Here is a 221,361-nt window from a genome sequence, read left to right on the forward strand (position 1 = left end):
CAAGGACTTTACCTTTAAAAGTATGCTTTCCGGTCGTCAATTTTTAATTTGAAGCAAATGTATAAACTCAGTTTTTACTTTTGGGCCGAACATATGAACTGCTTGAAAAATTTACTTTTTAAAAACCTGTATTAGATTTTAGATTTTTGTAAAGCAATTAAGACTACCTGATGGGAGGAAAATCCATTTCAAAGATAAATTCGCCCTTGTGAAACCCAAATTTAGTACTAATTCAACCCATCCTAAAAAGAGAAAAGGAAAGAAAAAAGGGCAGTTTCACAAATTTAGTTTTATAACTTTGGCTTTCCTTAATATGGCATTGATTTTACATATAATCTATAACCAAGAGAGATATTTGCTTACTTATTCCAAAGTAACTTTAGAAATTTCAATATTTGTCACTTTGAAAACTATTGGCAATTGGTAATCTAAGGTCAATTGGAAATGCGTTTAGAAATTCAACAGCTTTTTATATTACTTTTGTAGTGATACTTTGAAATTGCAACGTAATTTGTAGACCATATAACTAAGTGTTACAGCCTGCATTCATAATTGTGTCAGTATCTCCAGATATACTTTTTAAAAACATTATGGGCTGAGCTCTGTGGCTCATGCGTGTAATCTCAGCACTTTGGGAGGCGGAGATGGGTGGATCACTTAAGTACAGGAGATGGAAGCCAGACCAGCCTGGCCAGCATGGTGAAACTCTGTCTCTACTAAGAATACAAAAATTGCCGGGCGCGGTGGCTCACGCCTGTAATCCCAGCGCTTTGGGAGGCCGAGGCGGGCGGATCACAAGGTCAGGAGATCGAGACCACGGTGAAACCCCGTCTCTACTAAAAATACAAAAAATTAGCCGGGCGCGGTTGTGGGCCCCTGTAGTCCCAGCTACTCGGGAGGCTGAGGCAGGAGAATGGCGTGAACCCGGGAGGCGGAGCTTGCAGTGAGCCGAGATCGCGCCACTGCACTCCAGCCTGGGCGACAGAGCGAGACTCCGTCTCAAAAAAAAAAAAAAAAGAATACAAAAATTAGCCGGGTGTGGTGGCACAAGCCTGAGTGACAGAGCAAGACTGTTTTTTTAAAAAAAAAAGACTGGGCGTGGTGGCTCACGCCTGTAATCCCAGCACTTTGGGAGGCCGAGGCGGGCGGATCACAAGGTCAGGAGATCAAGGCTAACCTGGCCAACATAGTGAAACCCCATCTCTACTAAAAATACAAAAATTAGCCAGGTGTGGTGGCACAAACCTACAATCCCAGCTACTTGGGAGGCTGAGGCAGGAGACTTTCTTGAACCTGGGAGGCAGAGGTTGCAGTGAGCTGAGATCATGCCATTGCACTCCAGCCTTGGGGACAAAAGCAAACTTCTGTCTCAAAAAAAAAAAAAAAAAAAAAAAAATAGCTGGGTATTGTGGCGCATGCCTGTATTCCCAGCTGCTTGGGAGACTGAGGCAGGAGAATTGCTTGAACCAGGGAGTCGGAGGTTGCTGTGATCCGAAATTGTGCCACTGCACTCCACCCTGGCGACAGAGGGAGACTCTTCTCAAAACAAACAAATTAGCCGGTTGTGGTGGCGCACGCCTGTAATCCCAGCTACTTGGGAGGCTGAGGCAGGAGAATTGCTTGAACCTGGGATGCTGGGATTGGGAGGTTGCAGTGAGCTGAGATCACACAACTGCACTGCAGCCTGGGTGACAGAGCAAGCCTCCATCTCAAAATAAACAAACATACTATGAAATGTAAATGATAAATTCTTTATAGTGATGTAGTAACACATCCTGGAGAAATTGGAAATCTAGGAAATAACTAAAACGTAAAAGAAAAAAAAAAAGTTTTGACTCTATCACTCACTTCAATTGAAAACAAACAAAAACAACAACAGCAGGGAGCGGTGGCTCACGCCTGTAATCCCAGCACTTTGGGAGGCCGAGGTGGGGGGATCACAAGGTCAGGAGATCGTGACCATCCTGGCTAACACAGTGTCTCTACTAAGAATATAAAAAATGAGCCGGGCGTGGTGGCTGGCCCCTGTAGTCCCAGCTACATGGGAGGCTGAGACAGGAGAATGGCGTGTGTGGGGAAAAGAAAGAGAGATCAGCCTGTTACTGTATCTATATAGAAAGAAGTAGAAATAAGAGACTCCATTTTGTTCTGTATTTGAGATGCTGTTAATCTGTGACCCTACCCCCAACCTTGTCCTTGAAAGAGACATGTGCTGCGGTGACTCAAGGTTTAATGGATTTGGGGCTGTGCAGGATGTGTCTTTGTTAAACAAGTGCCTGAAGGCAGCTTGCTGGTTAAGAGTCATCACCATTCTCTTAATTTCAACTACCCAGGGACACATACACGGCCAAAGGTCACAGGGACCTCTGCCTAGGAGAGCTAGGTATTGTCCAAGGTTTCTCCCCATGTGATAGGCTGAAGTAATGCTAAAAGGTTTATGGAGATGTTTGCATATGCATCTCCAGGCACAGCATTTTCCTTTAAACTTATTCATGTCACAGAGGTTTTTGTTCATATGTCTTACTGCCGATTTCCTCCCTACAATGATCCTATTGTCCTGCCACTCCCTTATCCTTAAGATGGTAAAGATAATTATCAATAAATACTAAGGGAACTCAGAGACCGGTGCCGGCGTGGGTCCTCTGTAAGCTGAGCGCCGGTCCCCTGGGCCCCCGCTTTCTCTTTCTCTACACTTTGTCTCTGTGTCTCATTTCTTTTCTCAAGTCTCTCGTTCCACCTAACGAGAAACACCCACAGGTGTGGAGGGGCAGGCCACCCCTTCAGGCGTGAACCCAGGAGGTGAAGCTTGCAGTGAGCCGAGATCTCACCACTGTGCTCCAACCTGGGCAAGAGAGTGGGACTCCGTCTCAAAAAAACCAAGCAAACCAAAAAAAGGAAGGAAGAGCTGGAGAGGAGAAATCTGTACCGGGTATTGAATCTTTCTTACAGGCACGAGGCCCTGCCCACACAGTGCCCAACTCTTGGTGGTTGAGCCCATGCTAGTGATGCCCACATTTGTATCATTGGTCCACACCCCTCCTTGACCCTTAGGCTCCTCATCATCTCTGGTCTGATTTCTGACAAGTACTACTTCAATGCTGAGCTCCCAGCTCTTCTCCCACCCCCAACTCCATCCATGACCTTTCCCTCTTGGGGAATGGCAGTTCTATTCTTGCAGTTCCTGGGGCCACAATTCTGCAGTCATCCTTGACTTTTCCTTTCTTGTGCTGTAGCATGTCTATCACCAAGCCTTGTCAGCTGTGCTTTCAAAATCTATGAGAATTTAACCATTAAATTTTACCACTTCCATGGTCCCCACCCTGGGCCAAACTGCTGTCATCTCTCACCTCCATTATTTGAATAGCCTAACTGGTCTCCTGCCTCCACTTTGTCTCACTTCTGTCCACTTAATTCAGCTGCCACATAGGATTTTCGTGTTATTACAAGGTCTAATTCTGTCATTTATTTGCTCAGAACACTTAAGTGGCTCCCCATCTCACTCAAAACCCAAGGCTTACGAAAGGGTTTAACATGGCCCTCCCTGACTGTAGAGCACCCAATTCCGTCGCTGATCAGAAGTGCCACTTGTAACCTGCACGGACCTAGGGGACCTGAACAAAGAGGGATGAATGCGGGAATAAAAGACAAGAGACGAAAGAGTATATTTTGAAGACGGGGTCAGGGGGCACCTTGCCTCTAGTGGACAAGGGTCCTGAGCTTTACACAGCCCTCCATATTTATTAGGCAAAACAGATAGCGATAAATGGGGGGTGATTGTGGGGTAGTGATTGTCGGTCTGCTGTTTGGTTCACAGCAGGCTTGCCAGACTGCATCCTGTGAACAATAGGCGCTAGATTTCTCAGTAGATAACTTCAAGGAGCCCAGCGCCAGGGAGTGAGGCCCTCAGCAAACCTTTTGGTGGCAGGCGCTGTGTGAGTTTGCTCACATCCTGCATTCATGATAAACAGTAGCTATTTGACCATATAGCCTCCAGTGGAATGCTGAGTTGATCATGATCCCTTTGTCCTTTTCAGCTCCCAACATCTCTCCCTTCGTGTTTATGTGTTAATTGAAAGAATGTAAGGCCAGGCTGGGCAGCTCTCATTCTCTGATTGGCAGTCCATCTGATTTTACAGACTATGAGTAGAAGACAGAGACAAAAACAGCATTATTCCAAGAACTACATATAAGATGTTAATGAGGTGATTTAGATAGGTCCAAGGGCTGAGGCTTGCCAGGCCTTGCTGGAATTTGGTCCAGTCTTCTAAAGAAGGCTGACATTTTTGAGTTCGCTTATTTAAATCAAGAATTTTGTTTTGTCATTCACCAATATCAAAGGTGATGTTGGATGTGAACGCTCCCTGTAAATGAGCTTTCACAAGGTCCTGTGGATACTCACTTTGGTTATATTCTAAGTTGTTTGCACAAATATGAATGTGGTTAAAATGACAACGCAATTGCTGCTGCAGCTGCAAGCTCTGTACTTGTTCCCCTAACCATAGGACCGTGGATTTTAACATTGCCACTTCAGTTAACTCAGTGTTAATTTTATTCTGAAGTAGCCTCGTTTGATCAGCTGTGCGTGTCCAGTTCTCCAGGTCCTGAGCTGTTTGAATAGAATTATGCAAAGCTACAGGGAACATCACAACAGAAGTTATTAGTGTGACTAAGGAAACAATAGCAAAAATTATGCCTAAGGCTCTACAGACAAGATGAGTAAGCTAAGTTGGAAGAAGTTTCACAAAATGCAAAGCAGGTGTAGCAGCCCAAGGCTTGGACAGATTAACAGGAATCCATAGCCCAGGGACGTGACCCAAAATCATCAAGGTAGAAATGCTATGTGTTTGCAATGTGCTATGATTAATGCAGTGATAAAACTGGCAAGATTTACAGGTCAATTGGGTATTGTTTACCTGGAGCTGGTTCTCCTTAACTGCCAAAAAGACATGAGGATTAAAAACAAAAACTGTAAATTGAGTGGTGATATTCTTTACAAATGCAACATTAAGATTGTGTCACTTACTATTGCTCTTATTGGAGAGTATTCCAATCCAGATGTTGCCATTCATAAATGGGAGTGCTGCCTTCCATATCGTCTCTTGAATTGGTCCTTTCCTCCCTAGATAATGCCACGGAAGAAGAGGTGAGCTAAATCCTGCTCCATGCCAAGCAATCTGGGCGGCAGACTGGGATTGGATCCCAGTATTGTATAAAGAAGAAGCATTGAAAGCTTGCCACCAATGCCAGTGAAGTTTGTGCCATGATTTCTGATTTTCATCTTTTCGATCTAATTGACCTTTAGGTCCCCAATCCACAATGTCTCCAGTTGACATAGATTGTTTTCTAGCCAGTGGAACAAGACACTGGGTCCACGGAGTAGGGTAGAACTATTGAATGGAATCCATTCCTTAATCAGCACAATTAGGGCAACTGGGCCGGGAAAGGTTGGTTAGCACACCAGTTACATTAATAGAACCAAGACTTAATAAGTACATAATTTTTCCATAGTGACTCAACCATGTTTGAGCTTGAATTGTAAGACAGCTATGGCTGAGCGACGTCTTTGTGGTGATACACAAAGGAAGTCCTTCCAGTGGAGCGGTATAATTAATGACATTATTCTGAGAGTTTAAGTGTTCTATGTCAGGGGGAGTTAGGGGTCCTGGAGCCCACACTCCCTGATCGTGATAAATCTCAGGAGGAGTGTTGCTCCAAAGTATAGGTTGTACTGCTGGGGGATTGAGAACATATGCACAATGTTTTTGCCTCTGCACAGCGAAAACATACTAAGGGAGGAGACCACCCCTCATATTGTCTTATGCCCAATTTCTGCCTCCAAAGAAAGAAGAAGTAAAAACTAAAAGGCAGAAATGAAATCCACAGGCAGACAGCCTGGCGCCACACCCTGGGCCTCGTAGTTAAAGATCGACCCCTGACCTAATTGGTTCTGTTATCTATAGATTACAGACATTGTATAGGAATGCACTGTGAAAATCCCTATCTTGTTTTGTTCCAATCTAATTACCAGTGCACACAGCCCCCAGTCATATACCTGCTGCTTGCTCAATCAATCACAACCCTCTCACGTGCACCCCCTTAGAGTTGTGAGCCCTTAAAAGGGACAGGAATTGCTTACTGGGGAGCTCGGCTCTTGAGGCAGAAGTCTTGCCAATGCTCCCCGCCGAGTAAACCCCTTCCTTCTTTAACTCGGTGTCTGAAGAGTTTTGTCTGCCACTCATCCTGCTACAATACTGCGACACTATGGCTAACATGGCCAAGAACATGGAATCAGGGGTTTTGCCTGTCACTGATGCTCCAGTAGTTTCTCATCTTCCTGCGTGGTTTTCTTGAGTTGTCCCCAGGTTATGGGGGTGGATGTCATCATCACTCTGGTGGGCCTTCTCTCTATCTTTGCACTCAGGCTCAGCTGGCTCAAGGCTTGTATCGGAGGGACCAGGCCCATGGTTGGCCGCCCTGGGTGTCATGCGTGTCTGTGTGAAGAGACCACCAAACAGGCTTTGTGTGAGCAATAAAGCTTTTTAATCACCTGGGTGCAGGCAGGCTGAGTCCGAAAAGAGAGTCAGCGAAGGGAGATAAGGGTGGGGCCATTTTATAGGATTTGGGTAGGTAAAGGAAAATTACAGTCAAAGGGGGGGGTTGTTCTCTGGCGGGCAGGAGTGGGAGTCACAAGGTGCTCAGTGGGGGAGCTTTTTGAGCCAGGATGAGCCAGGCACAAGATAATGTCATCGCTTAAGGCAAGGACCGGCCATTTTCACTTCTTTTGTGGTGGAATGTCATCAGTTAAGGCAGGGCAGGGCATTTTTACTTCTTTTGTGATTCTTCAGTTACTTCAGGCCATCTGGGCATATACGTGCAAGTCACAGGGGATGCGATGGCTTGGCTTGGGCTCAGAGGCCTGACACTGGGTTCCCCCAGGCTCCTACTCCATGGTTGCATGCACCTTGAGGGCACCCACACGGTTTGTCCATCGCCTGTGAAAACAGAAATATACCCTCTTCTCCATGTCAGTAAATCCGCTGGACGTTTCCATTTTCCTTCTTCCAGGGATTTCCATAACACTTTTGGATAAACTTTCCTCTTTTCCTCTAACACTTCCCAATGTCTTTCTGCTGGAGTCTTACCATCCATACCAGGAGTCAAAAAATTTAAGGTAAATAAGGCTAAATGTAGTTTTGATTGAGGTGGTAGTTGGCCTCCTATACCCCCTTTTGTATTTTCAACGTGCATTATAATGTTTGATGTGCCCGCTCTACAATGTGTTGTCCTCTAAAATTGGAATTATAAGGAATTCCAATATTATGGGTTATAAGCTGTAAGACATTTTGAAAAGCATGACTAGTATAAGTGGGTTCATTGTCAGTTTTTAATTGCTTATGTATCCCCATGTGAGCAAATGATGACAGACAATGTCATTGTACATGACCAGCTGTCTCACGTGTTTGGCATGTAGCATGCAGCATATGAGAATAAGTGTCTATAGTCATATGAACATAGCTAAGCTTACCAAAGGTTGCTATGTGTGTAATGTCAGGCCTCTGAGCCCAAGCCAAGCCATCGCATCCCCTGTGACTTGCACGTATATGCCCAGATGGCCTGAAGTAACTGAAGAATCACAAAAGAAGTAAAAATGCCCTGCCCTGCCTTAACTGATGACATTCCACCACAAAAGAAGTGAAAATGGCCGGTCCTTGCCTTAGGCGATGACATTATCTTGTGCCTGGCTCATCCTGGCTCAAAAAGCTCCCCCACTGAGCACCTTGTGACTTTCACTCCTGCCTGCCAGAGAACAACCCCCCTTTGACTGGAATTTTCCTTTATCTACCCAACTCCTATAAAATGGCCCCACCCTTATCTCCCTTCGCTGACTCTCTTTTCGGACTCAGCCCGCCTGCACCCTGGTGATCAAAATGCTTTATTGCTCACACAAAGCCTGTTTAGTGGTCTCTTTACACGGACCCGCATGACATGTAATATCCATTTGCCAAATTTCATTTGGAGCCAAACCTCGTGGGCTACAGCTTTCTACAGGTGTGGTTCCAGGGACATGCTGGCAAGTAGGACAGGCTTGTATTATAGCCCTAGTTTGGCTGCGAGATAAATGTAACATGCGAGTAAGGGTGGCAGTACTTTGGTGCAGAAGCTCATGAGACACTTGAGCTTGCTGAAACACAGAACCAACCAGCTTGTCTGCTTTCTCATTACCTAGACATAGTGGCCCAGGAAGTTGTGTGTGAGAGCGAATATGAGAAATATGAAAAGGACCTGCACGAGCGTGAATAACTTGTTGAAGTCTTACGTATAAGTTAAGCTGGCCGTGTGCGGTGGCTCACACCTGTAATCCCAGCACTTTGGGAGGTCAATGTGCGCAGATCACAAGATCAGGAGTTGCAGACCAGCCTGGCCAATATGGTGAAACCCCGTCTCTACTAAAAATACAAAAAAAATTAGCTGGGCATGGTGGTGGAGGCTGAGGAAGGAGAATTGCTTGAACCCAGGAGGCAGAGGTTGCAGTGAGCCGAGATCATTCCACTGCACTCCAGTCTTGGCAACAGAGCGGGACTCTGTCTCAAAAACGAAAGAAAAGAGAAAAGGGAAGGGAAGGGGAAAGGGGGAAGGAGGAGAGGAAGGGAGAGGAAAAGGGGGAGGGGAAGGGAAGGGAAGGAGTTCTGGGTCTAGTGTACTTTTAATTGTAGCAGTTCCTGTGTGACTGGCTACATTTACAACATAAGCTGAATCACAGACAATGTTGATAGGATCTGAAGCTGTGAGCTGTAAAACCTGAATGACTGCAATTAGCTGTGAGTGTTGCGCTGAAACTCCAGAGGTCATTATTGTTTCAATATGTTTTGGTCCATAGATAGCGGCAGTACCTTTGGAAGAGCCATCAGTAAAATAAGTCTGTCCACCTGGAATAGGCTTGTGATGAGTAATCACAGGAAGAATGAAATAATGGATTTTATAAAACTGTAAAATTTTGTCTTGAGGGGTAGTGGTTATCTATAGCACCCATGAAGTCTGCAAAAGTAGTTTGCCAGGCAGTGGACGTTTCCCAAGCTGCGGCTTGTTGCTGGGAGTATAAAGGAACAATAATTTTGTCAGGGTCGTATCCCGTAAACATTTTTGACCTCTACCTGCCCATAGTCACAATCTGTGTAATTAAAGAAAGATAAACTTGCAGGGTTTTGAGTGTTTGATTAGGTAGAAAAGAGCCATTCAATTACTGTTACAGACTTGTCTATGAACTGGTCCAAAAGTCCTGTTGGAGAGTTGGGGGTAGGAAGAATAAACAAAAGCAAGGGTTTTTGCAATTGTAGCCTTGGGGCATGTCTCTGCAATAACCTTTGCTCTACAAGCCATAATTCAGCTTCTGCCTCTTTAGTTAATTGCTGCAGAGAATTTATAGAAGAATCTCCTTGCAGGGTTTGGTAAAGATGTGTAAGTTGGTAGGTAGCAATACCTAACATCGGCCATAGCCAATTAATATCTCCTAATAATTGCTGAACATCATTTAAAGTCTGTAACCTGTCTTTATGGAGAACTACTTTCTGAGGCTGTACACTTCTCTCTAATAATAGTTCCTAAGTATTGGTGTGGGGAAGTTGTTTGTACCATTTCTGGAGCTATTTGGAGATTCCATTTAGTCAAAGCCTGCTTTGTTTCTCTGAATAACTGATGTAGGATTTGATCTGTAGGAGCAGCCAAAAGAATATCATCCATAAAATGAATGGTGTAAGCAGTAGGAAATGTATTCCGAGGTTCCTTTAATGCCTGGCCTACAAAATCCTGACATAGCATAGGACTGTTAAGCATGCCCTGGGGTAAACTCTCCATTGATAATGAGACACAGGTTCTCTTTGATTAATAGAAGGCACAGAGAAAATGAATCGAGGCTTATCCTTCTCGTGTAAGGGTATAGTAAAGAAGCAATCCTTAAGATCTGTTACTACAAGAGGCCAGTCTCTTGGAATAGCCGCTGGAGATGGTAAGCCTTTTTGTAAGGCACCCATCAATTTTATATGTGCATTAATAGCTCTTAAATCATGTAGCAGTCGCCATCTTCTGGACTTTTTTGTAATAACAAACACTGGAGAATTCCAGGGGCTGACTCCTCTATGTGTCTGGCATCCCATTGTTCTTTTACTAGCTGCTGAAGTTGTGTCAGCTTCTCCTGAGATAGGGGCCATTGATCCACCCATGTGGGTTTGTCACTGAGCCATTCTAATGGTAAGGCAGTGGGTGGAGGAGAAATATCAATGACCCCTGTCAGAAATCCTGATGTCCTAGCCCTTTTCTATCTATTTTTCCAGTTACTGATAATCAGATTAGGATTTCCTTGAAATTTTCCTAAACCTTTTTCCCTCTGATATCCCATGTTCTTCCTCATTTTAAATCCTGGGTTATCAAAGTTTTTTTTTTTTTTTTTTGAGACGGAGTCTCACGCTGTTGCCCAGGCTGGAGTGCAGTGGCGCGATCTCGGCTTACTGCAAGCTCCGCCTCCTGGGTTCCCGCCATTCTCCTGCCTCAGCCTCCCGAGTAGCTGGGACTACAGGCGCCCGCCACCGCGCCCAGCTAATTTTTTGTATTTTTAGTAGAGACGGGGTTTCACTGTGGTCTCGATCTCCTGACCTTGTGATCCGCCCGCCTCGGCCTCCCAAAGTGCTGGGATTACAGGCTTGAGCCACCGCGCCCGGCCCAAAGTTTTTTTTTGTAAGTTTCATATCCCATGCTGTAAGTAAGTCTCGACCCCATAAATTGATAGCTATATTTGAAACATAAGGCTGAGAAGTACATGACTGTCCATCCGGAACAAGACAAGATAAAATCTCAGGGCTCTGTTGAACACTTTGAGCTGTTCCTACTCCCACTAGGGACGTAGAAGTTAATTGCAAGGGCCAGGATGGGGGCCAGTAGTCTTTAGATATTACTGATACATCAGCTCTTATATCCATAAGCCCATAAAATTTCTTTCCTTTAATTTGTACTACACAGGTAGGTCTATTAGAGGCTATGGGTTGGGATACCTAGATTCCCATGTAGTTGTGCTCCCAAACCCTTTATTTCCTTGTTTCTCCTTTTGTGCAGAAGGGTGTAATTTGCAGGGAATAAGCAATAATTAGCAATATATTCTCCTGGTTCAAAAATCTAAAGATCTTGTGACATTAAAACTACTTGAATTTCTCCTTCATAATCGGAGTCAATCACTCCTGGGACTACAGTCCCTTGCAAATTAAGATGGCTTTTGCCTAAAATTAGTCTCATGTATGCTGTTGGTAAAGGTCCCCAAATACCAGTGGGAACTTTGATAGGTTTGTCTTCCGCTACTAACATGATTCTTTCTCTGGTGGGTAGATCTAATCCTGCACTTTGTGGTGTTCCTGGGGTGAGGGAATCAGTGTGCCTCCGGGAACTTATCCCTTCCCTGAAATGGGATTGAGGTCTGGACTGGGAATGCCCTCATTGTTTGTGGGGCCCAGGTCTAGGCCCCGTCTCGTTTCCTGGCATGGGGGTGCCATTCTGATGAAATTTTGAGTGACGGCCGGGCGCGGTGGCTCAAGCCTGTAATCCCAGCACTTTGGGAGGCCGAGACGGGTGGATCACGAGGTCAGGAGATCGAGACCATCCTGGCTAACACGGTGAAACCCCGTCTCTACTAAGAAATACAAAAAACTAGCCGGGCGAGGTGGTGGGCGCCTGTAGTCCCAGCTACTCGGGAGGCTGAGGCCGGAGAATGGCGTGAACCCGGGAGGCGGAGCTTGCAGTGAGCTGAGATCCGGCCACTGCACTCCAGCCTGGGCTACAGAGTGAGACTCTGTCTCAAAAAAAAAAAAAAAAAAAAAAAAAAAAAAGAAATTTTGAGTGATACCAATTAGCCCAGTGATTTCCTTTGTTACAGTGTTATGCCCAGACCGTTTATTCCCCGAAGAAGACCACCAGAGTCAAAGCTAAGCAGCAAGGATCTTTATTACAGGTTCGAACCTGGAACTCTCCCTCGCTCGTGAAACGAGACGGGCAGGAGAGCTCCCCCGCTGAGCTCCGAGCAGTGTTATATAGTCTAAGAAAAGTGGGCATAGAGTTATTATACAAATCAGATATATGATTGGCTAGTGTTTGAACAAGGCGATTTGGCTATGATTGGTTCCCGCCATTTCTGATATTTTGGTTCAAACTTTGAGGTGGGAGAGCAGGTTTATGGCAGCAAGAGTTTATCTTACTTAAACACGTCTTGTGACCTTGCCTCAGAACTTACAAAATCTCTGGTATGTGCAAAACAAAATCTCTGGTACATGCAGAAAACCAGGTACTCACAGAACTTATGAAATCTCTGGTATGTGCAAAGATTAGAGAGCAGAACAAGGGTGTAGCGGGTGGGGGGCGGGTACACATCTATCTTTGTGTCCTTTCATTTCCCCCTTCTCATAAGTAACTGGATGTCCAATCTTGGATTTCCAGAGTCTTATAATATAGCCTCACTTTCTGGGTGCAGGAGAGGCTGGTGATGGCTACGGAGGACCATTAGTTGGATGGTATCAAACCTTTCTCTGACAAATTGTAAAATTTTATTTACCACACAGGGGCCTATAGTGAATAGAAGTAGTAAAGACAGGCCGGGCGCGGTGGCTCAAGCCTGTAATCCCAGCACTTTGGGAGGCCGAGGCGGGCGGATCACAAGGTCAGGAGATCGAGACCACAGTGAAACCCCGTCTCTACTAAAAATACAAAAAATTAGCCGGGCGCGGTGGCGGGCGCCTGTAGTCCCAGCTACTCAGGAGGCTGAGGCAGGAGAATGGCGGGATCCCGGGAGGCGGAGCTTGCAGTGAGCCGAGATCGCGCCACTGCACTCCAGCCTGGGCAACAGCGTGAGACTCCGTCTCAAAAAAAAAAAAAAAAAAAAAAAAAAAAAAAAAAAGAAGTAGTAAAGACATTAGGGGGCCTAAAAGGGGTGCCAGAAGGGAAAACATTGAAGAGCTCCACCAATTGTTAGTGGCTGTAGTGAATTGTTGCTTTTTCATTTCTAAGCTTAGTTTGTGTAGGCGTTGGACTCTTTCCTCAACTAACCCTGACTCATTTATATAGAAACAGCATTCTTCTTTGAGGAACATACAGGTACCTCCTTTCTCAGCCGTGAGTAAGTCTAAGGCTCTGCGGTTTTGAAGGGTGACCTGTGCTAGGGAGGTGAGCTGCCGCTGAAGGGAGGCTAGGGAATAGGCGGAGTCTTCCATAGCAACAGAGAACTGTTGTAACAGCTTGTCGTTTTCTATCATGGAGTGTTGTAGGGCCCCTCCTGCTAACCCCGCTGCGATGACAGAGGTGGTTAAGGATATTCCGGCAATTAGTGGTAGAAAAACTGCTCGTCTATGTCGCGCAGTTTCAGTTGGGGCAGTTCCTGCCTAGCCTATGAACTCTGCCGGGGTCAGCAGGGTCAGTCGGGGAACTAGTGTAACAGGGATGCACAACTGTCCGTCAGAGATGCTTTTGGACAGAGTTTTTAACAGAGTCATATTACACCAGAAGAACACACCAGGGGGAGCACGTATGGGGCTATTAGGGTATGTAGCCGTCTGGTTGCAGAGGCTGCTACTAAATGCTGAATAACAGTAGGGGTATTTCTCTTGGTATGGGTCACGGTACAGGGCTACATCAGGTATTGCAACTGTTGATGAATTAGAATCTGGCATATAGTTTGTGGGTGGGGAGGAAAGGGGAACAGTGGTTAATGGTGGTCTTCCTAAGGTTGCACACATAAAGCAAGAGGACAGGTCGCCTAAACCGGTGAGGTTGGCGAATGCTAGCCCTTCTTGTAATAGGGTTAGCCAGGAGAAGGGCTGCAAGTCTTGTGATAGCTTGGTTTCCTGTCTGTGGATTTGTGTATGGATTAAGGGTCGAATCTGGACTAGACTCCGCCACATGTACAGGTGGCTACTAGGCCAGCTACTACTGGCATCGTAGTAGACTGCCCCATGTTGGGGCGATGTCCACCGGGAGTGCCCTGGATCTGTTATTATCCAAGTGAATATGTTGGGAGTCCCTGTCAGATAGCGAGTCCTGAGGAGGTTAGACTTTCTCGGGTATTTGTCCCATACCCTGGCTGAGTGCATTTTACAATAGTGGTATGGGCAACCTGCATTCTGGTGCCACCAATGATTCTTACAATTATATTCAGTCTGATCATATTCAAAACAAATCATGGGTATCCCCGGTTGGGCAATTTGGAAATTAGTGAAATTGAGGTAAATTGGAGTATTGCACCCAGAGGGGGGGCAGTCTGCACTAGCTAGCAGTTTACCCGCTTGGGGGGGTTTCCCCAGGGTGAGTTTTGTTCTCATAGAGCCAGAACCTCCAGACATAGGGATTAGACGGCGCAGCAGTTAGGAGAGTCAGATGTATAAGGCATAAAAGCATAGGCAAGCTAGACATGGTTACGGCTATGTGGGTGACGGCGCAGGGTTAGCTTTAAGGGATTGTTCTTAGCTTTGTCTACAGTCCATGTAACCGGTGCTCCAGACGGCTCGAGAAGGTCGGATGTTGGGTCCACTGGTTTGACGTGTGTGTAGTGGATCCACGAAGCAATGCCTTCTACTTTGAGAGCAGTGGGAGTAGTCAGGAGTACTTGCAGTGGTCCTTTCCACCTGGGTTGAAGAGTTTCTTGCCGGTGGCGCTTGACTAGGACCCAGTCTCCCGGCTGGAACGGATGAGGCGTCGGCGGAGGTCCTGCCTCGTACAGTTCTCGTAGTCTGGGCCAAATTTCCTGGTGAATTTTCTGTAAGGCTTGTAAGGAGAACAGGAGCTCAGAGACATTTTCAGTTTCAGGTTTGAGTAAGTCATCTTTTAGACTGGGGACCAGGGGTGGGGGTCTGCCATACATGATTTCATATGGTGTGAGGCCCAGTCTGTAAGGGGTATTTCGGGCCCGGAACAGAGCGTAGGGGAGAAGTACTACCCAATTAGCGCCAGTCTCCATGGTCAATTTAGTTAAGGTCTCCTTCAGAGTCCGATTCATCCTTTCTACCTGTCCTGAGCTTTGGGGCCTATAAGCACAATGTAATTTCCAATTTGCCCCAAGAATGGAAGCCAAATCCTGACTTACCTTAGCAACGAAGGCTGGTCCATTGTCTGACCCTATTTGGACGGGAAAGCCATACCTGGGGAGGATTTCTTCCAAAATTTTTTTGCTACAACCTGAGCAGTTTCTCTCTTAGTTGGGAACGCTTCTGTCCATCCTGAAAAAGTATCTACAAAGACAAGTAAGTACTGATACCCATATTTTCCAGGCTTTATCTCAGTAAAGTCTATTTCCCAATAGATACCAGGCCTAGTTCCTCTACACCTAATTCCTGCGGTGGTCTGGGTTTGGGGGCAAGCGTTGTTTAGTTGGCAGGCTTTTGCAATTTGTTGTGACATCGCTGGCCAGTTCAGCTATGCGCCTGATTCTAAACTTGGCGTGCCTGATTAAGTCCATCATTCGCTGGGCACCCAGGTGGGTTGTCCGGTGGATGTGTTCCAACACCTGCCGTCCTAATTTTTCTGGTAGGATGGTTTGGTCATTTATATCAGTCCACCACCCATTTTTAACCTGTTTTAGGGGAAGCGTGTTCATCCATTCGCGATCCTGTTCGGTATAGTCGGGAAAACATGGCAAATTTCGCGGGCCAGGATCGGGGAGCTGGAGCGCGAGGAGCTGACTGGGAGCTTTTGCTATGCTCCTTGCGGTTTGGTCGGCTAAGAAGTTGCCTCGAGCAATTGGCGTAGTTGGTTTCTGATGCCCAGGGCAATGTACGATAGCCAATTTCTTTGGTTTCCACAAAGCAGTTAATAGAGCTAGGATCTCTTGCTTGTTTTTTATTTCTTTGCCTTCGGCTGTTAATAGTCCCCTTTCTCTGTAGATGGCCCCATATATGTGCGCAGTAGCGAAAGCATAGCGGCTATCCGTGTATACTGTTAGTTTTTTCTCTGCCCCTAGGGTGAGGGCCTGTGTGAGGGCTATCAGTTCGGCTCTTTGGGCCGATGTCCCTGGAGGCAAGGGTTCTGCCCAGATTACCTCAGTCTCTGACGTTACAGCCGCTCCTGCATACCGCTGGCCTTGGTGGACGTAGCTGCTGCCATCAGTGAACCAGGTGAGTTCTGTGTCGGGGAGCAGACAATCTTGCAGGTCCTCCCGCACCCCATGCACCTGAGCCAGTATCTCAGTGCACTCATGGAACGGGGCGTCCAAGTCTGGATTTGGCAGCAGTGAAGCAGGGTTTAAAGAGGTTGGGGGCAGAAAAGTTATTCTGAGGGGGTTTAACAGCAGTCCTTGATAGTGGGTGAGCCGGGCGTTACTCATCCATCGGTCCGGCGGCTGCCGGAGGATGCCTTCAATGGCATGCGGGGTTATAACGCGCAACTCTTGCCCCATGATAAGTTTATCAGCGTCTCGGACCATTAGGGCGGTCGCCGCGATTATCCGCAGGCAGGGTGGCCAGCCAGCAGCCACTGAATCTAATTTTTTTTTTTTTTTTTTTTTTTTTTTTTTTTTTTTTTGAGACGGAGTCTCACTCTGTAGCCCGGGCTGGAGTGCAGTGGCCAGATCTCAGCTCACTGCAAGCTCCGCCTCCCAGGTTTACGCCATTCTCCTGCCTCAGCCTCCCGAGCAGCTGGGACTACAGGCGCCCGCCACCTCGCCCGGCTAGTTTTTTTGTATTTTTTAGTAGAGACGGGGTTTCACGGTGTTCGCCAGGATGGTCTCGATCTCCTGACCTCGTGATCCACCCGTCTCGGCCTCCCAAAGTGCTGGGATTACAGGCTTGAGCCACCGCGCCCGGCCTGAATCTAATTTTTTTGACAAATAGGCAACTGGCCTCTGCCAGGGGCCTAGGTACTGTGTTAACACGGCTTTTGCAACACCCTTACTTTCATCTACGTATAAGTGGAAGGGCTTGGAGACATCAGGGAGCCCCAGCGCGGGGGCTGATAACAAGGCAGTTTTGATTTGTTGAAAGGCCAGCTCAGCCTCTTCCGTCCAATTGAAGGGCTGCCATTCCTTTGTTGCCTGGTATAGGGGCTTGGCTAACTCAGCAAATCCGGGTATCCATAACCTACAGAACCCTGCCGACCCCAGGAATTCTCTCACTTGCCGTGTCGACTGGGGTCTAGGGATGTGTAGGACTGTTTCCTTTCGGGCTTTGGTTAGCCAGCGTTGCCCCCCTTTTAATAGGTACCCCAGATAAGTTACCTCCGACTTGCAGATCTGAGCCTTTGTTGCTGAGGCTCGGTAGCCTAGCTCCCCCAGAGTCTTCAAGAGGTCCTCAGTCCCTTGAACACAAGTTTCCGGGGATCTGGCTGCTATTAAGAGATCATCAACATATTGCAAAAGAGTTATTTCAGGGTGTTGCCGCCGGTACTCACCCAGATCTTCATGAAGGGCTTCATCGAACAGGGTTGGCGAGTTCTTGAACCCTTGTGGCAGCCTGGTCCATGTTAGCTGACCGTTGATGCCCCTCTCAGGATCCGTCCATTGAAATGCAAAGAGTCCTTGACTTTTGGGAGCCAGAGGAAGGCTGAAGAAAGCATCTTTTAGATCAAGAACGGTATACCACTGTTTTTCGGGATGTAAAGTACTCAGAAGGGTGTATGGATTGGGCACAGTGGGATGTATGTCCATGACCCTTTTATTAACTTCTCTTTTTTTTTTTTTTTTTTTGAGACGGAGTCTCGCTCTGCCGCCCAGGCTGGAGTGCAGTGGCCGGATCTCAGCTCACTGCAAGCTCCGCCTCCTGGGTTCACGCCATTCTCCTGCCTCAGCCTCCCGAGTAGTTGGGACTACAGGCGCCCGCCACTGCGCCCGGCTAGTTTTTTGTATTTTTTAGTAGAGACGGGGTTTCACCGTGTTAGCCAGGATGGTCTCGATCTCCTGACCTCGTGATCCGCCCGTCTCGGCCTCCCAAAGTGCTGGGATTACAGGCTTGAGCCACCGCACCCGGCATTAACTTCTCTTAAATCCTGTACTGGCCTGTAGTCCGTACTGTTGGGTTTACGAACAGGTAACAGTGGAGTATTCCAGGATGAGTGGCAAGCCCGTAGGACTCCCTGGTCTAGGAGTCGGCGGATATGGGGCGTAATTCCTTCTCTTGCCTCCAGGGGCATAGGATATTGCCGAACCCGAATCGGGTCCGTCCCTGGCTTAACTTCCACAAATATGGCAGGTCGATGTTTAGCTAGCCCTAAGCCCCCAGTTTCTGCCCACGCTTCAGGGAAACGCTGGAGCCAAGAGTCAATTTCCTGATCGGGGGGCTTTTGCTCTTGATGGAGTCTGTACTCATCTTCTAAGGTGACAGTCAGGATAGATATTGGCCTGTGGCCGGGCGCGGTGGCTCAAGCCTGTAATCCCAGCACTTTGGGAGGCCGAGACGGGCGGATCACGAGGTCAGGAGATCGAGACCATCCTGGCTGACACGGTGAAACCCCGTCTCTACTAAAAAATACAAAAATCTAGCCGGGCGAGGTGGCGGGCGCCTGTAGTCCCAGCTGCTCGGGAGGCTGAGGCAGGAGAATGGCGTAAACCCGGGAGGCGGAGCTTGCAGTGAGCTGAGATCCGGCCACTGCAGTCCAGCCTGGGCAACAGAGCAAGACTCCGTCTCAAAAAAAAAAAAAAAACATATTGGCCTGTTTTGGGACTCAGTTATCTTGGGCCCTTCTGGCTCAAAGTGGATTTGGGCCCCCATTTTTGTCAGCAAGTCCCTCCCTAGTAGAGGGCAGGGGCTCTCTGGGATGACTAGGAAGGAATGGGAGACTTTTCCTGTTCCTAAGTCTATAGTCCTCTGGGTTGTCCAGGGGTATTTTTTGATGCCTGTGGCCCCGTGCACCCAGGATGTTTTCTTAGACATTTTTCCAATTGTTTTGGTTAGGACTGAGCGTTCCGCCCCAGTATCAACCAAGAAGCGAACTGGGGACCCCTCCACTTGCAAAGTTACCCTGGGTTCGGGGAGGGGGTCCGAACCCCGTCTTCCCTAGTCAGAGCCCTGGGTAACGAGTACGGAGGTAGGGTTAGCTGGTCTCTGTTTCTTTGGGCAGTCTTTAATCCAGTGACCACGTTCCTTGCAATAAGCACACTGATCCTTTTCTAATCCTTGCCTAGAGCCTTGCTTTGTCTGCTTTCTGCTTTGGCCATTCCCTGCCTGGGGGAAAGCTGCTACTAAAACTTTGGTCATTTCTTTGGTTGCCTTGAACTGTTTTTCTTCTGGAGTATCCCTATTATTATAAACTCGCTGGGCCATCTGAAGGAGGTCCTGAATCTGCTTTCCCTCTAAACCTTCTAATTTCTGGAGTTTTCTTCTAATATCTGATGCTGCCTGGTTTACAAAGGACATTACTACCACAGCCTGATTTTCCGGTGCTCCCGGGTCCATAGGGGTATACTGTCTGAAAGCTTCCATTAATCTCTCTAAATACACAGCAGGGCTTTCTGTCTTACCTTGTAACACAGAATATACTTTAGCCAAATTGGTGGGCTTGCGAGCTGCAGCCCGGAGACCCACCATTAGAGTCTGGCGATAAATGAGCAGTTGTTCCCTACCTTCTGCCGTGTTGTAGTCCCATCTGGGCCGGGTCAAAGGAAAAGCCGCGTTAATGAGGTCAGGATTTGCAGTTGGCTGGCCGTCATCTCCTGGAACCAGCTTTCTGGCCTCAACTTGGATTCTTTCCCGCTCCTCCGTTGTGAACAGGATTCGGAGGAGCTGTTGACAGTCATCCCAGGTTGGCTGGTGAGTAAACATGACACTGTCTAACAACGAGGTTAGATCTTTGGGATTATCGGAGAACCGAGCATTTTGGGACTTCCAATTGTATAAATCACTAGTGGAAAAAGGCCAATACATGAGACGGGAGAGCCCGGTATCATCGAGTGATCCTATTTCTCTGAGAGGCAGGGCTACGGTGGAGTCAGGGAGTCGGGAAGCTTGGTCCCGCAGTACGCGGCCTCGCGTTCGGCCGGCCGGCCCCCCCGGGTTACTTTCGCTCTCGGCTGCTTCCGCTTCTTGGTTTCCCTCTACGGAAGCACCACCCTGGGGGACTGGGTCCTGCAGGATAAGGTGTGGATATGGTGGGGGAAGTGTGGGTTCTAACGTTAGGGGGTCCTGGCTGTCTGGCAGCACAGGGGCCGAGGGAGCAGAGGGAGTCCTTTGTCTTGTAGGTCGCATTACTAGGACCTTGCAAGGCTCAAGGATGAATGGAGTTATCCAGGGCGGTGGGTCTTCCACAAGATTTTGCCACACTAGAATATAAGGAATTAGATCAGGATGTCCTGACTGCCCTGGCAGGAAAATCTTAGTTTTTACCTTAGTAATAATAGAGAGACAGAAAATTCCTTTGGAGGGCCACCCTACGCCGAAAGAGGGCCACTCCGAACGGCAGAAAGTAACTAGCTTTCCCTTCTTTAGTTCTACGCTTAAGTTACGCCCCCGAGCCTTCACATCCTTAAAATTGGTAACAAGGAGTGAGAGCGGCGTGCTCTGGTTGTTGCCCATCTTTGGACTGCTCCTACAAAGAGAAGGAGGGACGAAAATGAGTGTGAAGCAGAGGGGAGTATCCGACAGGTCCGGTCCTGGAAGGGGAAGAAAAGGTTTTATGTTTCGTTTTGGACTTACACTTAACAATAACGGACAGACAGTGAGAAACGATGAGCCTTCGCGAGCGCGTGTAGGACTTCCGACCTGAGTGAGACGGGGCAACCAAGGATGGAGGCCCCCAGATGGGCACTGGGGGACGTCTCCCACCAGTCCCGAGTGGCTGTCTTTTAGCGCGTCCGCCAAGACCATGCCACTTATAAAACAGACCAATACAGATTACAGATTACGGATTTCGCGAAATTTCAGGGAGACAGACAGAGACAAAGACAGAGACAGTGACAAAGCCGGCTTACCTACAGATTAAGATCCATTGACTTGGGGGTCTGGTGGGCTTGGGGGAAATCCCGGACGAGCCCCCATTTGTTATGCCCAGACCGTTTATTCCCCGAAGAAGACCACCAGAGTCCAGAGTCAAAGCTAAGAAGCAAGGATCTTTATTACAGGTTCGAACCTGGAACTCTCCCTCGCTCGTGAAACGAGACGGGCAGGAGAGCTCCCCCGCTGAGCTCCGAGCAGTGTTATATAGTCTAAGAAAAGTGGGCATAGAGTTATTATACAAATCAGATATATGATTGGCTAGTGTTTGAACAAGGCGATTTGGCTAACTATGATTGGTTCCCGCCATTTCTGATATTTTGGTTCAAACTTTGAGGTGGGAGAGCAGGTTTATGGCAGCAAGAGTTTATCTTACTTAAACACGTCTTGTGACCTTGCCTCAGAACTTACAAAATCTCTGGTATGTGCAAAACAAAATCTCTGGTACATGCAGAAAACCAGGTACTCACAGAACTTACGAAATCTCTGGTATGTGCAAAGATTAGAGAGCAGAACAAGGGTGTAGCGGGTGGGGGGCGGGTACACATCTATCTTTGTGTCCTTTCATTAGCAAGGACAAAGTCCTGACGTTTTTTTCTGCTGGATGGGACACTGTATTGTAAGGTCGTTTCTGTCCTGAGATCTGGCAGCATTCCTTTTTAAAATGTCCAGTTTTTCCACAATTATAACATTTTCCCATTTTAGGGTTTGACCCTTGGCTCCTTTTAGATTTGTCAACTGTTAAATTAGCCATTGCTTGTGCTAACATTGCAGAGTGATGAAGCTCAGTTCCCACATCCTGACAATTTCCCAAGTTTTTTGTACACCTCACCAGTGCCAGTGCATGTTTACAATCCGTGTTTGCATTCTCAAAAGCTAGAGTTAAGGTTAGCATTGCAGCTGCGGTATGAGGAATTTGACACTTCACTGCCTCTTGCAATCTTGCAAGAAAATGTGCATAGGGCGGCCAGGTGCAGTGGCTCACGCCTGTAATCCCAGCACTTTGGGAGGCCGAGACGGGTGGATCACGAGGTCAGGAGATTGAGACCATCCTGGCCAACATGGTGAAACCCCATCTCTACTAAAATTACAAAAAATTATCCAGGCGTGGTGGCGGGCACCTGTAGTCCCAGCTACTTGGGAGGCTGAGGCAGGAAAATAGTGTGAACCTGGAAGGCGGAGCTTGCAGTGATCCAAGATCGTGCAACTGCACTGCAGCCTGGGCAACAAAGCAAGACTCTGTCTCAGAAAAAAAAAAGAAAAAGAAAGAAAATGTGCATAGGGCTCTTGCAACCCTTGTATGATATGTAAAAAGGATTGTACTGGGACTCCCTCTTCAGGAATTGTGGCCCAGGTGCATTTAGTGGCCTGTGCGCACTGCTGATAAGCAGTGTCTGGGAGTGCCATTTGATATTCCAGGTCTGAATAAGGGCCATTACCTAACAGCATATCCTCTGTAATGTCTCGGTGTCTAGCAACATGATTCTGTCTAGCCTGGTCTGCACATATTTCTTGCCAATTTAAATTCCATGTCAGATATGTGCTAGTGGACAACCAAGCTCGCTCCAAGTGTTTTACATCAAAGGATAAAAGACTCATAGCACCAAACACGGATTCTAGCAATCCTAAGGTAAATGGGCTCTGTATGCCATTATTTATCACACTTGCTTTTAATTCCTTTAACAACTTAAACTCTCGTGGAGTGTATTCATGAATAATCTGCTGTGGATTATTTGGATCAGGCCTTACAGAAATAGGAAAAGCACAAGGTCCTAAGGACTCTCCAGCTATGGCAGCAGAACGTAAAATTCTTTGTATTGGGGTCTCTATTTCTGCTACTTGAAGGAAGCGGTACAGATGTTTCTGCAACTGGAGGAGGCGGTATAGGCCAATTTTTATCCTCCCTATCCTGTTCTTTATTTTCAATTGGAGCTGTGGGTGGGACAACAGATTCTTTAAGATTTTTAGATTCAGCCTGCTGCCCCGCAGAATAATAAGGAGATAATGGCAGAAGTGCAGTACGAATTAAACTCCAAGTGGAAAAAAACAGAAGAATCAACTTTAGGACCTTTTTGATGAGTCTGTTTTAATCTTTCTCCTGCTCTAGCTCAATTTTCCACATCAAGAGTGCCTGCCTGATGGCCGGGTGTGGTGGCTTATGCCTGTAATCCCAGCACTTTGGGTGGCCAAGGCGAGTGGATCACGAGGTCATGAGATCGAGACCATCCTAGCCAACATGGTGAAACCCCGTCTCTACAAAAATACAAAAAGTTAGCCGGGAGTGGTGGTGCATGCCTGTAGTCCCAGCTACTCGGGAGGCCGAGGCAGTGGAATCGCTTGAACCCAGGAGGCAGAGGTTGCAGTGAGCCGAGATTGCGCCACTGCATTCCAGCCTGATGACAGAGCAAGATTCTGTCTCAAAAAAAAAAAAAAAAAAAAAAAAAAAGAGTGCCTGCCTGTGGAAACCATGGGTTATGTGTAATAACCTTTTATGGCTTCTGCAGGAGATTAGTTAGTGCCTGTGAATTAACCTGAGCTCCAGACTGTCTCAACAGAACTTTAAGCAACTGCACATAATGTTTTCCTTTAATAGACAAATTCTGCCCCTTGTTACCCTGATTAAGAAAACTTCCCATTCCCAGTACTTCTTTAAAGCACTGCTCCCAGTACCTCTTTAGGGCACTGACTTTATATCTGCTGCCAGCAGACTTGTCCTGGGGTCCCTGTTCACCTTGTCAATTTCAGTTGCTTTGCTCCAGCAGACCTTCTTTGTTCACATCCTTGAAGTCCCTGTTCAGGTGCCACTTTGTAGAGCACCTGATTCTGTCGCTGATTGGGGGCGCCACTTGTAACCTGCATGGACCTAGGGGGACTGAACAAAGAGGGGGCAAACGCAGGAATAAAAGACAGGAGACAAAAGAGTATATTTGGAAGAAGGATTCGGGGGCACCTTGCCTCTAGTGGACAGGGGCCCTGAGCTTTACACAGCCCTCCATATTTATTTATTTATTTATTTATTTTTTTTTTTTGAGACGGAGTCTCGCTCTGTCGCCCAGGCTGGAGTGCAGTGGCTGGATCTCAGCTCACTGCAAGCTCCGCTTCCCGGGTTTATGCCATTCTCCTGCCTCAGCCTCCCGAGTAGCTGGGACTACAGGCACCCGCCACCTCGCCCGGCTAGTTTTTTGTATTTTTAGTAGAGACAGGGTTTCACCATGTTAGCCAGGATGGTCTCAATCTCCTGACCTTGTGATCCGCCCATCTCGGCCTCCCAAAGTGCTGGGATTACAGGCTTGAGCCACCGCGCCCGGCCAAGCCCTCCATATTTATTAGGCAAAACAGATAGCAATAAATGGTGGTGGTGGGGGGTGATTGTTGGGTAATAGTCAGCTGTTTGGTTCACAGCAGCCTTGCCAGGCTGTATCCTTTGAACAATAGGCAATAGATTTCTCAGTAGATAACTTCTGCCAGGGAGTGAAGCTCTCAGCAAACCTTTTGGTGGCAGGCACAGTGTGAGTTTGCTCACATCCTGCATTCGTGATAAACAGTTTGCTGTTTGATCATATAGCCTCCAGTGGAATGCTGAGTTGGTCACAATCCCTTTGGCCTTTTCAGCTCCCAACATCTGACCTGAACACTGGCCTCTCCTATCATCTCCCTGCTCCAGCATCACTGCCTCTTTGCTAGTCCTCACCCAACCTTCCTGGGGCTTTTGCAGTTTGATTCCTCTGCCTGGAATTCCCTGCCTTGCCTAAGGCCCACAATCACTTGGGTTATTTTCTCCCTATTCAGGTCTGTGCCTTCTCTGAACACTTGAACTCAAAACCCTGACTCTTTCACCTTCACTCTGTTCACCTTCCTTGGGTTATTCTTAGTGCTTTATCACCAATATATTTCTTATCAGTGTATCTGTATGTTGCCGTTTTCCCACACTGGAATGTAGACTCTGTAGAAAGGACTTTGTTTACTGCTTTATTTTCAGTATCTAGGTCAATGTCAGGCTAATACTAGTGTAAACCAAAAATAAAATCCCAAACCCTCCATCCCCTGCTGACTGGATGGACCCCTTCTGGGCCAAAGGGACCCCAGAGAAACCTGAAAACCAAACCAAACCAAACCAAAAAAACCCAGAATTATTGGCTATGGACAAGAAGCAAAGTGGAACACACCTTGTTGTACCCCCTCCCTTTTGGAGTGTAGTCACAACTGGCCAGCATTAACATTAAAATAAAGATCCTAAGACTCACAAACACACTCTTTGTGGCAGTAAGGTCTAAACTCCAACCTGACTGATATAGCATCACATGACAGATAGCAGACTCTGAAGGAAATCAAGATGTTTTACCCCAAAATATATTTCTTTGAAATATTTTGAAATGGCCCTGGAAAGCCATCTTTTGTGTGTGGAATTTGTGTAAAGAATCTCCATTAATGCAGCCAGGTCTTTCCTGAATCTAGGAGAGGTTAAACAAGAGTTTAACATACCTTTTAAGATCCGAAAAGAGACATTTACCATCAATTCTCTCAGAAGGCTGCTGCCTATGAGGCTTCATCCATATAACAAGAACCTTGGTCTCCACAACCTTTCCCTTAACGCAGTAATTTCCTTCTGTTGACAGTCTTTAGACAAAACTTGACTCTTTAAACCAATTGCTAATCAGAAAATCTGTAAACTCCCTGCTTCAAGATATCCCACCTCTTTAGGCTAAACAAAAGTATACCTTCCATGTGTTGATTTATGATTTTACCTATAATTCCTGTCTCCCTAAAACACATAAAACCAACCTGTAACCTGTAACTGCACTGCCTCACGCACGCTTTCTCAGGACCTCTTGAGGCTGTTCATGGGCCATGGTCACTCATTGGCTCAGAATAAATCTCTTTAACTATTTTAGAGTTTGGGTTTAACTTCAACACTAGGCATTTCATAAATATTTGCAGAAGGTATAACTGAGTCATCTCAACTCCTTAGAGGTGGTTCCACTGTTCTCATTCTACTGGTAAGGAAGTGAGTCTTGGGGTCATTAAGGAACTTTGCCTCTGGGCGGAAATTAAAAAGGCGTATGGCCGAGGAGGGTAGTGCATGCTGGTCCTTGATTCAGTCCTGCAGCATGGTCCAATCTAGAGTTGTGTATTTGAGAAAAACACCTGGATAAACTATTCCTTACTATAGAGATGAAAATGAAATTGCCCAAGGGGTTCTCCTTGTCCACTGCCCAGACAGAACTGATCTATCAGGACGGGGGAGTCGTAATAGAGACAAAGTTTTTTGGTTTTTTTTTTTTTTTTTTGAGACAGTCTTGCTCTGTCACCCAGGCCGGAGTGCAATGGCACAATCTCAGCTCATGGCAACCTCCTCCTCCTGTGTTTGAGATTCTCCTGCCTCAGCCTCCTGAGTAGCTGGGATTACAGGTATGTGCCACCATGCCCAGCTAATTTTTTTTTTTTTTTTTTTTTTTTTGAGACGGAGTCTCTGTTGCCCAGGATGGAATGCAGTGGGGTGATCTTGGCCCAGTGCAACCTCCACCTCCCGGGTTCAAGCGATTCTCCTGCCTCAGCCTCCTGAGTAGCTGGGATTACAGGTGTGTGCCGCCATGCTCAGCTAATTTTTTTGTATTTTTAGTAGAGACGGGGTTTGGCTGTGTTGGCCAGGCTGGTTTTGAACTTCTGACCTCAGATGATCCACCCACCTTGGCCTCCCAAAGTGCTGGGATTACAGGCATGAGCCACCATGCCTGGCCAGGCTACTTTTTGTATTTTTAGTAGAGATGGGGCTTCGCCATGTTGGCCAGACTCGTCTCAAACTCCTGACCTCAGGTGATCCACCCGCCTCAGTCTCCCAACGTGCTGGGATTACAGGCGTGAGTCACTGGGCCTGGCTGAGAAAGAGTTTCATTCATGCAGACCCAGCTGTACAGGAGACTGGAGTTTTACTATCGCTCAAATCAGTCTCCTAGAAAACTCCAAGATAGGGATTTTAAAGGATAATGTAGTGGGTAGGGGATACAAAGTGAGGGGTGCTGATTGGTTGGATCAGAGATAAAATCATAGAGAGTCAAAGCGGCCCTCTTGGGCTGAGTCACTTCTTGGGTGGGGACCACAAGACCAGATCAGCCAGTTTATCGATCTGGGTGGTGCCAGCTGATCCCATCAAGTGCAGGGTCTGCAAAATATCTCAAGCACTGGTCTTAGGTTTAATAATAGTGATGTTATCCCTAGGAGCACTCGGGGAGGTTTCAGAATCTTGTAGCCTCCTGCTGCATGACTCCTAAATTTCTAGTCTTGTGGCTAATTTGTTACTCTTGCAAAGGCAATCTAGCCGGGCGCGGTGGCTCACGCCTGTAATCCCAGCACTTCGGGAGGCCGTGGCAGGCGGATCACGAGGTCAGGAGATCCAGACCATCCTGGCTGACACAGTGAAACCCCATCTCTACTAAAAATACAAAAAAATTAGCCAGGCGTAGTAGCGGGCGCCTGTAGTCCCAGCTACTCGGGAGGCTGAGGCAGGAGAATGGCGTGAACCTGGGAGGCGGAGCTCGCAGTGAGCCGAGATCGCGCCACTGCGCTCCTGCCTGGGCGGCAGAGCAAGACTCCGTCTCAAAAAAAAAAAAAAAAAAAAAGCAATCTAGTCCCCAGGCAAGAAGGGGTTTTGCTTTGGTAAAGGGCTGTTACGTGTTTGTTTCAAAATTAAAGTATAAACTAAGTTTCTCCCCAAGTTAATTCGTCCTAAGCCCAGGAATGAACAAGGATGGCTTGGCGGTTAGAAGCAAGATGGAGCCAATTAGATCAGATCTCGTTCACTGTAATAATTTTCTCAATTATAATTTTTTCAAAGGCGGTTTCAAAAAGGCAATGTTTGCTGGGCGTGATGGCCCACGCGGTAATTCTAGCACTTTGAGAGGCCCAGGTGGATGGATCCGTTGAGCTCAGCAGTTGTAGACCAGACTGGCCAACATGGTGAAACCCCGTCTCCACTTAAAATGCAAAATAGCCAGGTGTGGTGGCCTGAGCCTGTAGTCCCAGCTACTCAGAGGGCTGAGAGGGGAAAATCATCTCGGCCCGGGAAGTGGAGGCTGCAGTGAGCTGAAATGCCGCCACTGCACTCCACCTGAGCAACGGAAGTTAAGACCCGGTCACCAAAAAAAAAAAAAAAAAAAAAAAAAAAGGCAATGTGGTTATTCAGCATAAGCCTGAGTAGGCCATTCCCATGCCCATTCCTCAGATGACATACTTACTGTATATTTGCAAAAGATCAACATAGTTTATAGGGTTAGCTAGAATTAATCCAAGATTGCTTGTTAGAAATTAACATTGCTTTTTGAAAAATTGCCTAATAAAACAATTCTTTAGCAGTGATTCCCATCTTCTATTCTATATGGTTAAGAAATATTCCATAACCATCTAGCCAAGAAAACGCCTAGTGAATTCGTGTTACTCTAAGGCAGATACTACAAATATTTTAAACGACTGCTTTAAAATCAAAGGGTGGTACTGTGGTGTCGGAAATGGAAAGCCTAAATGTCTAACCACTCAGGAGCTGTGTGACCTTGGGCAAGTTACCTAACTTCTGTTTCGTTATTAATCCCGGGTCTTAAAACACTTCGAGATAATCGTGGGAATGAAATACACACTGCAGTCCCTACCAGCACTAGGTACCCAATAAAAGATAGCTTTATTTTAATATCAAACAGAAAACCCGCACTGAAAAACTGAAACGCTTGCGTCCTACCAATGCATACCAAGTTTTTGGGCCTTTCCTCTTAACCTCAAAGTGCCGCCTTGAACCTAAACGAGAATGAAAAGGAAAATGAGAAGGAAGCTGCGGGGCGTGCATTTATTTCCAGCTCTGCTGCCTGTAGAGTCGCCCGGCCCGCCGCCTGAGAACTCGAAAAGCCCTCTCTGCTCAGCCGAGGGGTTCTCCCATCTCCCGGGCGCGGACCTCACCTTGGAAGGACCCCTCTCACTCCGCCCCTCCTGGAATGCGGCTGAGCGGCGGATGTCCCTTTTCGGGCGCCATAGGCCGCGTTCCTATTGGCTAGCTTTGTTTGGCGCCAAAGAGCGGAGGAGGAGGTGAGAGCCTGGCGGTGTAGGTCTTAGAACGAAAGGAGTCAGGCGGCCCAGAGCGCAGATACCGTTTTGGCGTGCCAGCTGGCAGTTGGCAAGGCTGCAAAAGCGGAAAGCGTCCGCCATGTTCTGCGAGAAAGCCATGGAACTGATCCGCGAGCTGCACCGCGCGCCGGAAGGGCAGCTGCCTGCCTTCAACGTGAGGGGCGGATAGACTCGGACGGGGCATGCCGGGGTTGGGCCCGGGGCTCTGGGGCGGGGCGGCCCCCCGGCAGGGTTTACTTTCGCACCTTGTTCCCCCCGAGGTCCGGAAAAATGTTGGGAAGCAGCAAAACAAAATTCGGGAGGAAAAAGCATTCGTGCTTACGCTACCCAGCGATTTGGTGAATTTCCTCATCTGAGCACGTTTTAGCATTTTTCCTTGGACAGATTTGTTCCGGACCCTTAAACAAAACGTTTACAGGTTGCTTGATAATTTAGCATATCTTGCCCACTCAGGCATCTAAGCGTGGTCAGGAAAAGCTAGGCCTCTGGAACCTGGCTGAGATTCTGGTTCTGTAGTGTGACTTTGGGGCAGTTACTCAAGCTTTCTGTGCTCTCTGTTTTCTCATACGCAAAAATGGGGATGGTGACGATAATAGTACCCAACGCGTGATGTAGTGGACGCAAAATGAGTGGCCCGTGTAAGGGTCTGTGCCTATGCCTTACATACAGTAAGGGCTGAGTCAGTGTTAGCTATTAATATTCTTGTTCTCCTGCTGCTACTATTAATATTATGATTATTTGTATTTTTCTACCGCTGCTACGCCAGGGAGAGTGCTAAGCACTTCATGTACATTATCTCCTGTCTTTCTGATAACCCTTTGAGGGCCCGGTGGCATGACTCCTGCCTGTAATCCCAGTACTTTGGGAGGCTGAGGCGGGAGGATCGCTTGGGGCCCAGGAGTTCAAAGCTGCAGTGAGCCATGATAGTGCCACTGCATTCCAGCTTGAGTGACAGAGGGAGACCCTGTCCCAAACAAAACAAAAATAACTTTTTGATGTTTAAACTATTGATTTCCACTTTTTTCAGCTATATATGCATAGGATTGGGGAGATTTAAGTATATTGCCTAAGGTGACACAGCAGGAAAGCTAGGATTTGAACCCTGGCACTCTGGCTCCAGAGCCTGCACTCTAAATTCTGTATTTCACTTCTGTCATAGAGCAGGCATTATATGGATATCAGGACACATTTTGCTGGAAGAGGGGCACAAAAACAGATAATAGAGTTTACCACAATAAGTGATACCAAGGAGGTGTAGCAAGGAGCACGAAGGAGAAACACCAGTATGAGCTGTGGTAGAGGCGGTGACATATGAGCCTTTCCATCCTCAAGGATGTGGTTACTGATCTGAGAAGGAAGTGAGGCATCCCAGCCAAAGGATGCTGCAGCACAAAGTCACGTGGTCACACTGGAGCAGGTGATCAATAGAATCTTTGGGGAGGCTAGGAAGGTGGCTCACAGCCTACATGAGTTTGTTGTTCACTCGTAAGGCATGCTGAGAGCTGGTAGAGGATTTTAGACAAGGAAGTGATAGGGTAATTTTTGTGTTTTGAAGATAACTGCGACAGCAATATGGGGAATGGATTGAAGAGAGGAAAGAATGGAACAGAGATGGCTACTGGGTGGCTGATAGAGCAGGTGAGAGGTGTGTGGTCTGAACTGTGTCAGGTCAGTGGCACTGAGATCAGTGTCTGGGTTTTAGAGGCATGAAGCAAACACGACTTGTAACTATTAGAGCAGGGGCTGAGATGGAGCCCATAATGAATGAGAGGGAGGAATCGGGATCTTGGAGGATCCTCAGGAAACTGGGTAAACGACATCAGAGTTCAGGAGATAGAGTGTGTTGGGAAAGGTAATGCGTTTTGTTTTGAACACTAAAGAGCACCTAGCCGGACAATTAGATTGTCTTACAAATCAAGAAACTGAGCCAACACAAATTATGGGTCCAGTTAAGGAACTCGTCTGAATTTACAGCATATTGGAGATAGAGCTTCAACTTGAACCCAGGTTTTCCAGTTTCCAGTCAATTGTTTTTTCAACTTCAGAACAGTTACCTCATTTAAAAAGTTAGAAGGCAGCAGTCTGCAGCTCAGTAGAGATGCTGGAATGCAGGAGCATGTAAGTGCTAAAATGTGGCTGGAGAAATAGGAACTTTAGAGGCCATCGTACATATCAGGACACGGGCCTAGAGAACAGAGAGACTGTGCCAGCAGCAGGTGCGGCCAAGCTGGATTTTGGACCTGACTCTGACACTTAGTTTAGCTCTGTTTTACTCAAATTTTAAGATAAATGTTGGGTTATCACTTTGTGGGGCTAGGGGCTGGTCTTAGAAGTTGTAGAATCAGGCCAGGCGCGGTGGCTCATGCCTGTAATCCCCCCACTTTGGGAGGGCAAATCACAAGGTCTGGAGATTGAGACCATCCCGGCTAACACGGTGAAACCCCGTATCTACTAAAAATACAAAAAATTAGCCAGGCGTGGTGGGACGTGCTTGTAGTCCCAGCTACTCGGAAGGCTGAGGCAGGAGAATCGCTTGAACCTGGGAGGCGGAGGTTGCAGTGAGCTGAGATCGGGTCACAGCACTCCAGCCTGGGCAACAGAGTGAGACTCTGCCTCCAAAAAAAAAAAAAAATTGTAGAATCACTCTTTTGTAGGTCTTAATTTGGTGGAGCACCTTTTGTCTCACTAGTGCCTTCCACTGACAAACCCACCTGATGATCTCAAGGTGATTCAGCAGCCTGGAACACTCAGTCAGCCTGCGGAGGCTGGCTTCCGACTCAGTGGCACAGAGGAAGGCTGACGGTGGGTCTGAGAGGCCCTAGGACCACACAGGCTTTTCTTTTTTTTACTGTTTTGAGATGGAGTTTCGCTCATGTGGCCCAGGCTGGAATGTGGCTCACTGCAACCTCTGCCTTCTGGGTTAAAAAATTCTCCTGCCTCAGCCTCCCTAGTAGCTAAGATTACAGGCGCCCGCCACCACACCCAGATAATTTTATGTATTTTTAGTAGAAACGGTTTCACTATGTTAGCCAGGCTGGTCTCGAACTCCTGACCTCAGGTGATCCACCCACCTCAGCCTCCCAGAGTTCTGGGATTACAGGTGTGAGCCACTGCACCTGGCTCAACACACAGGCTTTTCTTCAGGAATCACTCATGGTGAAGTGCTGTGTTCAGCAAATAGAAAAGCGATTACTCCCTTTCAATATGCAGAATTGATACTTTTTTTAAAAAGTGCATTTTTAGTAAAATTAGACCAAGCATGGTGGCTCATGACTGTAATCCCAGCCAGCACTTTGGGAGGCCAAGGTGGAAGGAACGCTTGAGCCCAGGAGTTCGAGACTATTCTGGGGCAACATAGTGAGACCCCATCTTCACAAAAAATAGAATTATCCGGTGTGGTGGCACAGATCTGTAGTCCCAGCAACTTAGGAGGCTGAGATGAGAGGATTGTATGACTCCAGGAAGTTGAAACTGCAGTCAGCTGTGGTCACGCTATTACACTCCAGCCTGGGTGACAGGCTTAATCCCTGTCTCAAAAAGGAAAAGGTAAAAAAATTACCTTGGGCTCATGTAGAAGTCATGCTTGCATTTTTCACCAGGAATTACATCTTTTGAGCAGAGTTGAGTAGTTGATTTTGGAATTGTGCCATTTGTATATACCACAGCATTTTTGCCAACGCGTATATTTTGGCTCTAAAAATAGATTGCGAAAAAGAGATGGGATTGCTTCTCTTTGGATTGTTGGCAGACCTATTGGGCAACGTTTAATCATTTCAGGCTGGACACGGTGACTCCCGCCTGTAATCCCAGCACTTTGGGAGACCATGGCAGGCGGATCACTTGAGGTCAGGAGTTTGAGAGCGGCGTGGCCAACGTAGCGAAACCCTGTCTCTACCAAAAAAAAAAAATTACAAAAATTAGCCAGGCATGGTGGCTTACACTTGTAATCCCAGCACTTTGGGAAGCTGAGGTGGGTGGATTGCCTGAGGTCAGGAGTTCAAGACCAGCCTGGTGAACATGGTGAAACACTGTCTCTACTAAAAATACAAAAATTAGCTGGACGTGGTGGTGGGCGCCTATAATCCCAGCTACTTGAGAGGCTAAGGCAGGAGAATCATCGCTTGAACCTGGGAGACGGAGGTTGCAGTGAGCCAAGATTGCACCATTGTACCCCAGCCTGGGTGACAAGAACAAAACTCTGTCTCTCAAAAAAAAAAAAAAAAAAAAAAAAATTAGCCGGGCATTGGTAGTGCACACCTGTAGTCCCAGCTACTCGGGAGGCTGAGGCAGGAGAATCACTTAAACCTGGGAGGCAGAGGTTGCAGTGAACTGAGATCACACCACCGCACTCCAGCCTGGGCCACAGAGTGAGACTCCATCTCAACAACAACAACAACAACAACAACAAGAAAAATCAGAATTCTAATGTTTTATTTTTCCAAGGGAAAATTTGCCCCAAACTGGATATTAGAAAAACTCTTATGGCCAGTTTTTGCAGTGCAAACCAAAACCACTATTCCTTTTTCTTTTTTTGGTATTAACCTTTTAAGATCACTTTTTAAGCTGGGCCCGGTGGCTCATCCTTATAATCCCAGCACTTTGAGAGGCTGAGGCGGGTGGATCACCTGAGGTCAGGAGTTCGAGACTAGCCTGACCAATATAGTGAAACCCCGTCTCTACTAAAAATACAAAAAATTAGCCAGGCGTGGTGGTGGGTGCCTGTAATCCCAACTACTCGGGAGGCTGAGACAGGAGAATCTCTTGAACCCAGGAGGCAGAGGTTGCAGTGAGCCGAGATTGTACCATTGCACTCCAGCCCAGGCAACAGTGTGAGATTCTGTCTCAAAAAAAAGACCATTTTTTAGTAAATTATGAATTATTTGCATTATTTTTCTTTATACCTCATGCTTCAGTAGGACAATTGATATGTTTGTTCCTCAATTTTATTGATGTATAATTTACATACAACAAAATGTGTATTTTAATAGATTTTTGAATTTTGACTAATATGTACATCTTTATAACCAGCACCCTGATCAAGATTTCTGTAATTATCAAAATATCTCATGTACCCCATAAATATATATACCTACTGTGTACCTACAAAAATAAAAAAATTAGGCCGGGCGCGGTGGCTCAAGCCTGTAATCCCAGCACTTTGGGAGGCCGACCTCGGGCGGATCATGAGGTCAGAAGATCGAGACCATCCTGGCTAATACGGTGAAACCCCGTCTCTACTAAAAAATACAAAAAACTAGCCGGGCGAAGTGGCGGGTGCCTGTAGTCCCAGCTACTCGGGAGGCTGAGGCAGGAGAATGGCGTGAACCCGAGAGGAGGAGCTTGCAGTGAGCTGAGATCCGGCCACTGCACTCCAGCCTGGGTGACAGAGCGAGACTCCGTCTCAAAAAAAAAAAAAAAAAAAAAAAAAAAAAAAAAATAAATAAATAAATTTAAGAAGATTTCTGTAACTTTGACCCCCTTTTGTAGCTACCTCCCACCTATAGCCTTAGGCAACCTTGAATTTGCTTTCTCTGACTATAGATGGCATTATTCTTTTTGGCAAACTTTTCCTGTAAAGAGCCAGATGGAATAATTTCATTTATACTCTTAAGTGAGGCTTCTCTTGCTCAGTATAATGTATTTCAGTTTATCCTCGTTGTGTACGTTGTCAGTAGTTCATTCTTTTTTTTTTTTTTTTTTGAGACGAAGTTTCGCTCTTGTTGCCCAGGCTGGAGTGCAATGGCATGATCTTGGCTCATTGCAACCTCTGCCTCCTGGGTTCAAGCGATTCTTCTGTCTCAGCCTCCCAAGTAGCTGGGATTACAGGCGCCTGCCACCACGCCTGGCTAATTTTTGTATATTTAATAGAGACGGAGTTTCACCATGTTGACCAGGCTGGTTTTGAACTTCTGACCTCAGGTGATCCGCCTACCTCAGCCTCCCAAAGTGCTGGGATTACAGATAAGAGCCACCGCCCCTGGCCGATTCTTTTTATATTATTATTATTATTATTATTATTATTATTATTACTAGAGATGGAGTCTTGCTCTGTCGTCCAGGCTGGAGTGTAGTGGCACAATCTTGGCTCACTGCAAGCTCCGATTCCCAGGTTCACACCATTCTCCTGCCTCAGCCTCCCAAGTAGCTAGAACTACAGATGCCCGCCACCACACCCAGCTAATTTTTTGTATTTTTTAGTAGAGACAGGGTTTCACTGTGTTAGCCAGGGTGGTCTCTTGACCTCATGATCCCTCCGCCTTGGCCTCCCAAAGTGCTGGGATTACAGGCGTCAGCCACCGCACCCAGCCTTTTTATTATATTAGATATTTCAGATAAGTGGAAGGTTTATCCATCTATCAGTTGATGGACATTTGGGTTGTTTCTGCATTTTGACTGTTATGAATAATGCTGCAAAAAACATGTGTTTTCTGTTTTCTTGAATATATATAAACTTAGGAGTAAAATTACTGGGTCATATGGTAATTCTGTGTGTAGCTTTTGAGGAACCGTCAAGTTTTTGCCCACAGGGCTATCGCATTTTACATTACCATCAGCAATGTACGAAGATTCCAGTTTCTCTGCATTTCCAGTTTCTCCGCATGTCACCAACATTTGTTATAACCATGCTAGTGGGGTGTGAAAGGATTATTGCTTTTTGCTAAAGTATATAAATAAAATACACAGTTCAGTATTGATAGAATAGTGCCACAGAATTGGCGAGGAAATCAGTGGATTTCAATATCGGTTTATATGTTCTAGGAGGATGGACTCAGACAAGTTCTGGAGGAGATGAAAGCTTTGTATGAACAAAACCAGTCTGATGTGTAAGTTTCATAAGATTGATATTCTAAAACAATTTAATAATTAAGATGTTGAAATCGGCTGGGTGCGGTGGCTCACGCCTGTAATCCCAGCACTTTGGGAGGCTAAGGCGGGTGGATTACGAAGTCAGGAGTTTGAGATCAGCCTGGCCAACGTGGTGAAACCTCGTCTCTACTAAAAATACAAAAATTAACCTGGCATGGTGTTGGGCGCCTGTAATCCCAGCTACTCAGGAGGCTGAGGCAGAATTGTTTGAACCCGGGAGGCGGAGGTTGCAGTGAACCAAGATTGCACCACTTCACTCCAGCCTGGCAATAGGGCAAGACTGTGTCTCCAAAAAAAAGAAAAAGAAAAAAAGATGTTGAAATCAGATAACCTTGCATTAGTTTTTGGATGTGATTTTTAAAAATTGTCTGTAAAATTATCTGCTCTAGCTGTACAAATTAGCAGAAGTCTGAAGGAATTTGTGCTGATCACTGCTTAATAAATATCTGTTGTTTCTCTGATAGGAGTTGAAAGGAATTAGAGTGGACCTAAAATAAATGACATACCTAAAATAAAAAGTAAAAATAGGCCGGACACGGTGGCTCATGGCTATAAGTCCCAATGCTTTGGGAGGTAAGTCCCAATGCTTTGGGAGGCCAAGGCAAAAGGATCAGTTGAGGCCAGGAGTTGGAGACCAGCCTGGACATATAGCAGGACTCTGTCTCTATTTAAAGAAATAAAAATAAGCTGGGTGTGGTGACACACACCTGGAGTCTCAGCTACTCAGAGGGTAAGGTGGGAGGCTTGCTTGAGTGCAGGGGTGCTTGAGTGCTTTGAGGCTGCAGTGAGCTATGATCACGTTATGGCACCCTAGCCTGGGTGACAGAATGAGATCTCCATCTTTAAAAATAATAAATAAAAATTAAAACCTAACAAAGTGAAATACATGGTTCCCACTGTTTTTATTTTTATCAACAGATGCCTTAGTGAGTTTGTTAAAGGAAGAATAGGCAGTTTATAAATGGATATAAATAAGAGCAGCAATGATTTCTGATAGTTTGAGTGGAGTTCTCTGAGAACTAGCTATAAAAGTCTTCAGTGTAGTAGGTCCAGAGAGGTGACTAGATTTATTGACTCTTTAGAACTGAGCATGGTAGCTGGCACAGTAGAGAATTTGGGCTGTATGACAAACTTCATATGTTCCTGTGTGACACCAAAGGGAGTCAAGTACTAGATCAAAGTTGAAGTATTTAAGGTCTCAACTTAGAAGTCTGTCTGTGACATGAGGTTTCCTCTTTGGACTTGTTCGCTACAGTGTTTTTATCTGTTACTTGAATTTAGAAATCAGTGTTATGGCTGGTAAGATTTGTAGGGCACATAAAATGATAGGAGCGTTTCCAACTCCTGTGTTTAAGGAGAGATACAGAAAAATCTTTACAGGTGGACTTAGGAAGTGAACCTCAACAGATCTGCAGTAAATATAAGGCAAATGTAAAGTCCTGAACTCAAGTCCCTAAGCCATTCATTGATTTACTCATGAATATGTACTAAACAAATATGTATCAATAAGTGGCTCTACTATTTCAGTGGTAAACAACAGTCAAGATGGCTGTCCCCGGGCAGGTGGATCACCTGAGGTCAGGAGCTTGAGACCAGCCTGACCAACATGGTGAAACTCTGTCTCTACGAAAAATACAAAATTAGCTGTGCATGGTAGTGCATGCCTGTAATCCCAGCTACTCGGGAGGCTGAGGCAGGAGAATCGCTTGAACCCGGGAGGCAGAGGTTGTGGTGAGCTGAGGTCGCGCCATTGCACTCCAGCTTGGGCAACAGTAGCGAAACTCCATCTCAAAAAAAAAAAAAAAAGACAGATAGATATGAAATATAGATATGCCAAATTGGGATTCATGCAATGAAGGAAATCAGAAAAGAACAAGGAGAAAGAAAAACGAATAGAAGGTCTAGCTTAAATTGAGGGATCAGGGAACTTCTCTCCAAGGAGGAGACATTTCAGCTGAGGCTTGCAGGAGAGGCAGGCCTTACTTAGGGAGGCAGTAACTGTGGGCATAGAACATTCTAGGTGGAGAGAACAGCATATGCAAAAGCCCCTGAATCATGGAAGGGAATGGAGCACTCTAGAAACTGACACTTAAAGAAGACCTATGTGGCTGGAGTTTGGCAAGTGGCAAAGGGTGGCACCAGATGAGGTGTAAGTGTGGACAGGTGGTGGCGTGTTTGTGTCTTAAAAGATCATCCTGGCCGGGCGCGGTGGCTCACGCCTGTAATCCCAGCACTTTGGGAGGCCGAGGCGGGCGGATCACAAGGTCAGGAGATCGAGACCATGGTGAAACCCCGTCTCTACTAAAAAAATAGAAAAAAATTAGCCGGGCGCAGTGGCGGGCGCCTGTAGTCCCAGCTACTCGGGAGGCTGAGGCAGGAGAATGGCGTGAACCTGGGAGGCGGAGCTTGCAGTGAGCCGAGATTGCGCCACTGCACTCCAGCCTGGGGGACAGAGCGAGACTCCGTCTCAAAAAAAAAAAAAAAAAAAAAGGCCGGGCGCGGGGTAATCCCAGCACTTTGGGAGCGAGACGGGCGGATCACGAGGTCAGGAGATCGTCTCAAAAAAAAAAAAAAAAACCCCATCTCTATAAAAAATACAAAAAACTAGCCGGGCGTGGTGCTGTGTGCTACTCGGGAGGGAGGCAGGAGAATGGCGTCAACCCGGGAGGCGGAGCTGCAGTGAGGAGATCCGGCCAGGGGGGCAGAGCGAGACTCCGTCACAAAAAAAAAAAAAAAAAAAAAAAAAAAAAAGATCATCCTGGTTGCTGTGTGGAGGGGCTGAGAGGAGGGGGAAGCTGGTCACCACGTTACTAGAGAGGTGACCCGGACTTGTTAGAAAGTGAGAAGGTTATAGATGTTTTGGAGGAGACCCTATAGACCTTGGTTCTGTAAGGGAATGATTTTCTTGTATTCTCTGTGTTTATGCCATTTGCAAATTCATGATCCAAATACTGTCTTCCACCTTCCTAGTTTCATCAGACTTTCATAGGGTGGCAGAAGTATATAGAACAGCCCTAGAAGACATGACAAGATGGGACATGTATTTTGCCTGTATTATCAAGGCCTAGCACAGTGCCTGGCATAGAGGCAGGTACTACATGAATGAATTCTTTTTATATTCATCTGGTTGCTTAAAAACTCCAACGTAAATTCTTATTCATTCAAAAGTTATATGTACTTTTTATAGGGTAAAACCAAAATTTTCAGTGTGAAAAATACTGAAGTATAGTACGTACACGTATTTGGAGATCAACAGATATTTGTTAGATGAGTGAAAGACCATTTTGACTCCATTTTAGCTCACTTTATTGTAATGAGGATTTGGAAGCTCCACTGGAAGGGAGGTACTATGTAGAATAACAACATAATGTAAGTCCATAACCTCATGTCCATCGTGTTAGGTTTGTCTCTTATTTCAGCATGATAATGGAATCCCGAAAAGTGAACACAGTGTCTTTTAGAAAGAATAGAGATTAATCAGTGTGCAAAAATGCAAAGTACCAAATGCCTAAACAAAATGTATCTGATAGCATGATCTTAGGCAAGTTGTTTAGGTTTTGGCTTTTTAACGTATTAGTGAAAGCTCTGATGTACAAATAGTTATTATTTGCTTAGGTTAACTGCTAATCACAAATGGATTAAAAACAAGCATGTGACTCAGTTGTTAGTTGGCTTTGAAAATTTTACTTAGCCTGAAATTATGTTTTTTTTTTCTTTTTAAATGCTCCTATCAGGAATGAAGCGAAGTCAGGTGGACGAAGTGATTTGATACCAACTATCAAATTTCGACACTGTTCTCTGTTAAGAAATCGACGCTGCACTGTAGCATACCTGTAAGCTTCTCAGTTTTTGCTTGGGTGGCAGGATTTTCTGTGTGGCTTCCCAGTTGACCATCTCAAATGGGTAACATGAAATCTTAAGATTTTTCTCTCTTTATAAGCATTCTAAATTTTTCCTCTGTTTTTTCATTTTTTAAATTTTTTATTATGAAAAAACACTTTTAAAAGTAGGGAGAATAATACTATTATGAACCCAAGTGGAGCTATTGTAGGGTTTTAACAATTTTTATTATTTTGCCATATTTTCTTCATTGTGTTTCGCTTGTTGGTGCCACACTATTTAAGAGCATCATGGTCTTTCACTACTGAATATGGTAGTGATCTTACTATTTTTCTTCTTTGTCTTAGAAATAAGGACCTTTGGCCAGGCACAGTGGCTCATGCCTGTAATCCCAGCACTTTGGGAGGCCGAAGCGGGTGGATCACCTGGGGTCAGGAGTTCGAGACCAGCCTGGCCAACATGGTGAAACCTCGTCTCTACTGAAAGTACAAAAATTAGCTGGGCATGGTGGTAGGTGCCTCATCCCAGCTACTTGGGAGGCTGAGGCAGGAGAATCGCTTGAATCCGGGAGCCAGAGGTTGTAGTGAGAGGAGATCGTGCCATTGCACTCCAGCCTGGGTGACAAGAGCAAAACTCTATCTCAAAAAAAAAAAAAAGAGGGGGTGGGGAAGAAAGAAATAAGGACCTCAGGGACCATTTTCCCAGGACTACTGTGCTGTTGTCACATGTGGAGGAGGGGACAGTGCCTTCAGGCTGACTCTCAGACTGTGCTCATGTTCCTCTTGTTGTCCCTAAGATGTCTTTTTAGAGCTGGTGTGTTTGCATCAGGGGCCAAATGAAGTCCACACATGATCCCTCTTTTATTCTTATGCCACGCAATACCTTCTTGATGTCCTAGGTATGATCGCTTGCTTCGGATCAGAGCACTCAGATGGGAATATGGTAGCATCTTGCCAAATGCATTACGATTTCACATGTCTGCTGAAGAAGTGAGTTAGCATTGTTCAAGTTTATAAATTTTGAAAATGCTGAAGTTCTGGCATTGTTCTATAATAGTGTTTATTGGTATTCCTCTTTCTGTTTTTAATGTCTGTTTTCCCCCAATTTTTGTCTGGTGTTTAGTATACAATGTGAGGGGAACTATGTGGTGTGGAGTAATTCTAAATGATATGTGGAAAATTCTATTATTACTTAACAAAATGGAGTCCTATGATGTTACTTATTAGTGATCCAATCAGTGGGATTAAAAAACTGGCATTATTATTTGGGGATATTCCATAAAATGTTTATGTGTATATATACTTTCCTAATGAAAATTCATATTTGCCTAGTCATTGAGGCAAAGAGCTAGCCCATTATTTAAGGACATAGGATTGGGCCGGGCACGGTGGCTCAAGCCTGTAATCCCAGCACTTTGGGAGGCCGAGATGGGCAGATCACGAGGTCAGGAGATTGAGACCATCCTGGCTAACACGGTGAAACCCTGTCTCTACTAAAAAATACAAAAAACTAGCCGGGGGAGGTGGCGGGCGCCTGTAGTCCCAGCTACTCGGGAGGCTGAGGCAGGAGAATGGCGTAAACCTGGGAGGCGGAGCTTGCAGTGAGCCGAGATCCGGCCACTGCACTCCAGCCTGGGTGACAGAGCGAGACTCCGTCTCAAAAAAAAAAAAAATGGACATAGGATTGGAGTCACGTGGGCTTAGGTTCAAATCCTGGCTCTCTTCTGTCTAATCTTGAGCAAGTCACTTGACCTGTTTCTGTGCCTAAATTTCCTTGTTACAGGATGAAGATCATATTACCTATCTATTACAGGTTGCAATGACTTCTGACACTAACTACCTGTAGTTATTGTCAACTAAGGAAGCTCACACAAGCTTTGATGTCCAGAGTGTGTATTGGGGCTTTATTACATAGACATGATTGATTAAATCACTGGCCCTGTGATTGAGCTCAATCTTCATCCCTCTTCCCCTCCCTGGAGGTCAGACTGACATCAGGAGGCCCAAAGGCCCAATACTTTAATCACATGGTTGGTCTTTCTGGGTGGCCAGTCCCAACTCTGAGTCATCTTGTTAGCACAGACTATCTAGGGGTTCACCCCAAGTCACCTGAGTAGCACATACTCTCAGGGCACATCATGAATAACAAGACACTCCTACTAGTTGAGGAAGTCCAATAATTTAGAAGCTACCTCCCAGGAATGAGGGAGAGAGGCCCACCAAATTCTTTATTCTACAACAGTGTTATTACAAGGCCTATCAGAGGGTTACTTCAGGTGATCCATGTGAAGCACAGCATAGCATGGCACTCAATAAATGTTTTGTTTTGTTTTGTTTTGTTTTATTTTTTTGAGACGGAGTCTCGCTCTGTCACCCAGGCTGGAGTGCAGTGGCCGGATCTCAGCTCACTGCAAGCTCCGCCTCCCGGGTTTACGCCATTCTCCTGCCTCAGCCTCCCAAGTAGCTGGGACTACAGGCGCCCGCCACCTCGCCCAGCTAGTTTTTTTGTATTTTTTAGTAGAGACGGGGTTTCACTGTGTTAGCCAGGATGGTCTCGATCTCCTGACCTTGTGATCCGCCCGTCTCGGCCTCCCAAAGTGCTGGGATTACAGGCTTGAGCCACCGCGCCCAGCCAATAAATGTTAACAGTTATTACATTACAGTTGCATAGGACAGAGCTTAAGAAAGCAAATATTCAGTGTAGCAAATCACCATGGCACATGTATACCTATGTAACAAACCTGCATGTTCAGCACATGTATCCCAGAACTTAAAGTAAAAAAAAAAGTAAATATTCAATGTGTTTGTCATTAGATTCTGCACATTTTTGAGTGATCTATTTGTTGTCATAACTTCATTTTCATTCTCTTCATTTTCTGCATAAATAAATGAGTAATCTCTACCTCAGATTTACCAGTAACTACAAAATTGGTAACATGTTAGTACCTCACTTTATGCTGTTTGTGTTCAAATCGACTTATATTAATTGAACTTTGGGGTACTTCCTATGTATTATGGTGAGATGAACAGAACACTATGTTGTTTCTCTAACGACAGTAGCTTTAATGATTTTTCTCATACAATATTTTAGATTAATTTTTTAATGTATTTTTTTGAGATGGAGTCTTGCTCTGTTGCCCAGGCTGGAGTGCAGTGGTGTGACCTCTGCTCCCTGCAACTCTGCCTCCTGGCTTCAAGCAGTTCTCCTGCCTCAGCCTGCCAAGTAGCAGTGATTACAGGTACTTGCCACCATGCCCAGCTAATTTTTGTATTTTAGTAGAGACAGGATTTCACTCTGTTGGCCAGGCTGGTGTCGAACTCCTGACCTCATTATCTGCCCCCCTCGGCCTCGCAAAGTGCTGGGATTACAGGTGTGAGCCACAGCGCCTGGTGATTAATATGTTTTTTATAGTTTTGTAAATGATTACAAGCTACATTTATTCAGGCACATCAATTAGATTTCGTATTGGGCATTGTTTCTGTAAGGGTGGCAGTTTTCTGTGATGACTGAGTTCCCAAAGTCAGTTTCTATTTTAATGAAATAAAACAATGTTAACAGCAAATAAAATAATTTTTTTTTTTTGAGATGGTGTCTTGCTCTGTTGCCCCAGCTGGAGTGCAGTGGCATGATCTCAGCTCGCTGAAACCTATGCCTCCCGGGTTCAAGCGATTCTCCTGCCTCAGCCTCCCGAGTAGCTGGGATTACAGGTGCCCGCCACTACACCCCGCTAATTTTTTTGTATTTTTAGTAGAGACGGGGTTTCACTGTATTGGCCAGGCGGGTCTTGAACTCCTGACCTCGTGATCCACCCGCCTCAGCCTCCCAAAGTGCTGGGATTACAAGCATAAGCCACAACGCCCGGCCTTATATAAAATAATATTAATGGGTCTAGAGATTAAGTTGTTTGAGAATAGTGAAACCTGAGTTTCTTGGAAGAGTTTGTGAATTACTGCAAAACTGGCAAATGACTTCCTTCTACCCCAGTGACCTCATCTATAAAAAGGAATATACCAGCCTGGCCAACATGGTGAAACCCCGTTTCTACTAAAAATACAAAAATTAGCTGGGTGTGGTAGCGTGCACCTGTAATCCCAGCTACTCAGGGAGGCTGAGGCAGAACAATTGCTTGAGCCTGGGGCGATGAGCCGAGATCGCACCCCTGCACTCCATTCTGGGGGAGAGAGTGAGACCCTGTCTCAAAAAAAAAAAAAAAGAATAAAAGGAGTATACATGGTCTCATTCTCTTTTTTTTTTTTTTTTTTTTTTTTGAGACGGAGTCTCGCTCTGTCGCCCAGGCTGGAGCACAGTGGCCGGATCTCAGCTCACTGCAAGCTCCGCCTCCCGGGTTCACGCCATTCTCCTGCCTCAGCCTCCTGAGTAGCTGGGACTACAGGCGCCCGCCACTTCGCCCGGCTAGTTTTTTGTATTTTTAGTAGAGACGGGGTTTCACCATGTTAGCCAGGATGGTCTCGATCTCCTGACCTCGTGATCCACCCGTCTCGGCCTCCCAAAGTGCTGGGATTACAGGCTTGAGCCACCGCGCCCGGCCTAATGGTCTCATTCTCTTAGTGGTGTTTTGGAAAAACTTAAAAATGAGAACAGATTAATACAGATATACTCTGTAGTAGACCACAGACATCCCTGCTTGAGCAATTGCATGGTGGCAACTTCATCAACCATTTTGGACCAGTAACAAAGAATATTTCCAGGTATCCCTGACAACTTACAGGAGCCTGTGAGGTCTGAATGTCATCATAGGTATCTGTGTTACCCAAGGATAGTGCTTCAGTGGGTGACTGAAGCACGTGGACTTGAGTCTGCCACCTAAATTCAGATCCTTGCCTTGTTAACTCTGAGCCCTTTGCTGAATCATCTAATTTTCAAAGCTTCATTCCTTCATGAATAAAAAGAAGATAATAATACTAGTTACATCATGGGGCAATGACAAAGAGTAAATAAAATAAGCATATTAAAATTTTAGCAAATTCCTGGTATACAGTAAGCACTTTATTAGAGGGAATGATGATCTCAATATTGTTGACTTAGGGTAACAATAAAAGTAAAAGCAGAGCTAAAATAAGGTTACTGACATGAAACAGATGATCATGTGTTAATAATGTTTAGAGGAAATACCATTGAAAGAATATGAAAGTACATGGATTATAAGTAAAAATCTTGGCCGGGCGCGGTGGCTCAAGCCTGTAATCCCAGCACTTTGGGAGGCCGAGACGGGTGGATCACGAGGTCAGGAGATCGAGACCATCCTGGCTAACACGGTGAAACCCCATCTCTACTAAAAAATACAAAAAAACTAGCCGGGCGAGGTGGCGGGCGCCTGTAGTCCCAGCTACTCAGGAGGCTGAGGCAGGAGAATGGCGTAAACCCGGGAGGTGGAGCTTGCAGTGAGCTGAGATCCGGCCACTGCACCCCAGCCTGGGCGACAGAGCAAGACTCCGTCTCAAAAAAAAAAAAAAAAAAAGTAAAAATCTTACTATCTGATTTCAAAATAGTAACATCTTTTGTTTTCAAAATAGTAACATCTTTTATGTTTTTAAAATAGTAACATCTTTTGTTTTTTGATTTCCTAAGTTTCTGTTTAGAATCTTCAAGACATTAACATATGAGAGATAGTGAAAATAGGGATTTTTTCTTTCCTATTAATATTTTTCCATAAGGAAAAATAAAATAAAAATTTGTGACTATATCAGTATGTTCTTTTGTGGAAGTAATGTGCTGATTCTACATTGCCCTTTTATCTGTGAAAAAGACTAAATGAGGGTAACACCCTCATTGTCAAAACAGCTTCTGATTTTTCTTCCACTTCATCTTCTCTTTTTTTTTTTTTTTGAGACAGAGTCTCGCTCTGTTGCCCAGGCTGGAGTGCAGTGGCCGGATCTCAGCTCACTGCAAGCTCCGCCTCCCGGGTTTACGCCATTCTCCTGCCTCAGCCTCCCGAGTAGCTGGGACTACAGGCGCCCGCCACCTCGCCCGGCTAGTTTTTTTGTATTTTTTAGTAGAGACGGGGTTTCACTGTGTTAGCCAGGATGGTCTCGATCTCCTGACCTCGTGATCCACCCGTCTCGGCCTCCCAAAGTGCTGGGATTACAGGCTTGAGCCACCGCACCCGGCTTCATCTTCTCTTTGGGGTCTGTTACACTCTACTGTTCTCAGTGGAGACACCCATGTTTGACTCATTTGGCAAGATCTCTCTCAGAGAACTCTTCTTCATACTTATCAATACAAAATGTCATTTTTTTATCCTTTGTATTGTAAAAGGCAATGCAGTTTTTACCACCTTGGCCTACATACCTTTTAAATCTTTTAAAATCACTTAATTTAACCATTTGCATTGTGAAATCTAACATAAAAACAGACACATGCAAACACATCTGGAAAGGTGCAGAAAACGAACATGTACAGCCCAACGATGTAACACTGAGGAATTCCTATGTATCCATCACCCTGTTCAGGAAAGAACATTGCTCCAGAACCTTTGTGTCCCTCCTGCCAGTGATCACTACCCTCCTGGCTTTTGTGCAGACTGATCACTTCCTTGTTTTTAAAAATCTTATTGCTCTGGGTGCAGTGGCTCACACCTGGAATCCCAGCACTTTGAGAGGCCGAGGTGGATGGATTGCCTGAGCTCACGAGTTTGAGACTAGTTTGAACAACAGGGTGAAACCCCATCTCTACCAAAAAAAGAAAAAAAACAAAAACAAAAACTTAGCCAAGTGTGGTGGTGTGCGCCTGTGGTCCCAGCTACTCAGAAGACTGAGGTGGGAGGATCGCTTGAGCTTGGGAGGCAGAGGTTGTAGTAAGCCGAGATTGCGCCACTGCACTCCAACCTGGGTGACAGGGTGAGACCCTGTCTTAAACAAAACAGCAACCAAAAAAACTTGCTATTTACCACCTAAGCCTGCATTTCTAAACACTATAATTTAGTGTTGCCCATTTTTTGAACTTCATATAGATTCATGCAGTATCCTTTAATGATTGATGACTTTCACTAAATGCAATATTTTTGAGATTCTAACCTGTTGAAATATTAGCAAGAGCTCATTCCTTGTTTTTGATATATTAGCAAGAGCTCATTCCTGTTTGTTTGTTTTTTTTTTGAGACGGAGTGTTGCTCTGTCACCCAGGCTGGAGCACAGTGACACGATCTCGGTTCATTGCAAGCTCCGCCTCCCAGGTTCGCGCCATTCTCCTGCCTCAGCCTCCTGAGTAGCTGGGACTCCATGTTTTTTTTTTTTTTGTATTTTTTTTTAAGTAGAGATGGGGTTTCACCGTGTCAGCCAGGGTGGTCTTGATCTCCTGACCTCATGATCCGCCCTCCTTGGCCTCCCAAAGTGCTGGGATTACAGACGTAAGCCACCGCGCCCAGCCCATTCCTTCTTTTTTATTTTTGTTTTTTGATGGAATATTTTGCTCTTGTTGCCCAGGCTGGAGTGCAATGGTGTGATTTGGCTTATCGCAACCCCCGCCTCCCGGGTTCAAGCGATTCTGCCTCAGCCTCCCAAGCAGCTGGGATTACAGGCATGCACCACCACGCCTAGCTAATTTTTTGTATTTTTAGCAGAGACGGGGTTTCTCCCTTGTTGGTCAGGCTAGTCTTGAACTCCCGACCTCAGGTGGTCCACCCACTCAGGCCTTCCAAAGTGCTGGGATTGCAGGTGTGAGCCACCGTGCCTGGCCGAGCTCATTCCTTTTTATTGCTGAATAGTATTTCCTTTTTTTTTTTGGACACAGTTTGACTCTTGTCACCCAGGCTGGAGTGCAGTAGCACAATCTCGGCTCAGTGCAACCTCCGCCTCCCCGGTTCAAGTGATCCTCCTGCTTCAGCCTCCGGAGTAGCTGGGACTACAGGTGTGTGCCACCATGCCTGGCTAATTTTTGTATTTTTAGTGGAGGCGGGGTTTCACCATGTTTGCCAGGCTGGTCTTGAACTCCTGGCCTCAAGCAATATGCCCGCCTTGGCCTCCCAAAGTGCTGGGATTACAGGCGTGAGCCACCGTGCCCAGCCTACCCAGAGGATATTAAGAATTTTTTTCTTTGAGACGGAGTCTCGCTCTGTAGCCCAGGCTGGAGTGCAGTGGCCACAATCTCAGCTCACTGCAAGCTCCGCCTCCCAGGTTCACGCCATTCTCCTGCCTCAGCCCCCCAAGATATTTTTCTGTGTAATCTTTTAGGAGCTGTATTTTACCTTTTACAAAGAGATCTACAGTACTGGGATGAAGTTTTGTGTATACTATAGGAAGTATGCTTCATTTTGAATATAGATACTGAGATGACCCACCACCATGTATTGAACAGATGTGCCTCTCCCATCACTGTGTGCATGGTACCACCTTCATCATACACTGAGTGTCAGTATTCCTGTGGATTTTGAATGGGAGGACTTTTTCTTTTGTTAATGCTAGTCTATCTGTTCTTATACCAATTCCACTGTTGTAATTACTGTAACTATATAGTATAGTTGGAGCAAGTTCCCCTCTTGTTCTTTTTTGAGAGCATTTCATCTATTTTTAGCCCTTTGCACTTCCATGTAAAATTTAGACTCAGTTTGTCAGGTTCCATTTTAAAGAAGTTAAGATTTTGATTGAGATTGAATTGAATCTATAGATTGTTGACATTATTACAATATTGAATCATCCAGTCTGTGAATGTGGTATATATTTAGGTCTTTCATTTTTTTCAACATTTTTAGAAATAGATTTACTGATATATGATTCATACTCTGTGAAGTTTACCATCTTAAATTGTACAATGCAGTGGTTTTTAGTATATTCAGAGTTGTTGTGTATCCAGTACCACCATCTTATTTGAGAATATTTTCATCACCCTACAAATAAGCCCTGTCCCCTTTATATTTACTCTATATTTTCTTCCCTCCTCCCAGCTCCTGGAAATCCCGAATCTACTTTCTGTCTCTATAGATTTCCCTATTACAGGTTTTTCATATGAGTAGAATCATGTAATATGTGGCCTTTTGTCTTTCATGTGGTAATGGCAATATGTTTCAGAACTTCGTTGCTACTTATGGTTGAATAATGTTCCATCATATGGGCACATATCCATTCATCAGTTGGTGGACATTTGGGTTTTCTTAACAATGTTTTATAGTTTTCAGAAATAGCAATAATGCAGAGTTTGAAGATATAATTCTGAAATGGCATCTTTTTCTTGGTTCTGTTTCTGGTCAAAGATTCCTAAGGCTTATTATTAAGTATGCTGAAATGTAATCTCTCTGAGAACAGAGAATTTTGTTCACTTTATTGAATAATTCATCGTAAGTACCCAGACCAATGCCTATATCATAGGAGGCAATTAATAATATTTTAGCATAAATGAATGAATGGTTACAATAGTGATTTGTGTTGGGATGTGTACTGTTTTCAAATGGATGAGTACGCAATGTGTGTAAGTTTTCTTAGAATTTTGTCAAATGATCATCTCTATGTTTGCAGATGGAGTGGTTTAATAATTATAAAAGATCTCTTGCTACTTATATGAGGTCACTGGGAGGAGACGAAGGTTTGGACATTACACAGGATGTGAAACCACCAAAAAGCCTATATATTGAAGTATGTATATCTTTTTAAAATGCATTTTTCTTTAACGTGTAGATTGTGCTACCTTTTAAGAAGAGGGGAGTATATGAATATGTGTTAGCTTCTATTAAAATAGAAAAGAAGCATAGACCAAATCAAGCTACCTATAGGGGGATGACAGAATACGATGGAAGAGCTATAATTTTCTGAATATACCTGTTTTAATAGTTTTGACTATGGAACACTATAAATGTTTTATCTATTACTAAAACAAAGTTAAATCAAAATGGGAAATCAATCTCTAAATTTTGAAAGTAAAATGAAACAAATGTCAAGTTGGTGGATTAGTCAAAACAGGAAGTATTTTTGTTTCATTTTGTTTAATTTTTTTCTGTTTTTTAAATTGTAAAATACATATAAAATCTGCCATTTTAGCTTTTTTTTTTTTTTTTTTTGATTCGGAGTCTCGCCCTGTCGCCCAGGCTGGAGTGCAGGGGCGCGATCTGGGCTCACTGCAAGCTCCGCCTCCTGGGTTCACGCCATTCTCCTGCCTCAGCTTCCCCAGTAGCTGGGACTACAGGCCACCATGCCCAGCTAATTTTTTGTATTTTTTGTCTTTTTAGTAGAGGCTGGGTTTCACTGTGTTAGTCAGAATGGTCTCGATCTCCTGACCTCGTGATCCTCCCGCCTCAGCCTCCCAAAGTGCTGGAATTACAGGCGTGAGCCAACGCGCCTGGCCTTAGCTATTTTTAAATGTACATTTAAGTGGTATTAAATATTGTTTAATTTTCTATATTTTTTGCAACTTTCATATTGTTTTGCAACGGTCACCACCATCCATATCCAGATTTTTTTCATCTTTTAAAATTGAAACTCTATACTCATTAAACAATAACTTCTCAATACCCCCGCCTCCCATCCCCAGCAACCACCATTCTACCATCTGTCTCTATGATTTTGACTACTATAACTAGTTCATGTGAGTGGAATCATGCATGATTTGTCTTTTTGTTTTCTTTTGTTCTCATTAGAAAATAATTTCTGAGAAGCTTCAAATGACAAGTATTTGTCTTTTTGTGACTGGCTTATTTCACTTAGCATAATATCTTCAGGGTTTATTTCTGTGGTATCTGTGGTAGAATTTGTGTCAGAATTTCCAGGCAGGCCCGGTGGCTCATGCCTGTAATCCCAGCTCTTTGGGAGGCCGAGGAGGGAGAATCACCTGAGGTCGGGAGTTCAAGACTAGCCTGACCAACATGGAGAAACCCCGTCTCTACTAAAGATACAAAATTAGCCGGGCGTGGTGGCGCATGCATGTAATCCCAGCTACTGGGGAGGCTGAGGCAGAAGAATCGCTTAAACTTGGGAGGCAGAGGTTGCAGTGAGCCGAGGTGCCATTGCACAATTTTTTCTTTTTTTTTTTGAGACGGAGTTTTGCTCTTGTTGCCCAGGCTGGAGTACAATGGCGCTATCTTGGCTCACTGCAACCTCCACCTCCCGGGTTCAAGCAGTTCTCCCGCCTCAGCCTCCCAAGTAGCTGGCATGCGCCACCACACCCAGCTAATTTTGTATCTTTAGTAGAGACGGGGTTTCTCCATGTTGGTCAGGCTGGTCTCGAACTCCCGACCTCAGGTGATTCTCCCTCCTTGACCTCCCAAAGTGCTGGGATTACAGGCATGAGCCACTGCGCCTGGCCCAGAATTTCCTTCCTTTTTAAGGATGAGTAATATTCCTTGTCTGGCTATACCACATTTTGCTTATCCATTTATCCATCAATGGACACTGGGTTGCTTCTTTATTTTAGCTATCATTTTATGATTAATGCTGCTATGAACGTGGATATATAAATCTCTTTGAGACTCTGCTTTTAATTTTGGGGGACATATATCCAGAGTGGAATTACTAGATCATATGGTAATACTATGTTTGAGGAATTGTCATACTGCTGTCCGCAGCAGCCATACCATTTTACATTCCAACATTACACAAGGGTTCCAATTTCTCCACATCCTCATCAACACTAAATTTTTTGGGTTGTTTTGTTTTGTTTTTGAGACAGAGTTTCGCTCTTGTCACCCAGGCTAGAGTGCAGTGGTGTGATCTCAGCTCACTGCAACTTCCACCTCCTGGGTTCAAGTGATTCTCCCGCCTCAGCCTCCCGAGTAGCTGGGATTACAGGTGCACCACACTTGGCTAATTTTTGTATTTTTAGTAGAGACAATGTTTCACCATTTTGGCCAGGCTGGTCTTGAACTCCTTACCTCAGGTGATCCTCCTGCCTCAGCCTCCCAGAGGCATGAGTCACCATGCCTGGCCTTGTTCTGTTTTTTAATCATAGCCATCCTAAAGGATGTAAAAATGTGGTTTTGACTTTTATTTCCCTAACGATTAGTGATGTAGAGCTTCTTTTCTTATGCTTATTAGCTATTCCTATGTCTTCTTTGAAGAAATGTTTATTTAAGTAATTGGCCCCCTTTATGGGGCCCATTTTCTTTTTTTTTTTTTTTTTTTTTTTTTTGAGACGGAGTCTCACTCTGTCGCCCAGACCAGGCTGGAGTGCAGTGGCGCGATCTCGGCTCACTGCAAGCTCCGCCTCCCGGGTTCACGCCATTCTCCTGCCTCAGCCTCCCGAGTAGCTGGGACTACAGGCGCCCACAAGCGCCCGGCTAATTTTTTTTTTTTGTATTTTTAGTAGAGACGGGGTTTCACCGTGGTCTCGATCTCCTGACCTTGTGATCCGCCCGCCTCGGCCTCCCAAAGTGCTGGGATTACAGGCGTGAGCCACCGCGCCCGGCCTGGGGCCCATTTTCAAATACGATGTTGTTGTTGTGGAGATTTAGAAATCCTTTATGTATTCAATATATTAATTTGTTATCAGATATATTATTTGCAAATATTTTCTCCCATTCTCTGGGTTGCCTTTTTATGCTGTTGATAGTATCTTTTTTTTTTCTTTTTCTTTTTCTTTTTCTATTTTCTTCCTTCAGTGTCATGTTAATATTTTAAAATTTTCATGCCGTCCAGTTTGTCAGTTTTTTTTTTTTGAGATGGAATTTTGCTCTTGTTGCCCAGACTGGAGTGCAGTGGCGTGATCTCAGCTCACTGCAACCTCCGCTTCCTGGGTTCAAGCAATTCTCCTGCCTCAGCCTCTTGAGTAGCTGGGATTACAGGCATGCGCCACCACACCCAGCTAATTTTTGTACTTTTAGTAGAGATGGGGTTTCATCATGTTGGCCAGGCTAGTCTTGAAATCCTGACCTCAGGTGATCCACCCACCTGAGGCTCCCAAAGTGCAGGGATTATAGGCATGAGCCACCGCACCCAGCCAACTTTTTTGTTTTGTTGGCTGTGCCGTTGGAGTCATAGCCCGGAAATCATTGCTAAATATATTGTCATAAAACTTTTGACCTGTATTTTCTTCTAAGTGTTATGTTGTTTTACATTTACATTTCAGTCTTTGATCCATTTCGAGTTAATTTTTGTATGGTGTTAGGTGATGGTCCAACTTTATTTTTTTGCATGTGGAAATCTAGCTTTCCAAGCATAATTTCTTAATAAGACTGCCCTTTCCCCATTGTGAATGATTTTGACACCCTTGTCAAAAATCATTTGACTATGTAGGCAAGGGTTAGTTTTTATCTCTTTATCCTATTCCATTGTTCTATACATCTGTCGTAAAAAAATTTTTTTTATATACACATCTGTCTTTATGCCAGAACTGTAGTATTTTGATTATTGTAGCTTTGCAGTAAGTTTAAATTAGGGATTTTGGGTCCTCTACCTTCATTCCTCTTTTTTTTTTTTTGAGATTAAGTCTTGGTCTGTTGCCCAGGCTGGAGTACAGTGGCACAATCTTGGCTCACTTCAACCTCTACCTCCTGGGTTCAAGTGATTCTCCTTTCTCAGCCTCCCAAGTAGCTGAGACTAAAGGCGCCTACCACCATGCCTGGCTAATTTTTTATATTTTTATTAGAGACGAGGTTTCACCATGTTAGCTAGGCTGGTCTCGAACTCCTGACCTCAAGTGATCCGCCCACCTCGGCCTCCCAGAGTGCTGGATTACAGGCATGAGCCACCACATCCAGCCCCATTCCTCTTTTTTAAGGTTGTTTTCACTATTTGAGATCCCTTGAGATTTTATATGCATTGTAGGATGGGTTTTTCTCATGGAGAAAGGTGTCTTTCTCCAAAAGACACCTTTGAGATGATAGTAGGGATTGTGTAGATCACTTTGGGTAGTGTTGACACTACCCAAATCTTAATATTAAATCTTCCAATCCATGAATATGGGATGTGTTTCCAATTGTTGATGTCATCTTTAATTTTCTTTGGCAGTGTTTTTTAGTTTTCATTGTACAAATCTTTCATCTCCTTCGTTAATTTAATTTCTGTATATTTTATTCTTTTCACACTGATAAATTGAATTATTTTCATAATTTTTATTTTCAGATTAGTCATTGTAAGTATATAGAAATGCAACTGATTTTTGTGTGTTGACTTTGCATCCTGTTACTGTGCTGAATTCATTTATTAGTTCTAAAAGTTTTTTGTGGAATCATTAGAATTTTCTACATGTAAGATCATATCATCTTCAAACAGGTAATTTTAGTTCTTCCTTTTTAATTTAGAATCCTATTTCTTTGTCTTGTCTAATTACTCTGACTGTAACATCCAGTTATATGTTGAATAGAAGTGGCAAAAGCAGAAATCTTTGCCTTGTTAGTGAACTTAGAGGAAAATCTTTCAGTCTTTCTTTTTCTTTTTGAGACAGAGTCTTGCTCTGTTGCCCAGGCTGGAGTGCAGTGGCGTGATCTCAGCTCACTTCAACATCCACCTCCCAGGTTCAAGCGATTTTCCTGCCACAGCCTCCTGAGCAACTGGGACTACAGGCACATGCCATCATGCCCGGCTAATTTTTGTATTTTTATAAGAGACAGGGTTTCACCGTGTAGGCCAGGCTCGTCTCGAACTCCTGACCTCATCATCCACCTGCCTTGGCCTCCCAAAGTGCTGGGATTACAGGCGTGAGCCACCGCGCCTGGCCAGCTTTCAGTCTTTCACCATTGAATATGATGTTTGCTGTGGAGTTTTCATATATGGCTTTTATTATGTTGATGTATAGTTATCTTCTCTTCCTAGTTGGTTGAGTATTTTTATGAAAGGAAGTTGAATTTTGTCAAATGCTTTTTCTGTATCAGTTGAAATGATCATGTTGGTTTTTTCCCTTTGTTCTGTTAATGACTTATATTAAATTGATTGATTTTCATATCTTGAATTGTCCTTGCATTCCAAGAATAAATCTCAATTGATTTATGATGAACTCTTTTACTATGCTGCTGAATTTGATTTGATACTATTACGTTGAGAATGTTTTTTATTTTTATTTATTTATTTATTTATTTATTTATTTTTTTGAGACGGAGTCTCACGCTGTTGCCCAGGCTGGAGTGCAGTGGCGCGATCTCGGCTCACTGCAAGCTCCGCCTCCCGGGTTCCCGCCATTCTCCTGCCTCAGCCTCCTGAGTAGCTGGGACTACAGGCGCCCGCCACCGCGCCCGGCTAATTTTTTGTATTTTTAGTAGAGACGGGGTTTCACTGTGGTCTCGATCTCCTGACCTTGTGATCCGCCCGCCTCGGCCTCCCAAAGTGCTGGGATTACAGGCTTGAGCCACCGCGCCCGGCCTATTTTTATTTTTATTTTTATTTTATTTTATTTTATTTTTTTTTTGAGACGGAGTCTCGCTCTGTCGCCCAGGCTGGAAAGTGCAGTGGGCGATTCGGCTCACTGCAAGCTCCGCCTTTCCCGCCAACCACCCGCGGGACCAGGCGCCCACAACCGCGCCCGGCTAATTTTTTGTATTTTTAGTAGAGACGGGGTTTTGGTCTCGATCTCCTGACCTTGTGATCCGCCCGCCTCGGCCTCCCAAAGTGCTGGGATTACAGGCGTGAGCCACCGCGCCCGGCCTTTTATTTTTTGAGATGGAGTTTCAGTCTGGTTGCCCAGGCTGGAGTGCAATGGCATGATCTTGACTCACCACACAACCTCTGCCTCCTGGGTTCAAGCGATTCTCCTGCCTCAGCCTCCCAAGTAGCTGGGATTATAGGCATGTGCCACCACGCCTGGCTAATTTTGTATTTTTAGTAGAGATGGGGTTTCTCCATGTTAGTCAGGCTGGTCTTGAACTCCCGACCTCAGGTGATCTGCCCGCCTCGGCCTCCCAAAGTGCTGGGATTACAGGCGTGAGCCACCATGCCCGGCCTGTGTTGAGAATTTTTGCATCAGTGTTCATAAGGGACATTGGTCTGTAGTTTTCTTGGAGTATCTTTTCTGGCTTTCGTATTAGGGTAATGCTGCACTCATAAAATGAGTTAGGGAGGTGTTCCCTCCTTTTTTATATATATATATATATATATTTTTTTTTTTTTTTTTTTTTTTTTTTTTTTTGAGACGGAGTCTCGCTCTGCCACCCAGGTTGGAGTGCAGTGGCCGGATCTCAGCTCACTGCAAGCTCCGCCTCCCGGGTTCACGCCATTCTCCTGCCTCAGCCTCCCGAGTAGTTGGGACTACAGGCGCCCGCCACCTCGCCCGGCTAGTTTTTTGTAGTTTTTAGTAGAGACGGGGTTTCACAGTGTCAGCCAGGATGGTCTCGATCTCCTGACCTCGTGATCCGCCCGTCTCGGCCTCCCAAAGTGCTGGGATTACAGGCTTGAGCCACCGCGCCCGGCCCCTTTTATATTTTTTAGAAAAGCTTGAGAAGAATTGGTGTTCTTGAAATGTTTGATAGAATTACCCAGTGAAGCCGGGCGCGGTGTCTCAAGCCTGTAATCCCAGCACTTTGGGAGGCCGAGACGGTCGGATCACGAGGTCAGGAAATCGATCCTGGCTAACACGGTGAAACCCCGTCTCTACTAAAAAATACAAAAAACTAGCCGGGCGAGGTGGCGGGCGTCTGTAGTCCTAGCTACTCGGGAGACTGAGGCAGGAGAATGGCGTGAACCCGGGAGGCGGAGCTTGCAGTGAGCTGAGATCCGGCCACTGCACTCCAGCCTGGGTGACAGAGCAAGACTCCATCTCAAAAAAAAAAAAAAAGAATTACCCAGTGAAGTCATCAGGTCCAGCGTTTTCTTTATTGAGAGATTTTTGATTAGTCATTTAGTCTCCTTGCTAGCTATAGGTCTATTCCAGTTTACTAGTTCTTCATCATTCAGTCTTTGTAGGTTTGTGTTTCTGGGAATTTGTCCATTTCATCTAGGTTTTCCAATTTGTTGGTGTACAATTGTTCATAGGACTCTTAGAACCCTTTTTATTTCTATAGGATTGGTAGTAATGTCCTCACTTTCATTTATGATTTTAGTAATTTGAGCCTTCTTTTATTCTTAGTCTGTCTAGCTAAAGGTTTGTAAGTTTTATTGACCTTTTAAAATAACCAAATTTTGGTTTTATTGGTTTTCTCTATTGTGTTTCTATTCTTTATTTATTAATGTCTGCTCTAATCATTATTTCCTCCTTCTAGCTTTAGGTTTAGCTTGCTTTTCTTTTTCTGGTTCCTTAAGGTGTAAAGTTAGGTGGTTGGTTTGAAATTTGTCTTCTTTTGTTTTTGTTTCTTTTTTCTTTTTTTTTTTTTTTTGAGACAGGATCTCACTCTGTTACCCAGGCTGTAGTACAGTGGCACAATCTCAGCTCACTTCATCCTCTGCCTCCAGGGTTCACGCAATTCCCATGCCTCAGCCTCCCGAGTAGCTGGGACTATAGGGTGCACCACCACGCCTGGCTAATTTTTGTATTTTTTGGTAGAGAGATGATTTTACTGTATTGTCCAGTCTGGTCTCCAACTCCTTACCTCAAATGATACACCCACCTTGGCCTCACAAAGTACTGAGATTACAGGTGTGAGCCACCATGCCTGGCCTTGTTTTTGTTTTTGAGACAGAGTCTCACTGTGTTTTCCAGGCTGGAGTGCAGTGGTGCCATCTCAGCTTACTGCAACCTCCGTTTCCCGGGTTCAAGCGATCCTTCCACCACAGCCTCCCGAGTAGAGTACCCAGGACTATAGGAATGTGCCTCCATGCCCAGCTAATTTTTGTATTTTTAGTAGAGACAGGGTTTTGCCGTGTTAGCCAGGCTGGTCTTGAACTCCTGACCTCAAATGATCTGCTGCCTCGACCTCCCAAAGTGCTGGAATTGCAGGCGTGAGCCACCGCGCCTGGCTGTGAAATCTGTCCTATTTTTTAATGTAGGTGTTTATGGTTGTAATTGTAAATTTTTCAATTAGTACTGCTTTTGCTGCATTCCATACATTTTGATGTGTTATATTTTTGTTTTTTCACCTCTAAGTATTTTCAGATTTTCCTCGTGATTTTCTCTCTTTTCTTTTTTTTCTTTTCTTTTCTTTTCTTTTCTTTCTTTTCTTTCTTCTTTCTTTCTTTTTGTGTGACGGAGTCTCACTCTGTTGCCCAGGCAGTGTGGCACGATCTCGGCTCACCGCAACCTCTGCCTTGCGAGTTCAGGTGATACTCTTGCCTCAGCCTCCCAAGTTACTGGATTACAGGACTGCACCACCACGCCTGGCTAATTTTTGTATTATTATTACTATTTTTTTTTTTGAGACAGAGTCTCGCTCTGTTGTCCAGGCTGGAGTGCAGTGGTGTGATCTTGGCTCACTACAACCTCCGCCTCCCGAGTTCAAGCGATTCTCCTGCCTCAGCCTCCCGAGTAGCTGGGATTACAGGCACATGCCACCATGCCTGGCTAATTTTTATATTTTTAGTAGAGATGGGGTTTTGCCATGTTGGTCAGGCTGGTCTCAAATTCCTGACCTCAGGAGATCTGCCTACCTCGGCCTCCCGAAGTGCTGGGATTATAGGCGTGAGCCACCACACCTGGCAGATGAATTGTTATTAGGTGTGTCTATACTTGTTATATCTTCTTCTTTGTATTATATATTTATTACATATTATGTTATATATTATGTTTATTATATGTTAATTTATTACATAATATTATATTTTTATATATTCTGTAATATGTAATATTCTTTTTTGTCTCTGGTAAACTTTAAATTTAAAGTCCATTATAGGTAATATTAGTATAGCCACCCTGGTTCTCTTTTGGTGGCTATTTGCATAGAATATCTTCTTCCACCCTTTCACTTTCAATCTATTAATGTTTGTGTCTTTGGGTCTATAGTGAGTGTCTTGTAGACAACATGTGATTGGATCCTTTTGTTTAATCCATTCTGCTAATCTCTGTCTTTTGCTTAAAGAATTTAATCCGGCCGGGCGCGGTGGCTCAAGCCTGTAATCCCAGCACTTTGGGAGGCCGAGGCGGGCGGATCACAAGGTCAGGAGATCGAGACCACAGTGAAACCCCGTCTCTACTGAAAATACAAAAAATTAGCCGGGCGCGGTGGCGGGCGCCTGTAGTCCTAGCTACTCAGGAGGCTGAGGCAGGAGAATGGCGTGAACCCAGGAGGCGGAGCCTGCAGTGAGCCGAGATCGCGCCACTGCACTCCAGCCTGGGCAACAGCGTGAGACTCCGTCTCAAAAAAAAAAAAAAAAAAAAAAAAAAAAATTTAATCCATTCCCTTTAACATAATTACTGATAAGGAAGGACTTCTGTCATTTTGTTGTTTTTCTATATGCCTTATAACTTTTTTTCCTTGCAATGGACTAGGAAATTATAACTTTTTTGTCTCTCATTTCCTGCATTATTGCCTTCTTCAGTATTTAGTTGATTTTTTGAAACATTTAGATTTCTTTCTCATTTCCTCATTACCCCCTAAAGATACCAAGATCCATGGTTCTCAAGTCCCTTATATAAAGTAGTATGGTATTTGAATAGTACCTAGATACATGCTGTTGTATACTTTAAATCATCTCTAGATTACTTACAATACCTTATACAATATAAATGCCATAGATACAGTTGTTATACCATATCATTTTTAGGCAATAACAATAAGGAAAAAGTCTGTACATGTTCAGTGCAGATACAACCATCCATTTGTTTAAAAAATGTTTTGATCCAGAACCCACAGACACAGAGGACCAACTATATTCTATAGCTATTTTCTTTGTGGTTAGTGATAGCTAGTACATTTAGTATCTTAAAATTATAACACTTTAATTTCAACTTACAGCAGCTTGACTTCAGTAACATACCAAAATTCTGATCCTTCCAAGCTTCATCCTTATTTTTTTCTATTGTTGATATCACAAAACTACATCTTTATATGTTGTGAGCCCCAAAACGTAAACTGATAAATCTTTTAAATGCATTAGTTTCTTAAATTGTGTAGAAAACAAAATGTAGGTTTGCGAAGTTACAGTAATACTAGCTTTTAGACTAATCAGTGTTGTTTTTAAAATGTGTTAGTCACTGAAATCATGTTAAAAACAAAAAATAGGGGCCGGGGGTGGTGGCTCTTACGCCTGTAATCCTCGCACTTTGGGAGTCCGAGGTGGGTGGCTCACACATTTGAGACCAGCCTGGGCAACATGGCAAAACCCCATCTCTACTAAAATTACAAAATATTAGCCGGGTGTGGTGGCACGAGCTTGTAGTTTCTGCTGTTCAGGAGGCTGAGGCAGGAGAATCACTTGAACCAGGAGGCAGAGATTGCAGTGAACTGGGATCGCACAATTGCACTCCAACCTGGGCGACAGAATGTGTCTCCCTGCTCTCCCTCCCAGAAAAAGAAAACCAACAAAAAATAGAGTTATAAAATGTTACAATATTGCTAGGTTTTAGAATTCTCCATGTATTCACTGTCTTAGTCCATTTGAGCAGCTAAAACAAAATACCTGAGAGTAGGTAATTTCTAATGACAGTAATTTTTTTCTTTTCTTTTCTTTTTTTTTTGAAGAGACAAGGTATTGCTCCGTTTGTCACCCAGGCTGGGGTGTGGTGGTACAATCATAGTTCACTATAGCCTTGAACTCCTGGACTCAGTCAATCCTCCTGCCTCGGCCTCCTGAGTAGCTATAACTTACAGGCATGCACTACCATGCCTGGTTAATGTTTAAATTCTTTGTAGAGGCTGAGACGGGCGGATCACGAGGTCAGGAGATCGAGACCATCCTGGCTAACACGGTGAAACCCTGTCTCTACTAAAAAAATACAAAAAACTAGCTGGGCGAGGTGGCGGGCGCCTGTAGTCCCAGCTACTCGGGAGGCTGGGGCAGGAGAATGGCGTGAACCCGGGAGGCGGAGCTTGCAGTGAGCTGAGATCTGGCCACTGCACTCCAGCCTGGGCGACAGAGCGAGACTCCCTCTCAAAAAAAAAAAAAAAAATTTTTTTTTGTAGAGACGTGACCTTGCTGTATTGCCAAGGGTAGTCTTGAACTCCTAGCCTCAAGCAGTCCTCCTGCCTCAGCCTCTCAGTGTTGGGATTATAGGCTTGAGCCACTGTGCCCAGCCAGCCTGTCTCAGTTAATTCTGGAAGCCAAGATCAAAGTGCCAGCAGATTCATTTGTCTTCTGTGGGCTACACTCTGCTTCCAATGTGGTGCCTTGAATGCTGCATCCTCTGGAGGACTGAAATGCAGTGTCCTTGCGTGGTAGAAGCTGGAAGGACAAAAAGGACCAAACTCCTTCCATCAAGTCATTTTATAATGGCATAAATCCATTTATGAAGGCAGAACCCTTGTGCCCTAACCACCTCACCAAAGTCCCCACCTCCCAACACTGTTGAATTGGGGATTAAGTTTCTACCACATTGATTTTTGGGGACACATTCAGACACAGCATTTACCTATATTGAGATCTTTATTTCTTAACATGGGTTCAAGTTACTGTCTTATGATAGTTACCATATATAGGATTCTTGGTTGGCGATGTTATTTTTTTGTACTTTGAATATATTGGCTCACTGCCTTCTGGCCTCCAAAGTTTGTAATAAGAAATCTGGTGAAAATCTTATTGAGGATCCCAGGTATGTGATGACTGACTTATCTTTTGCTGCTTTCTTTTTGAATTTTTTAGAGACAGGGTCTCACTGTGTCAAGCAGGATGAACCGCAGTGGCACAATCATAGCTCACTGTAATCTCAAACTCCTGGGCTGAAGCAATCCACCTCAGCCTCCCAAGTGGCTAGGACTAGAGGCACATACTTCCAAGCCTGGCTAATTTTTAAACTTTTTGGGGCCAGGTGTGGTGGCTCACGCCTATAATCCCAGCACTTTTGGAGGCCGAGGCAGGCAGTTCATGAGGTCAGGAGTTCGAGACCAGCCTGACCAACATGATGAAACCCCATCTCTACTAAAAAATACAAAAATTAGCCGGGTGTGGTGGCGCACGCCTGTAGTCCTAGCTACTCAGAAGGCTGAGGGAGGAGAATTGCTTGAACCCGGGAGGCAGATGTTGCAGTGAGCCAAGATCACTCCACTGCACGCCAGCATGGATGACAGAGCGAGATTCCATCTAAACAAAACAAAACAAAACAAAACAAAACAGAAAAAGCTTTTTGTAGAGTTAAGTCTCACTCTGTCACCCAGGCTGGAGTGCAGTGGCGTGATCTCAGCTCATTGCAACCTCCACCTCCAGGGTTCACATCATTCTCCTGCCTCAGCCTCCCAAGTAGCTGGGATTACAGGCACCCGCCACCATGCCCAGCTAATTTTTTTTGGGGGGTATTTTTAGTAGAGACGGGGTTTCACCCTGTTAGCCAGGATGGTCTCGATCTCCTGACCTCGTGATCCACTCACCTCGGCCTCCCAAAGTGCTGGGATTACAGGCGTGAGCCACCGCGCCAGGCCGAATTAAACTTTTTGTAGAGGTGAGGTCTCACTATGTTGCCTAGGCTGGTCTCAATCTCTTGGCCTCAAGTGATAATCCCAACTTGGCCTCCCAAAATGCTGAGATTACAGGTGTGAGCCACCCTGCCCAGCCCTCTCTTGCTACTTTCAAGATTCTTTGTCTTTTGAAAGTTTGATTATAATGCATCTCATTGCGAGTCTCTTTGAGTTCATCTGGTAGTTTGTTGAGCTTCTTTGATGTTTATATTTATGTATTTTATCAAATTTAAGGAGTTTTCAGTTATTATTTCTTCAAAGATTCTCTCTGCCCCTTTGTCTTTCTTTTCTTGTTTTGCTTGATGGTGCCCGTTAGGTCTCTCAGGCTTCGTCCTTTTCTTCGGTCTTTTTTTCTTTTTGTTCTTCAGACTTAGTCATTTCTGTTGTCCTGTCTTCACGTTTGCTTATTCTTCTGCCTGCTCCAATCTGTCTTTGAATCTCTCAAGTGAATTTTTCATTTTGGTGGTGTGATCTCGACTCACTGCAACCTCCGCCTCCCGGGTTCACGCCATTCTCCTGCCTCAGCCTCCCGAATAGCTGGGACTACAGGCACCCGCCACTACGCCTGGCTAATTTTTTTGTATTTTTAGTAGAGACGGGGTTTCACCATGTTAGCCAGGATGGTCTCGATCTCCTGACCTCGTGATCCACCCACCTCGGCCTCCCAAAGTGCTGGGATTACAGGCGTGAGCCACCATGCCCGGCCCAAATCTTTATTGAACCCATGCCTTTCCTTGGACATGCATGATCACTTTCTAATTTTTACTGTATACACAGTTGCTTTTAATGTCTGGCTCCTGAAAGGGGGAAAAAAGAAAAATGAATAGGGGTGGGAAAATGGTGCTAGCTCTTTATTTTTATTTATTTATTTATTTACTTTTTTTTCTTTTTTTTTTTTTTGAGGTGGAGTCTCGCTCTCTCTGTCGCCTAGGCTGGAGTGCAGTGGCCCGATCTCCGCTCACTGCAAGCTCCACCTCCTGGGTTCATGCCATTCTCCTGCCTCAGCCTCCCGAGTAGCTGGGACTACAGGCGCTTGCCACCACGCCCGGCTAATTTTTTGTATTTTTTTTTTAGTAGAGACAGGGTTTCATCATATTAGCCAGGATGGTCTCGATCTCCTGACCTCATGATCCGTCCGTCTCGGCCTCCCAAAGTGCTGGGATTACAGGCGTGAGCCACCGCACAGGGCCCGTGCTAGCCCTTTAAATCCCCTGGAATTCACTTCAGTGGAATGTGGGAGGGTCTTGCAGCCTTTGAGAAGGTATGACAAAAATGTCTGCCAGCCTCATCATTTGCGCCTCTGTGATCAGAAACAGCAATCAGCAGTGAGGAGCAGGGTGCTTTTTGCACACTCTGCTCCAGCAACCCATGTACAAGCTACTCCAAGAACATGCTCTGTGGCCTGCCACAAAGCTAGGAACAGGGGATGGTTAGCTGTTGCTATGCTAAGAGGCAAAATGGACAGTAAATTGCAGTGAATGTTTGTCAAAGCTCCAACCTCAAGCCTTCAGTAGACTCCAGAGTTCCAAAATACTGACGTCAGACAGAGTCTGCTCGTGCAGTTGTTGTGGACGTAGGGAGACAGATTCCTGATGTTTCCTACTGTACCATTTTACCTGAATCCAGGAGTTATTTACATTACTTTAAAACACATAAATTGTATATTCCTGGTACATATGTTCTGAGGACAAAAGAATTGCAAAGAGTTCTTAACCTGTTTTTACTAATCATATTATTAGTAATAATTTTGTTACTGTTATTTTGAAACAGTTTTCATATTGAAGAATAGAGCAAAAGGGTAATCGACATTACCAGCAGTTTTCAGAATAAGAGAAAAGGGGCTGGGCACAGTAGCTCACACTTGTAATCCCAGCACTTGGGGAGGCCGAGCGGGTGGATCACCTGAGGTCAGGAGTTTGAGACCAGCCTGGCCAACATGGTGAAACCCCATCTCTACTAAAAATACAAAAATTAGCCAGACGTGGTGGCAGGTGCCTGTAATCCCAGCTACTCAGGAGGTTGAGGCAGGAGAATTGCTTGAACCCAGGAGAAAGAGGTTGCAGTGAGCTGAGATGGTGGCATTGCACTCCAGCCTGGGCAATAAGAGCAAAGCTCCATCTCAAAAAAAAAAAAAAAAGAGAGAGAGAGAAAAGAGATTCAAAGTTGAAAAACTTAAGGGAAAATCCTATATTCCTAAATTTGAGTTTGAAACATAAGCAGGGACTCATGAATCGTCCCTTCTTTAAAAAACAAAAAGTAGGGGTCAGGTGCAGTGGCTCATGCCTGTAATCCCAGCACTTTGGGAGGCCGAGGTGGGCAGATCACCTGAGGTCGGGAGTTTGAGACCAGCCTGACCAACATGGAGAAACCCCATCTCTACTAAAAATACAAAATTAGCCAGGCTTGGTGGCACATGCCTGTAATCCCAGCTAAGCAGGAGTCTGAGGCAGGAGAATCACTTGAACCCGGGAGGTAGAGGTTGCGGTGAGCCAAGATTGCGCCATTGCACTCCAACCTGGGCAACAAAAGCGAAACTCTGTCTCAAAAAAAAAAAAAAAAAAAAAAGTATTGATTACCTCTGCCCACTGAAAAGGCCTAGAAACAATGACAAGCCAGTTTGCCATGAGTGTCCAGATTCTGTATCTAAATGCCACTTCCCACTAAAGTAAACCAGGACTCCTTGCACAAAAATAGCTGATTCCAGGTTCTGAATAAAAAATGTACAAACTGAGCATGAAACATCTTGTCTTCCCAGAAAGGAAGGAAGGTGTCAAGGACTAAGTGGGGACTGCTGGAAGGATGTGGGGGCCAATTTGAAGGAGCTCTTGCTAACCAAAAAATGGACAATTTTAGCATCAATGTGAATAATAACTGCTGTGAATTGGATTACATCAATTATGTTAGAAGCATGAATGCATAATGACACCAAAGAACAACAAATTTTTTTTTTTTTTTGAGGTAGTATCTGGATCTGTTGCCCAGGCTGGTGTACAATGGAACAATCTTGGGTCATTTGTTATTTAGGACGTGGAATCAACTATTTTAGTGCAAGGAGTCCTGGTTTACTTTAGGAACCTCCACCTCCCAGGCTCAAGTCATCCTCCCACCTCAGCTCCCACCTCAGCTTCCACAGTAGCTGTGACTACAGGTGCTCACGACCACATCCAGCTAATTTTTGTATTTTTTGTAGAGATAGGATTTCACTATGTTGCTCAGGCTCATCTTGAACTCCTAAGCTCAAACAATCCTCTTGCCTCTCCCTCCCAAAGTGCTGGGAATACAGGCATGAGCCACCGTGCCTGGCCAACAAAATTTTTAAAAAGTAAAACATTTTTGAGGTTTCCTTGGAGAATGTGAGGGATCCAACTCATGTGAAAGGTGGCAAGTTAGAGAATGGAATCAAAGCATCCATTGCCTTTACTATACAAACTCTATCTTAACGTGGCCCAATAGTTTACAAAGGAAATTTCTTTTTATAGAAGAATTCCAGCTAACAAATGTAGTAGGAATATAAGAATTAGATTAATGCTTGTAACCCTTTATTTACTAAAACCTTTCAGTGGATAATGGAGATCTTTATAATGCATAAGTATGGATGACACTTGGGCCCACTGATTAACCTCAATATCCAAAATGAGACAGCCAGGCACTTTGTGTTTTATGGGGTCTTGTAATAGAAAGTACATAACACCATTTGCCACAAAGTCACCTTATCTGATGTAGACCTAACTTCCATTTTATAGGAAACGCAGGGACAAAGGAACATGTTAAATGACCCAAAAGAAATTCACAACAAAATCTTGATTGTGAAAAGTTGTACTGACCCTGTGCAGTGACTCATGCCTATAATCCCGGCACTTTGGGAGGCCAAGGCAGGAGTATTGCTTGAGACCAGGTGTTCAAGTCTGCAGTGACAAACTACTCACCCAATTTTTTCAACAAATAAAATGGCAAGAGGAAGGAAAAAATAAAGAGGAAGTGAAACCTATAGATTAAAAAAGACTGAAAAGACATAAAAAAAAAAAAAGTGATGTGTGGCTTTGTTGGATTCTGATTTCAACGTGGAAACCTTAAAAAAATTAATGAGACAAGTGGGAAATTTTGGGTACTAACTAGATAGTTCATGATATTAAAAATTATTAAATGGCCGGGCGCGGTGGCTCAAGCCTGTAATCCCAGCACTTTGGGAGGCTGGGACGGGCGGATCACGAGGTCAGGAGATCGAGACCATCCTGGCTAACATGGTGAAACCCCGTCTCTACTAAAAATACAAAAAACTAGCCGGGCGAGGTGGCGGGCGCCTGTAGTCCCAGCTACTCTGGAGGCTGAGGCAGGAGAATGGCGTAAACCCGGGAGGCGGAGCTTGCGGTGAGCTGAGATCTGGCCACTGCACTCCAGCCTGGGTGACAGAGCGAGACTTCGTCTCAAAAAAAAAAAAAAATTATTAAATAAGGCTGGGCATGGTGGCTCATGCCTGTAATCCCAGCACTTTGGGAGGCTGCAGGTGGATCATTTGAGGTCAGGATTCGAGACCAGCCTGGCCAACATGGTGAAACCCTGTCTCTACTAAAAATACGAAAAAATTAGCTGGGCATGGTGGCACACTCCTGTAATCCCAGCTACTAGGGAGGCTGAGGCAGGAGAATTGCTTGAACCTGGGAAGCGGAGGTTCCAGTGAGCCAAGATCACACCACTGCACTCTAGCCTGGGTGACAGAGTGAGACTCTGTCTCAAAAATAAATAAATAAAAGGCCGGGCGCGGTGGCTCAAGCCTGTAATCCCAGCACTTTGGGAGGCCGAGGCGGGTGGATCACGAGGTCAGGAGATCGAGACCATCCTGGCTAACATGGTGAAACCCCGTCTCTACTAAAAATACAAAAAACTAGCCGGGCGTGGTGGCGGGCGCCTGTAGTCCCAGCTACTCGGAGGCTGAGGCGGGAGAATGGCGTGAACCCGGGAGGTAGAGCTTGCAGTGAGCCGAGATCGCGCCACTGCACTCCAGCCTGGGCGACAGAGCGAGACTCCGTCTCAAAAAAAAAAAAAAATAAATAAATAAATAAATAAATAAATGCCAATACTCTCTCATCTTAATAATTTTTATTTATTTATTTGAGATGGAGTCTCATTCTGTCACCCAGGCTGGAGTGCACTGGTGTGATCTCGCTCATTGCAACCTCAGCCTCCTGAGTAGCTGGGATTACAGGCACGCACCACCACACCCAGCTAAATTTTGTGTTTTTAGTAGAGGCAGGGTTTCACCATGTTGACCAGGCTGGTCTTGAATTCCTGACTTCAGGTGATCCACCTGCCTCAGCCTCCCCAAATGCTGGGATTATAGGCATGAGCTGCCATGTACAGTCAGTATTGGGATTTTTAAAAAATTATCTGGTTTTATAGAAGTAGACAGTAGAGTATTTACAGATGAGGTGAAATGATATCTAAGATTTGCTTCAGAATAACCCACAAGTGGGTGAGGGGAACAAACTTGGCCATGTGTTGATGTCGGTTGATGGGGACATGGAATAGTCTTTTTACTGTTGAATGTATTTGAGATTTTCCAAAATAAAAGTCTATTTAGAGAAGCCAACGCGGCCAGGCGTGGTGGCTTATGCCTGTAATCCCAGCACTTTGGGAAGCGGGGGCAGGCCGATCATTTAAGGTCAGGAGTTCGAAACCAGCCTGGCCACCATGGTGAAACCCCGGCTCTACTAAAAATTTAAAAATTAACCGGGCATGGTGGTGAGCACCTGTAATCCCAGCAACCCAGGAGACTGAGGCGGGAGAATTGCTTGAGCCTGGGAGGCAGAGGTTGCAGTGCGTGGAGATCACACCACTGCACTCTGTCCTGGGCAACAGAGCAAGACTCTGTCTTGGAAAAACAAACAAACAAAAAGAAAATGCAAAGGGCTTGGAGGATTTTTCTGGAGTGATATTTCTCATATTTAATTAAAATATTTTGAGTGCTTTGGTAAAGTTCTGGAGGGATAGTAGGACATGATAAAATTATCTGGAAAAGTGGAAGACATAGTTGTTGCTGGCATTGACTCTCCTGGCGACAATAGCAGTTCATTGCTAGTACTTGTGAGAATAACCTTCAGTCTGAATTCTCCTAGAAGAGGAAAAGTGCCCGCTTACTTCCTGTGGCAGCACTTAGTGCTGTATAGCAGGTCTGTAACCTGTACCTGGGAACACCTTTGCAGTTGCAGAGGTGGATATCAGAAGGCTGCCATTCCTGAATCCTGTCACGTGAGGTGGCATCTGCTCCTCCATGGTGTACTTCTAGGTATTCCTGGGAAATCATCTGAATTTTGAATGGGATTGGAAGAATTGTTTCCAAAAACAAATACTGCAGACTTACCTGTGCCCCATTCTCAGATATTGATATTTTATGGGAGGGATCTATAAGAAGCAGGTTGGAGCAGATCTAAAGCATTCCTTGTGGATAGATATTTCACCTACTTAATTTTTCAAGATTTCAGAGGGGAAGGAGACAACATCGTTGTCTTCCTTCATCGCCTTGCTGTCAGCACTGACATTTATTTACCAGCAGAGATTTTGCGATTCTTCTTCCTCCCTGTCAAAACTGGACACTTGAAACTATTAGAATACCACAGTAGTAGTACTAGGCCTAAGTACACAGAGAGGAAACACAAAGTCCTTACTGTCTGTGTATTTGTATAATGCCGATTTATTTTTTGGTCACTGCATATTAAAAACTAATTTAGATAAAAATGTCTCACGTTTTTTCTTTCAGGTCCGATGTCTAAAAGACTATGGAGAATTTGAAGTTGATGATGGCACTTCAGTCCTATTAAAAAAAAATAGCCAGGTATTTCTTATCTTCAGATACTTTACTTTTTTTTTTTTTTTTTTTTTTTTTTTGAGACGGAGTCTTGCTCTGCCGCCCAGGCTGGAGTGCGGTGGCCGGATCTCAGCTCACTGCAAGCTCCGCCTCCCGGGTTCCCGCCATTCTCCTGCCTCAGCCTCCTGAGTAGCTGGGACTACAGGCGCCGCCACCACGCCCGGCTAGTTTTTTGTATTTTTTAGTAGAGACGGGGTTTCACCGTGTTAGCCAGGATGGTCTCGATCTCCTGACCTCGTGATCCACCCGTCTCAGCCTCCCAAAGTGCTGGGATTATAGGCGTGAGCCACCGCGCCCGGCCCAGATACTTTACTTTAAATCTTATGAGTGCTGAATGGTGGAAAAGTTGGAATAGCAAAATAAATATCAACTTGTGATGATCGTTTATATCTTAGGCATTATCTTTAGTATAATACACCCTGTTCTGTACTTTTTCTGAATATTAAGACTGGAAGCAAATGTTGCATATATTAAGAAATGATTAATTCATTTAGTAAGATATTGCTTATATTTAAAGTTCCTAAGCAGTTTTTATACCTTACACTTTGCCTTATAAATCCTAGTTCTTTAGCAAGCCAATAGTGATACAGATTTTTCTATTTTCAAAAAAAGAATTTTCAAGTATTTGGTATGTAAACATAACAATTTAATAGAGGAAGATTAAAATTGTAAAGTTGTAACTTAAGCTAAATTTGTCCTTATAAGGAATCTCTCTCTCTATCTATCAATCTATCTATCTATATCTATCTATCTATCTATCTATCTATCTATCTATCTATCTATCTATCTATCTATCTATCTATTTTTAAAGAAAATAGAGATGGGGTCTTGCTGTGTTGACCATGCTAGTCTCGAACTCCTGGGCTCAAGCAATCCACCCACCTTGGCATCCTAATATGCTAGGATTACAGGTGTGAACCACCATGCCCAAAGTAATCTCAGTATATTAATTATTTCCCTAGAAATCTTCAAATTCACATTAGATGAATTCACATTGGCTAAATTATTACTTTTATTTATTTATTTATTTTTGAGACAGAGTCTCGTTCTGTTGCCCAGGCTGGAGTGCAGTAGCACAATCTCCACTCACTGCAAGCTCTGCCTTCTGGGTTCACGCCATTCTTTTGCCTCAGCCTCCCAAGTAGCTGGGACTACAGGCACCCACCACGACTCCCAGCTAATTTTTTTTTTTTTGTATTTTTGGTAGAGATGGGGTTTCACTGTGTTAGCCAGGATGGTCTTGATCTCCTGACCTTGTGATCTGCCTGCCTCTGCCTCCCAAAGTGCTGGGATTACAGCCGTGAGCCACTGCGCCTGGTCTATTATTATTTTTTTGAGGCAGGGTCTGGCTGTGTTCCCCAGGCTGGAGTGCAGTGGCGCAGTCTGCTCATTGCAACGTCTGCCTCCTGGGCTCAAGTGATCCCTCACCCTCAGCCTCCCAAGTAGCTGGACCACAGGTGTGCACCACTGCACCCGTTTAATTTTTGTATTTTTTGTAAAGATGGAGTTTCACCAGTTGGCCAGGCTGGTCTTGAACTACTGAGCTCAAGCAATCCACCCACCTCAGCCTCCCAAAGTGCTAGGATTACAGGTGTAAGCCACTGTGCCCGACCACTAAATTTTTTATCCTATCCCTATTTTCTGAAGTCGTGAGGAGGAAAAATGACCTAATAAAAGCTGTTCTTTTTCTTTCCTTGCCTGCCATCTTGGGGTCAGCCATTTAGGATCTGATGACCCTAAGGATTTGGTGTTCACTTTGTTCATGGCAGGCAGCAAAAGAATGTTTCAGGTCATGTGGTTCTTGAGCTTATTTTCCTAACAGGGTGAGTTGATCTGTTATTTTACTAATACTCTTGGAGCTTTAAAACTGTTTTACTAATAGTTGACTAAAATTGTTTTACTAATACCCTTGGAGCTTCTAAAACAAAGGTTGAATATTTTTATTTTTATTTTTTTATTTTTTTTATTTTTTTATTTTATTTTTTTTTTTTTTTTTTTGAGACGGAGTCTTGCTCTGTCACCCAGGCTGCAGTGCAGTGGCTGGATCTCAGCTCACTGCAAGCTCCGCCTCCCGGGTTCACGCCATTCTCCTGGCTCAGCCTCCCGAGTAGCTGGGACTACAGGCGCCCGCCACCTCGCCTGGCTAGTTTTTTGTATTTTTTAGTAGAGACGGGGTTTCACCGTGTTAGCCAGGATGGTCTCGATCTCCTGACGTCGTGATCCACCCGTCTCGGCCTCCCAAAGTGCTGGGATTACAGGCTTGAGCCACCGTGCCCGGCCTAGTTGAATATTTTTTAAAAAGATTTTGAGGGTTCCCTAAAGTCTTTGGTTGTTAAGGCAACAATTTCTGTCCCAGTATTCTCTTAGGACACTAATGAATTGAAAGTGGATAATGGGCCGGGCGCGGTGGCTCAAGCCTGTAATCCCAGCACTTTGGGAGGCCGAGACGGGCGGATCACGAGGTCAGGAGATCGAGACCATCCTGGCTAACACGGTGAAACCCTGTCTCTACTAAAAATACAAAAAACTAGCCGGGCGAGGTGGTGGCGCCTGTAGTCCCAGGTACTCGGGAGGCTGAGACAGGAGAATGGCGTAAACCCGGGAGGCGGAGCTTGCAGTGAGCTAAGATCCGGCCACTGCACTCCAGCCCGGGCAACAGAGCCAGACTCCGTCTCAAAAAAAAAAAAAAAAAAAAAAAAAAGTGGATAATGAACTAATGTTCTGATAAGCAGCTATATTTCTGGAGGGCCCAGGAGGAAGCTCTGGTTCACAAGAACAAGAAAAAAGCCATCCTCATAAAGCAAGATATGCGAAATGTCCCTTCATCCCAAATGCTGTCCTGTGGTTGAATTTTTTTTTTTTTTTTTTTTTTTTTGAGACAAAGTCTCGCTCTTGTGCCCCAGGCTGGAGTACAATGGCATGATCTTGGCTCACTGCAACCTCTGCCTCCCGGGTTCAAGCGGTTCTCTGCCTCAGCCTCTCAAGTAGCTGGGATTACAGGTGCCTGCCACCATGCCTGGCTAATTTTTGTAGTTTTTTTAGTAGAGGTGGGATTTCACCATGTTGGCCAGGCTGGTTTCAAAGTCCTGACCTCAGGTGATCCGCCCACCTTGGCCTCCCAAAGTGCTGGGATTACAGGTGTGAGCCACCATGCCTGGCCTGGTGGTTGAATTTTTTAAGTCTGTTTCTCAGCTGTGACTCTACCCTCAATTACAAAAATGGAGGCATTAAAAAGAAACAATATCAGCCACAGTTGATGGTTGGTATTAGGGGCTTCTAATGTTCAACCACATCTGAATTTTCTGTAAAATCTGGTGTAGGTCATTCACATACTCTAAAGAATTAGTAGGAAACATTTTATATGTGTATATGTGTGTGTGTGTGTGTGTGTGTGTGTGTGTGTGTGTATGCTTTTTTTTGAGATGGAGTTTCCCTCTGTTACCCAGGCTAGAGTGCAGTGGCGCGATCTTGGCTCACTGCAACCTCTGCCTCCTGGGTTCAAGCGATTCTCCTGCCTCAGCCTCCTGAGTAGCTGGGATTACAGGCGCATGTCACCATGCCTGGCTAATTTTTGTATTTTGTTTTTAGTAGAGATGGGATTTCACCATGTTGTTCAGGCTGGTCTCAAACTCCTGACCTCGTGATCCACCTGCCTCGGCCTCCCAAAGTGCTGGGATTACAAGTGTGAGCCACCGTGCCTGGCTGGGAAACATTTTCAATATACATTCTTTTATATTTGTCACTATGGCAAGCACTGTTTATTTTTATCCAGAAATCAATAATCTCCATCTGTTTTAATACCAGCATTAGTATGGATATTAAATGAACAACTCAGTTATTTTGTTTTTGTTGTGTTGTTTTACATTTTTCTTGGCTCATGTATCTTCAAGATTGGTTTAGAAGAATTTGGTCATGGATCTCTTGTAAGGCCTTTGAGTTTGTGAGGCAGGACCTTCACGTGCACATAGCTACTGAGGTTACATTTTGCTTCCTTGAGATCTTCCTTTGAGATTTTTTTTGACCCCTGTGGATCGGAAAGCCTTCCTGCCTTCCTCAGCTTCCCTCCTCCAGGGCAGTCAGTGTTTTCTGTAAGTCCTTGTGTTTGAGAGGGAAGGGGACATCTTTCCACCTGCCCCTGGTTCCCTTAGAGCAAGAGCGACGTCCTCTTAGGAAGACACAGGACAAGCAATACCTGGGTGCTGGCATCTTCCCACGCACCATGTGAATAGCACCCGCACTGTGGGTCATGGATACTTTTCATCCTTGAGAAATAGAGGAGGAAAGTTGTCACTTGTTATTGGAAGAATGTTCAGACTCTGAAATCCTAGAGCAGGTTTTATGGAGAAATGAGCCTTTCATGCGTCTTCCTGATAGGCTGTTGGGCCAGTGATAATCCAAATCACACTCTCTGGATTTCTCTGTGCATAAATTTAAAAAATACAAACACTAAGGACAATACCTACTAGATTCAGAAGTCTTAGTTGAATTGAACTGAAGCAAACTGAATTCATTTGTAAAAGTCAGAATTCCGTACAACTCTAAATAGCATCAATTTCAGTGTGATTAACAGCAAATATAGTTAAATTTAACTTTTTTTTTTTTTGAGATGGAGTTTTGCTCTTGTTGCCCAGGCTGGAGTGCAATGGCACGACCTCAGCTCACTGCGGCCTCCACCTCCCAGGTTCAAGCGATTCTCCTGCCTCAGCCTCCTGTGTAGCTGGGATTACAGGCATGCGCCACCACGCCCGGCTAATTTTGTTTTTTTTGTTTTTGTTTTTGTTTTTGTTTTTTTTGAGACAGTCTCGCTCTGTCACCCAGGCTGGAGTGCAGTGGCATGGTCTCAGCTCACTGCAAGCTCCACCTCCCAGGTTCATGCCATTCTCCTGCCTCAGCCTCCTGAGTATCTGGGATTACAGGCGCCTGCCACTGTGCCTGGCTAATTTTTTGCATTTTTAGTTGAGACTGGGTTTCACTGTGTCAGCCAGGATGGTCTCGATCTCCTGACCTCGTGATCCACCCGCCTCGGCCTCCCAAAGTTCTGGGATTACAGGCGTGAGCCACTGCACCCGGCCCAATTTTATATTTTTTAGTAGAGACACGGTTTCTCCGTGTTGGTCAGGCTGGTCTCGAACCCCCGACCTCAGGTGATCCGCCCGCCTTGGCGTCCCAAAGTGCTGGGATTACAAGTGTCAGCCATTGCGCCCAACCCCTTAAGTTTAACTTTTAACTACTTACTTGTTGGAGTTTGAAAACTAATCAGTGCTACTTTTTAATGATACAAGAAATAATTTCAAATTATTTCCCAATCATTTATTTTACTCTTTCTGCATCCCTTCTTGTCCCCTCAGCACTTTTTACCTCGTTGGAAGTGTGAGCAGCTGATCAGACAAGGAGTACTGGAGCACATCCTGTCGTGACCATGCACTGAGGCACTCCCACCCAGGCTTCACCCAATTCATGGATGCCTCTGTACTCACTCTCTCCACCCTCCCTTCACCTCCCTCTTTGATTTTACAAGCTGTAGACATTGTTGAAGGTAACTAAGAATACTTGGCTAAGAAGTATAATTTGCTATTAAAGACTTTCTTCTTTTTTTAATGTTGTACACTATTCTTCCTACTCCTTTTTGGTGTTGGTTTTGTTTTGTTTTGTAGAAACAGTGTCTCACTATGTTGCCCAAGCTGGTCTCAAACTGCTGGCCTCAAGCAGTCCTCCCACCTTGGCCTCTCAAAGTGTTGAGATCACAGGTGTGAGCCACTGCACCTGGCCCCTACTCCTTTTTCTAATAAGCTGTATCTATAATCACAGCATTCCTACACAGTTTTGTTACAGTGTATTTTTTAAATGAAAGTAAACATGGTTACATTTGAATCTCTTAAATAATCAGTCACTTGGCTGGATAGGAAGAAGGTAGATCCTGTGTGTCTTGTTTTCTGGTCATGTGTATTGTACAAGCTAGAGATGAATTTCTGAGATACACATTTTCAAATCACATAAGCAAGTGAAGATGATGGTCTGTAGAAATTTCCGGTATATGTAATGTTTAATGACATACTAATTTATCACCTGGATATTTGGAAAGGAAGGACACACATGGATTTTGCACATTTCCACCATGGTGGCTGGTGTGGCTTGTGGCTGTGGGATGGTCACCAGTATCACCACTTTGGAGAGGGACAGTGAAATTGGGGCTAGAGAAAGAACTTTGTACAGTTTTCCCTGAGATTCAGATTGACTGAAAAGTCACATGAAGAGTTGATTGGCTTTCAATGGTATTTTTTTTTTTTTTTGATATGGAGTCTTGCTCTGTCATCCAGGCTGGAGTGCAGTGGTGCGATCTCAGCTCACTGCAAGCTCTGCCTCCTTGGTTCACGCCATTCTCCTGCCTCAGCCTCCTGAGTAGCTGGGACTACAGGCACCCGCCACCATGCCCGGCTAATTTATTTTGTGTGTTTAGTAGAGACGGGGTTTCACCGTGTTAGCCAGGATGGTCTTGATCTCCTGACCTCATGATCCGCCTGCCTCGGCCTCCCAAAGTGCTGGGATTACAGGCTTGAGCCACTGCGCCCGGTCCTAATGGTATCTTTTAAACAGCTGACATTTTAAATTTTGATGAAATCCAGTTTATTCGTTTGTTCTTTTATGCTTTGGATGTTGCATCCAAGAAATCTTTTCCCATCCCAAGGTCACAATTTTTTTTTCCTTTTTTCTTCTGGAAGTGTTATAATTTTAAGCTTTATACTTTGGTCTATAACCCGTTTTTTTGTTCTGTTTTTTTTTTTGTTTCTTTGTTTGTTTTGAGACAGAGTCTCGCTCTGTCACCCAGGCTGGGGTGCAGTGGCGTGATCTCGGCTCACTGCAATCTCCATCCCCTGGGTTCAAGTGATTCTTTTGTCTCAGCCTCCCAAGTAGCTGGGATTATAGGTGCAGGCCACCACACCTGGCTAATTCTCGTATTTTTAGTAGAGACAGGGTTTTACTGTGTTGGCCAGGCTGGTTTCGAACTCCTAATCTCAAGTGACCTACCTTGGCCTCCGAAAGTTTTGGGATTACAAGTGTGAGCCACCGCGCCCAGCCTGCGATTCATTTTGAATGAATTTTTTATATGGTGCAAGGTGTCGATCCACCTTCACCTTTTCTTGGGCATATAGATACCCAGCTGTTTCACTACCATTTTTTGAAAGGACTGCCCTTTGCTCTATCAGCTTTGCATTTTTGTTAAAAAGTAGTTGTCAGTGTGTATGTGGGTTTATTTCAGGACTCTGTTTTGTTCCATTGACCTGTTTTTCTCTCCTGAATGCCAATACCATATTTGTATGTAGTGTATGTAACTTTTCTAATAATTATTGAAATAGATAGTATTAAAGCATCTTATTTTTGCTGTTGTTTGTATTTTTTGGAGATGGGGTTTCACCGCGTTGGCCAGGCTGTGTTGAACTCCTGAGCTAAAGCAGTCCACTCGCCTCATCCTCCCCATGTGCTGGGGTTACAGGCGTGAGCCTTGGCACTGGCCCAATGTACCACATTTTTTTTTTGAGATTTGTTTTGGCTATGTTAAGTCCTTTGCTTTTGATGTGAAATTTGGAAATAGGCAGGGTGTGGTGGCTTATGCCTGTAATCCTAGAACTTTGGGAGGCCTAGGTGGGCGGATCGCTTGAGCTCAGGAGGTCCAGACCAGTCTGGGCCCATGGTAAAACTCCGTCTCTACAAAAAATATAAAAAATTAGCTGGGTGTGGTGGTGCATGCTTGTAGTCCCAGCTACATGGTGGGCTGAGGTGGGAGGATCATTTGAGCCCCAGAGGTCAAGGCTGCAGTGAGCTGAGATCACACCACTCCAGCCTGGGTGACAAAGTGAGACTCTCTCTCAAAAAGAAATTAGGATCAACTTGTCAATTTCTACAACAAAAACCCCTCTTAGCACCTTGATTGAGATTGCATTGAATTTATATAAAAATGTTGGGAGAATTGACATCTTAGTGATACTGAGTCTTCTGGCCTGTAAACAAGGTCTGTCTTCCCATGTATTAATGTTTCTGTCTTCTGTTTGTCTTACTAATCCTGTAGTTTTCAGTGTACAGGTCTACCATGTCAGCGTTTCATAGTTTTGATGCTAAATGGTATTTTAAAATTTCAAATTCTAACTGCTTGTTGCTAGTAAATAGAAGTACAATTGATGTTTAACTTGTATCCTTCAGCCTTGCTAAACTGTGAGTTCTCATGGTTTTTTTGTAAATTACATCAACAGTCATGTGTTCTATTAATAAAGAGTTTTACTTCTTCCTTTCTAATCTGAATGCCTTTTATTTCTTTTTCTTGCCTGATTGCATTGGTAGAACTTTCAGTGGAGTACTAAATATATGTGGTCAGAGAAGACACCCCTATCTTGTTCCTGATCTAAGAAGAAAAACAGTCTTTCATTATGATGATGTTAGCTCTTAAGTTGTTTGTAGATGCCCTTTATTGGGGTGAGGAAGTTTCCTCCTATTCCTAGTGATATGGTTTGTCTGTGTCCCTACCCAAATCTCACCTTGAATTGAAATAATTCCCACGTGTCAAGGGCAGGGCCAGTCGAGATAATTGAATCAAGAGGGTGGTTTCCCCCATACTTTTCTGGTGTTAGTCAATAAGTCTCACGAGATCTGATGGTTTTATAAATGGGAGTTCCCCTGGACACGCTCTTTTGCCTGCCAGCATGTAAGACATGACTTTGGTTCCTGTCCGTTTGCCTTCTGCTGTGATTGTGAGGCCTCCCCAGCCATGTGGAACTGAGTCAATTAAACCTCTTTCCTTTTTAAATTACCCACTCTCCAGTATGTCTTTATTAGCATGAGAACAGACTCATACACCTAGTTTACTGAGAATTTTTTTAAAAATCAGAAATGGATGCTGGATTTTGTCATATCTTTTTCTGCATCTGTTGAGATGGTTTTGTCTTTTAGTTTGTTAGTCTGCTGAATTACAGTGGCTGATTGATCGATTGAGTTTTCAGTGTTAAACCAACCCTGCATTCCTGGCATAAACCACACCTGGTCATGATATATTATCGTTTTTGTAGGATTTTATTTGAAATTTTTTTGTAGAATTTTTGCATCAGTGTGCATGAGAAAGATTGGTCTGTGGTGTTCTTGGGAAAATAGTCCCTCCTTTTCAATTTTTTGGAAGAGTTTTCTAAATAGAAAAAAAAAACTGTTCTGTCACTCAACAACACAGAAGACTTCTGTGACCAAATGTGTGGGGGTTTTCCCCACATACCAAGCTCTGCAGTGGACACCAGGTGTGTCCTCTACTTCTACTTCAGTTCCAACACTACCTGGAGATGGCGTCAGATCCCACAGGCTCAGGGCTCAGTCCAAGACTGCCCTCCCTGCAGACACCGTCGCAAGTCTGGGCCTCTGAGATTCTGACCAACTAGCTTCAAGTTGGAGTTCCCATGATCCCCTCTTTGGATTCAATTAATTTGCTTGAGCAGCTCATGGAACTCAGAAACACTTAAGCTTACTGGTTTATTATAAAGGATATGGTACAATATGCAGGTGAAAGGATCCAAATGGAAGAGGTACATAGGGGAAGATGTGGGGAAGGCACATGGAGCTTCGATGCCCACCACCCTCCAGGAGCCTCCATTGTTCAGCAATCCGGAAGCTCTCCAAACCCAGTCCTTTTGGGCCTTTTATAGAAATCTCATTAGATAGGCATGATCGACAACCAAGTAGAGAAACAATTGGACAAAAAGGGTATGATCTAATGCTCATAGTCTGAATGGCGCCATCCAGCCAGGCCTGTCTGCTCAGGTTCTTAGCCCTGCCGCATTCCTTCTTTCAGAGTATGGGGCAGTGCCCCTTCCTATCAGAGAATTTATTTACAGCCAGCTCCAAGCCAGAAAGGCGGGAAGATTCTTGCCGGGGAGAGAAAAAGAAGCAGGTGAAAGGAGGGCAGAAAGAGAGATTATCTTCCCTGAGGCCTAAAATGCCCCAGCATTACAACAAAAGACTGCAACGAAGGCCATGGGAGTTATGAACAAGGAGCCATGGATGAAACCAATATATCTATCATACGTTTTACATACATGGTATTATTTATTTCTTACATGTTTACAGAATTCATATTTAAGCCATCTGGGCCTGAAGTTTCTTTGTGGGAAGGTTAACCACAGTTTTGGCTTAATAAATACATGGCTATTTTGGTTATCCATTTTTTTCTCGAATGAGCTTTGGCAATTTATGTATTCTCCATTTTATCTAAGTTACTAAATTTATTTATATAAAGTTGTTCATGAGCTGGGCACAGTGGTTCACGCCTGTAATCCCACCACTTTGGGAGGCCAAGGCAGGAGGATTACTTGAGCTCAGGAGTTTGAGACCAGCCTGGGCAACATAGTGAGATGTCAGGAAAAAAAAAAAAATTGCCAGGTGTGGTGCTGTGCACCTGTAGTCTCAGCTACTCGGGAGGCTGAGGCAGGGGTTGGAGGCTGCAGTGAGCTATAATCATGCCACTGCACTCCAGCCTAGGCAACAGTGAGACCCTGTCTCAAAAAATAAAAGTGTTCTTCATAATACTGCCTTATGATGCTTGTATGTCTGTAGATTATAGTGATATCACCTGTAGTGGATATCACTTCTCATTTCTGATATTAGTAAGTTTTTTTTTTTCTTTTTTTTTTTTTTTTTTTGAGACGGAGTCTCGCTCTGTCGCCAAGGCTGGAGTGCAGTGGCCGGATCTCAGCTCACTGCAAGCTCCGCCTCCCGGGTTCCTGCCATTCTCCTGCCTCAGCCTCCCGGGTAGCTGGGACTACAGGCGCCCACCATCTCGCCCGGCTAGTTTTTTGTCTTTTTTGGTAGAGACGGGGTTTCACCGTGTTAGCCAGGCTGGTCTTGATCTCTTGACCTCGTGATCCGCCCGTCTCGGCCTCCCAAAGTGCTGGGATTACAGGCTTGAGCCACCGCACCCGGCCAAGTTTTTTTTTCTTTTATTCTGACTGGACTAGAAGTTTATCAGTTTTACTAATCTTCTGAAAGAACATGCCTTTGGTTTACTTTCTCTATTCTTTGTTTTCTATTTCAAGGGTCAACAAATGTTTTCTGTGTATTAGGCTTTCTGGGCCACATGACCTGTTACAGCTGCTCTGTGTTACTGCTGGAGCACGAAGCAGGCATAGGGAATTGGTGGGTGTAGGGAATCTGTGACTGAGTGTGGCCGTGCCAACCAAACTTAACACAACCACTCTAGCCTGCAGCATGTCATGGCCAATCTGTTCTGTTCCTTGGTTTCTGCTTTGATCATCGTTTTCTTTTGACTTTGGGTTTAATTTGTTCTTCTTTGTCGAATTATTTAAGGTGGAAGCTGAAGTTGTTGACTTGAGGCTTTTCTTCTATTCTAAGCTGGGTGTTTGGTGCTGTGACTTTTCCCCTAAGTAATGCTTTCACTCTAGCCCACAAATTTTGATATATTGTGTTTTCATTTCCATTCAATCCAGAATATTTCCTAATTTCCCCTCTTATCTCTTCTTTGCCTCATGGGTTATTCAGCAGTATGTTGTTTCCAAATATTGGGGGATGGATTTTTTTTTTCAGGGCACATGTAATAATTTAATTTTTAAAAATTTTTCACTTTACCTCATTTTTTATTTTTATTTTTTATTATACTTCAAGTTCTAGGGTACATGTGTACAACGTGCAGGTTTGTTACATATGTATACATGTGCCATGTTGGTGTGCTGCACCCATTAACTTCATCATTTACATTAGGTTTATCTCCTAATGCTATCCCTCTCGCCTCCCCTCACCCCACAACAGGCCCCGGTGTGTGATGTTCCCCTTCCTGTGTCCAAATGTTCTCATTGTTCAATTCCCACCTATGAGTGAGAACATGCGGTGTTTGGTTTTCTGTCCTTAAGATAGTTTGCTGAGAATGATGGTTTCCAGCTTCATATTGCGGGACAGATTTCTAATTTAATTCCACTGTGGTCACAGTACATACATTGTATGGCTTGAATCTTCATACATTTTTGAGATTCGTTGGCCTGGAATATGGTCTGTCTTGGTAAGTGTTCGGCTGCATTTGCTTCTGCTGGTGTCGTGTGGTGGGTTCTAGATGTCAGTAGATCGATAATGTTGTTCAGGTCTCCTGGTTACTCCAATGTCGTTACTCCAGCCTCAGACAGAAAAGCCCAAGTGAATGAATAAGTGCACTCCTCAATGAGTTTTGACAAATGCATACACCCGTGTAACACAAACTGTATTGGGACTTGTATTTTAATAACTGGTAGAACTAGTCCCCATACATTGCTCTTCTTTCTTCGGAGTTTTCCTAATTGTTTTGTTTGCTTATTTAGTTTATATGTAAAAACTTTAGAATGTCTTGTCTAATTCTGGGGTTGATTGGGGCATGGAACATCTGTATTTTTATTGGGCCTAATTACATTTATCAGTAAACTCTGAAGAACCAGTCAACTTCATGTTGCCAAATCTTCCAAAGAAACGAACTTTCCATCTGTTCCAGGCTTTATCTTTCCACAGTGTTGTGACATTTTTCTCCTGCAGAAAGGAGAAGACGTGCCAGCTTTGGGATGGCGGATGCCCCAGGAAGAGGGTGGACGCTAAGAACAGAACAGGCTCCGGCCCTCCACAGTGCTGTGGCAGGATATTATTCTTACACATGTTGATGGACACATGGGTGTTTCTTATATAACTATTTTCCTGTATGTTTGAAATATTTTATAGTTTAAAAAATTAACAAACTTAGAAGTCAATTTTAATAGAAAAGAATTTATTGTAAATACAGTGACTTTTTGTATTACAGCAGTACATTCCAATCAGCCATATGGCCATAATTTGTATACATTTCAAATATAAAACTATACTTTTTTTTTTTACATATAGTACAATTTCCAGTGTGATGACATTTCAATGGGAAAAAGATTGTGCATTTGCAATAAACACCGTCATCCCTGAGTCCACAGATAAGGTCCCTGGAGAAGGGGCTTCCCCTCTTTTCTCGCTGGGCTGACGTTCCCAGCGAGTGAAGCCTTTCTGGAATGTGTGTACACACCCGCCACCAAGCGTTCTAATAACCTAAGCTCAAAGCAGAACAGTGAAATGGCAAAACTGTACAGAGCCCTGATTTTACATTTCAGTCTGACAGCCGGGTCAGAAGTGCCACATGGAAAGTGCCGTCCTTAACTGCTCACTTAGCTGCTCCTTGCTGACAGCTCCCAGAATCTGCCTCCAACAAGTGGCAAAACGGGGAATTTTGCCAAGGAAAATTACTCAGGACCGCTAATAAAAACGCAGGCTTTTTCAACATGCATATTCCCCCAGCCCCCGACCCCGATCTTGCCCAGGGCAGGGCATTAACTGTCTGGGGGGTGAACAAAGAATCCCAATCCTCAGATGTCCCAGGACTCATGGCTCATGACCCATGGAAAACTAAGGCATCACAGTGGCTTAATTTAAAAGATGTGCTTCCGAATGAATCCTGGAAAACAATCCGTCTTTACACGGAGAGGGCTGCGGGGGCAATCCTACTGACGAGTTTGTTGAGAGCGCGAACTTTTTCTTCCAAGATGCGGCTTTGTTTCTCCGCGCCTCGCTGCTTCTCCTCGGTGGCCTGAAGTACTCTCACCAGGTGGGCATTCTCCACGTACAGCTCCTTCAGCAGCAGGTCGGACTTCGTGTTCTTTTCAAACTAGAGAGGGGAGGAAGCCAATACTTTGCATGAGGCCGGTGGAGAAACGCTACAGATCAGCCTGCTGTCTTTTATCCTCCCACATTTATGCAAACCATAGTTTTGGGCTCTTAGAAATCTGACCCAAGGCCGGGGGTGGGGGCTCACGCCTATAATCCCAGCACTTTGGAAGGCCGAGGTGGGTGGATCCCAAGGTCAGGAGATCGAGACCATCCTGGCTAACACGGTAAAACCCCGTCTCTACTAAAAAATACAAAAAAAATTAGCTGGGCCTGGTGGCGGGCGCCTGTAGTCTCAGCTACTGGGGAGGCTGAGGCAGGAGAATGGTGTGAACCCAGGAGGCGGAGCTTGCAGTGAGCAGAGATCGCGCCACTGCACTCTAGCCTGGGCAACAGAGCGAGACTCTGTCTCCAAAAAAAAAACAACTGACACAAATACTGCATTATAATAATAAGTTTTGTTACCCTGGCATGAGAGGAAATTGAGAATCTGCTGGGCTATGTGGTGGAGAAAACTTGAGGCAGCTTTGTGCCATGAAACAAGGACTTCAGGGACTTCAGGCCAAAATGGACAGTCCTCAAAAGGCCCTGGGATGGTCGGAGTGTGGAATAGGTTCATCTGCGTGTGCTCTCCTGGCTGTGATGTCAGCAGGGCCATGAGCCAGGGGAAGCAGGGGAGGAAGCAGCCACAGGACAGGCAGTACTGAGGCCCCGAGCTGTGGCCTGGGCTCAGGGCCAGGGCAGGTGTGCAGGAGCCACAGGATTTAACCAGAAGTCAGGTGTTACTGGCCAGACAGGCAACTGAGGACTGTGGGTGTGTGCCAGGGAGAAAGGATGAGAGGGACTGGGGGCACCAGCAGGGGAGGGAGCTGGGCAAGGACGGTGGCCCCAGGGAGGGACTGGGCACCTTCCACAAATGCCTTGTCTAGTTTGGGCTGAGCTCGGGATCCCTCACGTAGACCAAACCATACTGGATCACGATGGAGCACAAATACTTCTCCAGGTTTTCACATTTAATATCTCCTAACAACTGAATGTGGTCCGCGGCCAGGCCTCTTCTGTGTGTGCACCCCACACCCGTGGGGTCCACCCACACCCTGTGCCATCAGCCCTCGGGGCACAGCACTGCCGCACGTCAGTTCCCACCTGCTGAGTTAGACTTCGAGCATCCATAGATCAGGTGAGCTGTGGCACCTCATTGTTGGTCTTTGCTCCTTATAGCAGCCCAAGTGACTTTTTCCCTAGTATGGTTTCTTTTAAAAGATAGATCTTGTCATGCTTTTACTTAAAATCTCCCAATGCCTTCTAACTGCCATTGTGATAAAACCCAAACCCCTGACCTTGGCTTCCAGGACACACATGACAGGTGCTGCCTACCTAAGCCCTACCAGTTCACACCAGCCATGGCGACCTCCTCCATGGCTGTGCGCTGCCTGGAATGCACCCTCCTTGGGGTCCCCCAGACATGAGGATATGTGTCCATCTCCCACCGAGTGAGCCTTCCAAATGCCACCTGGCCTCTGCCGGGGACACAGCTGGACCTTCCTGTGCTGGTCACTGGGCATCTGTCCAAATGCTGGCTCTTCAAAGTGGCTTTGACCACCCCACCGGCTCCCTCCACTTCTCTTGTCTCATTTTCAGAGCATTCATCATGGCCCGAGGGCATGTACGCTCTATGGAAGCATCTACCTCTGTCTCCAGAGGGTCAGGTCCGGGATGTAGGCTCAGCCCTGCTCATCTCCGGTCTACCTAGGAAAGCCTCGACCGGAGGTGCTCGGGCATGCCCGAATGACTACAGGAACAAATGAACGGATGAGTCCTTTCTGAGTGTATGTGAACACCCACAGGACAGATCTTAAAACCATTCCCGAAGGAAAATAAATGCAATGTGCACCTGCAGTGTAGGGTATGCATTTAGTTCCCTGGACTTCCGTGACAAGACAGCCTTTTCCTGTATTAACTGCCTGCACACCCATAAAAGTGGAGAGCGCTCAGAAGAGGACGCGAGCACAAAAGCAGCAGCACCCATCACTCACCTGCTCCTTCAGCTCATCCACTTTCTCTTGGAGGAGCATTTCCATATTCTTCAGAATCATCTCCGCCTCTTCTACCCGCTCTTCTGTGGCTTTCAGCTGTTTCTCATGTTCTTCCTGCCATAAAAGAAAGTTGCAGGTGGCCAGGCTCACGCCTGTAATCCCAGCACTTTGGGAGGCCGAGGTGGGTGGATCACCTAAGGTCGAGTTCAAGACTGACCTGGCCAACACGGTGAAACCCCATCTCTACTAAAAAAAAAATACAAAATTTAGCCGGATGTGGTGGTGCGTACCTGTAATCCCAGCTACTTGGGAGGCTGAGATAGGGATTCACTTGAACCCAGGAGGTGGAGGTTGCAGTAAGCCAAGATTACACCACTGCACTCCAGCCTGGCAACAGAGTCAGACTCTGTCTCAAAAAACAAAACAAAACAAAACAAAAATATGTTCTGGCCCAAACCACACAGCTTTCCTTTCTCTTTGTCGTTCAGGGAGACTCAGCAGACTCATTTGTCCTCAGAGAACTGGTCCTAAGATTTTAACCATAAATAACTCCAAAGTGAGATTTCCTCGCTGTGTTACTGTCTTTTTCTAGGAGGATTCTCCTTAACTTTGTCAATAATGTAGCATCACTTAACTTTAGCTTGACCCCTTTGTGTGATGTTACAAGGTTGTTCTTCATTAGAATTTACACTTTACAAACATCAAATGTTACCCACTTTTCAAGTCGTGTGCCAATTCCTTTTCCATAAGGGTGTCCCCTGCCCTCTGGCTCCTGATCTCTCCTGAAGTCTGTCCCTGATGAACTATGAACTATGTTGGGAATTTCAGGCGTGAGTTATTCCCTCAGCCTTTTGAATTAAACTCTTGCACAGGGCAAAGCGGTGCCGGGGCCTCTTCAAGTGCTCTAAAAGCGCCAACCCATTGATGCCTCCCGATAAGCCTTGAGGTGGACGCCACTGCCAGCAGGACTTGACAGATGAGAAACGGGCACAGAGAGGTTCGCTTGCCCAAGGTCACTCAGCTGGGAGGTGGTGGGCGGGATCCCACCCTCCACAGTCCATGCTCGGAGCCACTGTCTCCCATCGCCCACCACCTGCACGGTCTGTGGCACCTGCTGGGCCCGGTCTGTCACCCTCTGCTCTCTGCCCTCGGCCTCCGGTCCCTGCTCCCCTGGAACATGCCAAGAATCCCCTACCCCAGGGCCTCTGCTGCTCCCCTGCCAAGCCGCTCCCTCACCTCCTTCAGGTCTCACCACCTCAGGGGCCACCTGAGAGGCCTTGTCTGGCCACCCTGTTTAAAACCACGCTGCCCCTCTCCCTACAGCCCTCCTCACCATCTGACATGCTACATACGTGACTCACGTATTCACACTTGGGCAGCTTCTGGGTAACTGAGGACCGCTGGGCCCGCCTCACCCTCCTCCTCATCTTGTCAGCCGCCTCTCGCTGCACCCCCACTCACCCGCTGTGCATCCAGGCGCCTCCCAGCCTGCTCTCCCTGAAGGCTGAGCAGGCGCTGCAGCTCAGCCACACGGTCCTGGGGCACCAGCCGGCTCATCTGCTCCTGCAGCTGCCGGACCTCCTGCGAGTGCTGGGCCTGGGCCTGCCTCAGCCTCAGGTGAGCTCCTTGCACCTGTACGGAAGAGGGGACACAGCTCTGGTGGGGCTGCTGAGACGTGGCACAGTGGGGCACCCTCTCCATCCAAGGACACCCCCACCCGCAAGGACAAGGAGGGCATGTGCTCCTGAGTATGCAGCAGCACCTGAAGATTTACAAGGAGCCCATTTCTTTGGAATTCGGACAGCCGGGCTGCTGTCAGCCAGCGCTTCCACAGGGCTAGAGTGCAGAAAACGTGTCCATCACCCTCAAAACGGTGACGCTGACTTCCTGTCACACTCAGATTCTGCTGCGTCCAGTGTTAGCTTTCAGCGAACCTCACTGGGGCCTGATTCTTTTCAATGACCCACGCCAGTCCTTTCGGCGGAGACCCCACACTCTGAAACAGGGCTACACTGGCCACAGACTACCCAGACAACACGGACTGCTGAAGGGAAGGTGGGGCCGGGGCTGGAATCCTTGGCAGCGCCTGGTTTCCTGGACGGCACCGTCTGCTGGAGTCGGGCTGAGTTGTTACGGTAAACTGTGCACCACTATGCCAGCCCCTTTAATGAAGCAGCTCGAGGCAAGATCCAAATACAGTTTATATCCAGCCAACTGGAGGCTTCACCAGGATTTCTTTGGCACCCTGTAAGAACCGGCCACGCCTCCCCTTACTCATTTGAGACCCCACAGACGGCATGGGAATCACACTCCATCGAGGTCACGTTTGGGCCGGGCCTGGCATCACCGCACGGTGGAGGAAGAGGGAAGGCAACGCCCTGCGCCCGCACTGCCAGGCCTGGCTTCCCTTCAGTAGTCCCTGCACTGACTCAGCTGAGCTGGGGGCCCGTCTTGGGGGGCCAGGTCATCACTGTAAAGCTCACCCTTCTTCAGGACGGGGGTCACCCCAGAGAGACGCCACCTGCACCCCACATTTTCCAGGCCCTGGGGGGCAGCTTATGGTTTGAGACAGAAAAGGAGGGAAGAACCAGTTCTAAATCGCATCTCTACCAAATGCAGCCTTCTCCCGAAGGCTCATTTCAGACGGTCACTCTGGCTGCTGTCCCCCAGACCTGCGGGACTCCCAGGCGTCAAGCACATCTACCCACCCAGGAAGGCTCTGGCCCGCACCCCGACTCCCTCGGCTCTGATGCTTACAGGTCCTCAGACTGCACCACCCCCCACCGCCATCCTGGGATTGAACCCCCACGAATTAAGCCCTCCATAGCATAGCCTGGGTCCAGCCCAAGGGGGGTCTCTGCCCGTGGTGGGCAGCCTGTAAACATCTACTGAACAGACAGCCATCCAGTGCTCTTCATCTCCTTCCTCAGCAACGCGAGACGGGCCACGTCTACAGACCCTGACAGTCACAGGGACAGGGAAAGACGTCCCCAGGGGAGCACTGGAAACAAGGACATTTGTGTTCTGGGTGCTGGAGTGAGGCAGAGCCTCAGACGGGGCATCCTCTCCCACCCTGAGTGCAGCCACCCTTCCTGTCCTTCCCGTGGAGAGGGCCCTGTGGGTCCCCGTCCCTTTGCCCTCTGAGCTCCCCTGGGAGACCCTCCACCCTCTGAGCTCCTCCATGAGGCCCCATCCCTCCTGTCTGCTCTGGCCTCTGGGGCCTTCCTCCTGAGCCACACATGGGCATGACAGTGACTGCCCTGGCTTCCCTCCCACATGGAAACGGTGACCACATCAGCTTCAGGCCCAGCCTTTTGTGGCCACTCTTAGGGAGCCCCGTCTGCCTTTTCCAGAGTGTCCTGAGCTAGCCTGGAAGCTCCCAGCTTCCTGATGCTGACTGGAAGCCACTTGCTTTGGGGGAGCGTCTTCCTCTAAATCATGAGGAAGAAGGGGTGACCCACATGGCTGCAGGGCAGACTCGGTGAGGTGCTTCCCGACGGAGAGGCTGGCGGCAGGCATGGCCTCAGGGGTGTGGAATGCTCTCCCTTGGCCCTAGCGGTGCCTCCAGCGCCAGGTGCTAAGGAAGTGCCGGCCTTTTCAGGTGGTCTTACTCCTCAGCCTCAAAGGACTCGAACTGGCCCAGGCAATTTTCCAGGGTTCCTTTTAGACTCAAAAGTAGAGAAGGGTGCCCCAAATAGGCAGAGCACCTCTGGGAAACTGACAGACTGTAGCTGCAAGGCCAAGAGCCTATGGGAGCCCCAACAGCACCCCAGAAAGCTCTGGGGTCCGTGCCCAGCTGACCCCTCTGTGTCTCAGGACATCTAGGGGGTGCCTCTGCACAGGGCACCAGGGCCAGCACTGGGGGGGACTGGGTACAGAGGCTCAGCCAAGCCTCACAGGCAGGCGGGGAGAGACCCTCTCCCACAGCCCCCTTTGCTCTCTGCAGCCCCCAAGCTTCCAAGTGTGCCCTGCACCTGTGTCCACACTGGGCACTCGCCCTCGGGGCACCTTTGGCCGTCACACACCTGCTCTTCTCTCCCTTGAGCCACCCCTCCACAAGCATCCCCTGAGCCGGCTCCCCTCCCTGAGGCCCCTGCTCGGCTGCCCCTGCACACACCTGTCTGTCCCAGACCACGAGCTCCTGCCACCATAGCCCAGCCTCCCGTGTCTGCACCTCCCGCGCCTCTCACCTGCAGGGCCAGCAGGTGTGGCACCTGGGGCGTGTACAGAGGCCAGTGTCATGCATGTCCATGAGTGCCCATTTCACCCCACCCCCAGGGCTGGAGCCTGCTGCCTTGGTTCTGATGACACAGTCCCCAGGCTTGCCTCTGGCTCCTCCATTCTGTGGAGGGCTCACCCAAAGGCATGGTGACCGCACTCCTTCCCTCGGGAGTAAACTGAGTCACCACTCTTCACGGGGCTTGCTCACAGTCAAACCAACTCTGCACTGGGAGCAGCTTTTTCCTGGGCCCAGTAAGCACCTGGACAGCTGTGTCCAGGCCAGCTCAACACCTTCTCTGGGCTGGAGGAGGCCTGGCAACACCGTTGGCACTGTGGTGATGCTGCTCCCGGGTGGGACTGGACGCAGTGCCTCCAGCCACCACTCACACCCACCTGGCCTTGACTTTCTTCAAGGGTCTGGGTCAGCTCTGACTGTGACAGTTGCAGGCTCTGATATTCCTGATTCAGGCATTCAAGTTCAACTTTAAGTTTTTGGATTTGGTCACTCTGTTTTTAAAAAATCAATTGCACAAGTCAAGAAGTATCTGAAGAGTCTGGTATGTAATTCGTGCAGAAACCTCAGAAAATTACAGAAAAGAAAAAAAATTACAAAATTTAAATCCCCATGAACCCACCAACCAAGGCCGGCCCTGTATCCTGCAGCCAATCCCCGGCCCCTCCTCTACACACACGCATCCCCCTGGTGAGACAGTGTTGGGCGCGCCACGCACTGCAGGAAGCGCCTTCTCCTCACCACAGCGGGAGCGTTTCCCAGGGCATTAATTGTGATTTGAAAACATGCTTTTCAATGGCTGTGCTGTGATCCAGTGACTCCCTCAGCTTCTGTTGGTGACTCGGCTGATTTCATTTCTGCTTTGCTATTATAAACAGCACAGCAAGGAAAATGCTGCAGCTGCATCCTTCCACAAGGCTCTCGGGAACATCCCCATAGGAATCATGACGTCAAGGCATGTGGACTTTCTTCAGCCTCTAAGTGTATATTTTGCCAAACTGCCCTCGGGGAACTTTGCACCAATTCCCTCCTCTGTCAGCAGCATGTAAAGCTATTCTGCTATTTTCTTTAGGTACTGGGATTTGCCAACACAGCACCGTCCACCTATTTCTCCAAGGCATGCTTGGGAAGTCCCTCACTTCCCTCCAGGCTCCTTAGCGCCTGTCCTGACCTGTTTGCAGCCGCCTCCGCACCCTGCGGCTCCCAGCCTCCAGCACAGCCCAGGTGGAGCTGCCGGCGGCTGAGGCCACCCACCTGCTGCTGCCCGCTGCACGCCACCTCCTCCAGGCTCTGTGTTAACAGCTGAATGGTCACACGATGCTCCTCACTTTGGGCCTGGTGGGTAGAAGCCTCCTGTCCCAGTTGAAGAACCCTGTCGTTGAGCTGGGATAATTGATCCTTGTAGTTCTGATTCTAGGGGGAACAAGTTTTTAAATACATAAGAAAAAAATGTTTTTAATTTTTATTTTATATATATATTTGCCCATCATTGGCTATATTTTTATTAAGTACTTTTTTGCTTTGTTTTGTTTTTCAAGACAGGCCCTCGCTCTGTTGCCCCAGCTGGACTGTGGTGGCACATTCATGGTTCACTGCAGCTGTGACCTCCTAGGCTCAGGCGATCCTCCCACCTCAGCCTCCCAAGTAGCTGGGACCACACGCACACATCACCACTCCCACCTGGTTTTGTTTTTTGGTCAAGACAGGGTCCCTCTGTGTTTCCAAGGCTGGCCCTGAACTCCTAGCCTCAAGGAATCATCCCATCTCAGCCTCCCAAAGTGCTGGGATTACAGGCGTGGGCCACTGAGCCCAGCCCCACCTTGCCCCGTAAAATACTTTTAAGCCAGCAGCTCAATTCGTATCATTGTAATTGCTCTCAACCAGGTACAACTTTGCTCCTGAGGAAATGTCTGGCAATGTCTCTAGGTATTTTTGGTGATCACAGCTGGAGATGGAGGAAGCTGCTGGCACCAACGGCATGGGGCACTCGACACCCTACAACGCAGATATTCTGGCCCCAAACGTCACCAGTGCCGAGGACAGGAAGCCCTGCTCCGGCCCCTAGGAGAAACACACACACATCTAGGCCAACAGAGCGGAGTAGATGCCATGACCATCCAAACCACTGTTTGGAACACTTTTCACGTTTTTCTCATTTCCTCCCCGATTATTTTAATATATTTAAAAATATATGGCAATTTTAACAAAAAAGCAACCTATTTAAACTTGAGGTATATGAATCCCTTAAGTCTCCTCTGATCTCTGTCACTGAACACACAAGCGTAGCTCTTGGCAGGGTACATGGGTTCAACAAATGGTATGTTTTGCTTTTTCTCAATAGCACCCCCCATAGATAGTGGATTTCAGCACACGTTCAGTGGGTGAACCTGTGAGGGCACCGTGCAGTGAAACAGTGGCAGGAAAGCGGGCCCTGCGGTCTGGACCACGGAGGCTCTGCTGTCTGCAGTCACCTGTCGGGAACATCTTCATGCAACCACATTTCTACTTGTTTTTTCCCACCGCAGCTCTTGGGGGTTCGGAGCGATGTCCTCTGACCCACTCTCAGCACAATCAACCACGTACACGTCACCTTCCCAGAGTGATGCCAACAACCACTGCCTTTGCTTTTATAGGTTTTACAGGCACATAAGAAAACTGGGACATTGTTTCCATTTGGATTTACTCAAGATTAGGGAGTTCGGCCGGGCGCGGTGGCTCAAGCCTGTAATCCCAGCACTTTGGGAGGCCGAGACGGGTGGATCACAAGGTCAGGAGATCGAGACCATCCTGGCTAACACGGTGAAACCCCGTCTCTATTAAAAAATACAAAAAAACTAGCCGGGCGAGGTGGCGGGCGCCTGTAATCCCAGCTACTCGGAGGCTGAGGCAGGAGAATGGCGTAAACCTGGGAGGCGGAGCTTGCAGTGAGCTGAGATCCGGCCACTGCACTCCAGCCTGGGCGACAGAGCGAGACTCCGTCTCAAAAAAAAAAAAAAAAAAGATTAGGGAGTCCACGAATTTTTCTCATGCAATTCCTTGCAAATTAACCTCACCTCATCCCTTCCCTAGAACCTCGAGCCTGAAGTTAAGAGAAGCTTCCACCACAACATAAGCATGTGGCAGTTATGTCTGGTATAGAGCTCACGTGTTCTATTACATTTTATTGTGAAAATTAGAACTGTTTTAATACTGACACACATTCACCTTGCCCTCTAAAGACAGCCTTGATTTCATGAGTAGAAATGGAATCTTCCTTCAGTTCTTGAGATAAACACAAAGTGGATTTTCTTCTATTCACCTTTAACATTTAAACTCTTCATTTGGTGGCTGGGTGTGGTGGCTCATGCCTGTAATCCCAGTGCTTTGGGAGGCCGAAGTGGAAGGATAACCTGAGGTCAGGAGTTTGAGACAAGCCTGGCCAACATGGCGAAACCCCATCTCCACCAAAAATACAAAAATTAGCCGGGCTTGGTAGCGCACACCTGTAATCCCAACTACTTGGGAGGTTGAGGCAGGAGAATCGGTTGAACCTGGGAGGCAGAGGTTGCAGTGAGCTGACATTACACCACTGTACTCCAGCCAGAGTGACAGAACAACATTCCATCTCAAAACAAACACACACACAAAAAACTCTTCATTTGGAAATAATTTCAGACTTGAACAGTTGCAAGACTAGAACATGACCACGGAAACCCACCTGCCTTCCATCCCGGCTCCTAGCCAACAACACCCCCCAGAATCTGCTTTGCCCCCCTACACACACAGGCGCACACATGTCTTCCCTCCTCCACAGCTGCCTGCCTCCCGGGGACAGCAGCTGTCACACGGCTACTGTGCAGCTACTGCTTCAGGACAGTGGCTTCCATGTCCCCACACTTCATTTTGTCAACGAGCCTGGCAGCATCCTTCCGGGCACAAGATCAGCCGGGCCCTGTCCTGTTGTTTCAGCCTCCTCAAATGTGCAATGTCTCCTCAGCCTCTGTCTCTCATAACTTTGACAGTTTTTGACAAATACAGTTCCATCCCCTCCCATTTGGGGTTTGTCTGGTGCTTCCTTGTGACTCGGGTGACAAGTTCCTGGGCAGACACTGTGCAGGGAGCTGCATCAGGAGGCAGAGATGCTATCTGCTCCTGGTGGCGTTCACGCTGGCCACCTCTTAACTTCGAACTTGCACTCATCTGGCTCTCACTGCAGAAGCCAGCATGAGATGTCAGCAGTTGTCTCCTGGCCGTGTGTTAAAACAAATGACATCTGTGTCAAATATGTTCACTCTGCATCTGCTCCAGCCTTTAGGCCTAATTTCCAGTTTACAAGACAGACAAGTGACATACGACCAGAGTAGCCTACACTCTCAGAAAACAACTGGACAGATCCAGAACGTGGGATGGCCCATGGGACCACTACCTGGGCTCTTCCAAAAGCCAGTGTCATGGGGAAAAACAGGTCTTCCAGATCAAAACACCAGAGCGACCCTGCAGGGCATGTGTTGTCCAAAGAAGCCTCCAGCAGCTTCTCCCATCCCACGTCCTCTTCTGCAATGTGACCTGAACACTTACCCAGCAGAGAAGCCTCTCCGCAGCTCCAGGGACTCAGTGGGAATAACGTGGAGTGACTTCCGAGGAGGGCCTGGGAGCCGTGCCTCCCACCAGCTGCCCTGGAACACTAGCTCCCTGACACCCCCATGACACTCCCTCCAGGTCCAGCCCCATGAGGGGAGGCCCCAGACAGACATGAGCAGAAGGGGTCCCCAGATGACTCTAGCCCTGGCCATTAGGTAACCCCAGCTGTCCAGCTTTCCCAGCTGAGGCCCCCGCATCACAGAGTAGGGACGGCTATGCAGGCTGTTTGTCTGAATGCCTGACCCACAGGTGCCATGAATGCACTCAAGTGGCTGGTTTATGCCAATAAGTTGATCTGACAGCTAAACACGGCTGAACAGAGGCACAGTTACACACAACGTGGCACCCCCAGCTGCATCCTACTGTCAGAAAACTTACTGTACAGGACACTTTTTAATAACTGGAGAAATGAGAATATGGTCTGAATACTGATATGAGGTAACTACTGCTATAGCATTCCTTCAACGTGGCAAGGCAGGAGATGCACTTCCTTTTAAGAGATGCCTGTTGAAATATTGAGGAGTGGAGTATCATGACATTTGGAACTTATTTTCTATTTTTATTATTATTAGAGACAGGGTCTCACTCTGTCACTCAGGCTGGAGTGCAGTGGTATGATCTCCGCTCACTGTAGCCTCAACCTCCCAGGCTTAAGCCATCCTCCCACCTCAGCCTCCCAAGTAGCTGGGACTATAGGTACATGCCAGCACACACAGCTCATTTTTCTTTTTTTGTGGGGAGATGGGGTTTTGTCATGTTGCCCAGGCTGGTCTTGAACTCCTGGGCTCAAGTGATCTGCCCACCTTAGCCTCCCAAAATGCAGGGATTATAGGTATGAGGCACTGCACCCAGCCTACAACTTATCTTCAAATGGTTCAGAACACACACACACACACACACACACACAAGTGAAATACATAGATATGAACAGAACTAAAGTGCACGCGGCAATGTTGATAACAGTTGCATTAATGTTGTGGTAGGTTGGTATATGGATGATCACTGTATATTGTTTCAACTTTCCTGTGTTTAAAGTTTTTCATGATAAAATTTTTGGGGTAAGCAGGGTACACTGGCTCACACCTGTAATCCCAGCAATTTGGGAGGCCGAGGCCGGCGGATAGCTTGAGGTCAGGAGTTCAAGACCACCCTGGCCAACGTGGTGAAACCCTGTCTCTACTAATAATATAAAAATTAGCCAGGCATGGTGGTACATGCCTGCAATCCCAGCTACCCAGGAGGCTGAGGCAGAAGAATTGCTTGAACCTGGGAGGTGGAGGTTGCAGTGAGCCAAGATCGCACCACTGTACTCTAGCCTGGGTGACAGAGTGATAATGAGTCTCGAAAAAACGAAAAAAAAAAAAAAAAAAAAAAAAAAACAAACTTTGGGGAGTGTCCAGGCACAGTGTTTGACACCTATAACCCCAGCACTTTGGGAGGCCGAAGCTGGAGGACTGCTTGAGGCCAGGAGTTTGAGAGCAGCCTTGGCAACATAATGAGACCCCGTCTCTACTAAAAATACAAAACATGAGCTCAGCATGCTGGCGTGCGGCTCCCCAGGTGGGTCATCTGCACAAGCAGCTGGGCCTCGGGCCAGTGCAGAGCCTCAGGCACTCACAACACAGACAGTGCCTGCCTGCCGGTGTCTGTGAGAAGCTGCTCACAGTTTCTAGATCAAAACACCAAAGAGACCCTGCAGGGGATGCCTGTGGTCCCAACTACTGCGTGCCACATGATTCTGAACATCCTTGGGACCACCAGCAGATCTGACTGAGGCAGGGGTCTTCACAGCCACACTCAGTTCCTGACTTCGATGACGCCTGGGGGCCGGTCAGCAACTCACTCTCAAGTCTTTTAGAAGAATGTTCTCCACTTCCTTTTGTAAGTTTAAAACGCTTTCAAAATAATAAAAAAAAAAGAAGGGTGGCATGAGCTCCATGCCAGGCATCGATACATCACCTGTCTGGTGAGCACCTCCATCTCAGAGCAGGCCTTTTCCTTGTCTTTCTTTAAAACCTCAATTTCCTTCCTGTTGAAGAAGCACAATTAACAGTGATACCACTTGTGACCAACCAGTGCCTTCTTTCCTGGTCAGCACCCAGGGTAAGAGCAGCATGCGGGTTTGCAGCCACAGTACAGACGCCCACACCTGCCCCTGGCATTCTCCAACCCCTCTTGGTCCCTGCTGTTACCGCTGCTAATGATGACGACGACCCCGTCCTCCGTGGTTTATCCCAAACCACGAAGACTTTAGGAACGTGAAACTGTCAGATTACTAGAGAGCCTCTAGTAATCTACACTGCCAGCATTGTAAGAACGCAAACCCTGCATGACATTCCTCAATCAAATACGTGAATATTTCTTTTGTAAAACATGTAACAGTTCACACTCAGCAGAGTGAACAGAGACTGAAACAGCCTGGCATCTCCGGAGGCATGCCATCAGCGGGGTCCTGACAGACTCAGGAAACCCAGAGAAAAAACGGTTTCTAAAGGAAAACAAGCTTTGAGATTTCAGAAGTGCTGTCATGGAAGGGCAATCCTTGGGTACCTGCTTGGGACTCGCTACTTTAATCACCGCGGCAATTCTGTCATTTCAGAATTACTGTCTATGAGAGCTAAGCTCACCTTGAGATGCATACTTGGGGAAAAAAAGGCCAAACAGTTGTCCTTGGATATGGCTACAGTAGTGACAGCAGAAAGCCACTCTCTCCAGAACACACATTCTCTTCAGTCCCAGCCCTTCCCCAGCTGCACTGAGGGGACACTCCTGCTGTGTCCCCTGACTCTCGCTGATGAATGCCCCCTGCTCTGTCCCGCTGACTCTGACGGGCGCCTCCCTGCTCAATCCCTCGACTCTCACTGATGGGTACCCCCCGTCCGGTCCCCCAACTCTCACTGGTGGCCTCCCTGCCCTGTAACCCCTGACTCTCACTGGCGGGCACCCCCTTGCCCTGTCCCCTGACTTTCCCTGGCGGGCACCCCCTTGCCCTGTCCCCTGACTGACTCTCACTGGTGGGCGCCCCCCTGCCCTGTCCCCTGATTCTCACTGGTGGGCGCCCCCCTGCCCTGTCCCGCTGACTCTCACTGATGGGCGCCTCCCTGCTCAGTCCCTCGACTCTCACTGATGGGTGCCCCCCATCCGGTCCCCCAACTCTCACTGGTGGCGTCCCTGCCCTGTAACCCCTGACTCTCACTGGCGGGCGCCCCCTTGCCCTGTCCCCTGACTGACTCTCACTGGCGGGCGCCCCCCTACCCTGTCCCCTGACTCTCACTGGTGGGCCCCCCCCTACCCTGTCCCCTGACTGATTCTCACTGGTGGGCGCCCCCTGCCCTGTCCCCTGACTCTCACTGGTGGGCGCCCCCCTGCCCTGTCCCGACTCTCACTGGTGGGCGCCCCCTTCCCTGTCCCGACTCTCACTGGTGGGCGCCCCCTTGCCCTGTCCCCGACTCTCACTGGTGGGCGCCCCCCTACCCTGTCCCCTGACTGATTCTCACTGGTGGGTGCCCCCCTACCCTGTCCCCTGACTGATTCTCACTGGTGGGCGCCCCCTGCCCTGTCCCCTGACTCTCACTGGTGGGTGCCCCCTGCCCTGTCCCGACTCTCACTGGTGGGCGCCCCCTGCCCTGTCCCGACTCTCACTGGTGGGCGCCCCCTGCCCTGTCCCCTGACTCTCACTGGTGGGCGCCCCCTGCCCTGTCCCGACTCTCACTGGCGGGCGCCCCCTGCCCTGTCCCCTGACTCTCACTGGCGGGTGCCCCCTGCCCTGTCCCGACTGACTCTCACTGGCGGGCGCCCCCTGCCCTGTCCCCTGACTGACTCTCACTGGTGGGCGCCCCCCTGCCCTGTCCCCTGACTGACTCTCACTGGTGGGTGCCCCCCTACCGTGTCCCCTGACTGACTCTCACTGGTGGGCGCCCCCCTACCCTGTCTCCTGACTGATTCTCACTAGTGGCCACCCCCTGCCCTGTCCCCCGACTCTCACTGGTGGGCGCCCCCCTGCCCTGTCCCCTGACTCTCACTGGTACCCCCACCCCCATCCTCTCTTGCCTCAGTGCTCAGGTTCCTGACCCTCCCCACACACGTCCCCTCCCCCAGCTCTTGTTCACTGAAATTGATAAACCAGCAATGACCCTCCGAGGAAGGCAGAGCTGAAACTGTTATCAGGAGAGGAGCCTAGGAGCACCTCTGACCCCTACAGACACTGTTGTGGCCTCCCCCAATCCCTAAGTGCGACGTGGAGCATCTCCGTGTGGTGAGCAGCGCCCGTGCTGGTGCTGGGGCTCTGCTCGCAGTCCCGACCATGCTGCGGGCGCCCTGCCCCACTTCCCACACCAAGGAGCTGGGGTGTTCAGGTGCCGCCCACACGAGGAAGGAGCCCAGAGCCTCCCACATCTGCCGAGTCGTTCAGAAGTTAACAAGGCTCACAGTTTAGGGTTTTCCGGAATGCAGGGCTAATCTGAGAACACTTCCCATGGTCTATATGGAGACTGCATAAGGTCACTCTATGGAGGGCAAAACGCACCCCCAGAAGGTCTGGGTGGGGGCGTGGCCCTTACCTCTGTGCATTGTGAGTGCTTTCTGCAGCTTCAAGCTCTTGCCGAACCCTTCCCAGGTCGTTTTTCAACAAAGCGTTTTCTTCGGAAAGTCTATGGAACTCCAGTCTGCGTTAAAATTGAGGAAAGACCGGTGAGCACCTGGGAAGCCACATGCGGTCGCGGAGACTGGCTCTGCAGCAGGGAGTCCTGAGAACTGTGCGTCGCCATCTCCCCGTCCCTGGAGGTGGCGCCAGACACCCTTCCTTTCCCTCTTCCTGTACCAGGTGTTAAGGTCTTGGATCTCCCATGAGCCAAGCCACAGAAAACCAAGCTCTCTTAGCTTCTAAACTGCCACGCTGTCAAGTCACAAATGCACTCAGAACCTTGGGTTTTGCTTATGCTGAGTTTATAGCTGACCTGCTCCTGCATCTGTGGCCTCTCACCAAACACATGTGTGTCCTGGGTGCCAGTGCTGGGTGTGAGTTCTCAGGTACTGCAGGGTACTCATCCCTGGCAGTGAACCCAGCGTGGAGCTAAGAAACCCAGGAATCAGAAGGCCAAGATATACGGGAAACCTTTGCTAGGTGAATCTCAAAGTGGGAAAAGGCAGGGATAGACAGCCGCTACGGGAACCAAGTCTGCCTGGGGCCGTCTTTGTTCTCTGACAACTCAGAGAGTCCCTGCTTGGGTAATGCCATTGATTTGACAGAGGAAGATGGCAATTTACCAGTGAAGATCACTAATGGGAGCCAGGTGTGGCATCATGCATCTGTAATCCCAGCTACTGGGGAGGTTGAGGCAGGAAGACTGCTTGAGTCCAGGAGTTTGAGACCCTCCTGGGCAACACAGTGAGACCCTGTCTTTAAAAAAAAAAAAAAAAAAAAGATCACCAGTGAAGTAGCTTAAGACCCCTACTTGCAACCCAGAGAATGCATTCTTAATACTGACTGGTAAGGCTAACGTTTATTCCCCAAATAGGTCTCTATATGGTACTAGCTTCTTATTTTTTCAGTCTGAAAATACTGAAAGCCACATGATCTCACCATGTTCACTTCATGTATTTTTTTTTTTCTTTGAGATGGGATCTCATTCTGTCACCCAGGCTGCAGTACAGTGGCACAATCATGGCTCACTGCAGCCTTGAACTCCTGGGCCCAGGAGCTGGGACTACGGTAGGCATGCGTCACCACACCTGGATAATTTTTGTTGTGGTTGAGATGGGGTCTCGATATGTTGCCCAGGCTGGTCTTGAATTCCTCTCACCTCAGCCTCCCAAAGTGCTGGGATCACAGATGTGAGCCACCATGCCTAGCCCGCTTTATGTATTATGCTTATAATAGTAAACATAAGTTCTTCTTCATATGCCTTCATTTTATCTCATGAGGAACTAAAGACAAAAGTAAATAGAAGTCACTGGAATTAAAAGCAGCAAAAGGTTTCAAGCAGGAGAGTTCTGTGTTTTTAAACTATCACTCTGGCTCCAGAATAGAGAACAAGTTGATGCAAAGCTGAAAGCTGAGGGGTGCCCCACCCCATCCCCTACACGACGGCCAAACAACTAGATCCTGCGCAAAGCTGATCGTAACCTCTGTGACTCTCCTCATGAAAAGAAAAGGTAACCTGCAACAAAATCCTGGAAGCTGAAACCAACGCGGTGAGCATTATGCAATACAAAGCTGTGGGGACCCTGCAACCAATGCCTATGTCAGCACTACTATCAGCAGAATGGAGAAGCTGCATTGTGGACACCTGCACCAGCCAGGGCCCTGCAAGGAGGTTCAGATGGTTCCAGATTAGCAGCCTCCCACTTCTCTGCAAAAGCAATAGCATCCCATATAAGGCTCTTCACATTCCCAGAGATTAACATCAAGCAAATATGAGCTCACAATCAAAGATCACCATAACATACATGGAGCAAAGCCACCCATAAAGGACAGCAGAAGCCAGAAGCCAGAATTCAATCCCCTAGAAACTGCAGGTATTGGAATTATTAGACACAAACTAAAAATAAGTGTTATGAAATGTTTACATAAATAAAAGATGGAAACAAACAATGAACAAGCAACAAGAAACTATTGACAATGATCAGATAGGACCAAACAGAATTTTTAGAAATGAACAAAAAGTCAGTGTCAAAATAAAAACTCATGGAATGGGTTAAATAGCAGATTACACAGAGCTGAAAGAAAGAGATACTGACCTGGAACACAGAGGTATGTAAAAAATATCCCAAATGTGATACAGACAGAAGACGGAAAATATAAAAGAGAGGCTGAGAAATAAAGTGAAATGCTCTAACATTCATGTATCTAATTGAAGAAAATAGTGGGAGGAAAGGCTATATATATATACACACACACACATATATACACACACACACATATATACACACACACACATATATATACACACACACACATATATATACACACACACACATATATATATATATATTTTGAGACAGAGTTTTGCTCTTGTTGCCCAGGCTGGAGTGCAGTGGTGCAATCTTGGCTCACCACAACCTCCAGAGAGGCAATATTTTAATAGTGATGGCTGAGAGGTTTTCATGAGATACCAATGCAATCCATACATTCAACAGAGAAAATATTTCTTTTCTTTTTTTTTCTTTTGCTCTGCCACCCAGGCTGGAGCGCAGTGGTGCAATCTCAGCTCACTGCAGCTTCAACCTCCCAGGCTCAAGTGATCCTCCCATCTAGCCTCCCAAATAGCTGGGACCACAGGTGCGTGCCACAATGTGTGACTAATTTTTCTTAAGTTTCTGTAGAAACAGTCTCCTTACGTTGCCCAGACTGATCTTGAACTCCTGGGTTCCCAAAGTCCTGGGATTATAGGTGTGAACCACCGTGCCTGGCTGGGACAATATTTTCCAAGTAGAATGAACAAAAAGAAAACTACGCCTATACCCACAATACAACAATCCCATTTCTAGGTACGGCCTAACATAATGCTCCAAAAGACACATGCAAGAACGTTCAGTGCCGTTCCATTTGTGAGAGCCAAAAACTAGGAACTACCCAAATGCCCATCAACAGGAGAAAATAATAAACTGTGGTATGTTCACACAACAGAATACCATATAGCAATGCAAATGTATGAACTACAGCAGCAACACAGGTGAATCGCACAACCAGGTTGAGCCAAGAAAGTCAGACACAGAAGAGTACACGCTTCATGATTCCTCTCCGTAAAGTAAAAACACAAGCAAACTGAATCTATGCTGTTAACAAGTGGTTACCCCTGGGGACTCTGGTGAATTCCATCTCTTGTTCTGGGCGCTGGTAACACACATGTGTTCAATTTGTTGACAGTTCTCCTAATTGTACATATATATGCCTTTTCTTATGTGTATCACACTTTAATAAAAAGTTAAAAAGAGGCTGGACACGGTGGCTCACACCTGTAATCTCAAGGAGGATCCACTTTGGGAGGCTGAGGCCAGAGGATCGCTTGAGGCCAGGAGTTTGAGACCAGTCTGGGCAAAATAGTGAGACTCTATCTCTATAATTAATAAATTAATAAATAAATAAATAAAATAAAATAAACAAAAAGTGGCCAGGCATGGTGGCTCAGGCCTTATGTAATTCCAGTACTTTGGGAAGATGAGGCAGGCAAATCACTAGAGGCCAGGAGTTCAAGACCAGCCTGGCCAACATGGTGAAACCCTGTCTGTAGTAAAAATACACACACACACACACACACACACACAAAATCAGCTGGGCATGGTGGTGGGCACCGGTAATCCCAGCTACTTGGGAGGCTGATGCAGGAGAATTGCTTGAACTCAGGACGCAAAGGTTGCAGTGAGCTGAGATTGTACCACTGCACTCCAGCCTGGGCAACAGAGTGAGACTTCATCTCAAATAAACAAATAAATAAATAAAATAAAAATAAATAAATAAAAAATAAAGTTAGAAATGCACAGCAAAGAAAAACCACTAAAGATAAAGGTCTCAGAAGTAGCCAGAGCACAAAAGTCAGATACCTACTGTGGATGGCACAATACTGGCCTCTAACGGAGACTATGTGACATTACACAGCAGGGGGAATGAAGGCTGCTCATTCTCTGACTGTAGATTACTCTGGATTCTCCAGAGGAACCCAACATAATCACGAGGGTCCTTAGAGGTAGAAAGCGGAGGCAGAAGAGTCAGTGTTGGAGTGAGGTGATGTGAGGAGGACTCGGTCACCCAGGGCTGGCTTCCAGGATGGAAGGATGCCTCAAGCCAAGGCCGCTGGAGAAGGCGAGGCAGGCAGCTCCCTTCGGGGCCTCTGGATGGCCCCGCAGCCCTGCCAGCACTTCACTCCTAGCCCAAGGAGACCCTTTCCTCTTCCAACCTCCAAAACTATAACATTGCGCTTTTGTGCCTTGTTAAGCCACCAAGTCCGTGGAATGAAGAGCAGATGGATCAAGGGCCTTTCACGCAGCATCAGCAACCAGGTCTCTGACACCGAGAGAAGACATTCCAAGGGTAGAAAGGCGGCCCTTTAATGGCTAATCTAGATTTGTGTCCCTAAAAATACTGTCTTACAAAAATGAAAGAACATTTAAGACACTTTTCAGATAAGCAAAAACAGGAAATTTACTACAAACAGAGTTTCACTAAAGGAACTTCTTTTTTCTGAGATGGAATCTCGCTCTGTCACCCAGGCTGGAGTGCAGTGGTGTGATCTTGGCTTACTGAAACCTCTGCCTCTTAGGTTCAAGCAATTCTCCTGCCTCAGCTTCCTGAGTAGCTGAGACTACAAGCATATGCCACCATGCCCAGCTAATTTTTGTTTTTTGTTTTTGGAGACAGAGTTTCGCTCTTGTTGCCCAGGCTGGAGTGCAGTGGTGCGATCTCGGCTCACTGCAACCTCCGCCTCCCAGGTTCAAGCGATTCTCCGGCCTCAACCTCCCAAGTAGCTGGGATTACAGGCACATGCCACCACACTAATTTTTGTATTTTTAGTAGAGACGGGGTTTCACCACGTTGGCCAGGCTGGTCTCGAACTTCTGACCTCAGGTGATCTACCCACCTCGGCCTCCCAAAGTGCTGGGATTACAGGTGTGAACCACCACACCCCAGCTGTTACGAAGTTTTAAATTCCTGATTCCTGGTGGTGCATGCCTATAATCCCAGCTACTTAGGAGGCTGAGGCTGGAGAATCGCTTGAACCCGGGAGGCAGAGGTTACAGTGAGCTGAGATAGCACCACTGCACTCCAGCCTGGGCCACAAAGCAAGACTCTGTCTAAAAAAAACAAAAAACAAAAAAACCTCATAACGAAGCCCAGGAGCTGATGGCTTCACTGGTGAATTCTACCACTTAAAGAAGAACTTCTACCACCTCTTCTCAAACTCTTCCAAGAACTGAGCAGAAGGCAACACTTCCAAACTCATTCTATGAGGCATTACTTGATACCAAAGCCAGGCAAGGACACTACAGACCAAAAAAGAAAACTGCAGACCAATCCCTTATGATGCAAAAATTGATGCTAAAATCCTCAAGAAAATACTAGCAAAAAGTTATTGTTTAATGGGTATACAGCTTCTGCTGGGAACAATGAAAAAGCTTTGGAAGCAAGGGCTGTGCGCAGTGGCTCACGCCTGTAATCCCAGCACTTTGTGAGGCTAAGGCTGATCACCTTTGAGGCCAGCCTGGCTAACATGGTGAAACCCCCTCTCTACTACAAGGACAAAAATAGGCCAGGCTTGGTGGCAGGCGCCTGTAATCCCAGCTACCTGGGAGGCTGAAGCACAAGAATATCTTGAACCCAGGAAGCGGAGGTTGCAGTGAGCCGAGATTGCGCCACTGCACTCCAGCACCAGCAACAATGCAAGACTCCGTTGTTGTTTTTTTTTTTTTTAAAAAAAAAAGGCAGCAGGAACTTCCTAACACCAAAGGCGGGACACCAGGGCAGTCACAGCTGCCCCAAAAGGCCGTCCTGCCCTCTCTCTGCGCAATCGTAGAGCACCAGATGACCGTGGGATTCCGGAACGGGGCTGGGCTCACAACTCGTACTCAGGCTGAAGGGCTACACAGCCCCCATCAGGGGCTGCGAGCTTGTCGGCAGAAAGGACCATGCAGCACGATTAGCAACAGGGGTCAGTGGGTTAGTTCTGCTTCTTTGGTTTTAAGTTCTTAGTTTTAAGAACAAGTAGAAGCCAAACCTGTCATTCTCTCTCAAATCTACATGTTTCTCCAGAGCCCGGACGACGTCTTCCAGATGTAGAAGTTTGGTTTCCATGTCATCCTTCTCTCTCTCCAGCGCTGTTTTGGTCTCTCCCTCTTCCGGGGCGGCAAGCTGCTCCTGCCTGGAAGCCCGTGGGTCCGCGAGCTGGAGGTGGGATGGCAAGGACCCTCTCCTGGCGACCTCCACGCCGTGCTCCTGGCACGCAGACTCCAGGGCGCCCTCGGCCCGCCCCTGGGTGCCCCTGCTCCAGCTTCGCGCTCGCTCTTCCTGAATGGACTGTGGCTTCTCAGCCTGTCCCCTGCACGAAGCGGCCGGGCTCAGGGGTGACTCCCACATCCGTGGCTGGGTTTGCGAGGCGTCCCCCTCTGTTCCCAGCAGAGGCAGCTCCCGGGGTCCAGGCTGCTCCAGCCCCACGGGCACACCAAAAAGCTCTAGCTCCTCTGGGACAGTTCCCCCATCCACCCCACAGGGCTGTACATGTGACCACCTCTCTGAAGGCCCGTGGGATGCCGGGGCAGGGGCGGGGGCCGGCCTCTTCGTGGCTTCTGTGTCCTGGGCTTGCCTGCAGCGAGACCCGGCTCCTGCCGCCTCCTCTGACTCTCCGCCATCGCCTGGGGTCAGCCAGGCCAGTGGCCGCTCCCCATAGCCCGGGCTCAGTGGCAGGAGGCCACGTGCCCCCTCCCGGCCACTTCCTGCCACCAGCCCTTCTTTTGGCAGGGCCCCCAGCATCTCTGCTTCCCGGGAGAGCCTGTCCACTCGCTTCCCACCGGCAAGCTCCAACTCCTCCTTGAGGGCCAACGATGCGCACATCTGGGCGCCCTTCTCGCTCGCACACTCCAAGTTCAGTGCACTCTCCAAGTTCAGCTGCTCCGACCTCCGGCTCCCGCGTGGCAGGGGTCCCTGCAGCGGCTCCTCCAGCTCCAAGGTCAGGTCTCTGCGAGCGGGCAGGGCTCTCAGCCCCAACAGCTCTCCGCTCAGCTCCGCCTGGGCCTCTCTCCTGCAGAAATAGAATCCTCACACACCACAGCCCTGCCTCCCCCAGCCCCTCTCTCGGGTTTGAAAAGTCTGCCCAGCTGTTTCAATGGCTGCGACCTCCTCCCTCTGTGGCTGGCTTTCTTTAGCCCTCCTCGCCTCCCTCAGCCCCAGCTTCAACCTATACCCTGGGCCCTACTTAAGAGTCCACAAGAGGATCTGCCCCACGGGGCGAGGTTCTGCACGCGGAAGCCCAAGCACGAACCCTTTCCATGTGGAGTGTTCATATGGAAGATGGCCGCCACCAAGCAGGACCCGGTTGCAGCCCCTCGGCCATGCAGGTCGCGTTCTAAGCCCTCACAAGCTCCCAACTGGACAGGGCAAACATAGGACATGGCCCACACTGCAGTGGGTTCTACAGGATCGCGCTGGAGACCCAGAGCCAAAACTGTCCCCTAAATCCCCAAAGCTGCTGGACCTTGGGACCTCTGGCGGCCCGCAGGAGAGTCCAGTGGAAGTGAAGTGAGGGCCTGCAAGACTACAGCACCGGGAGGGGTATGTGGTCCATGCCTGGCCAGGGCAGGGGAGCAAGGAAGTAGTCAGAAGGGGCTCCACCTCCAAGCATTGGCAGATCGGGAGTCCTGCAGAGTGGGGACAGCAGCTCCCCAGGAGCAGGCTGCCAGAGACAGCTAGGGGTGGGGGCCAGGTGCACAACGGCCTGGATGCTGAGAGGAGGGGGGCTGCTCGTGCCTGCCCCTCTGTCCCCATTGGGGTCAGCAGGGACTCTGACCCAGTCTCTTACCACACGCTCTTGGCTTTAAGGGGAAATAGCTGAAAGCCTGGGGAGGCACAGGATGGAAAGATGACTTTTTTTTTTTTGAGACAAGAGTCTCACTTTGTGGCCCAGGCTGGAGTGCAATGGCGAGATCACAGCTCACTGCAACCTCCGCCTCCCAAATTCAAGTGATTCTCCTGCTTCAGCCTCCCGAGTAGCTGAGATTACAGGCGCCTGCTACCATGCTCAGCTAATTTTTTGTGTTTTTAGTAGAGACAGGGTTTCACCACGTTGGCCAGGCTGGTCTTGAACTCCTGAGCTCAAGCGATTTACCCGCTTTGGCCTCCCAAAGTGCTAGGATTACAGGTGTGAGCCCCTGTGTCCGGCCGGAAAGATGACTTTCTGTCTGTCAGGCTGGGGGTGGCCCGGTCAGTGTGGTGGGAGGGCCCATCCTCTTCTAAGCCGGGGCCAGTGCTCTCCACAGGACAGTGGGTGCCAGCTGAGCAGCAGCCTGTGTGCGATGACCAGGCACTTCCTCTCCTACCTCACATGCCCCCAACAAGAACAGACGCGGTCACTTCACATGTAGCCCACACCAGAACACACAGAACACCAGTGCAGGCTTTCCGTAAGCCTTCTCTCTTGCTTGCACACCTGAGCCTTTTTGGGACTCTCACTAACCCCAGCTGGCCATCTTTCCCATTGTTCAGGGCTTCAGGCCTTTTCCCATTTCCCCACATGCTACCCTGCCTGGCCCTGGAGAAGTGGGCAGCTCTGAGCAAGGGAGGTGATGCTCCTGCCAGGCACGGCTGAGGCAGAGGGTACAGAGCACTGGGCCGTTTCTACACAGTGAACGGCTTCACGGCCCATGCTCCAATGTATATTTTAAATTTAGAGCCAGAATCCTCGTGCCAGGACCTGTTCTTTTGGCACTCACCCATCTGCCCAGAGGAAAACCACCCAGTCAGGAGGCACAGCAATTCTGAGTTGTTTCCTAAGTCTAATTTCAACTTTTGGTTCTTGGCAAGAAACCCCAGACTTGAAATCTCGAAAGAAGCCAGCCGGACCTGATCTGCCGCAGGTGGCTCTGATGCCGCAGGGCCAGGCCACACAGTGCCTGGGTGCAGCAGGGCGCCAGGCCCATCCGCTCAGGCTCGGGGTCGTGGGCTGTGTCCTGCAGCTGCTCCTGCAGGCCCCAGATGACCTCCTGAGACTTCTTGTGGAGCTCCTCCAGGTCAGCCTTCTGACCCTCCAGCACGCTGACCTCACGCCTGCGAGCCTGCTCCATGTCCTTCCTCTCCTTCTCAAAGTTCCTTTTCAGTGCCGCAATTTCCCTTTCGTAGTGATTTACCTAAAACGAGAAACAGGAGCCCCATGGACCAGGAGGCCCTAAAAATGATCTGGCTGCTGACACAACACAGAAACACGAAGCCGCCTGGCACAATGTGCAAAGACTGGCATCCTGGCCCGCTGAGGTGCCAGGGTATGCTGAAGGGGACAGTGACATGAATGCTGGTGGTGCTCCCCAGGGCCTAGTGAGGTGTGAGTCACCTATTCCCCCTGAGGCAGGGCGGCAGGCAGGGACAGGAAGCTCAGGGCTCACTAGAGTATCCGGCCAAGCACTGCAAGGGACGCAGAGGGTGACTCTGAACAGTGTGGAGACCCTCAGTGGAAGGAATACCATCCAACCATGTGTGGGCAGGGCTCATCGGAGCTTCCAGTTAATCCTTCAGGGATCCCCAGGGCATGGCCGCAGGCAGCTCCACCTAGCTGCCACTCAGACGGAGGAACTGGACACATGACAAGTCGTGGACACTGTCCCTCAAAAGCCACCACAGTCTAGGAACAGAACAGGGCTAAGTTCATCCTGACAGCTTCATCCAGGATGGCCCTGGCCTCAAAGCCACTGAGCTACCTAGGGGGCAAATGCCAGGTCGCTCAGGCTGGGAGCACAGCCAGTAACTGATTCCCACCCGCAGACCGGCAAGGAGGGCTGGCCACGGCGCTGCCTCAAGTGTCCCCTTGTGACACTCCAGAGCATCACACCATTCCCTTCCCATCAGTTATCCTATGTCCTGTGTCCTTCCAAAGAGGGTTCGGGCAGCATGTCAGTTTTATTTGCATTTCCCTACAAACTTACCTCCTGACAGGGGCTCACAATGAGACAAAGGATTCCGGGGCAGACACACGTGGAAATGTCAGTGTGGCCAAGTAAAGCTGCCCGACACACAGCAGCTGCTCCCAAGGGCCCCACAGCCCCACAGCCCCACGCTCACCTTGGTCTCCAGCTGGGTCCTGAGGTCTTCGTAATGCTCCTTCACCTGCTCCATCATCAGCTCCGTTTCTATACTCACTGGAACAGAATTACCCAGGAATGAAATGCCTGCAAACAAGAGGACACTTCCGTTTGTCACACTGAGGATGCCACGGGGGCCCCTTCTAAACCTTCCAATCTGATATTTGGGCAGCATCCATGAGGGGCAGGCGGTGCTGGCCGTGAGGATGACACTGCGTCCTGAAAGTCAGCACTCCTCAGTACGCAGCATTCCGTTATTTACCACAACACTCAGAGATGAGAATAGGTAGCTCCCCACATCATTCACAGGAGCCCCTTCAGTCTCTAAAATACACTGCGCTGTGGTACATTTACTGCACCCTAAATCCTGTTTGCTGAAGATGTCAGGGTCACGGAGGAAATGGAAGGATGGAGTGGGCTATGGCACAGCAGATCCCCGGTGGTGCAGGGCTTTAGATGATGTGCAGATGACCAGAGCGCTGTGCACGGAGATTATCTATCTATTTAGATAACCTTTTCTTGGTGGCCCTATGTTATTATTTAATCACACAAATGATGCCAGGTTCTGAGAGGCAAGTCTGGCACACTAACCCCTGCTGGAATTAGCGCTCTGAGGCTGATGGGCAGGGAGGTGTGATGGCCAGCGGCGTCCAGGTGGGACATCAATGGGGCTACGGACCCACAGTCACCACTCTGGGTACAGGCAATCCTGGATATGTGTGTTTCCGGGATGGGTGGCCGGCAGGGTCTTGCTCCTCCCTGCAGCTTCCTGAGAGTCTGCCAGCTGTCGGGGCTGCGCCTTGGGAGCCTGACTCCAATCCAGGAGCCAGCAAAGGAGGGGGTGCCTTAGGGGTCCCAGGAGGTCGGTCTCACATGCACAAAAGCCCCCACTAGGCTCCCCTAGGAGGTTCCCATATTGCCCATTTTTTAAATTTTATTGAGTAAACAGTTTCAGGGCAAAAGGAGAACTCTGAAGTTCTCCCAGGGTTACAGATGGCAGCAAAATCTCTGAGGGGCTGAGGTTGCCATGACGGGGGAGCGAGGGAAGCAGCTGGGACTGCTGGGTCCCCATGGGCTCCTGTCATAGCAGTGGACACGGAGCCACGTGCATTGAATGCTGCTATTGGGTGGGCAGAGGCCACCCCATCCTCCAAAAGGAGCACTGCAGACCTCAAGGGCGGCTGCAGCACCTGGACCCCCATTCTCTCTGCAGAGGAGCCAGAGACACTTCGATGTGGGTTCTGGGGCCTCTGGGTCTGTGGAGTTTGTCCCAATCCCATTGGCTGGGAGCACAGGGGCACTCGGTCAGGTGGGGCCGCTCCCCTTGGTGCCTGGTGCCTCCCTGCCTCGCTCAGACTTGGGGGGTGGCGCCAGCTACCACATCACACAGAAGCAGCAAGGGCAAGCCTGACAGCCTCCGTCTGAATAGGCCTGAGTACTGGGAGGCCCCAGCACATTCACCGGGATTTACCTCTTCAGTCTCAGCAAATACCATGTCACTGAAACAACTCTCAGATGTGGGAAGAGGCTGGGCCAGACCTGGGGCTGCCCAACCTCAGCCTCCCTTCCTCCTCCCTCTCCAGGTGACCTTCCGTGTTGCAAGGTCACCCTGTGGCATCACTGGATCCTCCTTGGAAAGACCCTGCAGAGCAGACCACCTCCCTTCAGGTCACAGCAACATCATCATCTTCATCATCTCCACTCTTCTTTCCTGGCTCTGGGCCTTGGTGTCAACAGCAGGCCTTGGGTCACCCCCTTCCAGGGACGGGCTCCTACCTGCTGGGCCAAGTCCAGAGAGCTGCCGTCTGCACCCACCCGGGCTCCATGAGGGGCTGTGCTGGTTCTTGGGCAGCCGCGCCCACAGGCCTTCCAGCTCAGCTTGCAGCTCATCGTTGCGGTCCTGCAGGTCCTGCGGGGACAGAGCCAGACACCTCCTCTAGCAGCTGCAGCTATTCAGCCCAGTGAGATGGCTGAGCTGGCCTCTAGGAGGGTCCCCTGCAGGTGAGGTGCACTGTGAGGTGACAGCCTGTTGCTTCCTAGCTTCCAGCAGGAAACCATCTGGATTTTAAGTTGCTAACGACATGGTGAGATAAGCCAAAACAAAGGTCCTTTCTTGACTTTCTCTGCCCTACATCACTTTTTAAAACTTCTATTTTTACTTTATTTATTTAGAGACAGAATCTTGCTCTGTTCCTCAGGCTGGAGTGCACTGGTGCAATCTCAGCTCACTTCAGCCTCCTCCTACCAGGTTCAAGTGATTCTCCTGCCTCAGCCTCCCAAGTAGCTGGGATTACAGGTGTGCGCCACTACGCCTGGTTAATTAATTAATTTATTTTTGTGTTTTTAGTAGAGAGAGGGTTTCACCATGTTGGTCAGGTTGGTCTCAAACTCCTGGTCTCAAGCGATATGCCCGCCTCAGCCTCCCAAAGTGCTGGGATTACAGGCGTAAGCCACCATGCCCGGCCCTTACATCACTTTCTATCACTGGATGTATGGGAGGTACCCAAAGAAAAAAGCAAGGCGGCTATTGGGGAGAAATGTAGAAAATGCAGAGTACGGCTGGGCATGGTGGCTCACATCTATAATCCCAGCACTTTGGGAGGCTGAGGTCGGCAGATCATGAGGTCAAGAGATCGAGACCATCCTGGCCAACATGGCGAAACCCCGATCTCTACTAAAAATACAAAAATTAGCCAGGCGTGGTGGCGGGTGCCTGTAGTCCCAGCTACTCGGGAGGCTGAGACAGGAGAATTGCTTTAACCCGGGAGGCATAGGTTGCAGTGAGCCGAGATCGTGCCACTGCACTCCAGCCTGGTGACAGAGTGAGACTCTGTCTCAAAAAAAAGAGAAAAGAAAATGCAGAGTACTGTCACCACCAGAAGCTACAGTCTTTGTTGGAACCGCAGTGGTGCTGCAGTGTGCATGTTGCATGTCAGGCAGTGCCCTGGGTAAGGGTAGGATTCCTTCCTCAGTGGCTGCTGAATTTGCAAAGGGTTCTGCAGCTTTAACCACCAAAGAAGAAACCATTTGCTTCAGATCATATGCCGCAAAGCAGAGAAGAACATGTCAGAAAGAAAGGATGATGTTGTTAAGCAGACACTGGAGCAAGTGGAGGCCGCGTGGGCGACGGGAAGGCTAGGACACCGTGGCAGCGTGATGCTAAATCCAGGGAAAATTCTGATGAAGGCAGGATATTTGCACGGTCTTAGAGTGTCTCTCCGCTGACTGTGTATTATTAATAGTTGCAGAAAAAATGGTGATTACAGAGCAGGGAAACCAGGTGACACCTCGGTTGAGAGATCAGAAGCAACACCAGCGAGCGGGGCACATCACCACCCACGTGCTGTGCCAGTCGAAGACGCACAGCCTCAGGGCTGTGAACAGGAAACATCAGAAACGCACAAAACGAGAACGTTGCTATGAAAAAGCGAGGAGGACAACATTCTTCAAAAATATCAATGTCATAAAGACAAAGAAAGGAAATGAGTCAGAGTAAAGGACATTAAAGAAACCACCTGGCCCTGGGTGGACGCACTGAGGGAAGCGGAACGCGGCCAGCAGGTAATATGTTGCTTCGATGGCAGTTCATGAAGCTAGCAAGCATGCCTCAGTCATGGAGAAAATATTCAGTCGGGTGTTGGAAAACTTACTCTCCAGGAAATAAAAGCCCTCACTTGTGGCTTTTACAAATTTCTGTAGTTTAAAGCCTGTGTCAATTTGAAGCCTACCAAAGGCTTAATAAGCAACCTGCAAATCCTTGAACTCTGCATGATCATCTGTAGCAGCAGGAAGCTGCACAGCACTGCCAGCAGAACAGGAGGAAGCGTTTCTTTTTTTTTTTTTTTTTTTGAGATGGAGTCCTGCTCTGTCGCCCAGGCTGGAGTGCAGTGGCGGGATCTCAGCTCACTGCAAGCTCCGTCTCCCGGGTTCACGCCATTCTCCTGCCTCAGCCTCCCGAGTAGCTGGGACTACAGGCGCCCACCACCACGCCCGGCTAGTTTTTGTATTTTTAGTAGAGACGGGGTTTCACCATGTTAGCCAGGCTGGTCTCGATCTCCTGACCTCGTGATCCACCCGCCTCAGCCTCCCAAAGTGCTGGGATTACAGGCATGAGCCACCGCGCCTGGCAGAGGAAGCGTTTCTTAGGAAGTGCACACAAGCCCTGGGCTGTGAAGGGTCAGGATGTGCGTATCTGACCCTCGGATGCTAAATCACGATGTTTAGTATCTTTATGGGTACTTATACACTTTTTTCTTATTAGGTAACGTATTCATATTCGGAGAGAGTTTTCATATATTCTGGATCCAAGTCTTTTATCAGATAAATACATAATTCACAAACATTTACTCCCATTTGTGTCTTTTGATCAATGGGTCTTAATTTTTATTAAATCAAACATTATTATTGTAAAAATCTATTATGAACTAGGCTTTAGAAGGTATAGTAAATAAAACTTGGATGTTGTGAAGATCACAGCGTTTTCTCCTTTTCTCAGTGGATTCTCCAGTGTTTTGTCCAGGGCCAGGTGCTGCCTTCAGTTGTCCTGTTCCTTTAACGTCCTTGACTCTGAAACATTCCCACAGCCTTTCTTTGTCTTTTATGACATTGATAATTTTGAAGAACACTGTTCTTCCTGCCCATTTTTCATAGAAATGGTCTCATGTTGGGGTTTGCTGATGTTTCCTTTGGATTACTTGAGGCTGTGGTTCAGAAATAACGATGTCTACATGTTCACACCCACACCAACAAGCCAGTGAGCAGGTATGCGAAGGCAGAGCCAACGGGGTGAAGTGTGAACAGGTGCATGTGGGTAAAAGGTACACAGACAGGTGTTCTGTGCACTAGTTTTGTTTGTAACTATGAAAGTTTGAAATTGTTTTCATATAAAAAGTTTTTAAATGTTCTAAATGTTAGTTTGAAACAGACAAAAAATATCCAAAAAAAGGAAAGGGGAAATATCTGAATAAATAGGTTAGCATTTAAATATAAAATATCTCTGCTGTTTCAAAAAATAAAATTGAAAGAACCCCAGACGAAAAGAATAGCATGTCTTTAAGTAACAGAATCACGTTAAAGAAAGAAGAGTTTTACATTTGAAAAATCCAGGGCACTAAAGGAACCTATTAATGGCAGGTTATCTCTAGGTTCTGAGTCTGCTCCAGCAGCTACAAGAGGAGGAAGCCGGCAGCCCACATGCAGCTGCAGTCCTAGCAGCGCACTGTCTAGAACCCATCCACACGGCAGGCCCCACCCACCCCACACACACCAGTCGAGGCAGAGGGAAGGTGACGCCGCTCACCACACGCAGGATTCTCAAAAGGAGAATGAGACGTGCAGGGAATGATGGTAGGGTGCCCAGATGGAGGCAAACCACAGACAGGAAGGGGGAAGCACAGCCACTGAGAACGCAAGCTCGGGCTCACCTCGATCCTCTGGGGTTGCAAAGCAACGTGCGGCAGGACAAAGTCAGGGTCACTTTACATGGGAGGGAGATCATTCACAGTGAATCGAGAACAGACCCTTAAAATCGAACAACAATGCTTTATCTGGTTCTCTGACTATAGGGCAGCCCATGACTTACCAGCTTCACAGACATATTTTCTCCATAATACCTGCTCAAATTTCAAATTTCACATCGATTGCTCACTTAACAATGACCATCACAGTATCCCCAGAAACAATCACAGATTTTCAGCATGGGGTGATGTGGCCTTAAGATTCACACATGGAAAGAATGAGCTGTAACTAAAACCAGTTGTGCTGTGGCATCACCACCCAAGGTAACTACAGATTACCCACCGGGTAAAATTAAGTCAGTTTCAGATCATCACCTGTTCATATAGTTATAAACTATGGTTGCCCAACTTGAAAATTTTTATTAAAATTATTATTAAAGCTAACTTGCAGGAGAAATGAATGAGTGAAGAGTAAGCAAGCTCTACTGATACCTTCAGATATTTTTCTCATTTTTGCTGGGTGGGGGGAGCGGATTATACAGGGTCTTAAATGGCTGTTATTTGTGGAGGCAGGTGACTTATCTCTGTTCACCTGGCAATGCCACCTGGAGAGAATTCCATGCCTAAAATCATCCGCTTCCATGTTATTTTCAAGCCTATACAGGGTTCTGTTAGAACAACAGTCGTAACATGCCCAGCCATTCCTGATGCTGAGCGCTTGGCTGGGTTCAGTGCCTACTGTTATAACTCGTTTGGACCTAACCCTCTCTATGCCAGGATGTAAGAGGGGCAGCTGGGTCAACGACTGGGGTTTTGATGGTGAAAAAAATGTTTCTGTGTAAGTTTTGCATAAATTAACTTTTGGCAAATTAAAACCTAACAAGGAGCTGCCTATGAAAGAACCATGTGGTGAATGACTAGAGATAAGGTAACTTTTCTGTATTGTTAATAATCAACCTAACTCAACTCTAGTTTGTTTTCTTCTACACAGAATTTTCTTCAAGAGGATGGGTCCTGTGGGGTGAGACCCACGGGGAGCTGCCTGGGCTAGCCATCGGCTCGTCTGCGAGGCGGCCTTCAAGGCACTGGAACCGGGCTTTCCTCACAGAACCATTCTTGCAGATCTAGGGAAACACCTGAGCTTTAAAACATTCCACGGTCTCTGCATGCTCAGGTGAGCAGGGAGGGGAAGAAATGGAGGCTTTGGAATGCCCCAGAACCTGGCAGCTTGCATTCAAAATGTGCCAAGGAGGGTGGTGGTCCAACTGCAGGCTCTGAACCTGAACAATCAGTCACTCTGTGTCTGACAGAACCAGAAACACAGGCTGTGAGGGTGGACGTCCAGGCCTCCCAGCAGCCCACACGTGACCCAGCGGGGCAGATGAATGTGTGGCACGTTGAGGTGTGAAGTGACTTCTTTGCGCTCATTCTCTTTTTTTGGGGGGGGGGGAGGAGTCGCTCTGCCGCCCAGGCTGGAGTGCAGTGGCGCGATCTTGGCTCACTGCAGTCTCCGCCTCTTGGGTTCGAGTAATTCTCCCGCCTCAGCCTCCTGAGTAGCTGGGACTACAGGCATGCACCACCACACCTAGCTAATTTTTGTATTTTTAGTAGAGATGGGGTTTCACCATCTTGGCCAGGCTGGTCTTGAACTCCTGACCTTGTGAGCCACCGCTTCCGGCCTCCTTGTGCTCATTCTCTTTCGGGGCACATGGCAGTTCCAGATGCTCTGCGTCATGTGATATCACGAGGGACTGACGCAGCAGCAGGTTTGAGCATCCCGTCCTCTGTTGGGCTGGCCAGTGAGGAGGCTGGCAAGAATGCAACACCACAGCACATGCCTGGCTAGTTTGTCTTTCTTTTGGAAAACAGCTATGTTCCCCAAAATAGGCTATTTATGCTAACCTATTATTACATTATTATTCTTAAATAAATTAATAAATTTAAAAAATTTCCACTTTAATTTTTACCATGGTAAATGTTAAATTTAATCCACATAACCTACATCAACAAAAGCTGTTTGGGGTCCTTGAGAACATTAAGGGTGTACGCGGGTCCTCCTGGGTTTAAGATTCATTCACCGCGTCCACTGCACCCTGCACTCCTGTGTCTCCAACTGACAAACGGACACGCGTGGCAGGTTTGGCCCAGGAAAGCTAAACATGAACAACAGAAGACGACAATGCCCTGCATGGTGCCTGGACACACAGAGGTGGCCTTCAGGATAGGTGGCAATGAGAACCAGGGAACCCTAAGTCTAGGAGTGTGGCAAGGCCATGGTCGAGAACGGCCGCAAGCAGAGGCTCTCCCTGGAGCAGACACTCCTGCGTTCCTGTGAACCACCTGCGTGTGGAGACCCAGAGCCTGGACATGAGACTATAAGGCAGACAGAGCGGGGCACGTACCCGGCACTTGAGCTCGTATTCCTTCAGGACTGCTGCGAACCGCTCCTCCTGGGCCAGGAGCTCTGCACTCTGTGGCTCCAGCTGAAAGTCAGACACGCAGGAAGTCACAGGTGGGCCTCGGACAGAGGGGGGACCTGCTTCTCCAGCCCCTGGGCTCCAAGAACCTGCCCAGCTTCCGCCAACACCAGGCGCTGCATCTCCAGGTACAGCAGCCATCCCCCCTCCTTCTCCCTACTCCCCCGTCTAGAAGGTCACAAGGCAGAAGGATTTTCCAGATTTATCTAAGGTGGCCACACTCATCCCTGGAGCCCAGACCCTGGCCCTGGGCAGCCCCTCTCCCCGTCCTCCTCCCGAGGTGACAGCCAGGGAGGGCCCTGCTCTCCCTCCATGCCCCCCACCACTGAAGCTGTCGCTAGTGAGCAGTTGTGCTGCGCGGGCAGACAGCCCCCCACATCATCACGCAGAGGAAGCAGAGGGAAGGCCTCACGCTGACTTTCTCTTCATTCAAAATTTTAGGAGAATACCGAATTCCGTTACCTGCTGCATCTCTCCCCCGCCACCCCCGCCACCCCCGCCACCCCCACTCTGCCCAGCAGGCCCTTCCCTCTGGAGGCGCACTGTCAGCAAAGGGACGCGCCTTGTCCTTCAGCACAAACTCCAGGTCCTTCTGCAGCTTCAGGGCCAGCCTCTCTGAATCTGAAAGCTTTTCTGCCACTTCCACAATCTCCTTCTGTAGGCGACTGTTTTCCTAGGAGACACAGGCCAGTGGCTCGTCAGGCTCCTGCAGGACGGAGGGGATGTGTGCAGGATGTAGGTGAGAGGCTTGCTCCCCACAACACTGGGCATCAGGAAAGAACCCCCACCCGCCGCTCTCGAGGCAGCTGGTGCTGTGCAGGCGGCTGTGCCGGGGATGGCCCCCAGCCTCCCAGGACAGACCCCAGAGCCCACCCAGACTGTGGCTACCCCATTGTCTTCACTTCTCTTGTCCCCTCCCTTACTCTGTGCTCAGAAAGGCCATGAGTCATACCAGAAAGGGTGGGGAGCTGGGTGCAGTGGCTCACGCCTGTAATCCCAGCACTTTGGGAGGCCGAGGCGGGCAGATCACAAGGTCAGGAAATCAAGACCATCCTGGCTAACATGGTGAAACCCCGACTCTACTGAAAATACAAAAAATTAGCCAGGCATGGTGGCGGGAGCCTGTAGTCCCTGCTACTCAGGAGGCTGAGGCAGGAGAATGGTGTGAACCTGGGAGGCGGAACTTGCAGTGAGTGGAGATCGTGCCACTGCACTCTAGCCTGGGCGACAGAGCGAGACTCCATCTCAAAAAAAAAAAAAAAAAAAAAAAAAAGAAAGAAACGGTGGGGAATACAAAAGCATTGCAAAAGTATTACAGAAAAGGCATCCTTTCAGAGCCATACCTAAACCATCAATCTGATATTGCACCAGGACAGCTCAGACGGCCATCACTGGGGGAGGAGGCAGCATCTGCAGACGGTGGGGGACTGTGGTGAGAAGGGTGGAGAGCAAGGCTGTTTGGGGGCTCAGGCTGCTCAGTCCCTCCTTCCGGGAGGTGGGGCAGGTGTGGGGAGTTAGGAGAGGAGGACACAGGTGGGAGCAGAGCAAGAACCAGCACAGGAAGGGCCAGCACCTCTGTCCCACTGCAATGCCTCACTGGAGTCAACGTCCGGCAACAGGTGTGAGACACTCACCAAAGCCCATCAAACCCTATCAGCTCCAGGCCACAAACCCAGCCTCAGGCAGGCTGGGCTTTAGGTTCTGGTCGCTTTGCTGCCCCCACAGGTGTTCCTGGTTTCTGGGGTTGAAGCACTGCTGGCTGCAGGTGCTGGTCCTCCCTGACCTCAGGTCCACCTGGCCCAGGGCAGAGAGTGGGAGTGGCGGGGAAGGAGGGGCAACGTCCTGCTGGCAAGCCAGGACCCCTTCTGCTCTGCAGCGTGTGGGACACCTCCTCACTGCGGCAGGTGCTCCCTCAGGCCCTGCCCTGAAACATAAGCTTGAGGGCACTGGCAGGTGTGATCTGGATCCTCGGCCAGGATGACGTGGGTATGGGGAACGCTCAGGCTCCCCCCAGATTCTTGGATACCCTGGGGACGCCCCTACCTTCAGGGCCAGGGTCAGCTTCTCCCGGAGGCCAGCCTCCTCAGCCTGCAGGCGCCCCACGTCCCACTCTAGCGCGGCCCTCTGCCTGTGGGCCTGCTCCCAGAACAGCTCTCGCTCTGCCTCCACCTCAGACCGCAGGAGGCTCAGCCTTTCCCGGTACCCCTGCTCCAGGTGCCTGTAACATGTCACACATCACACGTCAGACATGTCATCTCAGGGCCACCCAGGCCCACGTCACCACCTTCCTAGCCTCCTCCCTCTCAGAAACGCCCCTGTCCTCAGCACGTGCAGGGCCGTCCTGCCTTGGCTGAGCTGCCCATGCTGGGAGGCAAATCTGAGGGTTGGTGCTCCTCCCTCATGGGCTGGTGGAGGTGACCCCAGACAAGGGGATCTGGTGGGTCACATGGCAAATGCCACCAGCTGCCCCCTCACAGTGAGGAGCACAGCTCCCTGGGCTGAGTCCCAAGGTGGCCCCTCCACCTGGTGTGCATGGCAGGCAACAGCCCTTTAAAGACTTTTGATACCAAATGCACATGAAAATCGCCTCCCTCCCAAAGAGGGAGGCAGCATGAAACCCATAGGCAGTGAATTCCCAAAGCAATCTGAGGAAGAGGTGGGGGGTACTTTTTTCTCAGATGCTACATTCATCTTTTGCAATAACCACTTCCATTAGCAGGAAAAACAGTGTTCAACGCTCAATCTCATCTCTGAAACAGCAGCTTCACAGGAATTCTCAGACCACGTCTACCGAGACTGAAGACCAGTGAGGCTCCGATTCTGCAGAAGCCTGGTGATGCCCATAACCAAGTCCGAGACACCTCGGCCCCAGAGCCCGGGCTTTTAATCTTGGCTCAGAACTTTAAAGAAACAACACTCTAAAGGGAAGAGTATGAAGGAAGTACAATAATCTGAGTAATATAATACGCCACAAATCTTTTGGGGTAGTGTTAAAGCTACATCAGCCTACTCTTTAAAAACTTTTGAAATATACAAAAATGGGGAAATGGTCAAATAAATTACAGCAGATCCACACAAAGATCCATGTGAGATGCTCTGTGGCCATCAGAAAAGCATATACAACATGATATCTTTTTTTTTTTTTTTTTTTGAGACGGAGTCTCACTCTGTCGCCCAGGCTGGAGTGCAGTGGCGCAATTGCCGCTCACTGTAAGCTCCACCACCCGGGTTTACGCCATTCTCCTGCCTCAGCCTCCTGAGTAGCTGGGACTACAGGCGCCGGCCACCACGCCCGGCTAAATTTTTGTATTTTTTGGTAGAGATGGGGTTTCACCATGTTAGCCAGGATGGTCTCGATCTCCTGACCTCATGATCTGCCCGCCTCGGCCTCCCAAAGTGCTGGAATTACCGGCGTGAGCCACCGCGCCCGGCCACAACATGGTATCATTTTTTAAGAATTATGTGCATAGAAAAAAAAGGTGAAAGACATATAGAAAATGTAAACAGTGATACCCCCTGGAAAGTGAGATTTCTAGGTTTATTTTTCCTTTAATTGTATTTTCTAAAATGTGTGCAATAAACATATATCACTCATTACGTTTATAATAAGGAAAACCTAATGCAATAATAAAAGCTACTTACAGAAACCTACTCATAACTCCCATTGCTCATAGGACAAAACCCAAGCTCTCAGGGCCACGTGGGTTCTGAGGCTGCAACTTAGCACCTCTAATGCATCCCTTCACCAGGTTCAAGAACAGAGGTGCTGCCTTAGTGTTTCCAATCCTCTAACCCTGGGAAAGACAATTCACACAAGTCTTTCCAAATGGTTGGGAGAGAATCAAGCTATACATGTGTGGACAGAAGCAAATCAGTTTTCAGTTACTCAAACTGAGTATCAAAGTCAACTTACTTCTAGCTTTGAACACAAGTGTCTCACAAGGAGCACCCTTGTCTAGGAGCTCTGCTAACCCCCAGGCTGGGATGAGGCTGTGCTCGGGAGAGAGAGGTTGCTGGAGGTCAGAGCCCAGCCCCTCAGGTCCTGAGAGGCAGCACCAAGATCCCTGTGGCACCAACAGGGATAGCTGGATCCCGACACTCAGGGTGAAAGTGAGAGACAGACGAACCAAGCTTACAACAGAGCCATCAGGAGAAAGGAGGGGGCGTCCAGGGAGAGGAAATGAGTTCCTAGAGCTCCCCGTGGGTCTCCATGACATACTTTCAGCTCCTAAATGTTAGCAATTGTCTCCTCTGTGGAGATCCAAACTGGCCTCATGTGAGCCCTGGAAGGCAGGGAGCTATGAGAATGTCTTAAGCAACAAAGCCAAGGTCACCTCCCCTGGGGGTCGGGAGCATCTTTTGGTCCCTCCTCTAGGAATTTCTCAGCCAGTTGGGAACGATGACGCTGCAAGGCTGGCCCAGAATAGCTCAGCTGACGGAGACCACAGAGACTCTTCCTGCCCACAGGAGCAGGGAAATACCGCTTCCTAATGAAATGCCTTCCACGCTCAGGGCAGGGAACTCGGGCCTTGAGGCCTGGCCCAGCTCTTCCACGTGGAGGGCAAGGGCCCCAACCACTGCCTGTACCTGTCCCTGTACCCAGTTTTTGGCCTCACCAGACACCTCCTCATGTTTGGTGAAAGGAGACTTAACTTTTAGCTTCCCTGAAAATGACCACTGTCCTATAGGGGCTTCTCACCACCACCACAGCCACAGGAGCCAGTGGCACCAAAAACGTACACTCCAGGGGGCCCGCAGGCCGCAGAGGCCCCATGCACTCACACAGCACCCCCCACTGCACCCCACGCACACAGCACCCCCACTGCACCCCACAGGCCCCACGCACACTCACAGCACCCACATGGCACCACACAGTTCCTACATATACTCAGCACCCCCACTGCACCCCACAGGCTCCACACATGCACACAGTACTCTCCACTGCACCCCTCTAGCCCCACTCACAGTACCCCCACTGCACCCCACAGGCCCTAAGCACGCTCAAAGCACCCACATGGCAGCATACGGGCCCCACATACACTCACAACACCCCCAGTGCACCGCATGGGCCCCACGCACACTCACAGCACCCCCAGTGCACCCCGTGGGCCCCACGCACTCGCACTGCACCACCGCTGCACCCCACATACCTGAGGCCCCATGCATGCTCACAGCACCCTCATTGCACCCCACATGCCCTTGCACTCCACAGGCCCCACGCACTCACACTAACTCCTCACACCATGTAGAGGCACATGTAGATCTGGACCTGCTGTGTACGGCTGTCCCCAGCCAGCACTGGAAGGAAAGAGGACTTGGGAGGTGCAGGCGAACAGAGGTGGGGTGAGGTCCCGCCCTGTCCCAGCCGCCCCTATGGACTGAACCACATGGAGGTGGCGGCTGCAGGAGGTGCAGCAGGGACGCCCTTCTGCCCAGAACAGATCCGTGGAAACCCTGAGGATATGGGTTATGGAGATGGGGGGTCCACTGGTCTTAGAGCTGGTCCCGGACTGTGCCTGGCTCTGGGAGGCCTGAAGGAGAGTGGCTGGGCTCTGCCCTCAAGCTTCTCCCACCTGAGATTCTTGCTCCCCAGAAAGCTGACCAGTGGCCTTCGGCTGTCCCAGAAACAGTGTAAGGCCAGGAGAAGGGAGACCTGGGTGTCAGCTTCACACACCCACGCTCACTGCTGCAGGACGGGGCCGGTTACTGAGCTGCTCTAGGACTCCATTTGTTTGGCTGAACAATGGGAATAAATGGCCTATTTGGTCCCAATGGCTGTTAAGTGAGACAACCCCTGGTGCACACAGGAGACACACCACAGCCGTCTTACCAACCAAAATCACTTCCCCAGAGGCCATGGACCTTGTTGCTCAGGGTTTCTTTGGTGAAGGAGAAGCAGCTTCAGGCTTCAGCCCGCGGTGCAGCTGGCACAATTCCAACATGCGATGTGGCCAGCGGCCGGGCTCCCATCTGCAGGCTAACTCACCCTGGGGACCCCGCAGCACCCTAGGCAAACTGCCCGCATCCCTGGCGGGTGCCACACCACATGGCTCCACCGTGCGTAGCTCTTCTCTGCGAGCCACGCTCAGCTGAGCCACCGCCACCAGGGCCATGGCAGTGAGTGCTGTGTCTGTGTTGTGCAATGCAGAGGGTGGGCCGACCTGCAGACCAAGAACCCAAGGGCGTGGGGACAACAGGGCCAGGACTGTGGCCTTGGGCAGACCTCCCGAGCCACCAGAGGACCCACTGACAAGGGAGAATGGCAGGGAGACCAGCCATGTCTTGCTGCCCCTGCCCAAGAGCTGTGACTCAGAGCCAGGAAAGCCTGTCCTGAGCTACCCCTGGAGGACCCCCAAGGCATGAGCAAACTTCAGGTGAACAGCAGCTGAGCCCTGGCAGACATGTGCCCCACCAATAACACAGAGAAGCCCCTCTCCCTGCCTGAGCCTGGGGCGCCCTCTTGGGTGGGATTTCTTCAGATGTGCTGTTCATGAAGCAGTGCGGTGGTTGTATCCTTACACAAATCAGAAATCTAAGGCCAGGCGTGGTGGCTCACACCTGTAATCCCAGCACTTTGGGAGGCTGATGGGGACGGATCACTTGAAGTCAGGAGTTGGTCAGCCTAGCCAACATGGTGAAACCCCATTTCTACTAAAAATACAAAAATTAGCCAGGTGTGGTGGCGGGCGCCTGTAATCCCAGCTACTTGGGAGGGTGAGGCAGAATTGCTCGAACCTGGGAGGCGGAGGTTGCAGTGAGCCAAGATCACGCCACTGCACTCCAGCCTGGGCTACAGAGGGAGATTCCATCTCAAAAACAAAAACAAAAATAAAAACAAATCAGAAATCCTTTTCTCTGGTCTATCCAGCCACTGTTCCACACAACTGTCCCCACACTGGGGTCACTACAGCTGTGATACCTGGAGTTGGGTTCCTTCTCTGGGCTCCTTCTACCTACTGGGCCAAAAGGAAGCCATTGCCAGCCCTTGCAACACAGCCACCTGCCTCTTGCATCACAGGCATGCAGCTAGGGGCAGAAAGGCTTGGCTTGTGTGAGAAAGAGACCAGCAAAGCAAGGGCAGGAGGCAGGACCTCCTCAGCCCACGGGGACGCAGCCAGGGCCAGGCACTGCACCAACCCCCGGAAGAGCAGGGCTCCACTTTCTCAAGGTTTTGCCCCCGGGATTCCCCCTGGCTCAGGTGAAATAGAGGGGTCTCCACTCAGCCACACTCGCAGCTCTGGCCCCTGGCAGCCCTGTATCTACTACCTGCCCTCAAAGGGGCTGGGGAGGCCCAGGTAAGAATCCTGGGCCTAGAACCCACTTGATTTTCTTCTCGGTGAGCTGCTCCAGGGCAGAGTGGCAGTCATCCATCTCTTTCACAAACTCCAGGTTCCTCTTCTCGGCCCTCTCCAGGTCCTGCCTTGCCTTGTCACGCTCCCTCACCAGCTGCTCCACCTGCCCTCTGCCACAGGAAGGAGACAGGGTCAGATGGGACCCCACTGCTGGCCTGACCCACCGTGCCAGGCAGCTCTGGGCCCCGTATCCGCATCAGCAATAGAAACCAGCACACCAGCTGTACAGCGGGCGCTGCTCCACCAGCCTGCTCCTGAGGCAGTTTCTACAACTGCTATGCCCATTTTCCAGATGTGTACACTGAGAGAGAGGGGCCACATGACTTGGCAAGGAAAGTTTCTTGGTGGTTTCTAACCCAGGAAGACTGAGCCTGGAGTTCCACAGCATGCCACGTTGCTTAGGCAGCCCCAGGGTGTGTGGTAGTTGGTCTGTGAGCCCTCTCATTGGCAGCTGGGTGTGGATCACAAGTGCCTAATTCAGTAACGGGCACATGGCGGGGAGGAGGCTGGCCACCTGTTAGCCCTGCATGGGCATCCCAGCACCCTAGTGAGCACACAGTGAGTCACCAGAGCACAGCACAGTGGGTGTGTGTGGTCTCAGCTCTGTGGCCACCCTGACCTGGCTGAGGCACTGTGTAAATCACTGGTGGCACCTGCTATTCCAGTGACTATTTCCCCGCCGAAGGAGCTTTTCTCCCTTCCTGTCCCAAGGCCAAGGGAGGGACCTGGTCAAACCTTTCTCTGGTTCTATCTGCAGAGCTGCCTGAGGCCAGAGGCTCCGCTGTCAGCATGTGGACAGATGCAGTCTTTAGGACTGAGATTGTGGTTTCTGTCAATCTTTTCTGCAGCTTCAGAACATTGACAAAAACACAACAATCTTTTTGCAAATCTGCTTAGCAGACGGATGGCCTGAATGGTCAGCCACAGCAAACAGACACAATTAAAAGGGAATGGGTTCTCGGCCCCTCACGGGGTACTTTGTGACCACGTTTGAAAAGCACCTTTTCTTCCTCCTGTTGACAGCCCAGTCTGGGAGCCCCCTGGCGCTAGAGGCAGCGGCAGGACCCCACCTGGCGCTGGTGAGCGCCTGCACCAGCAGGATGAGGTGGGGCCTCAGGTCTGTCCTTTAGAAACCTCAATAAAAAGGGCTCAGTGGGGGCCCCCAACATACAGATCCCAAGCCTCAACAAGTGGGAGGGAAGCCAGCAAGCCTTAAATTGTGTGGACTCAGACAGCCCAGGTCCTCAGGCCCCACCCAGCCCACACACATGAATGAGCGGCTGCCATTCACCTGTCCATGCTCCGTGGCTAGATTCTACTCCTATCCCTCTGCGAGCGCTGGCTTCAGGGACCAGAGAGCACGGGACAGACGGTGTGCAGAGCCCTGCCCCAGGACTGACCATGTGGTGTGGACAAGAGCCAACTGGTATCCTGTGTGTCCCAGACACCCCTCCAGGCCCACCTGGCCAGCCACACTGCCACGTTCCCCAGTCCCCTGCGGCCTCTTACTGCTGGTAGCTCAGTTCCTGGTGGTAGCAGGCCAGGGCTGCCTGCTGGACGGCACTGTCCACTGTCATGAGCTCGTTGTCAAGGGCCCAGGTCAGCTCCAGAAGGTTCACCTTCTCGTCCACACTGAAGTCCAGGCTCTGGAAGCAGCAAGCCTGGTAAGCAGGAGAGGCTGAGGGACTTCCCCAAGCAGACACCTCTCTGCTCCCTCCCTGGTCCAGGGCCTAGCCCAGCATGACTGTCCCAGGCAGCACCCGTCCCTCCTGTCTGCCAAGGTCTCTGCGTCTTGAGGGGTGCTCCTCCTCCATCCCTCGCAACTCTGGTGGGCTGTCAATGGCCTGGTCCTCCTGCCTCTGCCTCAGGGGTGCATAGGCCCAGGCTAGATAGAATCCCTCTTCCTGGACAAAGTGTCAGACACAGGCAGGGGCAAGTCCCCTGCAGGCCCTTCATGGGGACTGCTGTGAGGCCAGAGCACAAGGCCCTTTTCCCTCTGAAATAATCTGTTTTAAGGATATGAGCCTTGGGATTCCCTGCGATGAGGCCTGCCCTGCAGCTCATGCCACCAGGAAGAGTTTAGAGAGATGGAGAGGGTCCCCACAGCAGCCCTCAGGCTTAGAACCAAAAAGCTTTCCAGAGCGGACAGTTCTTCCCCTCAGAAGTGTGAAGAATACACCTCACAAACTTCAAAGCACAGAACAGCTGGCATTCTACTGATACAACAAAAAATAGAGCCACACACACCCTAAGCCCCTCAGCTCAAGGGAGTGGCAGCTAACGTTCTGTCACGTTTGCTTTTTCTGCCTCTGCCTTTTCCGCCTCGGGTATTCCTGGCTCTGCTTTCCACTTGTGGCTACAAACGCCCTGCTCAGGCCAGCGGCAGGCACCATGGCAGGGTGGCTGAAGCAGGTGCCAGGAGAAACCCGGCCCAGAGTCTCCCGTGAAGTAGGGGCTGACTTTCCACGCTGCCCACTTCCCAGCAGCTCCTGAGGAGCAATGGCATCTTGGCAGAGGCTGGGGAGCCGCCTGGAAAGCTGTCCCTACACAAGCACACGCTCCCCGCCACGTCACTGGATGGCATAGAGGGACAGAGCCGCCACAGCAGCCTGAGGTCAGAAATGACACTGAGTTGCAAGGCAGAATTTGGCAGCAATCTATTATGAAGTGAGGGAGAAGCCACCCAGGGTGTCTTTGCAGAGCAGCACCAGCAGCTCTAGTGCAAATGGGAAAGAGAATAAGTTCTGAAAGGGCAGAGGCAAGATGCACTCATCAGAGCCAGGGCACAACAGCAGCCAGGGAACTCCCAGAGCTGTGGAGTCAGGTGTCGGGCATCTTGGAACTGAGAGACCTGTGCTCTCTGCCCTTCCTGCAAGCGATTTTTGGTGATCCTGCCTCCGCATCTGGCTCTCAGGACAGTTGTGAGGCCAGCTGTACAGGTCTGGCTTTGCCATCTTGGGGGCCTCAGTAACAGATGAGGTTGGGCCTATGAGGGTCTTGGTCCGTGGAGTTGGGTGGACTGTTTCAAGGGCTGTCTGGGCTCCTTCCTGTATTGTCTGTCTGTGCCAACAGGACATTTTCTCAGGGAATATGACAGAGCCTCCAAGAGTTACAGGGTGCAACTCCAGGAGTCCAGCCTCAGAGAAATGCCAGCATAGCAGCAAGAGGACATCGATGCATATAAATGCTCAGATTTTTCTTTTCTTTTTTTTTTTTTTTTTTTGAGATGGAGTCTCGCTCTGTCGCCCAGGCTGGAGTGCAGTGGCCGGATCTCAGCTCACTGCAAGCTCCGCCTCCCGGGTTCACACCATTCTCCTGCCTCAGCCTCCCGAGTAGCTGGGACTACAGGCGCCCGCCACCGCGCCCGGCTAGTTTTTTGTATTTTTTAGTAGAGACGGGGTTTCACCGTTTTAGCCAGGATGGTCTCGATCTCCTGACCTCATGATCCGCCCGTCTCGGCCTCCCAAAGTGCTGGAATTACAGGCTTGAGCCACCGCGCCCGGCCAATGCTCAGATTTTTCATAGGAAAAGTGAAGGGTTGCATAAATTTGCAAGACAAACGGTATGACACCAATTTTGCAAAAAAAATATATATATATTGTCAGAATGTATAAATAATATGCATCTCTCATGTGCCAGGGAAAAGTTCTGCAGGACGCCCACCACACCAACAGCTGTCACCCCCTCCAGGGAATGGGGGAGGGGCAGGTAGGCTTTCTTTCTTATTTAATAGGTTTTTGTTCAGTTGACATCCTTTCTAACAATGGAAAGTAATGAAAATAGTAAGTCTAGTCCACTGTACCTCGTGAGGCTGTCTTTCCTCACCCATGCTGGGCCCCTGCACACCTCTGCCCCTGCACAGGTGTCACCAAATTGTGCCCAGGGCAGAGCTCCTTCCAAATCTCCAGGGCTGGCCTGCGTCCCTCTGGGAAGCCTGAGCCTGTGAGGAGCAGTGTCCCATGCGAGGACCACGTCTTCCCTCCCAGGCAGCCCCAGCAGAACACAGAGGGAAGGGTGCGCCTCCTGACACCTGGCCCATGGCGGGAAGGGCCTGGGGTAAGTGGGTGCCATGGGGGAGAACAGCCCAACCAGCCAGGCAGGGGCTCCAGGAGAGTTCGGGCTCACTCTGAGCTCATCAGTAACTGCAGTGACAGTGGTGCCCAACAGACATCGACATCACAACAGGCAATTTCCTTCCATTCATCTAACCTCCTTGGCCCAACATTCAGGGAAAATGTCTAAGCCACTAAAGGCTACCTTCAAATTGACTTTTTCACACTATCTTTGTATTTTATTTCTTATCCTTTTAAATTATAATGTCCTATATTTTAGTAGCAAAAATTAAAAGATATAGGTTTCTACCTGGACTTCCTTGCATGGCATTCTCTGCACAGAGCACAAACCCCTGCTGGGTCCCTGGCTTGGGGTGCTCCATCCATCCTCCTCTGCAGCAGACGGGCCCCCCAGGTTCCCTGTCCAGCTCAGGCATCACCCAGTTCCAAACCTGCAAGATCTCCCTGCCATTCTGAATCCCCTCTTGGGTCCACATGGCCAGGACCTGATCAGGAAAAGCGAAGCCAGAACCATCGTCAATGCTGGAGAAGAGGCGCAGGCTGGAGCACAGGGACACGAGGGATGAGGTCGTGGTGGTGTGGCAGCCGCTCTCCTCTGGGACCTGCACGTCAGGAAGACTCCCATAGCACCCAGCGTCCAAAGCCTCACGCCCGTGCGCTGCTGATGTGCTCTCCATCCTCCCCAGCCTGTGCTCAGAGGGCCTCACAGGAACAGCTCATGAGACCATCCTCAGCTCTCAGAGGACAGGTCAGAGGTGCAGCCCCTTCACATGACCTCTCCAAGGTCACATGGCTGTGCAGGTGAGAAAGCCGGGACATGCAACCAAGGCCCCCGACACCCAGGACTCTGAGGCCTTGCACCCACGTGGCCCAACTGGCCAGCCCCAGTCAGTACACTCATCATCACTTGGAGAGGGACGACAAAGGAGTTTTGACGTTCCACCCTTGAATTCACAGAGGTGGGAGCCTGGCCTCACAGAGGCAGGGGCCCAGAGAGTCCATGCCAGCACCAGGAAAGTCTCAGCTGTGAAAAGAAACCCAAGGCAGGTTGGAAGGGCAGAAGTGTGCTGACCCAGGCAGAGGCGCACACACCCCCAGACCCTCAGAATGCAGCATGGGTGGCTCATGGCCAAGTTGACTTGGCGTTCGACAATGAAGGCAAGCCAGTTCAGGAGGCATCTCCCCAGCCCACACGAAGCACGACCTGTGGGACCTCATGTTGATCATTCTGGCCTTACATGGCCGCCTGACCCCTTTCCTCAGTGCTGGCTCCTGAGTTTCTTCTTTGTCGTTCTCACTGATGTTAGCCTCACTGCAGCCTCGACCTCCTGGACTCAAGTGATCCTCCTGCTCAGCCTCCCAAGTAGCTGGGACCACAGGCATGTGCCACCGCACCTAGATAATTTTTAAATCTTTGAGATGGGGTCTCACTATGTTGTCTCACCTTCTCTCAAACTCCTGGGCTCAAGTGATCTGCCTGCCTTGGCCTCCCAGACTGCTGGGACTATAGGCATGAGCCACTGTGCCGGGTCCTCATTGATTTTTTTTCACCAAGTTTCTAAATTATTTAGGTTTTTAAATTAAATTAAATTAAATTAATTTATTTATTTGAGATGGAGTCTCACTCTGTCGCCCACGCTGGAGTGCAATGATGCGATCTCAGCTCACTGCAACTTCTGCCTCCTGGGTTCAAGCGATTCTCCTGCCTCAGCCTCCTGAGTAGCTAGGACTGCACATGTGCACCACCACACCTGGCTAATTTTTGTATTTTTACTAGAGACAGGGTTTCACCATGTTAACCACGCTGGTCTCAAACTTCTGACCTCAAATGATCCGCCCGCCTCGGCCTCCCAAAGTGCTGGGATTACAGACGTGAGCCACCATGCCCGGCCCTCACTGACTTTAGAATCAGAAACCTAGATTCTCAGGCATACCTACGCCCGGTATAGAATAGCACTACAGGTCCTGCAACACCACTCACCAAATTCAGGACCAATTGCAGCAGCAAAGAAGTATCCAGCCCCTCAGCAGCCATGCCCTGGTCTCCTCAAACTGCAGAGAGACCCAGTATTTGTGCAAGAGATAGAGCATGGGTTAAGGGACATTATCAGGACCAATCCTAGACAGACTCACTGGATCCTCTGGCAACTGATATGGCTTAGATCTGTGTTCCCGCTCAAATCTCATATTAAAATGTAATCCCTGATGTTGAAGGTGGGGCCTGGTGGGAAGTGACTGGATCTTGGAGGTGGATTTCTCACAAATGGTTTAGCATCATCCCTCTTGGTACTGTCCTCGTGATAGTGAGTTCTCTTGAGACCTGGTTGTTTAAAAGTGTGTGGCACCTCTCCCCTTGCTTTCTTGCTCCTGCTCTGGCCATGTGACCTGCCTGCACCCCTTCACCTTCTGCCATGATTGTAAGCTTCCCGAGGCCTCCCCAGAAGCAGCCGAGCAGACACTGGCACCATGCTTCCTGCACAGCCTGCAGAACCGTGAGCTCACTAAACCTCTTTTCTTTATAAATTGCCCAGTCTCAAGTATTCCTTTAGCAATGTGAGAACAGACTAACACAGAAATATTGCCCTTGCTATTCCACAATGGGGAGGATGGGAGGGAGTTTTCTTGCTGGGGCATATCACACCACAGGCTGAGGAGCTGCCACATTCCTCACCTGAGCACTGCCTTCTGTAGCCCCGGGAGGTGGGCACCTGAGCAGCCCGTTCCTCACCTGAGCACTGCCTTCTGTAGCCCCAGGAGGTTGGCACCTGAGCAGCACGTTCCTCACCTAAGCACTGCCTTCTGTAGCCCCAGGAGGTTGGCACCTGAGCAGCACGTTCCTCACCTAAGCACTGCCTTCTGTAGCCCCGGGAGGTGGGCACCTGAGCAGTCATGTTCCTCACCTAAAGCACTGCCTTCTGTAGCCCCGGGAGGTGGGCACCCAAACCACCCCCGGCTTACATGTGAGCCTGAGGCTTGGAGAATGTAACTCCCCTAGTGACACACAGCCAGGGAAGAACAACACTGGACCCACCTCAAATCTAAGTGGCTCCAGAATCTACGTCGTGTGGCCTCCCACATACATGCGTGTGTGCATGGCCTATCCAGTTCTTGGACAGCTCGTTGTGTGGTGACACAGGCAGGGAGGGAGTCAGCAGTTTTAGTCACCAGAGAGTGACATCAGTGGTTGCTGGGTTCAGGATTTAACTGTTGCATTTTACCTGGTAATGAGACCAAGGCTTGCTCAGTTTAACTTGAGTGGAACACTCCAGAAGTAGCGCGGGCTCATGACTGAAGAGGCCAAGCTGGAATTCCTCAAGACTCACTTTGCCGTCTCCGTCTTGATCCAGTTTGTTAAACAGGTCTTCAAGTTCCTAAACAAAAGTCCTCATACCTCAGGCCCACCCATAAGAGCTCCACCCAGCTGCCCTCACCGGGGCCTCCCTCCCTCCCTCCCTCTGGTTCCAGGTACCCCACAAGGGCCGTTTCCTTGTCTTATCCAGCCTTAAAACTGTGTAGACCATGAGGGCTGTATTTTCCCAAGGCACTCCCTCCCTCTATCTTGCAAAACCCACAGGCCTTGGTTTCCATTTCACTGTGAGTGGGTGTCACCTGAACTTCTCAGTTCTACAAATGCTTATTCAGTGTCTGCTGGGGCTGGAGCCTGCGGGATGCTGAGCAAGGCCAGGTCCTGCAGTGTGAGGCCCAGCAAGGACACAGGGCTGAGAAGAACTCCAGCAAGGCAGACTGGCCTCCCACCCAGGAGGAGAAGGAACATGGCCACTGGGGAATGCAGACAGGCTTGGGGGTCTTGTCTTGGCTGTGCAGTGGAACCTGGTCACACAGAGAAGAGGGAAAGGCATCCAGGCAGAGGAAGGATGTGAGTGAAGGAACGGGAAGTGCCTGCTACACCTGAGCGTGGCAGGGAGTTGGTGGGACTGGGCAACTCCATCAGAGATGGGCTTTCAAAGGTGTCTGGAGTTTTTAGCTTTTGGCAGAAACGCCAAGAGCCACCAAAGGATTTTAGATTAGAAAGTGATGCACCTAAATGAGTGGCTGAAGGGTAGAGGGGTTTCCAGACCCAAAACTAAACCATGACCATGGCCAGGAACACGTGGCTGGGTGGCCTGCTGTGCCCTCACCTCTTTCTCGAGTCCCCGGAGCCCGACGCTCTGGCAGACCACAGCCAGCTCCTGCTCGCTCAGGTGCCCGCGGCTGCCCACCCCCAGCTCTTCCCACATGCCCCGGATCTGGCTCTCTGGGGTGTCAAAGGAGGGGCTGCAGGACTTCTGGGGGCTCCCAAAGTCCTCGGTATCCCAGGTCTGCAGCTGTCCTGAAGCAAGGGGGGAGTCACAGTTAGACTCTGATACATACACAATGGAGCACAACTCAGCCTTAAAAAGAAGGACGTTCTGCCCTTTCCAACAGCATGGATGAATGTGGAAGACATTACACTAGGTGAAATAAGCAGACACAGAAAGACAAACACCATGAGATCTCACTCACATGTGGGATCTAAGGAAAGAGGAACTCATGGGAGCAGGGTGTAGAAGGGTGGTTACAGAGCTGGGTGGTGGGGGAGATGCTGGTGGAGGGGGGTCACTTTCAGTTATAAGATGAGTAACTTCTGGAGCCCCAATGTACAGCACGGTGACTACAGTTAATAAGACCCGACTGCTTCCTCGAAGTTTGCTAAGAGAGTCTATCTCAAGTGTTCTCAGCACACACACATAACTAAGTGAGATGGATGTGTTAACTGGCTGGACTGTGGTCATCATTTCACAATGTACACATGTCTCAGATCATCACTGTACACCTAAAATATATACAATTTTTATTTGTCAATCACACCCCAATAAGGCTGGGGAGAAAAACCAGCAACAGTTAAGTCCTGTGCTCCAGGCTGAAGCATGCGGGGGACGCACAGCAATGCTGGTCAGTGACTCTGAAATCAGATGGACCGATGGATAGAGGGCTGGATGGACGGACCAACAGAGGGATGGATGGACGGACAGAGGGATGGACAGACCGACAAAGGGGAGCTGCAAAGCACCAAAGGTGGAATTAGGTGGTTGGTACATGGGTTTTTATGACACAGTTGTTTGCACTTCACTCTGTTTACAAATTTTCAAAATAAATGTTGGGGGAAAATATCTGCCTCTAATGGGGAAATTCTTTCTGAAGAGAACCTTCTATGGTCAGCCGTGCGAGCATTTAAAAGAGGCAGAGGGGCTGGGCACGCTGGCTCACACCTGTAATCCCAGCACTTTGGGAGACCGAGGCGGGTAGATCACGAGGTCAGGAGTTCAAGATCAGACTGGCCAAGACGGTGAAACCCCGTCTCTACTAAAAATACAAAAATTAGCTGGGTGTGATGGCGGCCGCCTGTAATCCCAGCTACTCGGGAGGCTGAGGCAGAGAACTGCTTGAACCCAGGAGGTGGACACTGCAGTGAGCCGAGATTGCACCACTACACTCCAGCCTGGGCTACAGAAAAAGACTCCGTCTCAAAAAAAAAAAAAAAAAAAAAAAAAAAAAAGGAGAGGACTCTATTATTTGTATTTACAATAAAAAGACAAGTCTTTTAATAAGTTAATTTTTGAAAACTTTCTTACACAGAACAAAGAGTAAAGTGAAGCCCAGAGCACCTGCTACTCAGGCTCCACTATGACAGCACCCTGCCACAGGTTTCTTCTCTACCCGCTTTCCTTACGGCTGAAGTATTTAGAAGTATAGATGCTCCCTGACTTACGATGGAGCTACAGCCCAACAACCCCACAATAAGCTGAAAACGTCAAGTCAAAGATGTACTGAATATACCTAACCCACCGACATCGTAGCTGGGCCTGGCCTACCTTACACATCTCAGAACACACTAACCGACAGTGAGGCAAAATCCTCTAACACAAAGCCTATTTTAGACTAATATTATGTTCAATGTCTCATGTAATCTACTGAACACTGTACTGAAAGTGAAGATCAGAACGGTCGCATGGACACTGAAGGACGGCTTCTACTGAATGCATATCGACCTCACACCATCACAAAGTTGAAAAATCGTTGAGTCAAAACACCATGAGTCAGGATCCATCTCGGTTATTTGAAATCACGGATCTCATGTTACTTCTCCCCCACATATTTGATCCATATCTCTAGAAAAAATATATATATTCTTACATCACCACAATGCCACTATCACACCTAACAAAATCAACAGGATTTTCCCAAGCGTCTCGAAAATATATTCTTACAGTTGATATGTTTGAACCAGCATCCAAACTCCTCAGGGTGCCCTTGGCTGTTATTCCTCTCACATCTTTCAGTCACAAGCACCTCTCCCAAATCCCCACAGCCCATGCCTTTTTAAAGAAATCAGACCCACTGTTCTGTGGAATGTTCCACATCCGGATCTATCTGCCTGCTTCCCCGTGTTGTCGTCTAACAAGCTCCTCCATCCTTAACATTTCCTGAAAACCTGAGTTAGCATCAAAGTCTAGTTTGGCTGCAGGCTCAAGTTCATTTGTTTGTTTGGCATAAATGCTTTGCAGGTGGCACTGTGTCCTCCGTGCCTCACTCAGGAGGCACTGGTGTGTTTAGGACTCATCAGTGGGCTCGGGTGGTGGAAGGCCACTTTTCCTAACCTTTGTCTTCAGTCGCTTGTCTTCTTGATGTGTTTGAAGCTGTGGAAACAGCTTGAGAATGAGGACAGACACTGGGTGTCCAAGAGAAAGTGTCTGTGGTGAGCCAGCTGTCCAGCCAGACATGTTCCTATGGTGACCTATGTGTCCAGCCAGACATGTTCCTCCATGCCTCGTCCACACCACCTAGCCCAGAGCGGACATGTCTGCTTCCACCCAACACAGACTTTAGTGTTGCAGTTCTGCTTCAGCGGTCTGGATCTTTCAGGTAGATGAGCCATGTGGGCATGAATGACTGATAATCCCGCTGGTAATAGGAAAGCCACCATCCCCCAAAGGAAGGCAGACTGTGTGCTCACAAATGACACTCTGGGTTGGGTTGAGGAAAACAAGAGGAAAGGGACGGGTAAGAAAAGGCCACCTCCGAGGTCCCTTCCAGCCTAAGGTGCCTGAAATCTCCAAGGAAAAAATGTGAAAGCAATCCTGATACTGGGTTATTTCTCAGGCTGGCAGAAGAGGTCGGGCAAGTCCTCCGAGTTTGACACGAGTGTGTGCGCACTACCGTCTGTCAGCTCTGATCCTGCACAAAGCTTTCTGTAAACTGCTGGGAGGAACCCCAACCTGCTCTCCAGGCTGAGCACTGAAATCACTGGGTGAAAAACAGCCTCCCCCTGCGAGCCCTTCCCTTCGCTGCCCTAGATCTAGACATCAAGTCAAGGATGGAAGACACGGCGGCTTGGCTGACTTTTCTCAGCACATAGGAGTCTCCCTGCTTTGTCCAGCACCACAGCTAGAAGCTCAGGTCAGTTCCCCTGACATTTACTGAGATAAAAGTTGAACAAAGGCCGGGCGCGGTGGCTCACGCCTGTAATCCCTGCACTTTGGGAGGCTGAGGCGGGCGGATCACAAGGTCAGGAGATCAAGACCATCCTGGCTAACACAGTGAAACCGTCTTTACTAAAAATACAAAAAATTAGTTGGGCATGGTGGTGGGCGCCTGTAGTCCCAGCTACTCGGGAGGCTGAGGCAGGAGAATGGTGTGAACACGGGAGGCGGAGCTTGCAGTGAGCCGAGATCACGCCACTGCACTCCAGCCTGGGCGACAGAGTGAGACTCCGTCTCAAAAAAAAAAAAAAAAGTTGAACAAAAAATGGCCCAGGCATTCAAGGACCATGGTCCAAGGGGTGCTAACTGTTTACTTTGGCAGAAATCCCAGGGCAATGCCCTCTATCGAAGCTATGTTTCTGCACAGTCAGCCCATGTGACCGCCTGTGTGGGGAGGCCTCATTAGGGCATCCACTGACTCACATGGAAAAGCCTGGAAAGACAGTGAAACTGCTCACAGGACTAAGGAACACAGACCAGTGCTACTCCCTGCCCTGCATGGTCAGCGGCCTGCCTGGCCTGCAGCCCAGCCCAGGGCAAAGAGAATGGCGGGGCACCCTGTCTGGGGTTGGAGGTTCCTGGGGTACAGGGCACTGACTGGGAGCCACTGACCCTGCCCACGCCTCACCGGTGGGATCCAGTGCAGCCTGCAGCCTGATGACTTCCTGGGATGGCCTCATGCCTCCTGCAAGGGGACACACCCAATGCTGCCACCCTGATCCTTCTGCAACAGGGGGAGATGGGGGGCGCTGGCAGCCTGAAGAGGGCTCTCAGTGTTCAGCCGGGCTCCAGCCTCTCCTCCCCAGTCACCTGCATCCCTGCAACCTGAAATACTAGCTCCTCTCATCACTGCCTCCTCAAAGGCCATGGCAGCCTCCTGCACTCCCCTATACCTGCACCTTACATGCCTGGCTGCTAAGGATCCTGCAGTTTGCTCCCTACACATCCATCAATGCCTCCAGCCTTCCTGTTTCCTGAAGCACATGACACCCCTGTTCTAACTTCTCCCCTCTTTGCCTTCCTTCTTGCTTTCAGCCTGCCCACGTGAGGCAGTTTGGAAATGCGGCTTCCAATTTCTTTGGTACTCTTCGCTTCAGGTCTGTGTCCCTTCTCCTTGAATCTGGTAGCCTTGTGACAGCTTTGATCAATAGAACGTGGTGGAAGGGATGCTTTGTGACTTTGAGGCTGGCCTGAACTCAGTGAGGAAATCCCAGCCCTGTTTTTGGGACAACGTGTCCTTAGGGCCCTGAGCCACCAGGTGAGGCAGTTGACTACCCAGAGCCACCATGCTGTAAGGAAGCCCAGCCACGCTGAGGCCTGCTGCAACCCCTCCGAGGCTGTCCTCAGCTGAGCTCCTCCAGCCCAGACGCATCAGTGACGCTTCATATGATTTCAGATCCAGCCTTCAAGTGTCCCAACAGAGGCCCTAGATGCAATGGAGTCCATCCTAAGTCTCTCAACTTCTCCAATCCTTCCTTGAGCACTGCAGCCCTGCTCCTCGGAGAAGCCTGCAGCAGCGATGTAAAAGCTTGTGCTGTGATCATGAGGGCCTGGTGTGAACCTCAGCTCTTGTTCCCAAGCTCAGCAAGACGTCACCCCTGAGCCCCAAGCTGCTCTGAGAGGAGGGATGCTCGGATTATGCCAAGCCTGCTGCAAGGGTTAGCCAGGTTGCCGGCTTCACACCTGGGTAGTTCCTCAGAGCTCAGCGTCTGGCCACCACGCTGATCCTCTCACACCCACCTGTCTGTGGGGCCCCTTCCTTCACTCCTGCGGGCATCAGGTAAGTCAGCAGTCACTTCTACGGAGTCTTCTGTTTTTGCATTGTTTGCATAGGTGTTGGTCTTTTCTATCCAAAATACTCTGGGATTCACAATTAATATTTTTGTTCGCTTTTTAATGTCAAGGAAGTATTATAGGCAAGCACAAGATAATTAAAATTAAAAAGAAGTTCTCCTCTCCCAGAGCCTTTGTTCCTCTCCCCAGGGGGATCCACTGGGAAGTTTTTTTGTCTAGCTTTCTGTCCCCACAACACATGTAATGCATGTCACTCCAGAAACGTGGTGAGGGAGCTGAAGTCTCGATCATGCCCCTGCATGCAGCTTCTCTTCCCAAAATGTCAGATCTTGCAGAGGGCACCACGGCAGCACGGATGGTGAGCCTTCCCTGCGCGCTGCACAGCGCTGTGAGGCTGCACCCTGTGATTTGCTTCTGTGTCCCAACTGCTGGCCTTCTGCTACGTAAGGCTCTAAGCTCCAGGACCAGGTATTACACTCCATTTGTGGGACAGATGAAACCCTGGTGGGTGCTAAGAATGCCCCTGCACAGCAGGGGAGAGGCTGTACCTAGCCCAGCGTACCAGAAAGGAGGTATAGGGGCAGTCTGAGGTGATGGGGCCAAGCAAAGCCCTCCTGCCTGAAACCACAGGGCCATACCTGCCAGCTAGGGTCACAGCGGTACTTGCAGACCATGAAGTGTGACAAACCACACTGCTCCCTCGGCCACGGGCCTCTGCCCCAGGGTCTGACCTTGGGAGAATGAGGACCGAGTGATGGCCTCACTGCTGAGATGATGACATTCTGACCACTCCTGGAGAAGGAGGAATCCAGCGGGACACAACCCACCCCACGCATTTCCCAGGATATTAAACTTGTGGTGTGTACTGCCCAGTGACCCGGCTCTTCAGCTTTCAAAGCTCTGGGCAAAGGCAGAGTGCACCAAATGCGAGGCTGAGGCTTTACCTTGTGCTTCGAATAATTCATTCTGAGCTTCTTTAGTGCTCTCGGCCTCCTCATCTGACTTGAGACTCTGCAGAAAGATGCAGAGAGAAGGCTGTGAGTTCCAGGGGGTGCTGCTGGGGACGGAGCACCGGGAACAAATAGAGCAGGATGTTTGGGGAAGTGGCAGACGGCTGAGTATGGAGTCAATCCCTCAGAGGAGAAGCCCACCCCCACCTTGGGGCTGCCCTGCATGCCAGCTAGCAGCCCCAGGTGAGCCCCGCCTAGCAGCAGTGAGGGGCTGGACCAGGGAGACAGGGGACACGCCTTGTTCCGCATGCTCGGGCTCCTCAACATAAACCCATTCGTCAACAGTTGACCCTGCAAATACAATCAAACACTTGTGTCCAGCAGCAGAGAAGCCTGTCCGCCTCTGCATGGTGATGATGGCGATGGCTTCAGACCCAGCACTTGAAAGAAGCCAGCCCTGCAGCCACAGTCAATCATTCAGTCTTGGGACACATTCTCCATACGAGGCTTGCAACGCGCCTCTCTGCACCTTTCCCTCATCAACCACATCAGTTCAGCAAACAGCCGCAGGGTGAGAGAGCAGGTTTCTGTATCCCTTCAAGGGCTTGGGATAGCACAGCACCTGGTAATCACCTCACACCCCAGCAGCCTTTGCAAACCTGCACCCAAGACAAGAGCCGGGGCCATCAAGAAACGTGCGACTTAAGTAAAAACCTCGTGCTGCAGTGACTGCGTCAGCCAACCAGAGTCAAAGTCTGCTTTTGTCCGGGTGTTGTGTGTCCCCACAAGTGACTGTGGAATGGATGCCTGGTGACCAAGACTCTGTATGCTTCAAAGCTGGCACTGGCTTTGACTGGGGAGAATCTGTGAGTTGGTGATAAATACTCAACCCCATTTTTTGAGTTCAACTGCACTGACAACCCTAAAGGCGGCTTTCCCCGCGTTCAGGTTTTGGGAATCAAAGATGATTTAAGAAGCAGAATGGCACCAATGAAGATCCACCACAAGGAGGAGATTCACTCTCTCTCCATCCCTGAGGTCCAAATTTTTAAAACAGAACGAAAAAGGAATATTCTGGATTTACTGGCATCGCCTAGATGTCACATACCCCTGAGAAAAGAGACTCTAACATTTAAATATATTTTGGTTGTTTTTCCTCTTTGCCTCCACAAATGGTGAAGACAAATGGTAAACAAGTCCACTGGGGCCCCGACCTAAGAAGGAGGTGCTCCTGATGGAGGCCCACCTGGCAGAAGCTGACGGTACAGAGAGCAGGAACCAGGAACCTTTTGGAATCATTGAAAATGGTTCAACCCAGTCCATGATTAACTTACAAGCTGTGGACCTGCCCCATGGACATATTTCTTAACATGAAGCCCCACGAGACTCTGGCAGCCATCTCCTGGGCCCATCCCCCTTTCACTGGGTGATCCCTGCATACCAGCCACCTGCAGCAAATGACCCAGGGAGCCTGGGGGACAGGGAGGCAACTTCCAAGGCCCCAGGAGGCATTGGCTCATACAGGCCAGTTGTAAGTGCTGGGCCTCAGTATAACTAAGTGTTCAAGATAGGCAGGGCTGGGGGTTGACACACTCACACTCCTGACCTCGAGGCTGTTTCAGAAAGGCATCTTCCCTTTTCTACTCTTAGCACGTTGACCCTTCACTCCCATGAAGCCATAAACATTGCCTTCTAGAGTTGGTGGTGGTATCGGGGAAAAAGAGATATTGTACACAAAGGATTGATGCACAAATTCTCTATTGCACCAATTCAGGAGAGAATCCTGTGGCCAGGACTGTCCTGAAGACAACCAGACCCAATTTAAATGAAATGGCATTCCCCAAAGTGACCAAGCTTCTGGTGACTCAAGGTGCCTGAGAGTGCCCTGCCCTCCCCACATCTTGTGATCACGTGCTACAAACAGGGATGAAAGGAAGCATTTGTTATTCCCAACACTGGGCAGCTGGGGTGGGAGAGGGGCCTGACCCACCTCCACGCTCTCCAGAGACGCTGAGCGCCAGAGCTGACTTTTCAGGCTGGCCTGGGTTTGCTGCTCGGGCACGTGTCTGGCTTCTGTGGCAGTGTCACATAGCTCGGGCCGGCTCCGACGGCCGTACCACTTAGAACCATTCACATACTTTGGAGGGATGGCACTGGAGGCAGCTGGAAAGAAAACAGGAAATTTGGTGGGAGTCCTTTATAGCAGTTATGGGCCCGTGCAGGCCAGCAGGTACGCTCTGAGAAGATGCACACTCAGCACCGAGTGCGCCTCCCAAACACGCACTGCTCTGCACATAGAAGCCTCTGGAAAGACCCGAGAAACAGTGAACAATGGCAATTCTATGCCTTGGTTGGGAGACTGTGAAAGCAAGGGTGGGGAGAGGAGGACTTTCCCCTAAACTCTATCTGCTATTTACACTTTTTCAAGCATATTTTGCTTTTATGTAATGAAAAACTAATAGGAAATCTAGCTATCTATGCAAAGGAGCAATAAAACCTCCAAAAATCCAAGAACATATACACCTGACTCTCAGTAACCTGACTGAACACGATAAATGTCAGCTGACAATAAGCAGGGTGACCAGAATATCTCTCACCCCACTGGGACAGAGTCATCATGGGCCTGATTAACAATCACCCCAAGACAGCAGGCACCATCAAGGACTGGCCTAGCACATTCTCACCAGAAAGGTCTGAGCATATGGGAGGTTAATATGGTTTGGCTCTGTGTCCCCACCCAAATCTCATGTCAAATCGTAATCGTCAGCGTTGGAGGAGGGGTCTGGTGGGAGGTGATTGGATCATGCAGGTGGATTTTCCAATTGCTATTCTCATGATAGTGAGTTCTCATGAGATCTGGTTGTTTAAAAGTGTGTAGCACCTTCCCCTGCTCTCTTCCTCCTTCTCCATTCATGTAAGACATGCCTGCTTCCCCTTCACCTTCTGCCATGATTGTGAATTTCCTGAGGCATCCCCAGCCAGGCCTCCTGTACAGTCTGAGGAACTGTGAGTCAATTAAAACTCTTCTTTAAAAACAAATTACCCAGTCTCAGGTAGTTCCTTATAGCAATGTGAAAACAGACTAATACAGAAAATTGGCACCAGGAGTGGAGCACTGCTACAAAGATACATGAAAATGTGGAAGCAGCTTTGGAATTGGATAATAGGCAGAAGTCGGGACAGTTTGGAGGGCTTAGAAGAAGACAGGAAGATGTGGGAAAGTTTGTAACCTTCTAGAGACATGTTGAACTGTTGTGACCAAAATGCTAATAGTGATATGGACAATGAAGTCCTGACTGCAGCAGTCTCAAATGGAGATAAGGAGCATACTGGGAACTGGAAAAAGGTCACACTTGCTATGCTTTAGCAAAGAGCCTAGTGGTATTTTGCCTCTGCCCTAGAGATCTGTGAAACTTTGACCTTGAGAGAAATGATTTAGAGCATCTGGTGGAAGAAATTTCTAAGCAGCAAGGCATGGAAGATGTGCCCTGGCTACTTCTAACAGCATACGCTTATATTCATGAGCAAAGAGATGATCTGAAACTAAAATTTACATTTAAAAGGGAAGCAAAGTGTGAAAATTTGGAAAATTTGCAGCCTGGCCATGTGGAATAGAAAAGAAAAATCCATTTTCAGGGGAGGAAGGAACTCAAGCCAACTTCTCTTCTCACCTGGGGCCTCAGTTTCCTCATCTGAATAACTGGTATGGTAAGTAATGCCACAGGATTTCTATGAGGGTTAATTGGACTCTTTGTAAACGTACACAAAGCTCAATGCCATATGCTCACACAGAAAACCTCTGTGTGAGCCTGGTCCCTTCCACTTTCTCGTCCTCTGCCCCAAACCCTGTGACAGCCTTATCTACTGCCGCACACCCCTCCTGACCAGGACATCCTGCTGTGAGACACGAGGGAGGCGCTCCCTCTGTAACACACTAATCAATACCACAAACACAATACCCCTGCAAAAGGGAAAGAGCCACCCCCATTTCACACCCTCCTGACATGGGGCCATCTACAACCAAGAAGCAGGCCACCACGACCTCAACACTCCAGGCCTGGGTAGCCCTCCCTCTGACCTCGCCCACAGCCTGTTACCATCCTGGCACCCTGAGGCTGGAACCAAGGCCAGGTGGCTTTCCCCAAGGATGCCACTTCCACTTAGGGACATAGCCTGTGTCCCAGCAGCCCTGTCCCTGTAACAGGATTCTGATCACTTACATCAGCACAGTGCAGTGTTATCATCCACGGCGGGCACAGCGTGCATTATTATATGACACCATTTCACAAATAAACAAAGGAAGAAAAAACATCAAGTGTTTTTTCCAAGTCCATATACCTTGTGGGTGACAGAAAGTAAGGTAGAATTCAGTTTTCAGAACTGCTGGATTCTTTCATTAGAATATTACACTCCAAAAGTTAACAAACAAATAATGAAAAGAAAATATGGCCAATAGGATTAAATCCTCTTACCTGATTCCAAAGAACTACTGTCTTCATCTGAGGGGCGAACACCAGCATTTGATGACAACACAGCCACAAAACCTTCTTTAAATTCCTCAAAGTTAACCTGGGTGAATTGAAGGTGAGAGAGGACAATGTCACTTTCAACAGATCACACATTTCATATGCGAATCTTTTGGATTTTCTCTCAGATAGAAACATATTATTATTGCCTTTTAGAATGAGAACAGTCATGTTTTCAAATATTTACTTAAGATTTTTAAAAATAGAAGAGCATGATAAGGAAAGTAAAAGTGGACCAGAATCCTACCACCAAATAAACACTATCAACAATTTTGTAAATCAAACAACATAATTAGGAAAGAGGGATCTGATGACCACGAAACGTTACACATAAGGTGAACGCCCCCATGGTGTCCCCAACGCCACCAGCACTGCAGAAGGCCTCTCCACCATGACCCTTCCCCCTGCATCTCCTGAACCTTACCCTGACTTTTATGGTGACAGCTTCCTTGCTGTTCTAGACCTCATTTGCATGCATGCCTACAGCTTAGTTTCATTTAGCTTCTCTGTGTCCTCAGAGGCTTCGCTATGGTACCCATCTGAGGAGGGGATTGCTGGGCCATAGAATGTGCCAATAGGGCATATTCCCTTGGTGAACTGAACCTTTTATTGTAATAAAATGCTCACACTCTTTAATTCAGTAAAGCTTTTCACTATAAAGTCCATTTTCTCTTTTATCGAGAAACTACCCCAGCTTTCTTTTGGTCAGTATTTACATGATATCTTTTTATTGAACTTTTAATTCCAATTTTTTATATACTTTATGTTTTAGATATATCTCTTATGAATGGTAACAGTTGGATTTTGTCCAATCTGACAAACTCTATCCTTCAACTTAAATATGTAATCTAATGACATTTAACGTGATTACTGATTTACTAGATTTAAATTGACTATTTTGCTTTCTGCTTTCAATTTGACTTGCTTGCTTTTTCTCTCCCTTCCCCCACCCTGCCTTTGGATTCACTATTTTAGGATTTCACTTTTCTCTTATTAATTTAGATGTTATGGCCAGGCATGGTGGCTCATGCCTGTAACCCCAGCACTTTGGGAGGCTAAGGCAGGTGGATCATGTGAGGTCAGGAGTTCAAGACCAGCCTGGCCAATATGGTGAGACCCCCATCTCTACTAAAAATACAAAAATTAGCCGGGCATGCTGGCGTGCGCCTGTAATCCTAGCTACTTGGGAGGCCGAGGCAGAAGAATCACTTGAACCCAGGAGGCGGAGGTTGCAGTGAGCCGAGATAGCGCCATTGCACTCCAACCTGGGCAACAGAGCGAGACTGTCTCAAAAAAAAAAAAAAGTTATACAGTCTATTTCCACTTTTCTACTGATTACCCTAAAATTACAACATCCATTCTTAGTTTACCAAAGTTGACTATTAATCAATACTTTTACCCTCTTCTATGACAATATAAAGCCAGTGAAATATATTAGCTCCAGTTACCACACTCCTGACTTCAATGTCTTTGTTATCACATATTTTATTTCTATATGTTTTAAACCCTCACAAAATACTATTTTTGGTTTTATATAATGTTCATTTAGAATTATCCACATACTTATTCTCTTTTTCTTCTTGCATTTCTGACTTTCCATCTGGAATAATTTTCCAACTATTTAAAACACATCCTTTAGATCTTTGTTTTTCTTGAATATGCCAGTGCCAATTTTTTTATCTAACATGTTTTTATTTTACATTAATTCTTTTTTTAACAAAGAAATCATTTATAACTTATAAATTATCCTTTTAGAATAGTGGAAATGACTCTGCTGTTCATTCAAACAGAATGGATAAACAAATTGATACAGGCATAGTCATACAATGAAATACATGACAATGAAAAAGAACAAACCACTAATAGACACAGTAACATGAATGTATCTCAGAGACATACTATTGAGTAAAGAAGCCAGAGAATGGCTGGGTGTGGCGGCTCATGCCTGTAATCCCACTGTAATCCCAGCACTTTGGGAGGCAGAGGCAGGGTGATTGCTTGAGCTCAGGAGTTGGAGACCAGCCTGGGCAACATAGTGAAACCTCATCTGTACAAAAAAACACAATAATTAGCCAGGCATGGTGGCGTGTGCCTGTAGACCCAGCTATCTGGGGGGCTGAGGCAGGAGGATTGCTTGAGCCCAGGAGGTCAAGGCTACAGTGAGCCAAGATCACGCCTGGGTGACAAAGTGAGACCTTGTCTCAAAAAAAAAAAAAAAAAAAAAAAAAAAGAAAAAAAAAGTCAGAGAGTATGTACTGAGTATGTGCTGTATTAAAATACAGAATTTATATAAAATTCAGCAACAGGCAAAAAAAAAAAAAAAAAATCTATGGTGTTGGCGTCCAGACAGTGGTTAACCTTTGGTAGCAGAGGAACCAAAAAGACATGATGAGGGATAAGGGTGTGATGGTTACAAAGGTGCACTCAGTTTGGAATATTCACTGACCTTGTACACTTGGAAACATGCTCTTTTCTGTAGGTACGCTTCAGTGAAAGTCACACAGAAAGAAATCAACAGAAGGGCTATTAGGTTGGTCAAAATATCACCATTAAGTGTTGGAAAAGAAGGTTTGGGGCCATAGGTCCAAGTAGGATTCCACAATCTGGCCAAGAATTTGCATGAGCACATCTCTGTTGCTGCCACTGAATGCAAAATGTGGCTGTTTCTTTGCAGACACCTCTGCCTGGGACACACATGTATTACTCTCTGAATTAAATTATACATGCATTTGCTTATTTTCTGCCCCCCAGTTAAAATGTGAGCTCACTTTAGTAGCATATAGTAGAGACTCAACAAATATTTATTGGGTGTCTTTGCCTCTATATCCTTTCACTGCTAAGCAGAACTCTCCTTCTCACAGAGGCATTCTTTCACCTTTATTCTTAAAGGTTATTTTTACTCGGTATGAAATTCAGGTTGGCAGTTATTTTCTTCTAGCATATTGGAGATATCTTTCCAGAAGTCAGAAGTCTTCTGACTTCTACTGCTACATTAGAGAAAGCAATGGTCAATCTAACTATGGCTCACTTTTAGGATATGTCTTTTCTCTAGCTTCCCTTTTAAAATTATTAAACTTTTCATCTTGAGATCATTATAGACCCATATGCGGTTGTAAGAAAAATGCAAAGAGATCCTGTGTACCCACTTCTGGCTGTTTTTAAGATATTCTCTCTGGCTTTGTTTTCCTTCAGTTTCACATAGTAAGCCAGATATAGATGTCTCTTTATCCTGCTTGGAATTTCACAGGCTTTTGGAATCCCAAGACGTATGTTTCATCTGTCCTGAAAATGTTTTAGCTATTACTTCTTCACATAATGCCCCTCCAGCATTCACTTGTTTCCTCCCGGGACTCCAGTTAAAGAGATGCTGGACTTTCTCACGCCATCTGTACCACCTCTTTTTATATCTTCATGCTGCATTCTGGATGACTCCAGTTAATGAATGGTTTCTTCAGCTGTGTCTAATCTGCTCTTAAATGCTTCTATTTAAATTTTGGTGATCATACTTTTCTTTTTTTTTTTTTTTTTTTGAGATAGAGTCTGGCTCTGTCGCCCAGGCTGGAGTGCAGTGGCCGGATCTCAGCTCACTGCAAGCTCCGCCTCCCGGGTTTACGCCATTCTCCTGCCTCAGCCTCCCGAGTAGCTGGGACTACAGGCGCCCGCCACCTCGCCCGACTAGTTTTTTTGTATTTTTTAGTAGAGACGGGGTTTCACCGTGTTCACCAGGATGGTCTCGATCTCCTGACCTCGTGATCCGCCCGTCTCGGCCTCCCAAAGTGCTGGGATTACAGGCTTGAGCCACCGCGCCCGGCCTTATACTTTTCAATTCTAGACATTTTATTTGGTTCATTGTTCAGATTTGTTACTTCACTTTTTAGAGTTCTTATAGATATTTTTTAAGCTTTAAAAAAATCTCTAATATAGTAACCATAGTTGTTTTATATTTTGTGTCCAACAATTCTAATATCTCACATTTTTGTGGGTCTGTTTCCATTGTCAGTTGTTTCTGCTGGTTCTTGCTCATCCTGTCTTGTTTCTTTGCCCAGTTATCCTTTACCGTATGCTGGTCATTGTATTTGGCTATTATTTAGGAATAATTTCAGATTTGGGATGATGGCACTTTTATTGTTTGCTTTGGCTAGGTGCCTATCCATGCAGTGCCAGTAATCTAAGTGCAGGATTTGAGATTATCTAGTGTACTGAGGGATATAAGATCAGACCACAAAGCAGTATAATGACTGACTGCAATTCATCTTTACCATACAGGTCTTACCCTTCAGGATTCTTCCTTAAATTCGGGGTTGGTTTGCCAACCCTGGGTTTCTACCTTAAATGAGTCCAGGTTTTGACATATGTTTCTGGGGCCCTTTGAGGTCCTCAAAGCCACAGATCAATTTCTCAGTTGCTTACTTAAAATCACAAAATATTCTCAAGGAAAATGGGCTTTTGTGTGCTAACCTTACCTCTCTGGGTACTTAATTTACTACACTTTTTTTTTGTTTGTCTCTGAGACAAGATCTCACTCTATCACCAAGCTGGAGGGCAATGGGCACGATCATAGCTCACTGCAGCCTCAGTCTCCCAAGCTCAAGTGATCTTCCACCTTGGCCTCCTGAGTAGCCGGGTCTACATGTGTGTACCACCCCGCCCCCCAGCTAATTGTTTTTTATTTTTAGTAGAGACAAAGTCTGGCCATGTTGGCCAGACTGGTCTTGAACTCCTGAGCTCAAGTGATTCTCCTGCCTTGGCCTGCCAAAGTACTGGGATTATAGACCTGAGCCACCATGCCCAGCCTATCACAGATTTTTTGACTGGCAATTTCTCACTGATTTATTTGCACTTTACTGTTTTCAAAATATTTGTTTTTATTATTTTGTTCAGTTTTTCTAGTAGTCCTCCTTGAAAGCTCGGCCTGAGTTAGCTCACTTGCCACTATCAGAACATCTGAACTACTTCTTCCTTTTTTCAGGGCTGCAAAAGATTTCAACAAATGGAGCTACCAGGATTATGTAAACGATCCCATACTGAAAAAGCTGTTTCCAAACTTTTCCTGTCTGAATGAATGCCAGAATGCATCCCTTGAATGCATGTCATTTCACAGGAAGATAGAAACTGTGGGTCTTTCCTCCTTGCATCCCTAGCATCTGGTGTTGCCTAGCACATAGGAAGTCCCCCAAAAATAGCTGTCAAATACTAGACAAATAATGAAATTGCAATTTTGCTCGTTCTAATCACAGATTCTTTTGTGTTGTTAGTAATAATTACCAGCTGACTTTCTTCCATCCATCAAAGAGCAGGGGGATCAGATGGCCCAGTCTGGTGTCACTTCAGTCTGACACCATCTTGACCACACTTGTTTGTTTTCTTATGTCGTTCTTTACAGTTCACAAAAGGCGAGCAGCAACCCCATATATTCAAGTATTTTACCAACAAGATACACCATCCCATCTCCGCATGATCTCAGACTCATTCGCCACAAAGTAAAGGGGCTGGAATGTGTGATCTAGAGGTACTTTCATCTTCAAATTACAATTGTCCCTCAGTATCCCTGGGGGATTGGTTCCAGGACCCTTGGCAGATACCAAACTCCACAGATGCTCAAGTCCCTTGTATAAAAGGTAGTATTTGCATATAACCTACGCACATCTTCCTGTATATTTTAAATTAGCTCTAGATTACTTACAATAGCCAGTACAATGTAAATACTATGTAATTAGCTGTTAGGCTGCATTGTTTAGGAAATAGTGAGAAGAAAAAGGTTTGTACCTGTTCAATACAGATATGACCATCTTTTTTTTTCTCTGAATATATATATATATATATGAGACATTATATATATACATATATATATATATGAGACAGGGTCTCATGCTGCTGCCCAGGCTGGAGTGCAGTGACACAATCACACCTCACTACAGCCTCAAACTCCTGGGCTCAAGCAATCCTCCCAGCTCAGACTCACAGTCGCTGGAATTACAGGTGCGTGCCACCACACCCAGCTACCTTTAAGACTTTTCTGTAGAGACGAGGTCTCACTCTGTTGCCCAAGCTAATCTTGAACTCCTAGACTTAGGCAATCCTCTCACGTTGGCCTCCCAAAGTGCTGGGATTACATGTGTGAGCCACTGCACCTGGCCTGTTTCATTTTTATGAGATTCCTGTATCAGTAACATTTATATAATATCATATATGTTAATTACTACAAGGACTGGATATGTAGTATTGGTTTGTTTGTTTGCTTTTTGAGATGGAGTCTTGCTCTGTCGCCCAGGCTGGAGTACAATGGCGTGATCCTGGTTCACTGCAACCTCCACCTCCCGGGTTCAAGCGATTCTCCTGCCTCAGCCTCCTGAGTAGCTGGGATTACAGGTGTGCGCCACCATGCCCAGCTAATTTTGTATTTTCAGTAGACATGGGGTTTCACCACATTGGTCAGGCTGGTCTCCAACTCCCGAACTCGTGATCCGCCTGCCTTGGCCTCCCAAAGTGCTGGGACGACAGGCGTGAGCCACTGCACTTGACCTGGATATGTAGTATTTGAACCGAAAAGCCAATCAATTCTCCTGGATAAAGAGTTTATCTTGGTTTTCTCTGAGACTACCTGAAATCTCTACCATTGGGTTTCTTGTAGAAAAGTGGGGACACCTATATGGATATTTCTGGCTTAATACCGCTTCCCTTAAATCTCTGTATGATGTTCCACCTACAGGGGCTGTGGGAGCTCTGCCCTGTCTGTGGGACGAAGCAGAGAAGCAAGCAGAGCCTGAAAAGAAAAATTATCCACCATGACCAACCATCTCCGAGGAGATAGGATCAAGGGACAGGCAGGGAGAGGTGAGCGCTAGGCACCTGCAGCACTGACAGGGTGCTCTCAAAATGTTACAGAGAGAAGAGAAAGATAACGTCAGAGCACAGTCAAGAGCACTAGTGCAAACAAAGTTACTTCTTAATTTATCTAACATCTGACTTGCTTTCTGGGAACAGAAAATTATGGCTGTAGGAGGGGATGGAGCTGGGACAGACAGACGGACAATGGCTGGACATGCATGGCTGTCCCAGGGGGAGCTGTGTCAGAAAGGGCCCGGCTCCTGTCACCGCTGTGGTACCCAACTTTCTTCTCATCCCCTCTTCACAAACATATGAGAAGCCTCAAGCCTCCTGAAGGAAATTCCGTCTCAGATGAGCCGCTTTTCAGGACGCGTGTGACCGGGTTCAAGTCAGAAATCTCACATAACCCAAGCGAATTTTTCTCCTTGCTGATGCTCTAATACTAATCATGGTTATTCTATCATAATTGGATGTTTCTGTCTTGTATCATTCCTATAAATATAAAATGAAGAAAGCCTTGGGAAGGACATGGCTTATTCAATCAGCAGAGCCTGCAACCTGAACGTGGACCCAAAAGTTACTCTTTTGGTTTTGAATTTTCCAAAGTTTGATTTCCAAATTCTTGATTTTTCAAAAATATCAATTCAGCAAGACACAGACTCAAATTAAAAAAATATATATATAAAAACTGGACCACCTGTCTGTATTACTTAAATAACCAGAGCGCTGATTTTTCACCAGTATGCCTTTTGCTCATCTAGCTCCCAAACACACTTCCAGGTGATACCAAGAGAGGCTAGATCATTATCTATCAATAACACATTTGCCTTCTTCAGCGCATTTTAAAAGGCAGGAATAGAAAACGAAGTCAGAGAAAGGACATGAATTTGCCTGAGGAGAGCTCCCTATGAGGGAGGCACAGTGGCCTGCTGACAGGGCAGGTGAGGCTTCTTTGAGGAACTCACAAGAGGTCGGATTCACCCGGACTCTCTACTAGGCCAGCAGTGAGTGGTTCTTTTCTTCATTTGTTTTGGTCCAAAGGCCATTTCAGGAAAATTTACTGGCTGGTTTTTTTTTTCCCCCCATTCAAAATAAAAGTACTGGCGGGTGTGGTGGCTCATACTTGTAATCATAGCACTTTGGAAGGCCAAGGCAGGTGGACCTCTATAGAGCTCAGGTGTTTGAGACCAGCCTGTGTAGCATGGCAAAACCCCATCTCTACAAAAAAATATAAAAATTAGCCAGGTGTGGTGGCGCAGGCCTGTGGTCCCAGCTACTTGGGGGATTGAGGCAGGAGGATCGCTGGAGCCTGGGAGGTGAAGGCTGCAGTGAGCCGAGATGGCTCCACTACACTCCAGCCTGGATGACAAAGTGAGACTGTCTCAAAAAAACAAACAAAAAGAAAATACTGAGTCTTGTAGAAAAAATATTATTCCTTCAAAGTTAAGATGACCAACAAGATAAGGCACTGCTGTTAGCACTAACATCCAGGCACGTTTAAGAAGTAGGAATGGGGAGGTGCTTTTTAGCGTTTTGATCATGAAAGCAGGCTGCAGTCTAGGACCAAGATCCCCATTCTAGATGATCTTGACCTTCTGATAGAAAAGAACCCTCCAATTTCACATTTTCCATCTGGCCTAGATGAAATTATGGGATACTTTTGGACATGGGTATCCTTCATTCTTTCAACAGCAGCTTGCAATTGTTTTGTCCAACTCCTAGATGCACTTCAAACTGTGAAATTGTATAAGACAATCTGCCTTCAAGAGACTGTGACACTCTCTCTGATTACCAGTGTGATTACAGCAGGCCCAACCCATGTGGTCTTTGTGAGCCACACACCACTGGCCCATATCAAACCCCTTCACCATTCTGCCCCTGTGACAAACCACTAAAATATCTTTCTGGAAAAACAAAACCAAACGTCTGGAAGTTACCACATTAAAAACAAGTAATCTTAAGAACCACTTTCTACAATGTAGAATTTCCATAGAGGGAAAAACTAGGACACTGTTCCGTTTGCTAATAACTTTCCTTTGACACTTGTATCCTTATTCAGCTGATACTTACCAAATGCCCATAGGAGCCAACTACAGACCCCTGTGCTTTCCTTTATGACAATGAAGTCCGACACTCACCCTGGCGAAATGGTCGTTTCCGAGAAGCGTCTGCAGTAGGACAGGCAGCTGCTGCTCCAGGTGAAGCTTAAGGCAGAGCTGGGTCAGCTCCTGGCGGTCCAGAAAGCCGGTCCCTGTGGTGTCACAGCTGCTATAGACTTCCCTGAGCTGCGAGACATAGTGGTTCTCTTCTTCATCCATCCCATAGCAAGCTGGCAGTGTGCAAGGGAAGAAGAAAACATCAGGACACTTTCCCGCCTCCTCTCCCATTCCCACACTGCCGGTGAGTGCCGAGCTACGTGGTCCAGGCAGGGGTAGGAGCTGGCATGTGGGGAAGGCACCAGGGACCCTTGCAGGGCCAAGCACAGTGGGAGGACTGAGCTCCACCCTTGCAGGAGAGGCCAGAGCAGGTTAACAGGGAGTGAGGATAAATAGTCCTTCAGTCGTCAGTCACAGGAACTAGAATTTCTTTGTTGTATGAAAAATATCCATTAGGCCAGGTATGGTGACTCACGCTTGTAATCCCAACACTTTGGGAGACAAAGGCGGGAGGACTGCTTGAACCCAGGAGTTCAAGGGTGCGGTGGACTGTGACAGTGCCACTGTTCTCCAGCCTGGGCAGCAGAGGGAAACCCTATCTCAAAAAGGAAACTATTTTAGAATAATTAGAAAGTAGAGATATGTAGTATAAAGAAAACTAAAACCATCAAAAGTTCCACTACCATATAAAACACTACTATTAATATTTTGACCAGCATACAATCTAATTTTTTTGTGGAGGGGAGACAGGGTGTTGCTCTATTGCCCAGGCTGGAGTGCAGTGGCACAATCTCAGCTCACTGCAACCTCTGCCTCCTGGGTTGAAGAGGTTCTCCTGCCACAGCCTCACAAGTAGCTGGGACTACAGGTACATGCCACCACTCCTGGCTAATTTTTGTATTTTTACCAAAGACGAGGTTTCACCATGTTGGACAGGTTGGTCTTGAACTCTTGACCTCAAGTGTCACCTGCCTTGGCCTCCCAAAGTGCTGGGATTACAGGTGTGAGCCACCACATGCAGCCCAGATTAATTTTTCTGTATACATGTACAAATGTAGTTTTTTTCCTTACAAGGTTTTCTCTCTTGTAGTAAAAAGGCAGTAAACATTTTACTAAATTGTACTAAATAAAAGTGCTTACAATAAGGAAAAAAAGGAAACTCTAATAAAAATATACAGAGGATGTTAATAAATCACAAAAGAAATATATATAATTAATAACCATCTAAAAATGCTCAAATTAAAACCGAGATATGCTATTTGTAACTGTCAAATTATCAAGACTAAAAATCCTGGATGCCTATTGTAAGCAGGGATCTCGCCCACTGCTGGAGGAAGGAATGGGCAAACATTTCTGGGGGGTACTTTGTCTGTATATGAAGAATACTTAAAATATTAACTGTCCGAGTGTCTCACTTACATGAAATTCCTTATATTTAAGAAAACAGAGTTACAGACAAAAATGTGAGTTCATCAGAATATTATTTATGTAAGAACAGGAAAGAAAATAACCTAAAATATCCAACAGAAGAATAGTTTGTCAAATTATTGTGTATTTATATGACAGAATATTAAACAGTCTTGAAATTCACATTTATTTATTTTTGATTGTTTAGAGACAGGGTCTCACTCTGTCACCCAAGCCTGGAGTGCAGTGGCACAATCATAGCTCACTGTAACGTTGAACTCCTGGGCCCAAGAGATCCTTTTGCCTCAGCCTCTCAAGTAGCTGGGACTATGGATGCATACCACCCTGCCCAGCTAATTTATTTAAAATTTTTTTTACCAAGATGGGAGTCTCACTATGTTACCCAGGCTGGTCTCAAACTCCTGGACTCAAGTGATCCCTTGCTGTGGCCTCCCAAAGTGCTGGGATTACAAAGTGTAAGCCACTGCACCCAGCCGAAAATCACATTTCTGAAAAATATTTAATAGCATGGGCAGTGTAGAAGAATAAAAACTTTATAATAATAACTAATACACTTACTGGTCACTTTACATATAATAATCCATTTATGCCTTATAACAATTCTACCAAGAAGTTTATGCAACTTTCAGGAGGAAAATATATTTTTAAAAAGGGGAAAAAAGAAACAAATACACCAAAATGGTAAGAAATGCTTTCACTGGCCCGGGCGCGGTAGCTCACGTCTGTAATCCCAGCACTTTGGGAGGCTGAGGCAGGTGGATCACGAGGTCAGGAGATCGAGACCATCCCGGCCAACATGGTGAAACCCCATCTCTACTAAAAATACAAAAAAAAATTAGCTGGGTGTGGTGGCAGGCGCCTGTAGTCCCAGCTACTCAGCAGGCTGAGGCAGGAGAATGGCGTGAACCCAGGAGGCGGAGCTTGCAGTGAGCCAAGATCACACCACTGCACTCCAGCCTGGGCAACAGAGCGAGATGCCATCTCAAAAAATAAATAAATAAAAATAAGAAATGCTTTAATGGTATTACACATTTATATTTCCTATGTTGTATATTTTTATATCTCTCAAAAATTTTAGAACAAGTAGAACACGTTAGTAACTAGAAAATGTTACTAAAACATAAAAAACATTAAGGCCCTAAAGACATTAAGATAAACCACATAAAACCACCAATATTAGGCCATCATTCTGACCCACAAAAATGGCAATTTCACACGGTTCAGCCTATAAGGCAGGCACAACAACTAAGGAACAATTCTAAAAAACAGAAAATATAAGGAAACAACAAGATGAAAAGTCAATCAAACTCATTCATAATCAAGTAATCCGTAAACATGACACAATGAACCAACATCCCTTTCCAGTAAGGCACAGCACAGTAAATGCCAGTTCTATATAGATGTCACTTTAATGTGGTGGGTGGCATTTACTCGCCATCATCCACATGGAGTAGGGAGGTCAGAGTCAGAAGAAGAATGTATGAGGAGTTGAAAATCTGTTCAGATCAGCTCCCCAGTGGAAAATGTGCATGCTCCTCATCTTACTCAGGAAAATAATATAATCAATGATATAAAAATTAACGTTGGGCAGGTACGGTGGTGTGAGCCTGTAGTCTCAGCTTCTCAGAAGGCTGAGGCAGGAGGATAACTTGAGCCCAGGATTCAAGGCTGCAGTGAGCCATGATCACACCACTGCACTCTAGCCTGGGTGACAGAGCAAGATCCTGTCTCTTAAAAATTAATTCATATGGTTCCTCCACCGCGGCCCATGCGAAGGTTCCTACTATGGCTTCCAGCGGGGTCCCGGTGAGCGCTGCTGGCTCGGCTAATGAAACTCCCGAAATACCGGACAACGTGGGAGATTGGCTTCGGGGCGTCTACCGCTTTGCCACAGATAGGAATGACTTCCGGAGGAACTTGATACTAAATTTGGGACTCTTTGCTGCGGGAGTTTGGCTGGCCAGGAACTTGAGTGACATTGACCTCATGGCACCTCAGCCAGGGGTGTAGCCAAGTAGACAAATGGAATCCTGTGCTGAACCCGAATCTTCCAAAAAACAGCCTACAATCTGTGACCACCACAAGATGTGCCCTGATGGCAGCTGAAGTTTGATTCAGATGGGCACTTTTCTTCCCTCTCCCTGCCTAGTTTCCTTTTGTTCCTTGAGTCCACGCAGAATTCCATTCTCTGGTCAGCAGACAGGCTTAAGCTAAAGTATGGCCTCTGTTCTATAAAGTTCTGTACATAGTTCCCAAGCTTCTGCAGGGGGTGATCTTTGCTCTTGTCCTGAGAAATAACAGTGCTGTTTTAACAAACATTTGAAATAAATACCGCACACAAAGGCAAAAAAAAAAAAATTAATTAGAATCTTCACGGTGACATTAAATTGATTGTAGAAAGTGAACACAGCTGACCTTTTAATTAAACACCTGTTGATAAGCTGTAAAAACAGTCAGTATCTACACTGAGAATGAACAAACCGGTTCATAGTCTCAGACGGCGTGCAGGTGAAAACGATAATCTGCTCAGCATCTGCAACGGCCTGCCCTATTTGCTAATCAAATTACTCAACCCTTCTCAGACAGGAGTACACAGAAGTTCAGACAGGGCGAAGAGGAGTGAACTGTGAACATCTGCCTCCTCTTTCAGACTGTTTTGAGATGGTAACAAAGAAAATGGACAGAAAACCATAAACGATAAATCGGAAAGCAAACAGCCTGGGCAACATGGTGAGACCCCGTCTCTACAAAAAATAGAACTAGCCGGGCATAGTGGTGCATGCCTGTAGTCCCAGCTACTTGGGAGACTTAGGTAGGAGGATCACCTAGAGGCCAGGAAGTTGAGGCTGCAGTGAGCTGTGATAGTGCCACTGCACTCCAGCCTCAGCAACAGAGCCAGACCTTGTCTCAAAAAAAAAAAAAAAGAAAAAGAAAGAAATGAAAAAGACAGACAAGTGGTAAAATCCAGAATGTGAAAGGCAGGGAACGGGGAGAGAGGGCAGAGTGGCTGGTGGAAGGACCCCAGGCGGAGGTGAGCAGGATGCCTCCAGGGTTCACTCAGCCCACCAGGGCCCAATTTCTAGCCCTTTCCTGTGTCTCCAAGAATCATGAAAAAAACTGTTTTGAAAATTCCTCCACGTTTTTTCTATTTTATGTTTAGTTGTAACCAATTCAACCATTTAAAGTATATGAAATAAAGAAAACAAAATAAGCCTGTCCCTCTACCCTCCCTGCTTCCCAGAAGAATCACTGCTTGGAACACAGGCTTTGAGATCATTTCTAAGCCTCTAGGACAGATGGGCGGTGAGGCACACACACGTACATAACACACAGACACACACGTATATACATACTTATGTATAATAAGTATAACACTGAATACATTATTTTCCAACTTGTTCTGAAACTTGCACTGAGAGATCGTTCCCTGTCTCCCCCATTTAAAAAAATACAACGCGCTCTTGTGTGCAGGGCTGTAACATGATGTATCTAACTAAGTATTCTCAGAGAGATGGGTAAATCCAGAGTTTTCTCTTACATCACCTCCTGCTTGTATGGGCATATGTAATCTGAGGGGCAGGGGAGAAGACAAAACCTCCTGCATCAAACACCCCTGCTCCTTCCTCTTTGTGAGCTCTGAAAGGCGTGAACCAACCACTGTTTCCTCCTGACCATGCCCCACAAGCCATGCCTTTGGGAAGGTCCAGGAGTGCTTCCCAAACAGCGAGGCTTGGAGGAAACATGCGGCTGGGCTGTTTTCCCAATGTCAGAGGGTAAAAAAGGGATCTCTTCATCTCCTGGCTGTGGGCAAGTCCTGCACCTAAGCCAGTCGGGGGTGCCTGGCCTTGGCTCTCAGCTCTCCCTATACCACAGCTATTTGTACTACACAGGAGAAGGCACCAAATGGGGACTCAAAGTTCTTTCTCATGGGCATCTTTCCCTTTCTAAACAAGATGGGGAAAGTCTCAAATTGGGGCCTGCAGAGCCTTGGCTGCCCCTAGAAGGACAGCTCTCTGTGTGGCCAGGCCTGGCCCATGACACTGCAAACCCTCTGTGGAACTAAGAGAGGCACAAAAAAGGAAAGAGCCTGCCACGGCTGGGGCTGCAGGGGCAGCAAGGCTGGAGAATGAGCTCCTTCCCCGCCACCTACAGCAGCTGGGCCCGCCGGTCCCTTCCATGTGTGGGGCTCTCAGGAGGCCCCAGCCACACCACTTCCCTTCCTCTCAGAGCCCCAGATTCACGTTTCTGAGGCTGGGCTGGGATTTCCAGAAGAGGGAAGGAGCTTCAATTCCCATATGACTACGAGTCAGGCATCCACAGGAGGGCTGGCCAGCAGGGCCGGCGCGTGGGAAAGAGCGGTCCCCTCTGGCCCTGTCTTCGCGGGCTCATGGCACAAGGCAGTAGGGCAAGCCCACGCATCTGACCAGCCAGCCCCCAAGGGGACCTGCAGCTCTGCCCCACCATCCCCATGTGAGCAGGGAAGTACAGGCAGCCCCTGCCCCTTCTCAAGACGGCACCGAGCCTTCTCAAGCCCATGGCTGAGTTACTGAGCATTCAGAGCCGCCCCTCTCCTCTCCTCTCCCTCACTCCTGCGTCTCAGACTCTGCCCAGAGAGCAGGTGCTTCACCTACTGGTGAGTCAGGTGTGGGCAAGCAGGTGAGTCAGACACAGCAGTTCCACAAGCCAGTCGAAGACCTTTCTGTGACAATTCACCAGCACATGGCCTAATCCCCATCCAAGACAACATCCAGCCACATTTTCAAAATAAAGGAAACGAGGAGGTACTGTCTGTATTCGCATACACCCAATAGAACTTGTCCTCCACCCCCCTCACCCCAGGAAGAGGGCCGAAGCGTCTTTCTGTAGTCTCTCAAATACCCCATGACCAACTTTAGCAAATGAGGCAGTTGGAAACCCTGGCCAGGAAAGCTTAGAAAAACCCCAAGGCTCCACAGAAGACTGCATTCACCTGGAAAGCGGCCTGGCTCAGCCACATGGAACCCCGCTGCAAAGAGGCTGGCCACTTCAAGGGGCTGCCCTGGGATCCAAGAGCCCCAGAACACAGCCCAGGCGACAAGACAGCAGACAAGCCATGAACCCCGCGGAACTGTGGAGGGTCTCAGAAGCAGTGGAGCAGCCTGAAGGTGGGGCTCAGAATTCCAGCGTTCACACACACTCCACTCCCTGGAGTCTGGAGCCGGTGAGGCAGGGAGGATGTGGGAGAGGAGAATAATGAAGGGGCTGAGCCCAACACACACACGCGCACACTCACAGAAACTGCACTACCCACAGAAGGAGAGAGGAAAGCCACTTCAGCCAGGAAACAAGACTGCTGGGCAAAAAGAACGATCCGATACCAAGGGAGGTTTCCTGGACACTGACATGTTACAGTGGCAAAACAGACATCAACAGCAGGATCAGAAGACAAGGAAAGCTCCTATCAAGTGTACCTAAACAATAAAGATAAAAAATGAGAGAGAAAAAAAGGGAAATTCAAAATCGATTCCATACATTAGTCCAATCAGTGTGGTCCTAGCACAAGCAGACATAGACCCATGGAACAGAAAACAGACCCCAGAAATCAACCCCCATGCATACCGTCAAACGATCTTCAACAAGGGGGTCAAGACCACAAAACGGTAAAAAGACTGTCTCTCCAATAAATGCCGTAGGGAAAACTATAGATATCCACAAACAAAAGAACTCAGTTTAACCCTTCCCTTCTACCACATACAAAAATTACCTTTTGTATAATTTACCAAAAATGGATCAAAGACCTAAATGTAAGACCTAAAGCTATAAAACTTTTTATAGTTTTAACTAAAATAGTGGAATAGTTTTATAAACAGAGAGAAAGCTTCATGATGTTGGATTTGGCAGTGATTTCTTAGATCTGTCAGTAAGAGCACAGGCAACAAAAGCAAAGATACACAAAGAGAACTACACCAAACTTGAAAACTTGAAGGCACTGCAGGGCCAGGCTGGTGGGAGCAGGGGAAGCCAAAAGAAAAGTAGGTAAGCTCTAAGTCTATCCTTCTTCCTGGCCCAGGATACACAGTCCTCCTGTGCCCAGCTTCTCACCAGACACCTGCACATTAGCTCACTGCAACCTTGGCCTTATCAGTACTGCACAAAGCCCTCTTCAGCATGCAGCATAAACACTATTCTATAAAATCCCCAACAAAGCTTTGTCTCTTTGCAGTCAGCTCCTCTCTTCCTGCTGTGCCTGTTGCTCCCTTGCAACGTATTTTTCTATTTTCTTTCCGCCCTTCTTACAGGTAGGTAAAAATACCTTACCTACCTGTACGGTATTTTTCTATTTTCTCTCTGCCTTTCTTGGTAAATTCTTCTTACCCCTGCGCTGCCAGCCCCAGATAGTTGCCGCTCAACTGTGACAATAACCAAAAGAATTCAAAACAGCATCTCAAAGAGATACAGTCATGTATCACTTAACAATGGTGATAAGTTCTGAAAATGTGTTGTTAGGTGATTTCGTTGTTTAAACATCACAGAGTGTGGTAGGCATGGCCTACCACAAACCTAGGCTACAAGCAGGTTCGTGTACTGAATACTGGAGGCAACTGTAACACAATGCTAATCTAAACATATCTAAACACAGAAAAGGTACAGAACTACAGTATTATAATCTTATGAGACCACCACTGTATATACAGTCCACTGCTGACTGAAACATTGTTACGTGGTGTGTGACCATACATACAGTCATCCCTCAATATCCACAGGGGGCGGTTCCAGGACCCCTCATGGAAACCAAAACCATAGATGCTCAAGTCCCTCTCTAAAATTACGTAGTATTTGCCTATAACCTATGCATATCCTCCTGTATACATTAAATCGCCTCTAGATTACATATAATACTTAAGACAAAGTAAATGCTGTGTAAGTAGTTGTTATACCATATTGTTTAGGGAACAATGACAAGAAAACAAAAAGCCTCTACATGTTCAGTATGGAGGCAACCGTCACAGGCCTTACTACATTTTTTATTCATGGTTAGTTAAATCCACAGATGTGGAACCCATAGATACAAAAGACTCACTGTACTTCTGTGTACAATGGAATATTATTACACCTCAAAAAGGAGGAAAATCTTGTCATTTGCAACAACATGGATGCACCTAGAGGACATTAATGCTAAGTGAAATAAAGCTGGCACAGAGAGACAAACACCACAGACCTTACTCAGATGTGGACTCTAGAGCAGCTGGCTGCAGAGAAGCTAAGAGTGAACAGGAGTGACCAGGGGCTGGTGTCGGGGGATGGGGAGGTGTTGGGTAGGGGTGCAAAGTTTCGGGTAAGACATGAGTAAGTTCTGGCGATCTTATTAACGTGGTGACTATAGTTAATAATAACATTTTATACTCGAAAATTGCTACGAGAGTAGATCTTAAATGTCACCACAAAAAGTATTAAGTATGAGAGGGGACAGATACGTTAATTAGCTAGATTTAACAATTTTATAATGTATACATGTATCAAAACATCATTTTGTACACCATAAATACATGCCATTTTTATTTGTCAGTTATACCTTTATAAACTGGGGTGAGGGAGAAGTTCTACAGATCTGTTACAAACCTAAGCGAATCTAGTTAACATTACAGAACTGTACACTTAACAACGGTTAAGAGGGTAAACTTCATGTTGTGTTTTTTACCACCATTAAATTTAAGTAAAATATATTTTTTAAAAAGAAAGAAAGAAAAATGTTCAAAATATGGTGGCCTGCTTTCTGAAACTGCTCAACTCTGTTCTCCTGTAGCACTTCTATCTGGATTTTCTCCTTGCCTCCCTCTCCCGCAAAATAATCAATCCAAAGCTCTCCACATCCTCAGAAAGCCCAGAAAAGGGAGCCAAGGGAAAGCAAAGGGGAAGTGATTAGAATAATACAACACTTTTCCCAGCACAGAGATGGAAAAGTCGTTCCGCTTGAGACAACAAATGAAAAGCACCTGCGCCAAGCACACCCTCGTGAACCTCAGAGCAAACTAATGAGTGAGCCCGACAGATGTCCAGAGAGAAGGAGCAGCCCCACATCACAGCAGCAGGGATCAGAACAGCACCATGCCCGCAGCAGCAAGGCTGAAAGCTCAGAGCCAACCCAGGGCCTTCCACGTGCTCAGGGTAGTGGATGACTTTCCATCTACCCAAGAGGCTATAAAATCCACGCTGAGCACACACTTCAGCAAAACAAGGGGTGAACCAAGAAAGTCGAAGACAAAGGCTCACGATCTGGGCTCCATCCAAGATGGGAGGCTTTGGTGTAGGAGCTCAGCCAGGCCAGGGATGGGAGGTGACCGACCCCAAACAGATTGCTGTGTACTGCCCACTGAGCATTTGGGAAAAATAGGGATAGGCTTTTGACAGGGCTGATGGAGCTTTTGGAAAAAATAAGAATAAGTTCATTAAAAAGCGAGCCAGGGCCGGGTGCAGTGGCTCACGCCTATAAACACAGCACTTTGGGAGGCCCAGGCAGGCAGATCACTTGAGGTCAGGAGTTCGAGACCAGCCTGGCCAATATGGTGACATCCTGTCTCTACAAAAATACAAAAAATACAAAAATTAGCTAGGTATGGTGGCGGGCGCCTGAAATCCCAGCTACTCAGGAGGCTGAGGCAAGAGAATCGCTTGAGCCTGGGGGGCGGAGGTTGCAGTAAGCTGAGATCATGCCACTGCATGGTCCAGGCTGGGCAATAGAGTGAGACTGTCTTCAAAAAAAAAAAAAACAAAACGATAAGCCAGTAAAATCCCAGACAACATCAGCCTCTATAAAGCCAAACCCAGCAAAAGAGTAGAAGTATAATCACGGCCAACCTGTGGGTTCTGCAGTGGACAATGTTATGCAGTGACAACAGCAAAAATGCACAGTGGCCACTGGGGAGCCTAAAGAGTATAAGAAATAACAGCAGAAAGAGGTTCAATTACCGTGTCCATACTCTGTATGCCATAAAACAGTATAGTTAGGGTATGGACATGAGTATCAGGAGAAATGTCTAAGACTGAAACGTGGTTGCCTCTAAGGAGACACATGGAGAGATGAAGGCAACAGAGCAGGGTAGCTGATGTCAACATACACTTTTTTAAACTTTCTGCCTTTCTTTGTTTTTGAAACAGAGTCTCCCTCGTGTCGGCTGTGGTGCGGTGGTGTTGATCACAGCTCACTGCAGCCTCAACCTCCTGGGCTCAAGCGATCCTCTCACCTCAGCCCCCAAGTAGCTGGGACTACAGGTGCGAACCACCCTGCCCAGCTACTTTTAAATTTTTCTGTACAGATGGGGCCTCCCTATGTTACCCGGGCTGGTCTCAAACTCCTGGGCTCAAGTGATCCTTCTACCTTGGCCTCCCAGAGGGCTGGGATTACAGGTGTGAGTCACCACACCTGGCCTGAATGTTTTCATTTTTAAGCCATGTGAGCATGTTATTTGACGAAACAAAAACTGACGTCAAAGAGCCGCGCACCTGCTGGCTCTGCATATACAACACAGCAGTGCTCCTGGGGAGGCGTGAGGTTCATTATGGAGCCAGTCCTCCCCACACACAAAAGTAAAACAGAGTACAGAATACCGGAGTAAACACTGAACTTCACAGATGCAGCACCGCACATGCACAGCAGCGTGGCTGTCAGGTAGCACCACCCTCTGCAGGGGACAGGGGCCCGTCACTGGGAGGCCCCCTGGAGGGACGGCCCTGGGCTGCTGCCGGTGGAGGGTGGTTCTGGGGAGGAGGAACCCAGAAACGAGCTTTGTGCCTTCACCGTCCCATTGTGTGGGGCGCAGCTACCTCAGGACACTGTCTCCTTCAGGCCCACGGTGGCACCACAGGCCACCATTAACGGGGATCCTGACAAGAGTCGAAATGCACGTCACGTTAATTGCACATCTATACTCGCAGGCTTGCCGCTTGGTCTCTCTCCCTCCCCCTTTCTCAGGGACCCAGCCTCTACCCGCCCCAGCAGCATTCATGGGACCAACACGGTGCCCCGCCCAGGCTGGGGACTTCCCTGGGGTTGGAGCGTGGCTTATCTGGGTGAAAGACACCTCGGCGTGAGATGCTGGTGGCCGCCCCTGGCCCATCCCAACCCCGCAATGCCACTGGAAGATGAACATGTGTCGCCGAATGAAGGGCAGGGAGGCATGGGCGTGGACTGTGCACCTCTGGCCCTGTCCTGAGAGGGGACTCCTGTGGTCGCCAGGCGAGGGGAGCTCTGTTTCTGTCCAGCTTCTTCCTCGGAAAGCAGGGGCTGAGAGGGGTGGGCTCCCCTACCTCTGCTGTGGCCTGTGGTCCTATGAAAAGGCCTCGCTCCTGGACAGTGGACCACCATGGAAGGAAGGAGTCTGCCAGGTCCTATAAAAATACTGCGTGATATATTTTCTTTCTTCCCCCACAACATAAATTACACCCACATTTGCTTTCCAGAGTTCTCTCAGCTCACCCCAGCTTCCTCTGGGTAAGGAATCCTTTGACGCCCTGGACCTGGTATAGACGGTGGGCAGCCCTCAGGGGCACAGCCAGGGCAGACATGGTCCTAGGCTGCCATGTGTGGCTGGCCAACCATGGCATGGCCTCTGCTTCCAGGCATGGACATGGCCTGTGCCCAAGGTCACAATGATGGGTAGGGCTGGGGAGCACAGAACTGGGGAGCATAGGGGTGGGCAGCACAGAACTGGGGAGAGCACAGAACTGGGGAGCGCAGGGGTAGGGAAGCACAGAACTTGGGAGCACAGGGCTGGGGAGCACAGGGCTGGGGAACACAGGGTTAGGGAGAACAGAGCTGGGCTTCAGGGTAGCAGCAGAAGACACTTGCCAGCCAGGGCTCTTGGGCTGTCAGCTGCTGCTGGAGAGGCCCTGCCCACTGACCTGCAGTGTTTGATCAAATGACATGAGTGTTGCCCTTAGTGACCGGCAGGCACTTGATAAATGTTACCAAAACGTACACTAACATGGGCAGGACTGGGGTCAGCTAGCCCTAGCAGTGCTGATGCCCAGAATCCAGTGTCCAATTTCCCTACAGCACAGCTGTGTGCACACTCATGGAATCAGCTGGGACAGCAGGGGTAAGGAGTCAGCAAACAGCCATGCTCCTGCTGCCAGGGTCAACGGAGAAAGGCCAAGGTCACATGACAGGGTTCATAGCAGTGGGATCTTCCTGACCCATGCAGACAACCCTGGATAGACAGACGTTGGCAATGCTGATTCCATAGCCACAGAAAACCAGCAACCTGGCCCACACCTTGCTGAGAGGCCGCAGGGCCCCTGCATGGCCAAGGCAGGCAGCTCAGCTCTGGGCAAGTCCCAGCTCCTGCCACTTGCGGCCTCATGGTCTACAGGGTGGACTAAAAACCTGCTACTAAGGGGGTGATGACTGAAAGGGCCAGGCGCTCCATACAGAGACTGCTGCTTACTCACTACACGCTGTAATACTGCCACCAGGGACACCAGAACTACCATCTCACGTACATACAGGTGCCCAGAATCCGAGCCTCATGCTGCTCAAACCCTATTTCCAGGGGTGCCTTGCTGCAAATCAGCCTTCCCCTCCCTCCCTACTTGGAAATACAACCAATGCAAATGACAGAACACTGACGGGAGAAAGACAGCCGCCCTAACTCTCCCCAGGGAGGCCACAGCACGTGAGCCGCCCACCCACAGCCCTCTGTTTAGACTTCCCAAAGCCTCTGCGTGAGGGCAGAGGCAAGGACACCCCTTCTCTATCATCCTTCCACAGACCACGGAGAGGAGGAAAGAAACAGGGAGCTTTCCCTGAACTCTCAGGACCAAGACATTCGTCCAGCACTACCACTGCACACCCCTGCGGGTTCCCGGGGGCTCCCAGGCCTACGCAGGCGCCTCAGTGCAGTCTCACAACAAGCAGCTCGCTATAATAATACACACTGTTTACCTGGGCAGTTCAGAGGCCTCTTCAGTTTCTTCTTTATGCAAACTGAATTATTAATACTCAGTATTCCACATGTGCATAAAATGTTTGCATATCAAAATCACTGGAAAACCTGGCCAGCATTCAGCAGCTGACTACAAAATTGCTAAAAAGCAACACAGTTTCTCTTAGTTTCATTTTTGGAAGCTGGAATGAGTAGGCTCTCAATAATCCTAATGCTATAAAGCTTAATTTAAGATACAAACATAAACTTTGCCAGCAAGTGAAAGAAAATCCTGTTTTCATCCAGAGGCGAAAAGCCTGTCCCCCAACAAACTGGACACTGCCCCAAAGACAGATGATGTGGCCATCGCTCTGCAGGACCGTGCAGCCCTCTGGAGGCCGGAGGAGCAAGGTGTTGGTTTGCATTTAATTAAGTTAATTTATGCACAGTGACGAGGAAATTTAAGCTATGCCCCCCAGAATCCACTGGGCATTAAGGGCAGAGAAGGGAACACTCGGAGGCAGCCTAGGTGTGCCGATCACCTAGGGACCCAGAGTGTCTGTAACAAGAAGCCATTCCCAACAAGGCTCTCTGTAAATCCCGCTCACCCAGAAAGAACAGGGCTGAGGCAGCCCTTTGAGGGTGCTCCTTTTTTATCTGGAAAGATGTTATAACCCCAATAAAACACTGAAGCTGGCGCCTACCTTCCAGCTGAGCAGACCTCAGTGCTACTTCAAACGGCCTTGCCAGCGGGAATCAAGCTTCACACTCCGGCAGTTCTGAGCTATTAGGATTAACTTCTGCTTTAACTGTTTTCATGGTTTTTGCTAATTTTTCAAAATTTTTGCTATTTATTCGTTTTGCAGGCACGGGCCTGAAATATCTCAACAATCGAGTTTGAAAGGCTATCCCTTTTTTTTAAAAAAAATCAAATAAGGTTTAAGAAGCTTTTTTATTGTTCCAGTCCCAAAAATATAAAAATAAGCTTATACCTCATTTAAGTGTTAATCAGTATAATACTTACTTTCCCTACAAAGTAGATTTTCAGACTAAAAACTACAAAGATACCAAATGTTAAAACTGTCCTAGAACACCTATCTTTCTATGGTCTCCTAAAAAAAAGACATCTCAGTACCTATCAATGCCAGACTGTGCTGTCAAAGTCTCTGGTGTTAATGTGGGTTCTGCCACTTTCTAGCTCTGTGGCCTTGGACACGTTACTTCACCTCCCTGAACCTCAGTTTCCTGATCTGAACAACCCGATTAGGACATTATGAGCATTAAAAGAGCTAATGCTAAGCATGCTAACATGTTAGGTACTGAGACCTGTGCCTAATAGATGGCAAGTACTGAATAAATGTTACCATGCCCCATTAAACAGGCAACTGTGTCTGGGACTGTACACGTTTCTAACCATCTACAAGCTGGGTGGGCATTTATAGCTTCCAAGATAAATAATCATATACAGCTAATCCTGTAAGTTCCTACTGTATGTCAATATATGTAAAGACTTTTATATCCATACATACTTATATTCATGCTAGGACTATAGCAAATTTATATGTGTATCCATATAATTACAAAATACCCATACAATTAGTTATAGACATGAGATTATCCACAAACACTTCTATGTATATAAAATGAGCTCTCTCTATATATATCATTACAAAAATAGGAAACTTTATTCTCAGCATCAATATCAACTTCTAACATAAATCTACTGTAAAGAAAGCAACAGTTCCTCTTTTTTACTGGAAATAGCCAATAACAGAAATAGAAGAAATGAGAGAACAAGAAGAGTACATTTGCAGCTACCACTATAATAGCTGTAATAAGACCAGAATCATCTGTGTATGATCAAAAACACTGGGAGGAGTGACATTGTGCACAATAGGGGAGCGGGAAGCTCTAGGGGGTCAGACACTCCCACAGAACTGAGTTTCCCACAGAAACTGAGCAACTTCAATCAACTATTTCAAAACTCTGGAATCATTTCAGATCCTTACGGGCCTGCTACCAACCCTGTTCCTCAGCCCCTGTTCCTGCTGCCCTAGAGCTGGAGGACAGCAGCCTGCACTCCTGGGATATCCGGCTGGTGCCAGAGTGGGCAATGGGGACCCTGTCCTCCAAAGCATGGGTTCAGGGTTTTGGTTGGTCTAGTGGTTCCTTGAGGGAATGAAGCAGACCTTGCCTTGCATTCAGCCTTCCTGGTCTGCAGAAGCTTCCCTCAAAAGCATCTATCAGAAGATACAAAGGGATGGGAGTACCTTTTGGGAAGGAATAAATTTTGTCAGGTCACTGGCTGACTGTGAAGAACAAAAACTTCAGTCACTGCACACAAAAGAGATTATACAATTTGAAGAATGAAGAAAAAGAATGAAGAAAAATGAACACAGTCTAAAGGTCAAGTGAACAATCATACACATCAGAGGAGACTAGAATGGGGCAGAAAAAAACATTCACAGAAAAAATGGCCCAAAACTTCTCAAATCTGATGAAAGACATGCATATTTTGATCCAAAAGGTAAGAAACCCAAAAAGAATAAAGAGACCCACATTGAGACTCACTATAGCCATATGGTCAAACCCTAAAGGTAAATAGAGAATTCTGAAAGCAGCCAACCAGCAGCCCTCGGAGCTGCTCTACGGAATAGCCATTCTTTTGTTTCTTCACTTCTCTAATAAACTTGCTTTCACTAAAAAAAAAAAAAAAAAAAAAAAAAAAAAAAAAAAAAAAAAAAAAAATGCCCAGGCATGGTGGCTCAAGCCTGTAATCCCAGCACTTCTGGAGGCTGAGGCAGGCAGATCACTTGAGGTCAGGAGTTCAAGACCAACCTGGTCAACATGGTGAAACACCCCCCCCCCCCCCGCTACTAAAAATACAAAAGTTAGCCAGGGGTAGTGGCAGGCACTACTTGCCTGTAATCCCAGTTACTCAGGAGGCCGAGGCAGAGAGAAGAGGAGAGGAGAATTGCTTGAACCCGGGAGGTGGAGGCTGCAGTGAGCCATGATCACGCCATTGCACTCCAGCCTGGGCAACAGAGCAAAAAACAAAAAGAAAGAAAAAAAGAAAAAGAAATATGGCTGTAGAAAATCCTAAAGATTACACAGACACCCCCCCCCCCAAATACCCACCTGCCTGTTAGAAACAATAAGTGAATTCAGCAAAATTGCAGGATACAAAATGAGCACTTAAAAATCAGTTGCAGCCGGGTGTGGTGGCTCATGCCTGTAATCCCAGCACTTTGGGAGGCTAAGACACACAGACAGCTTGCCCTCTGGAGATCCAGACTAGCCTGGGCAACATGGCGAAACCCCATTTCTACAAAATATACAAAACTTTTACTTAGCCGGGCGTGGGGGCGTGGTGCTCTGTGCCGGTAGTTCCAGTTACTCAGGAGACTGAGGTAGGAGTGAGGCAGAATAGGGTCTGGGGGAGGGAACCTATGGCTGTTTCATGCCCAACTAAATTGAAAGAAAAACTCTAACTTTCCATGCCTAAGTAACAAAAGGACCAAAGGCTACTCCCTTTGCAAACCCCCAACCTTTTCTGCGTGGTAGATGGGAAATTGTCTGTCCGCAACCAATCAGACTGATTGTGGGTGGAGTCCTCTTTTGCAACTTTGTAACTTTACCTTAGCCTCTGATTGGCTGCAAAATGCAACCAATCAGATGTTGCACAAGAGTGTAACATTTGTAATTCCATTTCAGCCTCTGATTGATGCTGAAAGCAACCAACCGCAGGCCACCACTTCATTTCCATGAGGTGAGCATGAAGTGGCCAATGGCAAACCTCTAGTTGGAGGATTTTGGACAGGATATTCTGTATGCAGGCCCTTGAGGCGCTGCTCAGCCCGCTCCCACCACACACCTTGGAGTGTACTTTCGTTTTCAATAAATCCTTGCTTTGGCTCTTTCATGGCTTCATTCTTTCTTTGCTTTTCTGGGTGTTTTGTCCAATTCTTTGTTCAAAATGCCAAGAAGCTGGACAACTTGGAGTCAACACCCTCTACCAGTAACAGGTGGATCACTTGAGCCCAGGAGGCAGAGACTGCAGTGAGCGAAGACTACGCCACTGCACTCCAGCCACAGCAACAGAGTAAGACTGTGTCTCAAAAACAAACAAACAAACAAACAAAAAATCAGTTGCAATTCTATATACCAGCAATGAACAACCTGAAAAGGAAATTAGGAAAACAACTCCATTCATAATAGCATCAAAAGGAATAAAATACTTTCAAACAAATTCAATGCAATCCTCAAAAAAATCCCGAAGTCACATTTTGGAGAAATGAAAAAGCCCATCTTCGAATTTATATAAAATATTGAGTGACCCCCAATAGCCAAAACAATCTTGAAAAAGAAGAACCAAGTTGGAGCACTCAAACTTTCCAGTTCTGGAGCTCACTACAAGGCCACAGAGTAATCAAAACACTGTAGTAATGGAAAGAATGAAGCTGGACTCTTACCTTACATCATATATAAAAATTAGGCCAGGTGCGGTGGCTCATGCCTGTAATCCCAGCACTTTGGGAGGCCGAGGCAGGTGGATCACTTCAGATCAGGAGTTCAAGACCAGGCTGCCCAACATGGCAAAACCCTGTCTCTACTAAACATACAAAAATTAGCCGGGCCTGGTGGCAGGCACCTGTAATCCCAGCTACTCGGGAGGCTGAGGCAGGATAATCACTTGAACCCAGAAGGCAGAGCTTGCAGTGAACTGAGATCGCACCACTGCACTCTAGCCTGGGTGATAAGAGCGAAACTCCATCTAAAAAAATAAACAATAAATAAAAATGGGTTAAACAAAAAGGTAAAGGCTAAAACTATAAAACTCTTAGAAGAAAACATAGGAGAAAAGATTCAGGACACTGGATTTGGCAAGCATTTCTGGATGGCACCAAAAGCACAGGTAACAACAGGAAAAATAAAATGATAAATTAAATTCATCAAAATTAAAAATTTTGTGCATCAAAAGATATTATCAAGAGAACAGATACTCCAAATACCTTGATTAGACTATTATACATCATATGCCTATATCGAAACATCACATGTACCTCATAAATATGCATAACTATTATGTGTCCATAATAATTAAAAATACTTTTCTATTTTTGAGATAGAATCTTGCCTATGGCCCAGGTTGGAGTGCAGCAGCACAATCATGTTTCACTGTATCCTCAACCTCCAGGGTTCAAGTGATCCTCCCACCTCAGGCTCCTGAGTAGCTGGGAGTACAGATGTACACCACCACTCCTGGCTATTTTTTTTTTTTAATTTTTTTTGTTGACATGGGGGTCTCATTTATATTGCTTAGGCTGCTCTCGAACTCCTGGGTTCCAGCAATCCTTTTGCCTTGGCCTCCCAAAGTGCTGGGGTAACAGGCATGAGCCAGCGCGCGCAGCCAAAAAACTTTTTTTTTTTTTTTGAGATGGAGTTTTGCTCTTGTTGCCCAGGCTGGAGTGCAACTGCACAATCTCAGCTCACTGCAACCTCTGCTTCCCAAGTTCAAGCGATTCTCCTGCCTCAGCCTCCTCAGTAGCTGGGATTACAGGTGTGTGCCACCACACCCAGCTAATTTTGTATTTTGTTTTTAGTACAGACAGGATTTCACCATGTTAGTGAGGCTCATCTCAGACTCCTGACCTCAAGTGATCCACCTGCCTTGGGCTTCCAAAGTGCTGGGATTACAGGTGTGAGCCACCGCGCCTGGCCAAAAAACACTTTTTAAAGACACTATTAAGAGAGAAAACACAGATGGACACACAGTGGTGCGTGCCTGTAGTACCAGCTACTTGGGAGGCTGAGGCAGTAGAATTGCTTGAGCCCAGGTGCTTCAAGTCCAGCCCAGGCGAATAGCAAGACCTTGTCTCTTAAGAAGAGAGAGAATCTATGCAATAGAAAATACCTGATAAAGAATTAATATCCAGAATAAAAAACACTACAAGTCAACAACAAAAACTCAATTCAAAAATGAGCAAAGGGGTGCGGTGGCTCACACCTGTGGTCCCAGCACTTTGGAAAGCCAAGGCGGGCGGATCACTTGAGGTCAGGAGTTTGCGACCAGCCTGGCCAACATGGTGAAACCCCATCTCTACTAAAATTACAAAAATTAGCCAGGTGGGGTGGTGGCTGCCTGTAATCTCAGCTACTCGGGAGCCTGAGGCAGAAGAATCACTTGAACCTAGGAGGCAGATGTTGCAGTGAGCAAAGATTGTGCCAGTGCAGTCCAGTCTGGGTGACAGAGCCCTGTCTCAAAAAAAAAAAAAAAAAAAGGCAGATATAAAAAATTCAATTGTAGGACGGGCATGGTGGCTCATGCCTATAATCCCAGCACTTTGGGAGGCTGACGGGGGTGTATTACTTGAGGCCATGAGTTCAAGACCAGTCTGGCCAACATGGTGAAATCCCATCTCTACTAATACAAAACAATTAGTTGTGATGGTGAATGCCTGTAATCCCAGCGACTTAGGAGGCTGAGGCAAGAGAATCACTTGAACCCAGGAGGTGGAGGTTGCAGTGAGCCAAGATCATGCCACTGCACTCTAGCCTAGGCTACAGAGAGATACTCTGTCTCAAAAAAAAAAAAAAAAAATTCAATTTTATTTCTATATACATGCAACGAACAATCCTACTAGAGCATCAAAAAGAATAAAATACTTAGGTAAAAATTTAATTTAAAAATGTAAAACCTATACTCTGGAAACAAACATAGTTGAAAGAAACTTAAGCCAGGTGTGGTGGCTCACATCTGTAATCCTAGCACTTTGGGAAGCCAAGGCAGGCAGACTGCTTTAGCCCAGGATTTCAAGACTAGCCTTGGTAACATAGTGAGACCTCATCTTTACAAAAAATGAAAAAAATCAGCCGGGCATAGTAGCGTGCACCTATAGTCCCAGCTACTTGGGAGGCTGAAGTTGGAGGATCTCTTGAGCTTGAGAGATTAAGGCTGCAGTGAGCCAAGACTGCACCACTGCACTCCAGCCTGGACCCTGGGCAATAGGGCAAGGCTATGTCTCCAAAAAAAAAAAAAAAAAAGTTTAAAAGTAACTAAATAAATGGAGACACATCTGTGGTAGTTCCTCAAAGATATATTCACTTCTTAATGTCTGGAACCTGTGAATATTATCTTATATATTAATAGCAAAGAAAGTTAAGTAGATTAAGGATCTTGAGAGGAGGAGTTTATCCAAGATTATCCAGGTGGGACCTGATGCAATTACATATAGCCTCATGAAAGGCAGAAAGAATTTTGAGAGAGAAGAGGAGAGGGCTGTGTGACAAGACGCAGAGGCTGGAGTGACGCGGCCATAAGCCAAGGAATGCCTGCAGCCCCCAGAAGCTGAACAAGCCAAGGCACAAATTCTTCCCTGGAATCTAGAGAGAGCAAGCAGCCCTGCCAACACCTTGTGTTTAGACTTCTGGCCTCCATGACTGTCACAGGATAGATATTTGTTGTTTAACCATAACTCAATTTGTTGTAATTTGGTACAGCAGCCCTAGTAACTAATACAACATCTCAAGTCTCAGTGTTGTTAAGACGGCTGTAACTCCCTCACCCATCACAGAGTTGATGCATTCTCTACCCACTCCCAGCTCACCATTTTTTTTTTTTTTTTTTTTTTTTTTGAGAGTTGATGCATTCTCTACCAAAATCCCAGCTGGCTTCTTTTTTTTTGAGAAATTTCAATCTCCTGACCTTGTTCCGACCTTAAAATTACAGAGCCACCGCGCCCGGCCCCAATTCAAGGGACCTTAAGAAAATCACCAAAACACCAAAACAATCCTGGAAAAGAAGAGCTAGATATTCCCACTCAAGTGCAAAACTTACTACAAAGGTACAGTGCAGTATGGTACTAGCATAAAGACAGACACAAAGACAAATGGAATAGCACTGACAGCCCAGAAATAAACCCTTCGATTTACAGTCCATTGATTTTCTTTTTCTTTTTTTTTTTTTTCTGAGACGGAGTCTCGCTCTCTTGCCAGGCTAGAGTGCAATGGCGCCATCTCAACTCGCTGCAACCTCCGCCTCCCAGATTAAAGCAATTCTCCTGCCTCACCCTCCCAAGTAGCTGGGATTACAGGCATGCACCACCACGCTCGGCTAATTTTTGTATTTTTAGTAGAGACAGGGTTTCACCATGTTGGCCAGGCTGGTCTCAAACTCCTGACCTCATGTGATCCACCTGCCTCAGTCTCCCACAGTGCTGGGATTACAGGTGTGAGCACCTGGCCCAAAGAACTCTTAAAACTCAACAAGGCCGGCCATGGTGGCTCACACCTATAATGCCAGTACTTTGGGAGGCCAAGGTGGGTGGATCACCTGAGGTGAGGAGCTCAAGACCAGCCTGACCAACATGGTGAAACTTCATCTCTACTAAAAATACAAAACTAGCCAGGCGTGGTGGTACACGGCTGTAATCCCAGCTACTCGGGAGGCTGAGGCAGAAGAATCACTTGAACCCAGGAGGCAAGGTTGCAGTGAGCCGAGATCGCGCCACTGCACTCCAGCCTGGGCAACAAGAGCAAGACTCTGTCTCAAAAAACAACAACAACAACAAAAACTCAATAATAAGAAAAAAACCTCAATTGGACAATGGGCAGAAGACGTGAACATCTCACCTAAGAACATATGCAAATGGCAAATATGCATATGAAGATGCTCAACATTATATGCCCCACGGGAACCACAAACAAAACGAAGAGACACCATGACACACCCATTAGCATAGCCAAAATGCAAAATACTAATACCACCAAATACTGACAAGAACCAGGAGCAACTGAAACTCATGTTCACTGCTGCTGGGAATGTAAATGGGACAGCCTCTCTGGAAGACAGTTTGGCAGTTTCTTACAAAACCAAACATATTCTTACAATGCAATCCAACAATTGTACTCCTTGGTATTTCCTTAAATAAGTTGAAAACTTATGTCCACACAAAAACTGTACCTGGATATTTATCGCAGCTTCATTCAGAACTGCCAAAACTTGGGTGCAACTAAGATGTCTTTCAGTAGCTGAATAGATAAACTGTGGTACATCAGATAATGGACTATTATTCAGCACTAAGAAGAAATGAGTGATCCTCTTGTAGTTCCTAAGTGTGATAGCTGGGTGTTCACATGCATGTGTGAGATGTGCTACCCTGAAACCTTGTTATGATGATGGGGGCATTACTCATCTAACATGAAAAGAAGAAAAAGAAAAAAGAAAATTTCTGAACTATGAAGGCATGAAAATACATGAAGGAATCTTAGATGCATATTGCTAAGTGACAGAAGGCAATGTGAAAGGCTACATTCTATACAATTCCAACTATATGACTTTGTAAAAGCGAAAAGTGTGGAGATGGTAAAAAGATCAGTGGTTGCCAGGAGTGGAGGGAAAGGAGGGATGAACAGGGGGAGTACAGAGGAATTTCAGGTTAGTAGAACTTTTCCGTAATATACTACAATAGCGGATGCATGTCATTTTACATTTGTTAAAACCCACAGAATGTACAACACCAAGAATAAACCCTAATATAAACCTTGGTCTCTGGAGGGGGATGACGTGTCGATGTGGGTTCAACAAGTACAATGAGGCCGGGCGCGGTGGCTCAAGCCTGTAATTCCAGCACTTTGGGAGGCCGAGACGGGCGGATCACGAGGTCAGGAGATCGAGACCATCCTGGCTAACACCGTGAAACCCCGTCTCTAATAAAAAATACAAAAAACTAGCCGGGCGAGGTGGCGGGCGCCTGTAGTCCCAGCTACTCGGGAGGCTGAGGCAGGAGAATGGCGTAAACCCGGGAGGCGGAGCTTGCAGTGAGCTGAGATCCGGCCACTGCACTCCAGCCCGGGCGACACAGCAAGACTCCGTCTCAAAAAAAAAAAAAAAAAAAAAAAAAAAAAAAAACAAGTACAATGAAAGCACCAAGCTGGGGCAGGACACTGATGGTGAAGGAGGCTGTGCACGGCAGAAGCGGAGGGCGTGTGGGATCTCTCTTCTATCCTGCTCAATATTGCCATGAACCAAAACCGGCTCTAGAAAATAAAGTCTTTTTTTTTACTTTTGAGAAAATCTCACTCTGTCGCCCAGGCTAGAGTGCAGTGGTATGATCTCGGCTCACTGCAAGCTCCGCCTCCCAGCTTCACACCATTCTCCTGCCTCAGCCTCCCGAGTAGCTGGGTCTACAGGCGCCCACCACCACGTCCGGCTAATTTTTTGTATTTTTTTTTAGTAGATGCGGGGTTTCACCATGTTGGCCAGAATGGTCTCAATCTCCTGACCTTGTGATCTGCCCGCCTCAGCCTCCCAAAGTGCTGGGATTACAGGCGTGAGCCACCGTGCCTGGCCAATAAAGTCATCTTTTTAAGTAAAGGGGAAATTAAGACATTTTCAAATAAACAAAAACTGGAAGAGTTCTTCAGTAGCAGATCTAACCAACAAGAAATACTAGAGAGTCCTTAAGGCTAAAACAAAAGGATGCTAGACTAAAATCAATATGAAGAAATAAAAAGTACCAATAATGGTAACTGTATCAGTAAATAAAAAGTTAATATTAATCAATTTTTGTATTTAACTTCATTCCCCTTCATTTGGTATAAAAGACCAATAATACACAATTTGCACAATACGATAATTATATATCTATCTTGATGAGTACAAAATGTTTAAAGATGTAATTTGTGATAATAACAGCATAAAGAGGGGAGGAACAGAGCTATCCGGAAGGAAAGTTTTTGCATACTATTGTGATATTATAAGATATACATATACGTTGGTTTCATCCACAGCACATTATCCAACTTTTAGATATTTTTTACAATCTGATAGGTTAAAAAAAAAAAATCACATCTTCCTATAGGTTTCATTGACAAACAGCTCTTTGAAGGAATAAGCAATTTTGTTTTAATGTTGGGGAAGTTGAGGTCTCAGATGCAGATACTGGAGCTGACATGAAGCCCAAGTCAGCCTGACTGGGAAGCCTGTCATCTTCCCCATGGCTGGGTTGCCCTGCCAGGCTCTGCCGATACAAGAAATCCATCGACACCCATGTGGGGTCTGGAATCAGTCTAGTGACTGTTCTCCTGCTCTCAGGGTTGAACCCTCTGGTCCCTCTGCCACAACATCTGTGAGATCCCAGCCTCGCTCAGTCCTGATCCTGCCACGCCACCCGCTGTGGGCACACACGACCCCAGCGATGAGTGTGTGGCAGCTTAACCAGCCTCCTATCAATAGACACTTAGGTTGTTTCCAATCTGCTGTGGTTTGGATGTCCGTCCCCTCCAAATCTCATGTTGAAATGTGATCCCATGTTGGAGGTAAGTCCTGATGGGAGGTGTTTAGGTCCTGGGGGCAAACCGGGCATGAATGGCTTGATGCTGTCCTCACAATAATGACTGAGCTCTTGCTCTGAGTCCATGAGAGATCTGGTAGTTTAAAGATGTGTGGCATCTCCCTGCCTCCCTCGCTCCCGCTCTCAGTACCTGCTCTCCCTTCACCTTCCACCATGACTGGAAGCTTCCTGAGGCCTCATCAGAAGCAGGGCAGATGACTGTGCCATGCTTGTACAGCCTGCAGAACTGTGAGCCAATTAAACCTCTTTCCTTTATAAATTACCCAGTCTCAGATATTTCTTTATAGCAATGCAAGAGCAGCCTAACACACAATCTTTTGCTAATATAAACAATGCTATAATAAATAACCTCTGAGGGATAAATTCCTAGAAGTGGAGCCCTTGGGCCATGAGTGTGCATCTTTTCCATATGAAAAGCTATCGCTAAAATGTCTTCCACAGAAGTTACACCAATGCACAGTCCCACGAGCAACAGATGAGGCTGCCTCTCTGTCCCTTGGCAACACAGCACATTATCCAACTTTCAGGTATTTTTTACAATCTGATAGGTTAAAAAAAAAATCACATCTTCCTATAGGTTTCATTGACAAACAGCTTTTTGAAGGAATAAGCAATTACTCAATGTCTGCTCTAGGTAAATCTTAGATAATCTGATGGATTACAAAAGATATAAAAGAAACGTTCTCAGCTTGCAAGCCCGAAGTCAGGTGTGACTGACGGAATACGCACACGACACCAGTTAGGAACATGAAGCAGCATGTCTGGTCAAAAGGGAGATGGGACGCAGTAGCAAGCACCTCAGGCTGTCTCCATCAACACCTGCTGGGCCTCAGTTTCTTCTTATGTAAAATCGGGCCATGAAATCAGATGAATCCCAAGATCCCTTCCATTTTTGAAATTCTATATTGAATAGAACATAGTCGAACTCATTTTAAATCTGGGTTCTTTGCAAATAACCCATGTTGGCCAGCAGGGTGTGACAACGGCACTGTGTCCCCACCCTCCTGACTCTGGGCACGAGGCTGCATTCAGTGCTGGAGCTTTACGACACTGCTGCCCTTCCCCCGGCCTAGAACCATAATTTGGTTCCAGACACCACAACAGGCAAGTGTTAGAATGGAAGGTGTAAGAGGAACCTTGTCCAGTAGTGGTGACGAACCCACACTCAGCTAGCCTCACTCACACATATTCTTACCTCTGTTCACTGCCCACAATTTGACACGTGGAATCTGGATGGGAAAACAGTGATGCTGAGTGGCCCCAGGCAACTCCTGGCTCTGGCCTCACCAGCACCCATATAACAGGATAAAGGAGGTGCACAGGGCTGATGGGCCCACAGAACCATCTATCTTTAGACCAAAGACAGTGAAGGCACAGGAAGGGATCTTTCGTTAGTTCTACCCTGCATCTCCTATTTCTCAACTTGTAGTAAAAGTATGGATTACTTTCAAGGAATGAGCAGGATGCAGACAGATTAAAAAACAGATTTGCACGTGACCTTACTACGCTGAAAGGCCACTCTGGCATAAAATATTTGAGGTGCTTTGGAGAACAGGAAGTGGAATCTTTGGAAACTTCAGAAGTTCAGTCCCAGGGGCCAAATCTTTGTTTCAGATGCATGGGTCCTTGTGAGAAGTCTGGCTGCTCTGAGCCCCACAACGCTGGAGTCTGTATTTTTCACATTACGATTCCTAAACTCAACTCTCTCCAAAAGCTAGCATTGGCATGAAACAAGCAGCCACAAAAAGGTTTTTCCTCTGGCAGGAACCAAGCTGGCTGCAGGGAAAAGACATTTGCTAAAACAAACTTCTGGTTCCTGAGCACCCCAAACAACTTTTACTTGGTCTAATCATTGCTGGCCAATCTCCCTTGACAGGATGAATTCTTAAATAAACAAATCTGTCTTCAAGCTGCATTTGTTAAAACAGCAGATGGAGATTTAACTGAGCTGAGGAGGAACAGAGCTCTTTATCTCAGTAAGTAATGACAAGCGAGATGAGGGACTGAGGCAGACGTCTCAACCCTCAGGGCCTATTAAGCAGCTTTAGGAAGCATCCAGGAAAACCCGGAGCCACAGCTACATAGGTGGCTGTTTTCCTGAAGAGGTTTTCTGGAGGTTTAGTATTTACATATTCCTTTAAAGTGGGGAAGGCATGTGGGAAGAGGGACAGGTAGGCAGTAAGGCGAACGGTTCTATTCCCATGGGCCTTGAGCTGGTGCCCAGTAAATCTATATTTTACATAAGATAAGGTGAATGTCTGACGAGGAGGAAGGACTAAAGAAGTCAGTTCCACAGACATCTCCCAGGTAGGTAGAGAAGGGAGTCTTGTCTTTGCTCTGCACATGGGAAGATAAGCTTGTAATCAACATTATCAGTGTGGAGTTTCAGGAGCCAGACTTAGACTGTAGACCTAAAGTCTCCCCTTTTCCATACATTGGCATGTCCTCATGTATGGGAGGTGAAAACCAAAAATAAAATTCTGAGCCCCCCCAATCATCTGAATCTGAGCCCCCCCAATCATCCCCTCCTCTCAGCCAAGGGCATTCCAAAGTTAACCTAAAGAACCAGTTCAGGCATGATGGGATGGGGGGTTGGACTGTCCCATTATACCCTCCTCTCTTTAGAATTCAGGCCCAACTGACCAGCATTAACATTAAAACAGATCTCAAGACTGACAAAGCCGACTCCTATAGCAATAAGATACCAGATACCAGCTTGACTCTAGTACAGCGTCACAAGACAGATAGCAAGCCCTGGAAGTACTTTGTTACACACTACATTGCTTTGCCATATCTTGAAGTAGTCCTGCAAAGCTGTCTCTTGTGGGGAAAATCTACATTCTGAAGAGAATCTCCTTCCTTTTCCAGGCCTTCTTCCTGATCCAGGAGAGAATCAGCTCTGATAAGACACATTTACAATGGATTCTCTCTGAAGCCTGCTTCCTGGAGGCTCCCTAAGTATAATGGGAACGCTGGTCTCCATAACCCCTTTTCTTTCTTTGTTGTTTTTTTGTTTTTTGAGATAGAGTCTCGCTCTGTTGCCCAGGCTGGAGTGCAGTGGTGCAATCTCAGCTCAAGGCAACCTCCACCTCCCAGGTTCAAGCAATTCTCCTGCCTCAGCCTCCTGAGTAGCTGGGACCACAGGTGCATGCCACCACACCTGCCACACCTGGCTAACTGTTTGTATTTTTAGTAGAGACAGGGTTTCACCATGTTGGCCAGGCTGGTCTTGAACTCCTGGCCTCAGGTGATCTGCCCACCTTGGCCTCCCAAAGTGCTGGGATTACAGGCGTGAGCCACCTGTGTGCCTGGCCTCACAGCCCCTTATCTTAACCTAGACATTCCCTTCCATTGATTCTCTGTTTTTAGACAATAACTTAACTTTTTCAACCAATTGCCAATTGGAACATCTTTGAATCTACCTATGACCTGGAAGCCCCCACCCTACCGCTTTGAATTGTCCCACCTTTCTGGACAGACCAATGTACATTTTACATACACTGATTGATGTTTTATGTCTCCCTAAAATGTATAAAACCAGCCTCTCACCTGACCACCTTGGGCACATGTTCTTGGGATCTCCTGAGGCTCTTGTATTTGGCTCAGAATAAATCTCTTCAAGTATTTTTCAGAGTTTGACTCTTTTTAACAACAGAGACCAGCAAAGAATTGACCAGTGAAAAATCTGTGGGGGCAGACCTTTACAGATACCCGAGGTCCGTGACCTTTCCTTAGTAATAGTTGTTCATTTGGAAACAACACCTCACATGACTCAGCCTCTGGGCTTAACCTTCCCTTTTACATAAGAAGTTTTGGAGTCCTGAGATTTCTAATTGGCCTTTAAAAACTAAAAATAAAATCTTAAGCCCCCACTCAGTGAACCAAGGGGACCCCAGAAAAAACTTAAAAACTGAATTTCCAGCCATGATGGGAAAGTCAGACATTATATCCCGCTCCTTTTGGAGTTCAGGCACAACTGACCAGCATTAATGTTAAACAACAGATCCTAAGACTGACAGAACAGACCCTTTGTGACAAGAAGATATCAAGTTATAAACAGGACACAAGGCCATGCCAGACAAAGTTTACGTCATGCACCCCTGCAAGTCGCCCTGACCCCGTGTCCTAGGTAGCAACTTTCTTAATTCCAGTTTTCCCTTCTGCTGAGTCCAAAACTTTAGACAATGCTTCACTCCTTTAACCAACGGCAAATTAAAGAATCTCTAAATCCACTCATGACCTGCAAGCCCCTCACTTCAAGATATATCCCACCTTTTGGGGCCAAACTAATGTCTGGCCTCCACATACTGACGTCTGACTTTGCCTGTGACTTTTGCTTCCCTAAAATGCGTGCCCTAACTGCCTCGGGACCACTTATCAAGGCTTCCTGGGTTTGTGTTTTCCCCAGGCCACGGTCAATCATATTGGTTCAGAATAAACCTCCTTAAGACATTTTACAGTTTGGGTTTTCCATTAACACCTTCACAGCATAAACTTGAGTTTTTAAATTTGAGCAGGTCCAGCAGGTTTCCCCCAGGTGGATTCTGACTGAACAGTTTATGAGTCATTTCTCTATCCCTGTTATTCAATCCAAGCTTTCCTGGGTAAGTGCTTTCTTACCTGCCTGTGCCCCTCAATCAGAACATCAGAGTCAGAAGGTACTCAGAACCAAGAAAAATTTAACCCAAAAAAGATCTAGAATAAAATGCAGCTTTTGCTTCACCCCTAAAAGAGTGGGAAATTTGACTACATAAAAGTCAAAATTTCTAAATAGGGAAAAATAAAATCAGAAGATAAATGACAAACGAGAAGATAATTTTAATGTAAATCACAGGCCAAAGGTTAATCCCCTTAATAAAGAGCTCCTAAAATCAGTACTGAAACAACTTACCCTGCCCCCACCCTCCAAAAGCAAAGGATCTAGATTACAAAGAGGGAAAAACAAACGGCTCTTGAGCCTGTGGAGAGCTGCTCCACTGTGCTCATCGGGAGAGATACCAAGCCCACTGAGAGGACTTTTCGCCTGTCAGACTGTGCCTCGGGTCGGCTGGGCTGCTGTGACAAGGCACCGTGGCCGGGTGGCTGAAACAGAACGTATTTCCCTCTGTTCCAGAGCCTGGAACTCCCAGATGAGGCGTCTCATCAAGAAGCAGGCGTGGCTGCTTCTTTGACCTCTCCTCGGCTTCCAGATGTCTCCCCTGCATGTGCCTGTGTCCTCATCTCTTCTCATAAGGACACCAGTCGTACAGAACCAGGGCCACCCTTATGGCCTCATGTGATACTGTGGTGTAGTAAGAAGTGTATGTTTAGTATTGGTTCTAAATTCCTGACATACAGCTCCCAAAACCCTCGGAATTTCCTGACTAATATGGGTGAGAGGGGCATCTTCTGTTATTCATAATAAGCCCCTTTCAACTACACCAGTGTTTATACTACTGCAGTGACTCTAGGAGGAAACGGCTGGTTACCAGATGGACCAACACTGGGATTAGGATAATCCCACCCGCAGCCTCCAGGGTGGGCGGGGCTGCAGCTAAACCCCATCCGCCTCTTCATCTGCTATTCATCCACATTCTTGGTCACAGCTTCATAACAAACCGGTAAACATTTGTAAATGTTTCCTTGAGCTTTGCAAGCCACCCAATCAGATGATCAATCCCCAGAGATGGTCTTGGGGACTCCTGATTTAAAGTCAGTCATTCAGATGCACAGGTCACAACCTAGGACTTGTGACTGGCTTCTGAACTGGGGGAAGCCAAATGGAACGGCGCCCTTAACCTATGGGGTCTATACTAACTCCAAGTAGTGTAGAACTAGGTTAAATTCTAGGATATCCAGTGGTCTCTGAAGAGAACTGGAGAACTGCATGGTGTGGAAAGACCACACGTTTGGTGTTAGAAGTGTTCTGTTGAGCAGAGAAACCATGTTTTCCATTTTACTTTTCACTCGATTACCTCTTTAAAGAACCTGTCTCCAAATACAATCACATTCTGAGGTACTGGAGGTTAGGGCCTCATACACACTGATGAGAAATAAACCGGAGCAACCTCTATGGACAGCAACTTGTCAGCATCAAAATTTTAATGTGCATTTCACAAAAGAAGACGCATTAATGGGCAATAAGTGCACAGAAAGATGCTCAACAGTATAAGTCATTAGGGAAATGCAAATCAAACTAATGAGATAATGCTGCACACTGCCTGGGATAGCTATGCTCCTGGGATCGACTGGGCAGATGCACTGCAATGCTGGTCTTCCCCAAGGTTCCTGCCCTGTCCCTCCTTGCCATGGGGGCACATTTAAGGAGGGCCACTGCCACTCACGCCAGTCTAGTGCAGCTTGGTCTGGGGAGTTCTGCTGCACTCCTGGGCAGCTGTGTGGCCTGAGTCAAGCTGCTTATGCTTTCTGGGCCTGAGCTTTCTGAGATACCAAATGAGGAAGCCAAACCTGACCCCAGGCCCCTTTGTGCTCCAAAATTCTCATTCTCTTGGGCCCAGCACAATGCCTCCTGGGCTCCCCTCACCGCTGAGCTCCACGAGTCCTGAGGGGGAAATCAGAGGACACCAAGCAGCCTGGTCTTGAACAGGGTGTTCTGGAGATGGCCATTACCTGAGCGTGCCAGATTATGGGCTGGCCCTGGGCACCCACGGCCACAGCTCCCACACCCAGCCTCACCCAGGCCTGACCCCAGCACTCATGGCCACAGCTCCCACACCCAGCCTCACCCAGGCCTGACCCCAGCACCATGGCCACAGCTCCCACACCCAGCCTCACCCAGGCCTGACCCCAGCACCATGGCCACAGCTCCCACACCCAGCCTCACCCAGGGCTGACCCCAGCACCATGGCCACAGCTCCCACACCCAGCCTCACCCAGGCCTGACCCCAGCACCATGGCCACAGCTCCCACACCCAGCCTCACCCAGGGCTGACCCCAGCACCATGGCCACAGCTCCCACACCCAGCCTCACCCAGGCCTGACCCCGAGCACCCACGGCCACACCTCCCAAACCCAGACTCACCCAGGCCTGACCCCAGCACCACGGCCACAGCTCCCACACCCAGCCTCACCCAGAATCCAAGCTCGCCCTGGACACTGTCTCTCTGGCCATTGCTCAGCATGGACCTGGCTCTTAATGAACCCTCCATCGAGGTCTGCTGAGTCTCACTTCCTCTCTCCCTCTCCTGCTCTGTGCTAGGAAAAAGGCAATGTGAGTTTTTCTTTTACATCCAAACAAAAGCTGGCCGCTCATCATGCATGAGTGGAAGCAAATCAGTTTCGTGGCCTGAGGTTGTGCAGCACACGGTGAGCAGGTAAGCAACCTTAGCGGGGAAGCCCACTCGGACCTCGGAGCCCCAGCACGCCCATTCAGCCGTCTGGGCCACTCTTTCCAACCAACTCCACAATGTCCCTAACGTGTTTTTTAAAAAATGTTTCCACACAGGAAAAGTCAAAAGTTAGGAAAATTGCAGAACTCCAGCTATAATATTTACAAGGTTCTAGCTAAGCTTGCCATACACATGTCTGCCAACATGCTTCTAAAAGAGGAAAACTTTTAGAGCCAAAAGAATGAAATAAAGTGGATCAGAAGTAAATTCAACACTGACAGGGCAGTGAAAAGAACACATGAAACACTTGGCATCTATTTATCAAAAGGAATTTGTCTCTCCAAACACTGGCTCACATCATGTTTACTTAAAGAAAAAAGGGGGTGGATACAGTGGCTCATGCCTGTAATCCCAGGACTTTGGGACGCTGTGGTAGGAAGATCACTTGAGGCCAGGAGTTCAGGAACAGCCTGAGCAACATAGTGAGACTGTCTAGAAAACAGAAAAATTAGCCGGGCATGGTGGCACGCGCCTGTATTCCCACCTACTTGGGAGGCTGAGGTGGGAGGACCACTTGAGCCTGAGAGGTTAAGGCTGTGGTGACCCGTGACTGTACCACTGCATGATGAAGGGGGCCTGCCCCTCCACACCTGTGAGTATTTCTTGCAAGGTGGAGACGAGAGACTGAGAAAAGAAATAAGACACAGAGGAAAAGTGGGTCCAGGGACCAGCGCTCAGCAAGCGAGGACCTGCACCGGCACTGGTCTCTGAGTTCCCTCAGTATTTATTGATCACTATCTCTACTATCTCAGCGAGGGGGATGTGGCAGGACTATAGGGAGAGGGTCAGCAGGAAAACATGTGAGCAAAGGACTGTGTGTCACAAATAAGTTTAAGGAAAGGTGCTGTGCCTGGATGTGCACATAGGCCAGATTTGTGTTTGACTTTATACAAACATCTCAGTGCAGTAAAGAGCAGTACTGCTGCCAGCATGTCTCACCTCCAACCATAAGGCGGTTTTTTCCTATCTCAGTAAATAGAATGTATGATCGGATTTTATACTAGACATTCCATTCCCAGGGACGAGCAGGAGACAGATGCCTTCCTCTTATCTCAACTGCAAAGAGGCCTTCCTCTTTCACTAATCCTCCTCAGCACAGACCCTTTACGGGTGTCGGGCTGGGGAACGGTAAGTTCTTTCCCTTCCCACAAGGCCGTATCTCAGGTTTTCTCAGTGTGGGGAAACCTTGGACAATACCCAGGCTTTCTTGGGCAGAGGTCCCTGCAGCCTTCCGCAGTGCATTGTGTCCCTGGGTACTTGAGAATGGAGAATGGCGATGACTTTTACAAAGCATACTGCCTGCAAACACATTTTTAACAAAGCACATCCTGCACAGCCCTAAATCCATTAAACCTGGAGTCAACACAGCACGTGTTTCTGCGAGCACAGGGTTGGGGCTAGGGTTACAGATTAACAGCATCTCAAGGCAGAAGAGTGTTTCTTAGTTCAGATCAAAACAGAGTTTCTTATGTCTTCCTTTTTCTACACAGACACAGTAACAGTCTGATCTCTCTTTCTTTCCCCCACACATTCCAGCCTGGGCAACAAGGGTGAAACTGGGTAGAAAACAAGGGGGCGAGGCCGAGACGGGCGGATCTGTCTCAAATACATTTTAAAAAAACCCCGTCTCTACTAAAAAAAGAAAGAAAAACTAAGAGTCCCAGCTACTCGGAAGGCTGAAAGGAGAATGGCCCCGGGAGGCGGAGCTAAGCAGATGTACTGAAAAAGCGAGACTCCGAAAAAAAAAAAAAAAAAAAAGAAAAAAGAAGGTAGGGTGTTCAACAAAAATGGTCACTGAGGCAAGTGTCTCGATCAGCAGAGGTTTATTAAGCCAAGTCTGAGGACTCACCCAGGAAAAACACAAGCCAGTGAAGCATCTGTGACCTGTGCTTTTCCAAAGAGGATGCTGGGAACTTAGTGTGCGTGTGAGGTGGGGGCAGGCAGGAGGGAAACAAGGGCAGGGGCAGGGAGGCAAATGGTTATTCTTACGAGGCTCTAACACTGCTCAGCACCTGTATGTTTTATATCAGATAAGGTAAATGTTTGAAAAGAGGGAACGGAGGAGAGTCAAGCAGGAAGAGTGACCGATGCTGTCTTGTGCGTGTTCTGCACTTGGGAAGGTAAGCTTGTCATCAACATTGTCAGTGTGAGATTTAACAGAACTCAGTTTGAGGAGTGAAACTTGGCTTGCAGACCCAAGGTTACAATTGGCATGTACTGGTTTTATAGGAGATATGTATCCTGAAAGGTTTAGGAGCTAGCAAACGACGTCCTTGTGAGCAATTTGTGAGGGAGGCCATCGGGAGGTATACGTCCTTTTGCCATCCTGGGACCTGGCTTATGTCTAACACTAAGACCCAGGGTTGTGAAGTGACAGTTCTGTTTAGGGAAAAAGAATGGCAGTTGCATGACTCCATTCCCAGGCTTAACTCTCCCTTTGGCATAACTAGTCGGTGGGGTGGGGATGGGGAGGTACCAAAATTTCATTTTCTTTTACAGAAGCTGTTTCCCTCAAACCTTTTACCATTTTTGTTCTTCCAACTCAAGTTAAAAATCTACTAAAAGAGCTAGGCATGGTGGTGTGTGGCTGTAATCCCAGCTACATGGGAGGCTAAGGTGGGAAGACCATTTGAGCCCAGGAGTTCAAGACTAGCCTGAGCAACATAGCCAGACCCTCTCCACCACCAAAAGAACCCCGATAAACTAACCATATAAATAGTTAAACCACTTGTCTAAAAGAGCTGTGAAAGAAAAAAATAAATCTACTAAAAAAAAAAAAAAAGTAACCTAATCCTCTGGATTTGTAAGGCCAATTGCATGTTTATCCTATTAATCAAACAGTGAAGTGGATTCCAGAGCTTTTGTTCCAAGCCATGCTGGCACTGTACAGACAGAGGCATGCTTGCCCACCCTTCTGTCTAAATCACGGAGGGGCCACAAGCCACCAGCATTTGGTCAGGCCCTCAAATCTGAAGTCAACTCAGTCAGGACTAGACACACCCCCTTGCAAGACTGAGAGGTCCTGGAAAGAACCACATCCCGGGCTACATCCAAGAGAGAAAAACAGAGGTGCTGAGCAGGGACAGGAGAAGAAAGGAGACACAGAAAGTAATTCAGAGTAGCTCCAGGTGGCTCTTACAGCTTGGAGGACAAGTTTGGGAAGAGCTGAGCCTATCTGCGAAGGTCAGTAAACACACCGGGTTACTCAGGCCTCTCTGGAGAATCGGGGTCTGGCTAGAGTCAAAGAAAGGCTGAGTGAGACACCCAGGGAAAGCGCTGGTCTGGTGAAACACTCATGGAGCGGGGGTCTCAGCTCACCTTTTGCATCCCCACACAAGGGCACTGGTGCAGAGGCCTTGCTCACTGTGGCCCTCCACTCCAGACCCCACTATGCCTGGACGTTATTTCTCACCCTTGTTGGGTTTTGGGTTTTTTTTTTTTTTTTTTTTTTGGAGATGGGGTCTTGCTATGTGGCCCAGACTGCTATTCACAGGTGCGATCATAGCTCAATGCAGCCTCACGCTCCTGTGCTCATGATCCTCCCACCTCAGCTGCCCAAGTAGGTGGGACTACAGGTACCTGCCACCATGTGCAGCTTACTGGAATCATAATTGGCCTCAGACACACTGTTACAAAAGAAATGTGTGATCTAAGGCAAAGGTTGGGAAGCTCGGTGGCTCATGCCTGTAACTGCAGCACTTTGGGACGTGGAGGCGGGCAGACTGCTTGAGCTCAGGAGTTTGAGACCAGCCTGAGCAACATGGTGAAACCCCATCTCTACCAAAAATACAAAAAACAATTAGACAGGTGTGGTGGCACATGCCTGTGGTCCCAGCTACCCGGGAGGCTGAGGTGGGAGAATTACTTGAGCCCAGAAAATGGGGTTGCAGTGACTTGAGACTCCAGCCTGGGTGACAGCATGAGACCCTGCCTCAAAAAAAAAAAAAAAAAAAAAAAAAAGAAAACGAAAACAAAAACAAAAATCCAAAGGTTGGGGAAATGGTATTTTAAACAGAGCCACTCCCTGGTCCCCGCCAGTGCTGAGGACACACACAATACTGGCCCCGGTGTTTCCACTTCTCTAACCAATGGCTTGTGGGCCACATTGAGAAAGATACTTTCTGATTTTCTTTAACATTAAAAACAATTTTAAGAAAAATTATCATCATTCCCATGGAAAAGGTATTTTCCTCCAATGTGTAACACAGATGCATAGTAGGCTGAAATAAATACAGTTAGGTTAGCATGAACACGTGTCACAAGTAAAGCCCAAATAAAATCTCATTCCTTTAAACATGCACACAATTACATGAACTTGAGTCGAAAAAGAGTGTCCTTCACGTGTCTTTCTCCCCAGGGAAGCTAAAGAGGAAGGAAAGAGCATCTCAGGTCAACAGGCACGATGGGAAGAGGTTCTGAAACAGTGGCCCATGGAGGTGACCCCGTTTCCTGCTCCCTGATCACTCTGCCCCACTCGGGCAGCAGGAGGATATTCTGCACTTGCTGCCTCCAGGAGGGAGACAGAGCAGAACACCACAAACTGGGAGGCTCTTCTTAGTGTCTGAGGTTCAGACGCTCAGTTCCCAGACAGCAGCCAACAGTTACAAATAATAAACATGCAAGCCTTCCAGGCAGCTATGGCTGGGCCTGGCAGGCAGGGCACGGATCAGGGCAGAAGGACAAGGCCTTCTAACCTAACCTGCAGGTAGATGTGGGGGAAGTGAGAGTGAATTCACTCTTTCAGGCAACATTTAGGAAGGGGCAGGAGCCCAGCCAAGGAAGGGCAGCGAGGTGTGTACAGGCAACAAGCAGCAGAAGCTAAACAAGGAGCCACATAGCAGGAGTGCTGCACTCTGCAGAGCACGGGGTCAGGAGAAAGGTCTGTGTACAGGGGACCCATGGGAACCAAGGCCCAAAGACAGACAGAAGGACAGCCCAGTGAGTGCCAGAGTGGAAAGAACATGGAACACCTGCCAGGTAGAGACATAGCCCTGGGTGACCTCTGGATGGATAAAAATGAACTTTCTGCCACCTGGAAGGGTATGGGCTCATGGAGGAGAACACAGTGCATCTCAGACAACAGAATGGCAATCTGCACACTGGAGTTTCAGGATCACAATTTATACAACACCTATGGCTCTAGCCAGGCATGGTGACTCACGCCTGTAATCCCAGCACTTTGGGAGGCCAGAGTGGGTGGACTGCTTGAGACCCGGAGTTCAAGACCAGCCTGAGAAACACAGTGAGACTCCCATTCTTTACAAAAAAAAAAAAAAAAAAATTAGCTAGGTGTGGCGATGGGGGTCTGTAGTCCTAGCTATTCAGGAGGCTGAGGCAGGAGGATCACTTGGGCCCAGGAGGTCAAGGCTGAAGTAAGCTGTGATGCACCTTTGCACTGCAGCTTGGGGGATAAAGCAAAACCATCTTAAAAACAAACAAACAACCTGTGCCTGGTAACTGCAGCATCAGGGACCCTGGGGAGCCCGCTTTGGCAGTATGTGCCACTCAGGTCTTTCATTCATATCATCATAGCTCCACAGGCCTGAATATCTTCATTGTGTGCCGATATATTTAAAACTAGAAAAAATATGTGCCCTGGGATGATATTTTTTTTCCTCTACAGAGCAATGGCCATCAGCACCCCTGTAACAACCTGAGTCGAGATCACAGGCTGAGATGAATACAAACAGTGTTTGGTTTCTGAGAAGGCCAGTTTGCTTCCAGTTCACTCCTGTTCCTAGGGAATAATCTTCCTCATGGTCCTGACCCAAAATGTAGGCAGTCTATCAGGCGTCTACCTTGGTGGGGCCTGGACATCAACTTGTGTCTACCCAACCCTGTGACACCGTCAGATGTGACTCTCAGGCACCTCTTCCGGAATGTACAGACAGGCCCCACAGCAGAGCCGCCCATGCCACACACACCTGCCGAGGCTCCTACCTCTTCCTACTCGCTATTTTGATGGATATAGCCAAATTGCTCTCCATAGAGGCTGTATCTATTTACACAATACATCATGGATAATGTTCCAGGTAGATAAATGAGAATTGTAACACATTTACTCTAAGTAAAATTTGTACTGAAAAATAAATATTCAAAAGTAAATGTACACAAATCATGAGCATATGGCTCAAAGAATACTTACAAAGAGAACACACTCATGTAACTACCATTCAGAACAAGAAAGACACATCAGGCCAGATGTGGTGGCTTCTGCCTGCAATCCCAGCACTTTGGGAGGCCAAGGTAGGAGGATCGCTTGAGTCCAGGAGTTTGAGACCAGCCTGGGCAACACAGTGAGGCCTCCGTCTCTATTTTCCCTGTTGCCCAGGCTGGTGTGCAATGGTGCAATCTCGGCTCACTACAACTTCCACCTCCCGGTTTCAAGCGATTCTCCTGCCTCAGCCTCCCAAGTAGGTAAGATTACAGGCATGCGCCACCACACTTGGGTAATTTTTGTATTTTTAGTAGAGACGGGGTTTCACCATGTTGGCCAGGCTGGTCTCGAACTCCTGACCTCAGGTGTTCCACCCACCTCGGCCTCCCAAAGTGCTGGGATTATAGGCATGAGACACCATGTCCAGCTTATTTTCAATTAAAAACAAAACAAAACAAAAACAGGTTGGACATGGTCCCTCATGCCTATAATCCCAACACTTTGGGATGCCAAGGCAAGGGGATTACTTGAGCCCAGAAGTTCAAGACCACCTTGGGCAAACATAGTGAGACTTCATTTCTACCAAAAAGCAAAAAATTAGCCAAGCGAGGTGGCAGATGCTTGTAGTACCAGATATTCAGGAGGGTGAGGTGGGAGGACTGCTTGGGCCTAGCAGGTCAAGGCTACAGCGAGCCATGATTATGCCACTGCACTCCAGCCTGGGTGACAGAGCAAGACCCTGTCTCCAAGACCCTGTCTCAAAAAAAAAAAAAAAAAAAGTTTCATGTAACACAAAAAACTTTTATCTATTTAAAATCAAGGCCAGGTACAGTGGATCATGCCTGTAATCCTAGCACTTTGTGAAGCCAAAGTGGGAGGATCACTTGAGCCTACGAGTTTGAGACCAGCCTGGGCAATATAATGAAACCCTGTCTCTAAAGAAAAATACCAAAATTAGCCAGGCATGGTCGTGTGCAACTGTATTCCCAGCTACTTGGGAGACTGAGGTGGGAGGATCACTTGAGTCTGGGAGGTCAAGGTTGCAGTGAGCGATGATCATGCCACTGTACTCCAGTCTAGGCGACAGGGTGAGATTCTGTCTCTAAATAAATTAATTAGTAATTAAATAAAAAAAATTAGACAGGCATGGTGGTATGTGCCTATGATCCCAACTACTCAGGAGGTTGAGGTGGGAGGATCACTTGGGCCTAGGAGATCGAGGCTGCAGGGAGCTGAGATCGCACTTCAGCCTGGGTGATGGCGAGACTCTGTCTCATGCATGGATACATATATAAGGGCCAATAATCCTACCAAACTGACCTTTCCCCAAATACAAATGATAAACTTTGGATATAATACAGAACACAACTATTAAGGGCAGATACCTGAGAGCAACCCAAAACAGGAGGACTCTGGAAGGGAGCTATGGGCACCAGGGGAGTTTCCCACCTCCACAGCTCCCACTCGCAGCTGGAAGGAAGTGGGGAGTGATTGCTAACGGGTACAAGGTTTCTTTTGGGTGCGATGAAACCGTGTTGCACAACTCTGTGCGTGTATTTTATTGTACACTGAACTGCATACTTTAAACAGGTGAATTATATGGTATTTGAATTATATCTCAATTAAAGCCATTATTTTTGAAAAGTGGCTATAACCTCTACCATGCATACTGTAAACAAGCATACTGGAGAGACCATATTAATAGACTCCAAGAGGTACAGTATTGGTCAGGTGTGGTGGCTCACACCTGTAATCCTAGCACTTTGGGAGGCCGAGGCGGGCAGATCACTTGAGGCCAAGGGTTCGAGACCAGCCTGGCCGACATGGTGAAACCCTGTCTCTACTAAAAATATAAAAAAAAAAAAAGGAGCCAGGTATGGTGGCATGTGTCTGTAATCACAGCTACTCGGGAGGCTGAAGCATAAGAATCACTTGAAGACAAGAGGCGGAGGCTGCAGTAAGCCGAGATCATGCCATTACACTATAACCTGGGTGAAAGAGCAAGACTCTATCCCAAAAACAAACAAAAAACAAAGATAAACTTGCTGAGTAGAATAGGCAGTAATTAAGCCTTCATTTATTTATTTATTTATTTGTTTTGAGACGGAGTCTTGCTCTGTAGCCCAGGCCGGAGTGCAGTGGTGTGATCTCAGCTCACTGCCACCTCTGTCTCCTGGATTCAAGTGATTCTCCTGCCTCAGCCTCCCAAGTAGCTGGGATGACACACACCCACCACCACATCGGCTAATTTTTTGTATTTTCAGTAGAGACGGGGTTTCGCCATGTTGGCCAGGCTAGTCTCAAACTCCTGACCTTAGGTGATTCGCCCACCTCAGCCTCCCAAAGTGCTGGCATGAGCCATCGCACCTGGCCCAACCCTTCATTTAATAATAATTTATTTAATCTCCTTGGAACTTATAATGATTTTTCAAATGGTCTTGTCTTCCCAATGAAACTGACCAAGGTAATTTGCAATGATGCCTTTTTCCTTCTTGACCAAATTTTCTGAGTATGAAGACTCATTCAAATACATTCCATTGTCCTCAACGTGCAGTCAGGTTGCTCCTTGCTCTTACGTTTTAATATTCTTACTCCCCAGCACCAAGGGACAAGAGGTCCTGGTTCCCTTCAGATTGTGTTTAGGCCAAGAGCAAGTAGGCAGGCAGAGGCACAGAGTATCTGAGAATAGGTATATTCTGAGAACTGCAAACACAGAGCAGTAAAAAGCAGAGACGGCCTGTCCCATTTCATACCCACAGCAACAGACACTTGCAGATTCAACTGTTCATTTCCCAATATCAAGCTGCAGAAGCGAGACACACGCTTGCACCTCCTGCTTTTCCCAGCCAGGTTGCTTTGCTTCCAAGATCTTGTGATATTCTCCAGAGTTTCACATGTTTTGTAACACTTTACTTTTCAGCAGTTACCTGTGAGCTTCAGTCTCAAGAGACTTACTTGCACAACTTTGCTCAACCTATGTGATTATCACGTGATGACCTGCACAGAGCCTAAAAATAGGGCCACGTAAGGTAAGGTATCTGCTCACCCAGAAAGCCTCCTTCCTGTAAATGAAGCCGTCATTGGCTTGGGATGAGGCAGTGTGCTCAGCTGGAGGAGCAGAGGAAGGCCTTTTTCTTTTTTCTTTGAGATGGAGTCTCGCTCTGTCGCCAGGCTGGAGTGCAGTGGTGTGATCTCGGCTCACTGCAACCTCCACCTCCCGGGTTCAAGTGATTCTCCTGCCCCAGCCTCCCAAATAGCTGGGACTGCAGGTGTGTGCCGCCACACCCAGCTAATTTTTGTATTTTTATTAGAGATGGGGTTTCACCATGTTGGCCAGGATGGTCTAGATTTCTTGACCTCGTAATCTTCCCGCCTTGGCCTCCCAAAGTGCTGGGATTACAGGTGTGAGCCACCACACCCAGCCAGGAAGGTCCATTTCATCTTCCATCTGCTTGGTCACCACTAATCCATTGTCTATCTTGCCAGGTGTTTTGTTTTGGTTTTGAGACAGAATCTTATAGTCTGTCACCCAGGCTGGAGTGCAGTAGCCCGATCACAGCTAATTGCAGCCTCGAACTCCTGAGCTCAAGCGATCCTCCTGATGCAGCCTCCCAAGCAGCTGCGACAACAGGCACATACCACCACGCCCGATTAATTTTTTTTTTTCATTTCTTGTAAAGATGGGATCTCACTGTGTTGCCCATGTTGGTCTCAAACTCCTGGCCTCACGCAATCTTCCCCCTTTAGGCTCCCAAATTGTTGGGATTACAGGCGTGAGCCAGCATGCCTGGCCTTGCATGGTGCTTTGATGCCAATGGTTTACACTGATTGACTGATTGATTGATTGATTGAAACAGGATCTTGCTCTGTCAACCAGGCTGGAGTGTAGTGGTGTGAACATGACTCACCACAGCCTCAACCTCCTGGGCTCAAGCGATCTTCCACCTCAGACTCCTAAGTAGCTGGGACTACAGCCATGTGTCACAATACTCAGCTACTTTTTAAAATTTTTATAGACAGGTCTCGCCTTGTTGCCCAGGCTGGTCTCCAACTCTTGGTCTCAGGCAATTCTTCACCTTAGCCTCCCAAAGTGCTGGGATTACAGATATAAGCCACCACGCCTGGCCTATTAAATACTGTTTAATGCCTATGTATGTAATTGACAGAAGTTGGTCTGAGACTCCCTTTCATCATAACCAGAGAGCAAGGTTATAATGAGGGGGAGCACTACCTTTCATTCATTTCCAACTTCCTACGTGGCTAATCTCCTCTAACAAAAGGAACCTAAAATTTGTAAATGCTCAAACTGGCTGAGGTCAGTAAGCACACGTTATCCTAGAAGTCAGGTGGCCCTAATATATCAGTGCTGCGATGAGCACAGCCTGGAGCCCAGCAGCCCTAAGTGCTGCATCAGCCGCTAACCGCCTCACTCGAGTTTCTGTCACCTCCTCAGGATCTTCAAGGAGTGGGTGGAAGATCTCTTTTTCTCCAGGAATTTATAGCCCCCTGTACCTTTGCTGGTTTGGGGGGATCTCTCTCATAGAGTTTAATGTCTCCTTGCAAGGTATTCACTGTCTCCTCTCTCTAACCATGACCCCTCAAAGGAACCTAAGAGCCCTACGATGAAAGACAAGGAAGGAGGCAGGATCTGAGGGCTCTGAGAAGTAAATGACAACAACAACAACAAAGACAGTAAAAATATCTTTCACAAATTAAGGTGAAAGAAAGACATTCTCAGATGAAGAAAAACCAAGAAAATTTGCCACCAACAGACCTGTTCTAAAAGAAACGCTAAACAAAGATCTTCAGATAGAAGGGAAGTAATACCAGAGGGAAAACTGGAGTTTCAGGAATAAAGGAACAGCACCAGAAATGACAAAGAGCAGGCCAGGCATGGTGGCTCAAGCCTGTAATTCCAGCACTTTGGGAGGCTGAAGCAGGTGGATCACGAGGTCAGGAGATCGAGACTATCCTGGCTAACACAGTGAAATCCCATCTCTACTAAAAATACAAAAAATTAGCCCGGCGTGGTAGCAGGCACCTGTAGTCCCAGCTACTTGGGAGGCTGAGGCAGGAGAATGGCCTGAACCTGGGAGGCGGAGCTTGAAGTGAGCCGAGATGGCGCCACTGCACTCCAGACTCGGTGATAGAGCAAGACTCCATCTCAAAATGACAAAGAGCTATATAATAAATAGACTATTTTCCTCTTCTTATGCTAGCTGAAGGCAAAATTTGTAACACTGAAGCAATTTTCAACACACGTAGATCTACAACATAATGTAGTGGGTAAAGGAACTTGTATGGTAGTATGGTTTCTACATTCCACTTCAAGTGGCACAATATTATTTCTAAGTAAACAAAGTTAAATATGAATACTATAATCCCTGCAGTCACCACTAAAATACCTATACAAAGATATATAGTCTAAACCTCAATAAACTGATTAAATGGAATACCGAGAAACATTCAAGAAATCCCAGAAAGAGAGAGAAATAAAACCTAATGAACAAAAAGAAAATAACAAAATGATACATCTATATTCAAACATATTAATAGTTACATTAAGTATAAATGGTCTAAACACACCAATTAAAGAGAAGGACTATCAGATTGAATGTTCTTTAAAACAGACCCAAATATATGCTACCTACAAGAAATCTTCTTCAAATACAAGTAGAAGGATGGAGAAAATATACCACGCAAATAATATTTTTTAATGTGAGATAGCCAAATTAATAGGAAAAGAGAGCGACTATGGAGTAAAGAAAATTACCAGAAATAAAGCACGACATTAAATAATGATTTTTATAAGTCCATTTGCCAAGAAGACACAGAAATCCTAAATGTATACTTGTCCTTAGTGTCAAGAAATGAAAAAAGAGAAGAAGGAGAAGAAGAAACAAATAATTAGACCAACAAAATACATAAAGCAAAAATGGACAGAACTGGCTGGGTGTGGTGGCTCACGCCTGTAATTCCAGCTCTTTGGGAGACCAAGGCAAGAGGATTGCTTGAACCCAGGAGAACAATCTGGGCAACAAAGCAAGACCTCATCTCTACAAAAAAATCAAAATATTAGCCTGTCATGGTAGCTGGGTATGGTGGCATATACCTGTAGTCTCAGCTACTTGGGAGGCTGAGGTGGCTTTTCCTTCTTCTTTTTTTTGGAGACAGAGTCTTGCTCTGTCACCCAGGCTGGAGTGCAGCTGTGCAATATCAGCTCACTGCAACCTCTGCCTCCTAGGTTCAAGCAATTCTCCTGCCTCAGCCTCCCAAGTAGCTGAGATTACAGGTGCATGCTACCACGCCCAGCTAATTAATTTTTTTTTTTTTTTTTGGAGACAGAGTTTTGCTCTTTTTGCCCAGGCTGGAGTGCAATGGCACGATCTCAGCTCACTGCAACCTCTGCCTCCTGGGTTCAACCCATTCTCCTGCCTCAGCCTCCTGTGTAGCTGAGATTACAGGTACTTGCCACCAGGCCCAACTAATTTTTGTATTTTTAGTAGAGACAGGGTTTCACCATGTTGGTCAGGCTGGTCTTGTGTCCTGACCTCAGGTGATCTGTCCGCCTCAGCCTCCCAAAGTGCAGGGATTACAGGCGTGAGCCACTGTACCTGTCCAATTTTTGTATTTTTAGTAGACATGGGGTTTCACCATGTCGGCCAGGCTGGTCTTGAACTCCTGACCTCAAGTGACCCACCCGCCTCAGCCTCCCAAAGTTCTGGGATTACAGGTGTAAGCCACTGCCCCATTTCTGTTCTAACATGTAAAGAACTTGAAAGGTGCCATTTAAGTCCTCCTCACAATTAAAAAAAAAAAAAAAAGCTGAATGAAATAAAACTTCTCATATCCATCAGAGAATGAGGTCACAAGGTAAACTCCTACCTAAAAACTGAAGAGATAGCGGGCAAATACAGAGATCACAGTTTTACTGAAGCAAAAGCCAGGTAAGCCATAATTGGTAGAAACACATGGCAATTGATGATTGCTGGAAGCTGATTATAGACAAGTATGAGTTCAAAAATCCTGAGGCCCAATCTTTCAGGGTAGGGGCAGGAAATGACATACTTTCATAAGTTTTGTTATATCTTCAAAAGCCTCACGAGATGCTCATGATGAAGACTGGAGGAAAAAATAAATCCTCCACTCTTCGGACAAGGGGAGAGAAAAAAAAAATAACCATTTTGAAATGCACTCAAAGAAAAGTAATCATTTTGAAAAATGCCCATTCTGTTTTCCATAACAAAGGCCTTCCATCAAGGAAAACTACTTTATCAGAACCTTGTCTGGCCAAGGGAAAGGAAACCTTGAAAAATGAAACCTCCAGTAGCTTTCTGGATAACTTAATGGGGTGGGTGGGTCAGGGGAGGAAGACAGAAAGAGGGAAGAGGAGGAGGAGGGAGAGGGAAGAGAGGCAGGGAGGGAGGGAGGAAGACAGGCAGGGAGGCAAAGAAACTAAAGTTCACAGTCCAGGGACTCAGATTTACTAAAAACCTGAGACTGAATCATAGGATTACAGGACATTTTCCTTCCCCAATACCTTACCACCACATCAACAGGGCTGTAGTATAATCACATGAATTACAATGGAGGGGCAAGATAAAGACTCCACTTGTAATGGTTAATTTTAGGTGTCAACTTGACTGAATTAAGAAATATCCAGAAACCCGCTAGAGCATTATTTTTGGGTGTGTCTGTGAAGGTGTTTCCAGGGCAGATTAGCAAGGGAGTCTGAGTGGACTAGGTGGGGAAGACTTACCCTCAATGTGGGCAGGCACCGTCTAATCTGCTGGGGGCCTAGAGAGAACAAAAATAGAGAAAAGGCAAAGCTATCTATTGAGCTGCCGTGCACTCTTCGTCTCCTGCCCTGGGACAACAACTCCAGACTCCCAGCATTTGGACTCCAGGACTTACACTGGCGGCCCCCCGAGGCTCTCCGAGCTTTGGCTTCAAATTGAGTTACACCATTGGTTTCCCTGGCTCTGAGGCCTTCAGACCTGGCCTCAGCCATGCTATTAGCATCCTCGGACCTCCGGCTGGCAGCCAGCTGGGCACTGGACGTCTCAGCCTCCATAGTCACATGAGCCAGTTCTCCTAACACATCCCTTCTCACACACCTATTATCCATAGATACACAGACAGATACCCTGTTGGTCTGTCTGGAGAACCCTCATACACCACTTAAGAGGGAGTTTCTAGAAAAACCCAAAGACAGTTGGGAAACAAAAATGGACACAGGAGGAATGTGAAGCCTCTGCCAGCTACAGCTACAGCAAACATTAAACACGGCCTAACTGCCCGCCAGAGAAACACAAAACCTCACACTAAAGATCCATTTACTTAAGTTCCTATAGCCTAATCAATATATCATGTCCAGCTTTCAACAAACAATTATAAGATATATTAAAGTCAAGAAAAAAAAAGTCTGAATACACAAGGCAAGCATCAGAACCCACCTCAGATCTGACAAAGATTTTGCAATTATCAGACTGAGACTTTCAGGTAACTATGATTAACATTCTAGGGGCTGTAATGGGAAAAAGTGGACAACATACAAAAAGATGAGTAAGGTTCATAAAAATATGCAAACTCTGAGAAAGAATCAGAAGAAAATGCTAGAGATCAAAAACATTGTAACAGGCCTGGCATGGTAGCTCATGCCTGTAATCCCAGTGCTTTGGGAGGCCCAAGGCAGGAGGCTTGCTGGAGCCCAGGAGTTTGAGGCAGCAGTGAGCTATTATTATACCACTGCACTCCAACCTAGGTGACACAGCAAGACCCATCTCTAAAAAATACAAACAACAACAACCAAAAACATGAAAACAAAGCAAACACAATTGTAACAGAAATGAAGAATGCTGGCTAGGTGCAGTGGCTCACACTTGTAATCCTACCACTTTGGGAGGTTGAGGCAAGAGGGTCACTTGAGGCCAGGAGTTTGAGACCAGCCTGGGCAACACAGTGAGACAAAAAAAATCTAAAAATCAGCCAGGCATGGTGGTGCATACCTACAGTCCCAGGAGTTTGAGGCTGCAGTGAACTATGACCTCACCACTACACTCCAACCTGGGCAGCAGAGTGAGACCCTGTCTTGAAAAAAATTTTTTTTAAAAGAATACCTTTGATGGGCTCATCAGTAGACTGCTTATGGTAGAGGAAAGAATCAACAAGCTTGAAAATATTTCAATAGAAATTTCACAAACTGAAAAGCAGAGAGAACAAAGAATGGGGTGGTGGAGTAGGGGAAAAACAGAATCTTCAACAGCTATGAGACAATTATCAAAGGTATAACACGTGCATAATGGGAACATTAGAAGTAGAAAGACAGGGAGAAGCAGAAGAAATGTTTGAAGCAATAATGGCTGAGAATTTCCCCACACCATAGACTCAGGAAGCTCAGAGAGCACCACACAGGATGATACCAAAAAATTGATGCCGAGGCCTATCATATTCCAATTGGAGAAAACCAAAACAAAGACCTAGGCCTATCATATTCAAACTGCAGGAACCCAAACAAAGAGAAATCCTGAAAGAAGCCAGAAGAAAAAAGAAATCTTAGGAGCAAAGTTAAGTATTACATCAGACTTCTCAGATACCATGAAGCCAAGAAAAAGATATTCTATATTTTGGGCCATAAAACATGTACCAATACATTCAAAAGAATAGAAACAAAATAAAATATGCTATCAGACCATAATAAAATTAAATCAGAATTCAGTAACAGAAAGATGCAACTGAAAATCTCCATACACTTGAAAACTAACACATTTCTCAATTATCCATGGGTCAAAGACGACATTGCAAGAAAACAATTTAAATATATTAAACTGAATGAAATGAAAATGCAACATACAAAAATCTGTGGGATACAAATAAAGCAGTTCTCAGAGGAAAATTTATTATTAAATGCTTATATTAGAAAAGAAGGGCTCAAATCAATAATCTCAGCTCAAGTAACTAGAAAAAAAAGAGCAAAATAAACTGAAGCAAGCAGAAGAATGAAAATAACAGGGGAAATCAATAAAACTGAATGCAGAAAAGTAATAGAAAAAAAAATCAATAAAACCCAAAACTGATTTTTGAAGTTCAATAAAATTGATAAACCTCTAGCAAAACTAATGAAGGGAAAAAAAGAGAAGTCACAAATTTTCATTTGTCAGATCTCAAAAAAAAAAAAAAAGGCGGCCGGGCGCGGTGGCTCACGCCTGTAATCCCAGCACTTTAGGAGGCCGAGGTGGGCGGATCACGAGGTCAGGAGATTGTGACCATCCTGGCTAACACGGTGAAACCCCGTCTCTACTAAAAAATACGAAAACACTAGCCAGGCAAGGTGGCGGACGCCTGTAGTCCCAGCTACTCAGGAGGCTGAGGCAGCAGAATGGCATAAACCCGGGAGGCAGAGCTTGCAGTGAGCTGAGATCCGGCCACTGCACTCCAGCCTGGGCGACAGAGTGAGACTCCGTCTCAAAAAAAGAAAAAAAAAAAAAAAAAACTGCCATTATTGTCAATAAAAGAGAGAATTGTTCTTTACAGATTCTGTAGACACAATAGGATAATAAAGGAATACTATAAACTCCACACACATAAATTCAACAGTTTAGATTAAAACGATCAATTTCTTTCTTACTTTTTTTTTAAAGACAGGGTCTCACTATGTCACCTAGTCTGGAAGAGTAGTGGCATGATCATGGCTTATAGCAGCCTCAACCTCCTCAGCTCCAGTGATCCTCCTACCTCAGCCTCCTGAGTAGCTGTGACTACAGTCACAGGCCACCATGCCTGGCTTATTTTTTAAATTTTTTGTAGAGACAGCATCTCGCTATGTTTCCCAGACTGGTTTCAAACTCCTGTGCTTGAGTGATCCTGCCGCCTCAGCCTCCCAAAGTTCTGGGATTACAGGAGTTAACCACCACACCCTGCCACCAATTTCTTAAAAATCACAATCAGAACTTTCCCAAGATGAAACGGATGATCTGAATAGCAGCCCTGAAATTGAAGAAAGAAATTGAATTTAGAATTGAGTGTGGTGGCTCCTCCCTATAATCCCAGTGCTTTGGGAGGCTGAGGAAGGAGGATCACTGGAGGCCAGGAGTTTGAGACCAGCCTGGGCAACATGTTGAGACCCCTCCCTGTCTCTATAGAATAATTTTTTTTTTTTTTTTCTGCTGGGTGTAGTGGCTCACACCTGTAATCCCAGCACTTTGGAAGGCCCAGGTGGGCAGATCACTTGAGGTCAGGGGTTCGAGACCAGCCTGGCCAACATGGTGAAACCCCATTTCTACCAAAAAAATATTAGCCAGGCATGGTGGTGCATGCCTGTAATCCCAGCTACTAGGGGGGCTGAGACGGGAGAATCACTTGAACCTGGGAGGCAGAGGTTGCAGTGAGCCAGGATGGCACCACTACACTCCAGCCTGGGTGACAGAGTGAGACTCTGTCTCAAAAAAAAGAAAAAATTAAATTAGAAATTATATAAATTGGCCTGGCGCGGTGGCTCAAGCCTGTAATCCCAGCACTTTGGGAGGCCGAGACGGGCGGATCACGAGGTCAGGAAATCGAGACCATCCTGGCTAACAGGGTGAAACCCCGTCTCTACTAAAAAATACAAAAAGCTAGCCGGGCGAGGTGGCGGGCGCCTGTAGTCTCAGCTACTCAGGAGGCTGAGGCAGGAGAATGGCGTGAACCCGGGAGGCGGAGCTTGCAGTGAGCTGAGATCCCGCCACTGCACTCCAGCCTGGGCGACAGAGCGAGACTCCGTCTCAAAAAAAAAAAAAAAAAAAAAAAAAAGAAATTATATAAATTAAATTAGTAATAGAAAGATACAACAGGAAAATCTCCATACACTTGAAAACCAAATAAGTTTGAATAACTTATCCTGCTGCAGGGGTATACATGCTAAGGAGTTTATACCTGTTTTTATTAAACAAGATAATTTACATTTACCTGGGAGGATCTGTGATAATGCTTCCCAAGGGAGCTCCACAGTGCTGGGTCGGAGCAGCAGCGGGGTGGGATGCTGGTGCAGAAGCCACTGCGTGCCTGCAGCTCTTCCACAGCAGCCAGCAGCCCGCGTCTCAGAGCCCGGAGGGCAAGACAGCGATGAACGGAAGTGAGCAGGTCACCCCCTCCTGGGAGGCCCTGCAGGAGGCAGGAGAGATGTGGGCGCAGATATGTTCTGAGCGACACCTGAGAGGCCGAGGACTGGTAACCCAGATTCCCTCTGAGGTAGAAGGCACGGCCTGGTGCGGAGCAAGCATGGAGGCGGGGGAAGCAGCCACAGGAAGAGCAGTCCCTCCTGAATGCAGCAGGGCCACAACTGAGCCCCACTACCCTTGTCACTATGGAAATGTCACGACTGTCATGGAACCACCCAGAGCTTTTTCAGGAGCCTCCCTGGCACATCTGATTCTCCATCAAAGCTAGGTACTGCAGCCGGGCACAGTGGCTCACACTTGTAATCCCAGCACTTTGGGAGGCCAAGGTAGGAGGATCACTTAGAAGATGGAGGCCAGCCTGGCTAAACCCTGTCTCCACTAAAAAAAAAAAAAAAAAAAAAAAAAAAAAAATTAGCTGGGTATGGTGGGCGCCTGTAGTCCCAGCTACTTGGGAGGCTGAGGCAGGAGAATCATTTTAATGCAGGAGGCAGAGGTTGCAGTGAGCTGAGATTGGGCCATTGCATTCCAGCCTGGGTGACAGAGCAAAACTCTGTCTCAAAACAAAAGCTAGGAATTACAGAGAAGAATTCATATAGACACCGATATGGTTTGGGTCTGTGTCCTTGACCAAATCTCACGTTCAACTGTAATCCTCAATGCCGGAGGTGGGGCCTGGTGGGAGGCAACTGGATTGTGGGGGCGGTTTCTCATGGGTAAGCACCATTCCCCTGGTGCTGTTGTCAGGATAGTGAGTTCTCGTGAGATTTGGTTGTTTAAAGGGGTGTGGCACCTCCTCGCTTGCTCTCTCATGCTCCTGCTCCCACTGTGTGAGCCACCTCGCTCCCCCTTCGCCTTCTGCCATGATTGGAAGCTCCCTGAGGCCTCCCCAGCAGCAGAAGCTGCTATGCTTCCTATACAGCTTGCAGAACCCTGAGCCAATTAAACCTCTCTTCTTTATAAATTACCCAGTCTAAGGTATTTATTCATAGCAGTGCGAGAATGAACTAATACACACACTTTTTTTTTTTTTTTTTTTTCCAAAATGTCAGAGATCCTGGGCAAGTAGATTTTTGTTTGTTTGAAAAGAAGTCTCACTCTGTCACACAGGCTGGAGTGCAGTGGCGCAATCTCAGCTCACTGCAACCTCCACCTCCCAGGCTCATGCGATTCTCCTCCTCAGCCTCCCAAGTAGCTAGGACTGCAGACATGTGCCACCATGCCTGGCTAATTTTTGTATTTTATCTTGTCCAGGCTGGTCTCGAACTCCTGGCCTCAAGTGATCCATCCACCTCGGCCTCCCAAAGTGCTGGGATTACAGGTGTGAGCCACCACGCCCAGCCAAATCCTGGGCAAGTAGATGTTATTATTCTGAAAAAACACTGATGACTGCTCTGTAAGTAGGTATTGTTACCATGAAAGCTCCCCGTTTTCACTCATTAATGAGTAAGCCCCGACGGCTGGTTGGGTGAGGATGCCACGGCTTGCTATGACTATGATGTCTTTACTCCTATAAGAACCATGTTAAAATATCCAGAAAAAGGAAGGCTGATCATGTAAGGGCATAATCTTGCTTTTCATTATAATAAGCATGTTTCATAAGCACAGTACTGCTCATCATTAAGTAAACATAAATTAAAACAACTTAAGAAAGGGTTTCCCTCCCTTTTTCACCAGGGGCAAGATGAGATGACTCCATGTGTCTGGCACGCCAGGGTCAAGGAGTGGGCATGTGTGAGCCTGGCCAGCCCAGACCCTCCAGCAGTCCTCGAAGGAGCCTGCTGGGAGGTTCTGATAAGAGAACTCAGTGCACACCTGCCCCAGCAGCAGCCTGAGTACTCAGTGACGGGACTGCAGGGAGGAAGGAAGGTGGAGACATTTCAGTCCAGAGAGAAGGAAAACAGGAAGACTTGGAAACTCTTCATGGAATGCTCTTTAAAAGTTGCTTTAGGCTGGGCGTGGTGGCTCACGCCTGTAATCCCAGCACTTTGGGAGGTTGAGGCGGGTGGATCACTTGAGGTCAGGAGTTTCAGACCAGCGTGGCCAACATGGTGAAACTCCGTCTCTACTAAAAATACAAAATTAGCCGGGCTTGGTGGCACACGCCTGTAATCCCAGTTACTCAGGAGGCTAGGCAGGAGAATCACTTGAACCCTGGGAGGCAAAGGTTGCAGTGAACCAAGATCACGCCACTGCACTACAGCCTGGTCAACAGATTAAGACTCTGTCTCAAAAAAAAAAAAAAAAAAAAAAAAAAAAGGATTTGCTTTAGCTCAGCAAAAAATCAAAATCCTAACAAAAGGGAAACACAGAACATCACGGTATATATTTTCAACAGCACTGAAGCTAACAGGCCATGTACTGTGTCAACATGCAAACACCTGTCTATAAAAACACTAATCAAGAGAACTCAGCAGAAGCCTAGCACACACAGCTTTCAACTCTGCAGAATGCACATGCAGACACCGGAGGACATGAGGGCAGAACCTGCAGGGTCACCACAGGGTCTTAGTAATACAGTCTGTTCCTTTAAGTTGCCTAAGTTTATACTTGTTTGAAGGGTTTGCACATTTTGCCATTCTGAGTAGTTTTTTTTTTTTTTTTTAAATGAGAAAATTGTTGCAATTTATTTTTGTTTCAGTCAAGTGACCTTAAAGGTTGAGGGGATAAAAAAGGACCCCAGGAGATTTTAACACTCACTCCCTGGGAGTGCAGTCCTGGGGACCACTCTCTGAGCTGTCAGAGCCGCTGGAGAGGTGTCTACCACTGACCCCTCACTAGGGTGCTTGCTTTTGTAATTATCTTTTGATGATACAAAAAACATATTTCTTGAGTGCTCATCATGTACTGGACACATTCCTAAGCACTTTGGAATTTATCCTTTTGAAGGAGGGACTATTATTACCCATTTTCCAGGTGAGGAAATTGAGCCACAGAAGAAGCTATGCAATTTGCCCAAGGTCACAGATCTGGTAAGTGAACTCACAGTGAGTTATAACTCCAGAGTTGGAACACAAACCTTTACATACTGCCCCATACCTACTAACAGCACACAAGCATATAAGATAGTTTAAAATAGTTTTCTAGAAGTTTTTCCATGAAATAAGTACAGGAATTTGATATCCAAAATACATGGAAAATGTCCCTTCCAGCTCTAAATCAACCTGAAAAGTCCTAGTGTCATGTAAGAATTTGTATTAGTAAACTGAATTATAAGGAAAGAGTATTAATTTGCTCCCTCCCCAGAACAAAAAAGCAATACTTCAACCAAACATTCCACGTCCCGATCCATTCTATCCATCTGTTATAAAACTGAGACACTTTCTCTTCCCCAGAACCTGGGTGTAACCTTTCTAGTTTCATGTTGACTATAAAGAAATAAAAGAATAGGCCAGGCGCGGTGTCTCACGCCTGTAATCCCAGCACTTTGGGAGACCGAGGCGGGCAGATTACCTGAGGTCTGAAGTTCCAGACCAGCCTGGCCAACATGGTGAAACCCTGTCTCTACTAAAAATACAAAAATTAGCTGGGCATGGTGGCATGCGCCTGTAGTGCCAGCTACCCGGGAGGCTGACGCAGGAGAATTGCCTGAACCTGGGAACCCAGGAGGTGGCGGCTGCAGTAAGCCGAGATCATGCCATTTGCACTCCTGCCTGGGTGCCAAGAGCAAAACTCCATCTCAAAAAAAAAAAAAAAGAATAAAATAACACAGCCTATAAAATCTATGTTGAAAAATCCTAAGAACAGTCTACCCCTTTTCTCATGATTATTCCAACTTTCATATCTGAAATTCCAGCCATGCAATTAGGAGCCTAGAGGCATAGCACACAACACTGATGCTCTTCTACGCCCTCTACACGTATCCTAAAGTGCACAGAATCTGACAAAGGTCTGAATATTTGGGGCTTCTATTTCTAAAGAATGAGCCTGCTGTGAAGGTCAGTGTCAATACCAACAATTCAAAGGCCCTAAAAGAGGATTCAGAATTGCCCATCCCCCTAAATGTAGATAAAACACAGTAGTCTGAGGAGCCCACTGATGGGAAAATTACCATATTTTGCTATTGCAACTACTTGAAGTCCATGCCAAACAAACTAAAATAAAATGTTACAATCCTGGGCTGATGCAAAGTTTCCCCTGAGTCAAACGAAAAAGACTTTGCATGGAACCGTTTCTAAGTCTGACACACATGGAGTTCAAGGTCTGAAGAGACCTGAAAAGTTTCCAACATGGTGGTGACTAGGGACCCTGGAGCAGACAAGAGCCCAGGGCGTCAGGCCACATAGCCTGTTCCATACAGCACACCTGTTCCTGGTGGTCGGAAATGAATTCCCTGCGAACATCCAGTGTAAAAATCACCCAGAAACAGGAACCAGTACGGGAAAGTAACCTGGGAAGGAGTGTGGGGAGCCAGGAAGCAGAGAAACCAGCCACACACCTGCCTTTCACTGACGTCTGTGCTCAGAGCTGTTTGCCTAAAGTGTATCTGTTATTTGAATGATTCTAGTAAATGACTGTTTCAAAAGTCCCCTATTTTAAATCACAGAATTTTAGAGCTCTATGGCACCTTAAATTCCCTTGTCCATTATCTTAACTAACTTGGGGAAACTATTCTCACTTGACTATGGAGAAAATGAAGCACAGACATCTGGATCCCAAAGTCATTTCAAGAAACAAAGCTAGTGTCTGTGCCATGGCATGACTGGGCAAGGGCCTTGTGCCCGCCACCGTCTTTTTTTTCTATGAGAATGCTTTATTAGGCATAAAAATGCCATTAAAATGCTTTAAAATGCAATAGGAGGAGATGTGAGACACAAAGAACAAGTACATAGTGACACATGGCTATCAGAACACTCAAAGAATCCACACCACTTCCACCCTTTACCCAGAAAAGGAAGGATCTAGGCCACCTCCTCCTCATGCATGCCCCACTTTACAGGAAGTGTCCGCATCTCCCCTCCTAGACAGGTCCTGGAGCTCCTCCCATTGGACCTTCTGGGGCCATCGGTGGCTAAAAATCAGGTTTCTGTTCCTTGAGGGAGGAAACAGAGGAAGCACAGATTGGCATGGTAGATAGAGGTGCAGACAGAAATCCAGTCTGGAATATATTGAGTTTACTGTAGCTACATGGCATGGGAGTGGAATACTGGAGTGCAGATGTGGGCATGAGGGTCTGAAAAAACGTCACATGCAAAGCTCCTAGGAGTCTTCTTTTTTCCCACCTCTTCACATAACAGAGCCAGAAAAAAATATAGTATTTCACCAAATTTGAGATGCCACTAATTCTAAGACAGATGACGACGAAAGACTGCTGTCAAAATGTGACCCAGTGCTAAGATGGCATCAGTTTTTAAATGTACCCCCAAATCAAACATATCATCATGTAAAGAAAAAAAAAGGTTTATCTTAGAATAGATGAAATATAGTAAACTTTTTATTGGTAGGTCTTTAGATGGCAGTGAAGACAGGACTGACTTTTTAACTTGTTATTCTGAAAAAATTTCAAACGTATAGAAAATTTAAAAGAATAGGCTGGGCTCGATGGCTCACACCTGTAATCCCAGCACTTTGGGAGGCCGAGGCGGGCGGATCACGAGGTCAGGAGATCGAGACCATCCTGGATAACACGGTGAAACCCTGTCTCTACTAAAAATACAAAAATTAGCCGGGTGTGGTGGCGGGTGCCTGTAGTCCCAGCTACTCCCAACACTGAGGCAGGAGAATGGCATGAACCCAGGAGGCAGAGCTTGCTGTGAGCCGAGATCGCGCCACTGCACTCCAGCCTGGGCGACACAGCGAGACTCCATTTCAAAAAAAAAAAAAAAGAAAGAAAGAAAGAAAGAATAGGCCCAGCATGGTGGCTCACGCCTGTAATCCCAGCACTTTGGGAGGCCGAGGCGGGTGGATCATGAGGTCAGGAATTCGAGACCAGCTTGGCCAACATGGTGAAACCCCGTCTCTACTAAAAAATAAAAAATTAGCCGGGTGTGGTGGTGTGCACCTGTAATCCCAGTTACTCGAGAGCCTGAGGCAGGAGAATCGTTGGAACCCAGGAGGCAAAGGTTGCAGTGAGCTGAGATTGCACCATCCAGCCTGGGTGACAGAGCAAGAGTCCGTGTCAAAAAAAAAAAAAAAAATGTGTTAGAATAGTACAAAAAATTATCTAATACTCCCTCACCCGGCTGGCTTCAACACCTGTTTCCACTTTCCCCCTTTATCATGACCATTTTGTCATTTTCTCTCTCTCACTTCCTCCCTCCCTCCATATCATCTATCTACCCCCGCTCCTCTCCTTCTCCATTTGAAACTGGGTATCAGACTTTGTGTCCCTGTGTCCCTAAATAGTTCAAAATGTATTCACTAAGCTCAAGGAGACAGTCACGGTACAACAAACGAGGGAAATTTGACATTTATACAATCCACCATTCAGATTCAAATTCTGTCCATGGTGCCAACAATGTCCTTTACAGCTGTCTTTTTCACCCCAGTCCAGGTTCCAATTCAGAGTCAAGCACTGTACACAGTTTTCCTGTTCCTTTAAACCAGACCATTTTCTCAGTCTCTGTGTTTCCTAACTTTGAAATTTTTGAGTACACACAGGCAGGGCGTTTTGTAGAATGTCCCACAGAGTCTGTCTGGTGTCTGCACAATTAGATTCAGGGGTGGCAGGAACACCTGGATCAGGTGTGTCCTTGGCACATCTCATGGGGGGCACAGATGTCTCATTACTGGTGACAGTAACTGCAATTGCTTGGTAAGCATGGTGACTCCAGCAGGGTAGTCAGCTTTATGTGAGTTTGAATTATGAGAAGTTTATTCATTTTTATTTTATTTCACTTTTTTGAGACAAGATCTTGCTCTGTTACCCAGGTTGGAGTGCAGTGGTGCATCTCCACTCACTATAGCCTCCACTTCCCATGCTCAAGTGATCCTCCTACCTCAGCTTCTCAAGTAGCTTGGACCACAGCCACAGGCACATGCCTTTGCGCCTAGCTAATTTTTCCTTTTTTTTTTTTTTTTTTTTTTTTTTGTAGAGATGGGGTTTCAGTACATTGCCCAGGTTGGTCTCGAACTCCTGAGGTCAAGGGATCCTCTCACCTCAGACTCCCAAAGTTCTGGGATGACAGGCATGAGCCACCGTGCCCAGCCTGAGAATTTTAAGTGGTAAAAATCTACAATTCTAAGAGTCTTACTTTATGTGCACAGTTGGAAATAATAAAAACTCAATAAGAATTTAAAATGTATCAAGAATTGCTTAGTTTTAAAGCTGTGCAACAGTGTACACTATCAACTACAGTTTAAAACTTTTGCCCCAGAGCAAGGCCTGGCTGGTCTTGAACTATGCAGGCTGTGGACTGTGTCCACTTCGGACCCGCCCCTGCAAACGTCCTGCTTGACAGTTTCCTGAGGAACCCTACCAGAAATCAGTAACGGTCATTAATGTAGATTCTGGGGTTCCGAAATTGGGCATCCACGTTTCTGTCCCTAACCAGAGTCGGGGAAAATCTCAGCCTGTCACTTACTTTCATTTGGGGCCTTGGAGAGCAGTGACACCGTCACCTGAAGCAGGAAGCTAACTGGCTGGGCTGCAGCCCGCCCTCCGGAGTCCCTGCTGGTCATCACAGGACTGTGGGTACTCAGTTTTACTCACCGGTCCACATGGAGATATGCGTCCCCAAGTCTGTTCAAGGCCCTGCCCCCTCTCCTGTGTTGGAGATCTGTCACGCTACCCACTTCTGCCTGCCTGGTTTTGTCCTCATCCCGAGCACAGCTGAAGCCCCAAGGCCACGTGGCTGGACAGTCCAGCACATCCTTCCTCAGGTCACCTGAGTACAGGACAGGCAGAGGCCTTCCAGATACAAGGAGCTCACCCTGGGGTTGGGACAACCGCTCAAAATCTGCACCGAGCAGACTCTCCCTGTTGATTTTTAAATAATAAGCTGTTTACTACATTCCTATGCCCTTGAAATGAAAACTCCAAGTCAGTGAATATTTCACTATATTGACTGACGCTGGTTCTCATGTTTAGGGTCTGATACCACCCGTGACTCTAAGGGGAACCTGGAGGCCCTCAGTGTGAATGGAGCTCCTGTGAGGTCCATCCTGGCAGGGGAAGCCCACCACCCTACTTTGTGTGGGGCCAGCAGAAGATCGGGCCTTGTTATTTCCCAGTCCCAGGAACAGACTCATTTTTCTGAAATACTTTCTTTTCCTTTTTTTTTTTTTTTTTTGAGACGAAGTTTCACTCTTGTTGTCCAGGCTGGAATGCAATGGCACAATCTCAGCTCACCGCAACCTCTGCCTCCCTGGTTCAAGAGATTCTCCTGCCTCAGCCTACTGAGTAGCTGGGATTACAGGCATGTACCACCACACCTGGCTAATTTTGTATTTTTAGTAGAGATGGGGTTTCTCTGTGTTGGTCAGGCTGGTCTTGAACTCCCAACCTCAGGTGACCTGCCTGCCTCAGCCTGCCAAAATGCTGGGATTACACGCGTGATTTTTTTTTTTTTTTTTTTTTTTTTTTTTTTTTTTTTTGAGACGGAATCTCACTCTGTCACCAGGCTGGAGTGCAGTGGTGAAATCTTGGCTCACTGCTACCTCTGCCTCCCAGGATCAAGCGATTCTTCCACGTCAGTCTCTGGAGTAGCTGGGGTTATAGGCATGCCGCATCACACCTGGCTAATTTTTCTATTTTTGGTAGAGACGGGGTTTCACCATGTTGATCAGGCTGGTCTCAAATTCCTGACCTCAAGTGATCTGCCCGCCTCAGTCTCCCAAAGTGCTGGGATTACAGGTATAAGCCACCTCACCCAGCCCAGAAATGTTATTTCCGTGGGCGCACACACTCACACAAAGCCCACAAAAGGCAAAGTACAATTCATTAAGTCCTCAATACTCTTGCTTAAAAATGGAATTTGATCGGCCAGACTTGGTGGCTCACACCTGTAATGCCAGCACTTTGGGAGGCTGATGCAGGCGGATCATGAGGTCAGGAGATCGAGACCATCTCGGCTAACACAGTGAAACCCTGTTTCTACTAAAAATACAAAAAATTAGCTGGGCAAGGTGGCGGACGCCTGTAGTCCCAACTACTCGGGAGGCTGAGGCAGGAGAATGGCATAAACCCGGGAGGCAGAGCTTGCAGTGAGCTGAGATCCGGCCACTGCACTCCAGCCTGGGTGACAGAGCGAGACTCCATCTCAAAAAAAAAAAAAAAAAAAAAAAAAAAAGGAATTTAATCAAGCAGTATAGCTCAAGCAAACTTAAATTAAATTAAATTAAATTAAATTAAATTAAATTAAATTAAATAGAGTCATGCACATACCTGTAGTCCCAGCTACTTGGGAGGCTGAGGTGGGGGAATGCTTGAACCTAGGAGTTCAAGTCAAGCCAGGCAACACAGTGAAACTCTGTCTCTAAAACATAAATAAATAAAATAAAAACGGGACTTTGAGCTAACAATCCTCATACTGCTTCTCAACCAGCATGTGTAGACAGGATCACATAAGTCACAGCTTTTCTCTAGCACTGAAAACACCCCGTTTTCTTGTTAAGGTAAAGAAATGATAGTCACAGGCAGTAAGGTATGCTGGAAACCCCATTGTGTTGGGAGGCACAGTGGGGGACATGGAATTTGCAGAGCCTGTCCAGACCTGAGCACTCCTGACCTCCATGTGACCTTGAGCATGTTATTATCCTCCCTGACCCTCGCACTCTGTTCTTGAGATGGGGGCAACAGCACGCCCGGCTCAGCCTCCTGCTGTGAGTACTCCGGGAAAGAATTTAACAAAAACACTGAGAACAGTACCTGGCACCTACTGAATGCTCATTCAAAATTTAAAAACAAAACACCAAGAGACCTGAGCTCCATTTCTGGCAGCCACAACCAGTGTACAAGTCATGCACGGGGACTGGGCACAGGTGACACGCTACCTGTATGGTGAGGCTCACACAGCCCCCATGGACCAGGCACCCGAAAGCCTGTCCTTCCTGTCCCCACACCCCCACGGCACCCTGCCTCTGGAGACAGCCCAGGGGAGGCCTCCTGGTGACTAGTTCAAACGGTCCAGGACTCCACTACCCTGGCTGGGGGCACCAGCTGTCACTCCTCCCTCTTCAGAAAGGCACAGAAGCCACAGAAGCCAAGCTCCCTCTCCTCACCGATGTCAGAGGCTGTGTGCAGAAGAGGAGCCATCTGGGTCCCTCAGGGCCACTTCAACCATGGAGCAGCCCATCCTGAGGTCTTCTGTGAACTCCCTGTGTATTTAAGCCAGACTGAGTTGGGTTTTCCATCACTAGTGGCTAAAATATCCTAACTGATATACTCTATAAATGTAAAATTCTTTACCAAAGGCTTAAAAACTGAAAGATTTTGAAGAGTGACTGACCCTCAGGTCTCTGACCACTCTTAGAAACTCCAACAAACCCAAATCATTACTTTACTCAACAAAGTAGATCCAAAAATAAGGTTGTAAGAGGATGTGTGGGCCAGGCACAGTGGCTCAAGCCTGTAATCCCAGCACTTTGGGAGGCCGAGGCAGGCGGATCACCTGAGGTCCGGAGTTTGAGACCAGCCTAGCCAACGTGGTGAAACCCCGTCCCTACTAAAAAATACAAAAATTAGCTGGGCATGGAGGTGGACGCCTGTAATCCCAGCTATTCAGGACGCTAAGACAGGAGAATCACTTGAACCTAGCAGGCAGAGGTTGCGGTGAGCCAAGATTGCGCCATGGCACTCCAGCCTGGGTGACAGAGTGAGACTCCATCTCAAAAAAAAAAAAAAATTGTGCCAATTGCCCCTTATGAGATACAAAGTAACAATCAATGCACAAAAATTGGTATATCCTAGAGCTTCTCAAACTTGATTGCCTCAGAGGTACCTGGAGAGTTCTGCTGTTTCAGAAACAAATGACTTTTACTCCAGGGAGACTATACAGCAGTCTTGGGGAAAACGGGTCACCTCGCTTGGAGGATGATGGAAGGCTCTATTATCTTTCTGAAGTCCGAGGAAAGACAATCCGGGTTCAGAGAGGGGAGTACAACCAGGCAGCACCAGATGCATGCTTGAACCTACGTCAAAAAAGGATGAAAATACAAGCCATGCTCCAAAAGACTCCTCTGTCCCAGAAAACTGTCCATCAGGCCGGGCACAGTGGCTCAAGCCTGTAATCCCAGCACTTTGGGAGGCCGAGACGGGCGGATCACGAGGTCAGGAGATCGAGACCATCCTGGCTAACACGGTGAAACCCCGTCCCTACTAAAAAATACAAAAAACTAGCCGGGCGAGGTGGCGGGCGCCTATAGTCCCAGCTACTCGGAAGGCTGAGGCAGGAGAATGGCGTGAACCTGGGAGGCGGAGCTTGCAGTGAGCTGAGATCCGGCCACTGCACTCCAGCCTGGGCGACACAGCGAGATTCCATCTCAAAAAAAAAAAAAGAGAAAACTGTCCATCAATTCACAAACAACAATAATCATAATCTAGGAGGCTCAAAGTTACCCCAAGGTGGGAGAAGGAAAGCCTACCTCCAAATAGCTCCAGGTAGAGTTATGACCCAAACTTTTGGTCTCCGCTTGTGAGTAACCAAATGTCTTTGCCTTAAGCCTGAATTCCTAATCTGCACTTGAAGCCAAGGACTAAGCTAAACTCAAACCTAGATTCCAGTTACAATCACCGCTGCTCAACTACCTGTGCAATAACCAAGGAATGGAACAGTAAAGTGGCCACAGCGCTGGAAATGCCTTCCAGGGCAGAGGACACTATTACCTGCAGCTAGGAAGCCACACCAGTTCAGGTGTGAGGCCAAGACACTGCTTCTGTTTTTGCTTCCTGCTTCCAAATCTGTCTTGTGCCAGGAAAGAGGAAAGCTATCTAGTAGCTACCTGCTCGTGGCAAGATCCAAAAGTAGGCTGGGCGCAGTGGCGCACACCTGTAATCCCACCACTTTGGGAGGCCAAGGCAGGTGGGTCATTTGAGGTCAGGAGTTTGAGACCAGCCTGGCCAACATAGTGAAACTGTCTCTACTAAAAATACAAAAATTAGCTGGGCATGGTGTCAGGCACCTATAATCCCAGCCACTCAGGAGGCTAAGGCAGGAGAATCGCTTGAACCCGGGAGGCAGAGAGTGCAGTGAGCCAAGATCATGCCACTGCACTCCAGCCCGGGCGACAGAGCGAGACTCCGTCTCAAAAAAAAAAAAGACTTACAACATGCTCTTAGCAAATGACCATATCAATTCACCCACCTCAGAGCAGTCCTATAAATCACAACGTATGGGGTAAGTATGAGTTAGCAAAAAAGTTTCCATCCAAGTTAATATAAACCGCTCAATTAAATTTTGCTTAAGTCCGGCCAGGCGTGGTGGCTCATGCCTGTAATCTCAGCACTTTGGGAGGCTGAAGCAGGTGGATCACGAGGTCAGGAGATGGAGACCATCCTGGCCAACATGGTGAAACCCCGTTTCTACTAAAATACAAATATTTAGCCGGGCGTGGTGGTACACACCTGTAATCCCAGCTACTCAGAAGGCTGAGGCAGGGGAATCGCTTGAACCTGGGAGACGGAGATAGCAGTGACCCAAGATCATGCCACCTGGCGACAGAGCGAGACTCCATCTCAAAAAAGAAAAAGAAAAAAACTTTTTGCTTAAGTCCTAGTTATTCCTCAATAAAGTGCTTTCTTTCTAATTTGATGGAGTTAAATGTTATCTGAGGCCAGGTGTGGTGGCTCATACCTGTAATGCCAGCACTTCGGTAGGCTGAGGCAGGTGGATCACTTCAGTCCAGGAGTTGGAGACCACCCTGGGCAAGACTCCTGGCTCTACATTAAAAAAAAAAAAAAAAAAAAAAAAAAAAAATCTGAAGTCCAAGTTCCTCGGAGAAGGCTTGCTATTTTCTCATTCTACAAAAAAGAGTTATCCTCTAATATTTATTGCACCTGAACTTCATATTCATGCACCTGAACTAATATTTATTGCACCTGAACACATTCCACTTTTATTTGACAATACAGATCGGTTCAATCTGTCATCATTTAAACCACTAATGGATGATGTATAAGTGAAATGAAAGGGACAAGCGTGAAAGTAGACTGCTTCTCTAACACCTGAGCATTTTCCTTTTAATATAAAAGTATTCTTGCACACAGTTCATAAAACTGCTAGACTGCTGATTCAGTGTTCTGTTTAACAGATGAGTTTTAACTACTTAAAAACAAAACAAAACTGCTTTCTACAACTATCTGATCTTTGACAAACCTGACAAAAACAAGCAATGGGGAAAGGATTTCCTATTTAATAAATGGTGCTGGGAAAACTGGCTAGCCATATGCAGAAAACAGAAACTGGACCCCTTCCTTACACCTTGTGCAAAAATAAACTCAAGATGGATTAAAGACTTAAATGTAAAACCCAAAACCATAAAAAACCTAAAAGAAAAGCTAGGCAATACTATTCAGGACATAGGCATGCGCAAAGACTTCATGACTAAAACACCAAAAGCAATGGCAACAAAAGCCAAAACTGACAAATGGAATCTAACCTAAGAGCTTCTCCACAACAAAAGAAACTATCTTCAGAGTTAACAGGCAACCTACAGAATGGGAGAAAACTTTTGCAATCTACCCTTCTGACAAAAGTCTAATATACAGAATCTACAAGGAACTTAAACAAATTTACAAGAAAAAAACAACCCCATCAAAAAGTGGGCAAAGGTTATGAACAGACACTTCTCAAAAGAAGACATTTACGCAGTCAACAAACATATATATAAAAAAAAAAGCTCATCATCACTGGTCAATAGAGAAATGCAAATCAAAACCACAATGAGATAACATCTCACACCAATTAGAATGGTAATTATTAAAAAGTCAGGAAACAACGGATGCTGGAGAGGCTGGGGAGAAATAGGAAGGCTTTTACACTGTTGGTGGGAGTGTAAATTAGTTCAACCACTGTGGAAGACAGTGTGGCGATTCCTCAAGGATCCAGAACCAGAAATACCATTTGACCCGGCGATCCTATTACTGGGTATATACCCAAAGAACTATAAATCATTCTACTATAAAGACGCATAAACGTGTATGTTTATTGCAGCACTATTTACAATAGCAAAGACCTGGAACCAACCCAAAAGGCCATCAATGATAGACTGAATAAAGAAAATGTGGTACATATACACTGTGGAATACTATGTAGCCATAAAAAAGAATGAGTTCATGTCCTTTGCAGGAACATGTATGAAGTGGGAAGCCATCATTCTCAGCAAACTAACACAAGAACAGTAAACCAAACACCGTATGCTCTCACTCATAAGTGGGAGCTGACAACGAGAACACATGGGCACAGGGAGGGGAACATCACACACCTCACACACCGGGACCTGTGGGTGGGGGGAAGGGGAGGGAGAGCATTAGGACAAATACCTAATGCATGTGGGCCTTAAAATCTAGATGCCGGGTTGATAGGTGCAGCAAAATATCATGGCACATGTATACCCATGTAACAAACCCGAACGTTCTGCACATGTATCCCAGAACTTAAAGTAAAATAAAATTTAAAAACAAAAACAAAACAAAACAAAAACTTGGCCGGGCACAATGGCTCAAGCCTGTAATCCCAGAACTTTGGGAGGCCGAGGCAGCTGGATCACCTGAAGGTCAGGAGTTCGAGACCAGCCTGACCAACATGGTGAAACCCCCATCTCCACTAAAAATGCAAAACATTAGCTGGGCGTGGTAACAGGCGCCTGTAATCCCAGCTACTCAGGAGGTTGAGGCAGGGGAACTGCTTGAATCCGGGAGGCGGGGGTTACAGTGAGCCGAGATCACGCCATTGCACTCCAGCCTGGGCAACAAGAGTGAAACTTCGTTGTCAAAAACAGCAACAACAAGAACAACAACAACTCTGCTTTTAAAAGTATTTTAAGTCCGGTATGAAAAATCTGGAAGTCATAGCAAAGGCCTCTAAGAAGAAACTTACCATCACTCATGACCTCTCTTACTACTGACCTTGAAAATCACTTGCCCTTCTCCAAGGCCCCGCCAGCTTCATGGGTCTGAACCTCCTCCCTAGTTCCAGGGCTTGGCCTAAGTCTCACGGAGCAGAAAGAAACGTGGCCACCCTTCCTCACCTGAGTCCAGTGCAAACATACAGCCCTACACAGAGCTCCTAACAATGGAGCATCAGTACCCAGGCAGGATGAATGAGTATGAATGCAACGCGATCAGAAACTCCCACGTCGTGTGTGTGAGTTGTGCGCACAGGCGAGAGGAAGGGAGCGAATCTGCAAAACGAGTACAACAGATAAAACTCGCAACAGACTTCACCCTTTCAATCAAACGACCGAAGCGCCACAATGCGGGACACGCTCCGTAGGGGGCCGCAGCCACACTGGCGGGAGGAAATCCTGGGCCTCGACAGGCGCCAGGAGAAACGGCCCGCGCTGGGCAGACGGTGGGCACCGCTGCGCTCAGGACCGCGGGGAGCCCCGGCCAAGGCCGCCCGCCCCCCGCCGAGCCTCGGGGCTGTGCTAGACCCGGCCCTCGTTCCCATGGCGCCCGCGCCGCCGCCGTCGGGAAACCAGGTTTTCAAGCGTTCGGCCCAGCGGGCGCGGTATTTTAGGGCGTGACCCCCGCCCAGCCCTCGAGGGCGACCGGAAGAGCAGTCACCACTGCGGATGGGCCGAATCTGCGCCCCGCACCGAGAGGAGCACCCGAGGCCGCGCTCCCGGAGCCGGGTCCGGTGACTGAGGCGCGGGTCGCGAGGCAGGGGCGGCCCCGGACTTTTGACCCCACCCGCTGCCCGAACGGCCGGCCGGAAGCCCTGGCCCATCTCACCTGGGAGGCGCCTGGGCCAGGAGCGCGGCACCACCCCAGTCCAGCCGGCAGCTCTTTGTGTCTGGAGGCCGCGACGCAACACTCCTCCCGGCCTCGAGGCGCCGCCCCCTCGGTGTCCTGGCGCTGCGGGCGAACGGGGGGCGGGGCGGGGCGGGTCCGGGATTGCGGGGCGGGGTGGGGGCAAGGCGGCCGCAAATCTCAGAGCGGCTCGGGCCAGTTTGGAGCCTGGGGTGATCCTTGGAGCTGACCTCGCTGGTCCCTGTCGGGGCCCTGCGCGCTGCGGAGCTTGGCGGTTCGCAGCTCTGGGGGTAGCATCTTCTGTAACAAGCCCGGAGGCCGGCCAGGCAGGGATAATACCCCAAACCCACCACTGAGGAAACCGCGATTTAAAACCTAGATCGTCACGTTTCCACCGCATATTAAATCAATACAGGTTGAGCACCCCAATCCAAGCATCTGAAATCCGAAATGCTTCAAAAGCTGAAAGTTTCTGAGCGCTGACCTGATGCTCAAAAGAAACGCACATTGGAGCATTTCTTTTTTCTTCTTTTAACTTTCTTTTCTTTTGAGAAAGGCTGTCACTTCTGTTGCCCAGGCTGGGATGCAGTGGAGCGGTCATGGCTCACTACAGCCTCGACTTTTCCGGCTATGGCGATCCTCCCGCCTCAGCGTCCCAGCCCCCAGTAGCTGGGACTGCAGGCACCTGCTACCATGTCCGCTAATTTTTGTATTTTTAGCACAGTCTCACTCTGTTGCCCAGGCTGGTCTCGAACTCCTAAGCTCAAGGGATCCACCGCCTTGGCCTCCCAAAGTGCTGAGATTGCAGGCATGAACAACCAGGCCCAGGCTCTGGCTAATTTTTGTATTTTTTGTAAGAAAGGAGGCTTCACCATGTTGCCCAGGCTGGCCTGGAATTTCTGGCCTCAAATGATCCTCCCACCTTGGCCTCCCATAGTGCTGGGATTACTGGCATGAGACACCGCGCCTGGCCTCATTGGAGCATTTCTGATTTGGGATTTTCAGATTAGGGATGTTCAATTGGTATAATGCAAATATTCCAAAATCTGAAATCCTAAATGCTGCTGGTGCCAAGCATCTCTGTTAAGGGATATTCAACCTGTATGTATTTATCGAGCACCTACTAGGGTCAGGCATCGTCCTAGGGGCTGCCAACAGGGGGGCAAAAAATCCCTGCCCCTTATAGAGTTTACACGGAAAACAATTTAAAAACGTAAATACCCGGCCAGGCATAGTGGCTCATGCCTGTAATCCCAGCACTTTGGGATGCGGATGCAGGCAGATAGATCACCTGAGGCCAGGAGTTCGAGACCAACCTGACCAACATGGAGAAACCCCATCTCTACTAAAAATACAAAAATAGCCGGGCGTGATGGCACGTGCCTGTAATCCCAGCTACTCAGGAGACTGAGGCAGGAGAATCGCTTGAACCTGGGAGGCAGAGGTTGTAGTGAGCCGAGATCATACCACTGTACTCCAGCTTGGGCGACAGAGCGAGACTCTGTCTCAAAAAAAAAAGTAAATACAGCCAGGCACGGTGACTCACGCCTGTAATCCCAGCACTTTGGGAGGCCACTGTGGGCAGATTGCCTGAGGACAGGAGTTCAAGACCAGCCTGGCCAACATGGTGAAACCCAGTGTCTACTGAAATACAAAAAAATTAGCCAGTTGTGGTTAACACGCGCCTGTAGTCCCAGCTACTCAGGAGGCTGAGGCACAAGAATTGCATGAACCCAGGAGTCAGAGGTTGCAGTGAGCTGAGATCTTGCTACTAGACTCCAGCTTGGGTGACAGATCAAGACTCTGTCTCCAAAAAATAAAAACATAAATATACAAAAATGTCAGAGAGTTATAAATATATCAGAATTACAAAATGAGCTCTACACTCTAGTACAGTACACTCTAGCATGAGAAAGGTGCATATATTTTGTAGGAACTCCACTTTAGAGGATGTGAGGATCAGAGGCAAAATTACTGGGGTGAGAAGGAACCAGGATGAAAGACAGGCTCTGAAGGCAAGCACAGGGAGGCACTCACAGTGTCTTCTAGACTGAGAGGTTTCTCTGACCTGCTGAGTGTGCCCGGATACCTTTTGCTATGCCTATGACCTGTCCCAACCAGTGTAGGGTACAATGGCAGGGCACACCGTGCAAAGGTGGTCCCCGTGGGATGCGCAGCCAAGACCCTGATGACTCCAGTTTATAACCCTGGATTCCCAGGGGTGCTCAGAGCCATGGGGGTTGCCATTGTGAAAAATGTCTTCTCTTCAGTGCTCCTGATGCTCTGCATGGGCTCCCACTCACTGGCTGGAGAATGAATTTGGTGTCAGAAGATATGGATAGTGCCACTTACTAGCTGTTTGACTGTGGATCACCAGTCATGTAACATCTGTAATCTCAGTTTCATTTCCAAAATAGAAATGTAAAAATTACCCATTGCACAGGAGTGTACTGAATTTATTTGTTATTTTATTTCTTGAGACAGGATCTCAGTCTGTTACCCAGGCTGGAGTGTGGTGGTGTGATCACAGCTCACTGCAGCTTTGATCTCCTGGGCTTAAGTGATTTTCCCACCTCAGCCTCCCAAGCAGCTGCACTACAGGTGCACCCCCACACCTGGCTAGCTTACTAATTTTTTGTAGAGATGGGGTGTATGTTGCCCAGGCTGGTCTTGAACTCCTGGGTTCAAATGATCCTCCCACCTTGGCCTCCCAAAGTACTGAGATTGCAGGCATGAGGCACCATGCCCGGTAGAGCATACCGAATTTAAATGACTAGGAGTTCTCCACTTTGACTACTTAAAAATTAAAAACACCAGTGCCTGCATCCTACCTCCAGACATTCCAATTTTATTGTTGTGTAGGGAAAACTCTCTACTCCCACACCGCACCGACAGTCAACACAGAAGACCTATGACTAAGTGTGTGGGGGGTTTTCTCCACGCACCAACCAGCAGACACCAGCTGGGCATCCTCTAATTCAATTCTGTCACTACCTGGAGGGAGTGTCAGATCCCACAGGGTAAGGACTCAGTCCCCAAGACTCCTCACACACACCAGTCGCAAGTCCGGGCCTCCACAGAACTTCTGACAGATCCACTTCAAGTTGAGGTTCCCATGACCCTCTGACCCTCTGTTTGGTTTCGATTAATTCCCTGGAGTGGCTCACAGAACTCAGAGAAACGCTTATGTTCACTGGTTTATTTTTTTTATTTGTTTTTGAGACGGATTGTTGCTCTGTCGCCCAGGCTGCAGTGCAGTGGTGTGATCTCAGCTCACTGCAACCTCCGCCTACCACGTTCAAGTGATTGTTGTGCCTCAGCCTCCCAAGAAGCTGGCACTACAGGCATGCACCACCACACCTGGCTAGATTTTATATTTTTAGTAGAAACAGGGTTTCGTCATGTTGGCCAAGCTGGTCTCGAGCTCCTGACCTCAGGTGATCTGCCTGCCTCGGCCTCCCAAAGTGCTGGGATTACAGGCGTGAGCCACCATGCCTGGCCCGCTAGTTTATTATAATGGATATTGTAAAGGACACAGGTGAAGAGATGCATAGGGCAAGGTTTGGAGGAAGGGGGAGAGCTTCCATACCTCCCTGGGTGCCACCTTCCAGGAACCTCCACTGTTCAGCTACCCAGAAGTTCACTGAACCCTGTCCTCTTGGGGTTTTATAGAAGCTTCATGACATCAGCATTCCTTCT

The 221,361-nt window shown here is 47.3% G+C and overlaps 3 protein-coding genes and 1 non-coding gene across 4 annotated transcripts; 3 read left to right on the top strand and 1 right to left on the bottom strand.

The window, feature by feature from the left end:
• The first annotated feature begins 28,981 nt into the window (after positions 1 to 28,981).
• Positions 28,982 to 77,242, top strand: GINS1 (GINS complex subunit 1). Its single transcript, XM_050745511.1, has 7 exons — positions 28,982 to 29,196; positions 35,802 to 35,866; positions 39,644 to 39,742; positions 40,648 to 40,738; positions 49,217 to 49,333; positions 68,846 to 68,920; positions 74,302 to 77,242. The coding sequence occupies exons 1-7, from the start codon at positions 29,122 to 29,124 to the stop codon at positions 74,368 to 74,370; spliced, it is 591 nt and encodes a 196-aa protein (XP_050601468.1). The 5' UTR covers positions 28,982 to 29,121; the 3' UTR covers positions 74,371 to 77,242.
• Positions 77,243 to 81,698: 4,456 nt separating this feature from the next.
• On the bottom strand, positions 81,699 to 164,763 carry NINL (ninein like). Its single transcript, XM_050745539.1, has 24 exons — positions 163,146 to 164,763; positions 151,416 to 151,606; positions 142,396 to 142,492; positions 139,914 to 140,086; positions 137,918 to 137,984; positions 131,799 to 131,989; positions 130,878 to 131,030; positions 128,091 to 128,261; positions 125,096 to 125,232; positions 123,556 to 123,696; positions 118,278 to 118,452; positions 116,797 to 116,907; positions 116,160 to 116,240; positions 110,078 to 110,210; positions 108,282 to 108,388; positions 107,073 to 107,356; positions 104,236 to 105,255; positions 98,086 to 98,190; positions 95,486 to 95,555; positions 90,161 to 90,319; positions 89,287 to 89,400; positions 86,134 to 86,304; positions 84,673 to 84,786; positions 81,699 to 82,637 (listed from the first exon to the last, which is right to left on the bottom strand). The coding sequence occupies exons 1-24, from the start codon at positions 163,270 to 163,272 to the stop codon at positions 82,446 to 82,448; spliced, it is 4,284 nt and encodes a 1,427-aa protein (XP_050601496.1). The 5' UTR covers positions 163,273 to 164,763; the 3' UTR covers positions 81,699 to 82,445.
• Positions 154,611 to 155,219, top strand: LOC126929324 (mitochondrial import receptor subunit TOM6 homolog). The gene has a single exon (XM_050745538.1). It carries the CDS (start codon positions 154,647 to 154,649, stop codon positions 154,869 to 154,871), a length of 225 nt encoding a protein of 74 aa, XP_050601495.1. The 5' UTR covers positions 154,611 to 154,646; the 3' UTR covers positions 154,872 to 155,219.
• A 9,093-nt stretch (positions 164,764 to 173,856) lies between the features above and the next one.
• LOC126929945 (small nucleolar RNA U13) lies at positions 173,857 to 173,961 on the top strand. The gene has a single exon (XR_007717376.1). It is a non-coding gene; the product is annotated as a small nucleolar RNA U13 (small nucleolar RNA).
• The last annotated feature ends 47,400 nt before the right edge of the window (positions 173,962 to 221,361 follow it).

The sequence above is a fragment of the Macaca thibetana genome, chromosome 10 (genome assembly GCF_024542745.1).
Source record: "Macaca thibetana thibetana isolate TM-01 chromosome 10, ASM2454274v1, whole genome shotgun sequence".
Classification (NCBI taxonomy): Eukaryota; Metazoa; Chordata; class Mammalia; order Primates; family Cercopithecidae; genus Macaca; species Macaca thibetana.

Bases quoted from the DNA above. Each gene is read 5' to 3' on its own strand.
- GINS1 (XM_050745511.1), top strand. From the start codon at position 29,122: ATGTTCTGCGAGAAAGCCATGGAACTGATCCGCGAGCTGCACCGCGCG. The intron at 49,334-68,845 runs GTATGTATATCT...TTTTTCTTTCAG, and splicing joins CAAAAAGCCTATATATTGAA to GTCCGATGTCTAAAAGACTA. The intron at 68,921-74,301 runs GTATTTCTTATC...TTGTCCCCTCAG, and splicing joins TATTAAAAAAAAATAGCCAG to CACTTTTTACCTCGTTGGAA.
- LOC126929324 (XM_050745538.1), top strand. From the start codon at position 154,647: ATGGCTTCCAGCGGGGTCCCGGTGAGCGCTGCTGGCTCGGCTAATGAA.
- NINL (XM_050745539.1), bottom strand. From the start codon at position 163,272: ATGTTGTGGGGGAAGAAAGAAAATATATCACGCAGTATTTTTATAGGA. The intron at 110,211-116,159 runs GTACGTGCCCCG...CTGTCCCCGCAG, and splicing joins AATACGAGCTCAAGTGCCGG to GACCTGCAGGACCGCAACGA. The intron at 84,787-86,133 runs GTGAGTGGGGGT...CTTTTATGGCAG, and splicing joins GGCGCCTGGATGCACAGCGG to GAAGAACATGAGAAACAGCT.